At 39.9% G+C, this 288,358-nt stretch overlaps 3 protein-coding genes across 3 annotated transcripts in view; 1 reads left to right on the forward strand and 2 right to left on the reverse strand.

Annotated features, from left to right (window-relative positions):
• Positions 1-80,352: 80,352 nt before the first annotated feature.
• PRDM6 (PR/SET domain 6) lies at positions 80,353-182,145 on the reverse strand. The gene is made up of 7 exons (XM_075193032.1): positions 181,704-182,145; positions 163,853-164,160; positions 105,065-105,192; positions 100,635-100,759; positions 99,395-99,737; positions 88,461-88,637; positions 80,353-81,205 (listed from the first exon to the last, which is right to left on the reverse strand). Exons 1-7 carry the CDS (start codon positions 182,143-182,145, stop codon positions 81,091-81,093), a joined length of 1,638 nt encoding a protein of 545 aa, XP_075049133.1. The 3' UTR covers positions 80,353-81,090.
• A 64,482-nt stretch (positions 182,146-246,627) lies between these two features.
• PPIC (peptidylprolyl isomerase C) lies at positions 246,628-265,380 on the forward strand. The gene is made up of 5 exons (XM_075179139.1): positions 246,628-246,847; positions 255,240-255,353; positions 258,904-258,997; positions 259,306-259,490; positions 265,172-265,380. Exons 1-5 carry the CDS (start codon positions 246,731-246,733, stop codon positions 265,304-265,306), a joined length of 645 nt encoding a protein of 214 aa, XP_075035240.1. The 5' UTR covers positions 246,628-246,730; the 3' UTR covers positions 265,307-265,380.
• Positions 265,381-267,485: 2,105 nt separating this feature from the next.
• SNX24 (sorting nexin 24) overlaps positions 267,486-288,358 on the reverse strand; it is a 117,079-nt gene continuing 96,206 nt past the window's right edge. The window contains exons 4-7 of the mRNA XM_075179153.1: positions 287,822-287,916; positions 275,029-275,061; positions 273,427-273,491; positions 267,486-269,091 (exon numbers count right to left, since the gene is read on the reverse strand). Coding sequence (XP_075035254.1) covers positions 269,021-269,091; positions 273,427-273,491; positions 275,029-275,061; positions 287,822-287,916 — 264 coding nt within the window. The 3' untranslated portion in view covers positions 267,486-269,020. The remainder of the gene's footprint in view (positions 269,092-273,426; positions 273,492-275,028; positions 275,062-287,821; positions 287,917-288,358) is intronic.

Raw genomic sequence — 288,358 nt, forward strand, 5'->3', positions numbered from 1 at the left:
CTCATTGAATCATTCAGCCTCTTAATTCCCCAGAAGGCATCAGCTATTTCAATAATTGTAACTGCATTGCTCTAACCATTCAAAGTTGTTGCAACCATTCAGTTTCATAACAGTATAGCTGCAACAGTAGTGATTTCAGTGCATGCTGTAAGGCTATGGAGGGTTGACTGGTGGATTGGTGGGACCACCAAGGGTGGGCAAAGTTGCTATTGGAATGGATCTCATTTTGGTATACTGGTCATCAGCTAGGGCTCTACATTGTTTTCTGTATTGTGGTCACCTGCAATATATGCCAGTTCTAGATGACATTCTGTTTCTTCTATTACTGAGCATGCTCTCAATTACAACAGGCTTTTGTGTAAATAGGTTTCCTGAATCCGTATGTTAGCCCTCCACGTGTGCTGGTTTCAATGTTTAAATATAATTGTATTCAAAAAAGTAGACATCCCTGGTCAAATGGCATGTTTTTCTGGAAAGAAGTTAACACAACACAAACTTAAACATTACATATTTCTATACATATTAATGCACAATTGCTATTAAGTTACTGAATTTAAATTGTGGGTGTATGAATTGACATGAGTGAGGGTCATGCATTCATTTTGGGGACATGAATTGAAACTGTACATGAATTAACACTGTGGTTGTGCCAGTGCCGTAACTAGCCATTTTAGTGCCCTGGGCGAGACAGGGACCCGGCGCCCCCCATCTAAGTGGGAGTGTCAATTGTTGAGTGGGCGTGGCTAGCGCTTTACAAGTTCTAGACCGCACTGAAACCCCCTCCCTCCCCATTCTTCTCGGTCTGGCTTTGTAAGGATCTTTATGTAATAAGCCTCCATAGAATCAAAGTACTTTAAATGCAGCTATCACATGCTAACTGTATAAAAAATGAATTGGTTATTGAAATAAAACTCACTGAAACAAATTAAAACATAAATGTAACGGTACCATCTGTATCACACTGCCCCTACATCCCACTGTGCCCTCCATCACAGTTTCTCCTTTATCACACCGTGCCATGGAGCCATCTTTATCACATTGTGCCCCCTTATCACCATCACACGAAATTAATAATTATATATATATATACACACACACACACACACACACATACAATATAAAGAGCCTCCTAGTGTCCACCATACCTTACAGAGAGCATTCCTGTGACCACCATACCTTACAGAGAGCATTCCTGTGACCGCCATACCTTACAGAGAGCATTCCTGTGACCGCCATACCTTACAGAGAGCATTCCTGTGACCGCCATACCTTACAGAGAGCATTCCTATGACCACCATACCTTACAGAGAGCATTCCTATGACCGCCATACCTAACAGAGAGCATTCCTATGATCGCCATACAAAACAGAGAGCATTCCTGTGACCGCCATACTATACGGAGAGCATTCCTATGACCACCATACAATACAGAGAGCATTCCTGTGACCGCCATACAATACAGAGAGCATTCCTGTGACCGCCATACAATACAGAGAGCATTCCTGTGACCGCCATACAATACAGAGAGCATTCCTGTGACCGCCATACAATACAGAGAGCATTTCTGTGACAGCCATACTATACAGAGAGCATTCCTATGACCACCATACTATACAGAGAGCATTCCTATGACCGCCATACTATACAGAGAGCATTCCTGTGACCACCATACAATACAGAGAGCATTCCTGTGACATCCATACTATACAGAGAGCATTCCTGTGACCGTCACACAATATAGAGAGCATTCTTGTGACTGCAATACAAATAAATACCTCACCTCAAATTAATAGACCCCACCATTAAATTAAAAAGCCCCATCAATAAATTAAATTGACCCACCAGCACCCCACAAATAAAATAGTACCCATTAAATAATTCGCCCCCACCTAAACGTCACCATTAAATTAATAGCCTACCTCCCACCCATGTACTAAGACACCCAACCTCCCTACCCTCATATCACACATTATATTAATACATCCTCCCTTCCCTCACACATTATGGCAGCATACCCCCCCCTTCCCTCATAAAGCATAGCAGCATCCCCCCTCCATAATAGCAGCTTACATCCCCCCTCCCTCCATAATTGCAGCTTACATCCCCCCCTCCCTCCCACCATAATTGCAGCTTACACCCCCCCCTCTCTCCCTCCATAATTGCAGCTTACATCCCCCCCCTCCCTCCATAATTGCAGCTTACATCCCCCCCTCCCTCCATAATTGCAGCTTACATCCCCCCTCCCTCCCTCCCTCCATAATTGCAGCTCACATCACCCCCCCTCCCTCCATAATTGCAGCTTACATCCCCCCTCCCTCCATAATTGCAGCTTACATCCACCCCCCTCCATAATTGCAGCTTACATCCCCCTCCCTCCTTCCATAATTGCAGCTTACATCCCCCTCACTTCCTCCATAATTGCATCTTACATCCCCCCCTCCCTCCCTAATTGCATCTTACATCCCCCCTCCCTCCCTAATTGCAGCTGACATCCCCCCTCCCTCCATTATTGCAGCTTACATCCCCCCCTCCATAATTGCAGCTAACATCCCCCCTCCCTCCTTCCATAATTGCAGCTTACATCCCCCTTCCCTCCATAATTGCAGCTTACATCCCCCCACTACCTCCATAATTGCAGCTCACATCCCCCCCTCCATAATTGCAGCTTACATTCCCTTCTTCCATAATTGCAGCTTACATCCCCCTCCCTCGCTCCATAATAGTATCTTACATCCTCCATCCCTCCATAATAGCAACACACATCCCCCATCCCCTGCTTTAAAGCTTACCTTCTTTATTCCTGACCAGCCGTCCTGCCTGGCTCCTCTCTGCTTCTCTGCTGCCTAGCAACGTCATGACATCAGACGCTGAGGCAGAGGGCAGAGTTCAGAAGAGGGTGGAGCCGGGTGCCGGCCTCCATTTTGGAGGCGCCGGGCGGCCGGCAGTCTGAATTTGAGGTCTGTTTAATTTTTATTTTTTTTCACTCCTCACACAGAGGCCAGTGCGGGCGGCCACTGCGCCCCCTTGGGACTGCGCCCTGGGCACCGGCCTTGTTACGGCTCTGGGTTGTGCTCTATTGGAGCTTCAACTGTTCTACACATTTACTGTTAAACGAGTCTACCCGTCCATACATATTTTACAATTCTTTATGATTACTTTAAATATAACCATATGTAGCAGGCAATATATGGAGAATGTTTGCAGATAGATCAGCAGACTCTGGAATTAGGAATTCTATGGATAACTAAAAGGGACATTTTCATGTAGGAAATTACTTCCTCCCTGTGTTTACATGGTATTTAACAAGGTGTATTTAGTATGGTGTGTGTCTAGTGTTTGTTTATTGTGTTGTTGTGTATATGGTGCTTCCTAAATGTATATGCAATTTAATACATGCCTACCCTCCAACTGTCCCGGATGTGGTCCAGACAGCTCAGATTTTGAATGACAGTCCTGCACAGTCAGGATTTTTTGTCCCGGCTACTGAGATACTTTGGAGATAAGACCTGAGTCACACTGCTCTCTCTGGTGGCTAGGCATGCCCCCTCGATTGCTTGGCCCTGTACCCTCTGATGGTGGCACACACTTGGCTACTTTGGTGGACCCTCCCCCCCTCAGTCTAAAATGTAGGTTACCCTTAGGATTTGGAAATAGTAAAATGAGCTGCCAATCCAAACCTAACATAGCCCTCTACCCCAAGTAAAAATACTAGTATGATCAGTACTTAAAACTGGAGAAAAACACCAAGGGCTAGATTTTCTAAGCTGCGGGTTTGGAAAAGTGGAGATGTTGCCTATAGCAACCAATCAGATTCTAGCTTTCATTTATTTAGTGCATTCTACAAAATGACAGCTAGAATATGATTGGTTGCTATAGGCAACATCCCCATTTTTTCAAACCTGCAGTTTAGTAAATATAGCCCCAAGCCTAATTTGTGCCCCAGGCTTCTAGTGAAACCCTTTCTCTCGCCACAATTAAAGTGTTTAAAACTGTGTTTTATTTAAACATTGAAGCCAGCACCCATAAAAAGCTAAAATGCCCATGGAGGAAAACTATATTCATAACTGTTCCCTCTTTAAGGGCAAAATCCAGTCATGAGCAGAGTATGCTCTATAGCAGGGGAAACGAGGTTAGCCAGCTTTTGTGCCACACTGGTTCAGTGTATCAGAGCTACATTTTCTGGGGGATTTTTTTTTTTTATTTGGTGACACCAAAATGGAAAAAATGTCGAATGTCTGTTAGTTGCATGTAAATGATTACCCACACCAGTGCATAGAGTATAGGCCCTACTATGACTAGGTGAAAAAGGCAAGCAAACACAGACCAAAAATAACACAACCTTCGTTTATAACAAGCTGAAAAGACTCTAAGAAAATATAATGCAGCAAGAGCTTTTCAAAATGATGTGACGTTTCACAAATTTGTCCATAAATGCCTTGTCAGTTAAAGTATCAAATTTCACTGTTCCCCATGGATTAAATTTGAGCTAGTCTATAATATATTAAGGAATCAAAGCCGCTTATATAGAACAAACAGAGGATTTAGCTTGGATAAACAGAAGAGAGCTCAATGTCTTTTATGTCCATGTCTGAGCAAGGCAAAACGAAATGACCATAAATCATCCTAGTAAAACAACATGGTGTAAAACGCTGTGTGTTTATATAATACTTTATCCAGCCATTTGTCTGGAGTATATAGTTCAGCTTGAATGTGCTACACAGAGTTAAGGTTTGGATAACTTGTCGTAATCAAGACAAAAAAATGTATCTCACTGTTTTATTACTAAAGCTGGCTTTGCTGTAGTTATTTGGACATTTGTGATCTGGAAACATTGTTATTGTTAAGAAAATTTTAATAAAAGCGAGTTGAGGTTATGTTTTATAGATTGCTTTCAGTCGTAAGACATTGCTTATGGTAATCTTTCTATTACACTAATCAATATCCAACCAAAATAAAAATCCAATTGGATTAAACTAATTGGACAATTTTAGAACAGTTTACTGAATCATATATATGTAGGACTGTACTATTTCTCCCAAGGGAAAATAAGTCAACTTTGGTGCACTATCTGCTAGATTCATTGGGGCACACTTAGAGGTGGAAGTACATGTACCTTTGGCACACATAGAAAAGGTGTATGCAACTCAAGAAGAGTAGTACTTACACTAGGGGATAAATGTATGAACGTCCGATTTTTTTCAACTCGCCGGAAATCGGCGACTTTGCAGTGAAAATTTAAAGCGGCGATGGCTTGTAAAGGCAAACTTGCCTTTACAAGCCATCGCCGCTTTAAATTTTACCTGCAAAGCCGCCGATTTCTGGCGAGTTGAAAAAATTGGACGTTCATACATTTACCCCTAGGTGTAAATCAGGCATGTCTGTATATGCATGTATTTCAGAAGTTTTGGATACACAGCGTTAGGCATATGTATTAGTCATTTAAGCTAAAGTGGCATAACCCTATTTATACACAAACTAATAATGTAATAAAAACATGTTTTAATACATTATTACGTTGTGCACATATATGGTAATGTAATCTAATATAGCTACTAATGCGCTAGCTAGACCTCAATACACAAACAGCGAATCGGAAGCCGCTGGGTATTGCTGCTGAAAGTCAACATTATCGCGTATATTTTCACTAGTCCTATAACATCTGGGATAAAAGTATCAAGCTGCAAGGTTTCTGGCGAGTTTGAAAAGTGGAGATGTTGCCTATAGCAACCAATCAGATTCTAGCTGTTATTTTTGTAGAATGTAAATGACGACTAGAATCTGATTGGTTGCTATAGGCAACATCTCTACTTTTCAAACCCGCCGCAAATCTCACAGCTTCATACATTTACCCCCTGGAAAACATAAGACTCCTGAAAGGCATATTTGGGTCAGCATCTAATTGAGTAGCAATTGTGTGACATGCCCTTATTGTCCTCGGTTTACACTTGCCATCCATTTCTGTCCACTATACCACCTCTTCAGGTTTGAGGAGTCATAAGATGAAGACACTCAAAAACCTTGATATAGACATAAGCATATGATTTATTAAATGTGTAGTACGAAAATGCATATCTTGCACAAAGAAACCATCAAGTCAACATAAATGGAGATTGTGGTATGTATTACTTGGTCACACTTAAATGAAGTTTTATCCCCTTACTCTCTTTTAATACCCAAGCACACTATTGTGTAGCTCCTGACTGCATATAGGTGCAGTGATTCTTTCATTCTTATGTTAAGCTATGGCATATAAACAGCAGAGAATCCCCAGAGACATTGAAAGTGACATTCCAGTGAGATATTTATTTTCATCTTTCACAGCATGGTTGGACTCTATGGAGCTTAATGGGCTTGTATGGTGACATGATGTGGCTGAATATCACATATATCAGTATATATGTATATGTATATGAGGTTGTTTTATTGTACATGTTGTTATTGTATATTGATGGCATGTGGATGAACTGTATGTGTCGGACAGTGTGCCCCTCATTATGGACTTGGGACTATATATTATGTCTGACAGGTCTTGTTATGATGCAGTTGGTTACAAACAGCGGTCATACTACTATTCACAAAATATCCTAGCATCAGGCACAAGCCAGTATTGGTATCACTGTTGAGGGAACCATGTCCCAACAGGGGTGCAGAGTCAAAAATGATAGAATTGTGGTCTCACAGGGCATATAAGCACATGTAGTAATAGAAATGTACAAACAAAGGCTAAAAGTCACAATTAGAATAAGGCATACAAGTATTTTTCTGCTAGCCTTACACCTGGTTTCTATCATGTACAAACTGAGGTAAACAGTGAGGAGGAAGGAAAGGATGAAATAGTGTATACAATGTACAGTATAACAGCGGAAGACATTCCTAAAGTGACCCCTTTTTTTTTTTATCTTGCAATAGAAGGGAAGAATGTCAACTTAGATCTAGACACAGTGGCGGATCCAGGGGGGGTGGGGCGATCCCCCCCCCCCCTAGCAGGGGCTTGCTACCGGCGGCTGCACACTGTGCAGGTCCGTTAGGCAGTGATAATGTGCTGCCCGGCTGCTCTGATTGTGTTTTAAACACAATCAGAGCAGCGGGACAGCACATTGTGCAGGTCCGTTAGGCAGAGATAATGTGCTGTCCCGCTGCTCTGATTGTGTTTAAAACACAATCAGAGCAGCCGGGCAGCACATTATCACTGCCTAACGGACCTGCACATACTGTGCAGCCGCCGGCAGCCTTAGAAGTTAGAAAGGGGGCGGGGCTTAAATCGCCCCCCCCCTATATCGCCCGGGGTAAAAAAAAATTCTAGATCCGCCCCTGTCTAGACACAGGGTCTAGTGTTACCCTCCTGAGTCAAGGGACACATGTGCAGGTTATCACTAAAAACCATATTCAGGGGAAGCCGCCAAAATGCAAGGAGCTATAAGAGTCAATGTTGGTCACTAGAAACATATAAAGAAGCTGCAACTGGTAGTGGTAGAAAGCGCAGTCACAAATGTGTCGGGCAGTGGGTGGCTTAAAGAGAAGTGCACCAGCTAGAGACACAAGAGACTGACCTTAAACTTACACCTAAATGCAAACTGTTCAAAGGGCGCTGGGTAATTTAAAAGGGGCTACTGGCAAGATTTATGTAGATTCTAATGACACTCCTCGTTGTTTCAATCCAAGATCTGTGCCTTATGCTATTAAAAAAGCATTGGTATTTTAGAACCTGTAGAATTCTCAGAACGGGCTGCCCCAATCGTACCAGTGTTAGAACCAGACTGTTCTATACCCAATGCCAATGATTAAAGATCTATTTGCTATTTTTAACAGGAAATAAACTATTCACAAAGTGGGCAAAACCATCTAAAATTGTGACTGCCATTTAGATTATTGTAAACTAGTTTGCCCTTAAAAAGAAACAAGTATTCTCTCATGACTGAAGAATTGATCTACTCAGAAAGTAGAGGTTCAAGTATTACATTCAATGAAACAAAGTAAAGGCAATACAGGAGTCCCCGGCACAGAGAAACATAACAAACTGGAAGTTTACTTGGGCCTATTCAATTGTTTTGACCACCGTATTTGTCAACACTGCTGCTGCATTTGTATACTTTGCTGAAGAAAGCAGTATGTTGGTATTGGGGAATAACACAAAAGAGTGCTTTTACTGGATCAGAATAACTGCTGCAATCATCTGACATACTAGTCCATTATCAAGTGGACAACATTCTGATTTTAAGTGATGCATTTCCTTATGGAGTAGTAGCGGGTTTACCACTGTCCCTCAAGTCAAGTGTCTGGGTGTCATCCTCAACTCCTCCATCACATTCAGTCCCTCTCCCAATCCATCCACTTCCTTCTTCGTAATGTCTCCAGGATCAGGCTCTTTGCAACTCTGCAATTTATGCCTACTGACTCCTTTCTGTGTCTGCTGTCGGTTTGCCCTCCCTTTAGGATGTAAGCTCTTACAAGCAGGGCCTTCTTCCCTTCCGTCTCTCTGTCTCTATACCATTTCTTCTGCTCCAGCCGCAATTTAATTGCTATCCCTGGAGTTCCGGGAGTCTTGGTAATACGTGTTTATTGTTCTGTACTGTCTTACCCTGTATGGTCTACTGTTTTGTAATGTGTACGGTGCTGTGAAAATCTTGTGGCGCCTTATAAGTAAATTATAATAATAACTAAAACTCTCCACTCACTTGTTATCTCTCCTGTTATGTGCGTATTGTCGCTAACCAATAACGATTGTCGAACCTCGATTTGTGTTTCCAACGCACAAAGATTTATTCGCAATAAGTAGAATAATATGCTCAAGCGAATTAATAGTAAATACAGCCGTTACTTATCGCAGGCGCTCTGGATCCAGTGCAGTCATTCAATCCTGAAGTCTGGGGACAAGATGTCTGCACACTGGATCACAAGCTGCTGCTTATATACACAATCAAATACAGTAATACAATGAAGATGGTATAGCTTGCATCTATTGGTCCAGGTCTCAGGAATGTCCAAGGGGTTGTCAATCATTGGCTGGTTCATCCTAAGGAATCCAAAGGAGGGGGTCATCTCTGCAGGGGGTATGCTCTGCTCTTCCCGCCAAGATTCCTTAGTCTTAAGTAGTTCATAATTCCCTATCATTCATAACTTGTGTATGCACTCTGCGATTCCCTCGCAGAGTGAACCAAACAGTAGGATATGTAACAAGGTTCATTATGATACCACTCATGATGGTTTTTCTTCAACCCGTTCCGTGTATTTCACTAATATGCATGTAACTCTGATATAACATATAAATACTACTATATTTCGACAAAACTGACTATGTGTTGCAACTAGGGATGAGCGCGCTCGGATTTCTGAAATCCGAGCCCACCCGAACGTTGCGGATCCGAGTCGGATCCGAGACAGATCCGGGTATTGGCGCCAAATTCAAAAGTGAAACTGAGGCTCTGACTCATAATCCCGTTGTCGGATCTCGCGATACTCGGATCCTATAAATTCCCCGCTAGTCGCCGCCATCTTCACTCGGGCATTGATCAGGGTAGAGGGAGGGTGTGTTAGGTGGTCCTCTGTGCTGTTTAGTTCTGTGCTGTTTAGTTCTGTGCTGTTTAGTTCTGTGCTGTTTAGTGCTGTGCTGTGCTGTTTAGTGCTGTGCTGTTTAGTGCTGTGCTGTGCTGTGCTGTGCTGTGCTGTGCTGTGCTGTGTTCTGCAGTATCAGTCCAGTGGTGCTGTGTGCTGTGCTCTGTCCTTCTGAGGTCAGTGGTGCTGCTGGGTCCTGTGCTGTGTCCTGTTCAGTCCAGTGGTGCTGTGTCCTGTGCTCTGTGCTTCTAAGGGCATAGTTATTTCCCCAATATTCCCCTGTGTTTAAAAAAATAAAAAAAAGTTTTTTTAAAAAATACCAAAAACTACTTTAATATTTTTTAATTACCACAAAATTTTCACAACCAATCCTGCAGTATAAGCCCATTGGTACTGCAATATTACCAAGTTCACACATTCAGCAGTAAAAGTCCAGTGGTACTGCAATATTACAAAGTTTACACATTCTGCAGTATCAGTCCAGTGGTGCTGTGTCCTGTGCTCTGTCCTGCTGAGTTCCGTAGTGCTGCTGGGTCCTGTGCCGTGTCCTGTTCAGTCCAGTGGTGCTGTGTCCTGTGCTCTGTGCTTCTAAGGGCATAGTTATTTCCCCATTATTCCCAAGTTTTTAAAAAATAAAAAAAAAGTAAAAAATAAAAAATTAAAAAAAAAAAAAAATATAATAATTATAACCAAATTTGCAAAACCAATCCAGCATTATAAGTCCATTGGTACTGCAATATTACCAAGTTCACACATTCTGCAGTATCAGTCCAGTGGTGCTGTGTCCTGTGCTCTGTCCTGCTGAGTTCCGTAGTGCTGCTGGTTCCTGTGCCGTGTCCTGTTCAGTCCAGTGGTGCTGTGTCCTGTGCTCTGTGCTTCTAAGGGCATAGTTATTTCCCCACTATTCCCAAGTTTTTTAAAAATAAAAAAAAAGTAAAAAAAAAAAAAAAAAAAAAATATATAATAATTATAACCAAATTTGCAAAACCAATCCAGCAGTATAAGTCCATTGGTACTGCAATATTACCAAGTTCACACATTCTGCAGTATCTTGTGCTACATATAATGGAGACCAAAAATTTGGAGGATAAAGTAGGGAAAGATCAAGACCCACTTCCTCCTAATGCTGAAGCTGCTGCCACTAGTCATGACATAGACGATGAAATGCCATCAACGTCGTCTTCCAAGCCCGATGCCCAATCTCGTAGTACCGGGCATGTAAAATCCAAAAAGCCCAAGTTAAGAAAAAGTAGCAAAAAGAGAAACTTAAAATCATCTGAGGAGAAACGTAAAGTTGCCAATATGCCATTTACGACACGGAGTGGCAAGGAACGGCTTAGGCCCTGGCCCGTGTTCATGACTAGTGGTTCAGCTTCACCCACGGATCTTAGCCCTCCTCCTCCTCCCCCCCCCTACAAAAAATTGAAGAGAGTTATGCTGTCAGCAACAAAACAGCAAACAACTCTGCCTTCTAAAGAGAAATTATCACAAATCCCCAAGGCGAGTCCAAGGGTGTTGGTGGTTGTCAAGCCTGACCTTCCCATCACTGTACGGGAAGAGGTGGCTCGGGAGGAGGCTATTGATGATGTAGCTGGCGCTGTGGAGGAACTTGATGATGAGGATGGTGATGTGGTTATTGTAAATGAGGCACCAGGGGGGGAAACAGCTGATGTCCATGGGATGAAAAAGCCCATCGTCATGCCTGGTCAGAAGACCAAAAAATGCACCTCTTCGGTCTGGAGTTATTTTTATCCAAATCCAGACAACCAATGTATGGCAATATGTAGCTTATGTAAAGCTCAAATAAGCAGGGGTAAGGATCTTGCCCACCTAGGAACATCCTCCCTTATACGTCACCTGAATAACCTTCATAGTTCAGTGGTTAGTTCAGGAACTGGGGCTAGGACCCTCATCGGTACAGGGACACCTAAATCCCGTGGTCCAGTTGGATACACACCAGCAACACCCTCCTCGTCAACTTCCTCCACAATCTCCATCAGATTCAGTCCTGCAGCCCAAGTCACCAGCCAGACTGAGTCCTCCTCAATACGGGATTCATCCGAGGAATCCTGCAGCGGTACGCCTACTACTGCCACTGCTGCTGTTGCTGCTGTTAGTCGGTCATCTTCCCAGAGGGGAAGTCGTAAGACCGCTAAGTCTTTCACCAAACAATTGACCGTCCAACAGTCGTTTGCCATGACCACCAAATACGATAGTAGTCACCCTATTGCAAAGCGTATAACTGCGGCTGTAACTGCAATGTTGGTGTTAGACGTGCGCCCGGTGTCCGCCATCAGTGGAGTGGGATTTAGAGGGTTGATGGAGGTATTGTGTCCCCGGTACCAAATCCCCTCGAGATTCCACTTCACTAGGCAGGCGATACCAAAAATGTACAGAGAAGTACGATCAAGTGTCCTCAGTGCTCTTAAAAATGCGGTTGTACCCACTGTCCACTTAACCACGGACATGCGGACAAGTGGTTCTGGGCAAACGAAGGACTATATGACTGTGACAGCCCACTGGGTAGATGCATCCCCTTCCGCAGCAACAGCAACAGCTGCATCAGTAGCAGCATCTACAAAATGGCTGCTCATGCAAAGGCAGGCAACATTGTGCATTACAGGCTTTAATAAGAGGCACAACGCTGACAACATATTAGAGAAAATGAGGGAAATTATCTCCCAGTGGCTTACCCCACTTAGACTCTCATGGGGATTTGTGGTGTCAGACAATGCCAGTAACATTGTGCGGGCATTAAATATGGGCAATTTCCAGCACGTCCCATGTTTTGCCCACACCATTAATTTGGTGGTGCAGCATTACCTCAAGAGTGACAGGGGTGTGCAGGAGATGCTTGCGGTGGCCCGCAAAATTGCTGGACACTTTCGGCATTCAGCCAGTGCCTACCGCAGACTAGAGGCACATCAAAAAAGCTTGAACCTGCCCTGCCATCACCTCAAACAAGAGGTTGTGACGCGCTGGAACTCCACCCTCTATATGCTGCAGAGGATGGAGGAGCAGCAAAAGGCCATTCAGGCCTACACAGCCACCTACGACATAGGCAAAGGAGTGGGGATGCGCCTGAGTCAAGCGCAGTGGAGACTGATTTCCGTGTTGTGCAAGGTTCTGCAGCCATTTGAACTTGCCACACGAGAAGTCAGTTCCGACACTGCCAGCTTGAGTCAGGTCATTCCCCTGATCAGGCTGTTGCAGAAGCAGCTGGAGAAAGTGAGGGAGGAGCTGGTAAGCCATTGCGATTACACCAAGCATGTAGCTCTTGTGGATGTAGCCCTTCGTACGCTTTGCCAGGATCCGAGGGTGGTCACTCTTTTAAAGTCAGAGGAATACATTCTGGCCACCGTGCTCGATCCTCGGTTTAAAGCGTATGTTGTGTCTCTGTTTCCGGCGGACACAAATCTACAGCGGTGCAAAGACCTGCTGGTCAGGAGATTGTCCTCTGAAGAGGACCGTGACATGCCAACAGCTCCACCCTCATTTTCTTCCACATCTATGGCTGCGAGGAAAAAGCTCAGTTTTCCCAAAAGAGGCACTGGCGGGGATGCTGATAACATCTGGTCCGGACTGAAGGACCTGCCAACCATTGCAGACATGTCTACTCTCGCTGCATTGGATGCTGTGACAATAGAAAAAATTGTGGATGATTACTTTGCTGACACCATCCAAGTAGACATGTCAGACAGTCCATATTGTTACTGGCAGGAAAAAAAGGCAGTTTGGAAGCCCCTGTACAAACTGGCTCTATTTTACCTGAGTTGTCCCCCCTCCAGTGTGTACTCGGAAAGAGTTTTTAGTGCAGCGGGGAACCTGGTCAGTGAGCGGCGAAGGAGGTTGCTTCCTCACAACGTTGAAAAAATGATGTTTATAAAAATGAATAATCAATTCCTCAATGAAGTACAGCACTGCCCTCCAGATACTACAGAGGGACCTGTGGTTGTGGAGTCCAGCGGGGACGAATTGATAATGTGTGATGAGGAGGAAGTACACACTGTAGGGGGAGAGGAATCAGAGGTTGAGGATGAGGACGACATCTTGCCTCAGTAGAGCCTGTTTAGTCTGTACAGGGAGAGATGAATAGCTTTTTTGGTGTGGGGGCCCAAACAAACCAATCATTTCAGTCAAAGTTGTTTGGTAGGCCCTGTCGCTGAAATGATTGGTTTGTTAAAGTGTGCATGTCCTATTTCAACAACAGACCTCTCAACTGCAGCTCATCCCTCCTCTGCGGGGATAATGTCTCCTGTGCTCTGACACGTCACTCTGTGTACTCTCAGCCTCAGGATCTGACACTACAGCTACCATGCCTCTTGTAGCAGCCCTCACTCCAGGGCCTCTTCCATGTGCAGTGTCCCCCTCTCTCTTGGGTTCACTATAGTGGCATGGAGTTCTCCCCCTCATCCAGGGCACACATTCCTTGCCCTGGCTCAGTCACCACGCTCAGACTTCCAGGCAATGCTGGGGGAGCCTGGGAGCTTCCACCCCAGGTCCCCAGCTACAACTCTCCTCTCCTGTGTCTTCTCTCTCTTTCTGACACTTTAAAGATCGTGCCTTTAAATGAAAAAGTCAGTCTTCATTGCACGACTATGTGCAAGTGCAACAGGGACATTTTTTTGGGTTTACAAAGTCAAACAATAACACTACGACCCTGTCTGTCTGGGGTCTGTCAATGACGAATTGTCTGGAGCATGTTTTGAGGAGGTATTGTGGCCCCGGTATCAAATTGGGTACCGGGGCCACCCCACTATGCAGTCCAGATACTTGTTTGGTGGAATTCCGACACGTGGAGGGTTTTTTAATTATATTGTGGCCTCGGTACCAAATTGTGTACCGGGGCCACCACACTACGCAGTCAAGATACTTGTTTGGTGGAATTCAGACCAGTTGAGGGTTTTATTATTATATTGTGTGGACCACTCTATCTATACCACACTACAACTCTATACCACTCTATTTCCTACTTTAATTCTATTTAATTCTATTTCCTACTTTAATTCTATTACTAATTAATTAACATGAAGAGGAACAAAAAAAACCAATTTTACCAAAAGTATAATATGACTTAGACTTACAAACACTACACTTGAAAGATCGTGCCTTTAAATGAAAAAGTAAGTCTTCATTGCACGACTATGTGCAACAGGGACAGTTTTTTTCTTTACAAAGTCAACTAATAACACTTGGACCCTGTCTGTCTTTAACATACTTGATGGGATCTCAATGACGAATTGTCTGTAGCATGTTTGGAGGAGGTATTGTGGCCCCGGTATCAAGTTGGGTACCGGGGCCACCCCACTACGCAGTCCAGATACTTGTTTGGTGGAATTCTGACACGTGGAGGGTGTATTTATTTTATTGTGGCCCCGGTATCAAATTGGGTACCGGGGCCACCCCACTACGCAGTCCAGATACTTGTTTGGTGGAATTCTGACACGTGGAGGGTGTATTTATTTTATTGTGGCCCCGGTATCAAATTGGGTACCGGGGCCACCCCACTACGCAGTCCAGATACTTGTTTGGTGGAATTCTGACACGTGGAGGGTGTATTTATTTTATTGTGGCCCCGGTATCAAATTGGGTACCGGGGCCACCACACTACGCAGTCAAGATAGATAGATGCGTATCATAGATAAAGTACATTCAGTGGTGTGGGGCAAATTGAAAAATATTCAAAATGCACTGACATTATCAAAAACAAGAGGTTGTCACACGCTAAAACTCCAACATGTATATGATGGAGAGGATGGAGGAGCAGCCGTATGTGTAGTGTAATGCAGACCTGTTGAAGGTTTTTTATATATTTTATTGTGGTGCCCAGTGCCCACTCCTCTAGGCAGTCCAGGTACATTTATTGGTGCGATTCATAAAAGTTCAGGGTTTTTAATATATCTTGTGGTGACCCACTCCTCTACGCAGTCCAGGTACATTTATTGGTGCGATTCATAAAAGTTCAGGGTTTTTAATATATTGTGGTGACCCACTCCTCTACGCAGTCCAGGTACATTTATTGGTGCGAATCAAACAAGTTGATGGTTTTCTTATTATATATATTGTGGTGACCCACTCCTCTACGCAGTCCAGGTACATTTATTGGTGCGATTCATAAAAGTTCAGGGTTTTTAATATATTGTGGTGACCCACTCCTCTACGCAGTCCAGGTACATTTATTGGTGCGAATCAAACAAGTTGGTGGTTTTCTTATTATATATATTGTGGTGACCCACTCCTCTACGCAGTCCAGGTACATTTATTGGTGCGATTCATAAAAGTTCAGGGTTTTTAATATATTGTGGTGACCCACTCCTCTACGCAGTCCAGGTACAATTATTGGTGCGATTCATAAAAGTTCAGGGTTTTTAATATATTGTGGTGACCCACTCCTCTACGCAGTCCAGGTACATTTATTGGTGCGAATCATAAAAGTTCAGGGTTTTTAATATATATTGTGGTGACCCACTCCTCTACGCAGTCCAGGTACATTTATTGGTGCGAATCATAAAAGTTCAGGGTTTTTAATATATATTGTGGTGACCCACTCCTCTACGCAGTCCAGAAAGATACCTTGTTGCAACGTTTTGGACTAATAACTATATTGTGAGGTGTTCAGAATACACTGTAAATTAGTGGAAATGCTTGTTATTGAATGTTATTGAGGTTAATAATAGCCTAGGAGTGAAAATAAGCCCAAAAACTTGATTTTTAAACTTTTTATGTTTTTTTCAAAAAAAATCCGAATCCAATACCTTAAATCCGAACCGAGACCTTTCGTCAAGTGTTTTGCGAGACAAATCCGAACCTCAAAAATAACGAAAATCCGGATCCAAAACACAAAACACGAGACCTCAAAAGTCGCCGGTGCACATCCCTAGTTGCAACTACCAGTAATGGGTACTATTTTATAAGTATGCGTGTTTGTGCGAATGTATGGTAAAAGACCAATTACTGTCACGTGTAGTAAATGCGTACGCCCTTTCACGCCGCAGCGTGCCCTGGTACGTCGTAGCGTACCGTATGCATCTATTCAGACAAAGACAACCAAGTTCGCTAGACTTTAATTGAAATGACTTTATCCAATTTGCTGACTTCGACAGTTCCACCCTTTGATAGTGTACTAAACTATAACCCAATCACCGTTTCAAGTTCAGGTTTATACAATGCTTCTTCACAGACCATGATCTCTGTATCTGATACCACCCTTTCAGTCTCTTTCTCAGTGTTACTCCTATGAGACCGTTTTCCACACTTCAACACAATAGGAACACATTTGACAACTAAACCAATTTCTAAGATGACACCCAGTATAAGGAGAAGGAGCTTACCTACACTAGCAACCACTTCCTGTACCCACTCCCCCAGACCGGAGAACCATTTCACAGGGTTCAACCACGAGAACCAACCCGCCACCTTTTCCCCGACCTCATATAACGAAGAATTATGGCTCTTTCGAAATTCCCATTTCAGCTGCAAAATCTCATCCATCTTCCGGTCTATAACCTCTTTTGGGTCATCCGTATTATTAGTAATGTACGTGCAACATTTGACACCGAACTGGGTGGCCAGTGTCACACAGTACCCACCAGTAATAGAGGTGAGATAATTTAGTACCAGTCTATGTTGCACCAACTCCATCTTGTACGCTTGTAGCTCCCTTCCAGTATACCTGAAGGTGTCATCATACATCTTGTGAGGATACCACCCTTAGCTGGGATGGAAGTTACCCTCTGTGGGATTCAACTCACTCGGGTAGACCAAGATATATCCAAAATAAGACTTTATTACGACAGCACAACACCACAAGACGTTCACAAGTTACAGGGTAAATGGTAGCACGTATCCTCCAGCAGCCTCCTGCAGTCAGCACTCCAAAGTCATAATCTCTGTCCCTTTCAGGGTCTTATCCTCCCGCAATATTACCACTACCGTTTAGCAAAACAGTTATGGTGTCTCCTAGCCTGGGTTACTAGCTCACACCAACCCTGTCCTGGTAGGGTTCCCTCCAGCGGCACCACAGTTCCTGGCCCAGAGTCCTTTTCACTGATGTCTTCTACACCAGGATCCTCCAAACTAGCATCCCCCCCTGGCATTCTCCTCGCCCTATATTATTTTCTCTGTACCCAGGAAATAATGTCAAATGTCTCCAACCTCCCCTTTACAGAAGGGGCCTCCCAGTCAACAATTTAGCTGCTAGACATACTGTCCCTGTTACCTTGATTAGACAATAGAATGGCTTGACTCAATTAGCTGTTTTGGCTGGATACACTACACATGGGGTTACAATAGTACATCAAGGAATGACACTGCACGCTTACATGGAACAATAAGACTTTTGACACATGATATCAGCAGGGTTACACAATATAAGTCTGTGATACCTTTTGATACAATTACATTTATATTGACACATATTGATACATTTCCCCATGCTATTTCAACCAATATATTACTGTGGAGGCACATTGCATATGAGTAGAAGTTCTAACCTCATTACCTCTCAGGTTATCTGTTGACCTAGCTAATTAACATGGGCTGCTAGTTAACTCAGCTAGTTAACTCAGACATTGTTCTGATAACAAACCTCATCTCAGCTGCACCCCATACAATACACATTTGAGACAAATGGTAATTACATTAGCTACCACAAGCAAAATGACTGCTGTTGTTCTGATATTTTCACACAGTATGGCAATATTGTTTCTATTTATACTACATACAATATCAAAGGTAATAGTATGGGCAAAATGTGTCTAATAACATGAAATAATAATACACATAATACACCAATGCTCTGGTGTATATACTTAGACTGGGCCAAGGATTAAAAAGTACAATAAACCGTGAGAAACGGGTGATGATTACATAGTTCTCAGTCCAGTAGTACCTCGTTTCCTCACACATCTCGGTGATATTATCTATTAATTTGGCTAGGTCTTGGATATATTTAAAGTTTAATGTTCCCCGAGCGGTCCTGGTGAATTCTAGAGCAACCATAACTTGGAAACCAGCAGTTTCACTAATCAATTTTGTAGCTATGGGTTCCTCACCAGGAATCATATTTCTCTTGCCACGGTGTTCATACTGTGTGTGTATGTATGGTGGTGATGTAGTCTTGTGAATACCAACCATTTCTTCATGAGTAATAGTCATGATTTCAGGAACCATTTTAGCTAAGAAACACAAGCCCTTGGAACTCGGAGTCACCCAGGAATAAGCTTTCCTCCCACAAACAAAATACACATCATCAGGGAGAACATAAGGAGCAGTATGCCCATGAATTATATCACACAGAGTTTTGATAAAACTACCCATGCCCAGTGTCTCCATTTGTTCTAGACACGTGTCGGCATTAATGACATTTTTACATTTATCTGTAGAGACTTTTCCAATGGATACCTTCTTATGTTTGGTTATACGCCCTAATCTGTGACTTCCATCAACATTCCTGCCTAGTAGTGACCTTGTGAGTCTCCCTCTAAAATGAGTGTGGCGAGCCATTGTCTGATCTGATAGGTCAGTCTCCCAATTCTCCAGGCGCTTTGCATGAGATATGTTTAGGCACAGCAAAGATCTGCCTATGGAGTATTGTCGAAGCGTCAGACTAGGGGACCTAGTGTTATTGTACCTCCCTTCTATGGGCCTCCCACCCCTTAATTCGAGTACTTCAGATATGTTTAGAGGGAATGGCACTAGTCCTATATTATGCTGCCCTTGAGGCACGTGAGAGCACACCCAACACTCGGTTTGGTTTAGCACCTTACCCACCAGGGAGTGATAATCCTCCAAAGGATGCCCGCCTATATTCAGAGTACTGGGGGACTGGCATCGTTGGATGCATCTCTCTTCAACTAGGGAGTCGCAGAACTTGCAGATACAATACTCATCAGACAATAGCCCCTCACACTGCCTCCGAGTTCCTGAGCTAGCAGACCTTTTCATAACCCCTGGACCAAGTTTGATAATGGGCTGCTCTGAGTATCCTATTAACTTTTCTTCGGCCTCCATTTCATCCGTATCACTCCCAGAACTCTCCTCCGTCCTCCATCCTCCTTCACAAAAATAGAATGTCCTAGAAAGAGTAAAAACAAGGAAAATCCTGGAACAAAAGAAAAACAAAAACCGCCACTCCATCGCTGGAAAGATAGTTCTGAGGCCATGTCTCTGGTTCAGGTGTCTCGACTGCAGGCTTTAGGTCTCCCGGAACAGGCTTACAAGTGACAGCTCTGTGTCGTCAGTCTTAGTTTTATCTTGCACTTTCTCCGGGTTATGGACTCTCCTGCAGTGGGTGGGATGGACCCAAGTGTCTCTCTCTGCAACCTTCAGTGATGTAGTACTGGTCAGCAGCACTTGGCACGGGCCTTCCCAACGGTCTGTTAAACAACCTGAACGTAAGAAATTGCGGATCATAACATAGTCTCCAGATTCAACATCATGACAGGTTATTTCCATACCAGGTGACAGCATTTTTAGTTTTTGTTGTTGTTGTTTTAGCTGTCTACTCATTCTTATAATATATTGTACAGTCACTTCATTATTACACTTCAAGTCGTCTTGTGGACTCACGATCAAATGAGGTTGTCGTCCGAACAGTATCTCAAAGGGGGACAGATTAAGAGGAGGTCTAGGAGTGGTTCGAATGCTATGGAGGACCAACGGCAAAGCCTCAGGCCATGCCAACCCAGTTTCAGCCATTATCTTACCCAGCTTGTTCTTTATAGTACCGTTTACTCTCTCTACCTTACCACTGGCTTGTGGTCGGTAAGGGGTGTAAAGTCTGCTACTGATTCCCATGAGTTTACACATATTTTGGAAGATATCACCAGTAAAATGGGTACCCCTATCACTTTCAATGATTCTAGGGATACCGAACCTACACACAAAGTCTTGTACAATTTTCTTTGCAGTGAACACAGCAGTATTAGTGGCTGCCGTATATGCTTCTACCCAACCGGAAAACACATCAATACACACTAACACATACTTTAGATTCCTGCACGGTGGTAATTGGATATAGTCAATTTGTATTACCTGGAAAGGTCCGTCTGTAGGAGGGATGTGGGATGGCTCAGTTGGAATAGTTTTCCCAACATTTTTCCTCAAACAAGTAAGACATGACATTGCTTTCTAACCAGCCTGAGAGGAAAATCCAGGAGCACACCAGTATGCTCTCACCATTTTGCACATACCTTCTTTACCCAGGTGAGTCAGGCCGTGTGCTGCTTCAGCCAGGCTTGGATAGTATGTTTGGGGAGCTACAGGCTTACCTTGTCCATCCCTCCAGAGTCCTGAGGACTCTTGACCACATCCCTCCGCCTTCCAGACCGCCTTTTCCTGCAGGGAACACAAATCTTGCATTTCAATTAATTTCTGCATGTCTAATGTCTGAAAAACCATCATAGTCTCGGTCGATACAGTCATAGGTTGCCCTGCTGCCCATTTAGCAGCTTCGTCTGCCCTGTTGTTGCCCAATGACACTGGGTCTTCTTCAAAGGTATGGGCTTTGCACTTTATGACGGCTAATGTTCTGGGTAACTGTATCGCTGTCAGAAGTCCTTTTATGTGTTGTGAGTGTGCCACTGGTGTACCTGCTGCTGTCGTAAAGTTTCTAAGACGCCAAAGGGCCCCAAAATCGTGCACTACCCCGAAGGCGTACCTAGAGTCAGTATATATATTGGCTGATTTACCCTCTGCCAATTCACACGCTCTCCTTAGTGCTACTAGTTCCGCCACCTGGGCTGAGTGAGGTGGACCAAGGGGTTCAGCTTCTACCACATCCAGATCGTCTACAACAGCGTAACCAGTACATAGCTCTCCTGTCTCTGTCTGTCTATGGCAACTTCCGTCTGTATAAAACGTAAAATCTACATTTTCTAAGGGGGTGTCACGTATGTCGGGCCTTGCAGTAAAGGTCTGATTCAGGTGTTCCATACAGTCATGCGTGTCAGTATTCTTGCCTAACTCATCATCAACCAGGGTCTCCTCACCTCCCACCCTTTGTGTCTCTAGAGACACATACGGAAGGTATGTAGCTGGATTTAAGGTGCTACATCGTTTGATGGTGATGTTTGAGGGTGCCATCAGGGCTAGTTCCCACTTTGTGAATCTAGCTGAAGAAACATGTCTGGTTTGGGCTGAATTTAACAGAGCTGATACAGCATGGGGTGTATAGATTGTTGAATTATGTCCTAATACTACGTCCTCGCTCTTACTCACCAGAAGAGCCGTTGCTGCTACACTTCTGAGACATGTTGGGAGTGATCTTGCCACATTGTCTAATTGTGCACTGTAGTATGCTACCGGTCTGCTAGCGTCACCATGTTTCTGTGCGAGGACCCCTGCTGCACAACCATCAGCTTCTGTACAAAATAGCTCAAAAGGCTTTTCATAATCAGATATTCCCAATGCAGGTGCTCTAGTCAGACTATCTTTAAGATTAAAGAATGCTTGCTCTGACTCTTCTGTGTGTACAACACATTCTGGTTTTGAGGAAGAGACTAGCTCCTGCAATGGTAATGCCAGAATAGAAAAACCTGGGATCCAGGATCTACAGTATCCACACATCCCCAAGAAAGTACGAATCTGCTTCTGGCTCTGCGGCAGAGTCATGTGTTGTATGGCCTCAATTCTGTCGGTTGTCAGGTGTCTTAGCCCCTTAGTGAGGCAGTGTCCTAAGTATTTGACCTTAGTCTGAAATGGCTGTAATTTATCCTTTGCCACCTTGTGCCCTGTTTGTGAAAGATGAAGCAACAACAATTAAGTATCATGTAAACATGACATAAAAGAATCAGAGCACAACAACAAATCGTCCACATATTGAATTAGAACAGACCCATTGTGGGGTTGAAAGGATTGCAAACAGTCATGTAAGGCTTGGGAGAAAATACTGGGGCTGCAAAGGAACCCCTGGGGTAGTCTAGTCCATGTGTATTGCACTCCCCTGTAGGAGAATGCAAAAAGGTATTGGCAGTCAGGGTGAAGAGGGACTGAGAAGAAAGCAGAACATAGATCAATGACAGTAAAATGACTGGCAGACGGTCGAATCTGCATTAGGATGACAGCTGGATTCGGCACTACGGGGAATTGGCTCTCAACAACTTTATTAATTCCCCTTAAGTCCTGGACTAATCTATAGCCCCTCCCCCCATTCTTCTTCACAGGGAAAATGGGACTATTTGCTGTACTGGCTGTACGAATTAAAATCCCTTGTTGTAACAGCCTCTCAATAACAGGATATACCCCTAGTTCCACCTCCGGTTTTAATGGATACTGTGGGATTTTCGGAGCTATCCTACCACTTTTTAGATTGACCATGACAGGGGCTACGTTTGCCATCAGTCCAGTGTCCTGTCCATCTCTGGTCCATAGGGAACCTGGTATTTCCAGCAACATCCCCTTTACTTGAGATGGACTTTGTTCTATAACAGGAGAGTGTAACATTAACCTTTGAGGGGTGTCCAATATATCCTGTACCTCATGTGCGACCTTCTCCGGTATATCTAAGAACACACCATCAGAAGTACAGTATATGACACATCCCATTTTACATAACAAGTCTCTCCCTAGCAAGTTAGTAGGAGCTGCTGCAGCCAACAAAAATGAATGCTTAGTATGCAGAGGCCCGATAGTAACTTCAGCGGGTTTAGTTAGAGGATAATGTAACACTTTTCCCATTACCCCCATAGCTGGGATGGTTTTACTGGTCACCTGTAGATTGAAAGGAGAGGTTATCACAGATCGGGCCGCCCCTGTATCTACAAGAAAAGTTTGTTTCCTACCAGCTATGTCAACTATGAATTTTGGTTCTTCACTCTGACTCTCAGATAACCTCACTGGCTGTAGACTACAGGTATGACCTGACCCCTAGCGCTGACTATTGATTTCCCGCGCAGCATTTGCTGCTGTAATATGCGCGGGTAGATGTGAGTCTTCTAGTCTATGTGAATCCCTCCTTGGAGGAGATCTATGTGACCCACCCCTCTGTGTATTGAGTCTTTCCTTTTTACAATCTCTAGCGTAATGTCCTTCCTCGTTACAGTTGAAACACCTGATCACTTTAGGTTTCTTGTTATATGGGTTGTATGCTGGTGGTCGTGTATGCACCCCTTCTAGAGCCTGTATACTTACCGTCATTAACCTATCACTTTTCTCTTCCCTTTTTCTAAAGAGGTTTTTGTCATGCTCCACAGCAGACTCCCTAATAGAGTCTACCGTGACGCCTCTCCAATTAGGTAATGTGGTTTGTACTCTTGTCTTTAAATTTTCTCTAAGGCCATCCATCAGTACTCCTACAGCTACCTCTCTGTGATGTGGGTCCTCACTTATGTTGGATATCCCAGTAAACCGTGTTATCGCTGCTATAGCTCTAGTGAAGTAATCTGCTGCTGTTTCACTATCCTTTTGTTTAATGGTGAAAATCTTACTCCAATTTACTACTACTGGAAAATAGATGGCTAAGTGTTTGACAATTTGTTCTATATTCTTTTGGTTAATCTCATCAGTCAAGGTGTCATCTTCCTCCAACAAACAATCTTCAATGAATTTTTGTATGTTAGTATTGGGAGGAAGACACGCCCTCAACACTACACGCCAATCCTTATTGGTTGGTTCGTGGGCATTTCCTAAGTCTTTAACAAATTTCTGACACTTAGCCAACTCTTTTCTTGGATCTGGGAATTCAGTCATAATGGAACATAATTCTGATCTAGTCCAGGGACAATGCATTGTAACATTTCTTAAAGGAACTACACCATCCTTATCCGGTTTCCCATTGGGAACTGATATTGTGCGGACTGGGAATGCACCCTCTGGTACACTGACTTCAGGGGACACTACGGGATTTGCTGGTTCTAGATTTAGAACGCTTTCACTCCTAGTGATCACGCTACTCTCACCTATCTCAGCCATTTTCTCATACTTGCGCTGAGCCTCTAGTACACTAACAGCATGGGCAATGGCCGAAATCACAGTGGGTTCATCTTCATTTTCAGATACGCTTGATTTAAACTGGCTTAAAACAGGATACAACTTAGCAATTTTTCTATTTTCAGTTTTAACAACGGCTGTACTTACCCCTCCCGCCACATAAGGTGGCAGGGGCGCGCTTGCGCTGAGTTCGCCACGCTTCTCAATGGTTACATCCGCCTTGCGTGCGCTTTTCGCCACTCCTAGTTCCGGTTTGCATTCGCTGCTCTGCCACGTGTTACCTTCCATTTGCCATAATTTTAAACAATCATTATGTCTATTTCTCTTTTTGGTTGACTTGATCAACCATACTTTATCTTTTACAGTATTTAGTACCTCTGCATTAAAACTTCCTATTGTTGGGAAAGGCCTATCACAATCTTTGGTCATCTTGACCCACGTGTCACAATACACAGTTGCGTATGCACCATATTTCTTACACATGAGAAACCTAGCTGAACCAATAGGGCCTTCCTTAGGCAGTACACTGACCATCTTTAACGTATGCTTAGCACCCATGTTGAACAATATACCTTCTACCCGGAACACAGACACACCGCAATGCTCTGTTCCTTCCGGCTAACAATTCCAACTCTGTTGCTATAATCACAGCTAGAGATCTCTAATGCTGAACGTATTTCCTTTAGCCGCGTTCACTCGCTTTTCTCGCACCAGGCGAGGATCCCTAATACAGAAATATCACTGTGGGCCCCAAGGGCTATCCGCTCCTCGATACCCTGGCTCAACCACAAAAATCTGTTGAGTTTATTATAACTGGGAGAACAAAGTCGATACAATCAACCAGCCTTTGCAATATAATTCCTCCTAGCTGCTTCACCAATTCGCACTAACGGTGCGGTTAGATCGCACTGCCTACCAATACTAATTATTAGCAAACTTTGTGATCTATTGGTAGCGCTTTGCGAAAACCCGGTTTTCGCATTCGGTATACCTGCCCTGTATTCCGTCCTTCAGTTGGGCAATCCACCTCGTCAGACAGCAACTGAGCACAATGAATAATGAACAGTGTATCTACGTTACAAACAAAATTTTCCTGTGAGCTCACTGACTGATTAATTATGATACCAATATATATTGTATAGTGTGTCAGATATATATTGGTTGGTAACCTCTAATGATTGAATACTACTCAATAGTGTATAAGGTCTCTTTATTGATCCCTATCCATATATTAGCTAAGAACAGGCAAAAAGCATTTAATAAAACAATTATAGATCTTATTGTTACATAAAATTATGCTATGTTAAAATACAATTCAGGATAGAGCAGATAAATATACAGTACTAGGCCTGGTATAACATATAGCGAGTCCACTAATGGACAAGCTCTTTGGATATGTGAACTTCCGATTGCCTGTATATTAAAACTAAAACTAAAATTGAGAAATCTATATAGATTTCTCAATTGTTTTTAATTCCGTTGTATACCTAAGATACCTATATATAATATTATATCATTTATATTTTTTTATATATAATTTTTTCCATTTTAGTGGACTCGCTATATGTTATACCAGGCCTAGTACTGTATACACTATACAATATATATTGGTATCATAATTAATCAGCCAGTGAGCTCACAGGAAAATTTTGTTTGCCATTGTATTACTAGGGAGGGATCCCTGGTCCTGTTTGCAGCTCCTGCATCCATTAGGAGGTGAGCGCAAATCTCCACCCCTTTATCAATTATCTACGTTACAACATCACACACTATACACCTTTTCTGCGCAGAAAATCAAAAAGTTCCCAACAACAGTAATAATATCTCAGAGGCTTTCACAAGTAATTATACTATGCATGTATAATAACTATCAAAATGATTGTTTAACCACGTGGCAAATCTACCGGAAGTTCACATACGCAAAGCAGGAAGTACACATACACTAAGCAATGCAATACAGTTAAAACGCACAATGACAGTAAAAAGAAACAGTTTTCTCTTTTGTCCCTAGGTTCTAGTTAGCGTGCCCTAGATAATGCAAAACGGACATTCGGTTTCACAACACAGAGTAAAATTCAGGTTTTGAACACAATGCGTTCTTGCCCGTTTATGACGCGTCTCCACCCTTTGTTGCGGAACCGAAATCCGTTGGTCTTGTGTATCATCGGCAACGAAACCTCCAAAGCTCACGAGCCCCCAAATTGTTATGTGCGTATTGTCGCTAACCAATAACGATTGTCGAACCTTGATTTGTGTTTCCAACGCACAAAGATTTATTCGCAATAAGTAGAATAATATGCTCAAGCGAATTAATAGTAAATACAGCCGTTACTTATCGCAGGCGCTCTGGATCCAGTGCAGTCATTCAATCCTGAAGTCTGGGGACAAGATGTCTGCACACTGGATCACAAGCTGCTGCTTATATACACAATCAAATACAGTAATACAATGAAGATGGTATAGCTTGCATCTATTGGTCCAGGTCTCAGGAATGTCCAAGGGGTTGTCAATCATTGGCTGGTTCATCCTAAGGAATCCAAAGGAGGGCGTCATCTCTGCAGGGGGTATGCTCTGCTCTTCCCGCCAAGATTCCTTAGTCTTAAGTAGTTCATAATTCCCTATCATTCATAACTTGTGTATGCACTCTGCGATTCCCTCGCAGAGTGAACCAAACAGTAGGATATGTAACAAGGTTCATTATGATACCACTCATGATGTTATTCCTTCAACCCGTTCCGTGTATTTCACTAATATGCATGTAACTCTGATAGAACATATAAATACTACTATATTTCGACATAACTGACTATGTGTTGCAACTACCATTAATGTGTACTATTTTATAAGTATGCGGGTTTGTGCGAATGTATGGTAAAAGACCAATTACTGTTGCTGCCACGTGTAGTGGATGCGTACGCCCTTTTCACGCCGCAGCGTGCCCTGGTACGTCGTAGCGTACCGTACGCATCTATTCAGACAAAGACAACCAAGTTCGCTAGACTTTAATTGAAATGACTTTATCCAATTTGCTGACTTCGACACTCCCCTTGATGACTGCAACCTTCTCTTCTATGGCCTTCATTTCTCCCACCTCTCCCTAGTTCAGTTTCTCTTTAGCGTTGCTTCCCATCTTACTTTCCTCTCTCACCACCCTACCTCAGCCACCCCTCTCTGCCAGTCCCTACACTGGCGCCCTGTCCGGTACAGTATTCAATTTTCCACATTATCACCTACAAAGCCCTAATCCACTCCTCTTACCCCTTCTCCTCATTCTCATCTACAGAGTCCTAATCCACTCCTGTTATCCCTTCTCCTCATTCTCACCTACAAAGCCCTAATCCACTCCTCTTACCCCTTACCCCTTTTCCTCATTCTCACCTACAAAGCCCTAATCCACTCCTCTTACCCCTTCTCCTCATTCTCACCTACAAAGCCCTAATCCACTTCTCTTACCCCTTTACTCCTTTTCCTCATTCTCACCTACAAACCCTAATCCACTCCTTTTACCCCTTACCTTTTCTCCTCATTCTCACCTACAAAGCCCTAATCCACTCCTCTTACCCCTTACCCCTTTTCCTCATTCTCACCTACAAAGCCCTAATCCACTCCTCTTACCCCTTACCCCTTTTCCTCATTCTCACCCACAAAGCCCTAATCCACTCCTCTTACCCCTTACCCCTTTTCCTCATTCTCACCTACAAAGCCCTAATCCACTCCTCTTACCCCTTACCCCTTTTCCTCATTCTCACTAAGGGTGTGCACCGGGCACTTTTAGTGTTTTGTGTTTTGGGTTCTGATTAGCTTGAGGTTTTGGGTTTTGATTTGTTTTTCCAAAACACCTGACGAAAGGTTTTGGTTCTGATTTAGGGTTTTGGGTTCTGATTTATTTTTAAAAAAGCATAAAAAGTGCTAAAATCTAGTTTTTTGTTTGTTTTTCACTCCTACGCTATTATTAACCTCAATAACATTCAATAACAATCATTTCCACTAATTTCCAGTCTATTCTGAACACCTCACACCTCACAATATTGTTTTTAGTCCAAAACGTTGCACCGAGGTAGCTGGACTGCGTAGTGGAGTGGGCCCGGTACCCAATTTGGCCACAATATCTCCGCCTTCAAATGGTCTCAATTCCACTGCACAGCTGCCTGCTCTTACATCCTCTGCAGCATATACAGGGTGTAGTTCGAGCGTGTCAATACCTCTTGTTTTAGACGATGACAGGTCATTTTGATTAATTTTGGATTTGGCAGCAACAGTCAACGTTTTTTAATATCTGATACGCCTCTATCTGGACTGCGTAGTGGAGTGGCCCCAGTACCCAATTTGGTACCGGGGCCACAATACCTCCTCCAACCATGGTACAGACCATTCATCATTGAGATCCCATCAAGTATGTTAAAGACAGACAGGGTCGAAGTGTTATTTGTTTACTTTGGAAACAAAAAAACTGTCCCTGTTGCAAATCTTCGTGCAATGAAGAATTACTTTTTCATTTAAAGGCTCAAGCTTTCAAGTGTAGTGTTTATAAGTTATATTATACTTTTGGTTTAATTTGTTTAATTTGTTTTAATATTGTTTTACTTGGTGCTCATGGCAAATGACTGTTGGACAGGCAATTGTTTGGTGAAAGACGTAGCGGTCTTACGACTTCCCCTCTGGGAAGATGATCGACTACCAGCAGCAACAGCAGCAGCGGCAGTAGTAGGCGTACCGCTGCAGGATTCCTCAGATGAATCCCGTATTGAAGAGGACTCAGTCTGGCTGGTGACATGGCCTGCAGGACTAAATCTGATGGAGATCGTGGAGGAAGTTGACGAGGAGGGTGTTGGTTGTGTGTATCCAACAGGACCAAGGGATTTAGGTGTCCCTGGACTGATGACGGTCCTAGCCCAAGTTCCTGAACTAACCACTGAACTATGAAGGTTATTCAGGTGATGTATAAGGGAGGATGTCCCTAGGTGGCCAAGATCCTTCCCCCTTCTTATTTGAGCTTTACATAAGCTACATATGGCCAGACATTTGTGATCCGGATTGGGGTAAAAATAACTCCAGACAGAAGAGGTGCATTTGTTGGTCTTCTGACCAGGCATGACGATGGGCTTTTTCATCCCATGGACATCCACTTTTTTCCCCCCTGATGCCTCATTTAAAATAACCACATCAGCATCCTCATCAAGTTCCTCCACAACGCCAGCTACATCAATAGCCTCCTTGACACCTTGATTATCCAAATCTGGAGCGACACTGTGGGTCATCCTTCCAGCATATGCAGAGGGTGTGCTGCAAATGGTGGATGGAGTCACCTCTTCCCGTACAGTGATGGGAAGGTCAGGCTTCGCAACCACCAACACCCTTGGACTCGCCTTGGGGATTTGTGATGTCATCTGTTTAAAAGGCAGAGTTGTTTGCTGTGTTGTTGCTGACAGCATAACTCTTTTAAATTTTTTGGAGGGGGGGGAGGAGGAGGGCTTAGATCCTTGGGTGAAGCTGAACCACAAGTGCTGAACACGGGCCAGGGCCTAAGCCGTTCCTTGCCACTCCGTGTCGTAAAGGGCATATTGGCAAGTTTACGTTTCTCCTCAGATGTTTTCAATTTTCTTTTTTTACTAATTGTAGTGAACTTTTGCTTTTTGGATTTTACATGCCCTCTACTAGAAGATTGGGCATCGGCCTTGGCAGACGACGTTGATGGCATTTCATCATCTATGTCATGACTAGTGGCAGCAGCTTCAGCATTAGGAGGAAGTGGGTCTTGGTCTTTCCCTACTTTATCCCCCAAATTTTGGTACTCCATTATATGCAGCACACGTTGTATTACAGTACTATTTTTTAAATACTGCAAGAACAGTGAACAATTTTTAATAGATTGCAGTATTAATGTTAATGGACTGCAATAATTTTTTTTAGACTTTTTAGAATATTTTTTTATATTTTTTTAAAAGGATTTTTGTCGAATTATAATTTTTTTGGAAGATTTTTTAATACTTTTAAAATAAAGATGCACTTAGCAAAACAAAGCACAGGACAAAAGCACCGCTGGACTCAGCAAGGACAGAGCACTGGACTGATGCACCACTGGACTCAGCAAGGACAGAGCACTGGACTGATGCACCACTGGACTCAGCAAGGACACAGCACTGGACTGATGCACCACTGGACTCAGCAAGGACTTTTTTGATTTTTTTTTTTTATATTAATTTAAAAGGATTTTTGTAGAATTTTTCTTTTTTTTTTCTTTTTATGGAAGAATTTTTAATACTTTTGAAAGAAATATGCACTTTGCAGAACAAAGCACAGGACAAAACGCACCGCTGGACTCAGCAAGGACAGAGCACTGGACTGATGCACCACTGGACTCAGCAGGACAGAGCACTGCCAAAAGCACCACTGGACTCAGCAGGACAGAGCACAGCAAAGCACAGCACAGCACAGCACGAGAAAAAGCAGGACAGAGGACCACCTAACACACCCTCCCTCTTCCCTGATCAATGCCCGAGTGAAGATGGCGGCGGCAAGCGGGGAATTTAAAGGTTCCGAGTATCGCGAGATCCGACAGCGGGATTATGACTCAGAGCCTAGTTTTAAGTTTCGGAATCGGCGGGAATACCCGGACAGTGCTCGGATCTGACTCGGATCCGCAATGTTCGGGGGGGCTCAGATTCCAGGAATCCGAGTGCGCTCATCCTTAATTCTCACCTACAAAGCCCTAATCCACTCCTCTTACCCCTTACCCCTTTTCCTCATTCTCACCTACAAAGCCCTAATCCACTCCTTTTACCCCTTACCCCTTTTCCTCATTCTCACCTACAAAGCCCTAATCCACTCCTTTTACCCCTTACCCCTTTTCCTCATTCTCACATACAAAGCCCTAATCCACTCCTCTTACCCCTTTACTCCTTTTCCTCATTCTCACCTACAAAGCCATAATCCACTCCTCTTACATCTTACCCCTTCTCCTCATTCTCACCTGCAAAGCCCTAATCCACTCCTCTTACCCCTTACCCCTTTTCCTCATTCTCACCGACAAAGCCCTAATCCACTCCTCTTACCCCTTTACTCATTTTCCTCATTCTCACCTACAAAACTAATCCACTCCTCTTACCCTTACATATCCAACCTCATTTTCTTACACACTCCTGCCTGACCTCACTGTGATTAACTCTTCCCAATCCCACCTACGGGACTTCTCCCAATTTTTCAAACGTGCTTTAAAACCAAACCTACAGCCCTCCTCCTGACTCTCTTCCCTCTGCATCAACCCATTAAGCTCTCACAAGCAACCTGATCTTTCTCAGTGCTTTCCTTACATAAATATGTAATTTTAGTAAGTTGTAAGTTATGCAAATTTGTTATTTGTATTTATTTAATTGAATGTTCTAACCCCCTATGTATGGCGCTGCGTAAGCCTTGTGGTGCCTTATAAATTAAATATAATAATAATACCTCTAATGCAACAGAGGATAGGAGCAATCAGCCGTGAGTTTTAATAGCTGGTTAAACCCATGATATTAAGAATACATCTATACTTAATTAAATTAATATAATTTATTTATAGTCAGCACTATAGTGATTAAAATGAAATACATTAGTGAAAAATTGAGCAATGTGTCACAAAGCTGATTCACAGATGTAATTTGGGTTCTGTTAAATGAAGATGAGGAACTTCTACCATAGACAATGCTGCTCATAGTCAAAAAACAATTGTCACATCCGTTAAACCTAGAAAATGCTGTAGATATATTTTGTGTTATTTAGTTTGTATACATAGTTTTCTGTGTAACTATAGCTTTTGTACATTTTGCAAATACGGAAATTATTGTAGATAAAAGAACATGACATCTGTCAGAAATATAAATATACTGTTTATAATAACCTATAAAGAACATAAATTAAATGTGGCTTATTGTTTATTACAGTAAAAGTCAATTACAATACAACTTAAATAAATCAGGCATATTGATATTAGGATGGGTCAAAACGTTAATGAGCCATTAGTGTGAATGTAAATATTTTACTACTATTCAATAATTATACTAGCACATTGCTTCCCAAATCTTGAACATGCTTCATACTCAGCAATATATAGAAACCATTCATACATAAGAAATTACAATAATCAATACAAGTAAATGGACACCAAATCACCATGGTGCAGATCTCAAATAAATAACAAATGATTTTTAAATTAAAATTATTGCACTATTTCACGTAAATATAAACATGTCTATTCAGTTAACCTAATTTAAAATATGTGGAATATCAAACTCATTTATGGAGCATCTCTGTCATTTATATCATGTAATAAAATAAAAATACACCATAAATACATATGGGTCACCTGTCTCTAAAGTTGTGTACATTTATTTTAAATCAAGTTCATTTTTAAATGTATTTTAAATGAAGTTTATTTTTTTATTATGCAAGACAGGTGCTGAATCTATTATTTAGAATGCTTTGGATTTAGTGTTTTCCACTGTGTTTGTTTCATGTAATTAGCAATTCCATACCAAAAATATACTAAAATGCATGGCAAAAAAATGGCTTCTCTCCTCACAATGCATTCTCCTCCTTATTAAATTAGCAGTGCTCTTCACAGTGACTGGAAGAAAGGCAATTGATGATGAGCAACAGGCAGCCCAAGGGGCCTCATGCGGCCCTCCAAGCCTTCACTTGATGCCCCAGCTCCATCCTGCATTATTGTCATATTTGTTTGTTATAGTTTGTAAGACTTGTCTATCATAGATAAAAAAAATGCCTGCTGCTTTGTTGTTACAGATAGCTGTTTGTTTCTTTCAATGTATTGTTTTAACTTATTACTGGATAAACAGTAATGTGCAGTCCTTTTGAAGGTTACAGGGCTGCCCATGTAGTCTTTGAAGTGTATCAGGTTGCCCATCAATGATGTACAGTTTACAAAATAAAAAAAAAAAAAACTTTGATTGGTTGCTATCGGTTGCAACACTTTTTGTACATTTACTTGTGGAACAGTTTTCAGAGATGTTCACCGACAAATCTTAGGGAACTGTTTCCATTTTGTGGAAGTTGAATAATTGGATAAATTAACAAATATCAATTGTGATAGTTTTCCGTGCGATTGAGATTAGTACGGTACGTCATAACAGGGTTAATAACGCAGTTGCACGGGAACACAACACACACTTACATTCACCCTTACATTTGTAAATAGTACACATTTAATAAAGTTCCAACTCACATTAGTTTATTAGTAAAACTTCAAGGTCATTTATGCAAAGATAAATTTACATTACAGGTATTTATGGTTCAGGTCCTAAGAAATGTGAAGTGTTTGGTCTTATATCATTCCTCATTTCACCAGTAGAAATCCGGTGTCAACAGAGTAGCGATCGCACACTGTGATCGCTAGTTACGAATAAAATAAGATTGATACTCTATAATGCTGTAGGCAGCACATGTTTATAGGTTGGTTTAAACTGGATTAGGTTGGTTCCCTTAGGCACAACATTTGCTCAGATGTTGGAGTGAGCTGCCCCCAACTTTGGAGAGGAATCCTTTGAACTGACTTATGGACTGCATTGTACTGGACTGACTTGACCCCTGGACCAATGAAGAAAGACCTCAGTTTAACTTTGTGTACGTTGTGACATTATCACTGTTTTTTTGTTAACTCAAACTGTGTATAAGCAAGCCCCTGGGCCAGTATTAAATCTCTGACTGCAGACATCAAGATTGATGCTGGACCTGGGCCCAGGGAGCGCAAGCGTAATGTATTCAGTTATACTTTCCTGTATTCTGATATACCTTATTATGCATTATCATGGTTTGCCGTAATTCTGATATCTTTTGTTATTAAATCTCTTCGTGTGTTGGAAACACAATAATCGCATTTGAAAATATTTATTTGCAGAGACAATACAAACATAACAATTTTTACATGACAAGTTTTTCAGAACACAGAACATTTTATTTTTCAAGTACACTTTATCATCCATTTTTATTATTCAGGTGAGTGAAGTAGAACCTTGAAAATGCATCTTATAACTAGGAATGTTCACTGAACCCCGCCCTCACGTGTTTTGGTTTTGGTTTTGGATCTGTATTTTTTTTGCAAAAAAATGCTAAAATCTCATAATTTGTTTTTTTTTTTTTCCTACATTATTATTAACCTCAAATATCATTAATCTCCAGTCATTTCCAGTCAATTTTGACCACCTCACAGGTCACAATATTATTTTCTTCGAGCTTAGGCCAAAGACTGCAGCGAGCTGGCTGGTTACAGAGCAATGGCACAAACACACGCAGTTTATAGCACATGTATGAAACATTGCCACAGAGCAGTGGCAGAAAAGAGAAGTGGTGCAAGATGGAATTGTCCTTCGACGCTCCCACCCACCCTTATGTTGGATATTAAAAAAGGACTTGTACAGTTTAACAAACCAGGTACTTCTGCGACAAGGACTGACACCTTTGTGGCTGCAGTGCTCGGTTTGTTTGGACTTCCAAAAAACAAGTTAGCTAACATACTTAGTGGAAATTGTTTTGTTTCATCTCCTCCTTCAATCTCTCAAGCTGCTTTTCCAAAAGTCTAATTAGGGGAATCACTTGACTCAAGCTAGCAGTGAACTCACTTCACAAGTGACTACTTTGAATGGTTTCCGTACCTTACACAACATAGAAAGTAGTCTCCACTGCGCTGGACTAAAGTACCTCCCCCTCCTTTCCCAATGTCATAGCTTGTTGAGTAAGCGTCAATGGCTTCTCTCTTTTCGTCCATCCTCTGAAGCATATACAGGGTGGAATTCCACTTTGTTACCACATCTTGCTTCTGTTGGTGGCACGGCAAATTAAATTGCCCTTGTAGCTGCTGCAATCTCCTACATGCTGTTGCCGAATGCCAGAAATGTCCAGATATTTTATGGGCTACAGACAGCATCTCCTGCATGTCCCTGTCGTTTTTTCAAAAGCTCTGCACCACCAAGTTTATTGTGTGAGCAAAACAGGCAATGTGATGGAATTCAATGACATATCCTGAGGAGAGTCCAAGCGGGATAAGCCATGTTGCAATGACATCCCTTAGTTTTTCTAACAGGTTGTCAGCGGCATGCCTCTTAGTGAAGCCGGTGATACACAGAGTAACCTGCCTCTGAAAGATCTGGCGTTGTTTGTTAGATGCCGCTGCTGTTCCTGTTACTGAAGGCGATTCACCAACCCATTGGGCTGTCACAGTCATATAATCTTTAGCTTACCCAGTTGTCCACATATCTGTGGTTAAGTGTACAGTGGGTAGATTGGCATTTTGTAGCCCAATAATTAGTTTTTTTCTAACCTCCTGGTACAGGTGAGGAATTGCTTGTCTAGTAAAATGGTGTCGAGATGGAATTTGGTAATGGGCACACAGGACCTTAATTAACTGTCTAAAACCTGCTGCGTTAATGGTGGATATTGGACGCAGATCTAATACTAGCATAGTCGCCATGGCGCCTGTGATTCGCTGTGCAACTGGGTGACAGCTGTCATACTTTCTTCTTCTTGCAAAGGATTGTTTAACAGTCAATTGTTGTAAACTACTAGTAGTCGTCTTCTTGGTCTGCTTCTGGAATGAAAATCCACTCCCAGCAGCAACAGTGGTTCTAACGCTCAAGGATTCTTCTGAGGAATCCTGCATAGGAGAGGAGTCTTCTAGCCTTAGCAACTTGGATGCAGGACTAACTCCAATCACTACTGAGGAATTTATGATGAAGGTGTTGACGGTGTGGATTGCAGGTGCTGAAATCTAGCTGAGACAAGGGAGCTAGCTGATGGTGGACTGCTTGTTGTTATTTTTTTTAGCATAAACTTCAGATTTTCCCTAAAGCTTTCCATGAACTTGCTTCAAATGGTGTAACATAGAGGAGGTGCCTAGAAGGTTTATAGTCCCTACCTCTACTGACTGTGGCTTTACAAACGCTACAAATAGCTACACAACTGTTGTCAGGATTTGGGTAAAAATAATTCCACACATAAGAAGTGAATTTTTTTGGTCTTATGCCCAGGCATGGCAATGGCCTTCTTCTTATCACTGGCAAGATCTACTTTCACTAGTGCATGACTTACACAAGCAACATCCTCATCATCAACATCCTTATTAGCGCCGCCATCAGCTACACAAATATCTCCCTCATCCTGTTGCAAATCCAAAGTGGCATCCTCAATTTCTATATCTCCAGCTATACTTGTGCTGCTCATCCACACATTTTCAGAAATGGTGAAAGGAGGCGTCATTTTTTGGCACCTCTTCTTCATCGTCATGACAGACAGAAGAAGATGCCTCACTGACAGTTGCAGAACTAATAATCATAAATAAAGATGAAGGCTTTAATCTTTCCTTGCCACTGCGTGTGTAGAATGCAATATTAGTTGTAGGTGTTTTTTTTCTTTTCCAATGTAAAAGCTTGTTTTTTTTATTTAAATGTACCTTGCTTAAACCCACTATGCCCTTGAGCATAGGCTTTAGTTGATGACATTGAAGGACTAGTATCATCCTGACTGGTGCCAGCAGCTTGTTGGTTCTCCTGCTCTTCTGTTGACTGATTATGATCCATACCGATAAACACACAGAATTTATCCAAAAATTAGAAAAATGTTTAAACTTTTTCAGCAAATGAAAACTGAGTAGAGTACACACTGTCAGGCACTGATTTAGGTGTTGTGCTGCATGATATAATGAGATTTGTGGGTGGAGACTGGAGAGTGACAAAAACACTGCTAGCCCTCCTGTGTCTGTGTGAGCAATGGCGTTGGATCTCCTGGGCAGGGAGGGACTTACATAATTTAAAACCTGCGAGATTCGACGACTCCACAATGATGTTTTGCCTCATCTTTCGATCCGATGAAGTGGAAGAGTACCGAGCCAGCTCGGCTCGGTACTCTGATTTACTATGTTTGTGGGCTCTGTTTTCTAAAAACCTAGTAATAGTGGATATTTACCTGTGACTCCTGAGTTTAGGGACTGGCCTAGTTTCATTAGCTACAATTCCTTGAAGACTAAGTAAGGTTTGGAGCATGAGAATGATCATATTAAATGTCCAGTAGTGGAAAGAACAGATAATGCCTGCAGCAGTCTGACTGTTGATTTGAACATATTATACAGCCAGGAGGTGTCACAAACTCTATCAGCAGAATTTGTTGCTTAACACTATCATTAATACACAAATCCCTTTAGATGCCAGTGAGGTGTACCCGATAGACCACCATGTTTAGCTAATATTCCCTAAATGGATTACATGGAAGGGTTCCTGAGGTGCTTTACTTAAAATGAGAGCAACTTAAAGATAAGAAACACCACCTTTAATAATATAACAAGAACAGTTTCAGTCTTGCAGTGGGATCAGATATTTAATAGAATATCTACAGAAACTGAACTGTATGAGTTCATCTAGAAATGTGGGAAATAATACATGGAGAGCTTATTTCAGAGGAATGAGATCCAACTGGCCAAAGAAGGACAATCACTAGGAAAATCTGGCCAGCTTAATCCAGAAATGTTACTATCTAAATGTGTGGCCGTTAAGCATGTGCACCGTCAAGGGATATAGATTATCAATGTTTCTTGGATAGTTACCAGCACAATCTGTTGTTAAGGTTTAATAGATCACAGATTTCCTCGTGTTAATCATTTTGGTCGAGCTTATTGTTGTGTTAGTGAACACCTTTTAGAGCAAGATATAGCTGTACGTTATTATGTGACAGTAGATACAGTTACAGTGGTTTTAATGTTGCAAGCTTTATTGAGATTAGGTATTTTACATGCTGTTTTTATGGTTTGTTTATTTTGGAGCTCTCTGTTTTTTTAGTGCTGGAGAATAATGTTTAACTTGGTTTAATGGACAATAGTGTTTAGAGAGCTCACTGCTGGGCATCCCATCTTAATCCTTTCCAATAACTAGTCACTAGGTTCAGTCCATTTATTATCCCATTTATCCGACAAGGAGTAAACATTACATTTTCTATATATGAAATATGTCCTTTTTTTTAATCTATTAGCATAATTCAATATTGTTAAGTTAGATTTGTCTCTAGCCAGACATAAAAATTGTGCTGGCTGACAGAAAAGTAAAATGATACCAGTCTCTCAACTTTCACAAACCAGCATATGTATACATAGTAGCACAGTACAAGTACGTTATGCTCCATTACAGTCAATGATGATTGTTCTACTGCAGTTAACTACCTTCTAAATCTTTCTCTGGCTTACTATTTTTCATTCACAAGCTGCTCTGGGTTTGTGGTCTCTAGAGATTCATAAGGTCTGTGGACGACAGGTAATGATGGTTACACTTTAGATCAGTCGCCTCCAACATAATCATCTTCTCACCAATATAGAACAGGTAAAAAAAATAAATCAATACAGTGGGAAATTATTTGGTAGTGTCCTCATTACACCAAGGTCAGGGTTGTTTAGAAGATATTCTGAATACCATCTCTGGCCAGCTGCTGGACCTAATGAGTTCAACTGTCATTGTTGACAACTGCAATTGCTGTTGCCATATCTGTTCCTCCCATTGGTGGTCTCCACTGAATCCTTAGTGGCACCTGCTAATGCTGAACCTGGGAAACAAGGGTTCTAGCTCTGTTTCCAGCAGCGAGCATGAACACAAAGGAAAACAGTGGTCTACACACAATTGCACTAAGCTAGCGGATATCCACAAGAGCAGTAGTACAGCATAAATGTAATAGACTTCTCTAAAACTAGCAGAGGAGTAAGGTCCAGTTAAGATAAATGGAGACAATTATGATTGCCAATAGATGACTCTTGTAAGATCATTACAATCAGTAGTTCATGTTTCATGTCTCCGTCTCGCATTGTCTCTCCTCATTCCAACCACACTATACTAGCAGCACAGAACTGTCAGTCGTCCATGTTAATGGGAGCTGATAATGCTTCCACCTTACAATAGCCACACAATTTCTTCCATCAGCAGCTACCTTATGTATCATGTGTTCCCCATATCACTTAGATTGTAAGCTCAATTTGGCAGGGCCAACTTTACCTTCTATTTCATATCATTATATGTAATTTGTTCACTTCAATGTACAGTGCTGCGTAATATATTAGCACTTTGTAAATAAAGGATAATAAAACTAAGGTCTAATGTAGGGACTGATGTGAATGACATATACTTTGAACAGAGTTGCGTAATGTGGTGGTGCTATATAAATAAATAATAATAATAATATAATTAAATAATAAGGTACATAACATCTGACAATGGTATCAAATTAAGGTCACAAATACATACTCTGGTCTCATTATAGACCTGTAAAAAAGGATAGACCTTTTCTTACTATACCACACATCTACATATCTGCTTTTCAGACAAATCTGGAGGTCTAACTGATGATACACATATTCTAAATTGTCAACAATATAAAAAATGCTGCATTTGTATTCTGGTCCTTGCCTACAATGGAGCTCTAGTCTCTGAATGGTTTGCTTGCTTGGCCAATACAATGGTCCTTTCCTTGCGCCATCTTCTCCCTCCCCCTATCCCAGCATATGACCATCTGCTTCCTAGACATTTCTCTGTAGACAATAAAACTGGCAACATGGGAGAGAGTTTGGTTAATTTCCAGTTTGTCACTTATACTCTTAGGTGATCTATTTAAAATATTTAATATGTGTTTACCAGGCACATTTTGTATTTAATCCTTTTATAAACATCTCCAAAACACTTAAATTTTTCCTTCGCAGTGGTTGGTGGTGGATACATTAATGTAATGTATATTTACATAGCTACAATAAACTGTTTAACCAGCAATGTATAAATGCCCTCTCTAGGTAATCTGTGGGATGTACAGTATATTACATGCAGTATGAATAACATCCAAAGCTCCTCTGCAATATAGAGGTCAAAGTTGGTTTGAAAGACAAAAATGAGGTTACACACCCTGCCCTTTATTTTGTGCTGCTTACCAGTTTATTGTATTTTTTCCCATAATATAATGTATGAAGATTGATGTTTCAAGTTTTTAGCTATATTTTTCTTGCAGATAACTTCTATCCCCATTAGATTAATTTTCTGATATCATTCATTCTTTGTCGCACATGTTGCCAGTTTTGTTGAAGATAAACAAGAAAAATAATGTTACTTAGTGTCCAAAAAAAACTTGAACGCTAACTGTATGTGTGGCTTGGTGCATTGTGCAGAAAGACATGCAGTCAAAGCCAGACTTAAACCGTGTTCCTTTATCAGTACAATAATTAGAAAAGGCTTTCAGATTGGAAATCATTGTGTGGCAGGGTGGTAGCCTGCCACATGTAAGCACAGGATAGCTCCACCCCTTCCTCACATTGGGTGAGCTTATGTCAGTATGAGGTACTAGATTACTAGATATTATTGGGGTTTACATGATGTAAGGAACGTCTTTAACACTGAATAATTGACTTAGGGGTTTATTCAGCAAAGGGACAAAAGCCACGTTGTCCTTCAGTTGCTAATGCCATCTCAGCAAATGGAGAAAATGTTTTATTATTAGAATAAAGCATTTTCGTTTTCATTTTTTAAAAGTTTTTTAGTTTTGCTTTTTTTCCATTTTTCCTCTTCAGACTCCATGGCATCCATAACTCTGGTTAGATTCCCTTTCCAGTTTAGGTAGAGACAGGTTACAAATAACACAACCTGGATGGTATATAAGGTATGCCCTCTCTTCCCCCATATATTTTCCCAGTCTCTAGAACAGGTAGGGCAGGTAGTGGTTTGTTTATTATGTAGTGCAGGGTCTTACCTTCTCTGAGGTCTCAGCGTCCAATCTCTGCTGCAAATCAAGGCGACATGAGTCTGCTGCCCCACGAGCGACGGTTTAGTTATTTTTGAATTTGGCACCAATTCCCAGACTTTGACAGTCTTCATATGCACATGCACTGCATCATAAGTCATAGAGGACCAGGCTGATAGTAGGCATGGAGCTGCTCTGAGCGTCCATCTGGTATACTTTTTACATTGACGCTAGGTCAGACTCCAAACACCCAAAAAGGCACCCAACCTAGATAAGCCCCTAAGTTAGGAGTGCTTCATTTTATGAGCATTTTATTGTTAGTTAGCAATGTCACGTTGCCTTTGGTAGAGCCTGTGCAAAAGTTTGGCGACAGGATGCATAAAGTTTGTGGAGCCTCTGATAAGCCTTTAATTAATGAAGCTGAAAGAGTATTTTGCAAAGCAAAATGTCATCTTATCCCATCACAAATAAATAAAGTTCCTGGTCCATGCAGAACAAAATATCCTAAATAGAGAAAATTGCCCATATATGAAACTATGGAGTATAGAAATGTTTTGGTAAATTAAATAAAAGCCAAGTGTTAGAAGCTGTATACATACAAATATAAGTAAAAATAAATATAAGTGAAAATAAAGCCTTTTTCTGCATAGAAAATCTGCAAATAGAGTTACACATTTGTACAGTAGTACATCAAGTTAAAGAGATACAGGTAGAGAACATATGTGTGACAAAATAATAGTAAAATAAATTACATGCTTTGAAATGATCTGTAGCTGTTTCCACAGCTAGCAGCAGGCCGATAGGGTGGGTCTGCACTGCGGCTAATCAAAACAGAACACCTGTAGGTAACTCCTTTTTAAAGAAAAGGTGGGAGTGTCATCGGCCATCAAGCTAGGGCTGTGGGAGGAGTGTAAAGTATTTAAACATGCCTGTTTTTATTATGCAGTGTGACTGATGCCGGACAGTGGCCGGTGTGTTGGGAGCTGGTCTTCTTTACTTTATCATTAGGTTCACAAGAGTGTGTGAAAGTGTATGCAACTTTATGTTATATTACTTTGCCATCCAGACAATAAAAAGCAAATTAAAAAAGCAATTAATAAAAAAACAAAATTCTCACACAGACATATAAATTCTTCATGCATTAGGACCACCCCTTGAAATGTAGCAATCATTTTCAAATATTCAACCTTAGCAAAGATCAGTCCCTTCCATTTAAAATAAAATTAGAGATGCTGTTATTTTAATGGTAAAACAGCCAAATGTGAAATCCTCCTTAAGAATCAATTGATAGCAGGTGGTCAGTTGTTATCTGTCTGTAGAATTGTCACTAAAATCACATGGATAAGAACTACGAGGCAAATATTAGGTGGATTCTGACTTTGTGTACTTTTTGTTGTCAATTTAGTTTGTTGAAAATATAGGGGACTATATGCCGCAAGCAGTACCATAGAGAAATGGTATAATCAGATACTTGTGATGTCAAGTCACCTGTGTAGGTCCCAAATTAGAGCGAAATCTTCCCAATTCTCTTCTTAACCTTGCCAATTTGGTAGAGGGTAAATCTTACACTTGGAATGCAATTGAGCTATTTCATCTGCATGGCTCCCTCACTTCTTATCTTCTGACATCCCCACCATCATCATGGGTGATTTCAACATCCCCATTGCTTATCCATGTTCCTATGCTTCTTCCAAACTACTATCTCTAACCTCCTCCCTTTACCTCTCCAAGTGGCTTGAATTATCTACTTGGGATGACCACTTGATCTTGTTTTCTCTAGACTATGATCAGTTTTTGATTTCCTTAACACTCCTTTCCCCCTTTTGGATGATCACCTTATCAACTACATGCTCACTCCCAGTACTTTAACCTCTCTGATGTCAAACTCTACCAAGCCTCCTCATACTCGCAGAAATGTTAACTTTGTTAATCTTTAACAGTTTTCCACCTCTCTCCAACACCTTCTCTCCATAATTTATACATTCTCCTCACCTGATATGGCAGTACCTCATTTTCAGCAAACCCTAGCACCAGACCTTGATCCAGTGACTCTTTATAGTACTCACAGACTTTGATGTCAGCTGTGACACTTTACAGCAAGGCAAAATTTTAAAAAAAACGTTTTCAGAATGTAGAACGTCATTGGTGTAAATCTTGTAGCGCTAATGATACATATTTACTGCTATCTACTACTCCTATTGAAAATTCTGTGGACACCGCTAAACAAATATACTTCCCATCTCACATCTCTGCTCTAGCGTCTAACCATAAACGCCTTTAATACATTTAAATCTCTTCTCAACCCTCCCACCCCAAACCCTACCAAATCATGAAAAAATTAATAAGATCAGACCACAAATGGTATCCTCTTCCTTGACTGGTGATCTGCTCAATTCATTCCCAGCAACCTCTGGCACCCTTTCATTATTAGATCCTACAAATGAAGATAAAGTATCTACTCTCTTCTTATCTTCCTACTCTACTACATGTCCTCTTGATCCTATTCCCTCACAAATCGGTAGAACCCTGTCTCCTGTACTCATTCCACCACTAACTAAAATCTTTAATATCTCTCTCTCCTTCATTATTCAAGAATGCAGTTATTATTCCTATTCTGAAAAAAAAAATTCTGACCAAACTCTCTCAAACTTCTGTCCCATTTTCCAGTTCCCATGCCCCTCCAAGTTTTCTAGAGAGAATTGCCTACACACGCCTCACATGCTTTATTTCTGCAAACAACCTATTAGATACTCTTCATTCAGGCATTCGGAACACTCCACAGAGACTACATTGATTACAGTTGTCAATGATTTGGTCACTGCTGAAACTAAAGGAGATTACTATCTTCTAATTCTCCTGGATTTCTCTGCTGCTTTTGACACTTTTGACCAGTCTCTTCTTATACAAACGCTACAATCATTAGGTCTTCCTGAAACTGTCCTATCCTAATTCTCATCCTACCTATCTAATTGCTCTCTCAGTGTTAATTTCTCTGGATCCACCTCTGCTCCTCTTACCTTATCAGTTGGAGTACCACAAGGCTCAGTACTAGGTCCTCTGCTGTTCTCAATCTATACCTCTTCACTTGGAAAACTAATAAGCTCCTTTGGATTTCAGTATCATCTCTATGTGGATGATACACAAATGTATCTATCCTCTCCGGATCTCTCACCATCTGTGTTGTCCCACGTTACTGACTGTCTTTCTGCCATTTCATCTGGGATGTCCTCTCGCCAACTCAATCTCAAAACTCAAAAAAACTGAGTTAATAATCATCATCATCATCATCATCATTTATTTATATAGCGCCAACATATTCCGTAGCGCTTTACAATTGGGGACAAACGTAATAAACTAATAAACAAACTGGGTAAAACAGACAAAGAGGTGAGAAGGCCCTGCTCGCAAGCTTACAAGCTAATAATATTCCCACCTGCCAACAGAAGTTACCTACCTGACATTTCTATTTCTTTTGACAACATGATCATAAATCCCACCCTGCAAGCTTCCTGCCTAGGTGTGATTCTCGACTCAGAACTATCCTTTATTCCACACATCAACTCTATATTTAGAGGCCATTAAAAAAACTGTACTAACATACATCTCCTCACTTGTCTCAAAATATCTACCAACTCGACACCTCTGTTCTGCACAAGATCTGCATCTCTCATCCACTCTCATCACATGCTCCCATTCCCAGCTACAGGACTTTTTCGGGCTGCACCACTTTGTGGAATTCCCTCCCTTGCACTATTATACTTTCCTTTTGTCTTCAAACCTTCAAGCATTCTATTACCACCCTTTACACAGTTCACACAAGACTACAACCCTCTGAGTCCCTGACCAACATTGCTTGTTGACTGGATCATATAGCCCACTAAGCACTTTTTACCTTTGCATTCTGACGTGATCAGTATGCAATTTGTTGAACTTGAACTCTTGTATCAGACTTCCTTTGTCCTATAGAGTGTAAGCTTGCAAGCAGGGCCCTTTTACCTCTTTGTCTGTCTGTATTATCCAGTATTGTTTTATTACTGTGTTTGTTCTCAATTGTAAGCACTACGGAATTTGCAGGCGCTATATAAATAAATGTTGATGATGATCTGTGACTTTGAACATTTCAAATGCACACCTGTTCATCTCATACATTGCAGCAGACTACAAAACTGTGACTTTCCTATTCCCTGTCCTCCATCCCCCTCTCATCACAAGTTAGCAGCTCCTACAACCCCTTCATCATGATAGTTGCTAATAAGGGGTTAAAATGAGTTGCTCTTTATTAACTGGGATCAGGATGTTCATTAACCAATTTAGACCACCATTGTTCTCCCCTGCACTTTGACAGACAGTGAGGCAACAACTCAGCAGGGAAGGACTGCACATGGAAAGAATCCTGGTCCCTGCCAACAGCGGAAGGCTGGCAAATTTTAGCCCAGGGGGCAAGACTTGACTTGACAGCCTATTGTGAACATATTAAAGAAAAAAAAATGTAGTTGGCCCAGTGACCCAGCCAAAGAAGTCCACTAGAGTACCAGCCCGGGGGCTGATGCCCCCTGCCTGCCCCAGCCCAGTCTGCCCCTGCCTGCCAATCTCCATTCTACACATCCCAACCAATTCCATGAGATCTCATGTATTTTTAAAATGTTCTGAATGCATATAGAGGCCAAGTCCTTCGTTAAGGGTAGACTGGGTAGAAGTACAACATGGGCCATCTTGCTGAAGCGGCCCAGGACCACCAATATAACGGTAAAACCACTGGCGGATGAAGTCTATCAAAATAGATGGCTTTGGTTTGTTGGGAATAGGAAATTGTATGAGGTTTCCAACGGGAGATCTCCTAAGACTTTTGTTTTGCGCACAAGTTTGACACGCTTGAATGAATTCCCTTGTATTCTTTTGCATGGATGGCCACCAAACCAAATGAGATAAGACCTGAAAACCCGTGGTTAACTGAGGACTGCTTGCCTCAGATGTTTAGGAACAAACAGGACATTGGGAGGAGCCTGGGTTGGGGCCTGACTTTGTGATGCTTTAAATTGCGTAGACAGATCCAGAGTTAGAATAGCTATGCTCTTAGTAGATTGAATGATTAAAGCGGGAGGTTTGACCTCAGAATGTTGTTGAATGGTGAAGTTGAATCTGGAGAAAAACACGGCCCACCAAGCTTGTCTTAGATTCAGCCTTTTTGACAATTCAATGTACTGCATGTATTTATTATCAGTATAAAATATAATGGTGTACCTTGCCCTTCCAGCAATTGCCTCCACTCTTCCAAAGCCCATTTAAAGGCCAGCAGTTCCCAGTTGCCAATATCATCGTTAATTTCAGTGGAGAAAAATTTCCGAGAATTTAATGCACAGGGATTTGGTTTTTTTATCAACAAGATTGACCAGAGACAGAATAGGCCCCCTCCGATTTTAGACGCATCCGTCTCAATAATGAACAGTTGTTCTAAATCAGGGTGCTTAAGTACCGGTGTCATACAAAACGCCTCCTTTAAGGAATGAAAGGTGTTCAATGTTCTATAGAAGTGAGTCTACAGCTTGTTTACAGAAGACATCCATGAATTCCAGAAATGCTGCAGGAATTGAACCAAAGATGAAGCCAATCTTACTGGGAGTGAGATGCAAGACAGTGTGCATGATTTACCCCAGCAAGTAATTTGTCCATGTGACCAGTCAATCTGTCGGTTGTGTTGGAACAGCCACGGAAAACATCAATATTAAGGGATAATTTGGAGACCGAACAATATACAAGGAGAAAACCTCATGATGTAAGCATGCAACCTGTAAAGTAAAAGGGATGGTTTTAAGCCTAATAGGTCCTCCAGAGAACAAAGTTCCATCCAAACCTGAAATACAGACTGGGGTTTCCAAAGGTATAGTGTCTATTTTAAATGTTTGTGAAACTTCTATGCCATCAAAGTTTTCTGCTGCTCCACTGTCCACTAGGGCGATGGTAGGAAAATGAACGGTCTTAAAAGTAATTTCCACAGAAATCTGTAGGGTGTTGATAGCCGGAGAGTGACTTTGGCCTAAGAAAAGCTCCCCATCTTTCCCTAGGCCTTGAAGTTTCCTGACTTCTAAGGGAATTTCTGTAAGTAATGTCCCTTGCTGCTGCAGTAAAAACATAACTTTTTGGACCTTTTCCTGATCCTTTCTTATGATGAAATATGGCAGGAACCAATTTGCATGGGTTTAGGACTGTCTGTATTAGAATGTGTAAAGGAAGAATGAATGTATATATCTTATGAATCCTTCTCTTGGATGCATTCATTATATCTTCTGTCAATACGACTAGACAGGCTACCAAAGTTTCGGGATCAGGAAATTGGATTCTAATAGTATCTGTGAGTCCTATTCTGAATTGGCTAAGGAGAGTTCACAGACCACCTACAAAATTCTGAACCATACTCCTAAGTGCATTTACGCCTTTGCCTAAGGGGATATAGCTGCCCTATCAGGGTCATCATATAAGAGCCCTAGGGCACTGAAGATGGCGTTAACAGATAACAATGAAAGGCTGCTAGGATCAAGCCCAAAAGCCCAGGCCTGTGGGTCTTTCTGTAGTAATGATGTTATAATCCCCACATGCTGCTCCTTAGTACCTGAAGAGATTGGCCTGAGTCAGAAATATAGCTTACGGTATCTTCTTGTACTGCCACCCGCGTGGATAAGTCTTGGACTACCTGTGTCAAGGCCAAGGGTCCAAAATGTATTTTTGGCTGGTAATCATGTTAAGGGCAGAGTAGCTTGAGATCCTCAACTGCTAGATCCACTTTGCAAAATGTTCACCTTTAGCAGCCCCCTTTCTGAGGAACTTGTTATGTTCCACAGTACTCGGTTGTCCCCAGGACTTAAGTTCGGGTAGTAGTAGTTGCTGATTCTGTTCTCTGTATTTGACCCATAAGCAAAGAAAACTGGCACTGAGCAAATGAAAGAGTTAATTATGTGAATGTCACTGCTGTATAAAAGGTCTCCACTTCATGTCCTTATTTAACAAAATTCAACCAGAAAGCAAATACAGCACTGACACAAAATGTGAGTCAGACAGTAAAACAAAAATAAATTTAAATATTCCTAACGATTCATCAATAAAAAGACCATCTAGATGCAGAGTGGTTTCTAAATTCATTAAATAATAAATACCAAAAAGGGACCAATTAAATGATAACACAACTAATCTCCTATTGCTAACGACATGCACGATTATCATTATTATATTTAATTAGCACGGTGGCTAAGTGGTTAGCAGTGGGGTCATGAGTTCAATTCCTGATCATGGCCTTATCTGTGAGGAGTTTGTATGTTCTCCCCGTGTTTGTGTGGGTTTCTTCCAGGTGCTCCGGTTCCACCCACATTCCAAAAACATACTAGTAGGTTACTTGGCTGCTAACAAAATTGACCCTAGTCTGTGTGTCTCTGTCTTCCTCTGTTTCTGTCTGTGTGTGTGTTAGGGAATTTAGACTGTAAGCCCCAATGGGGCATGGACTGATGTGAGTGAGTTCTCTGTACAGCGCTGTAGCGCTATATAAATAAATGGTAATAATAATAGAGAGCAAGTAAAGCCACTATCTAAAAACAGTATATATCAAAGGTTGTACATGATATCTCTCTGTCAATCCTCTGCAGTAGGTTGTCATATTAGGAGGGAGGTTCAAAAACATGCAGCCAGTGACTAACAGTTAGGTAGACCTGCTTTGAATAAATGCACAGTGTGGATTGGTTGATTTATAAGCAGGGGCAGTGATGTTACATAAATAGATATTTCATCTGGATCATATCCCATTAGGACACTGTTCTATAGCTGTGGTAGTGGCTCGGTGTCAGTATTGGAGTGTAATACTTTGCTTTGTAACAGAGCTACAGTGGAATGTCAGAAGAACATTTTCCAATGTATTTCACCTCCAGGCTCTTAAATGAAAATTTACATTATGGGATTTAGAGGTTCTATAGGGTAAAAATGCATATCAAATTAATACAGATTTGAAATAATAAAAAAAAGCATTTTTATTTATAATCCAAACAGCTAAGTCTAATTTGTTCGACGTTTGCTGTGTACATTTCAGATTTGCAGTTTGCAAATGTTTCATTTTAAGCTCTGGGGTATTTGCCTTTTTTGAATGTAGCTCAATTTCCAGCAAATTTTTACATTTTTGCACAGATGTGATGTGGTCAGTTCAAGTACCTCTCCAAATAAAACTATTGAAACATTTGTAAAAAGTCACATTTTTTAAATGGCATTCTGTAGAAAAATATAAAGTCAAATTTGCAAATGTGAAAAAATTAGGGCCTGTTACGGAATGATATTTGTTCTTCCTTTGTGACACCATGCATCCATTTAGCGAAGTAGCACCAGTTTTGTATTGGTACACTCATGGATTAGCTCGTCAAGATAACAGCGTCTGTAGTTGAGTCAATTTTTACTCGTTGCAATTGGATAAGCTGTGAAGATTGAGGCATTCCTTGTTGGCTACAGAATAGACCCTTTAATGTGCCTAACTCTGTCATATTCAGAAATATTTTGTTTTTCCGAACAAGACGAACTAGCAATTTTTCTGGTTTGTAAATGACCCCAGCAGATTACTTGTTTACTATTATCTGCATAGTGGTATATTGTATATGCTTATTAATCTTTATTAAAAAACATTTTCTTTTATTTGGATATTTTATTTTCCATTTTACTCCTGTATTATAAATCTTTTACTACAGTTGACCAAGATAAGTTTCCTAATACCAAATAATGTACCAAAGTAGTTTGCTATTGTATTGTATCCAATTTATTTATTTGGATACATTTAGTGTATTTTATTTTTTTATGTTATAGAAAATATTTTTTTGCACTTGCTACCGTGTTTTCATAAGTAAATAAATATATACGTAACATGAATATTTGTCAAGATTAATTGTTGTGTTAGAAAACTGTTTCCATTTGGCAGGTACTTGTTTATAGATAACTTGTCCAACTTTCAAACAGTTTATATTGTGAAACTGTTTGCCATAGTTTTATACTATTACTACAGGATTATCCAAGAGTAATTTTAATAAACGTATCTACATTTCTTATGACACTAACTGTCATGTTGCTACTATATATACAGTTTCTCGTTGTAAGAAGTAATGGTTCAGCCAGGTATATCTAATGAGTTTCTAATATACAACATTACACAGTGTAAATTATCCAGATAATACAAGCTTTAAAAATAAAAGGGATGATCTATATCAGACAGTACATTCAGGTTCTACTGTAAGGGACTCGGACTCACAAAGGTGCCCACCGATGATCCTGGGGCCAGCAAGCTTCTCTGACTTCTTTTTAAGTCAGAAATCCGGCAGAGGAAAGACGCTCCCCTCCCACCCCAGATACAGTAGCACCGTTTGCACCACATCTGTGTCTCAGTCAAGTGATGCTGTGGTCTGTCACCTGATGTCACACTCATCTTCCTGCCATTGTACAGTGAGGCAAGGAAGGAGGAGGCTGCAATCAATCTCTGTCTAATAGTCTGCGTGTAATTTTAAGTGGGCATGTGAAGAAGTTTGGGGCATAGTGGGAGGTCTGGCTGGCATCAGAGAAGGTCACACGGGCATGTAAAGGGCATGTGGGGAGGTCTGATAAGCATGTAAAAGGCGTTTGGGTTAATCTGATGACATATGGGAAGGTCTGATGGGCATTTAAGCATTATGGTTACATTGCAATAAATAATTGACAGCACAAACTGTCAAAGTGAGCACAAACTTACTCTTAAGTAGATCTTACTGGTTTTTTTCCAGAGTAATCATTTTTTGGTTATAATTAATCTAGTAATGTTTGTTTTATTTATATGATGGGCATATAAGGGCTTGTGGAGAGCTCTTGAGGTTATGTGGGGAGATTTGAAGGATATGTGGGGAGGTCTGAGTGGCAGGTGGGTGAGTTTTGGAGCACATGAGAGATCTGAGAGCTTTTGGCAGTCTGAGGCTTGTGGGTGCATTTCACGGCAAGTTGGAGTCTGAGGTCATGTGGAGTTCTTTTGGACTATATAAGAGCATTTTGGGATGAGTGATGAGGATGTGCCAAGGTCAGTTTTTTGTATGTTTTTTTCAAATTAGGGGTAATGTGCAACCCTTTTGAAAGTTGGTTGTATGTATTATATACTGCGTGATCAGTGTTATATGCTGTGTTCACTTACTGATTGGCTTATCATAATTCATATACCTATACATTTTTCAAACAGGTTCCAACATTCCAGGATCCAGACAAGAAACCAGTAGTTGGCTGTGAAACTGCAATAACAGGTAGGAGAGAACAACAAGGTCTGCTGTGTTAACCTAGATTTGGCACAAAGGGGGAAGGAGTAGGCTGCAATCAATCTCTGTCGATCCCAGTAATTTGTACTGATGGCAGTCCTAAGTAAATTATCCATGATAAGGTATAACTAATGTTGAATGAGCTTAGTTCATGTGCAAGGTCTATTTATAGTATTAGGGATTTCCTACAACAGTGTGGGAAAATCCCCTAATACTATAAATAGACCACACGCATGAACTAAGCTCATTGCGTATTGGAGCTTCTACACTGTAAAAGCTGTTTGCAGCGACTCTCATTTTTTTTTTTTTTTTTTCAAGAAACCATGTTCCGGATGGGATATTACAAATATGGGGCCCTCCTGGCTGAAGAGAAGAATACTTCAAGCAACAAGGGGGCCCTCCTGGCCAAGAAGAAATAAGGGAAGCTTTGTGAGCAGGAAGAAGAGATAACATTTCAAGCAGGTATTTTGGATTTACAATTTTTTTTGGGACATTTCAAGCCGAACTTTATGAATTACAAATATATTTTGGACTTGTTGAAGCCGGACTATTGGATACAAATTTATTTGGGACTTGGTTTACAGCCATTTTAGGATTAAAAGCTGCTGACAACAGATGAAAACATCAGTGGTGAGTATATGGGGATTTATTATTTTTGATAAAAATATGTGGTATAAATGAGGGTGTTTAGTGTCTTTATTGGGGTTTTATTACTTTTATTAAATGTATGTGGTTTTAATGAGGGTGTGGTGATTTATTCAACATTTTCTTTTGTGAAATTACAGGTCCCAGCCAGCCGTGGGTGTCAGGGCATGTTGTGGTTCTCCAAGTGCCAACATGCCCTGGCGCCATGGGTATGCTGGTGCTTGTAGTTATACAAATATCAGCATGTCCACACTGTTTATGGCACCCTGGCTGGCTGGGACTTGTAGTTCCACAAAATAAAATGGCGTCTGTTTATTTTTTTCAACTTATATCGCCGTTTATTACCCTACACCCACCGCCCAGGGGTGTAGGAAGAGCCCTAGTGCTTTCAGCACTGGGCTGTTTGTCCCTAGAGGGGAGACCTGCTCTTTTTTTTCAGCGGACGCCATTCCCTAGGGAATCCAGCCCAGCGCTGAACAGTCTGGGATTGGTTGTCATTATGGCAGGGGGACCACTGTCATGTGTTTTCCTGCTGTAGTGCCACCAACCTCGGCTGGTTTGCCTAGTGCTTGTTATGTGAAAATCGGGGGGACCTCACGCAAAACTTTCCCCGATTTTCACGTAGCCAGCAGTAGGCTGGCAGCACTAGGGTCAATAGTGAATAGAGTGGGGACCCCACACTTTTTTTTTTAACTATTATTTATTTTTATCAGTTTTGACAGCTGCCGTGACCTCCGGCTCTATAGACAGGGCAGTTTAACAGTGAGGGGTTTACTAATCTCGCAGCTAGATAAGGACAACACAAGAGAGTTAACTAAACACGGGAGTGTTTGACATAGCAGCAAATCACCAGAGATGATCAGCGATTTGAACATCAGTGTAAAAATCATAGCTTGATACATTTGATAACTTTTGGACTAAAATCGCGGGTTAACACCCGCGATTTTCCGCGATTTTAAAATGCTGAAAATCGGACCTTGATACATTTACCCCATTCTGTTCTGTAAAGTGTCCAGAGCTCTGATTGGTCTGCGCTCCTGGCTCACTAAAGACTGCAATGTTTTCAGAGAGTCAAATTTCAAAATTCCCTTGCCAGAACAAACAGTAGTTAGACCGCTGCCAGGAGGATGGGTATTCTGAGAATAGCAAGAGTCTTGTTCATTGGTCATACTATAGCTAAAAATATTGGATGACAGTTCATACAGATAATAAGTTGTTTACCAATAAACCTTCCCTTCCACAGATATCAGAACGACAGGAACTCAATGTTTCTCTTCAACTGCTTTCCAGCCTTGGAATATAAGCTTATTATTTCCCAGAAAAGCTTAAGAAAACCAATCATATTAGCTTAAAAATAGTTTAAATAGTTTTATAAAAAATAATACTATTGAGCTATCAATTTTTTATTGATTTGCTTGATGTATAATGAAGTTCAATGGGTACTGCACTAACCTAATTAAGAGAAAGGTGCTGACCAAGGAGCCTCTTTGGTATGTGTCCTATAAGTACTGCAGCCCTGAGTGCATATAATAAGCCTGTTAAGGCATTTGGTGTCTCTGGTCAATGTTCCAGATCACTTTCCATGTCATGGCTTATATCATCTAAACCATTTGATGACTTAACAGTCTTTTTGTAACTACTTTGAACACTTATCATATATTTTATTTAGTACTGACAACACATCTCTACTTGTTTTGCTTATCTGCTGCTCCTCTTGTTTCTTTACTACCATCATTTTCCAGACACAAATCCTTTTACATTTTGTTTTCTAAAGCCTTCATCCATCATCGTGTGAGGTCTGCTCATGGTTGCCAACCTGTGCAAATAATATTTACTAACAATATAATAAAACTTTACTGATGGGCATCAATTCTACTGACACATTTGTATGTAATATAAAAATTTCTACAAAAAAAGAACATAGTAGCAGTATCTAGAGGAGGGGGGTGTTCAGGAAAGGTATTTACAAGTCAACTGTGTTCCAATATCTTTACTTACGTACTTCTGTATGTAATATAGTGATGTTTGGAAGATGGAACATTTTTATTGTGCTCAATTTGTTTCAATACATTATTACTTACTGCCTCTGTAGAGGTTTTAGGTTAATGTTATGCTGTGCCTTTTAAATAATACTGGAAATTAAAAGTTTTTATGCATGATTTATTATTTTACTTTTGAATAATAAAAATGTCTTTTTGAGCAGAAAAGTCATTGTGCCCTACAATATTATACATTGATTTGCTTTTATGTTATAATTCCTCAAAAGAGCTTTACTCTGTGTAAAAGTCATGAGTCGCTTATTAAATGCAAATGTCCTCTCCGTATTATTGGTTTTAGAGTTTAATATGATTGTATAATAGTGTTGTCTTTGCTCCTAACATGTACACCACAGCACTCAGTTTTATAGTATCTTTATAGTCTACACTTTTACTGTCCAAGTCAAAGCTGGCTCACTGACCACTTTGGTGTCAGTCTCCCCTTACAACAGAAAACAGTTTCATTAGATGAAATTGCTGTTGCTGCTATAAATAGGAAAATGATGCATCTTTACTACATGAAATCTTGGTAGTTCTCTTACCTGTTGGAGCTCCCCAAGGTTCCGTTTGTGGTCCCTGCTCTTCTCCCTCTTCACCTCCTCTCTTAGTGATCTCATCCGCTCGTTTGGCCTCCAGTATCACCTCTATGCTGAGGATACACTAATCTATTTTTCGTCCCCTGACTTCTCCCCTTCCCTTATGTCTTGTGTCTCCTGCTGTCTCTTGGTAATCTCATCTTGATGTCCCAGCGCTCTTCCAAGACTCAACTTATCGTCTTCCCCCCTGTCAGGGCTCCCTCACCTTCCCCTATCTCGATTTCTGTTAATAATACTACCCTCCTTTCTGTCCCTCAAGTCTGATGCCTAGGGGTCATCCTCGACTCCTTCCTCTCTTTCAGACCTTACATTCTGTCCCTCTCAAAATGCTGCTACATCAACCTCAGGAATATATCCAAGATTTGTCCCTTTTTCACCATGGAAGCCACCAAAACTATTATTCACTCACTTATAATCCCTCGCCTTGATTACTGTATCCTCCTTCTCTCTGGCCTACCTGACTCTCACCTTGCCCCTCTTAGGTCTACCCTGAATGCTGCTGCCTGCCTTATTTTTCTCTCCAGCAATTCTATCAATGCTGTCCCTCTCTGCCAGTCGCTACATTGCCTCCCCATGGCCTACAGAATTAAATTTAAACTCCTCACCCTCATCTTAAAACCTTCCAATCAATCCTCTCCTCCCTACATCTCCTACGTCAACTCTACCCCAGCTGTGGAATGACCGTCCACACCCTACCAGGTTAATCTCTACACTGAAAGGTTTCATTTCTGCCCTTAAGACTTATTTATTTATTCAAGCTTATCAGCATTCCTCCTAACTCACTTGACTTTCACCCCAACTTCCCTCAATCGATACCACCCTGTTTGTGCCTCCCCCTCTCCTTTAGAATGTAAGTTCTCATGAACAGGGCCATCCTTGTGTTCTTCTTCTACTATTCCATTACCCTCTGTACCACTTGGCCATCGCTCTCACTCACTGTCCCGTAAAGAATATGATATACTGTACATTAACATCTTATCTGTATGTTTGTTTATATAGACTGTCTGGTCTTTGTATTTTGTTCTTCATGTATCATGTAATGTGTTACGGATCACTGCTTTCTGGACATGTCATGTACAGCGCTGCAGATCTTTTTAGGTGTCTTATAAATAAAAATTAATAATAATAATAAAAAATAATAATAATAAATGAATTGTCTGAAACCATCTGTGATTGGTGATTTACTTGGATGGATGAAATTGCAGTGCTCTCACCCCTGCTATGTGGAGAGAATGGTAACACCAAACAATGTCAGTCAGAATGTAAAGGAAATGAGGGGGGATGGTCTAATAATGATTATGGGGCTGTGGTGTGCTTGGGATTGCTAGTATTGTTATGCTGGACATGGCACTGGTGAGCATGAAATTGTGTAAGGTGCTTGGCTCTTATGGGGGACTCATATGTTTGGTACCAGGGTCTGGCTGGGTTGGGGAGCTTCTGCCACCTGTGCCAGTCCCATTTAAAAAGTTTCAATAGGCTGCTGAGCTGACTTTCACCCCCTGGGCTAAAATTCGCCAGCCAACCCCTGTTGGGTATGGCACTGTATGTGGTGAGAATACAATACAATCAGTATATATTTTTGCACCATACTACGCAATTCAGTTTTTACCTCCAAGAGACCATAAATATGATAATGCTATGTGACTATAAAGTGCATGCATTTTCTCATTTTATTGGCCATCTTAAATGGTCTGTGAGCCATAGGCTGGGTACACAGTACAGGTTTTTCACACGATCATCGTGCCAATCGCACGATAAACGACTGTTAGGTCCAATATCGCAGTAGTGTGTATGCTCCCATGATCATGTTTTATCATTCCTAAGCACATCATATATTTTTATTTGATTTCATAAACGGACACATCAATCCATGATGGAATGATGTTGGGCAAATTCTGCAGTGTGTACACACTAACAACCAGCAGTGTAGGCAGATCTCCATAGAGTTTAGAGTCACAATGCTTTCAGGCAATGGTTATGACAGATAAAGAGCACAGATCTGATAGTAATGATCTTGTAAAACGTCTATAGTGTATACACATGAATAAGCATGCTGATCGGGACTTTCAGTCGTTGGTAAAATCATTAACGATATCACGTAGGGAGACATTTTCTTTAAAGTGTACCCAGCCTTACTGTATGCATGTATGATGCACTTTAGGGCCAAATATACAAAATGCACAACCCCCTCATTAAAGTAACTTTAGCATTTCAGGTTTTAACTGCTTATTTAACTCTTGTTTTATTGGTCATTGACCCTTTGTATAACTACTGAAGTGTTTGGGGCTTCATTAGTTTTCCAAGGGGTTCTATAATCCACAGGGGGTAATTTATCTAGACCAATATTTAAAAGAGCCATGACTGAGCTTGATAAGGAGGGGATTATTTTGAAAATAGCAGTACAGAATGTAGTGATACCTTTATGCTCCCATTATAAATGCAAAAGTGCCCCCCCCATGTAAACAATGTCCAGCTGGTAGCAGGACTCTTGGGCTATATCTTAGAGAGATTCTAAAGTGTCAGATAACAATGTAACCTGAGGTTTTATTTTCCAGTTAGGCTATGCAGTGGGAGGTTGGTGATATACTTTGTACAGCCTTATTCCAGTTAGCACCAGAAAATGTAGTGAATAATTCAGTTCCCTTGTGTAACATATGATTTGTTTTGTAGAAAGTAAGTCTGCCTATAAACATATTACAGCAAATGTAAATACTTCATTTGGGTAAAAATGTGATAGGGAGAAATTGCTGAAATTACATTGACTGACCACTTACACACCGAGAAGGGGAGTTTGATAAATGCCTTATTTGAAGTATTTTATAAAATTCTTGACTTCCTAAGTGAATCTTCTCTTCTAGTGATGTAGATAGCTAGGAGTTGGATGTTTGAAAGACAAAATATACTTTGTCAATTCCCCTGTTATACTCTCTTTGTATTGACAAGTTGAAGTTGAGAGAGCCATGCATTTGTAATGGTATAAGTATGGAAGAGAATGATGCCATGCTCTTATTAAGCTTCTCCTCCTTCTTCCATATCTGAACAGCTAGTTTAAAGGTTTAAAATGGTGGCTGAGGAATAGTGGCAATAGCCAATGGTAGCCACAAGAATATATTACAATTACAAAAGGGATAAAACAGATATAATGGAGCAGAGATTCCATAACCATCCACAGTTTTCTAGTCTTTTATACACAATTCTTTCATTTGATCCAAAATTGTTGGTCTACAGTCTTTTTGTTTATATGGGGGACTCCAAGGCCTCTCCCTTTTAATATGTTTCATCATGATGTATATTGAAACTTGTGAAGGTTTCCATTGCCATATAAATCAGTAAACAATTACAGTATCTCAGATAGAATAAGGAATACATATAGGATTTGATCTAAAGAGGAATATGATTTGAGGTAATACCATTGTTAGAGCAGCTATTCATCCTAACCAGGTGAATTCTATTTGCTGCAAGTGTTCTCAATAGGTATATTTAAATGAATGCACAAATAAAGTATTACACTCCATATATAGAGTGATTTAGCAATTTATGTTTTTTCTATAATATCTTCTCCTATTCCTAGCATTTTAAGCTTGGACTGATTGTGTTAACTCTTCTAGATTCAATTCAGTTAAAATTACATTGTCTAATGATGATTTTGTTTTAGATACCTCCTACTGATCTGCCCTGAAATCACTTTGTGATAGTTGGTATTTAGAGACAGTTAAATTATAGAGATCATGATGATATCAGCATACTAATTTGCAATGTCATTTGGAATTCATATTTTTTTAGTAAGATTTAAACCCAGCCAAAAGTTACCTTCTTCCATTGCACATAATATTGGAACATTTTTAATGGCTTGTTTGTATTTCTAAAGGTTTAACTGTGACGTTCATATTGCAATTAATAAATGTATTTGCTTGTGAACCGAGAGGCAGAATTTTATTTAAAAATTCAGGATATTAAACTATGTAAGAATTGGGTTCATTTTTTCTAGGGAAGTGCAGGCTGGGCAGGGGTTGGGCTGGGGGTACTTTATGTATGTATTTTTTCATGTATTTTTGATACACTATTTTTTTTTATTTTATTATTATGAATATATAGCCAGGTATGATTTTAGAAATCGGACCAGATTAGATTTACTACTGATTGAATGAACACCAGAAAATAAATGTTTAATCTTATACCTTAGGTGTTTAAAATGTAAAATGTAATAATGATTCACGGTACATCCTAAATTAAGAGTGACTATTGTCTTCACAGTTACATTCTAACCTATCTTCAATACAGATAATTAACTTTTGCGCCCTGAAACCATATCCCTTCTTAAAGCAGTGGACCACCTAATACTGGAATACTTTCTTTTATCACACATAGGGGCATATTTAATTAGCTTTTTTTGGACCGCGATTACGAGCGGCTGTGCGTGTAAACTGACAATACGGTACCACAACATTGCGTATTTCCCTTCGCAACCGCATTGAAATCCGCAATGTTGCGGTATTGGGACTCGTGCAGCCGCGCGTAATTGCAGACCAAAAAGCTAATTGAATATGCCCACTTGACTGTTTAGTATACAAAATCCTACATAACACAATAATGTGTTTTTGATTGAATATCACACACAATAAACAACACCAAATGAAGGCCATAAGAAATAAAAAAATAAATATATCTCATTTGTGACTATAAAAAGAATAATGCAGAGCATGACAGGGTTAAATTTGTTTCAAATAAAAATATACAGACTGCAAACTCTTTTGTGTCCAATTTTACCAGGACCTATTACAGTTCTTTTGAAGTAGGACAGTATGTTTGTAAAATCTATTGCTGAAAGGAGAAAAAGATATGGTTTGAAAGGTTATGTTTGTTGATCAATAAATCACAATTGCTATTGATGACCTGCTGATTCTAAGTGACATAAGTTGGGTGATGCTATTCTACTCCTAACACCAGTTGTTTTATTGCATGGTTGGAGAGAGCATCAAATAGCAAAAACGTCTCAGATTAAAGTAGATATTTAATGGTTGCTTTAGGTTGTTTATACTGGAAAGGTTTGTATTTCAAATGGGTTAAACAACTTAGACTTATGAAAATAGAGTCACTTTCCAAACCAATGTAAATTAAATAAGTCAAATATGTGGAATGTGTTTTGTTGTGCAGTCACTATTCAGTTGCTGAAATATAAAATGGAATTACAGCAGGTTTGAAATTGAATAAATTCAGATTTGTTTTCAAAATGCTAAATTTAAAGAGGTTTTCCACATAAAATTGTTGGCTTGTAAATCAAAATCTTTACTAAATACATTGAGATTTCTTTCTTTGTCTTCTTATCATCATGTAGGTTAAGGCTAACTTTGTTGTCCTGGAATCCAATATTGTTCTATGTTGATCCCTGGATGTTACTGAGGGATACATGTTGTTTAGCATAATACAATGTCTACACTGATCTAATGAGGGTAAACATTTGCTCTCATCCTGAGCCAGATTAACACCCCATTTGTCTCTAGGCAACACGCTGGATTAAACCCTACTCTACCCTACATTTCTCAGACAAAAACAAAACATAAAAACAGGTTAGGGTACTCAGTTCCCACTAGACCATAGACCGGAACCTAGGTCGCCTAATGGATGATCCGCCTATGGTCTAATCCCATGCTCATGCTCGATGAGGATGAAACTACATGATAAACCAAAAATCTGATATGGGCAAAAAAAAAGTAAATGTTATCAGACAACCCTAAATTGCTATTTTGTGCAATAAAAGAAGAAATGCTAGTGTCAGTGGCAATGAAGCAAAGAAAAGTTTTTTTGATGCATCATCATCCAACCTACTTAGAATCACAACAAGTGTAATCAGTATATAAATCCTTCATAACGTATTCTGTGTTTTGCTGTTTCTGACCTGGAGTTTTGGCTGAAAGTGCCTCTCCACATACACACAGGTATGCTCATCAGAGAAATCAACATAAGCACGCTGAGCTTCACCGCTCAAATATGGCGCCAGCTTCTCCACCCAGGTCCCTGGTGGCCATTTTAGTTTTGTGGCGGCTTTCTCAAAGACTAAGAGATATGCCTCCACATCATCTGAGGTGGTCATTTTCTGCAGGACAGGCACCTCAGGCACATCATGCACCTGTCTCACTTGTGCCAGCTCCTTATGCAAGAGCTTGGTATTCTTTACCTGGACCTCTGCAATCTGTAACATTTGGGCCTGCTGTGCTTGTTGTGTAACAGCTACAGCTAGTAATGCCCCCTGCTGTTACTGCTGCCTAGTGGCCACATTCACCAGAGCCCTCATGAGTTCCTCCATATTACTATTTTGGTGTAAAGGAAAACTAAACTTTGCTTCCCTAAGCATAAATTAAACAGACTTGTTTGTGGGAAAGGCTGTATGTCTATTGTAGTTCACAACAAACAACCATCAATTTCATACACCTGCTTTGTGGTTAAGGTCATACTTGCCAACTCTCCCGGTATGTCTGGGAGACTCCCACATTTTGCGAGAGTCTCCCGGACTCCCGGGTGAGTGAGGCAATCTCCCGAATTCTGCCCACTTCACTAGGAAGTGCCCACTTCCTAGTGAAGTGGGCAGAATTAGGTCCCAAACGCCGTGATTCCCAGTGAATCACGGGGCCAAAATGACGCGATTTCTGGCGCCCCGACCCCCTCACGCCCACCTCCACTGGCAGGCTCCCAGAAGAGAGCTGAAGAAAGTTGGTAAGTATGGTTAAGGTTTCGTTCACCTATAAACTCTACAATTTGTAATAAAGTTTTACACATTTGTAAACAAACATTTGAAATAAGCAGATTTTTGCAGTACTTGCAAGCAACAACAACAAAAAAACGTATGCATTTGCTCTTGTGTTCAAAGATTGCAACACCTTTTGAATGCAGCAAACAATCAATCTAGTCAGGAGGTTTTGCAATGATCTAGCTGTCTTTTGCACATCCCACGTTGACACCATTTGGTCTCCTGCTTTGTGTGTGTGTGTGTGTGTGTGCGCTTGTTTTATTTATATATATATATATATATATATATATATATATATATATATATATCATACTTGCCAACTCTCCCGGAATGTCCGGGAGACTCCCAAAATTCGGGTCGGTCTCATGGACTCGCGGGAGGGCTTGCAAATCTCCCGCATTCTGCTAGTGTTTTCCCAAAATGAAGCGATTAGCGGCGAATCGCATGAGATGTAGCGAAACGCGCGTTGGCGTTTACCCTGCTGCTGCAAATATTCACTCCTTGCTACCTGTATTAACCTAACTATCACTCACCCTTGTATGGGTCATTTATGGGTCATTTATTATCTAAATGTATGTGTGTGTGTATGATTGCCAAACGGCACTACCGCTATTTAGTAGGTGAACTAACAGATATATCAGGTGCTTGATTGGTAGCAGTCCACTGGTGTGTGTATGCAGGACTGCACAAACGGCACTATCAATATTAGCAGGAGAACTACAGACATATCAAGCGCCTGTTTGTTAGCAGTTCAGTAGTATATTACAGGGACAAAGGATTACTAGATTATACAAACTAATCAACATTAGTCAGAGTTCCTTTTAGCCCCAGAAATACTACTTAATAATAACATATATCAATACTCAACTTGGTGTGAGCTTATATAAACATGAGAATATACTTATATAATAAAATGTTCCTTACATCACCAGAGGTTTGAGTCAATATATAAGCTCATTACCTTATAAATTGTGTCAACTATAATCATATGACCATTGGTTCCAATAAAGATAACCTCAGTACACACAGCATACATTTTCAGTTGCAATGGTATCTTAGGTAGTCATATATAATTAGAAGAGGAGTGACTATTATATATAGATTAGCTTTATATATATATTGATAACAAGTAGCAGGGCATAGCAATTTAATTTGCTATTTTAATTCACTTTAGTCACTTTAATATTTCGCTATTCAATTAGGAGGTCTATTTTAAGTATATTAATAAAGTACAAGTTTTTTATTTTTAACAAGTAGATCGCTGAGTGCCTTCCAATACACAATTCTTCCTATCCTCTTCATGCTTCAATAATAGCTATTTGTGTAATAGTGCACCACCCAGTAAACTATTCTAACATTTGTAATTATATTTTGATACTGGAATAGCGATACCTAGTGCAGTGGTACCCTCCTTGTAGTAAATAGATTTTTATATTATGTTGTATGTATGTATGTATGTATGTTTGTATGTATGTTTGTGTAGCTAGGTCAAAGTTATAACAAAGTAAAACAGAATATTCCACAACATAATAATCCACCACACTATGTAAACAGCAGAAAATGCAAGTGAAAACGTATTCTCTTATATTATGCTATATATCAGCTCCCAAGAGTGATGTAAATATTTCAACCACATCACAGCTGGAAAACATAAAAAACACCCTCTGCTGTACCTCTGTTCAGTTTGCTAAGACGTTTTTAACCCTGAATATTTAAAGACATTCTAGCTTATATAAAACAAATCAATTCTGCAAATTGTGCTGGGATCACTACATAGAATCCCACAGTCATGAAGGGTATGAACTTGTATTTGGGTGTGCTGATCTCTGTAGACTGGACACTGTTTTTTATTCTGGATTTTAAAAGCAAGACAGGTTTTTTTTTAATGTCCATTAATAAGATAAGGTGAAGAGAGTGTTCTGCAAACTTTCTTCCAAAAATAATATTTACACCTATATAAAATATTTATAACATTTGTTAATCAGTTATATTTTTTGGAGTGTGGTGAATATTTTTTGGAGTGTGTGCGGTTTGTATATTATCCCATAGTTTGTATGGGTATTCTCTGAGTGCCCTGGTTTCCTCCCACACTTCATCATCATCATCATCGTCATTTTTTTATACCCTCTGCCCAACATTGCTGTGTGATTGATCACACAGCCCACTCTATACTTTTTACCTTTGCATTCTACCTGATCCAATGAGCAATATGATGTAGCACGTGTCCTTGTGTTTCAAACTCCCATTGTCCCATAGATTGCAAGCTGGCGAGCAGGGTTCTCTTACCTCTCTGTCTGTATGTATTACCCAGTATTGTTTTATTAATGTTTGTTCCCAATTGTGAAGCGCTATGGAATTTGCTGGTGCTATATAAATAAATGTTGATGATGATGATTTATATAGTGTCACTAATTATGCAGCTCTGCACAGAGAACTCACTCAGTCCCTGCCCCAATAGAGTTTACAGTCTGAATTCCCTAACATACACACACACACACACACACACACACACACACGCATACAGAGACAGAATAAGGTCAATTTGATAGCAGCCAATTAACCTATGAGTATGTTTTTGAAGTGTGGGAGGAAACCCACACAAACACGGGGAGAACATACAAACTCCACACAGATAAGGCCATGGCCGCGAATCAAACTCATGACCCCAGTGCTGTAAAGCAGACACATACTGGTAGGTTGTTTGGTTTCTGATGAAATTAACCCTAGTGTGTGTATCCGTGTGATAGGGAATTTAAATTGTAAGCTCCACCGGGACAGGGACTGATGTGAATTGTCCCATGTTCTCTGCGTTATGCTGCATGATAAAACATTATATATTTACAAAGAATTAATGTGTCATTATCCCAGCCAATCAGAATTTAGTTGAAAAATTTATATTTGTAGTCCCATATTCGCCCAGTGGTTCGCATAGATGCATTTCTCCTTAGCACCTACCTTTATAGTGTATATTGGTCTGCAGTGCAGGTTCTGGCTTAGTCTCCCTTGTCTCAGGTCCTCATGGGCAACTCCTGCAAATGCAGATCTGATAACAACAAAATTTCTGTAGTGTAGCTGTCCAAGTACCAGTTCATGTAGTAATGGGTCCCAGACTGTCTTTCTCTCTCTTTTTGATGGAAATAAACAAGGTAGCTTTATTTATATCTGCAACAATTAACTCTCCAGCACAATTCTTACTTACATTCCATTACAATAATATAATAATACATAATCAATAAGCTAATAAAAGCAGCCTCACTGCTCACAGGTGTCCCTTGGAGTGTGCACCCACGGTCACACAGCTTGTCTCCCTGAAAGGCCACGTCAGCATCATTCTGCCCCGTAAACTTTCTCAACCTTGCTCCATGAGTCCCCACAGCTTCTCCTCTCACACTGGGTTCTGGAGCGACCCTCTTGGAAATGAAACATACATGGTCTCATGGCAGCCAGGTTACTCAATCATACCCCGTTATGGGCAGCATGGTGGCTAAGTGGTTAGCACTGCTGCCTCACAGCGCTGGGGTCATGAGTTTGATTCCCGACCATGGCCTTATCTGTGTGGAGTTTGTATGTTCTCCCCGTGTTTGCGTGGGTTTCCTCCGTGTGCTCCTGTTTCCTCCCACACTCCAAAAACATACTAGTAGGTTAATTGGCTGCTATCAAAATTGACCCTAGTGTCTCTGTCTGTCTGTGTGTGTGGAAGTTAGGGAATCTAGACTGTAAGCTCCAATGGGGCAGGGACTGATGTGAGTGAGTTCTCTGTACAGCGCTGCGGAATCAGTGGCGCTATATAAATAAATGGTGATGATGATGATGATGAGGGGTAATAACTTAGTCACAACCAGGCACTCTGACTCAAGAGATCAGCCTTAGCTCTTGAAAGGTTGGCTTTAGCCCATGCCTTCTAGGACTAGCGAGTCACTATTTTTAAAAAGCCCTGTCAGCTGTTCCATCCATGCCCCCTGGGAGTCATGTTTGCCAGGGGGTCATTCTCAACACTCAAGTGGGCATTACTTTCTTATACAGTTAGATCCAGTGGAATAATTACTTACAATGAAGCAATTAGCTTCAATAGGGCAATTATTTTCAATTGAGCCCCGATCATTTCAGTCATCATTGATGTTAACATTATGATCCATAAACTATACAATATTCCCATCACAATAGAAAACATCATAATACTTTTTTTTTTATCCCAAATTCCATTAAAACATTTACAGGTGAAAAGATTACTAAACACCTTTGCCTTACAACAGAATCCTGAATTTTTAAATAACTAGGAATTATGTGTAAAGAGATTTCTAGTTCCAAAAAAAGAACTGAGCTTTACCTACAATAATGCTGAGATATTGCTATGAAACAAAAGCAATACTTTAGGTTTATATCATGACTAACACAGCTCTCGACATATGCTGATATCTATCATCAGGCATACTATGTCAGTAGTTATTGATTATGTTATACATTCACATTTCATTTACTCATAAGTATTGTGCTTGGGCAATATAATACAGTATAAATCCATTTACAAAGAAAATATGCAATCACACATAATGGTATTTTTAGAGGTAAACTCATTGCTGTACATCTCATTCTGTTGTTCCATAAGATATAAAATTATTTTATTTGCAATAAATGCATTAGACTTTTGGCAAATTATTCAGCTTTACAATGATTGAATGCTCAATGTAAAGATCTATCAATATTGTAATGTAGTTTTGAACAAGGATAAGGATAGGATGAGCTTCATCAATGTAAAAATAGTTTTTTTTATCATAACTAAATGCAATAGAATGCCTTGTGTCTAGAAAAATAAATTAAAATACAAAACTAATATATGCCCATCTCACTGCAATAAACTATAAAAATACAATACAGTATGAATAGAATGTTAGAAATACAGAAGTGATTGAGTGTCTAATATAGTCATTAAAGAAAAATGGGCAGATAGTCTTCTCACATTCAAAGGCACAAAGACATAAAGGCAATTCTGGGTCAAAATCATTAGCCCACATCAATCAATTAAAAACACTGGAATAGATCTACCAAAATGTGTGTTTTTGCTCTCTTGCTTAACAAAGATACTGTAAGGAGGTAAATGAAAGCATAGTATTCAGGTGATACCTCAGGCCAGTAATGTATACTACTGTTGGGCAGGGTTAACAGGCTATAGGGGGTTGAATTACAGATAGTTCTTAAACAAGATGTTCACACAGTTGGTTCAGTTCTGACTTTATTGAGCACATTACATATTATCAGCTGGGTACTGATATATTTCAGTATTATTATTATTATTATTATTATCATTTATATGTTAGGCGCCACAGGGTATCCGCAGCGCCGCACACAGTACTAACAGCAGGGCCGGACTGGGACTAAAAATCAGCCCTGGCATTTAAAGCACACAGGCCCACGTGTTGTGGGCTCCATGCACTATATTGTTGCACACTGATGCTGGCGCAGTACAACATGATGTAGTATGAGTGTGTGTGTGGGGGGGGGGTATTTATTTCTCCTAATGACCCTCAACATTACATTATTAGCACCCCAATTACATCAATAAACACCATGACAATACATTATTAGTACCCAAATTACAGCAATAAATAACCCCACACACACACTCATACTACATCAATCATCCCCACATTACAGCAACCGGCATCACCCCACACATTACAGCAACCGGCATCACCCCCCACATTACAGCAACCAGCATCACCCCCCACATTACAGCGTCCAGCATTACCCCCACATTACAGCAACTGGCATCACCCCCCACATTACATCAACCGGCATCACTCCCCACATTACAGCAACCGGCATCACCCCCCACATTACAGCAACCGGCATCACCCCCACATTATAGCAATACCCTCTCCTACTTATTAGCAATACTAGCACCAAACACACTACAACACTGCCATCAGCACACCCCCCCATACTACAGCAATACCACCAATTATACAGACGCCACTGTAGGAAACAATGTTTTGCTTTTTTCAAATCTCCCACAAAATAGCAACAACGAACAGAGTACTTACACACATAGGTAACAGGTACCCTTTTCCCTCAATTAAATAGTAATGGCAGAATTTTCATGAATCATTCCACATGAAATAAAACTAACATATATCTAAAAAAAACATAACTATTGAATGATCAGTTGAATCCACACGGCCGCATTAAAAGTATTTCCATCTACAGCAAAATGACAGAGAAAAATATTTTTGTTTTACTACAGTAATTGGATATGCGTCTTTTCTATTCATTTTACATAACACAGTATATAAATTAAGGAGGATAGAGGAGGTGGGTGAGAAATAATTGGATGTGATCCATCAGTTTGATTAGATAGGAAACATTTAGATTATTTACCTGGAGGCGTCTACCCCCTTGACTCACAGGCAGGGCTGACAAGAGGAATTTTGGGCCCCGATACAGCAACTTCTTTGGGCTCCCATCATATTCAACAATGAAAGACTTGCCTTTGGCAGAAGTTCATATAATGCCACACCGTAGTGTGCCCAGTTCATATTATGCCACATCGTAGTGCCCCAAGGTCATATTATGCCACAAGGTATTACCCTCAATTCATATTTGGTCATGCAGAAGTGCCCACAAATCATATTATGGCATAGTAGTGCCCCCAAATCATTAGTAAAGCTCAGATAAAAACTCATTCACAAATAAAAATTGCTACAGCATATCAGATACTGAGTGTGAGTCCCAAGAGCAGCTTAATACATCATTTACAATGCAAACAAAAATAGATATATTGACACAATTACAGATAAAATTTATGACAAGCAATGTTTTTTCCTCTTAATTAAAAATCTCTGTACAGATAAATATGCAAAAAACATTAGAGCGCAATAATGAGCAATACATAGTGTTAAACATTATTGGATACGCTGTAGTGTCCCCAGTTCAAGAAAGGATGGTTAAAAACATATTGCACACGAGAAAATATATGAACTTACCTGATTATGGCATCCTGTGTTCTGTTCTCCTAGTGGGCGCGCTGGGCGAGGAGGGATCAGCAGCTGTCAGCTCACACAGGCAGTCGGGAGCAGGAATAGAGGGCAGTGGTCGAAGCAGAAATTTAGGAGTGGGGGTATAGGAAATATAAGTGAATGGAGTATGAAGGCTTGATTTTTTTTTTTTTTAACACTTGTCCCCTCTGTGCATTTCCATTCTTCATTACTACTTGTGTTTTATGATGGCTGCATCCCTGACATTCCCATTCTTAAGATGTCTCTCTCTTTACACTTTCTTTTACCTATGCCCCTGCACCATCTTCTCCTTTGTCCCTCTCACTTAACCCCCTGCACCATCTTCTCCGCTGGCTCTCACACATCTTCCTGTACCACCTACTCCCCTGGCTCTCTCACACGTCTTCCTGCACCCTCTACCCCCCGGCTCTCTCACTCCTCTTCCTGCACCCCCTACCACCCTGGCTCTCTCACCTCCTTTCCCAGCACCCCTTCGGCTCTCTCACCCCCTCTCCCAGCACCCCCTGGCTCTCAGCCTTTTTCCCAGCACCCCCTTCAGCTCTCTCACCCCCTCTCCCAGCACCCCCTTCAGCTCTCTCACCCCCTTTCCCAGCACCCCCTTCCGCTCTCTCACCCCCTTCGGCTCTCACACCCCCTTCGGCTCTCACACCCCCTCTCCCAGCACCCCCTGGCTCTCTCACCCCCTCTCCCAGCACCCCCTTCCGCTCTCTCACCCCCTTCCGCTCTCACCCCCTCTCCCAGCACCCCCTGGCTCTCTCACCCCCTCTCCCAGCACCCCCTTCGGCTCTCTCACCCCCTCTCCCAGCACCCCCTTCGGCTCTCTCACCCCCTCTCCCAGCACCCCCTTCAGCTCTCTCACCCCCTTTCCCAGCACCCCCTTCCGCTCTCTCACCCCCTTCGGCTCTCACACCCCCTCTCCCAGCACCCCCTGGCTCTCTCACCCCCTCTCCCAGCACCCCCTTTCCCAGCACCCCCTTCCGCTCTCTCACCCCCTCTCCCAGCACCCCCTTCGGCTCTCTCACCCCCTCTCCCAGCACCCCCTTCGGCTCTCTCACCCCCTCTCCCAGCACCCCCTTCGGCTCTCTCACCCCCTCTCCCAGCACCCCCTGGCTCTCAACCCCTTTCCCAGCACCCCCTTCCGCTCTCTCACCCCCTTTCCCAGCACCCCCTTCCGCTCTCTCACCCCCTTTCCCAGCACCCCCTTCGGCTCTCTCACCCCCTCTCCCAGCACCCCCTTCGGCTCTCTCACCCCCTCTCCCAGCACCCCCTGGCTCTCAACCCCTTTCCCAGCACCCCCTTCCGCTCTCTCACCCCCTTTCCCAGCACCCCCTTCGGCTCTCTCACCCCCTCTCCCAGCACCCCCTGGCTCTCACCCCCTTTCCCAGCACCCCCTTCGGCTCTCTCACCCCCTTTCCCAGCACCCCCTTCGGCTCTCTCACCTCCTTTCCCAGCACCCCCTTCGGCTCTCTCACCCCCTCTCCCAGCACCCCCTGGCTCTCATCCCCTTTCCCAGCACCCCCTCCGGCTCTCTCACCCCCTCTCCAAGCACCCCCTAGCTCTCACCCCCTTTCCCAGCACCCCCTGGCTCTCACCCCCTTTCCCAGCACTCCCTGGCTCTCACCCCCTTTCCCAGCACTCCCTGGCTCTCACCACCTGAAAATCGCGGGCACCCCCGCCCGAAAATCGCGGCACCCCCGCGACCCCCCCCCTGAAAATCGCGGGCACCCCCGCGACCCCCCCCCCCCAGAAAATCGCGGGCACCCCCCCCGAAAATCGCGGCACCCCCGCGACCCCCCCCCCCCCCCGAGAATCGCGGCACCCCCCCCGTCTTCAGTAAAAAAAAAAAAAAAAATTAAAAAAGACAGGAAACTCACCAGTGTAACTGGCTGCACAGCATAACGGGGGAGGGAGCTGGGGAGCGCGCAGCAGAGGTGGCTGGTTCCTCCAGCCACCAAGAAGACAGGGGGAGTCGGGCCGGCCCATATAGCCATCGGCCCTTCTGGCATTTGCCAGAAGTGCCAGATGGCCAGTCCGGCCCTGACTAACAGTAGACTATACAGGGTGAAACCATACAGAACAATGAACTAAAAGTACCAATACTTCAGAAACTCCGGGCAGTCATATGCAGTAAAGAGGGCGCAGAAGAACAGGTATGGAGACAGGAGGGGAGGGGGCCCTGCTCATACGAGCTTACATCCTAAGGGAGGGTAAACAGACCAGGCACAAGAGGAGCCAGTTGAGGCAAGGGGAGAGAAGGGAGGATGAGCTGAAGGGAGAAGCTGGGGGTTAAGTGGATGGTTGGTAGGCTTTGAGGAAGAGGTGAGTTTTGAGTGCACGTTTGAAGGAGCACAGAGTAGGAGAGAGACGGATGGAACGAGGGAGGTCGTTCCAGAGGAGGGGGGCTGTACACTTTATCTCTTTATTGGCACAATCAATTAATATGGTAACCAGGTTGGGGATCCTTCCAGGCATAACCCAAGTCCACAGTGTTGGCTATTTGGATTTCCCCACCTGGTTGACCATAGTTAGGGCCATTGGAGGGCAAAGTGTTTCACTTTCATTATGCAGAAGGCTCCAGAGTCTTCTACCCTTTAGGATGCACAGTGGATTTCCTTAACTTTTAATATAAACAAGACCAGGCCATTAATCCTCTTCAATAGGTCCAGCAACTGCTCCTTTCATATTAATAGGTAAATCAGTAGCTATCCTTCATTTTGGCTTTTGCTTTGGACATCTATTTGCATAGTTTACACCCAGGATTAGAAGGAATTTTATTTGAAATATTAACTCACATCTAACGAGGGAGCTGGTCAGCATCTTCCAAATGCACTGTACATATGTGTAAACAAATATACACATTGGCACGTTAACCTACTGGAAGAAGCCATTAGAAGATTGGTAGATTGTGGCCATAAAGGGACACACATGGTCCACAACAATACTCAGGCCGTGGCATTTAAACAATGCTCAATTGCTATTAAGGGACATAACACATTCCCCACACCATTAGACCAACCCCAGTCAGCACTGATGACACAAGGTTGCATGAATTCATGGATTCATGTTGTTTACACCAAATTCTGATTCTACTATCTGCATGTTGCAGCTGGAATCAAGATTCATCATACCAGACTATTTTTTCCAAACTTCAACTATCCAGTTTTGGTGAGCCTGTGCCCACTGAGGCCTCTGTTAACTGTTCTTAGCTGACAGGAATGGAACCCAGTGTGGTCTTCTGCTATTGTAGCTCATCCACTTCAAGGTTCAACATGCTGTGTCCTCAGAGATGCTCTTCTGCACTGTTGTAACACATGGTTATTTGAGTTACTGTCACCTTACTGTCAACTTGAACCAGCCTTTAAGTAACAAGGTGTTTTCATTCACAGAACTGCTGCTCATTGGGGGCATGATTCATTAAGGCACATAAATGCCTATACATGCCGTTTTCTGCGTAAAATCACTCTGCGTATACACATCCAATTCATCTTCAAGCACAATGGACCCTTTCTAGACACCACAACTTTATGTGCGGAACAGGGAGGGGACAGATTGTATGCACATAGGCAATATACAGTATGGGTGTGCCAAGCTCAAGCAGACGCAGTAGCATCCGATTCAAGCTTCGGGCATCACAATTTACATGTTTTTCTGACATATCACTACCATTGATGCAACTGTTGTGGTGCAACAGGGCCCATGGAGATAATGGAGCCCACTGCACGGGGAACTAGTGAGTTGTGGGCCCCGGTTCCCTCCTCACCACCAGCTACAGGTCTGGTGTAAGTGCCGAGTGATAGTGATGATGGATGTGTATACATGCTAGAACATGTGTTTACAATCAGGAGCAATTGTAACAATGCATTTTATGTACAGTAAACATTCAAAACATCTAAATAAAGGTATTTTATGGAGAGAGAAAAACTAAAAAACAGATCAATTTTTTTTAGGTTTTGTCATTTATGACTATTATTAACAGTGGACATTAACGGAATTTGTATTTTTTTTCTGTGCTTCTGGAACTTTATATTCCACATATGAATTGGACGTATCCTACAGTGTATTGTTTGTTAGAGCAGAGCGCCCCAAGATCCATAACAGAAGTATATTTTATCGCTCCTTGTTGAATATGGACATCCGTATGCCCAATTTTAAAAAAAACGCACAATAGGTTGTTTTGCATGCTTTAATGAATCGGCCCCTGTATGTTTTTTATTTTGTGCACAATTCCTTGTAAACTCTAGAGATCATCAGATTCTGAGATACTCAAACCACCCAATCTGGCAGCAACAATCATTCCATGGTCAAAGTCACCTAGATCACATTATTATTGTGTGCTCTTATTACTATTTATTTTTATTTTTTTTCCATGCATATTCCTTGCCATATTGTATCTTGTTGAGAATTTTAAATACCATTTTTCATCTTTTTGAAAATATATATATATAGAATTTCATTTTTGCTCACAGTGTGTATACGCTTCGTCACCATATCCTGAAGCATACTAAGCTTGGCACTGTAAGTACACATTCTGTCATACCATGCAAGTTAAGTATTACCCTTTTCCCATTTCTGTGCTCAGCACTATGAAGCATGTACTAGATATATCCTTTTTCAATCTATCATGTAAATATTATGTTATTTTTTCCAAAGTATTGTCGAAGTCAGCAAATTGGATAAAGTCATTTCAATTAAAGTCTAGCGAACTTGGTTGTCTTTGTCTGAATAGATGCGTACGGTACGCTACGACGTACCAGGGCACGCTGCGGCGTGAAAGGGCGTACGCATCCACTACACGTGGCAGCAACAGTAATTGGTCTTTTACCATATATTCTCACAAACACGCATACTTATAAAATAGTACACATTAATGGTAGTTGCAACACATAGTCAGTTATGTCGAAATATAGTAGTATTTATATGTTATATAAGAGTTACATGCATATTAGTGAAATACACGGAACGGGTTGAAGGAATAACATAATGAGTGGTATCATAATGAACCTTGTTACATATCCTACTGTTTGGTTTACTCTGCGAGGGAATCGCAGAGTGCATACACAAGTTATGAATGATAGGGAATTATGAACTACTTAAAACTAAGGAATCTTGGCGGGAAGAGCAGAGCATACCCCCTGCAGAGATGACCCCCTCCTTTGGATTCCTTAGGATGAACCAGCCAATGATTGACAACCCCTGGACATTCCTGAGACCTGGACCAATAGATGCAAGCTATACCATCTTCATTGTATTACTGTATTTGATTGTGTATATAAGCAGCAGCTTGTGATCCAGTGTGCAGACATCTTGTACCCAGACTTCAGGATTGAATGACTGCAATGGATCCAGAGCGCCTGCGATAAGTAACGGCTGTATTTACTATTACTTCGCTTGAGCATATTATTCTACTTATTGCGAATAAATCTTTGTGCGTTGGAAACACAAATCGAGGTTCGACAATCGTTATTGGTTAGCGACAATACGCACATAACAGTATGCTATACATAGCTAAGTTAGTATGCTCTGCTGTGCTTGTATGAATTATTTTTATTGGATACTTTTGCAAGATAATACCAAAAAATTCCCTCCAAATATACTCCCTCCAGAACAAAATTCCCCTATAAACTTCCATACCTCCTGGATGTCTTCCCCAAATCCCATGTTGTTCATTTGTAACAAATTTCCGAACTGAAAAATGTTGAGGTACAGCAAAGTAATGTCTTCCTATCTTGGGATGTCATTGTGCCTAGTTTCTCCCGTAGCACCGATTTTGCATAGGTGATTGCTAGGACATCTGACATTGTTGGGGATTACAAGGAAGAACCACAAAGAGGCAAATAGGAAGCCGTTCTCCACATTTCCACCATGATTAGTTTAGTATAAGTAAAAGCACCTTCCTTTTGTTAAATTGGAGGGGGCACTGTAACACGAAGTTGTTTATTTATTAAGATATGATGAGCCAAAAATCTGGAGAAAACAGTTATAGGTCTTATTTCAATTTAACAAGGGGTAAAAGCGAGAGAAATTTTAGATTTTTATTGCCTTAACCTGTTTAACACTGGTCACTGCATAGACTTCTATGAGACTCCAATGTTACCCAATTTAACAAGCAAAACAGCCTTAAAAAAGGAATGCCATCTCAAGATGGCATTATTATTATTATCACCATTTATTTATATAGCGCCACTAATTCCGCAGCGCTGAACAGAGAACTCACTCACATCTGTCCCATTCCCATTGGGGCTTACAGTCTAAATTCCCTAACACACACACACAGATAGACAGACTAGGGTCAATTTGTTAGCAGCCAATTAACCTACCAATATGTTTTTTGGAGTGTGGGAGGAAACTGGAGCACCTGGAGGAAACCCATGCAAATACAGGGAGAACATACAAAATCCTCACAGATAAGGCCATGTTTCAGAACTGAACTCATGACCCCAGTGCTGTAAGGCAGAAGCGCTAACCACTAGTCCACTGTGCTGCCCCATATCAGTGTCCATAGCCCTCCATCAACTCAGGAGTAGTCTCTGTGGATCCGTCGCCGATCCCATCGCTATGTGCATGCGCAGTAGCCAAAGAGGTGTCAGATCTTCCTTTCACTTGCAGCATTAAGTTTCCGGTGAAAAAGTTTTTAATTATTTTAGGCTGGGGGTGCCACTAGTTCTCGCCAATAAGCCCAGGCATGGTAAATGTCTGCAGAAGTACATTTTGTATATCTGCGGTTTGCAGCAATACAAAATCATACTCACTAATGCCCACAATCCACCAATGATAAATAGACACCTAAGTGTGGTTGCCCAAATGACTATAGGAAAACCCACTATCACTGTCGATGATAGAATTAAAGCAGTGTAAGTAGAGGGAATGGAGATAAGCTGTGGTGTAGTTATTTGTGTATGTCCAAGTCTACATCTGAACATGGAGTATGTGTTATGATTGGGTTTGAGTTATATTAAGGGAGTGCTGCAGCCATAAAACAACTCTCTTTGGTCTCTGCAAGAGTAGATTTCTTTTCTCTTGGCGAGCTAATCCTGTGTGGCGCTTCTATTTAGTGTTATCTGACAAGTGTTCTTATAGAAGTCAGTTCCATGAAAGATGAAAAGTGAAAACCAAAACATAGGTAAAAAGTAAAACATTATATATTTTGGCAAAAATTAACTTGCATCTGAAATAAAGGTATTGGTATGTAACCCCCACTGTGGTGTGGGGTGCGAAGCCCTGGCTAGCTGAGGGGCATGGGTGTAGATGACCAGTGGGTCCCTGCACATGCAGGTGTTTCTTTGGAAGTAGTGGGACACGGGTAATGTCACTGTGGTGCAGTGTAATAAAAGTCAAAATAATTTGGGCTCCAGACCATCTCTATCACAAACTGAACTCTTTATTTACACTCCTCTTCCTCCAGCACGATAATCATAATGGCTGCAGCAATAAAGAAATATATACACAGCTCCTTACTCTCTCCAGCACAGATCTTAATGAGCAATACGAATATGGTTGCAAGTATCTCTCCTTACTCCTCCTGCACAGTTCTTAATGTTATCTAGATGTAATTATAACATAGTTCACACGTCTCCTATAGTACATTGCTCCATACTTCACTGCAGTTCACCCCTTCTCTGCAGGATTATTCACATGAATGCTAACAGGCAGGCAACTTCTCAATGCAGTTCTGACACACGCTGTGTAACTCTCAACTGCAGCTCACCCCTCCTCTGCGGGGATGATTTCTCCTTTGGGCTCTGACACTTTACTATGTGAACACACAGCCCCTGGCTCTGACACTTTAGCTACCATGCCTCTTATAGTAACCCTCACTCCGGGGTCTCTACCATGCAAAATGTTCCCCTCTCTCTCTTGGGGTTCTGTTTAGTGATATGGGGTATTCCCGCCTCACTGGGTTAGGGACTCCTCCCCTCTGTATATGCAGCCACAGTGCTGGTTTTATCACAGTACATACTAGGTTCTCCTGGTCACAATAGTTCTACAGCTACTCATAGTTCAGCCAGAATCAAGTGTAGCTCAAGTGAAACACATATGCAGCTCCTACATCCCATAGTGTATGCATGCTGCCACTTGCAGCAATCCCCCCTTCTCTCCAGGGGTTTCTGCTCTGGGGACTCTCCCCCTATTCAAGCACACAGTACTTGACCTTGCACAGTCACTGCGCTCACACTCCCAGGCAATCCCAGGGCAGCCTGGGAGCTTCCTCCTCACTCTCCCAAGTCCCCAGCCACTAAATCACATCTCTTCTCTGCAGGTCCTGTTCTCTATCTCTACCTCTCCCTGGGTCTCTCTCCCCCTTGCTGATAGCCCCTCCTTCTTCTCACTCAGCGTCTCACAGACTGCGCTGGGTTATCACCATAGCAACCAGCTTGTGTTACGTTTCACAAACACCTAACTTACTCTCTAGGTGACCCCTCCTGCATTCACTGGGGTGCAAGGTTTACTAAAATGCCACTATTTACATGTAATAATGTGCGCTTGGATCATCATTATCAGCATCCTATATTTATATGTAACCACAGAATCTGTAGCGCCAAACAAGCAACAGAACAAAATACCAGCCATGGTCCATAGACATTTTGGTATGTTCAGTGACTTCCCGATTAAAATTGTCCCAGGGATTTGTGACTTGTGTCAGGGAAACAAGACAGTAAGAATTGGGCAGGGACTGAAGTGTCTGAAGAAATGAATCCAACAGCTGAATATATTGGCCATATATAAATATGGATTATATATTTTATATATTTTTACTTCCTTACACCATGTTTGATATAAATAAGTATACATGGGTTACCACTCATTTGACCTACACAATGTCAGTTATCCTAAGGGCATACTTACCAACTTTCTCATCTTGAAATCCGGGAGCCTGCGGAGGAGGTGGGCGTAACGGGGGCGGGGCTCCAAAATGCACGTCACCGGGAATCGCGGCTTTGGAACTTAATTCTGCCCACTTCACTAGGAAGTGGGCAGAATAATCCAGATGCGGGAGATTGCCACACTCGCCCGGGAGTCCGTGAGACTCTCGCAAAATGCGGGAGTCTCCCGGACATTCCGGGAGAGTTGGCAAGTATGCCTAAGGGCTGCTTATATATTGCAAAGAATCCTGGGATGGACAATCCTGTACAAAAGTGTCTTTGAACACATTTTGCAGATGCAAGTCATAGCTGAAGCATTCATACACCTCATATATAGCATATAGAGCACTCAGTCAGAGCTCAGAAAAGGGTTTATAATCAGTAATGTGATATAGCCTTAGTTCTAGTGCTTCCAGCAGAAGGAGATTTTCTAGCTAAATGGCAGAGCTCTTTCAGATCATCTTTAGCAAGTCCTCTATTGTTAGTGTTTATGCTTTCTTACCATAATTATATGTAGGTGCTCCTTGGGTATAATGAGCTCAGCACACAATTGGAGAAAGCAGACAGTATTGTAGGATAGTCATTATATGTAGGTGCAACCTGGGTATAATGAGTTCAACACAAAGTTGGAGAAAGCAGGCAGTTTTGTAGGATAGTCATTATATGTTGGTGCATACTGGGTATAATGAGCGCACCATATAGTTGGAGAAAGCAGGCAGTTTTGTAGGACAGTCATTATATGTAGATACACCCTGTGTATAATGAGCTCAGCATATAGTTGGAGAAAGCAGGCAGTTTTGTAGGACAGTCATTATATGTAGATACACCCTGTGTATAATGAGCTCAGCATATAGTTGGAGAAAGCAGGCAGTTTTGTAGGATAGTCATTATATGTAGGTGCATCCTGTGTATAATGAGCTCAGCATATAGTTGGAGAAAGCAGGCAGTTTTGTAGGAAAGTCATTATTTGTAGGTGCTCCCTGTGTATAATGATCTCAGCATATAGTTGGAGAAAGCTGGCAGTTTTGTAGGAAAGTCATTATATGTTGGTGCACCCTGGGTATAATGATCTCAGCATATAGTTGGAGAAAGCTGGCAGTTTTGTAGGAAAGTCATTATATGTAGGTGCACCCTGGGTATAATGATCTCAGCATATAGTTGGAGAAAGCAGGCAGTTTTGTAGGACAGTCATTATATGTAGGTGCACCCTGGGTATAATGAGCTCAGCATATAGTTGGAGAAAGCAGCCAGTTTTGTAGGATAGTCATTATATGTAGATGCACCCTGGGTATAATGATCTCAGCATATAGTTGGAGAAAGCAGGCAGTTTTGTAGGACAGTTATTATATGTAGGTGCTCCCTGGGTATAATAAGCTCAGCATATAGTTGGAGAAACAGGAAGTTTTATAGGACAGTCATTATATGTAGATGCACCCTGGGTATAATGATCTCAGCATATAGTTGGAGAAAGCAGGCAGTTTTGTAGGAAAGTCATTATATGTTGGTGCGTCCTGGGTATCATGAGTTCAACATATAGTTGGAGAAAGCAGCCAGTTTTGTAGGACAGTCATTATATGAAGATGCGCCCAATGTATAATGAGCTCAGCATATAGTTGGAGAAAGCAGCCAGATTTGTAGGACAGTCATTATATGTAGGTGCTCCCTGGGTATAATGAGCTCAGCATATAGTTGGAGAAACAGGAAGTTTTGTAGGACAGTCATTATATGTAGGTCCTTTCTGGGTATAATGAGCTCAGCATATAGTTGGAGAAAGCAGGCAGTTTTGTAGGACAGTCATTATATGTAGGTGCTCCCTGGGTATAATGATCTCAGCATATAGTTGGAGAAAGCAGGCAGTTTTGTAGGACAGTCATTATATGTAGGTGCTCCCTGGGTATAATGATCTCAGCATATAGTTGGAGAAAGCAGGCAGTTTTGTAGGACAGTCATTATATGTAGGTGCATCCTGTGTATAATGAGCTCAGCATATAGTTGGAGAAAGCAGGCAGTTTTGTAGGACAGTTCCTAATTCTTCTGACCTAAGTGAAAAGAGCACAGGGAGTGGGCATATGTTTACTTGTTTAATGTGAAGATGACGGAAGTACATGGTATTGAAGGCTACTGTGAATTAGGAAAAAATTTATATTGTAGCTGCATGACAAACTTTGAAATATACTCATGATGACAGAACAGAAGATAAGAATACAGTTAAGTTGTATATGTAACTCTTCAGACCATACTGCCAACTTGGTATAGTGACCTTAATTTTAACCATTGCCAAAACACCTGCAATTGAAAATGAATGTGTGCTGATTTTCATGCATTCTGGCTTGTTCCAAACTGTTCCAGCTTTTACCCCAAACCTTTCTTTATTAACAATCTAAAGCAGGAACACGATATATATAGATACATTGTGACAGAGTCACTGGATTGGTGTTGAATGTGAGAGGTATATTTCCAAGGCTTTTGGCCTTGTCTACATTGAAACCCCAGGTAAATGTGTGTTTGTTGTAGCTATAGACTGCTATAGACTGCTATAGGAAATAAGCTTGTGGAAAAGCCAGAGAAGGGTCCTGGGGTTTATGGGTGGAGAGAGTAGGGCGGGCTCCATTCATTAGGCCATTCTGAGTCTTCTAGGCCGCCAGCTGTAGACTCATTCAAACTGCACTTGTGCATTAAAAAGCAGTCAGGCTGGATATGCAGTCTCTCAGACCTGGGGAGGAAGCTGGATGCCTTGAGCGAGGGCGTTGGTGAATGTTTAGCTATTGATGGACAGGGAAGGCCTTTTATTTATGTTTTGTTTGTTTGAAAATGCTTAATACAACTGGCTGAAGACAGTTTTACCGAGAATACTGGATTTCATTGCTGCTGTTCACTACTATCTACCCCAGGAGATGTCATCTGTTCCCCTCACGCAGTCACAACATATATATATATATATTTATTTGGAATATTGCAACATGTTACTTCCCCCAAACTATCCCACATATCATAAACAATGTCTATGAAACCTTTAACATGAAAAGTGCACAAAGTATGGTCTGTAAGTAGAGTCAGTAGATAATGGGTGTGTGAAATGTCCTCTTTGGTCGGAAAATGATTTTGAATGACACAGACATGGCTCCCGTCACAATATCTGGACACATAGATCATCAACAATCACTTTGATAACTGGAGAAAAAAATGGAGTTTCCTTTGGTCCTCCAAATCCCTTGTTTCTGTGATATCCTTGTCATATTCTCAAGTAATACTGTCTTGGCCACTCTGTTTCGAGGAATGGCATCATGCTACAAAAAAGGTGTGTTTCTAAACATGTCCATGTGCATTCACAGTCATGTATGCGGCCATCGGTAGGAAAACTTAACTGAGCCGTCACTTTGGTATTAAATAACATTTTTCTTTACAAAAGGTATTCAGAAATAAAGCTATATATAGACGGTAGGACTGAAAAGATGAAGTCCCCTTGTCCTTTGAAATATAATTCATTCCCCACTCATAAATAAATAATGTCTTTCTTGGTCTCTCGTCCATGCTAAGATCAATATCTCTTAACATCTTACTTATTTTATTACTGCTTTTGGTTTTCTGGGCCTGATTGAAAGTTGTTCAGAGGAAATCTTTGGTTTTGCTTAAGTGTCCGTGACATTTAATCATGACTTTCCTTGCAGTTTAATTCCAACCAGTCAATCAGTTAATCCACTTCAATTGATTCCGTGCTCTCTGTTATCGGCTTGCACTCGTTGGGCATCCTCTGATGTCGACTCAGCTGTGTGGCTTGTGTGAAGCTCCTATCGCACCTCTCACACCTAGTGAAGGCAAGAAAAAAAATTAAGACCATGGATCCTCTGTTTTGGGTGTCAGAAGTTTTCTCACTGTGCTTAATAGGAACAGACACTCAAAAGTGGCTTCAGGTTTCGCCATCCCAAAAGGTTTAATTGGTGGCCACTAGCAGTGCCTTGGTGACTATGATAGGGCATGGCCCATCTGATTCAGATCACAGAAATCTGTCAATAGGAAGGGGGAAGGTGATTTCTCCAGAGAGGCCTGTCTTGTCCCTGCACTGATCACTGTCACATCAAATAGATAAAGAACAAAAAGAGATTTTTAGGAGAGAGCCATCAAAGAAGCAGCTTGTCTGCGGTTTTCTGCTCTGTAACCTCTAGAATGAAATTGATGACAAATAGAATTTCACCTACTGCTAATTTAAAATCTGGAATTCAATATCTGAGGTCCTGGAGAGCGGTAAGGTGAGACGTGAGCAGAAAATATATATGTGTATATATATATATATATATATATATATATATATATATATATATATATAATGATACATATATAAAAGAAGACAACTTTTATTTCAAGGATTTAAAGGACACATATATGTATCATACTTGAAAGATTGAGAAATTCAGCATCATCATTATTTAATTGAATGAGCATTTTATAAGTGAGACTTGTGCTTGTTTTACATTTGTGACCTATGTGACCTTCAGTATACAATCAGCATAGTGCATGCATTTTAAATCAGCAGTGCCCAGCAGGTTCATACCTAGACATAGCTGGCGAAGCGGCACTCCAACAGAACAGTCTCATGCGTTGTTCTACGAAAGAGACTGATCTGCTGGGCTGTCAGAAAAAAAAAAATATATATAAGCAATGTCCTGCAGAGCCCTACCCTAAATACAAGCAATGTATAATAAAATGTCTTGTTCTGTAGGCTGACTGGCATAAGGCAGTCTAGCAGCTCTCTTGTGCGGAGCTGCTGACATCATCCGCAGTGCCTCCAATTAAAACATGCAATTACCCTGTCCTATCCTGCAGAACTGAGTGGCCTGTACAGGGGTGGACTCCACACGCAGATTCAGAGCGAATGCCCCACAGAAGAGCCAGCCAAGTAATAGTAATAATATTATTTTATATTTGAAATCTTTTTTTTGGAATGGGACGAATGTTAAGCATGTATGGCTATCAACAAATTTAAATTTGGACAACACTGTTTTAAATGAACCAATGCCATGCTGGGTTCTGGATTGTAACCAAATGTGTTTGTATTCGGTATTGCCTGCACCTACCGTGGCTCTGGTGCTCAAATTTGTAGTAGTTAATTCCAATAAAATCAGGAAATTATCCTTAGTGATAAATAATTATTGTGGCTAAAAGTTTATTAAAATTAGTTTGTTTACAATCATTCACTTTACTTAACATTCATCATATAATCAATAGGAACACAGATACTCCCAGATGTGAGAGTACCGTGGGTTCTACTGTTTTTGTCAAATGGGCATTTCCACTGAATACTATTAGATTCTAAAAACTGAACTGCACATTCCCACTTTTCTTTAAACACTAAGGGCCTGATTCATTAAGAAAAGGAAAGCAAAAAAATTAGTAACTTTCCACCTGGGCAAAACCATGTTGCATTGCAGGGGAGCTAAATTTAAAATGTGGGGACAGATTTATACTTGGGTAGGGTATGTCCTAGATCAACTTTAAATTTCAGTGTAAAAATAAAGCTTTCAAGTATTTGTGTGCCACATGAAAAAACAGCCAGTATTTAACTTATGTGCAAAATAATAAACTAATTCGCACCCCTTGCATTATAACATGGTTTTATGTCCAGGAGAAAACTTACTATTTTTTTTTGCCTTACTCTCCTTAATGAATATTCACTTTTCTATGTGGTGTTAAATGCTACACTTAGCTAGGAATACCCTGATTCTCACAGCTCCACCAGTTTGAACATGCAAAATTTTAACCTTGAGGTAGATGTCGCTATCTTAACCCACAAATCCACGTACTTCTTCATTGTTGCAAAAATAAATGTGTCATTTCACAAAATAGCAGGGCCACGCTTTTGCACTTTTCATTCACTTTAAAATAAAATTTCAAACATAAGTGCAGACGTTACTTTAAAAGAGAGTTTCCCTTCTAGTGTGTGGGTGAGCTTGAAGAAGCTGTCAGTGATTACCATAGAACTAAAAAGTCGGCTGACTCCAGACTACAAGTATAATATCGTTCTGAGGAAATGTAAGTACTTTATGTGTTCTTAAAATATCTCCTCATATTTCCAATGAAGAAGGCTAAGGCTTACAATGTGCTGTAGGTCAGTACAACCTGGCCCTAGCTTGTCAGTGGCAGTAAATTGGCAGAACAACTATTATTTCTAGGATTAGACGAGATTGTGATTTCTTAAGTATATGGGAGTGAAGAGAAACTTTTTACCTCATTGTAGATAAAAAAAAAAAAAAAAAAAAAAAAAAGGATGAAAATCTCCATCACTTTACAGCCAAACTCCAAAGTTACTGGCTCCATGTTCAGTTTATAACCCCTTCATTTTTTCAAAATGAGCTTAAAGCGGACATACAGTGAATTCAGCCATTTGGGGCATTGAACCTAATATTCAGCCTATCAATACAGTTGGAAACTAGGAACTAGTGACATAACTGAGGAATAATTCACTTTGTGCCTCACGCCTCAGCCACGCCACTAGTTCCTATTGAAATGATAGGTCGAATGTAGGTTTAACCCATAAAATGGCTGCCTCCACTGTGTGTCTGTGACAAATCCACTTTAAATCTAACTTCATCAATTTGTCTAAGTGTGCAAACTGGCACAAAATATATCGTACTTAAAATGCATGAAAACATTCCCTAGAAAAATATAAATTTGGCTTTCTGGCTATATATTTACCCTGGCTCGTGAAGCAGTTAAGCATATCATTATAAATAAGTTGTATTTCCTTGATTGTCTTTCTGGGAATATTCTTAACAGCCTGTTCTCCTGTTAAAAAACTGCACTGTGATCTTGACGAATGTAAAATGTCAGCTTTAATGTATCAGACCTATCAGCTCAATGAAAATAACTCAGAAGTATTGATTGCCTAATGATTTTTGGTGTATTCATTAACGTCTATGGGCAGATGATCCTCTCCCAGCGCCTGGAGTGCTGATGACACATTAGTGTATTGCTGATTGTTTATTAGAAAACTGATTAGTTAGTGGATTGGTGTGCCAAAATATACTACCTTTTACTGCGTGACAAACTTGGAATGGAGGCATTTACTACTTTCTTAGTATTTAAGCACCAGTACACAGGTCTGCCCCCTCCCCATCCAAAAACGGCAATATAATGCTGATATAAATGTTTAATATCGCATAATAAAGTTATAAAAAGAATATAAGAGGCTTATGACATTGAAGCCTGAACATTTACTAGTTTCTTGTTGTGTATTCATCAGTCATAGGAATGGATAAGGGACTGTCCTTATTAAACCTTCATCCCTCATGCAATGTAACATGGCCCCTCTATTATTATTATTACTATTATTAATAATAATAATAATAATAATAATAATAATATTATCATTATCTATACAGCACCAGGACACTCTGTAGTATTTTACTATTTCTTTTGTCATCATTTATCTCTTATAGTCTTATTTCAGTTTGATTGTCATTAAAAATGTTGACTTGCCCAATCTCCTTGTCAGAACCAATTCTACTTCTATAATATCCCAGCCAATGAACATACATTTTCCTCTTGTAGCACCATGTTCTACCCCATCTGCTTTTTGAGACAGCAACTAACATATCCTTATCATCCCCCATACAAACTGAGAGACATATGTGTATTAGTGTGGCATACAATATTGAACACTAATATTCTTCCTTTGCTATTATATCTACCAGTGGTCGAAGTGGAAATATAGAAGTGACGGAATGAAAAATGTAACGGGAATGTAAGTGAATGGAATTTAATAGTTTTACAATGAAGGCAGTAGTAAGCGTACCACTGTATATACCCCCACTTCGACCATTGGTATGTACCTACAAAACAAAATATATTAATTCAGACTATTGGTGCAAACACACTGTAATTTCATTGGGTAATTTAGTTGCTTTAAAGAGAGACCCTGGAATAAAAATTAACTTGCGTGGTATCGAAACGATCACCTGGATCCACCGAAATACAGTTGGATTGTACTTATTTTGATTAGGGTGGGTAATAAATCTTGTCATTGGATAACCAGATTTTCCTATATGTAGGGTTACAGCAAAAATCATAACTTTTGCTACCACCCAAATCAGTGTGCCTTAGTCTGATGGCACACGGGCACTTTGTGTGTCTGCGCATTTCAAGCCCACAGAACCTGGTGTTTATAAGCTGTATTTGGACACGGCAATCAGTACATATTTTCTGTGACAAGAGCACATTCTTGCACCCAAGCACACACTTTAGTACCACTACTGCTGTTTACCTCTCCTGGTGGTCAGCTAGGAAGAAGTGATTGTTACAGGGACCAGCAAGGGTGAGCAACTGCTGGAGATCTCTTAATGTTTTGTTTGTGTTCAGCACCAATAATTTCCATTTCAATGTGTGCTAAACCTTTATTACGCTTCATCTCAGCCATCATATAGTACGAGTCACACTAAGAAACTCCAACCTTAAACTTTTATTTCAATAATTGATTTTAACATGAATTGCAGGTCTGCAAGCAATAAATCAGCATGTTAGCCCACAAATAATTTTATTTTCCATGCAATCACATTTGCTCAAACTGTTATTGTGGATGGGTATTAATAATATTGAATTAATTAATATATATTTCAAATTTAGTACAAAGTGCATGAAAATGATGAAACAGGAAAGAATAATTGAGTCAACAGGGTAACAGATATGTAACACCTAAACATTACAATAAATCTATTCTGACCTCAGAACCTCTTCAATTAATTACTAAAATCTATTTACACAGCAGTCAGAGGAAATCAATTACATATCTGCCAGGATTTTAGCATTGCTTTTTCCATTTCTCCTAACAACAAACCCCTAATGGGGACTATTTATCACAGCCTCTGATCTGTAAACACAGAGCTAGGAATCTTCTGATGTTAAGATGTTAAGCCCATTGGTCAAGATAGACTTTTACTTTTTGACTGCTGGAGACCCAGAAACACCTGTTATATCCTATTAACCTCTCAAAATGTGCAATCCTTGGATGTCCTGTTTAGGCGTTTGAACAGTATCACTTATAATTGATGTGACAGTCATGGATTTGAGTTGTTATCCTTCCCTGTCTATAGTCTTGAGAGATGTGGCAGTGGAATTGTCCCTACGTAGTTGGTGTCAAATAAGCAACATGTTCATCCAATAATCCAAGTAGCACAAAAAATAAAAGTAAAAATAAAGTAATAGTAAAAAGTAATTAAAAGCCATCACGATACTGCTCCTGAACAGTTGTGCCCCAGGAATGTGTGATTGCCTACCCGGTAAATTCCTCCCTGCCTATGAACCTTTTAAGTATGTGTCATTTGTATCAAACTTATTCATATTGCTATGTTTGTTTCTTTATTATAAAAATACTCACATTACCTCCCTGTATTTCAGACACCAGTGTTACAACTGAGCAGGGATCACTACTGGTTATTTTCGTTAGCGCAGTTGTTATTGGTGACATCATGCTTCTGTTTTTTGCTAATATACGTCAATTTTTACAAGAACTGCTACTGACCTACATGCCAAGATTGCAGGACTTAATGGGGATGCAGAATGTTGCATCATCTGGTGGGAGGAGCTGAGTGGATCAGGGTGTTCATAGCTAGATGTCAGCTGAGCGCATGATTATATCTCAATCTGCACCAGCATAATAATAATAATAATAATAATACATTTTCTTTAGCAGAATTAGATACTTTAAATGAGATTGAAGGTCTGCAGGAAGCACATTTATGGCAGTGGTCCCTGATTTACAGGCGGAGGCATAGCCTCGATTTCCCCACAAAAAGAATTGGATTTTATAAGGGGCTCAGAAGATTTCAATAGTTGGGAGTCAACCAATTTAATGGAATTCTTTTTTTTTTACCATCAAGGCGCGTTTGATAGGAGTACATGTATTTATAAGCGCACAAATACCCATGTAATAAAAGAATAAAAGTAATTAGTGAGAACAGCCATGGGCTGACATCACAGACTGAGGCCCATGTGATCCAGTCCTTTGCTTGAGTGTATATGGGATCAAATTGGAAATGATCATCTTCCTGTATGTGACCAGCTTAAGTCTAAAGCTGGGTACACACTACAGGGTTTTTGTCCAATAATCGGCTCAACCAGCCGACATACGACCGCTCTTTCGAAAGTCGGGTCAGTCTGTGTAGTGACACGATGGTCGAAAGTCTGCCCAAATGGACGATTGTTGCCTCATTTGGTTGGTCGTACCGTACAATATTTTTGTTCCAATCTCCTTTCTGTTGTGTAGTGTGTATAAGTTTCCGACCGATCCACGATAGTGAGTACGAAATTACAATTATTGCTCTCGACAACATGGCTGTAAAAAGTCGCTAATGGGACAGCTGCTCTTCCCGTTATCGTCTAAAACAAGGCTAGTGTGTATGCAGTCCATGGACCGAGCGATCGGTCCATCGATCGGATGAAAAATCGTTCGGCATAAAAAGTTGGCAGAAAATTCTGTAGTGTGTACCCAGCTTAACTGAGCTAACAATGTGTGCTTATGGAGCATGTCTTGTGCAAAAGTCCTTCAAGGACCAAACTTGAGAACATTTGCAGTAGATTATAAAGGTGTTCTAGGAGCAATAAAACAAAGTGATGAGTAAACAGCTGTTTAATCGCTATCAAATGTAGCATGCAGCATTGTTATCGTTGGTCACAAACAGTGTAGAAATGATATATTTTATATAGTGCTAACATTAGACATTTACACACAATGTAGATATTTCCAATGAAAAACTTAAAGCTTTCAAGGGAAAAAAGTGACTTTCCCAAGGTTTACGTTATGCTATATTTGCTAGAAGGATCCATTGATTCTTTAGGCCCATAGGTCGATCGCCTAGTCACTTGCATGGCCAGAGCGTGCTCACAAATGATTTCCATGTAAACATATGGGACGGACAGAGTAAATCATCCAATGGCCAATATTGTAGCTGTGGAATCATCAAAGCTAAGTGACAAGCAGCTCATATGTTGTGGCCATTACAGGCAAATGAACAGGGTAAAATCTGCTGTTCAGCTATGATTTCTATCATTCCTGTTATACAGTTTACTTACTTAAAAGGTTTTTCCCCTGTGTGCGTCCGGATATGGTTGTTTAATGTGGTTGCACCAGCAAAAGCTCTACCACAATAGCCGCATTTGAAGGGTCGATCGCTGGAGTGGGTGACAACGTGGTTTCTTAGTTCTGACGGTTGGGAGAAGGACTGGGAACAATGTCCACACTGGTAAGGCCTATAAGAGATAGATTACACAATTGAGCTGTTTCTACATGAACTGACATATAATTCATAATAAAAAAAGGTTCATTTAATGCAACTTATAAATGTAATTTTTCTTTTCATTTGTATCTGTTTAATAGACACATTTTACATTCTAATTATTATAGTTATCCTGTTATTAAGCCAACTTCTGACCAATATACTGAAGCCTTTGGTACCTGCCGCCCATTTTAGTCTCTCACATACAGGTATTGGAACATACAGTTTGAGTAACTTACACTGGGAATCCTCCTTAGTAACATGTTTATGTATTGTATTATTTGTTAATACAAGAACTCAGACTACCCTCACTAGTAGTATCACAACGTATAGCTTTTTCCAAGAAACACACACTTCACCATAAAATAGACATTGCCTGAATTAGGGGCAAACGCAGGATTTGCAGAGGGGGGGTTTCCACACCATGCTGCCAGTGGGCGTGGCAAGCATGCATGGGGGCGTGGCTATAATTTTAGACAGTGCTTGGCTGCTCTCCAACTCTTCCTATCCCCGTAATATACATGGGAAATGCTGTGTGTACTACTGCTAGGTACACGCAGCTCTCCCTTTTCAAGCAGAGCCGTGTGAAGTGGGGGCAGGGTCCAGCCACCTCAATTATACAGTGCCCCAGGCTTGGAGGGGGATTTCCAGGCACTGGGAAATCCCCCCTCAGTTTGCCTATGTGAATAAGAAGTCAGAGTACATGTAAATGATTCTAAGCCCTGATGGAACCTTGGATATTATTAATTTCATTAGTTGTTTAAAAATAAGATATATTTCTACGAAATTTACAGTCTAGGCACTAATGTGTGACTCAAGTCACTTGACTTCTAACAAGTTCCAGAAACAATAGTATATATCTGTTAAAGTTACTAGTAGCTTTTTCATATAATATATAATGGGGCTGATCTAGAGTTGAACACAAAATGAGAGTAAATCACTCTTTAAAAAAGAGCACCAAAAACAAGTGTATTTCCACCCATATGCAGAGCCATAAACATCTCTAGATGTGTCCGCCTTAACATCGGCTGCATATGCGCCTGGTTTATGATAAGTCATCATCATCAATGGGTATTTGCACCTGCCCTATAGAAGATACGCCTCCTAACAAGCTATATGTGTGTTTCGGCAAGTCTGGAAGAGCCGTATTTGCGTAAACCTGCCTTTACTTTACTCTGCCAATGTTAGGACGCCCCTTCTCAACCCCATCCCACCTCTCCGGGTGCAGGTCGGACATAAGTGCCTAGAATATTGCAAGTCTGCATAGGCGCATAATGCCTGCACTTTCTGGGCATGCTCAGAGTAATTCCGCGCAAGATACACTACACAAATTGGCGTACCTCCCACTCTGCATCAGCCACGTTGTATTGCAGATTAATTGGTTTTATAAAATGTAAGCCTTTGGGCAACCAAAACATACACATCACTACCAGTATCTAATATTGCAACTGATTTTTCTCTTATTTTGTTAAATTAGGCGTCCTACTAAAAGCCCAGACAACAATTGTTTAATAAACCCATGTTATTTATTTGTTTACAATCAATTGTGTAGCAATGTAAGGGACTATTAACATTTATGACCTCTAGTTATCTAGTTTAAGGCAGCCCAAGAGAGAACACTGTGGCTGCAAATAAAATTCTAGATTATTGTTGTTTCTTAAATCGTAGCTGTTATTCTACTTGATTAATGAGTTAAAGTATAACAATTATTCTCAGGAGATGTATGAAACTAAGCTTTGTCCCATATTGACATTTCGTCATGAATAAAGTGAAAGAAGAGCCAACCCCAGAAGTTACAGATTCAGTAATAGATAACATTTAAAGGGGAGAATATTCTACTTGTAAATGAGATTTAGTTTAATCTTTTTCCCCATAAAACAGCAAAACATATGAGCTATACTTGTTCTACAAGTGACATTACAGATCTTATATTCTGTTCTATATACCTGTGGTTTTCTACTGTTATATACTTGTGGGAAAGGTGTAAGTGGAGAGGAAGAGAGGGAGAGACAGAAAGAGGGAGAGAGAGAGGGAGAGAGAGAGAGAGAGAGAGAGAGAGAGGGAGAGAGAGAGAGTGAATGAGAGAGAGATAGTGGGAGACAGCGAGAGAGAGGGAGAAAGAGGGTGGGAGAGAGAGAGAGAGAGAGAGAGTGAATGAGAGAGAGGGGGAGAGAGAGAGAGAGTGAATGAGAGAGAGATAGTAGGAGAGAGAGAGTGAATGAGAGAGAGATAGTGGAAGTGAGAGAGAGTGAATGAGAGAGAGATAGTGGGAGTGAGAGAGTGGGAGAGAGAGGGAGAGAGAGTGAGAGAGAGAGAGAGAGAGAGAGAGAGGGGGGGAGAGAGGGGGAGAGAGGGGGATAGAGAGAGAGAGAGAGAGAGATAGGGAGAAAGAGGTAGAGAGAGAGGGAGAAAGAGGGAGAGAGAGAGAAGGAGAGAGCGAGAGAGAGACTGAGACTCTAAACCGCTGACTATGTGTGACGGTTTAAAACCGCCACCAGACACGATTCTTAGTAAATTTTCCCCCTAATCAGTAATTGCCACCCACAGACCCAGTTTCAATCCGATTCTTTTTTCCAAAAGTTTACTAAAGTCTTTTTTTCAGCTTCAATTAAGTTCCACTATATTTCAATCATTTAGTTATTTACTCTTTAGTCACTTTATTTGTTCAGCAGTTAAATTTGTATTTCGTATTTAAGTCTAGCATTAATTGTATGGCCTTGGAGATTCCCCTGGGCTCGTGGAAATTCAGACTACTATGGGTCACCTAGTTGATTAAAAGTCTTTTGATACTGGCCAAAATTTTAGTCATTTTTTCATTTAAGAGTCTGTAATGTGTATCTTCTGGTCTTAAACCTATTAAGGTAATGTTCTCATTGTAATAAATAGAACATGTTACTAATATTGAGCAGATTCCCAGCTTATGGACCTTGTTAATAATTGCATTTAGGTGCCCACAATGGAAAATAACTTAGCTGCACGGAGAGATAAAAAGGTGGTGCTGGCACCGGACCAGGGTTTGGCGCCAAGAATGAACTTTCCATCTGGATATACAGCGGTGTTCACTACAAACATTCTTAAAATCCTTTTTATTTTCAGTTGTAAAAATATGTAATTTTAATTATTTGTAAACTTACGTGGTAATTAAATACGGTTAAATTATTTGTTTTAAAAATATGTCATAGAGGTATTCTTCCTGAGGAAGCGAGGTACCCCTATGTATGAGCTATGATGGGTTCAAAGGTTATGGTAATATTATATCGTATTCCATGACCATGTGACTACCATTATAAATAATATATACTTTCCCCGTTAGATATTTTCACTTATATAATCCTAATACGCTGCTGACAATTGTATGTTTTTTTACACACAGGGATTTTCAGGCAGTATTCCTTTCTATTTAACTTAGCATAAGCCTTGGTCAGTGCAGAGTGTCAGTATTAAAGTTGATATTCTCAACTGATGGGTCTTTTTTCTTTTACTTTACTGATAATTGTAATATGATTAGATGTTATATCTCAGCTGCCAGAGTTTTGTGGACATATTCAATATCTGACCTCATTCATCTGACACCTTATGACACTAATAATACACTCCAAAAACTCACTGGGCCTGAGTCATTAAGGAGAGTAAAGCATACAAAGGGAGTAACTTTGCACCTGGGCACAACCATGTTGCTTTGCAGGGGGAGGTAAATTTAAAATGTGGGGATAAATCTACAGTTGGGGTACAGCATGAACTAGATCAACTTTAAATTTCAGTGTAAAAATAAAGCTATCAAGTGCTACCTGAACAAACAGCCAGTATTTTTCTTATGTGCACAATAATAAACTAATCTGCACCCTTTGCATTGTAACATGGTTTGTCCAGGAGAAAACGTACTCATTTTTTTTGCCTTGCTCTCCTTAATGACTCAGACCCACTATGTCGTTTTTAGTCTCTATTGCCTTATTAAATAACCAAAGAAGCAAAAATATTCAAGCCAAAGTTCTTCATCACAGAATTTACTGAAAAATAGCAAGGACTGTTGGAACGTAACTACGATATTGTTTGAAGGTTAAAAAAGCATACTAATTAACTAAGTGTTAATCTATACATATACTAGAAAACTTTGTTAGCGGTTGAGAATAATGACTGGTCAAGTAAGGGAAATGGCTGTTGGCTTAATTTGTACTGCACATTGCCATCTAATGTATCTCAACTCCCATTACACAGGTCCTGTGGATACTTTACAAAGGAAACCAAGCGTATAATAAGAGGCATTATAAATTAACCTGTTTGACCTTGCTGTCAAGTATGAACACAGCTTTAATCATTGTAAGTTTACAGGCTGCTCAACTGATTCTCCTACCTGAAACTTGACTTTAATGTCCCATCACATCCTCTGAAACATATAAACTCCAATACTGAAAGTGAAGCAAGTGTACATATTGTGAGCTCTATAGACTCCTATGAGGGAGGTTAAACTTACATATATGAGTTTGTATGTTCCATAGAATTGTTTGAAAAGTGCATATTGCTTTGGATGCATTGAGTCAATTCTCATTCTACACTAAATCACTCAGTACGTGAGTTTATGTTGACATATTTCCCATATGGTTTATGGTTTAATGGAAGACTATTAAACCATTATCTTCTATTGTCTACACAGAACAATTAATTAGAGTAAAATTGATGACTTTTTGTTCCTCATAAATGTTAAATATTTTATATTTGGAGGTCAAGAGTGTAACTATAGTCAAAGCAGACCAGTAAATGCCATGGGCTACCATCAGCAAAGGGGAAAACAAATGTTTCTAAGAGAGTTATTCTGGGCTAAATAAAGATTGACACAGACTTGATTTTCATCTATGTAGTGTAATTAATTTTTATTATTTAAGGAAATAAGTGACTTCCAACCCCAAAAAGAAGAGGGAGAAAGAGGGGGAGCATTTTTTTGATGTATGTGGGCAGCACGGTGGCTAAGGGGTTAGCACTTCTGCCTCACAGCGCTGGGGTCATAAGTTCAATTCCCGACCATGGCCTTATCTGTGTGAAGTTTGTATGTTCTCCCCGTGTTTGCGTGGGTTTTCTCCGGGTGCCCCGGTTTCCTCCCATACTCTAAAAACATGCTAGTAGGTTAATTGGCTGCTATCAAAATTAACGCTAGTCTCTCTCTCTGTCTGTGTGTATGTTAGGGAATTTAGACTGTAAGCTCCAATAGGGCAGGGACTGATGTGAGTGAGTTCTCTGTACAGCGCTGCGGAATCAGTGGCGCTATATAAGTAAATGGTGATGATGATCATGATGATGTATGATATTTTCTTTTGTGATTGCCTTTGCAGAGGTCTTGCTTTGCCAATCTTCCTTGTTAACATTTAATGAAACCAATTGTAGCACACAATTGCTACTTATACATTTATTAAACATGGATTGCCATAACTTGTCCCTAATTAACAAGGATAGTTCAAGTTTTAAAGATTTGTCCCTGAAAAATGTAAATCTTAGGAAATGTCCCTTTTTTCAATTCTGATGAGCTACACAATTACGGTCCTATTTCTGTGGAAGTTGGATCTAATTGTTACCACACACTTCTTATTCTCTGGGCTTTGTAACTTAATATTTAAACTTTAATAACGTGTTTTATACTGTAACTCAGTAAACATGATATAATCAGGATTGTAGTACTCCATGGTTTGCTAAGTATTGTGTGCTTTGATGAACCACATCAGCAGCTAAGTGTCCCCTATTTAAAAATGTTAGGAAAGTAGATCACACTTCCCATCTGTATTGATTGTATTTCTCCATGAAAATGCTGCCTCTGTAAACATAGAGAATAAGCATCCATAAGTCAATTTTATTTATAGGATTTTACATCCCAGCCTCGGTAGATATGTTTTGCACATTCTGCACTTTAACTCCGAGGTTCCACTGGTTTTTTTTCTTTAATCTTTATTGAAGCAAAAATGCTTCTCAAATATTTTCTTCCATATTATGTTACTCTATGGGGAATCGTGTTCCCTCACATCTGAGTAATGCATTCAGCACACACAATTAGCTTCTAACAGTAGTTGTTTTAATGTGCGCATAAATCTCTTATTGAAATACTGTCAAATAAGCCTTTTTTGGGGGGTTATAGAACTGTTTTGCTCGGTAGAGAAACATTAGTCATTGGAAGAAACATGAGGTGTTATGTGCATTCAGCATGATTATACAAACATTATACTGTTTACCTGTGGCCAACCATGAATGCAGTGTCACCAACCAATGACTTGCCGTTTATTATGATAATGAAGACATGTTTCTATTCTGTATAAAGTCCCTACAATGTTATACTGTATAATCAACAGTTACATGCAGTATTTGAAATCCAAGTTTGGCGCTATCTTTAGATGAACCTAGATTCATACTTGCCAACTTTTCCTCGTTGGCTTAAAGGGAGATCCCGGGGAAGGTGGTTGTGCGGGTGTGGGGCTTGACTAATCGCATCATTTTGGCCCTGCCCCCTAAATTATTGTCAAAATTTTGGACAATTACAGCAGGGACGGCGCTAAGATGGCACAATATTTGCGTCATTAAGCCCCCCACACACTTATCTATCGCGGTGCGAGAGCTGGGAGGTTGCCCTGCTCCCCGGGAGCTCGGGAGGTCTCCCAGAAATTCGGGAGTCTCCCGGACATTCTGGGAGTGTAGGCAGCTATGCGTAGGAATGGTGCTTTAATTTATATGTTGTTTCAAATGACTTTAAACATATTGCAGACTGGCAGCATCGGACAAAATTCACTAGAATGACGCAAAATGCAGAAATATTTTATGCCAAACACAATGTCTGTTTATCGAAGTGCTATATGTATACACATCAGTAGTCAAAGGAAAACGTTAGAAGTGGCAGTATGGAAAATGTAAGTGAACAGAATGAACACAATGAAGACAGTAAGAGAAGTGCAGTCTGGAATACCACAATATACCAGCTCACTTCCACCACTGATACATATTGTACTCATTTTTCAATTTTTTCAGCAAGTCACCAAGTAGTATACTCGGTTCTTAAAGTGAAATAGTTAAATAACTCATAATACAGGATACAGCTATGTACATTATATACACGGTATGTCATATTTATTCAGACTGTAAATACCTTTGGTGAAAGACAAAGTTGGAATGCCTTCTGTCAGAATCCTGCACTTGCCCATGTGACTATACTATAAATCTCAATCATCTAGAACTCTGCTTTTTCCACAGCATCCTGCCTGGTGTCTGTACTTTGTATGGAGGTGTGTCACCAAAGCACCAAAGATTAGGATGAGGATTAAAAACCAGCAATAGTTGAGTCACCCAGCATCAATTTAAAAATTTGGCAAACTATTCAATTAACTTGAGAGTGTGATTTGTGCATTAATCAGGATTAAATAACACAGAATTGGTACTATGACATCACTCCAAACACTGAAATTTGTTGAATGTCGAAACTTGACAAATAGTTTTACCCATACGAATAAGACATAGGTCTGGGAGCATTATGGGGTCTCACGTACCGCTTTATTGTCATATGTTCACCATGCTCTGCCAAGGACCACTCATTTCAATTATCAAGCAGTATAAATTAGAAAAAATTTGAATGAAATCCTTTGTTCTTTTCTTCCCCTAATTGTTTAATATATAATGACGGGTGAAATGAGCAGTAAAATTACAGCACTACAGCAATGGTGATTTAATGCAGGAATGGGTAGAAAGGACACAAGGAGCCAGTGATTAGATATGGCTTTGCATATACACCACCAATGGTTGGCTCAAAAGTGACAATCCGTAGCCTCTCAGACCAGCATAAAGCACATAGTAGCCATTGGTATAAGCATGCACACATGCAAAAATAGATGTCTCTCTTTAATAAAATTACTCACTGTTAATATAATTATGTTTACATACCAGGTTTACTTTGTCAGCACATGAAATCCACATTTTTTTTGTATGCATTTTACTTGTTGTTTTTAAGTAAACATTTACTTTTTGTTGAAAAAAGCAAACAAGACAGATTTTTTTGATTAAATTAATTAGATTTTTTCCCCCACTCCTGCCAGCTATCAAGATTGTCAGATAAACGAGCTTTGATGCATAAATAATGACTGTATTATATCCACTGTGCCACTGGCCAAAGTACCAGAAATTCTAATTCACTTGTTCAGCTAAATTTCATCCTCAGTTCACAGCCATAAAATTCTGTATTGACAAACGCTCAAACCAACTTTGACTCTAAGGTATCTGGTCAACATTTTTCTTCTGTATGGATATTAGTTTATTGAATAAATGGCATCTGTTTTCCTCCACATCACCGCTAGAGCAGGTATATCTTTTTGACAGCTTCACAGGATTTATAGCTTTGCATGCTCTGAAGAAAAATTGTGCTAAGCAAAAAATTCCAATTCATTGCCTCTTAGTACTTAATTAAGTTCCTACACGCTGTACACCGCAGGTGAACCCGGCAATGACTGTCACATAAGCACAGAGATGCAAGACATTCTCTCTCTGGGAGACATAAAGGCATTTATACAATCTTGGCCTGATGTTTTCTACCTATGACGGTCATTAATCTATCCCTGCGTGATGGCCATGAGAAAACAAAACATAAATCTTTAATGGAGACATTGCACCTTTAAAATCTTATCTACAGCCCACTAGGATAGTGTATAAAAACACAACTGTTGCTTATATAAGATGGCAATTATGTGTGTTTAATCATACTAGGGTTTTCCATTAAATATAATACTAAACATTTTTGTAATTGACTGCAACATAAAATTAATGTCACATTAGGGATAGAGAGGCAGCCAGTAAAGGAAGCAACATAAGCATTTTGTTGCAGGGGCAGAGTGGATCTCATATATGATGCGCTCAATGGACGAGGCACAGTGCAAAATCTCATCTGGTGACATCATGCTCCCCGATTTGCACCAGTGCACCTAGCTCACCGTCAAAGTGCTTGTAGAGCAATATGGCAGCATTTACAGAGGATCACAGGTTTGTACCGGCTGATGGGAGAAGTTGGGCAAAGTGAGAATGTTCCTTTCTATGTACGGAGTAGACCTACAAGAACGCCTGGTTTTGCAGAGCAGTGCAATGCAAAAACAAAATTTATTTTGTGCAGAAAGATTATTGAAATGACATTAAGTAGTGTAGAGGGGATGTTTAAATTTAATGAAAGGATTGGTTCTTAAGGTATAGGAGATATGACTTTGGTGAGTCGTTTTTTTGCCTCAAGCAAATCTGGATGCACTTCTTGGTTTTGGAATTGTATGCATGCACCTTGAAGTGCGCCGTAGGGACCATATAGGCAGGCCCGGCGCTCCCATTAGGCAAGGTTAGGCAGTTGCGCCACAGAATAAAAATTACTTTAAAACTGTGCAGCGACCGCTGACCATACCTTCCACGGCCGCCGCACAGCTTCCAATAAATCCACGGGGAGGGGGAAGGGGCTATGGATCACCCCCGCCGCCTCTCTGCTCTGTCTCCTCCCCTCCACTCACTGCCTGTCGGGCATGACATCATCATCACGGCCCGACAGTGTCAGTGAGTGGAGGGGAGGAGACGGAGCAGAGAGGAGCAGCTTTATGGCGGCAAGTAAAGGTAAGGAAAGACGTGGGAAGGGGCGAGGGGACGTGGATGTGAAAGTGTGCCTGGGGGGGGAAGCGCGGATGTGAAAGTGTGCCTAGGGCGCCAAGGACCCTAGCACCGGCCCTGCATATAGGTGCACCAGTACAAAACTAAAGCAAATTTGTGATACAAATAGACTGTGCTTTCTGAGATAGGTCCACTGTCCCCTTTTTTTATAATCTAAAGTGTATGTGCGTGTAGTATTGCCCTATCCTGTCTGACCATTGGTGGATAGGATTATTACATGCCATGAGGTTTTATATTTTTGATGCCACTGTCTATATTGCACTAGTGTTATTGTGAGTACTGTTTAGGTCTACTTAATAAAAAGAGAACAACAACCAAAAATGTTATTACTGCTATAGTCTCACTTTTTGAGGGTACAAAGGGCACAAGTCATACTGGTCCTTAGGATGTAAACATATCTAGAATACTAAAGGGCTTTTAATTGACCACTTGATTGAAAATTGTATTAAAGTGGACCCATCACATGTACACAGTAGAGGCAGCCATTTTGTGTGGTGAACCAAACTTCAACCTATCCAATCATTAGGAACTAAGGACATCACTGAGACATGAGAATACTTTCTTCTAAAATATTGCCCATAATAATATCCCCCACAATGGTGGCCTCAACTATGTGTTGGTGACTTGTCCACTTAAAAGGTGATGTCTCTTTGACAACCATTTCCATGGTGCAGTTGCCACCACAACCCATCCTTCACTGTAGTGTGACAGCTAGCCTATCTAACCACCATCTAAGACTACCAACTACAATATAGTTAGGAAATGAGACATGCTGGCAACTGCACCAACAAGATGGCTGACAATGGACATCTGAACAGGAAGATGAGACAGCTCTGGAAAAGATGGAGATCTTCTGAACTGTAATTATGTTACATAAAATGATTTCTGGGAGCAATAGATAAGACTGTAAACACAATTTTGAAGGAAACTTTCTAAAAAATATATTTGTTTTCACTAAACTCATATAGGATGAATCCTTGCTTTAGATATAAGTTTTGCATATATATGTTAAAAAAAGTGTGAATAAGCAACTTAGATAAAGTAACCTTCAGGGCTGCTCATGTCATCTTGTTTTACCTGTCTGGATTCTGGGTGCACACATGCATCTGTAGTAGAATCCGTTGGGTAAAAGTCTTAAAGCATTGTCCACATTTCCATAGATGCCAGTCACTGAATTCTGAGTTGAGTTGGCTTGTTGAGGTTGGACTGGCAAGAACTCGCTGGTTTTTAGCATTAATCTGGTTAAATCCTGTGTCCAGAGGCCCAGATTTATCCATGAGAGAATAATTTCTGTTGCATGGAGTCTGTGGGAAAACTATAGACCTTTGCAATGTGGAAGAAGGCAACTTGCCATTTTTGTTGAAGGGTTGCAGAGTGTCTTGTCTTGACATGGCTTCGATAACCGGCGTTGGAACATTCACTACAAGACATAAAAGCATTGAACTGTTACAGATACAGAGCTAAAATGGCAGATAATAAACTAGAGTTCACAAAATTCTTAATACAGTATTCTGAAAATGCAAAAAAAAAGGAAATATACAGGAATGAAAATGGTCCCTTCAGTCCCTACAGCTATATGTATATATAAGCATGTAAGATATTACTGGTCCTTGGTACCAGGAATCCAGAATGCAGAGCAACTGCACAGTATCCCGGCTCAGTGTGTGTGTGTGTGTGTGTGTGTGTGTGTGTATATATATATATATATATATATATATATTGATTTACTGTATGTATAGAGTTAACACCTATTTGGGAACAGCAAAATTGAGGAAATTAAGACATGGGGCTGTCATTGTTTCATGTATCACTCAATCATATCTGAACTGTTTAAATCTTTTAATTACATTATTTTTGAAGGTGCATAATTGCATTTTTTCATGTGCGTCCATACAAATAGAAAAAGGTGTGTTTATACAAAAATAGGCAATGGTGTCACAAAATAAGAAAGAGCGTATGTATTTGTTCAGGTGTAACTCAAAAGAGGTGAATGCCGCACACTTTGGCAAATTTCGGTACAACTATTTAAATAGGTGTTTGCATGTAGCCCATTGGCACATAGGACCAACTGATTTTCCTTTGATAATGTCATATTGCTTTTTTTTACTATTGTAAAACTATTGACATTTAGTGCTGCAGAAAAGTTGTTGGCTTAAATAAAATATTATAATACACAAGTGATATAGTGATGTTAGCATATGTATAAACTCCAGTAAATCATATTTGTATCAGCAGTGAAGTATAAGAAAACCTTCCCCATTCCTGGTTAAGGTAAAGGAACAGATGATTATATAATGAATGATGCCAAGTTCCTTACAGTTTTCATCCTGAGCAATGCATTGTAATGGAATCCCAAAGAACGACGTGTAGCTGTCATTGTACCACACCAGTAGTTCTGTGCCCCGAGGAATGTCAATACAAGCTCTGTAGAAAATGCTTGATCTGGTCAAATAAGAAAATATCATAAAATCAATCAACATATTATTTCTTCCAATCACATCTAAAACAACAACAACAACAACAATAATAATAATAATAATAATAATAATAATAACAAACACCTTTCTATTATAAAACTAATAGTTGAGATAAAACTTTATGAAAAATAGAAATTTTTATAGCCCCAACACAAGAAAAACATTAATTTACAAGAGTCACATGATATGGCCATGTCGGGGTCCTCTAGACACGCTATGGACTTAGGTGTGTAGCTCTCTTCTCCTTACTACAATTACATAACTAGCCAGAAGTAGCCACATACATTTCTGCAAAAGTACAGCTGTTCTGCTAGTTAGGTGGAGGGCAGAGTTATGCCAAAAATAAAGCAACTGATATATTATCCATAATATATGATGTGGAATAAAATAAACATTTTCAGCTGCAACAATAGTTGGTTTAGAGCAAAAAGGGGTTAAGCCAATAATTCGGTCATGCATGGAGATTTTCACTTACTTTCAACAATTCCCATATTCTTTAAATTAATAATAATTGAATATGGTCTAAGATTATCCTTAATGGAAACACTTGGTGCCTGGACAGGTAGACAGAGGAAACCAGAGCAAAGCGTATATCTTGAGCCATTGGGATAGGACATATGACAGGTCTTGCCCAACACACCACATAATAATATGCATTATTTAATTGTCGGTCCTAACACTTCTGCAAGTTATAGTGCTGGGAGTCCAATCAATGACATAAATCGGGTATTATGGCACTATCTAATGGAAGGGATGAGTGTTCACATATCCGCATTGCCTGCTGGGCTTATTATAACGTCAGCTAAATTCATTCCTAGTAATACAATTGCAGTTTTATTTTTGAAAGTACCAAATCACACAAGTAAAATATTTTTACTATTCCCCAAACACAATTTTATTATATGCCTCTTTGAAGTATAAATTAATCTATTACATATATCTAATCTGCATATAACATATGATTAAAAGAAAAGCCAGTGGCCATGTGAATAAGTTCTCTGTACAGCGCTGCGGAATTAGTGGCGCTATATAAATTGATGATAATGATGATGTTTCCAATTCCTATGATCTATGTTTTGACTTTACTATTTACATTTACCTCACATAAATACAGGGCTTTAGGGGTCTATTTATGAAAGGGCAAAGAACCCTATTACCAATGAAAAGAAGTCCTTTCACCAGCAATACCACCTTACACATTAAAGGGTTATCAACATGCACAAACCATTACTTACCCAGGAAAGGGACATATGAACTATTTTCCCCAATTACTACTGAAAAGATTAGCTTGAAGTTTTAGGTAACAAAATCTAAGTACTTTATATAACTTGATGTTCAGCTTCCCATAAAGAATTATCTGTAACAGGGCAATTTGAAGTATAACACTGCAGACGTATGGGAATCCTTCCCTACATTTTTCACGGAAGTGAGATATGCACTTGTCAACATATTTTGTCACCACCAAACGGCCTCTTGGCAACAGGATCATAAAGATCAATAAAAAAGTGCAGATTCTCAATATTTTACTCGCAGCTGCAAAACTTCCATTTATCTTGTTATTTTTCTCTGTTTACAGCCATTTTGTCTCACGAGGGCACTGCTGGCTAAGCAGAACAAATTTCTACAACTTCCTATGAATATCTGACAGAAACTCTTAACTCGGCCTGTTTAGTTTTCCCTCCTTCACTATGATTCAATGTTTGCCTCAACTGCAGCGATGAAAATTCTCTCGCCTCAGATGAAAAAAAAAAAATCAATTGTAACTTCTAAAACTCTAGAAAAATCAAGTCTACGTTCTTCTCCGCCATTCCAAATATTTCATCTTTCACTTTAGCTCTCCCTAAAATAAACAAGGCAAAGTAGCAACGAATGTACTAAAAAACCAAATGACACAGTTTGCTGCTGAAAGGGCAGAACTGTTTTCAGGCAATGGGTGGTCTATGAAGGTTGGAGTAGAACGAGAACTAGTGTAAGCATACACCATTTCTTCCAAGCGGATAATGCTTCCAAAACTCGCACAACTCTCTGCATGCTGAAGTACATCAAAGGGATTTTTTTCGTTTCGGATAATATTTCCTTTGCTGACATGTATTTAGTATTGTGGTTGGATGACTCATAAAGATAGCTTCATGGCGTCCTAACGCTGTTGAAGTAGAACACATGCCAACGGACATTATTGTCAGCCTCAAAATAAAAACAAAACGTTCAACCCAGGGTCAATCAATCACACAGCTCTTTGAAGAAAATTCCATTTAGATATTAGACATCATAACACAGTGAATTCAAACCAGCTGACTTTTTGTGAAAAGGACAACTTTGGACAATGCAGAAATAGGCTGATGCCTTAAGTGTTCACTACCCTAGGCTCTCCACTCTTTGGTGACTGAACAGAGTTTATTTAATTTTCATGGTTCATTGCACTGAAAGTTGAAACATCTGAAGCCATACTGTACTGGGTTGTTAACATCTCATCAGGATGTAAAAATTGCTATTAAAATGTCTGATCCATGTAACTGTTTTACTTTCAGTTCATGTAACGACACGTTTTTTGAAGAATGATTACTTCTTTTAAAAAAAATAGCTTCCAAAACCATAATTTTACCTCTGTCTAAGTGAATAATAAAATGTTTGTCCCATGAGAAAAAGACTTGTAGATTACTTCAGTTTGTTTTTCACTGCAGGCCAGGTCCCCCATTAGTTTTCTGTATTTTTCCACAGATAGCCTGAAACCTCAAACTTTTTGTTTGCTTAAACTGTCTATGACGGACTAAAGCTGTGCTGACAGGTCTTTATAGGTACACTAGAGGACTGAACCAGGCACCACTATGCAAGGCCGTGCTAATAGAGCACTGGCTGCATTGTAGAAATTACTGTTATATTATTTATCATCATCAGCAGCGTTTATTTATATAGAGCCAGAAAATTCCGTAGCGCTTTACAATTGGGAACAAACAGTAATAGAACAATACAGTGTAATACATACAGGCAGAGAGGTAAGAGAACCCTGCTCGCAAGCTTACAGTCTATGGGACAATGGGAGTTTGATACACAAGGGTAAGTGCTACATCATATTGCTTATTTTTCCTGCTAGAATGCAAAGGTAAAAAGTATTGAGGCTATGATCAGTCACACATTAATGTTGGTCAGAAGGTTGTTGTCTTGTGTGGAGAGTGGTGATAGGGTAATCTAGGGAGATTACGATGGTGGTTGAGGAATATTATAAGCTTGTCTGAAGAGGTGGGTTTTCAGAGAACGCTTGAAGGTTTGACGACTAGAAGAAAGTCTTATTGTGTGAGGGAGGGAATTTCACAAAGTGGGTGCAGCCCGAAAAAAGTCCTGTAACCAGGAATGGGAGGATGTAATGAGAGTGGATGACAGACACAGATCTTGTGCAGGACGGTTGTGTCGAGTTGGGAGATATTTTGAGACAAGTGAGGAGATGTATGTCGGTGCAATTTTGTTGATGGCCTTGTACGTTAGTAGAAGAATTTTATATTGGATTTGTTGAATATACACTAGATATATTAGTACAGAAATTAAGGAAGATGTAAAGAAGCCACCAGTGACAAAGAAATAAACAAAGTCTATGTAGGCAAGCTAATCTCTGCAGATGTATTTACTAACATCTTTACTGTAGCTAGCACAATAGCTGCAGAATGCATATTATTACATTATATTCATCTCTTAATCTTTGTATTACAAAGAGTGAAAATAAAAAGATATGGTTAGTGCAAGTGTTCAAAGTGGAAATTTAGAAGCAGTGGTATAGAAAAGGTTAGTGAATGGAATGTTATAGTTTTACAATCAAAGCAGTTCCAATTAGTAGAGAAGTAGTGGTATGGCATACGGCTGTATGTACACCAGTCCACCTCCACCACTGGTAAGTGCATATTGTAACCTTATTTCATGAAAACAAAGCAGATTTATAAAAAAATTACTGATGATCAGCATTATTATGTAACAACAGCATTAAACAAAAAGTGAAAGTAACTTCAGAGGCTCAGGCATGAAAAGTAAGCAACACTGCACTGTTCATAATCCATACCGTGCTGCCTGTTGTGCATAGTTACTAGTGTCAGTATTTAAACATATCACAATTTTTATTTACTAACAATATGTTTACTAACATTTTATAATATATACATTGTTTGCATTGATAGGTACCATCTAAAACAGACACTTTTAAGTATTTATAACCATATTCCTAATGCACTGTGATCTGAGCATTAATTCTTGAAACGTATTTAATTCTGGAATTTAAACACATTACCTGTACTGTACTACTGTCAAATTCTGCTCTCCGCAGTGCCTGGCACATCGGACGTACCTCATCCAGCTTGACTTACTGGGTTCTCCTCCATCAATAAAGTGCTGTAGTGTGCCGTCTTGGTCATATATCTGGAATAGAAGAGGTTGCAAGTTCAATAAGATATATATATATATATATATATATATATATATATATATATATATATATATATATATATATGTACACACACACATCAGCAATCATTTTTCACTGTGTAACTGGGACCTCAATATATATTTTGTAGGAGTGTAGTACTCTGCCTTTAGTCACCAGCTTATGGTTGGCTCTTAAGAGTTGTTTGACTTGATGGATGAAGACTTTGTGATGTACTATGAATTTATCTTGTCTTACCAATCCAATCTTTCCTTTAATGAAGATATTTACAAAATGTTGAAAGTGTCACCATGCTTCATACACAATCATTTTGGATTAACAACTATGTAATGAACCATCAGACAAGAGTTCTGGGTTAATGTGCAGTGTGTAAATGGAAGGCCACAATATATTATTTTACTGAAAAAATGAATTAAACAAATGGCTGTGACTTCATCCAAATGTCCTTACTTTACTGAGCCATTACTATGTCAGTCTGGTATATCTGTCCAAGGGTAAAATACACAGGGGCTGATTTATCAAAGGATATATAGATACATAGATATACAATATATATTAGTGTTTATATAGCGCCAATCATATTCCACTGCGCTGTAGTGAGATAAGGGGCGCTCAGGGACAATAACATTAGGAAGGCCCCTACTACCTAGATGTATTTGCACAGTAGGGGGGATGTGTGTGACAAGATAAAGTAAGATAAGGGGAACTCAGGGGGCAATACTGTTATCACTGTTAAAGCCTACACAAAACACTGTCTTGCTAAATGGAATAAGTGCAAGCTCTTGTGCGCAGTAGAAATGCCAGTGCCAAAGCTTCCCTTTATATTTCAATTAATAAGCCTTGTCTAGGGGGCATAATCTGGCCACTTGTAATCTTCCCCTGCGCTTGTCTATGCAAAATAATTCCTCTTATGATCTAGCTATCTTTCCAGACTACTGCACGTTTATACTAAGAACGTGCAAGAAACGGATTTAAATGAATGTCTTTCAGTGAAACTGCAGACTAGTTCCTTCCTTCAAGCAAACATTGTCATTATTTATTTATTTTTTACATTGGTGTGTTTTCAAGACACTATGGGCCTGATTCATCAAGGAAAGCAAGGCAAAAAAAAGGAGTAAGTTTTCTCCGGGACAAACCATGTTACAATGCAAGGGGTGCAAATTAGTTTATTATTTTGCACATAAGGAAAATACTGGCTGTTTTTTCATCTAGCACATAAATACTTAATAGCTTTATTTTTACACTGGAATTTAAAGTTGATCTAGGACAAGCCCTATCTCAACTATAAATCTGTCCCCACATTTTAAATTTACCTCCCCATCCAATGCAACGTGGTTTTGCCAAGGTGCAGAGTTACTCATTTTTTTGCTTTACTTTCCCTAATGATTAAGGCCCTATAAGTATATAACAGATACATATTAGTGTTACTATAATTTTACAGTTAAAATCTTTGAATTTTAATCTGTAACAATATATGGGAGGTATTGACCCTCATATTGTGTAGCCAAAGGTTCACATATGCTTCAAATATTAATATCCAAATCTCTTTATATGAGCAAAACCAGGCATGCATAGAATTCTAATTCTAATAACAATGACTTAAATTCTATATTTATGATGGAGTTGTTCATATGATTTATCTGAGTGGCAGGATAACACTTAACATTTTACCGACTAGACTGTGATAAGATAGCTGTAGTATAAATATCCAAAATCAATCTACATTCAAAATGTTAAAACACAACCACATTCTATTCATATTATTGATTTTTTTTCAAGAGTCCAACAGCCTTGTTTTATGTGTGTTTGGCACAGTAATAATCATTTTTTTGGAGTCATAAAAACTGGTGCACAGGAGAAAATGTGCTTTAATCACTGCTTTTATTTGCTAAAATCTACTGGAAGAATGACAGGATAGAATTGGTATTCTGGAATATGGCACCTTTTTCTTGTGCACAAGTTTTAATGCACAAGTTGCATAAAGTACCCCTTTTAGTTTATTTGATACATCTTCCATTCACTTGTGTCACATCTTTTAAAAGTGTCCTATAATGGAAGCACCTTGCTTTTATTTGTGTTTATCATACGTTCTTAACTAGTTCTTACAGTCTTTGTCTAGCATCTGAGCACCTTATTGTATTTAACTCTAGATTGTCCGATCCTTTTTGACGTGGGTCCTGTGGCCAATCAGAATGTTCGCAGTAGCAGGAGATGAGTGTGCTGATCATGTGGGAGGTAGTGACCTGTCCACTCATGTGATTATGTGAGAACAGGGCTATATGTGACAGGGAAGTGTCATGGCGTGGGGAGGAGAATGAAGCTTTATTCTTATGTGTAAGGAATAAACACAGTTGATAGAAGGTATTCTCTCTATTGTAACTGTAACAATCTCAGCTCTCTAAAACTGTCCTCCTGTGTCCTTATATGTGGGTACAGACCTGCACCCAAAAATAAATTTGTTTTAAAATATGTGAGCTTAATTTCTCAAATAAAAAGCAATAAATCAGTGAATCAATGGAGTTGTGCTGATTACTGCCTATCCTCAACCACTTTGTTATTATCCCTAAATTCTGAATCTGCCATGGTTTGTCGAAAGTCTTTTTTTGCCTCCCCTTTATACCCACTGGCGTTTGGTTGGTGTTTAAAAACACAAGTAAAAATGCATGTCAAACACAAACAGGTCAGGGAGAACATTCCAGTGTCCTCAATACGTTTAACTTGTGTTTAATGCATTTAATGGAGGAAGAAGCATTCGGAAATGGAATGCTCCCAAACCCAAGTTATATCACGAGTCGTTGACATTGGGAATAATAAGACCCATCAGATCCATTTACATGTGTTTTAGTAGCATTTAAAATGCTATTAAACTATGAAACTTCATAGGGTTGTCTTCAAGCATATATACTAGATATAGCCTTGTGCATATTTATTAATTTATGAAAATCTATGTATAAATTGTAAATTATATAAATCATTGTGTAACCCTGCAGTTATTGAACAAACAATGACATGCCTGTGTTGTAGCAGTTATGCGTAAGTACTTTAGTTTCCCAGACAATGAGCTAGGTACAAATGACTGCAGAATTCTATGACATATATTCGTAATCATATATATTAATGCCCGCTAAGTTCTTAGGGGCCAATTCAATTGCGCCGAGAATAACGTGGCGTTAACAGTATTACGGTAATTTTAGCCTGGATTTTATCTCGCAGCTCAGGGAGCCGCGAGTAAAAAGACACTGTTGAGATTACCGTATGAAGGGTAATTATGCACAGTTTTACCGTATTAACGGTAACACTGTTAACGCTACGTTATTCTCGGCACAATTGAATTGGCCCCTATACATATAAAAACAAATCTAATTCCTAATTTGGGCATAAAAGTAAAAGGAGGTAAAGACCTTAATATATGGTGGACCTCAAACATAAAGGGATCTGTAATTATAATGTATACCTTTGAGTGATAATGCTTACACCCCATCCATTATAAATAGTAATATCACAATACAGTTACTGTTATTTATTGGAACAGGCTTGTCATACTGACAACCAGTAGGCATCTTGCAGCCCACTGAAATTTTTTCTGTGACATCTCCACTACCTTCGTTGAACCTCCATGGACTCCATCAACTATAATTAATTTTTTAATAAGTTTGGCCCACGAATCATTACAACACATATGCCCTCCTCGTGATGCTTGCTTTAGAAAATTCCAGTTTTTCAAAATCAGAGTTGGTTTTAGATTAGGTTTTTCTAATCATGCATAATGCAGAAATCTAGAATGTAATCCTGAATTCAGTACAACATAACATTACATTGCCGAATATGATTAAATTAACATTAACTGCTGTGTGAAAATGATTTTTTAAGTGTAGTATTTCAGGAAAAAAACCACGATGACAGTTTGTAAAAGTACGATTCCTATCATTACAGTATAACATCAGTTTATTTGTATGTAGATAGCAGATACCATTGACTGCACTTATGTTATCATGACAGGTTGTGACAAGCAGCCGAGAGTCTTACCAGAGCTGGTGTTTGGTGCAGGAGTTACTGATGACTTGGTAAACAAACATCTAGTACTTTTGATGTTGTAGTTTACAGATACATGATTATCATAACTTACAGGCAGACTAAAATTAGATTTGGCGTCTGAATAAGATTGTGATTGCTACTATCTTAGTATAGCAGTTAGACAAGCTATTGAAAAGATCTGGTGAATATATGGAACTGGCCCACTTTCCAGAGTAACATCCTTACCCTCAATCAATTCAACACATTTTTTTAAATTTATCTACGTTGAATTCAAAAGGGAACCCACATGGAAGAGAAATTAATGGGAAATACTGGAGGCAAGAAGATCATTGATTCCTATGTTGAAAGGCAGACAGGGCACAATAGAACACCGAACATGAGCAACTACAGATAAATGCACATGGTAATCACATGTTAGATGGTAAATTATTGTCTACAAGGTCTTACGTTTTTTCATTGCCTGGTAATTAGTATAATATAATTGTGTTCATTTCTGTATTTATTGCTTAGAGTGAGGCAACAAAATTTGCCTTCAACTTAGCATTTATTTATAGAGAATTATTGATGGTTCTGTCTAAATTATTTACTATTATTTCTCAAGAAATTAAGAAGTATACCTCATTTCATAAATCTTCCTAAATGGGTTCAAAAAACACAATTCCTGATTAGTGTGCAGACAGTGATGTGCAAGACTTACATCTTATAATTAAAAATATTTTCAACTCTAGAAATCAGTAGAAAACACTTGTATTTGTCAAACAAATGGAAGTTTCTAGCTACCAACAGGCCCGGCGCTCCCATTAGGCAAGGTTAGGCACTTGCCTAGGCGCAAGGCTCTGGAGGGCGCCTGGAGGGCGCCACAGTATTCTAAAATACTTTAAAATTGTGCGGCGACCGCTGACCATACCTGTCACGGCCGCCGCACAGCATTCAGATGCACGGGGAGGGGGGGAAGAGGCTATTTTGTCGTGGAGGGGAGGAGACGGAGCAGAGAGGCGGCGGTGGTGAGACAAGGTAAGGAGAGGAGGGAGGAGGGCGGCGATTTTTGCGGGGGGGGCGGCGATTTTTTAAAAATGCCTAGGGCGCTGTGGACCCTAGCACCGGCCCTGGCTACCAAGCTAACTGTGCAGTTTGACCTGCATTAGTTCCAATCACACATAGATAGATATAAAGTGGTGCACACAGATCACAATATAAGATAAAACACAGCATACTGTATAAAGCCACAAGTACCACAAACCACTAGTACTCACAATGATATGCACAGTAGAGATGATTATGATAAATGTAACAACATAGACATATTGTTATCGCAGTCAGTGAAGAAGTATATACATAACGACATGTTTTAATATAAATAACAATTACAAATAGAAAGAGAATTTAGTTTGCAAAATGACTCTCTCTCTCTTCATGACAGTTGGAAATGATTAAAGATGGTGTCTTTTTTTATTTTATTTGTGAAAGTAAAATAAAATATGTAGCCATGGAAACCAGTTAAACATAATTCCCTAATGCTACATATTTAAATCCCCTGTCTGAGCCTGGCATCTTGGTGGATTACCATCCTGAGTTCTGCTTCTTGTAAAGGAAATCCTTCCATTGAAGACGTTCTATTAAGACCAGATCTGACATGTGTCACACTCTTTATGTAACCCATGTGTAACCTTTTTTCAGATTTTTTTTTCTTGTTGTCAGTGCAAGAGGGTGGTTTAGAGGAGCACTTTGTCGATTTCAATCAGCTGATATGTATGTATGTATGTATGTATGTATGTCTGTATGTCTGTATGTATGTATGTATGTAGGTATCTTTACCTGCATTGCAGGTGCTATAGTTTAGGGGAGACCCAATCTGAGCACGGAAGTTCATTTTACAGATGGATTTTGACAATGGCTGGAAAGGTAAGATCAGGGGTTTCATTTATAAATTAGGATGGTCAATAGTTGCATAACAGTTAATAGGTATGTTCGTTTTCATTCTAATACAAACATGTCTACTGTAAGCTGATAGAATACCCTAGCTTAAGCTGGGTACACACTACAGAAATTTCAACCAACTTTTTATGCCAAGAGATTTTACATGCGATCGATGGTCCGATCGCTCGGTCCATGGACTGCATACACACTAGCCTTGTTTAGGATGATAAAGGGAAGAGCGGATGTCCCATTAGAGACTTTTTACAGCCATGTTGTCGTGAGCAATGACTGTAATTTTGTACTCACTGTTGTGGATCGGTCGGAAGTTTATACACACTACACAGCGGAAACGAGATTGGAACAAAAATTTTAAATGGTACGACCAACCAAATGAAGCGACAATCGTCCATTTGTGCAGACTTTCGACCATTGTGTCACTGCACACACTGACCCGACTTTTAAACGAGCGGTCGTATGTCGGCTGATTGAGCCGATTATTGGACGAAAACCGTGTAGTGTGTACCCAGCTTTAGACTATAGCACTAAGAAAATGTGGATGTTTATATTAATTACCTACATCTTACTGTTCCTAAAAACTGCTTTGTGATTGTGACAGCTGCTCACTAATTATATGTTAATGGCTTTGTCAGCTACAATATACTTGGCTTACAAAGAAATAAAAATGAAAATTGTTGTATTGAAAACAACTACAAATTCCAGAGTACAATATAATGTAAACTCCCAGATCTTATCATTTGAATTCCTCTGTGAGTATTTCCTACATATAGAATGTATATGCCACTAATTGCTGAAAGAGACCTCCCACTTTTCTGTCACATACTGAATCTTACTTATCTTTTAGCTGGTCAGACACCATCAGAACAAAGTGGGTCAATCAGTCAGACTTGTGGTCTTCATTTGACAGAAGTAAACGACAGAGGATTAACTTCCTATTATCTGGCCTTAGTCTGTGATCAGAACATGTCTCCAAACCTCTCACTTTTTACTTGCAAAAATGCGGATGGAAAAAAAAAAAAGGTTGCGATGGTTCAGTCATTTAGCATCGCTGGAGCCAGATGAAGTTTGATGGGTGAGACCAGCCCTCTTTGATGTTGCAGTAATTCAAGAATATCCTGCTGGGAAGAACATTTCATTCTTCTAAATTAAAATGAAATATCTCTACACCCAGCTGTTAAGTGTGACATGTCTGCCATTTTTCAAGGCATTGGATAGGTGCCAACATTCACTGTATAATGTGCACCTATATGTACTGTATCTCCCTCTCAACAGCAACATGCACACAGTGCTGGGGCCATAGTAATGACTACATAACAACAGAGTTGTATAGAAAAATACCAGCATTAATTAATCATAGGACTATTGGTGCTACATCTGCAGTGTTTACTTAAAAATAAAAGCTGGAATGAAATCATGGAACATGTTATTGGAATTACATAAGTATAACTCATAAAACACACCAGGACCTTACTTTTCACTATGAAGTTCTTGGCAAACATAAGTAAATATCACTGCTGGATGTCTGTAAAAAGAAGTGTATGGTATGAGGGACATTGCTCTATAGTCATAAAAAAGTATAGTAACTGGATAATTAAAACATACTAGGAATATTTCTGGAAAATCGAGACAAAATACACCACACTCTCACTAGCCTATCATAATGCTTTATTCATACATGCCCAAATCAGCCTAAACCACACCCATATGTTCCCAATCAATGCCCATTTTCTGTCAGGCTGTGCCTACTTTGTGCACCAAAATTTGAGACAGTTCTGGGAAAATCAGGATAGTGGCAGGTAGGTTAATAGAGCGATATCCTCAGACGATAATCACTGATTAAAACATATAGCTGGGTCATCACAAGGATACAAGGGCTTATATATGCTTAGACACATATAGTTGCATATTATTCCCAGTAGCAATAATGCTTTATTTGGGTAACAAAGAAGTTTTCATTGAATATCTTCTGCCATTGCCATCCTGAGATGGTGATTGCAGAAGAATGATTGCAGCGCGATCCTTGTTAAATAGACATGGGGAAGGCTATCGCCAGAGAAAGACAGCAAATTGTATCACGGTTGTTAACCCCTTGGTAGGTAGGGAGAAACCCTATCTCTGGTGAAGACGCCCTTATTGCGCCACAGATAAGGCTTTTCTCTGCTTAATAAATAGAGCTCATTATAAGAAAGAATGCATAGGAAACTAGACATGATAGTCCTGCAGAAGTCTTCAGGATGAAGACTTCTAGTAACATTGGTTGTTGGCCAACGGACATCCAATAAATGCCACACATGTTCTATATACAGTTACCATGAACAGCTAAATTTACTTGCATGCAGCACAGAAGAAGCCCTGTCAACCTCTTGGTGCCAGCCATCATCTGTAAGTCTAAGGGGGGGATATGTCCCCTGTAACTATGCCTGTGGTCCCATAGCGATGGACCTAGTAACAGTATGCAGGCTGTACCCATCCCATAGCAAAAATAATAATATAACACATGAGTGGTGTGAATCCTTGTAAAAACAGCTGTGAAATATATCCTTATCTTTGCCAACCTCTGTCATCGCTAATCATCAACGCTAATATATTTCACTACGGTGGCCAAAGTAGAACATTCCTAATCCATGCCAGCAAATGAGGATGATAATATATGTTATACGTCATATGTGATTTAATAAAAGGGGTGAACCGAAGTCATCTCCTGTCCTTTCTCTTTACTTTAAACATGAGAGCATTCTAAAATTGCAACATCAAATGGGCACCGTTCTACGTCAGTTTGGAGTCAGTTTGTGTAAAATTACAAACTGAATAAGATCAGGGGTTTGTAGTCCAAGTCCTGTAAGTTTTAAATATGACAAACAGTAAGAGAAAAAAGTTAAAAATGAATACTAGCTGAGTAAACCATTCTACATCATCTCCAAAGCTAATAGAGGTTAGAGAAGTCCCCAGGGCTCTATTCCTATTCCTGAGGAACTGGATGTCTCCAATTTGGCACAATATGTTTCTAACCAGACTTGCTACAGATTTGTCTATTTTGTGATTGGGTTGAATATGAAATAATTTATAGCCAGTCTTGGGTTTTCTATGCTTTTCTGAACTGAACACTAACTGTACAAAGGAAACTTGACGGAGTATATTGACAATCAGAGTATTTGTTGAACATTGGCTAAGTCTGTTTAAAGTTTAGCTTCTCATGAGGGCTTGAGTAAACAGTTAGTTTAAGCTAATCAAGGAAATCTCTATCAGCTTCTATTTATGAAGTGCAAGTTTCAAAGCAGCGAAATCTCCTGTCAAAAGATTGGTAAACAACAATTATTTGATCATGTTTTCTCATCCCCCATGGAGCTTCAGTTACGTTTTCTTTCTGTCATCTAGTATGAGGCACTAGCCAGTCAGCATCTTCCCTGTAATGGGATCACGCTGTACATGAACTTGTGAGCGCTTGATCATGTTTAAGGAGGCTCTCTCTCTATAATGCTCCAGTCAAGTAGCACAATGTTACGGTCACCCCCCCACACACACACATCAGGACCCTGGATGGTACAGATGTCAATTACATGAGAAGCAGCTCTGAGGAGCCTAGGAGGGTACTCTAAACCTGCGCAGAGGTATGCAAAGAATGCAACATTCATTTCATGGGCCCTGTCCATAAAACAGAATGCTATGTAAGGTTATTCCATGAAAGGCCTTCAGAACTAGAAGTGCTCTGTTTACAAATGTGGGCAACCCTTGAAAGGCTACATACACATGGGTGTTCTAGTGCAGTAAAGCAGAACTCACAATAACTGAACACGGCTAAGAATTGCCTATTGAAATGCGTGGGAAGGCCACATGAAAATAGTGCAGGATAAGTTCACAAAAGCACAGCTGAAACACAATCAGTTTGGATGCATTCTACTCACTCCTCAAACTCTGCCACTCACAGCATTAGTGGCGCCAGCTAAAAAGCATTCCTGTACTCATTCACAGTTTATACCCTGCAGAGTACTCAAAGGATACAAATTTTGTCAGCCTCAGAGAACAGAGTTATCTCCATTTAGAGAACTAGAAAACAACATAGTACAATCCATGTGAATATTTTCAGAACATAGCAGCTACATAAACATAGGATCATTTAACAGACAGAGTACATTGGGAGATTTTGACAAGTGATGGCAGAATAACTATTTCCTGTTTCCATTCTGATGAAGCTATAGTCAGACGACAAAGAATGGCTGAAAACAACCCCTCTTACATGGATGAACAAAAGTTGCGGAAAATGTTTATTTTATTAAAGTAATGGTCTCCTGTGGTTTTACGTCTTTCCAGAATTGCTTATAGTTTTATATCTCCAGTGGAACGCCACTCTCTAAGTTATTATGTTTTTTTAAGTATGCTGCATTCTTTCTCTCACCCGGGTAAGAAAGCACCATTCTCAGACACTCCGTACTTTGGCAAAGTGACCTCTTGAACACAGAGTCTCAGCTGACATACAATTTCAATATTTAAAGCTATTAGACAAAATAGTCCTTATGATCAGAGGCTCAAATCAGCTTTGGTAGTTAAAAATGAACTGGTATGTTGGATGTGTTTGCTTCTGAAGTACTACATTAATACAAATGATCAAATGGATGGTACTAGAGTAAATATATATCAAAGAGTGGGAATACATCCTTACTGTCGCGCCGACGGTAACTGAATACAACTATCAGTGACTGCAGTCCTGAGACACAACTATTAATAAAAGCAGCAATTGAAGTCTACTTTATTGTACTTACTTCCATAAATAAAAATAAAATTAAAATAAAATAATTATAACAATATAATTATATGTAAAATAAAAGTAAACAAATACAGATAGGGCAAGTATAATAAAAAGAATTGATTGGGCACTAGAAAGCCAGTAAGAGGCAGCTGTGCGTCTCCTGTACCTGCAAAAGGCCACAGAGCCGTGGCCATAGTAATTTGGATAGTCTCTGGTTGCTAACACCATATCCAGATGCAGCTCTTCCCTATATAAAGCCCAGCCACAGAGGGATCTTCTGAGCCCTCCCCAGCAGAATAGAGGCTCCTCTCCTCTTTCCCTCCTCTACTTGCTTTGTGCACAGACTAAAATAGAGCTCAGAAGTATAGTCTTTCCCCACTGCGAAAGGTATTACACTATTTGCTGGGACAGCTGCCCCAACAAGCATGACTTAATTAATACATAGCACCGTGAAGGGCGGTGATAAGAGCTGTTGGATAACGGGTTAATTTGACCCCTACGTTTTTAAGTACACAGGGTTTGTCGTTAGTCTCTGCAGAGTATAACCTCCACATTTAGCCAGCAGGAACTGATTATGTATTAGGCTTCTTCAATACTAAGAAGTAACCAGGTTAGTTAGCTGCTCAGTATATAGCTCGGGGGCTGGGATCTGTAGTGAGTATAGGGAAGCATCCATTCCTAAGAGCGTTTTATAATTTTCCAGTCAGAGACTGTATACAATGCCTAAACTTCTATCCAGAGTATTACTGTACCAGGAGCCATGTCCAGGATCTGATTATCTGATTATTTCTGTGCACTTGTATTATTTATGCCCCTGGTGTTGTTCTCAACCATTTCAAAAGCGAAATCGAGACACAAAAAAACAAAAAAATCCCTCCTCTGACCCACTGTATTTTTAATAAATTTTTTAATCGAATAAATTCTTTTAAAACCAGCCTCCTTCATCAAGAGGCTCTTACATCAACAGCTTGATATGAGATGCTTAATAGCCTATCATTATGCTTTATTCATACACACACATGTATGCCTATAGGCGCAGATACAATTTTTTATTACGACTTTTTAGAATGTAGACAAGGCCCATTTTGTGCCCAACTCTGCATCAGGCCCTATGTTTGGCACAAGCCTAACACTGTGCACCATCCCTAATGTAAGGCATGGTGACGGGAGCATAATGCTATGGAGATGCTTATCGGCTTCAGGGGCAAATGGTAAAGCAGATGGACACGTTAAAGACAAATCTTGGTGTAAAAGTTGCTGCGGTCTGTAAGAGAAGGAGTTTGGAAAAGATGTCTATTCCAGCAGGACAATGACCCAAAGGGACATATTCAATTGTTGCGGATTTCCGCGGCGTTAAAACTAGTACTGTTATTACGGTAGTAGTTAGTTGGATTTCAGCTCGCGACTCTGGGAGCTGCGAGCTGAAATCCAGCGAGAAAACTACCGTAATAACAATAATAGTGAGCGGAGCGCGAGATTTTCGCCGTTTCCGCCAACAATTGAATATGCCCCACAGTGTACATCAAAAACAACTTTTGAGTGAGTTAAGTACAGATAAATTGGAATAAGCACAGACCTCCATCCCATTGACAATCTGCAGAATGATTATCAACCTAATGAAAAATAACAATGAGCAAAAGGTATAGGGCCTGATTCATTAAGGATCTTAAATGAAGAGGATTCTTATTTCAGTCTCCTGGACAAAACCATGTTACATTGCAAGGGGTGCAAATGAGTGTTCTGTTTTGCACTTAAGTTAAATACTGACTGTTTTTTCATGTAGCACACAAATATCATCATCATCATCATCAACATTTATTTATATAGCGCCAGCAAATTCCGTAGCGCATATCAACTTTAAATTTCAGTGTACAAATAAGCTATCAAGTATTTGTGTGCTACATGAAAAAACAGTCAGTATTTAACTTATGTGCACAACAGAACACTTATTTGCACCCCTTGCATTGTAACATGGTATTGTCCAGGAAACTGAAATAAGATACATCTTCATTTAAGATCCTTAATGAATCAGGCCCATAGTGCCCAAATGTGCAAACCTTACAGACTTACCCAAACAGAATGACAGCTGTAATTACACTTAAAGGTGCTTTAACCATGTATTAAAACAAAGGGGTACATTCTTATGTAATCAATTATTGTCTCTTATTTATTTGTAATTTAAATAGGAATTTCCTTCATGTTGTTTTTGTATTTGTAAATTTGAGTATTTTGTAATGATCATGGGTGAATATATCCTTCATTCCATGTTGTAAGAAAATAAAATGTAAAACATGACAATGGGGGTAAACATTTTTAAAGTCCCTCTATGTTTGACATTGCTCATTAAAACAAGGGTAGCCCAATTTTAAGGCATGGCTCCTTCAGAACCTATTGCTTGGTAAGTGCAGATAGGAGTTCAACCCTGAGTAATCTCCCTCTACCTTTAATAATACTAATTAATATTTAATAATGATGCAGAAAATACAGGCTCTCACAGAAAACTTCATTCCAATGTTTTAAACAGTCACAAGACAATGTAAACATAAACAATTTTATTAAATATTTTATACATATTTTCAATTCATCTAAAAAAAAATATTTTGTATCAGTCTTATCATTGTGTGGCTGCAGGAACTTCTACATGCCCAGAGTTGTAACTGGCCTGTTTGATACAATGGACAGCATCTATTTTGTTTGTGAGATCTTTGAATTTATTGTATTGCTCACAGTCACACAATAATAAATGTATGCATTCTATACACTGAATTCAGTTTTGCAAATCTGAGCTGTATGGAAACTAGCTGCTCTAAACACATTTCATGTTACTACTCTGTCATTATACATCATCATCATCATCATCATTTATTTATATAGCGCCACTAATTCCGCAGCGCTGTACAGAGAACTCATTCACATCAGTCCCTGCCCCATTGGAGCTTACAGTCTAAATTCCCTAATATAGACACACACACACACACATAGACATATACATATACATACAGACAGAGAGGTAGAGACTAGGGTCAATTTTTGATAGCAGCCAATTAACCTACCAGTATGTTTTTGGAGTGTGGGAGGAAACTGGAGCACCCGGAGGAAACCCACGCAAACACAGGGAGAACATACAAACTCCACACAGATAAGGCCATGGTCGGGAATCGAACTCATGACCCCAGTGCTGCGAAGCACAAGTGCTAACCACTAGGCCACTGTGCTGCTACACCTAACTCTGTAAATCTACCCCTTGGAATTGGTATGAAAGTATAATGTATTTATTGCAAAGCATAGGGGGACAGACCTTTTACCAAAATTTAGTGTATTAGCATCTAATCAGCAAACAGCTTATACCACCAAACCGTCTCAATTTAGGCAGGACAGTCACAATTTGAAGGCTCTGGTCCACCGACCAGATCGGGATAGCTTTGCCCCATTGGTGGGATATTAGGCATGAGCAGCGCTGAACGGGTGCCGCCAATGATTGTTTTGGAGAGGAGGGGAGGATAGAATGGGCAGCCCAGCACTTTTAAAGCGCAAGGCACATCCCCAGGGTGTGGCCACAACCAATCATGGTGTGGCCACACCACCCTGTCCAGAGGACATCTACCCAAATGTTGGGAGGTATGAAGAACTGGATCTTTGAACAAACACGGAGGATCAACTTGACCGAATAACCAGATCCATGTCCAAGTCTTAACCCTGCAACAGTGGGGGTGATTGTTCTCTATCCATTTTGACAAATCAGTCTGATCTCATTGTAAGTACTTAGGCTGGGTACACACTACAGAATTTTGTGACCAATGTGTTATCTACAACAATTTGGACTGGAAAAAAATGTCCTGATAATCATGCCGATTCCCACGTACACACACTATACATGTTTTACCAAATTAACTTTCAGATCTGTGCTCTTCATCTCTCATAACCATCGGCTGAAAAGATCATGACTCTTTAAACTCTATGGAGATCCTGAACGTGAGTGCATACACACTGCAGGATGGGATCGAGATTTATAGTTCTGCTGAACAATCAAATGAAATGACAATGGGAACTTTGGAATGACTATCGTTCACCGTTTATGTATACACACTAATGCGATATTGGCCTGAACGGTCGCTTATCGTCTGATTGACCCAATAGGCAGCTGAAAAATCTGTAGGGTGTACCCAGCCTAAGAAGATGGAGATGAGATAAGATTTCTTTAGGCACAATGATCCTATTTACATTTTCTTTGCTCTGAAAGAAGTGAGATAAAGTAATTTCATAACCTCTGAGCCAACTCTCCATATTCATGGTATGTGAAAACTCATTTGATTTATAATCTTTATTTCAAGGCTTGGAAAAATTTGGAAAGAGTTCACCAATGTTGACACATGGGGATTACGTGATGAAGAGGTCTAACTATAATAACATTTATCTACTTTTGCACAATTGGTAATTCAATTAGTTGTTACTCTAAAGAAAAATGTAGGAAGGTTTGTACCAATGTCAAATACCTATTTAAAATCATTAAGCAAATTGTTACATTTTGATAAGAAATAGTACAATGTAAGTGGCAATATCACTGATTAATACATTGCCTTTATGCCTGTTTCTAATTATGTTTGTAATCAGACACATTTTCCTTAAAAATTAAGTACCAGGGACTGTTTTATGCTAAAATGCAAAGATGTTGAGGATCATGGGCCTGATTCATTAAGACACACAAAACTAATGTATTGTGCGTTTTGTTTTTTAAACACATGTAAATCGGACATACACACTTCCATAGCCAACAAGAGTCTGATGTACAGATATGTCTCTTGTTGAAACGGGTCTAAGTGCGCTCTGCAGGATACATGAAATACATATGTGGAATATAAAGTCCCAAAAGAATGCACAGAAAAAAAAACTATTATTGCCTCCTGTTAATAATATAGTCATTAATGACAAAACATTTCTTTTTTCCCCATAAAATACATCTTTTAGAATGTTATGAATGTCTACTTTACATGAAATGCATTTTTACAGTTGCTCCTGATTGCAAACACATGTTCTAGCATACATACACATGTTCTAGCATACATACACAGCCATCATCACTAGTAATAGGAACTTACACCTGGTGCAAGTGATATGACAGAAAGACATGTACCTTTGAGATGCCCAAAGCTTGAATCGTGGGTACGTCCTAACTGTACATTGACTACATACATATACACATTCCGCCCCTGAAATCATAGGCTGTAGTAAAGGTCCTTTGCACCCGAAAATGAATTAGATACACTTGTGTTTTCGGGTGTATAAATGGTTTCTGAGCATGCATAGAGCAATTTAACGCAAAATGCGCCACGCATCAGAATTTGCGTTCCTTGATGAATCAGGCCCAAAATGTTTCAGTTGTCAAAAACTGTTCTGTGGACAGTTCTCTTCCTCCTCTCTCCTTTTCACAATCCATACTCTTTCTCTTTTTCTTTTTTTTTCAGTACCAAGCAAAATCACAAGTTTAATGACTGCAGAGTTCAGCACTTCAAAAAGTTTGTTTCATAAGGTAAACAAGTCATGATACTATATACGCAGACTCCTATTAGCAATATCTGTTAAGACAGTGACTTAAGATGTCAGCAGGTGCATTTCATCCGCTACCACTTCACTCTAATTATTGGCTGTTAATTGCATTATGAGTGCAATGACGGACACGAAATATGGAGTATGGGGCAAAAACCAGAGGATATTATGTAATTCTCTCATGTTACTTGTGCTCCTTCCAGCATTCAAGTATTGCACAGTGCAGTCAAGTTAGGAGTTGAGAAACTTATCTTTGCCACCCCCTATAATTGTGCCGCATAAAACGAGGTTCTCACCTGCTGTAAGTAACAGCCATGGATGTCAACACTTATAAATGAGTGAGCTTTGTGGTCAACACTTCTGTGTTCATAAATAAAACTGGTATATTAGTTACACACCAATATGTTATGCAATTGGAACCTGTTTTTGAGTACAAACAGACTCACAGGGCTAGATTTAGTAAACTGCGGGTTTGAAAAAGTGGAGATGTTGGGTATAGCAACCAATCAGATTCTAGCTGTCATTTATTTAGTGCACTCTTCAAAATGACAGCTAGAATCTGATTGGTTGCTATAGGCAACATCTCCACTTTTTCAAACCCGCAGTTTAGTAAATATACCCCACAGAGATAAAATAAATCAGTCTTACCTTTGGCATATACACCTGTTAGAAAACCCTTCTTAATTAATCCTTACCCCTATCTATACCAAATAGGGAGTTCCACCGGGATCACTTCAAGTAACTGATGTCAAGAGTTTTATAGAAGTCCTTCTGCAGTGCTCTACTGTAGAGCTTTGGTTTTCCTGCAATGAATGTACTTGTTGACCTTACAGTGACATTGCTGGGAGCTTTGTGGCTCTCGGCTTCTGGTACGAGACCCAGACCTCCCCCCAATTTATTATACATAGGAGGATGAATAGATTATAGCAGCACAACCATCTAGGTAAAATATTTTGTCAAGTTGCCCCTCCCCCCCTCCCCAGGCCAGCAAATATAAGCTAACCATCTTTAAATGGCAAGCCAGAAGCCGCAAATCCCCCCTGACCCCCTGTTTTTCAGCCAAGCTATAAGAGAAATGGAGGAGCCCCTGGAAGTATCCTGGGGCTCCACCCAGGGGGAGAGGCACCTTAGTAAAACATTTTAGTTGGTGGTAGCGCAGCTTTAAGATGAGGTTGTCAAAAAGTGAAAATAAATGAGCATTATGATGCAAACCCAGCACCTTTCTTTGGGCCAACACAGCTGCTATAAATCTCTGTTTTCTTTGGGTAACATCTATTTTTATGTAAAATTTTCTGAATATGAAATTTTTAAAGATCAAAGTCTGTCTTCAAGCAAAGTTTTTATGCGGCTACATGTGTTTCAAATCTGGTACCAGCATCGAGTGTAGTGTAGAAGCAAAACCACAATGTTCGTATCATATTTCTAAACAAATAATTGTATTTCACCATGTCATGCTGAACTTTATGTGATCTTTATATGGATAAAGGCTTCACATGAGAAAATAATGTTTTAAATTAAGAATACCAGTAAAGTTTATTATAGGAAACATAATTAATAAAGTAACAGTTACCATTCATGACAGGTATTATGTATTTTTCTGTCAAGAAATGTAATGTTCATTAGTGGTAGCAATGCCTATTAATATTTTATTACTCTTAATGTTCTGTGCAGCAGTTCATAGTTCATTTCGGTATAAAACATACAATAAATTGTATTTAAAAAGTGGTATATTTCTTATAGGGTCTAGTAATTAGGACCAGGCACAGACATTTATATTCGGTAATACAGTATATTGTAAGTTACATACGTTATGAGTACATTTTTTTCTTCTTTGTTTATGTTATTCGCCTACAGATGTTCAAGTAGGAAGAAATGGACAACTGTTGAGTTTCTGTAAGAAATCAACTTCAGGAACACTGTCTCTAAAAATGGAGACACCACTCTCGGGAATACTGGCTCCATAAAAGGTGGCACCACCCTATAGAATACTGCCTTCACAAAATGTGGCACCACTCTCTGGAATACTGGCTCCATACAAGGTGGCACCACTCTCTGGAATACTGGCTCCATACAAGGTGGCACCACTCTCTGGAATACTGGCTCCATACAAGGTGGCACCACTCTCTGGAATACTGGCTCCATACAAGGTGGCACCACTCTCTGGAATACTGGCTCCATACAAGGTGGCACCACTCTCTGGAATACTGGCTCCATACAAGGTGGCACCACTCTCTGGAATACTGGCTCCATACAAGGTGGCACCACTCTCTGGAATACTGGCTCCATAAAAGGTGGCACCACCCTATAGAATACTGCCTTCACAAAATGTGGCACCACTCTCTGGAATACTGGCTCCATACAAGGTGGCACCACTCTCTGGAATACTGGCTCCATACAAGGTGGCACCACCCTATAGAATACTGCCTTCACAAAATGTGGCACCACTCTCTGGAATACTGGCTCCATAAAAGGTCGCACCATTTTTGGGAATACTGCCTCAATAAAATTTGCCACCGATCTCCTAAACACTGTCTCCTTAAAAGGTGGCGCTGCTTTCCAGAAAACACTGTCTCCATAAAAAGTGGCAGTTCTCTCAGAAACACTGTCTCTAAAAAAGGTGGCACCTCTGGTGGGAATAGTGTCATCTTAAAATGAACCTTTTAATAGCTTAAGGTAGTGATAAGAATTTGTACAGATATTATTTGTACACTGCAGCTAATGGCTGTGGAGATAGCAAAGAGGGAGACAGAGGACTACAGTAACAGTTTGGGATTTCAGCAAATGCTCTTTTGTTTTATTGATTTATTTTACACTTTGAAGTCACTGACATAACTCTAACCTAGATGAAAATTTGGTTCTGGATGCGCCTCCCTCTTTATGTATGGTAGAAAACAAAAGAGAAAATAGGTATACGCTATCCCAACAATTGGAATGATGCAAAGAGCCATATTAGATGACATAAGCATCATTGTAAAGCTTATGATGTCATAAAGCAATACAGAGAGGAGCAGGGTCTGGTGAACATGGGAACTCCTCAGTGGTCTCCACTGCTTTCTCAAGGGAGTTGGGCCAAGACCATGTACTCAGGGCTGCTGGAACTCTGTAAGTGCGGCAGGTGTGCACCGTGCTTCAGAGGCGCTCTGACTGCTAGTCTACTCATCCACCGGCCTGTCACACATTCCCCACCATGCTTCAGAGGCGCTCTGACTGCTAGTCTACTCATCCACCGGCCTGTCACACATTCCCCACCATGCTTCAGAGGCGCTCTGACTGCTAGTCTACTTATCCACCGGCCTGTCACACATTCCCCACCATGCTTCAGAGGCGCTCTGACTGCTAGTCTACTCATCCACCGGCCTGTCACACATTCCCCACCATGCTTCAGAGGCGCTCTGACTGGTAGTCTACTTATCCACCGGCCTGTCACACATTCCCCACCATGCTTCAGAGGGGCTCTGACTGCTAGTCTACTCATCCACCGGCCTGTCACACATTCCCCACCATGCTTCAGAGGCGCTCTGACTGCTAGTCTACTCATCCACCGGCCTGTCACACATTCCCCACCATGCTTCAGAGGCGCTCTGACTGCTAGTCTACTCATCCACCGGCCTGTCACACATTCCCCACCATGCTTCAGAGGCGCTCTGACTGCTAGCCTACTCATCCACCGGCTTGTCACACATTCCCCACCATGCTTCAGAGGCGCTCTGACTGCTAGTCTACTCATCCACCGGCCTGTCACACATTCACCACCATGGTTCAGAGGCGCTCTGACTGCTAGTCTACTTATCCACCGGCCTGTCACACATTCACCACCATGGTTCAGAGGCGCTCTGACTGCTAGTCTACTCATCCATCGGCCTGTCACACATTCACCACCATGGTTCAGAGGCGCTCTGACTGCTAGTCTACTCATCCACCGGCCTGTCACACATTCCCCACCATGCTTCAGAGGCGCTCTGACTGCTAGTCTACTCATCCACCGGCCTGTCACACATTCACCACCATGGTTCAGAGGCGCTCTGACTGCTAGTCTACTCATCCACCGGCCTGTCACACATTCACCACCATGCTTCAGAGGCGCTCTGACTGCTAGCCTACTCATCCACCGGCTTGTCACACATTCCCCATCTTGCCCTTTTGGCATCCCTTCCAGGATCTATTAGTCAAGTAAGAAATAGTCAAGTAAGTTTCATGGGCCATTCATGCTCCCGTCCAACACTGACAATGTGTGAGGTAAATTTGAAAGCTTTGGGAGTCATAGGTGTGCTAGTTAAATCCCTTCCCCTGCTGATAGTTACACAACTGTTTGTAGCTTTGTTTTATGCATATAAGTGTGCAAAACTATAGGATTACCTATAGCAATATCATTATAGTGCATGTGAAACATTAAAATATTATAAACATTATATGCCATACTGTCTGTTTACTAGGAGTGTCGCAATACAAAGGAATGGAGGTGACAGCTTTAGTTGAAAAGTCCATCAGAACAAATGCTGATCTCATTTGCATACTGCAGGGAAGGGCAAATGGAACAGCGGGAAGTGTAAAATTAAGCTAGATACACACTGGAGAATTCTCCGACCGAAGTGTACAACGATTGTACCTACGACTGAAGGTCCAATCGGACGGCAATTCATACATACACACTACACAAGATTTACCCCCAGATTTGTGCTCTTCATCTGGTCCTCTAGTCATTTAGAGAATGACAGCACAACATTTACACATTCATTAACTTCTGTCACATTAATTAAAACCACCTTGCTATAGCTATCCACATATCATAACGCATTTCATTAGCTTCTGTGACTCTGAAATGAAATATTCAGAACTAATTATTTAATCTACAGAACTCTCTACAATTATTCACTGGACCATGGGACATTTATTCACTGGGACATAGCCAGCATCAGCTGAACAGATCATAACTCTGTAAACTCTATGGAGATCATGATCGTGAGTGCATACACACTGCATGGAATGAGATTATTAAACAGTACGACCAACCAAATGAAAGACAATCGGCACTTTAGTATGACTGTCCTTCATCGTGTAAGTATATACACTATCGCCATATCTGACCAAACAGTCGTATATTGGCTGATTGGCCCTATGATTGGCTGAAAAACCTCCAGTGTGTACCTAGACTTAGAAATTACACAGTAAAAAATAAATATTTTCACAGTGCTGATTAATTTTGTTTGATTACACTTTGTGGTTTCAACATACACACATTTTTATTTGTGTATGACATGTATACTTTAGCATGCAATCCATTATGCATTGTCAGAAAAGTGCTGTTAATAACCCTTTTTTGTCAGATTTATGGTTAGATGTTTGTTTACAGTCTGCTTAGGAGGTAATCTTCTCAGGAATGACTGAGGTCAAATCACCCAGTATGCACTTCCCCCAGTGCTATGTCATAAAGGGAAAATATTTCCTAAATGTGTCCTGTCTGCTCAGACAACTTAAAACATTTTAAGTCTGAGAGTTTCACTTTTACTTTGTCTATTATTGCATTTAAAACATGAATACAAATGGCCTTCAGGCTAAGTTGACAAGAACGCAATAACAGTTCAACTCCCCCTTGACCCATGTGATTTTCATCATTCTGTCAACATAGTAACAAACATATGATGGGTTGCGGTTTAACTGATTTACTACTAGATATCATATTAAAATCTATCACAGAGTTCACTGTAGTGACAGCTAAGGTGGGCTCTGGACAATATTGGCAAACTGTAACTTTAATGTGCAGATAACAAGGATGTAACTCTGGATGGAGTCCATCTTCATACAATAGTAGTGGAGATGATCTAGACATCTGGAAAAGCTAGAAAGGCAAACAGTGGTATCTGACTGCACAAATGAAACATTTTTGCATGCACTATATCCCTGGTAATAAATATATTTTATTTATTTTTAATAATGTATTCAGGTATATTTACATATATTGACATGTGAAAGAGCTATCCTACTAAATTCTATGATTCATGAAAATAGCAATCACAACTTCCACGTACCACAGTTCTCTCACATTACCGACTTATTGAGAAAAATGGTTCACTTACTTTCCCAGCAATAACTTTTGAACATCTCACAGGCATAGAAGTACTTTTGTTTTCTTAAACTTGGAAAATTGTATAACACAGTCATTCATTTCAAAATAGTAAGGGAACTGCAAAGCTGTAAAATTGTCGAGCAAATGATCTTCGTGAAAATGCACTTAGTGCATGGACGTGTGAGCCAAGATGGCAGCATCTGCAGTGGCGCAATGCTTTCACCGGCCACTGGGAGGAGTTTGGCTGATCGAGGGCACGCCTTACTAAGTGTGGATGCATGTGCCTACGTTTATATTGAAGGGAAGAAACAAGATTTAATTTTGTGGGATGGGAAGGGCGTACAACCCTATTCATCCAGCAAAAAGCCTTGAATGTTCCAGAAATTGGAAAGCTATCATGGGATGTATTTTGCGCCTTCTGTTTGTGCTGTGGGAAAGCGCATTTCTAGCAATAATTTGACCAGTGTAATCGTCAAGCATGCATGTAAACAAAGACAAAATAAAGACAGATCCAATGTCCCTCACTCACCATTATTCACTTAAGCCATAAATGAAGTTACAACAGTATTTGGGTGATCCTACAGTGTCAGTAGGTTGAACTTTGATGTGAGGCTTTGTTTCTACACAGCGCATTTTACAGAGTATCTTCCAACATGTGAAACTAGGTGTAGGCTGCTTTTATAAACACAGAGACATGGACCTGCAGTCAGCGAACAAGTAGGTGCCTTTGCGAGCATGAAGGTCCAATGCTGGTCCACAGGCTTTGAGGTTTGTAAATTATTTTTACTGTCTCATTAGTGTGTAGACAAATGTACAGAAGGTAAGGAGAGAGCCTGTCTACCACTTAATATACTGTTAAATAGCAAGATAACAAGGAGCTCCGAGATCACTGGCATATGTTATTCTCCATTTGACTATTATATAAGAATAAAATTACACTGTGTGCCGTGGCCATATTTTCTGGAAAATAAACACAAAATATTTGTATCCTATTAATTACTCTGGCTAAGTCCCATTTGTACCTGCCAGGTGGAAGCTCTAACACTGGAAAAGACTCTTATGACGATCAAAGATAGTATGGTACATAAACTGACTGAGGAAAATATCTACTATGAAAACTAACATTCCACAAAATGTAATGCGATATGAAATGAATTGTCCGCCCGTCTCATTAATTAACAACATTTCCCTATATCCCACACTTCTCTTCAGTTACTTTGCAGATGGCATTCTTAGAATATTTAAGGGAAGCTTGGCGTGTAACTAGCAATCTCTCAGATAGTAAAGAGCAGACACATGCATGTCAGAGGGAATTAACCTCTGAAACTTCATGTGATATATGGGCTGACCACACTGAAAAACAAAAACATTTTCAGTACACACTTTGCTTTCTCTCTCCAATCATTAAACATTGTTTGTAATTGAAAACTAATGATGTTTCAAAGAGGAATCAGCTATTGAAATATAATTGCATAGTGACTGTTGATCTTGTATGGAATTAATACAGATAGGGGCAGGACACTGTATTACTGGACCCTGTGGGAACATTTCGGGGAGGCCTGTTGATGCCAATCCATTGTCCCGCGGACCCTGCTCTGCTCTTCATGCGTGAGGACTGGCCTATGAGCAGTGAAGCCTCGTTTGGGCTTCTTTGTGCATATTGTGCTGATTGGAGGTGAGAGTGGTTGCAGGCAGTGGTGGAACTACCGCCATTACAGGGGGCAGCCATGGCTTCAATATACCCCCCACCTCCAGGCCCCGAAGTTGCTTCTCCCCCTGCAACAGCACCAGTATTGCCACCACTGACTACAGACATGTTCACCCCAGCAAATCGGGGTTGGGTACTAAATTACGGCTTAGTAAAACCCGACACTACTTACCACGACTGCAGGATCCCGAACCATGGATGGCTGACACACCGACATTCACGGCTGCTGGAAAAATTGAAGTGCAATCATTTCGACAATTGAACATGCCGCCTCCCAGGAAGACGTCAGTGTCCACGGCGACAGTGTCACTGCAGCTGTTAAAGGGGCAATGCAAGGACTCACGTGCTGTACAATGTACATCAGTTAGTTAAAAGCATTGTACAGCACGTGAGTCCTTGCGTCGCCCCTTTAACAGCTGCAGTGACACTGTCACCGTGGACACTGACGTCTTCCAGGGAGGCGGCATGTTCAATTGTCGAAATGATTGCACTTCAATTTTTCCAACAGCCGTGAATGTCAGTGTGTCAGCCATCCGTGGTCCAGGATCCTGCAGTCGTGGTAAGTAGTGACGGGTTTTACTAAGCCGTAATTATGAGTACGACTGGGCAAATCAAGGATTGAAATTTACTTTTAAAAATACCATGAAATTCTACATTAATGACATTTTGTGAGGTAAAATAATTGCCATTTTCCAGTATACTTGTAGCAAAGTATTACAATTCTAAAAGTTTGTGCTGGAAACCACTAATCAGTGATCCTCTGCACAATATGAGACACGTCATTTCAATGTTTGATCTATATGTCTTATCTGTGTATCTTTTTATCCATGTATATGTTTGTAGAATTTTAGTTACAGAGTTTTCTTTACAGATGACTCCGGTATGTAATATGATGGTGTTAGTGAAAGACTTGCAGATCGGAAGACACATGGAGGTCAAAGGAAGAGAACTTACTCTAGAGTTCTTGTTACGGCTCTGTAAAATAAACTGCTCCCAGCAGCTTGGCATGCTCTCACTTGTCATGTTTAGAAAATGATTTCCAAAATAAATCTTTACTAAGATCAATAGATTTTAATACTTAAGGAGATGTTTTGCTTTTTTTTTAAGTTTTGATTTATTTTAGTGTAATTTGAATAATACATAAGACGAATGATCAACAGAAGTAAATCAACATCAGCCAGAGCAATTAAGCCATTAAATATAAAAAAAATGTTATGCCTATATTTTGGTAAATCAATAAATTATTGGGTAGTTGGTAATGGATCACAAAGTGCACAGTATTTTCAGTCAGTCAATAAGTACTGGATGTCAGTTCTGCCCATTTAAATTTCCATTGATCTGATTGACTTTTGTTCACATAGAATTAAAATGTTGGTCACAAAAATGCTGCAATTTTGGGACAAGCAAAAATAGTCATGAAAGTGGCTAGGTTTAATATATTTTGACTTCAATCTTCAATGCATATACAAAACAATAATTAAGGTTTAGCAATTAGCTAAAATAAGTCAAAAGGTATTCACATTCTCCCTGCTCTAAAAATAGCACATGGACCCATGTTCACAGCTGACTTGTATTCAAAAGAATGCTGCCAAGTGTCCTACATCCGGGTGACATCACCTGCAGCATCCCCACCACTTCAACAGTGGAAGCCTGTGGGTCTGACTAGATTAGCCGGCAATCTGGTATTGGATTGAAGTGGTACTGATAAGTCAGCTCCAGCTTCATCACACATTTGTACATATAACGAAAGGAGATGACATAAAATAAATAAGACATAAACAGAACCCTCACATTTGGTGCTGAAATAAACAGAATAATTTCGGGCCTAATTCATTAAGGATCTTAACTTGAGAAACTTCTTAATTAAGTCTCCTGGACAAAACCATGTTACAATGCAAGGGGTGCAAAATAGTATTCTGTTTTGCACATAAGTTAAATACGGACTGTTTTTTCATGTAGCACACAAATACTTGATAGCTTATTTGTACACTGAAATTTAAAGTTGATATTTGTGTGCTACATGAAAAAACAGTCAGTATTTAACTTGTGTGCAAAACAGAATACTAATTTGCACCCCTTGCATTGTAACATGGATTTGTCCAGGAGACTTAAATAAGAAGTTTCTTAACTTAAGATCCTTAATGAATCAGGCCCCTTGTCATTGAGGGGTTAAATTGAAAACAGCTTATAGACTTCCAAACCAAACTGCCCTGCAACAAAAATATACAAAATGAAAAACCCTTTCAGAGAACTGAAGAAACAATTACCTACAGAGTGGAGATCTGTTTAATAGAGTTTAGGAATCTCTTTGTCGATATTAATGGACGGAGATACGTTAGATATGAATAACATTTGGAGAACTATTAACCTTTACTCTAACGAATTGCAACACCCTCCCCCGTTGCAAACTAAGTAACTTACACACACACAAAAAAAAATACAGCCCTTGAAATAGATGCCTTTTAACTATGGAAAATGCTTCTAAAAGGCAAATACATCAATGTGTTATTACAAGGAAATGTGTTGTCATAAATATTAAAATCTATCACATTATATAACATACACATAACTCAGGTCATATTTTTTCCAAGGCATTTGCTTATGAAAGTTTGACCTCCCTGCCAGCAATTCTGTCTGATCCCGCATGTCGCAGCTGCATGTGGCAGCAGCGATGATATATGTGCTTTCTTTGGATTAATATAAAGAGATATGTGATATTCAAACATGTATATTAATAAGCCAAGCATGGTGGCGTTGGGAGTGCCTCTGGAAGATTGGCCACAAAAAGGGAAAATGCAGTAAAAAAAATAAGAGAGATCAGTGTTATGTTGTATTCTGTGTTTCTAATTCAATATACCAATTAAAGGGCAAGTCACACAATAAAAGTTAAAATTGAAACTATTCAGACTATTTCTAAAAGAACATGTACATATGTATATGGCTTCATTCATGTTCGGACGTAAGTCCGTTTGGGTACCGTATCTTGCGTGAACTAGCTCTGCGCCTGCTCAGAAACGGATCTTACGCCAATAAACTCAATTGCATTAAATTCATGTTCGAACATAAATGTCCCTTACGACAGACTACGTCTTAAAGGAAGTAAATGGGGTGGGAAGCACAGCCTGAGGTAGGCAGCGTACTGTAAAGGATTGCCGAGCGTATGCCAACTCAGGTGCCTTCTGATTCAAGTCCAAGTTTTCTCTTAAGTACGCTGGGTTTCAGATGTATCATTTGCACCAGCTACAGGGCAGGTGTAAGTGCCAACTGATAGTGATGACTGGCACAGCATAGTCATTGTTTGGAAAAGTACACGTATGCGTGTCTCTAGCTAGAACAGAACGTGTATGCAAGTAAGATAGGCCATAAAACCGCATTGTATGTACAGTGCGCATTAAGAACATCTTGATTTATAACAGAAATAAAAATTACAGAAAATATTTTTTTAAACCAACCATATTTTTATTAATGATTATAGTGTTTAGAGTTGTTCACTTATTTTATAAAATAAAATTTTTTAATGCGTTTTTGATGTGACCTTATATTGCACATACGCCTGTGCGTGTCCTGCAGTCTGTTCTGTCTGTCTACGTACAACAAGTACTGTGTAGGCGGAGCAGACTTACACCCAGGTTCAAATCTTCAGATATGCTTGAATTTGAATAGGTCAGAAGTTCTGTGCTCTATTTAAAAAGGTTCCCTGCGTGCAAGTTGCATTCTGATTTGATTTAGGTTCATAACCTTCTGACTGAAAAACATTCTTATTACAAAATTCATGGGTTGCTATAGTAAATAAAGCTATAAACATGATAGAGCACAAAAAGAACACAAACAAACAGTATTTGATATTATTTTGAAGAATTTAAGAGATAGTCTCTTGATTTCAATGAACTCTTTATTATTAACTGCATTTTAATTACGATTAATTTCAATCCTTATCGCAAAGATAAGGAATTAAATATCCTGACTATTTATTAAGAATTTCCAGCAGTCACGAAAAACTGCTGTTCCTGCAAAGACCTGTGTCCTATGTCCTTTATGGTCATTATCGCAAAGTGGTCACCTTTGTGATAGTGACCGGAGGAGAGAGCAGGTAGATGTGGTGAGGGATCCGAAGATGCAATGCTCTCCCCATAGGCTCCAATGGGCAAAAGTTCTGAAAATCTGTAATCATGAAAAATAGCAGTCCTCATAGAAACCTATGGGGGCTGCTATTGCTTATGATTGCAGATGAGAAGCTGCTAAGCTCTGTTAACCTTCCAGTGAGTGCAGTGTGGGGTAAAGCTAGGTACACACTACACAGTTTTCATCCAATAATCGGCTAAATCAGCCGACATACGACCGATCGTTCAAAAGTCGGGTCAGTGTGTGTAGTGACACGATGGTCGAAAGTCTGCCCAAATGGACGATTGTCGCCTCATTTGGTTGGTCGTACCGTTTAATATTTTCGTTCCAATCTCGTTTCCGCTGTGTAGTGTGTATAAACTTCCGACCGATCCACAAAAGTGAGTACGAAATGACTGTCATTGCTCACGACAACATGGCTGTAAAAAGTCGCTAAAGGGACGTCCGCTCTTCCCTTTATCGTCCTAAACAAGGCTAGTGTGTATGCAGTCCATGGACCGAGCGATCGGAACATCGATCGCATGTAAAATCGATCGGCATAAAAAGTTGGTTGAAATTTCTGTAGTGTGTACCCAGCTTTACGCATAGTACCTACTAAGAGCACTAAAAGTCATGGTAACCCACAAGCAATTGTGATTATTTACTGTTTAATTTTAAGTAGCTTCTAAATGTCATTGAAATACACATTATTCTTATTTGAATTTAAAAACAGTTAATCATTATACGTACAACGGTTATTTTTGCAAAGTACTAATGTAGCTTCCGATATGCAACTTGAATTGAAAGCTCCCATACCAGTGGCACTGGTTCATTCAACTTGTGTGACAGTTGTAAGTGGTACATAAGCACAAGTTAGCAGCTCTTGAGTCTTGGACAAGGCTCTTAACCCGAGGTCAACAATATGCTGGAGACAGCAGAGCTCATTTGTAAGATGACTAAGCATTTACATGTTGCCTTTTTAAAAAGAGCATTTTTTATTTTTACTTTGTCTACATACAAACATTATCATAAAATCACAAACAAACATTATCATAAAATATTTGCTTAAAATATGTTTACTTACATGTAAAGGTCTAATCATGTAAGGGAAATGTGAAATCATTTATATTGTTTAATGTGACTATTAAATGTATACCAGTGGTGTATAGCACAGTCATCATCACCATCCTCATCAGCTATTAATATAGCACCACTAATTCCGCAGCACAGTGTTCCTCATTGCTTTGCCTACTCACCTGGAATGTCCAGGTGACTCCAGAATTTCAAGAAGTTCTTCCAGATTCCCAGTAGATCAAGTCCTGGGTCCCGCATCACTTTCTATGGAGTTCAGCTGGACCCATGTGAATGACCTCCTTGCCCAGCATGGTCATGATGACGCTAATCTTATTGTCATGCCCTCTCCCGCACCTGTTCCTTGGACCTCCCCACAAGGACCTCACAGAGGGGAGATCCAAAAAGTAGGCAAGTATGCTCTGCATTTACATTGTGCTATGATTGCAGCAAATGGAATGCATTACCACCATTCTGAGGGGGAATTACATGGTTTGTGAACCCAAAGAATAGACACTTCTACTAGATGTCTTCCCAGCTGAATCCCGAACATTAATCTCTTCTTATTTCCCTTTTAATATTTTCCATATTGTATAATTGTTTGGCAACTGTTGCTCTACTTAAATAAAACCTTCCATGCAAAAATATATAGAAATTATTATTTATGGATTAACCCCATAGATTTTAATCTTGCGAGCAAGGCCTTCTTACCACTCTGTCTGTCTGTATTATCCAGTATTGCTTCATTAGTGTTTTTGCTCTCAATTGTGAAGCTCTACATACATATATATATATATATATATATATATATATATATATATATATATGTAGAGCTTATGTAGAGCTTTACAATTTATATATATATATATATATATATATATATATATATATATATATATATATAGTGAAAGTCAAATACTTGGATGAGGTAAACCAAACTATTTAATAATGTTTTACCATGTGATTGCAATTAGTACGCCACGTGTTATGATGCAATCGCATGGGTTAATAACACACATATTACATTCGCACTTACACTTGTAAATAATACACATTTATTAAGGTTCCAATCCACATTTATTTATTAGTAAAATGTATTAGAGATTGTTTATACATAAATGATAATATATTAAAAGTATCTAAGGCTCAGGATATAAGAAATGTATCATGTTTAGTGTCATTTTGTTCTGCACATTACCATCTGGAATCTGCTACTTTCGGCTTTGCGATCGCTTCCTGCGATCACTAGTTATGGAAGATAAAAGATTCATACAATGTTAAAATGACATTGTATGAAAACTGGTTTGGGTCTGCTTCCTTAAGCAGCACATGTTTTCAGCTGTTGGAGGGAAGGTGGTCACACCTTCCCAGAGGAATCCTTTGAATTAACCTATGACCAGCAGACAATTGGAACATCATTAACACTGAGCCAATAAAGAGCCGTAGATGTGCTGCTTGTGTACATAGTGACATCATCAGTGGGTTTTTATATTGAAACTGGATTTAATCAAGCTGCTTCCGCCAGCTAGATCTTTTAGCCTGACTACAGCAGACATGATTACCTTAACCTGGACCCAAATGAAGCGTTAGACGAGATGTAATGTATTCCGTGTTTTTATACTTACCTGCTTTATTGTAATATATTTTATGTGTAATAATGATAATAATTTGTGCTTTGAAACCACAATAATCGCATTGGACAATGTTTATTTGGTAAGTGAAAAAATGAACAATAAACAATTTGGTTCATATTTTGCTAAAATTAACAAAAAAGGCATCTGTAGCGCAAATAGTGAGAACACCGTCACCCATTATTTTGATTCACCTGTTATTTGAGTCCCATAGATAAAGGGATTATGCAGCCCCTTACTTTAAAATCCAATCAGTGTTTTTAGCAGCAAACGGTGGGAGGGTATGTTCCGTGTCATAGAGGGCAGCATAAGATTGGCTGGGAGTGACTGACAACCAATCATATGCTGCCATCTATGGCATTACCTGCTCCCTTACCCATTCAAACTTCTCCTGCCAAAACATAAAGAGGTATTTAAATACAGGGGCTGAGGGAAAGTATAACCCCTTTCATAAAAACTATTTTTTACTTTGGAGACAAAACTGTGAATATTATATAATTTGGATTTCTTTTTATCAGCTGAATGAGCAATGAAAATAAAATCTGCAAGTCTGTGATATCACATTGAGTGTAGATATGCTTATGTCAATGCAAATCTGGAGATTGCAAATATATGGGTTAAAAATCCCACATTAGCGGTGGAGGAGTTAGGGCTGATATATATATATTTGTCCATCTCTTTATATTTTGAACTTTCTCCATTATGCATAAGCACATATATTATATATGGTATAAATACTCTAAATGATATGACAATTAGGAAAAGACTTGTCATATCTGAAATAATATACAGTAAGGTGGCATTAGTCCTTATAATACAAAAGGTTTCTTAACGAACACTGAAGTGGTGACATCATATCTCACTGTTTATACATAAATAATTTACAAGAGTGCCAATACTTGTGTATTATAGTGTATTTCATACTACTATAAGATGAACACAAAACATTTAAATCTTATTCTTTGGCAACAGAGGGCAGCAGATTCCTTTTCACAACTGTCGACAAAAAATGTGGTTTAATCTCCCAAATTTTACTCCTAAGACTCCTAATAATACAAATTCCATTTACCTTCGCTGCTTTCATTCATTTTACAAAAGACACTCTGCCGGGACTTTGCTTTTGAAGCCCAAAGCTGATAGGAGATCAGATGAGTCACCTGCCTTATCCTAGTGATTGCTCTGAAACTGACTCAAATTAAGAATACACACTAAGCACTTTGGCTTGGAAAAGTACTTGAAGAAAAATGAAGCCCTTATGTTCAGTGCTGTCATTACATTTGTTAAGAATTTCATCACAATGTGGAAGGAGTTAGCTGCAGATTGAGAATTTAGATAGATTATATAGTCTTTTGAATCATGTCACTCCTGACAGGATATTTACAAAAGCTGATTTATTAACTGTTTTTAAACAAGAGGACACTTTCATGTGTGCAAGGCTTTGTTGTTCACGTTTGTACTGTCTTTTTCTTATGTTCCTTTAGTTCTAGCATAAATATGCTTGCAGTTTCCATGTGTAGTGGTCATGTCTACTATAAACATAGGCAAACCGAGGGGGCGTTTCCTAGTGCCTGGAAACCCCCCTCCAAGCCTGGAGCACTGTATAATTGAGGTGGCTGGACCCTGCTCCCGCTTCACACGGCTCTACTTGAAAGGGAGAGCTGTGTGCACCTAACAGTAGTACATGCAGCATTGCCCATGTATATTATGGGGATAGGAAGAGTTGGAGAGCAGCCAAGCACTATCTAAAATTATAGCTACGCCCCCATGCATGCTGGTCATGCCCACTGGTGGCGTGGTATGGAAACCCCCCTCTACAAATCCTGCATTTGCCTCTGATAAAGGAGCATGACACAGAGCAAAGTTCTTGTAGACAAGCAGTGAGATCAATAACCTGTCACCGAGCACAAGAATAATAAAGTTTCCTGCCACTAGCTACGCCCACGCACACAGAAGATCATTCAAATGTGGCGCACACCGGAGCATTTGCGTCAATTAGGCAACTGCTGGAACAATGTTGGAAGTATAAGAGGACCATCCATTTTTACAGCTAAAATAAAATTAGGATGCTGTATTTGTCATGTTATTAGATTTGTATTATTTATAAGCTTTTTTAATTTATATTCACTGTTCTTTAGTGTTGTTAGTATAGGAACATATGGGAGCATATAGTGAAAAAGCATGGAAAATGACTGTATATACTCGTGTATAAGCCGAGTTTTTCAGCATACTTTTGTATGCTGAAAAAGGGCACTCGGCTTATACACGGGTGAACTTACCTGGTGTCTGGTCCCTCGGCTTCAACTTCTGCATATGCGTTCCAACACAGGAAGTTCGGCATTTGGAACGCAAACTTGCGTTCCAAATGCCGAACTTCCTGTTGTTGGAACGCATATGCGTTCCACTGCCGGGTAAGTGAAAAAAATCTCTCTCTCTCTCTCTCTCTCTCTCTCTCTCTCTCTCTCTCTCTCTCTCTCTCTCCCTCCCTCTCTCTCTCTCTCTCTCTCTCTCTCTCTCTCTCTCTCTCCCTCTCTCTCTCTCTCTCTCTCTCTCCTTTTTTTAAAATTTACAGTGCAATTACATAATGAACAAACAATACAGCCACCATGTTCATACATTTATATCCCTACCCCTTTATTTAGGTTAGGTTGTACCCAATGCCAATGATTTTATAATCATTTATGAATGTTCCTTGTCATCTACTGTTATTTATGGTTTAGCTAAAAATGATTTCATAGATTGAACCTATCATTTTTATTTAGGTTTTTAAATTAGCGCTCTTTTCCACCCTAGGCTTATACTCGAGTCAATAAGTTTTCCCAGTTTTATGTAGTAAAATTAGGTGCCTCGGCTTATATTCGGGTCGACTTATACTCGAGTATATACGGTATTTTTGTAACTTTCCTTTGCTCCGAGCTGTATCTTGTATTTCAGAACTTATTATAAGTCTAGAAGAAGCTGCACTGCAGACAGGAAGTTAAAGCTACATTACCACATAGATGCCCGAACATTTAAATGTGCTACATTAAAATGGCTGCAAAGGTGGGTGTAAGCATCAGGACCTCGTCACATCAACCTCCTCGGCATCGCACATTTCTAGTTTTCAGCTGGATCAGTGAGACGGACTATGGAGTGACGAACTATCAATGGCAAATGTCAGCGGCAAATATTGTAACGCAAACATGTTTGTGGCCATCGAACTGGTGAAATTCTATTTCATTTCCAGCCAATCTGAAAATTTCAATCATGTCAGGGGACTAGTAAAACCACCTATACACATCTTTCTTTTATATCAAGGATCGTGCGCATATTATGTCTTAATAAATAAAATGTATTGTTATTATAAAACATCAGAGAAAATGAAGTCTCTTTTTAATTTTCAAGCAGAGGGCGACCTCTCGCTTCATATAATGACTTCCTTGCTGTTCACCCCACCAACTAACCACACCTCCTATCAATTCAACATGTGCCCACCTATACCCCATCAGTAGATTTTCTTATACACATAGTTTGCTTTGTTTTGCTGATGAAAGAACATTTTTCATGGGCTTTGCAGGGAAAGACTGACCTCTCAGCCTGCCCATAGACACAGTCATACTATACATTATGCTAAAGCAGAGTCTCCTCTCTTTCCTGGAATCATAGAGCAGTTTGCTGGCTGTAGGCTCAGGGGCATTTACCTAATTGTATATATTTCTCAATCAACCATGAGACCTAGCAATTAAAAACATGCCTATGTGCTAATCCTTTGTGTTTTTCTTAAAAACTGTAGATAGAAATAGATGTCAATCAAGGGGTCTCTGTGCTTTTATCCCATCCTCAGGCACTTCTCCAATACAAGTCCCCTCTCAACACGCTGAGATAGCAGACAGCCTAGTGAAGTGCATTCATGGACAGAAGCCAAACTTTAGTTTGCCTTAAATGATAACATGATGAGCATGTTCTGGTCTTTCATTGGCAATTATCCCCTCACTCATGTCACAGAATGTGAGGTGAACATGAGTTACAGAGTAACTAGAAAGTAGCTTAATTTATTGTGATCTGCCTACAAAATCACAACAGTAATATGTGACTTCAAAGCTAGGAAAATGTAATAAAACAAAGCAAATTCAATTAATTTAAAAAACATTAAAGTTAAAAAAAAATAGTATTTTCCCAATATGCTCTGATTCCTAAAATAGTTAATAATCATATATTATTATTGTTATTATTATTATTATTATTATTATTATTATTATTATTATTGTTGCTGTTGTTGTTGTGATGATGATGATGATGATGATGATGATGATTAGTAGTAGTATTATTGTTGTCATTATTATTATTATACAAAACCCTACTCTTAATGCTTGTTTGCAAACCTAACCTTAGTCCCAGCCAAAAAGGTTGGAAACCCTTATGAACATGGGATTTTAGAATTGTACCAGAATTTCATGGAGATGTAAAATAATTTGACAATATCTGCAAATTCATTAAACATGTAACTGCAAATGAAAAATAAAATGCACCTCTTGACAGTTGTTTACCATGGTTTGACCAGCAGCATTATAATCAATGTGACATTAAACATTACAGTCATGTGACCTAATGTGATGATGCTCAGAGAGCAATAGAAACCATACAAAGTTGTTGATTTGGGCTAATTTCCTTCATTTTATCTAAAACAATCTGCCTGTCTGAAATAGACGTTAACCTATTAAATATAAATGTATCCCTGTAAAACAAAAGCGTGTTTCTTGCTAGATGTCGTAATCTAATGATGTCCAGTTTTCTAAAAGAAAAAAGTGGGACAGATGAAATAGGTTTTGGTTGTGAGAACAGGAATAGCTTCTATGTCTTTAAAGCATTGATTTGAGTGACTGCTGAACTGTCAGTTTGCTTTCCTTAACGCTCAATCTCTGTAACCTGACATTTATGGTGCGCTGATTGGCCTTTGTCAGTAGTACGGGTTGTAAATTCCCTTTGAAAAGCTCTGTTAAACAGCCTTCAGCAGGAGGACTGCACAGACTGGCTGACAATGATTTCACCCTCTGCCCTTATTATAGTAAGTAAATCAGGCTTAAAACCATTAGGATTGAAGACTGAAGCTTACACAGACATAACTCTAGATCATACCCTGTCACACAAGTGGCAAAATAAGTTGTTACTTGCATGGAAAGTGAGCATCGAGACATTTACTTATTTTTGTCAAACCTGATGTTATATCAATCTTTATAACAAAATACTTATTTAATGTCTCCAATTGCCAGGGACTGACAATAATTTAAAGATTCAGCCCACGTGACTAAGTGGTTAGCACTTCTGTCTCACAGAACTGGGATCATAAGTTCAATTCCCAACCGTGACCTTATCTGTGTGGAGTTTGTATGTTCTCCCCGTGTTTGCGTGTGTCTCCTCCGGGTGCTCCGGTTTCTCCCACAATCCAAAAACATACTGGTAGCTAATTGGCTGTTATTAAAATTGACCTTTTCTCTCTCAGTCTGTGTGTGTATATTAGAGAATTTAGACTGTAAGCTCCAATGGAGCAGGGACTGATGTGAGTGAGTTCTCTGTACAGCGCTGCAGAACTAGTGGCGCTATATAAATAGCTGATGATGATAGTTAAATATTTATAATATGTAAAAGGTACAATATGTTAAAATAAATTGAAAAAAGGATCTGCTAAGTGAACAGACTACCTCCTCTGTAATCTTCCCACCCTAGACCTGAGCCCCTGTGGCCATTCAACAAATCCAGATCTATCTATTAGAGGGAACACATTTATTTAATTGTCATGTCATGTGTTTATTTGCAATAACATAAGCTTCGATACCAGTGACATTGAAGCTCATACTAGAGCATGTTATAGCATAGCAATGTAAATTCTATAGGTATAGGATGCATGAAGTCAGTTAGGGAGAGGCGCGGGCTGACGGACGTCAGCCCGGGGCGCACACGCCGCACAGGCAGCCGCATCACATGACATGTGCGGCCGCATCACATTGATATTACTTCCGGGGAGCGGGCGGCCCTAACAGCCGTGATTCTGAGTGGCCCGGGGGGGCGATGCCCCCCTGCCCCCCGGCCCAGCCCGCCCCTGGTTAGGGAGGTCATTAAGTTTTACTACCGCTGTGCAAGCAACCAAAACCAATATATATCGGATGTGCCCATCTCTTATTCAAATTACAAGTGTACTGAAATTTGGATGTTTTCCTTTGTTGTGCTCATAATGCAAACGTATGTTATTTTTTTCTGTGTGGTCCAGATGTTTTCTCCTGTAATACATAATATTTCACTTTTTTGGAAGATTTATCTGTCTCAGTTTAAAAAAAAAATTGACTTGTGCAGTTAGACCATTCAATGATTGTTGTTGGTTAATGAGAAAGGTGGTGTTCAATTTAATTGACTGATAATCATACTTGCTGAGCTAAAGTATAACAACATTGATTAATGGGGAAAAATACATTTTATCTTACTCAACACTAAAAAGTGAATTATCTAAAGCTTCCTCTTCTTTTTGTTAAGCAGATTTCTAATCAACATTTTCTATATAAAAAGCAATTTAAACATTTATCTTAAGCTGCAAACCTTTAGAGATAAGGGGATGTTTTACTAAAACTCCTAAATTGGAAAAGTGGAGGTGTTGCCCACAACAACCAATCAGATACTAGCTCTTATTTTTGTAGTGCTTTCTATAAACCTGATTGGTTGCTATGGGCAACACCTCCTTTATTCCTTTTTAGACGTTTTAATGAATCTACCCCAAGGGTTTAATCCTAATTTTCTTTCATTGTTTCACTTATTACCCCATTTTGTATTATTTATTTCTTGTGATTTTATTAGGGGCAACATACACTGTGATGCTATATAAATAACTTATATACATATATTCCAGGGAGAGTCCTTCAATACCTGGTAATTATAGCTCCTGGTCCTACTCCAATCTCTGCATTTTTCAAATATCGACTCCACTTCAATTTATCCCATTTACACCATCCTTTTGTTTACACCATCCTAAATGTACATTTAATTTCCCTTTACCAGGGAAGGGCTGGCAAATTTTAGCCCAGGGGCAAGACTCTACTCAGTAGCCTATTAGCAACATTTTAAAGGGAAAAAATGCAGGTGTCCTAGTGACCCAGCCTAAGGTAGCCAACTATGGAACCAGCCAGGGGGGGAAGGCCCCCTGACCCTGCCCTTAACCTGCCTCTGTAAGAACCAGCCCTTTAGCTTAAAAACAACTAACACTTACTATTGTACATTTAAAGTGGAGGTGTTTCACGGCTAAAAAATACATCCAAAATAACAACAAAAGTGACATTAAGCCCAAAAAACTTAATTTGTATATTGCACAGATTGGGGAAACCAAGCATGCTTCAGTGTTTCAGTGTTTTTGGGGTTTGTTTTGCTAAATTGTAAAACACAACTACTTTATTAGACTTACTTGGTCAATTCCTATATCAATATTTTTATTAATAAAGCAACTATTCACCCTGACATCTGCACGTTAAAAGGAAACAACAGGGGCAATTCAATAAAATTGGAGGAAATAGAAAGTTGAGTTAAACTGTCCTGCAAATTGAGATAAATTAACTACATATTCCAATAAAAAAAGTATAGTGATTTTCCTTGATAGAATATGAAGCAAATTTGCCACCATGGTAAAGACAATTTACCTTCACCTACTGCTTTACCTCCATCTATATAGAATTCCCACTAATGTGTTTAAAACATGACAAAGACTCAAGGTGTTAAAACATCATTAGTATTATATGAATAGAGCAAAACCTATTATGGTAAAAAAAAAAGTACATAATTTTTATTGAAATTAACGCACTGTTACATCATACTCGGCTTCTTTCCCGGATCGTCCAGGAGACTTCTGAATTTTGGTGAGTACTCCTGGACATGGGGAGATTACGCCCCCCCTCCCGGATCTCTCTTCTCCTACTTGTTAGAAGGGGGGACATGGCCTTGATGACTTGCACTGCATCATTAGGCCTCACTAGGCAGTTCCTGATGACATGTTTCCATCGAGGCAGGGCTGACATAGGCAGCTCATTTCACATTGCAGCAGGTGTAAGGTATGTTAATTATGCTGTGCACTATATGTATTGAGTATGCTTGTCAGACTCTCACATGATGTCCCTGAGGAAAGTTCTATACTGAAACGTTGGAATGGATTAAATACACCCTTCTGACACAAACTACAATGTGTCTTAAATCCTTGAGTGCCGCCTCACCTGGAATATATATATATATATATATATATATATATATATATATATACCGTATATACTCGTGTATAAGCCGAGTTTTTCAGCATACTTTTGTATGCTGAAAAAGGGCACTCGGCTTATACACGGGTGAACTTACCTGGTGTCCGGTCCCTCGGCTTCAACTTCTGCATATGCGTTCCAACACAGGAAGTTCGGCATTTGGAACGCAAACTTGCGTTTCAAATGCCAAACTTCCTGTTGTTGGAACGCATATGCGTTCCACTGCGGGGTGGATTTACAAGCCGTCGGATCACATCTTCTGGGTCTCCAGGTTTTGCCTTGATTTAAACAGCACCAGTACCTCTTCTACTTCTTAATGATGGTTCTGACAGGGTAAGTTCCTAACTGGAAGCATTTTGCTATATTTGTATAGCTTTTCTCTGCCTTGTAACTCTGAGTTACCGTTGTTTTGAAGTCCTCAGTCAGTTGCTTAGAAGAACTTGCATGCTTGTTGAGAGGAGGCATAATATCCTTATATATTTTCTGACTCTCTCTCTCTCTCTCTCTCTCTCTCTCTCTCTCTCTGATTTTATAATCATTTATGAATGTTCCTTGTCATCTAGCTAAAAATGATTTCATAGATTGAACTTATCATTTTTATTTAGGTTTTTAAATTAGCGCTCTTTTCCACCCTAGGCTTATACTCGAGTCAATAAGTTTTCCCAGTTTTATGTAGTAAAATTAGGTGCCTCGGCTTATATTCGGGTCGACTTATACTCGAGTATATACGGTATATAGATAGATAGATAGATAGATAGATAGGTATAGATATATAGATACTATATATATTGATATATATATGTAACACCCCCCTAGTGGTGTTTAAGTTAAACCTTTACCTCAGTGAATAGAGGAGGGGTCACCTAGAGGGTAAGATAGAAGTTTCTGAAAAGTTACATAAACTGGTTACCATGGTGATAACCCAGCCCAGCCTGTGAGACTAAGTGAGAGGAAGGAGGGGCTGTCATTAAGGGGGGATAGGAACTGAGAAGGGAGACAAGAGGAGAGTTGTAGCTGGGGACCTGGGGTGGAAGCTCCCAGGCTCCCCCAGCATTGCCCTGGCTGTCTGAGCATGGTGACTGAGCCAGGGCAAGGAATGTGTGCCCTGGATGAGGGGGAGAACTCCATGCCACTATAGAGAACCCAAGAGAGAGGGGGACACTTCGCATGGAAGAGGCCCTGGAGTGAGGGCTGCTACAAGAGGCCTGGTAGCTGTAGTGTCAGATCCTGAGGCTGAGAGTACACAGAGTGACGTGTCAGAGCACAGGAGACATCATCCCCGCAGAGGAGGGGTGAGCTGCAGTTGAGAGGTACACAGAGTGTGTCAGAGCTGCATGGTGGAGAAGCTGCCTGCCTATTAGCATCCATGCATGTGCCCTTGCAGAGGAGGGTGATCTGCAGTGAGTATGGAGTGCAAGAGACATGTAAATTATGTTATTTAACATCTGGATAACATTAAGAACTGTGCAGGAGGAGTAATGAGATATATTTGCAACCATATTCGTATTGCTCATTAAGAACTGTGCTGGAGAGAGTAAGGAGCTGTACATATATTTCTTTATTGCTGCAACCATTATGATTATCGTGCTGGAGGAAGAGTGTAAATAAAGAGTTGAGTTTGTTATAGAGATGGTCTGGCGCCCAAATTATTGTGACTTCTATTACACTGCACCAAAGTGACATTACCTGTGTCCCACTAACTACAAAGAAACACCTGCATGTGCAGGGACCCCCTGATCATTTACACCCATGCCCATCAGCTAGCCAGGGCTTGAGAAGGAGGTGCACTGTGTACCCTTTGCACCCCACACTACACACAGTGACAGGGGGTTACATAATGGCGCCCAACGTGGGGCTCGAGCACAACAGATGGAGAAAGTGCTTGCAGGACACAGGAACTGAGAGCAGTGTGCCCAGCCGGAGAAACACCCTTGGGACACCATGTCTGACCGTCTCTAGGTGCCCAACAGAGACCAAGGGTAATGAGGAGGTAAAGCAAGTTGTTTGCTGAGTAGTTCTGTCCAGGACAGTATATGGAGCAGCAGTGTGCTTGTTGCTGAGACTTGTAGTGCCACTTATCCCAGCTGAGTGGGAAGCAAAAGAAGAAAAGGTTCAACATGTGAGGTGCAATTACAATGCAGTCTGTATATTGCCTTTCCTGAGGATTTGGGGAAGCAAAGAGAGGCAGGCTGTGCAAGTGACGTCTGTATATTGCCCTTCCGGAGGATTAGGGGGAGCAAAGAAAGGCAGATCGTCCACGTTGGAGAGAAAGGGGGGGAAGACAACCCCGCTGGTCAAATGCCACCCCTGCATATATTGCTGAGATGTATTTGTTGGGAGGGGCCCACGAGAGCCACCTGTCTCTTTTTGACCCAGGAGGGGGGAGACATGGGCAGGCATGGGCAGGTGCTACATTGCTTTGGCATAAAGCCATATTTAAATGTACATTGAAAGAAAACAGGACACCTGTGACTCACATGTTTACATCCATTGGGGGTGTTGTGGGGTATGCAATGTGAAATGTGTTTTATATTGATACTGCCATTGTATTGCTATGTATGTATTCACTTTACACTGTGATTTTTCATGCAATAGTGATGTAGAAAAGTTTACATGTGTGTGGTCATATGTGAGTTAGGTGTGAGTGAGATTAGCTAGGCAGCCCCATTAGGTGTAGTTTAGGGTGCCCAGCTAATCGGGGGAGAATGTAACACCCCCCTAGTGGTGTTTAAGTTAAACCTTTACCTCAGTGAATAGAGGAGGGGTCACCTAGAGGGTAAGATAGAAGTTTCTGAAAAGTTACATAAACTGGTTACCATGGTGATAACCCAGCCCAGCCTGTGAGACTAAGTGAGAGGAAGGAGGGGCTGTCATTAAGGGGGGATAGGAACTGAGAAGGGAGACACAAGAGGAGAGTTGTAGCTGGGGACCTGGGGTGGAAGCTCCCAGGCTCCCCCAGCATTGCCCTGGCTGTCTGAGCATGGTGACTGAGCCAGGGCAAGGAATGTGTGCCCTGGATGAGGGGGAGAACTCCATGCCACTATAGAGAACCCAAGAGAGAGGGGGACACTTCGCATGGAAGAGGCCCTGGAGTGAGGGCTGCTACAAGAGGCCTGGTAGCTGTAGTGTCAGATCCTGAGGCTGAGAGTACACAGAGTGACGTGTCAGAGCACAGGAGACATCATCCCCGCAGAGGAGGGGTGAGCTGCAGTTGAGAGGTACACAGAGTGTGTCAGAGCTGCATGGTGGAGAAGCTGCCTGCCTATTAGCATCCATGCATGTGCCCTTGCAGAGGAGGGTGATCTGCAGTGAGTATGGAGTGCAAGAGACATGTAAATTATGTTATTTAACATCTGGATAACATTAAGAACTGTGCAGGAGGAGTAATGAGATATATTTGCAACCATATTCGTATTGCTCATTAAGAACTGTGCTGGAGAGAGTAAGGAGCTGTACATATATTTCTTTATTGCTGCAACCATTATGATTATCGTGCTGGAGGAAGAGTGTAAATAAAGAGTTGAGTTTGTTATAGAGATGGTCTGGCGCCCAAATTATTGTGACTTCTATTACACTGCACCAAAGTGACATTACCTGTGTCCCACTAACTACAAAGAAACACCTGCATGTGCAGGGACCCCCTGATCATTTACACCCATGCCCATCAGCTAGCCAGGGCTTGAGAAGGAGGTGCACTGTGTACCCTTTGCACCCCACACTACACACAGTGACAGGGGGTTACATATATATATATATGTATCCATATAGAACTAAGTGGATTGTGGCCATGTTTTTTCATGTCTATTAATAGTTTGAGTCCTTTTTGCACATTATGGATTCCATTAGATAGAAGCTGTATGTATTAGATAGGGTCGTTATATTTGTACCTCTCTGTTAATCCATATCCTAAGTATGCATGATTATTTTTCTTGGCCATTACTAATAATGGTTAGTGGTTCCTCCTCCTGTCTAGCTCTGTCTCGCTATTCTGTTTATAACATAGGTCATCGTATGCGCTGTCATGCATTTGTTTTACATACTTGTTTTTTCTCAATTCCTGCAACTTTAATCACATTGTCCGCCGACCGGAAGTGAGATACCGGAAGTGAGGTATCGCTCTTGCTGGATCCCGCCCACCTCCCGGCGATATCCTAATTATGAGGATTCTCTGTCTACTTAAGATCAGCGTGGATGTATTGTTTCTATCCCTTGAGAAAGTCTTTATGGAAAGGACGAAACGCGTTGGGAAGTCGTTTTTGCACGCTGTTCTGGACTGATCTTACTGGCTAATTTTGCCCTGCATGCTGTTACATCTGAGCACGAGAGATTGGACAGATAAGCTGTTTTATATTGTGTTTTATGTACGAGCATTATTATACTTAAGCTGCAGTTGAGGCTGCACTGCCTCACTTTTGTATTAAATTTTTTATCACATTTCATCTGTTGTGATGGTATTATACTATATTGGCTTCTTTTTGAGTTCTAGCCAATTTGAAGTGGTGCTATCACTCTGGGAGAAGACCCTGCTGGAGTCAGGACGCTCTGGTGCAGCGATCTGCTACAGACTACACTCCATGCTAAAGGTCTATGAGCATTAATCTAAGGCGATTTGAATCTGAATTTCTGGTACGGGAATTGCACATTTGTGGATTATCCCAAAGATGTTATATATTTAATGCACTATGTTGGCGCCCCTCTCTCTCTTTTTTGTATTTTATTAGGCTGATACCTGCAGATAGGTGTCGATTGTATTGGGAGCTGCCATCTCATGTACTGAGTATACACACTTTTTTTGTCACTATCACCTTGTGGTTGCACATTTATAAGCGCCTGTATAGCTTAGAAATATTGGTGGGAATTTGGTGTATTTATCTGCACTTCTGAGCTGGGCTGCTAATTCTGTAAATATTGTTCATTTTATAATTATCTGTAGTACATTTATTTTAATATTTTAATATGTTTCGATCAGAGAATTTTGATAGTAGGAGGCACGAATATTGTCAGAGGATTTTCAATGATACCAATGTATTGGGATGTGAAGATGATTCATTAGATTCATTTTTTTGGAATCTTGAGAAGGTTTTGGCTAAAGAAATCAGATTGTGGTGGGACATAGCTGGGCTAGAGGAGTATATTAAAAATAAAAGGATTCCAAGAGGATTAAGACTTAAAAAGATCCCGTCTTTTGGTTTGGAGGACCCAATATTTATGAAGGAGTGGGATAGGACACTTGATGAGTGTTCTATCAATCTTATGAGATTGATTGTCTCTGAGAAACAAAAGAATCTTAAAAAAGTTCAATTGGAGCTAAAAGATAAAGAGACTAAGGCTGAATTATATAAAACTAAGGAGGATTATAAAATTAACGAAAAAGTATTACACAAAAAACTTGATAGGTTGGAGTCAGAGGTTGTAGGGAGGAAAGAGAGGAAATACCAACGAGATAAAAGAGATTATGATAACAATCAAGTACACTGTTGGGCAAAACCGCAGGCTGAGGAGGGCCCTAGTAATAATATCCAAGGAATTAAACAGATGGATTTGAATAACCCTAGATTTAATTCTAGAAAAAGAAATGATTGGGTTCCCACACCTCCAAAATTCCGTGGTCCTCGTATGAGTAGGAGAACACCTCAACATCTAGAACTTAGAAATAGGTTCTCACCATTGCAGAGGGATAGGTTCTGGAGTACAGAGGAGGATTTTTTATCCCCCGCACAAACATCAAAGGAGGACACGGTATACAGAAAATTTCATCTAAGAGAAAATATCAATATAGCGTCTCCTATGAAAAGGAGGTACTTAGACGAAGAGGTAGACGAGGAGGAAACAAGAGAAAGAAAGAGAAGACATTTCTGAAACAATCTTTAGATCCTAGACCACTTGGTATTTTTAATCTGTCAGACTATAGTCTTACCCAAGATGTACTTAAACTATTAAGTAGAGGATTATCATTTGCTCCTACTAATAGTTCCAATGACTTTCATCTTTTTCTGGATCTTAATAGATTCATTAGAAGACTCACCCTTAAGAGGCATTTTATAAAAAATATTGATAAAAATATAGAGCATGTGAACACTAACAAATCAGTCACTGGACTGAAGTTGCCCTCTAAATTCTATCCACTTGAGTCTAAGGGGAGTCATGTTGAAATGTTTTATCAGCTTGTCAAGAAGGAGCTATGTCAAACTACTAGACCCAAAAAATATAAGAAAAATATTTCATACCAGGAAAAACAAGCGCTTGATAAACTAATGAGTAATGAAGATATTGTAATCAAGCAAGCTGACAAAGGGGGGGGGATTGTTATCCTAAATAAAAGTGATTATGTTTCAGAAGCGTTGAGACTACTTAGTGATGAAGTGTCCTATAAAAAACTTGCTAAAGATCCTACATTAGCTTTTGTTGAGGAGCTGAAGGTTATACTATATGAGGCGTTAAAACTGAATATACTTACCCGTGATGAATTTCAATTCCTCTTGCAGGAATCACCAATAATCCCAATTTTTTATCATTTGCCTAAGGTGCATAAATCCCTAGAGAAACCTCCTGGGAGGCCCATTATAGCAGGGATAGGTTCTCTTACATCTCATGCTTCACAGTATGTTGATTTCTTTATTAAGAAATACGTGAATCACTTACCAGCATTCTTGAAGGATTCCACTTCTTTGTTACAACTTTTGGATGGGATCCAATGGGAACCCGGTTTTAAATGGGTAACGGTAGATGTACAGGCTTTGTACACTTCCATCGACCACTCCAAAGGGATAGAAGCCATCAATCATTTTCTGCAACTGGATAGTGATCTAGATGATCGTCATAAAGAGTTTATATGCAAACTAATTGGTTTTATATTATCTCGGAATTATTTTAAGTTCTTGGATGAGTTCTTTCTGCAAATCTGTGGGACGGCGATGGGGACAATATTTGCCCCTAGCTTCGCCAATCTTTTTATGGGTAAGTGGGAAATGGACTACATCTTTGGTGAAAGTAACCCCTTTGTTGCTAACATTAGATTTTACCGCAGATATATAGATGATATCATTCTGATATGGGATGGCACTTTACAAGCTCTGAAGGATTTCTTGTGCTATATTAATATGAATGAACTGAACTTGAGATTCACGTCAAAGGTTAGTGATACAAATATAGAATTCTTAGACTTAGATCTTCGATGTGAGGGTGATAAGATCCATACTAAAACATTTATTAAAGAAGTGGACTCAAATAGCTACTTACATTATGATAGCTGCCATTTTGTTAAGTGGAAAAATAATATCCCTAGATCCCAGTTCAATCGTATTAAACGGAATTGTTCTGATGAAACTACCTACAGAGAACAATCACATGTCTATGCCGAAAGATTCAGAGATAGGTGTTATCCTGAGCAGATCATTTTGGATGCGATATCTAAAACTGATGGTATAGAGAGAAATGATATGTTGGAGTATAAAAATAAGAATGAGAAAGGGAAAAATGAAATTGTTCCATTTATTACAGAATTCAGTAGGGACGAGAAGAGGATTAAATCGGTTCTAAATAAACATTGGAAACTGATTTGTATGGATCCAGTTTTGGGTCCTATGGTTTCACAAAAACCGGATATTGTATTCAAGAAAACAAAAAATCTGAAGTCACTGTTAGCACCTAGCCTTTTGAGAGATGTAAAGGGTACTAAGGAAACCTTCCTAGTTAAACTAGGGAAAGGTGCCTACAGGTGTAATAACTGCAATATGTGTAGATTGTTATCTCCTCTTAATAAAACCTTTATGGATTCCTCAAACCAAAGAGAATTTAAAATTCAAGATCGAATTGATTGTAAAACTACCTCAGTCATCTATTTATTAGAATGCCCTTGTGGTAAGGTATATGTAGGGAAAACTAAAAGGGCCTTAAAATTGCGCCTCCAGGAACATGTGAGGGCTATTAAAAATAAGTCCGAATTGCATACTGTCTCTAGGCATTTCCTTACATGTCATAATGCAGACCCAAGTGGTCTGAGGTTTAAGGGCATTGAACACGTGGTGTTGGGTGCACGTGGTGGAGATTTAGCTAAAAAATTGAGCAGTAGAGAAATGTATTGGGTCTATAGACTTGACACCTTAGCGCCAAAAGGCCTAAATGAAGCTTTTGAAATGACATCCTTTCTCATTTAATGTTTCCTGAGAGTTTCTGATGATGCGCTACTAATTCTTCTCCTTTTTTTAGGTTACTCTGTTCATATATGGGCTATTATACAATCGGCATTATGCCCTCTGCTTGTGCATTACCATTCCACCTTTATTATGTACTGTTGTATAGCTAGGAGCTATTTGTATTAGATAGGATTGTGTTGCTTGAGTCTTACCATTTTGTGATTACTGTGATACTGACCATTTAAGAACTAAGTGGATTGTGGCCATGTTTTTTCATGTCTATTAATAGTTTGAGTCCTTTTTGCACATTATGGATTCCATTAGATAGAAGCTGTATGTATTAGATAGGGTCGTTATATTTGTACCTCTCTGTTAATCCATATCCTAACTATGCATGATTATTTTTCTTGGCCATTACTAATAATGGTTAGTGGTTCCTCCTCCTGTCTAGCTCTGTCTCGCTATTCTGTTTATAACATAGGTCATCGTATGCGCTGTCATGCATTTGTTTTACATACTTGTTTTTTCTCAATTCCTGCAACTTTAATCACATTGTCCGCCGACCGGAAGTGAGATACCGGAAGTGAGGTATCGCTCTTGCTGGATCCCGCCCACCTCCCGGCGATATCCTAATTATGAGGATTCTCTGTCTACTTAAGATCAGCGTGGATGTATTGTTTCTATCCCTTGAGAAAGTCTTTATGGAAAGGACGAAACGCGTTGGGAAGTCGTTTTTGCACGCTGTTCTGGACTGATCTTACTGGCTAATTTTGCCCTGCATGCTGTTACATCTGAGCACGAGAGATTGGACAGATAAGCTGTTTTATATTGTGTTTTATGTACGAGCATTATTATACTTAAGCTGCAGTTGAGGCTGCACTGCCTCACTTTTGTATTAAATTTTTTATCACATTTCATCTGTTGTGATGGTATTATACTATATTGGCTTCTTTTTGAGTTCTAGCCAATTTGAAGTGGTGCTATCACTCTGGGAGAAGACCCTGCTGGAGTCAGGACGCTCTGGTGCAGCGATCTGCTACAGACTACACTCCATGCTAAAGGTCTATGAGCATTAATCTAAGGCGATTTGAATCTGAATTTCTGGTACGGGAATTGCACATTTGTGGATTATCCCAAAGATGTTATATATTTAATGCACTATGTTGGCGCCCCTCTCTCTCTTTTTTGTATTTTATTAGGCTGATACCTGCAGATAGGTGTCGATTGTATTGGGAGCTGCCATCTCATGTACTGAGTATACACACTTTTTTTGTCACTATCACCTTGTGGTTGCACATTTATAAGCGCCTGTATAGCTTAGAAATATTGGTGGATATATATATATATATATATAATACGATACACAATAATTCTAAGCTAAAAGAGCGCTCAGTGCAAGTGAAAACAGTGTGAATAAGTTTTATACTTATATCAAATAGGCAGCTCCCCAGTCATTCGACACCTGTCTGCAAATGTCAGACCTGATAGAAGAAAAACAAAAGACAGGGGGCGCCAAACATAGTGCAATTAAACGTGATATACAATAATATTCTCCACAATCTATGTAGTTCTCGTACCAGATGTTCAAAGTAAAAACGCCAAAGTGATAATGAGAAATCCCTCTGATGGCACCACAGTTGGGTAGTAGGATTCAAGGCGATCTTAGATGGCAAATATCCCCTCTTAGTAACAGATTTATTGATATCCAGATATCTGTGTGAAAAGCCGGTAATGTCCCATTGTAGTATTCCCACGAGCACTTGGATATGTGCACATCCAATCAGTTTGCTGTGGGGAAAAAGAACTCTCAAAGCATATTTAGCTACATATAGCTACATTTCAGCAAATGGAGTTGGGGATTTGGTCAAGATTAATGGAGTCCTCAATGCAGGTACTTATCCATCATGCAATACCATCAGGGAGGCGTCTGATTGACTCCAAATTTATTCTTCAGCAGGACAAGGACCCCAAACATACAGTCAATGTCATTAAGAACTATCTTCATCGTAAGAAAGAACAAGGAGTCCTGGAAGTGATGATATGGCCCCCACAGAGCCCTGATCTCAACATCATCGAGTCTACCTGGGATTACATGAAGTGACAGAAGGATATGAGCAAGCCTACATCCACAGAAGATCTGTAGTTAGTTCTCCAAAATGTTTGGAACAACCTTCCTGTCAAGTTCCTTCAAAAACTGTGTGCAAGTGTACCTAGAAGAATTGATGCTGTTTTGAAGGCAAAAGGTGGTCACACCAAATATTGATTTGATTTAGATATTACTTCTGCTCATTCAATTTGCATTTTGTTAATTGATAAAAATAAACTATTAACACTTCTATTTTTGAAAACATTCTTATTTTGCAGAATTTTTCACACCTGCCTAAAACTTTTGCACAGTACTGTATACATATAAATATTTATCAAGAGTGAATTCCAACTATTTTTTAATTATTATTACATAACTTTTTATATGGTGATTTGTAATTTCTTTAATGATGCCCTTTGGGTTTTTTAAGTTGACAATTTGTTAAATATTTGCAAAACCATGAATGTGAAAATTTTGTGTGTGATTTACTAAAGTCTTCAGTCTGGGGATAGATGTAGTTGGGCAGGGGACAGTGCTCTTTTCAGAACTTGATTAAAGTTTTATTAGGCACTGCAGGGTCATTTTGACCTTTTCACTTTAAAGGGATTATCCACCTTTAGGCAACTTTCCTCCTAGAGGTGTATATGCCCTAATGAAACATTTACTAAATAAATTTAGGTGTGAAAAAGTAATAATATACACAGTGCAAATGCACTTTCATCCAACCCACATAGGAGCTGACACTGAGGTGAATGCAATATGGGCCTCATTTAGAGTCGGACGCAATGTGCGTCTAAGACTTACATGAAAGAGTAGGAGTGGGAATGTGCTGTAGCTTGGTAGGGTATTACGAGTGGCATGCAACCCCAGTTGCGTCCCACTCGTAATACCTTAACAAACTGCGAACAGTTACTGCAGCTAGCTAACAACTTGCGCCACCTAATTCTTGCCGCACTTCTTCAGTCTTGTTTGATGTGTGTTCCACCTGCGTCCGACTAGGGTAGTTTTACGCCCATATTATCTGAATTATTCACGGTCACCCCAACATAACTCTGTGTACCACCCTTTCCCTCGTACTGAGACGCAAGCTGTCGCAGTGTACACTTGCATCTGAAAAGCAGACGGAACTGCAGCGAACTGTTGCTTACAGCACATGCCCCATCAGTGGTAATGTGCAGGATGCGCCTGAAATGGACTTTGCGTCCGACTCTAAATGAGGACCAATATGTGTTCTTGGCGCCTAATGCGCTTTTTTACTTCTGGGCAAGTGCACAAAGCACTAATTACGAAACTAGTGGCTTGTGCACACACTCAAATGTACAAAAGCATATTAAACGCCAAGAAAGCAAATTGCATTCAACTCATCATGAGCCCCATAATATGCATTTTATATGCAAAACTTACTATAAACCACTTCATTACAATTTCCATGTATGAATTGTATTATAACTACTAATTTTAAGTAAAACTAAATTCAGTTAAACTATTTTTTACAGTTTGAAAAACTTTTCAATTAAGAAATGTTGTTTTTCTTTTTAAACTTCCGGGTTTTTCCCCCCATAGAAATGTCCGCTTACAGTGCATGCATTCCTGAAGTCTAGTCCTATAAAACTGTGATGTTAAACAGAAAAGGAAAACCATGTGCGTATAGATTAATTTATCTCCTGGGAATAAAGACACATTAATAACTGAGATAATGTTTTCCTACATGCTGGAATCAAATGTGCCTTTTCAATTCTTTATTAGCAAACGCATGAGGGGAAAATTATCTCACACTCATCCATAATACCTAATTGCTGAGAAAATTTTCTGACTTCCATTGCACAAACATTATAGAGCAATCGTTCCCATTACTTAGAAGTGAACAGGAATTTTCATAAAGCATAAAAAGTATTGTTGGCATACATGTAATGTACCCAGAGTGAGTGTTTGCTTAATGCGCCTCACACTGTTTTTCCTTGAAACAAATCAAAGTTGCATTGTGCTAGCCTGTAACACATGAATCTTTGACTCCACTATAAATGGAACATTAACAAACGTGAGTAATATTTTGGCCTAGTGTATAGCTGATATCACATGCTTCCATTCTCTCTCACTAGATTTTTTCTTTTCCTTTTCAAAAGCTTCTCATTATAATTTTTTTATTATATTAAGTATACTTTCTTAGCTTGTTTTTACCAAGTTACAGCAAGTAGTTCAGATTACATATAAGTACTATAAGCAAGTACTGAAGGACAATCCAAACTCATAATGAGTCTTGCTCATTATGATGTCAGCTATTTATTTATTAGGTTTTGAACAACACTATCTTTATTAAACACAAATCCTAATTTCCTTACAAACTGTCTATCTTTTGGGTCGAAAGAACAGATCTGCATTGATTAATTCCTCCACTGACTTCCTAAACTATATGTTTGGTTCCTAAATATATATGCGTATTCTATAGTGATATATGTTTTAATATTTTTAAACGTTTGTAGCTTAAATGTAGCTTTTGCACATTGATTCTGAAATACTAAAATTCATAAAAACTTGAAATCTGCCAAAAAGCACCACTCAAAATACATGGAATGAAGGTGCAACTCTCAATGTAAAGGTGACGTTCACGGTACCAATACCAGACTGCCCAACGCAGAATGTGCAAAATCACCAGCACCAGAAGCTGCAACATAATAAAAAGCCTTTATTCCAATAAGGCTCTCATTAAAGACATTGCATGTGAAATATGACGTTTTGGGACAGTATATATCTCTTTATCTAGCAGATAGCTGAACAAGATCTGCAAACCTAAAAATTGTACAGTAGAAAAATGTGTAATTAGCATCTCACAGATAAATGCAGTTTTCAGATATTTTGTGCCATATTTTACTCTTTTTATGGTGCCAGCCAAACACGTTGCAAGTGTTTTTGTAAGCTGTGATGTAAACTATAGCTTTTATTCATAACCCACGTTTGTTGCAATAAAGTGTTAGAAGATGAAAATTACTCTCTTGGGTACTTAAACAAGTCGCATAAATCATAAACTTATGTATCCTAATAGGCACTCCCACTAATGCTGCTGGGACTATGTGGCAGCCATATAATTTCAACAATTGCTACATTCATTTGCAAAACAAACAATAATAAATAGCCTGCATATATGCCATGTAAGCTACATACACAGTCTTTTACACATCTATTACAAACACATTATAATTATACACATTTCAAACACTATACAGGTAGAGAGTCTTTCTTCTACACATAAGTCACAACATTGTGTCTCCTGAACCTAGAAGACTGACTTGGGCTGCGCTGCATATAACGCTCAATCCATTATATTACTGTGCAGCGCAATTAGAGGTGAATGTTTTCTTCAAGAAGCTGAGTGGAAAGTGATTGATTGTGCTGTTCATCTCAAAGAAATATGGCCCAGCTGTAACTATGTATAACTAAATGTTTATCATCGTGTATTTACTGCCATCATAATTTTAAATATGTTACATTTATCATGAAAAAAGTAAAGTTGCTTCAAAAACAAGAAAACTTACGTTGAAATCAACAATTTCCATATTTAGTAAAGTTGCGTTAAATGAAATACGTACTAAAATATTATCTACTCATAATTAACTCTTAAAAGGATATATAATATATTGGCATCTACTTACTAAGAAGTGGTAATTGCTGCTACCATCTTACTAAGCATCAGACAGCCCAGTATGAACCGGTGAAGAGCAGATGTGTCTGGTGAATTTAAGTGTTAGTTGATGAACATGAGATACTGAGAGAAAGAAAAGGTCGCTATTGAGACCCCGGTTGGCCGAGCTTCTTAGTAAGTTGAAATGATACAGTCCACTATAAATGGAACATTGACAAACGTGAGTAATATTTTGGCCTAGTGTATAGCTGATATTACAAGCTTCCATTCTCTTTCACTATATTTTTTTCTTTTTCTTTTCAAAAGCTTCTCATTTTGAAATTTTTATTATATCAACTATACTTTCTTAGCTCGTTTTTACAAAATTACAGCTAGCAGTTCAGATTATATATAAGTACTATAAGCAAGTACTGATGGACAATCCAAATTCAGTAACCTTGCTCATTATGATGTCAGTCATTTGTTTGCAAGGTTTTGAACAACGCTACCTTTATTAAACACAAATCCTAATTTCCTTACAAACTGTCTATCTTTTGGGTTGGAAGAATGGATCTGCATTGATTCATTCCTCCATTGACTTCCTAAACTATATGTTTGGTTCCTAAATGTATATGCATATGCTATAGTGATACTATTGCGCCTTGTTTTTGGCTGCTGAAAGCAAAGCTCAATAGTATCTTAAAAAAAATGATATTAATGAAAATATTAGTCGCTAACCTAGTTCTGGGAGACCTACTCTGTAGTGTGGGGCCAAGGATTGATAGCCTAAGCCCCCTTGATGCTGTTCTTTCCATCATCATCCGGAGGTGGTGGGGAACATTAACTATACCCCATGTTTTACCATCCGCTGTGGAGGTGGTAGGGGAATGGCAACATAATGTCCCCAAGCCTAGTGATGCACTGTAATTCACCTCAGGAAAAAACACAAAGAAAAGAAAAGACCCAACCTGATTTCTTTGGTGCCCGGACATTGTGCAGATTGTCAGAGGTGAGCTTGTTAAATAGATTGTCCTCTGAACTCGCAGACCACACTCTGAACAATCAGAGTGTGGTGGGAAATATCAAAGCTCTCCACTAAATATAGGCAAACTGGTGGGAATGAATTTCCTCAATTAGGACTAAAAAAATTCTAGGCGGATTTAGTAAAATGAAACATTTTTCGTTTTTCTCAACTAATCCAGGACTAGGCATATAATAAGGGTTGGTAAGTATGGAGTAATCGAGATTTGATTTTAATTAGGTTGGTGTATGTGTATTTTTTAACTTAATTTTTTTATTTGGTAATTTTTATTTGTTTTTGAAAAGACAATTTATCCCCTAATGGAATAGGGGAAGTGAGAGAACACCTCTGGGGTTTGTAATCCCAAACCCTTACCTGGCACCAACAAATAGTCGTCCCCCCTCCTCCGCCCCTGTGACAACTGATGGGCACTAGGCTGGTATTCATTAATTTTGCCCATCTCCTACTCCGCACCTGTTCCAGATCTGCCTGCCCACCTGCCTTGATATTCGCTTTGCTTTAATTCTCCCCTATGACTCCCTATTCCCCAGTGCTGGTTTTACCCTCTGTTTCTGTCTTCTGCTCTATGCTCTGTTGCAGTGTTTCCCAACCCTAGTCCTTAGGGACCTCTAACAGTGCATGTTTTCCATATCTCCTTGCTGGAGCACAGGTGTATTCATTACTGACTGACACATTTTGAAAGATCCACAGGTGGTACTAATTATATCACTGCACTGTTAGGGGTACTTGGGGACTAGGGTTAGGAAACACTGCTCTATTGCCATCCACACCCTACATGTATGTATACCCAGGCGTTGCATCAGGAGATCTTTTTGAGGCCTTTAGAAGATATGCAAACAGCTGAAATAAAGCTAAAAACCCCAAACAAACTATAAATTCCACACCAAAACATTATCACATCTTTAGTAAATATGCATACTACAAGCCAGAAATCATAAACAGCCCCAAAGTTTAATTTATTTTGACCCCTTACTTGTAAAATATCAGCACACCATAACACGCCGGCTAATTCTCTCTCAGCCATATAGAATTCACTAGCAATCTAAGCTTTAAAATTAGCTACATAGCAAATTCATTAGACAATTTAACCAGTTTAGACCATGAATATTCTTTTAAATTTAAGAATCTATTGACAAAACTAGGAAAAACAAAGTAATGATAAGTAATAATAATTGTGTTAAAACTCCTAATGACTGTCATCAAAACAAGTAAAATATATACATTTTAATATATATTTATTTGAAAGTACTCAGATATGAATCTATGTAACAAATGAATTCCAATAAATAACAGTAGTGGCAGTGGTAATGGTTATACAAGTACAGATATCAGCTACAATGACTATATGCTTCTAAACAAAACCCGGTGTTTTATCTGATCCTAGTCATGTACAGGTATGAAGCATGTTGTATAGGGTACTACTTATACATTTACAGAAAGGAAACAGCACAATTTATATAACGTATTTATTCTCAAACAAAGATAGGGCACATTAAAAAAGGAAGCAGAAAGCAATAATCAGCTTGTTAGCATGCCTGATGAGAAGATAGCTTCCACTGAGTGGCCTCACAGTTCAATGCCAGACTCCGGGGAACATAGAAGAAACTGTCTCGTCAACTCTGCAAACTAGCTTAATTCAATGTCCTGGGATTTCAGCTCAGCCTGGATATCACTACTGTTCAATGCACAAAACCGTACACTACAATTGATTAAATAACAGGGAAAACAACTCATTTTAAACCCTATACAAAAATAAGGATGACTTCAATACATCAGAGATGAGGATATACAGTACACATTGCTGGTCTATTGTCTAAGAGTTTGTCCTGTTTAATACAGATCCCATATTGAAAGTTATGAGGTTTAACAAGATCACTGTTCTTCAGGTGTAATCTATAAATGGATTAGAATTACAATATATCACAAAGGCAGGAACTCACATAGGGAGGGTTTCCAATTGCCCAGCAATCCCCTCCCTCCTCTACTCCCAGCCAACAGTTTGAATCACTACTAAATAGCAGCAGTAGTTAACACTGTTTTCATGAGCTGCGGCAGCTGCATACAATGCAGAAGATAAACCAGAGTGCAGGACAGGAAATAAACCAGAGAGCAGGAAATAAACCAGAGGGTAGGAAATAAACCAGAGTGCAGGAAATAAACCAGAGAGCAGGAAATAAACCAGAGAGTAGGAAATAAACCAGAGTGCAGGACAGGAAATAAACCAGAGAGCAGGAAATAAACCAGAGAGTAGGAAATAAACCAGAGTGCAGGAAATAAACCAGAGAGCAGGAAATAAACCAGAGAGTAGGAAATAAACCAGAGAGCAGGAAATAAACCAAAGTGCAGGAAATAAACCAGAGTGCAGGACAGGAAATAAACCAGAGAGCAGGAAATAAACCAAAGAGCAGGAAATAAACCAGAGAGCAGGAAATAAACCAGAGTGCAGGAAATAAATCAGAGCTGCTGCACATGCCCAGTGGCAGCAGCTCCACCTACCATGTTTCATGCCTATGAGGATCGGACTGATCAGCATTGGATTGGAGAACAATCAAGCTTGGAAACATGAAGGAAAGCTCAGCTCTGCCTCACTTATAATAACTTTTATTTTATGCTTATGGGATGTAATGCTATTTATATGAAATAGAGCATACTTGCCAAATTTTAATAATTAAAGTTGAGGAAATTTCGGTCAGGGGGCGTGGCGGGAGGGCGGTACGCGATCAATCGCATCATTTTGCCTCCCCTCCTCGCTGCAACCAAAATGTCATTTTGTAACAATTACACGAATCGGGTCATTAAGGCTCCCATCCTGTCCACTTCACTAGGAAGTCAGCAGGATGCAGGAGAATTTCCTGCTCTCCTGGGAGTCTCAGAGACCTCCCCAGATTTTGGGAGTCTCCCGGACATTCCGGGAGAGTTGGCAAGTATGAAATAGAGATGTATGATGCATAAAGTGTTTCGTCTGTCTGACATCACAGCCATTATTGGTAGTAAAACATTGTAGAAATGGCAGCCAGACATACAGGGAATCCTGGTCACAATGCAATCAGGGCATTTTACTTTTTCAGACATGTACAGTAACTGAATATCTGTCGGCTGAGCCCAGCGCTAGGTGCCTGAGTCATTAAAGAGAGCAAAGCAAAAAAAAAAAGGAGTAAGTTTGCTCCTGGACAAACCATGTTACAATGCAAGGGGTGCAAATTAGTTTATTATTTTGCACATAAGTTAAATACTGGCTGTTTTTTCATCTAGCACACAAATACTTGATAGTATTATTTTTACACTCAAATTTAAAGATAATCCTACATGCCCAACCCCAACTATAAATCTGTGCCCACATTTTAAGTTGACCTCCCCTCCAATGCAATATGGTTTTGCCAAGGTGCTAAGTTACTCTATTTTTATGCTTTGCTCCCTTTAATGACTCAGGCCCTAGATGTGCACTTTAAACTTCAGATATCAAAAATGACACTTACATTAAGTTTAAGGCTGTTATTATTGTTCCAGATGATTTTAGTCTTTTTATATCTTGTAAATATCTCTCTTTTTTTGCTACATGAGTAGCACCTGCTTGAATCATTATTGTATTATTGACAGGACTTTTTGCGGTTTGAGGACAGTTAAATAACTGTTGTCTATCTTGATCTGGATCACGTGACAACAAATAGCATCATTGGAAGTCAGTATGCATAGTGTAATATATTTACATAGAAATAAGGAAATATTTATTAAATAATATCATTAATTCATACATTTTTCAAGCTAATTATTTCTTCAACATATGCAGTTGTGTGTAATCATTCTGAGCCAATCAGGAAACATTGTTCAATACAGGTAGACTTCCTAAAGTCAATCTATGATGTTATTAATACTGTATTATATACACTCTGACGGATGCAAGTCCTTCTGTTGAGCGCAAAAAGCACTTTTGGCCAAAGATCGGTCTCAGTTTGCACTCCTCGTTACACCTCTCTGCGCATAGAGAGGCGGAATGGAGGAGGTAATGCTGAAAGCAACCACAGATGGGTTTCTATGAGACGTATCTTTTGCGGGTGCTTTCAGCTGGTACAAGAGACCTTGATGTATTAAAAAAACAAAGTAAAACATAATTAAGTTTAAAAAAGGTGTGCACCCCCTCCCAAACAGCATAACCAACCCCCTGTGCTGTTTGTGGGGGGAAAAGAACAATTATTTTATTTTTTACATCTTTTGCTATTATTTAATTATCTGCTGTGCATGGTTCACTTGTACACCGGCCCATAATGTAGATAAAGTGTTTGTGCAATTAGTCACACTCTAAATACTGTGTAAATTAGGGGATGCACTTTACACATGCCCTGTATGAGGATATATATATATAGAGAGAGAGAATTACAATATATATATAAATATATATATATATATATATATATATATATATATATATATACTGTGCTCTGTATGGGGCGGACCATTCATGCCTGCTCCATGACCTGGGTGTACTCATGTCAAAATCAGCATTTACTTAATTTATATACCTGTATTATGCTTTAGAAATAGCTGTTCCACTTACATTATCAATTAAATGTAAAGTGTAAATGGACAAATCAGTAGCATAGTATCACGTCTCACACCATTATAACTGGCATTTATTCACTGAAATGCAGTCTAGATATAACAGACACTTACTTCCCAGAGGTGTTGTGTATTTCGCAGAGCTCCTGCCTGCACTTTGTCTGGAGACACGAGAACCCCCTGGAAGGGCCCAATCCATGTGCCTTGCTGGATTCTTTGAGCTGCACAGATGCCATATGCCAGCCCTGGCACAGTGCTGGTACACAGACACACCTCCCGTGGAAGGTCACGTAACCATTCAGGTATCTCAGGTGGTGGGGCCACAGACGCTGTGCTACTAGTACCCACTAGGCGACGGAGGGAATGCAAAGGTCCATGCATGGGGCATTCTCCATTCCGATTATCTGCACACATGTCACATCCTGAATTAAACAGATGAAGAAAACATATCTAAGTATTGGCAAAATGTAAGAAATACGTAAACACATTTCAGTGCAATGTTGCTGAAATAATAAACTTCTTTTTTTTAAGTAACTGGTAAAGAAGAAACAGAAAACATACAATATAGGGGAAGGCTGCCAATTAGTGTCATGTGATCAGTGTCATAATATAATATCATTCCCCTTCCCTTTATCTGCCTCCACTCCTCCTTCTCTCCCTCTCACCCCTGTGTCTCTCTGTCTGTCTACCCCACCCCTTAGATTGTACGCTCCTTTGAGCAGGGCCATCTCTCCTCCTGTTTCCACCACTTCTAACTCTGCTCTCCAGCTACCTAGCCCTCCTCCTCGAGGATCCCCTACCCCCCATCCCCTCTCGCTCCCTCCTGTCCCGTCTGAGGGTCTCCCTGTCATCTGCGCCCTCCCTCTTGGGCTCCGTCGCATGCAGATCTTCCCTCTCCCCTCCCCCGCCCCTAGCTGTGCTTTGAGCTTACTGAGTTACTGTGCTTACTGTTTACTGTACTGTGCTGTCTCTCCTCGTATTGTAATTGTTTGTCCCTGTACGGCGCTACGGACACCTAGTGGCGCCCTATAAATAAAATTAATAATAATAATAATATTATTTCTTTCCAAAATTTGAAGCTGCTGCCTAAATAATATATAATGTATACATTGTGCAATCTAATAATCTACTTAGTACCTGGTAATCCCTAGCAGTTCCCCAAAGGAGATAATGGGAGAGTGGAGGTGTTTAATATATAATGTACAACTGTGTCATTCTCCATAGTCTTCTTGAAGATTCAAGCGACGTTTCCACCCTTGTCAACCAAGTACATTGAACTGCGTATAAATGAAGACCAATATATTGCAAAATATATAATTTTTGCTCCTTCTGAAGAACAAATTGCCTTTTATGAAGGCATTTTATCAGTATGTGACCGGCTGTCCTCTGTCTACAACAGGCCTTAAGTAGTAACAGTGACAGATTTTCTTGTGTTAAGCTAGAGTCAGGGTCATATATATATACCCACTGTAGGCTCTGACTTCCTCCACCCACTGCTCAGAATTGCAAGGCTCTATACTTACTGTAACTACTGACCTCTACTGGAAGATTTCTGTAATGATATATGGTCATCAAAAGATGAAGGTCATTTACTTATATAGCGCCACTAGTTCCGCAGCGCTGTACAGAGAACTCACTCACATCAGTCCCTGCCCCATTGGAGCTTACAGTCTAAATTCCCTAACATACACACACAGACTAGGGTTAATTTGTTAGCAGCCAATTAACATACCAGTATGTTTTTGGAGTGTGGGAGGAAACCGGAGCACCCGGAGGAAACCCACGCAGACACGGGGAGAACATACAAAATCATCACAGATAAGGCCATGGTCGGGAATTGAACTCATGACCCCAGTGCTGTAAATCAGGACTGCTAACCACTATGCTACCGTGCTGCCCCTTCATTTTAATTAATGGTCCTATCCCTGGATACACTTTTCCGCTACAAATTTGTTTAACCCTTTCTTAAACATAAACATTCTTAATTCTGGTTCAGTTTTTAGGTGCGTTTGGTCAAAACCAAAGTCTGTATGTACATCAGAAAAAGATATCGCCCTTATATATATCTTAATTCAGATAAAATATTTCCCATAGTGGAGGTTAAGGATCACACATCTAGGTATAAGCTAACTCTCATAAGAGACTTGTTTTTTCTAACTTTAAGTGTTTACATATAACCAAGTCATGTACTGAGGTCAGTGTAACTCAGTTTAAACACAGGATATTCATCGATGGACTTTAAGTAGTATAGAATGTGTATATATTATGGTATATGTCTGTGTATGACACCAAAAATGATTGTCAAATATTTTTAAATTTGCCTCTACCCAATTACATTTGAGCTATTTAAGTAATGCCAGACTAAATATTTAATGTAGTATTATATTTGAGACATTCAGAAAAATACAGAACACGTAGTATTGGGGCACGATATTATGTAACATAATAAATCTGATGCTGAAAAGTAATGTTCAGTTTGTAACTGCATTTTATAGACATAAAGGAGTAGATTTCTGTAAAGAATGAGGTTCTACTGAATTTAATTAGGTTCCTACTGTATAAATTCCATGTTATTGATGGTTTTCCTGGAGACATGTTGTCTACACATGTAATATAAAAGTCATCCATCCCGCAAATCTTTGCAGACAGCGTTTTTGTATTTGAGAAGTCTAGTTTCTGTCACTACTGGCCCCTCTGCGCTCATATTCGTTTTTAGAAGAATGTAGTAGGAGGTTAATATAGTGATGGATGAAGGAATAAGTAAAGTTGGTATTGACTAGTAAACTGTTGTAGCAGAAGGTCTTGGAGAACACAGACACACTGACTGAAATCAATGCCATTGTAAGATTTCCTGAAAACAATGAGACCAGTTGAGAAACAGAAAGTGATTTAAAGCAAAGTGGAATCATATCTAAAATAGAGACAGGTTTATGTCTCATGTAACAATTGCAAATTATTCATAAATTGCAGCAATTGCAATAATATGACTACGTATCTGACCTGGATTATTTACAATGCAGTCTAGACAACTGCTAAGGGAAATAGACTATGATACGGAACTGGGACTTGCTTTATAGTTGCCGATGAGCTTCTGCTATTCTTAAAGGGCCGATATATCTCAAAACCATGAAGTTGAAACACATTGTTAAGTGGTGATATTCCGCTCCAGAACTGTTAAAAAGTAAAGTACTACCTTGCCACTCCATTACAGACAGTTGAAACTGCTCCATACGTGCCAACTTTATGTAGCTGGCATTTGGGAGATCCTGGGGAGGTGGTTTGACTTAGAGGGGCAGAGTGGGCAATTCTCATCATTTTGGCCCTGCTTCCACAATCATAATTATGTCATGGGGGATGGTGGGCAAAATGAAACGATTCCCTGTGAATCGCATAATTCTGACACCTGGGAGACTTGTTCTCTCGGGAGTCTGGGAGACCTACCCAGAATTCGGGAGTCTCACAGAAATTCAGAGAAAGTGGGCAAGTATGAACTACTCTCACATCCTTGGGATAGTGGCCTGATGGGTAAAACAGCTGAGACTGAAATATGTGAGATTTGCTGGCATTTCATTTACATACTTGGGGCTTTATTTATTAAACAGAGAACAGCCTTATCCACCAACAAAAACAGATTTGTTTTCCGACAGAGACAGGACTTCTCCTTCTTTATCAAGAGGTCAAGAGGTCTCTGTCGGCAATAGCACTGATAGATTCTTGGTGTCTTCATGTCATACTTTCTGCTCATTTATTTTCAGTTTTGCTGCATGATTTTAACATACTGCTAATTGCTCTTAAAGATCACATTAAAATATTAATATTAATTAACATAACACATTGTTAGAGTATTTTTTTTCCTCTCTGGCATTAGTGCATGATCCTGACAGTATAACTTCTTACTAGGTAAATATAATAACAATAAATATAAAGTGTGTGTGTGTGTATGTGTGTGCGCAAGAGTGTATGTGTGTGTTATTCTATTTGATTGCAATATTACTTATGGGATCTACTGTTATTTTGTAATGATCTTAAAACCTCATATGCAGAACTTCTGTTGCAATGACTTAAAGTAATGGCTTCTCCTGACAACTTGTATAGCAAATGAAAGCACTTTTGCTCAATCCGGCTCAGGTCAATAGTGATCAAATGTCAGTGTCCCTCCCATGAGGCCTGTTCAGCGGTCCTGGTGAAATCCATTGCTCTTCTCAATGTGCTTGTTAGTGACAGGTGTCCACATACAAAAACTGCTATAATTGGGGACTCACTGACAGTCTGTGTAAAAGGCCAAAAATGAGGTATGGAAATGGATTGTTTTACAAGTCACCACATTTTCCATTACTATGGATTTCTTATAAGAATCCTTCTGAAATTATATATAAACACAGCATACAAGGAATGGTTCCTGTATCCATAGGTGGCAGCTATATGATCTCCTGTTTACTGGCGCTCAGTAAATACTTTATATTAAATGGATCTTGTCTAGTATCACGTTCAGCGACAAATAATTACTGCACTTACCAGAGAAATATCCACACGTCTCAGTGCAATACACCCTGTTTATGGGTAAGTATATGAATGGAATACAATAAACACTATAATGAGAGTTCCTAACATATTGGCCGGGGATTTAAACGTGGGTGTCTGTGCTGGTTAAGGTACAACACCATCATGATCTTCTGTTTGGAAACTATTGTAATATTATGTATCATCTAAGTACTAATCATATATAGAAATATATTATATTATAAAAGTTCCTAATTTCCATTCAACTATAGTTTAATAAAAATAGTATAATTCATTTATAGACACAAATGTAATTCTAAGGTAGAACATTATTAATGTCCTGTTGTTGCTGCTCAGACACTGCAATATGCATTATGCAATGCTCAGGCCCTCTGCTGGAAGTTACAGTAATTACAGGTTTTATGACACATTCTATAACATACAGTATATTATAATGTTATAAATAACAAGCATATTTAATATGTCCCCCGTTTGGCAAATTGTACCTCATTTACTGACAATTATAATCATTGTGTGTAATCTTACACATGAATATTAATATTATATATTTTTTTTATATATATATATATATATATATATATATATTAATATCTTTCTATTAAGGTTGTCTACAATGCCCAGTCTACGAGCATCTGGGTGCGAATTCCATATCTGACATCACTGCACCAACCAGTGCACATACAAGCAGGACAGTGTCTATTATGAAATGTATGGCCACTCGTGTAGACATGGGTTGTATGATGGATACTATGGGGTATGACTAACTTCCTCTTCAAGAGGCTTTGTGTAAATAAGTAGGGCAGCTGTTTTCATCTTATAAAGATACTGAAAGGGAGGAGTTAGTTGGATTTGATAGATACATGTATGTGACACTGGCATGACAGCAGCATTCTACATTTAATGCTACTGGTTGTTTCATATTAAAATTTCATATTTAGTGATTTTCAGTTAATAAAGAGGACTAGAAAACGAGCCGTAGGCAAGACTTAGCTCTAAGGCTGCAACCTTTCAAAGCCCCCAGGATAGGAATGGACTGGCAGCTGCCACCGGGCAGACGTGTGCACGCTGTAGGTGGGAATAAGGAGTGCACACAGACTCACACCCAGAACTGCCTATCATACATTACCTTCTGTACTTCCTCATCAGTCACTAGTGTCATTTTACTATCTATAATGTACCACCTTCTCACAATGCATCTGTCATAAAAATCAGCTGTACACATTGTGTACATGAGAGAGGTACTTTATTTTTGTTTGATGTAATCAAATACTAAACCATACTTGCCAACTCTCCCTGAATGTCAGGGAGACTCCCTGAAATAGGGGTGATCTCCCTCACTCCCTGAAGGGTCTGGCATTCTCCCTGATGCTGAGTCAGTACAAGACGTGGTTGGCTTCGCCATCTGTGGCATGATGACACAGTTCAGAAATTGTGTCCTATGTCCATGTATTGATGCCTATGGAGGTGGCCATTTTCATGGAGACCAAGATTTAATGAAAGACTGACAGGTAAGACAACATGACTTCAATAATGGAGAGAGAAATGTAAAAGACACTTCAGTCTCTAGAGATTCATTAGCTGATTTTCTTTAACGCATAGTTGCCTACGCTTCCAGAATGTCCGGAAGACTCCCGCATTTCTGGGAGACCTCCCGCAATAGATAAGTTGAAGGGGCTTAATGACACAAATATCGTGTCATCTTAGCCCCGCCCTTGCTGTAATTCGCCAAAATTGTGACAATCGATTAGGGGGCGGGGCCAAATGATGCAATTCATCAAGCTCCACCCCCACATGACCAACTCCCCCGGGATCTCCCTGAAGCCAACGAGGAAAAGTTGGCAAGTATGTACTAAACAAGCAATCTCACATCTCAGCTGGTGTTTCCTCCTTGTGTTGGTATAGCAGGTTTATAGAGGAATATATAGAACCTTAGTACTGTTGTATCACACTGAGAACTGCAATTCTCTGATCACTGATTACAGTATTTCTTCATTTGTATTAGAGGGGCATACGCTATAAAATATACAATGGTGTCATGCTTATATTTATTAACCCTATCAACGTAGTAGAAACTACTAACTCAGACTCTTGCAATAATAATATTAGCATATTATCCAACTACCCATTTTTGTGCTCCCCAAAACTTGCTGCCTCATTTCACACACCCCTCACTCCTTGTTATGTCCATAACTACTAATCTCTTTTTATTAATCATGCAGCCTTCTACTTCTCAGAGTTTGCATTACAGTTAAGCTGCCGTTTTCAGGAGTCTTCCCTGGAAATCTCTTCCTATCTGTGAGATTTGGCTGACTTATCTTACTACTTGCACTCATCTTCCAGATAGTCCCTCAGTCTGAGTCCTTTCATTTTTGTTTATTGTAACATGACCTTTTTTTGCCTCTCTTGGAGCTGCAGTCATTCCTATCTCTCTCTACGCTGTGCCATTGTTGTCTTTGTGTTTGCTAGCACTGAGCAGCAATGTTATTTTAAAAGTTAAGAAATAAAACACAGAAAAATTACTTTTACAACCCAGGGTTCTTATTGGTTCCACATGACAACAAGGCAATTCTCAGACTGACTTCCTGTCATTTGGGGAGAAATGAGGACAATTCTGTTAATTAAGTGATATAAGCAGTCAGCATAGACGGGCTCAAGATTTAGCAAATCATCTTTAGGAGGGAGCAGCAACGTGGCAATTATTAACTAAATCATATATGAAAATAAACACAACGTATAAAAAATATTAGCATTAATTATGCTGACAATATTCACATATTATACCTGTAAACACACAGTTGAGGCAGCCATATTGTCGGTGTAAGCAATATTAATCACACTTGTCTGCTTTTGGGACCCCCCCTCCAGGAGATATAAGGGGCAAGTGCAGGGGGGGGTGATGGCGCGCTTTGCTCAATCGCATCATCATTCAGCTGGGTGTGAAAGACATCATAATGCGATACACATCATAAGGCTCCACCCACTGCTGCGCAATGAAGTGAATTATCAAGAGACAACCCCCCGTCTGCTTCACAAGAAAGAGGAGCAGTATCTGGGAGTCTCACGGACATTTTGGGTGAGAAAGGAAGTACATACTTGCCAACTTTTCCTCGTTGGCTTCAGGGAGATCCCGGGGGAGGTGGGCGTGCGGGGATGGGGCTTGATGAATCACATCATTTTAGCCATGCCCCCTAAATGTTTGTCACAATTTTGGCCAATTACAGCAGGGGGGGACTAAGATGACGCAATATTTGTGTCATTAAGCCCTGCCCCTTATCTATTGCAGGGACGAGAACCGGGAGGTTGCCCTGCTCTCCCGGGAGCTCGGGAAGTCTCCCAGAAATGCAGGAGTCTCTCAGACATTCCGGGGGCGTAGGCAACTATGTGTTAAAGAAAAGCAGCTAATGAATCTCTAGAGACTGAAGTGTCTTTTACATTTCTGTCTCCATTACTGAAGTCATGTTGTCTTGCTTGTCAGTCTTTCATTAAATCTTGGTCTCCATGAAAATGGCCTCCTCCATGGGCTTCAATACATGGACATAGGACACAATTTCTGAACTGTGTCATCATGCCACAGATGGCGAAGCCAACCACGTCTTGTACTGGCTCAGCATCAGGGAGAATGCCAGACTCTTCAGGGAGTGACAGAGATCACCCATATTTTAGGGAGTCTCCCTGACATTCAGGGAGAGTTGGCAAGTATGATATTAACGAGAATGCAGCCTGTCACTGAGGCATGGGGCACTTTCTACACATCGCGCCTCATTATTGAAGTAACTATTTCCTAGTGGATTTATAGGTGGAGTACTGGTTCAGCCCACAAATGGCTGACCACGCTGTGGGGATTTGACAATGCCTGGTCAGCATTTTGAAAAGTTTTGTAGTTAAGATATGGAAACAGGAATGAATATTGTGGGTAAGATACACATAAGTAAATTCCATTCTACCATTCAGGCTGGACATCTATTCTCCTATTAGATAACTCATCCTCACAGGTAAATACAGAGTGCCGATTCTAGCTCACTGTGTATTCCACACATCTGTACCCTGAGGTGAGGTGCTTGCTGGTATAACCCCTTAAAAAGTCTGTAGCTGTAAGCTGTATTCTTTGCCATGGTCAAGGGTATTGAAGTTAGCGCTCATTACTTTTAATGTGTTTGTTGATTTATTATAAGAAAAGCACTTAGGCCTCTAAATTTCACATTTTACAGACCTACTTTTTAACTCTAATCCCGTGAATTATTATCTGTGAGCATTGCAATTACCACAGTACTATTACTACTTGAGATATGAAACTATAAGAGAGATTTCCCTTAAAATATATACAACATAGATAGAGCTTATTTGAGAAAAGGTACATATGTCACACATATATTTTGCAGTTTACCATCCCCTCACAAAAAAATAATTAAATAAAGCAAATTATATTTATAACCCTACAGTAAAAACATTTTTATTGCAGTAATCCTGACAGTATATTAAATGTATTTAATAAATGTATCAGTCATTGCAGTTTGAAATACTTAAGTCGGATAATATCTTCAAGGCAGCAGTATAAGGTTATGCATGTAATACATAATGCAAGTAGTAAAAATAAATGACATATTTTGGCTCAGTGATCTATATCCAGAACCATAGGGAGAAGATAACATGTGTAGGGAATATGTCAAGACTATAGATATTTGAATATGTGACCTAACATTGAGATCATAAGTGAAACATTTCTTTCCTAGGCACATCAGACTTCCTGCCTGTCAAGACTCATTACATCAGGGACTAAAACTTGGTTAACAGTTTATAATCTATAAAACATTCATATATATATTTGTTAAAACTACAAGACATCTTTTTATAGTGGATCAACTTATATTTTAGGTTTAATGATTATTCTTGGGCAAAAATGTTCACTTCAGAGGCTTTTCGAGGCCACATGGAGTTTAAGGGGTAACTCTTTGTCTGTTTTACCCAGTTTGTTTATTAGTTTACTATGTTTGTCCCCAATTGTAAAGTGCTACGGAATATGTTGGCGCTATATAAATAAATGATGATGATGAAGATGAAGGGGTATATTTACTATACTGTGGGTTTGAAAAAAATGGAGATGTTGCCAATAGCAACCAATCAGATTCTAACTATCATTTTGTAGAATGTACTAAATAAATGATAACTAGAATATGATTGGTTGCTATAGGCAACATCTCCACTTTTTCAAACCCACAGTTTAGTAAATCTAGCCCTAAGTCTCATGCACAATGATCCTGTTAATTTCATTTTTTTTTTCAAATAATATTATTAGGGATTTGTACTTATTTGATTTTCTTAAACTGATGAAACTGATGGACATGAGTAAATCAATAATCAACAGATTTTTTTTATTTCATTAGTGTTATTTGTAACTTTATACCGTTTACATGTACACAAAATAAATTACTATGAATGTAATAAGCTAAGTTATGAAGCCTTTGTAAGTAAAGGTACTGGTTCAAATAGACGTCCTATATTAGTACATGGTTGTTGAAAATTGGCATAGTGTTTCCCTACTAACAGTAAAGCTACAGCAGATATTCTGTCACCTGAGGGCTGTCTACTCACTGTTATTATTATTATTATTATTATTATTATTATTATAAGTATTATTATTATTATTATTATTATTATTATAATTATAAGTATTATTATTATTATTATTATTATTATTACCATAGCTCATGTGGTAAATGATGATAGTAAAAATTGGGGAAACGCTCATTGGGTTAATGTAACGACAGGTTCACTCTTACTAAGTAGGTTAGTAAGTGACTGTCTTCTGACGGTATATGGAATAACACAAAATAACTTTGTATTGTCTTGAAGTAGTTTCCTGTGGTAGTGATTGGGTTAATTAAATAGTTCTCTTTGGCAATGAGTGATTTATTAAGAAGCAGTTTGCTCCAGCAACGACTGAGTTAATGTTCTGTGATGCACAAAGAAATTGATTCCTGTTGTCTTTCATTTAACCTATTATCTCCTTTATCACATCATAAGTACTTTCCAGTATTTCTTAGAAATCAGAGCCCAATAATCTGCAAAACACCATATGAACATAGTCGGATTTACACAAAGTTAAAGCAGTATAATGCTTTATACAAAAGTATAATTAACACAGATGAATTTATCTGTGAGATGTACAATATGTTATAATAGTATATGCATTTAACAGCCTTATACTAAAAATACCATTGTTTCATTAATAATGAGGAGAAAGTTATGTTTTAGTTTTCCGCTAAATTAGCTTCAAACGTTTTCATTCCCCAGAACTTAGTACTTTGAGCTATAAAATGACCGCGCAGCCCAAATACCATGAACCAAACAAATGAAATATAGGATAATTTACCCACTAGCAAAATATATTAATGATATAAAAGGCGCAAGGCCGCATGGTAAGGATTATTATATAAGGCACATAGTTTAGAGCTGGCAGTTTAGATCCTGGTAACCTACAGCAGTACGTTATAATACTACAAGAAATACATCACTAGACTTGATTATAAAAGATGACATAACTAAGCACTGTCTGTACGAATATCATTTACAGGAGTTTTTACAAATATTAACATCACTTGCTTGCAGAAACATAATTATATGGTAGCAAGCACACTACATAGCTGGAAAATAATCCATGTCATTTGATTTTTTAATTTACTTATTCTACACTAGATATTACAACCTAACCAGAAACTATTCATCTGTGGTGCTCCCTGCTTATGTATTTATCGCTGAATTATGTCAGAAACTGAACAGTGTTTTCAATGTATCGCCAACATGTGTCTGTCTCTCTGTGTCTGTCTGTCTGTCTGTCTGTCTGTATGTGTGTGTCTGTGTCTGTCTGTGTGTGTCTGTCTGTGTGTGTGTGTGTGTGTGTGTGTGTGTGTGTGTGTGTGTGTGTGTGTCTGTGTGTCTGTGTGTGTGTGTGTGTGTGTGTGTGTGTGTGTGTGTGTGTCTGTGTCTGTGTGTGTGTTAGGGAATTTAGACTGTAAGCTCTGATGGGGCAGGGACTGATGTGAGTGAGTTCTCTGTACAGCTCTGCGGAATTAGTGGCGCTATATAAATAACTGATGATGATGATGATGATAAGCTGGGCACTATTGAAGAATATAATTGTAATGACAGGTTTACGACAGATGGGTTATAACAGAGACAAATTCAGGGCTGGGGGCTCAGTGGGGCTCAATTATATTTAATTTGGCTGCGGGTGTCTATAAATCTACTATTCACTAATTAGGGATTCAAATTACCCCACTTTACCACCCAATCACCACAATTACCCGCAGGAGCATCTCCTGGCCTGGGTATAAGGGTCCTTATCCTGTTTTATATTTTACATTATCCATTTAAACCTGACTACGTTAAGATTTTCTTTATTCTGGCACTATCCAAAATATAGATGAACTAAACACACAAGTAAACATGTGTATGTTATCTGAATATGTTTCATGCATTGTCGCCAAAACTACTGCGCATTAGATTGGCAACAAATAAAGACTTTAAGGTTACTCGCAAATGGATGTAGGTTTTCTGTTATAAAATACTGCGTCCAGGAACATGAGTCTTCATGTTCTACACCTGGACCTGGTATGTTCAAGAAAAGCATCATAGATTTCTTTTAAAAATACAATGCAAGTGAATGGAGGGCTCTTTAGGAGCATATCTGCAGCGTCAAAGCCCTTCAGATAAGTTCCATACATTGTCTGTCTAGGATTCACCTTAAAACAATGGTCCTCATAGCTGTTCTATGGGAAAGGACCATTTCAGTGTAGCTCTGTGCATGGTCCCTGAAACGTAAAGGCTGAAGAACTAGTTAGGTGACATATACAATATATTTTGGCCAGGCCCGGGAAAATGCACATTTACCTAAACAGAAGAACTGCATTGTTCACACCAAGTGAAGGGACAGTGTATGCAGTATATGTACACTAACACACAGGTGCTTATGTGAAGGAATCCAGTCTCATCCAGACTGGTTTATCTGTGTGCGCATCCAACCTGTCAATTAGTTTAGGAAGAACATCTTCAAAAATAGTCTGGTGGTTGGATGTGAGCACAGATCTGCCAAGCAGGGGGAAAGCGTGATCCTTTAGTACATCACCCCTCGTGACCGCCAAAGGAGGGTCTGATTCATCTGGTTAATTCGGGGCAGAGTATCATCATCATCGACATCATCAACATTTATTTATATAGCGGCAGCAAATTCCGTTGCGCTTTCTATCTATAGGAAATATAATTTCAGAATTGTCTCGAAGGAAACACTGGGATTTAAAGTATGGTTTTCACATATTATAATATTAATATACATTTTACATAAACCTGTTTTAATTAAAGTGGTTTAAATCATATTAATAAATAATTAATTTATATAGGAAGTTAATTTAAAACAGAAAAATACTCAATTTCTGTTTATCTCGTGGTGCTGCACAGCACATGATGTGTAATAATTCCTTATTGGTAACAGTATCAGATTTTAAATATTATTGCCTTAAAGGCTGCATCAATCAGTGTTATAGTGAGTAAATTGTATGTAAAAGAGGTATAATATATCAGATTATAATGCACCATTTGCACTTACTGAGGCAACGTGTCAGTGGCTCTCTGGTTCATTTAAATATCTAATTTATTGTTTATAATAAATATTGGATCTTACAACTAACTGACTGATGCCCACTGACTATTGTGTCTAGAGGTGAGATTATTTAAATTGCTTATTTATATAGCGACACCAATTCCGCAGCGCGGTACAGAGAATATTTGCCATTCTCATCAGTCCCTGCCCCACTGGAGCTTACAGTCTACATTCCCTAACACACACACAGAAGTACTAATTTTGTCAGCAGCCAATTAACCTACAAGTATGGGTTTGGAAAGTAGGAGAAAACCCATGCACACATTCAGAGAACATACAACTTCACACATAAGGACCTGGTCAGGAATCTAATTCATGACCCCAGTGCTGTCAGGAAGAAATGCTAACCACTGTGCCACCGTGATAGAAGCGCAGGAGTGTTATTCACAGCTAGCGGCCACAATAGCAGAGTAGTCCATGCAGTGATGGGTAACAGCGGAGAGGAGGTCATGTTGATGTGAATGAGTTCTCTGTACAGCGCTGCGGAATCAGTGGCGCTATATAAATAAATGATGATGATGATGTTGTGCAGATAGGCGTTGGTGAGGGTTAATATCTCCAAACTCACTCTTCACTATACTGTGCGGCCGCGTGTATCAACACTGTGCCGCCTGTTTTAAATGCTTAATAACCCGCGCAGTGCCAGGCAGCTGTGTTGTTCCATAAGTGGGTAACACGTCTTGAATGGTCTTGTCACTATTGCAGTATATATATATATATATATATATATATATATATATATATCATATATTAAATCCCCATACATTTTAGCAAATGCAACTATTGCTTGTTTCATTCCACCAAAGAGAAGCAACACAACCAAAACTGAAGAGCTCCAGGTGATTGATTACAACATTCATACTAGTTTGCCAGTTTTTAAACCTTCCACTGAATTACAGCGGATGCCATTCTATAAGGGGAAGCACTGCACTTTAGATAGCAGATGGTTTCCAGTTAGTTGACAGAGATAATTCAGAATATTATCACAATACAGTGATGATGTAACTGTATGGACTGGTGTAATATTTCTACATTAACACATTATTTAAATGCTTTGCTACACTAAGAATAATGTACGTCTATTCTATCCTTCCCCATGTTTCCATGATATGGTTATAAATAATTACTAAAATAATCATGCTACTTGCTGTATGTAAATGAGCTACTATACAGGGGCTCATGTTGAATTGAACGCAATTTGCAGGGTTTTTTTTGGTATAATACGCTTTTTTATTAATTGTGAGCGAACTCACTAAGCACTAGTCGTAAAATGAGTGGTTGTGCCCATGCTCAGATATAAGAAAGCACTTTATATGCCAAAAACACAAATTGCACTCAACTCAGCATGAGCACTGCAATTCACAAATATAAAATATAAAGTTATCTGTACTTAAGGTATTTCAAGGAATGCAATTTTGGAGGGGAAACATTTTCCTATGCACATTAGACTTCCTGTCAGCAAATCTACTGAGCCTAGTATGGCTAATAGCCAAGAATAATATCCTGCAGTGGTACAGATAGTAATGTTACATACAATGTTACATTACATGCAATGGCCAACATCTTATCACAGTATTTGTGTATGTTACAAGTATTAACATCTTGGAGCTACTGATACTAAAGATGTAGAGGGGCATTAACAACCTTATTTTAGCTTTTCATTGGATAATATTTCTTTCACTTCTATTTCCACTATTCAGGCAAATAAAATACTTTTAAAGCAGAATTGTTGATGCATTTCTGTGGGATTGATTGGATTAGTGAATTAAATGTTTGTTGTCAGTGAGAGAAGGTTGAAAAGAGAATATTGTGTGTATAAAGCCTACACCCCTGCCCCAGAGAGACCCCTATATACAATGTACAGATGATGAATAGGAGCTGGGAGCTGGGATCGATGCTGTCTCTGTGCTGGCTCCACTCTCTCCTACAAAACTATAGGGCAATTAATTGTGGCTTGTCCCCTCATCCTTCATCTCCTTGTGGCATATATCGATGGAGATTACTGCTGATGGACCATTTTATCACCCTAAATAAACAGCCACCACCTTTTCTAACCTCAATCTAATATATGACTGCATATCCTGGGTACAAGTGAGGGGGTGGGAGAAGCTGGTGCCAATGGGCTGGTAAATACCCATATACACACTGCTACTACTGTGGCAGCACCAAGTATACGCGAGAGGCAATATTGGAAATATACCATGACTGAATATTACCTCTTCTGAAAAGCCATTCGATAAATGCACTAATTGTATAGCCGGGGGAGGAACAAGCTACACATTTAAATATTTAGCTAGTGTCATCTCTATTATCAACAGTGTCTGCACCTCAGATGAGGTTGTTTATGGGGGGAAGCTAAAGCAAATGAACTGAGGGTTTCTACAGGGAGACAGTCACATCCACGTATATACTGTATATGATCGAGGCAACGGAATACAGTGACCTTTCCTATTTGGAACGTAACCAGTGAATGCTTTGCTGAGGAGTTTGTCACATTACAATAACCATATGTCCGTCGGACAGCAGGTGTCTAAACATCAACTATAGGAAATAAGACCTATTTAGTAACGATTAAAAAAAGTCATTGTCTTTACTAATAAAGTGATGGTATTGTCATGTGTTTTAATAATAATTTGCAGGATTTTTACTCTTTAATCAATAACGTTTTTTTAATCACGATTGACTTGGTAGATGCATATACTACATATACTACATTGCATATACTACATTGGCTATTTTATAAAGTATTGTGTTTTTATTCTAATGAAAGACATTTAATTTCGACACATTTGTAGCAAAAACAATGCATATGATAGATGCACCATTGTATAATATGTTCCATGGTTTGTGTAGGAGAAAATACACAAAAAGTTACTTGTGACTCATTTACTTTGCAGCTACCTACTGACACTGTAACTCCAGAGACAAACCTGAGGACTCTCATCATATACAGAACTGTAGCTCCGGACTAGTTCTCAGCACGTTATGCCCAGAGTTCTGTACTCTCTAGAAGTGTTACATGGTGGTCGCTAATAACTACCCCCTTGGAATCCAGTGTATATTGGAGAATAACATTATTTAAATGACGCGCTATATTTCTGAATATTTCTTGCTTCTAATATCTAAGGGAAAGTTAAGGATTGTTAGCTAAAGTTGAAGATAGTTCTACATATGTGATATCTGTCTATTGAGCCACGAGATCTTATAGTTTTATCAATCGTAAAGTGTTTTATATCCAGCCGAGGTCCATGAATGGGAACACAAGCTTGAAAATATATGTATTAAAAGACATTTCATGTCAATTTAATGTAAGCTCACATTTCATTCTGGACTTTATAAATGTTATTCTGGAATTCTGAAATGACTGTATAATTTACCCACTGCTTTTATCACGAAATGAAAGAAATAATAAATGTATGGGTTGAATGTGTTATAGATAAAATTAAATTGATATTTTGACAGCGTAATTATGTGGAAAAAAGATCCACATTCTATTTATGAATTTTTTTATTTTCTTATTTTTGTTTTACGCAGACTTATATAGCTATTATAACATTACAAAATAATCGCACTAATAATTCAGGCTATTATGCATTTATAAAGTAATACATCCTGGTATTAAAATAACTACCAATCTTCTCTTTATGAACAATTATATCATTTAACGTTCCTACAGGTTGTGGTGATTGCAATTCTTGGCATATATATCCACTTTACACCAACTGTCACACAGTGGTTCATGTTAGTTGTGTGTCAGCGTCTACAGTTAACTATTCACACTTTTCGAACTTAAAAAAGATACTATTAATTTACTGTATTTCCCTGAAATTATTAGAATCCTCACTGCGTATACAATTTACCATTACTCCTTTTTATTAAGGGCCTGCGAATTTGATGTCCGTTGTTTTCTTTATTTCAGTTTCATTGCATTGTGTTTAATAGCAATAGATCATGTCAATATTTTACAGTACACGAATGGGTGTTCTACCTATTGTCAGCAGGCTGAATGATGTTAATATATACTGTATGTGATCATGTGCATTTTAATATTAAATTACATTCCGATTAATGCAAATTGAACTTAACTGACTGATTGTTAAAAGCAAATAATCACATGTAAAAATATGATATTAATAATTAATAAAATATTGTTGTAATATACACAGTGTATTTCTATGAAATGTTGCGCCTGTTAGCAAACAGATCGGCCTCACACTTCCCTATAGAGCTCTATATTAAAATTAAATAAACGCTTTGATATATTAACTCTCAATGTTTTACTTTATTTCTATGTCTAGAAGTTGATATATTGTATTTTTTTAGTGTTTTCTTATGGCCGTGGCTGTGTTACAGATTATATTCTATTTATTAACCGACGTCACCTACATTTTGTAGACCTTTCCTATTTTATTTGGTCTCCACAATTTGAACCTAGAAACACCTGTAGGAAAGTGGACTAAAAGTGGATGCGAGTGAGGAAATGACTTAGTATACAAGTCCCTGTTTCGCTATTGTGCAATAAATCAAGAGCATTCAATACTGGAAACAGGATGTTGTTTAAATTAGGTTCAAAGCGACTAAAACTCTATGGATCAATACTGAAAATAAGATCCTAAATGATGCTCTTTGCACTTTGTTGTTAGTTTCTCGGTAAGAGGATAGTAGTGAATGTCTATCACCACACTGGTGGCGTGGGACAGGCAGTGACCCTTAGTTTGTGAACATATTATACCGTATATTATGTGCTGGTATGTGTGGTGGGTGCTTCAAGATGTTTGCAGTGGTACATACGGTTGTTGGGGTCACTGGTGGGATTGCTGAGGGGAATGATTTCCATCCTTTGCTGTCCATACAGATAATAGTCCAACTCCTCTGGACTGCACTTGAAGCGGCTGGAAGACCCCCCTTGGCAATTAGAGACAAGCAGTTCTTTTCTCTGTGGGCCTGAGACCTCTATGCTGGGCAGTGCTCCGATGACAGTGGGCATTGGGGTCATCCCTGCCAGGGAGGAAGGGGCAGAGGGTGCAGAGCTCGGAGTAGAAGAGGTGGACGAGTTGGAGGACAGAGAGGCTGGGCGCAGGCGAAGGCTGTCTGTTGGTTGCTCAGGAAGAGTAACATGGCTCAGGACTCCAGCCTTGACATGAGTCTGGGGGAAGAGCTGTTGCCAGTGCTGCAGATACACCGGGTCCACCTTCAGAAAGGCAGATCCTGCAGCCTCCCCGGGCTTCAACATGGTCAGGACCTGCACACAAAACATCAGTCAGACAAGTCACATCTGGCTGTTATATCTATCCTCATCCTAGTATCTTAGTATCCTAGTATCCTAGTCATCAGCTCATTGCTATCTAATACGTCCCTGCACCACTCTGTGATCTGTGATCCACAATGACCACTGTGCATCAGTCTATGTACTCATCACAACGGTGATATGAATGAACATTCAGCCCCAGTCTGTTGCAAGCTGTACTGAGCGCAGCGTGGCCAACACAACATCACTCTCTATGTACACAAACTGTTTGTTATTGTTCACTATGATTGGCTTCTGCAATACCTTATAAGTCAGTTCATGTTACACATGCCCCATATAAACTACAAGTAGAAAGATTATGGAGAAGCTTGTATACAAGATGGATAAATTATTTACTTTCAGCGCTGTCATAACATACACAAATGTCCTTCCTGGTTCAGCACTTACCTGGGTATGATCCCTCCAAGAAACCTCTCCTAGGAGGGTGAACAAGTCCAGATCTGTGCCGGAGATATCCAGAGCGAGGTGAGGATTTATGAGTGGCGATCTGTGGGCTGTGTGAGCTGGGTCTGATCACACTGGGAGCTGAGCTGATCTCTGGCACGCTCCTGCTGCACACGTGGGCTGCACAGCACCAAACACAAGTGTCTGTGTCTACGGCGCTGCAGAGAGGGGGGACACAGAGGGAGAGGGGATATTAACCCTTCAGTGTGACAGGACCACTCTGTGCTGCAGATAGTGCACGCAGACCGCAAGCTCCACAGCCCAGGTCATTGTTTGTCACTGCTCTATTTTATGTACACAGATTTTCCAGAGCATCATCTGTCCAATAAAACTGCTATTAGCATAGAGTATATTAAAGAAAAACTTTATTTTGCTTTATGTAACACGTGTTAGATGGTGAATGCAAATATATTTATGTATTTATACCTGTAGAAAGGACTATATTCACTATGCAGTACTGTGTTACTGCATCATTTTTATATATTTTAATAATTATTTAATTAGCAACCAGTGTTATTATACATATACTCAACATAATTCACTGCTATAGAGAGCATCGGCTCTTCTCTAATTCTATAAATGCTAGAACTGCATTTTATTTGCATTTTATATTGATTCACACCAATAAATTGTTTTAGAGACAAATATTTCTGTTTCAAAATTGTTTTTATTCACATTTAGTAATAAACGGAAGACTGTAAAGATAATTTATATTTATTCATTTCCATTAGACTATATATGGTAATCGATAATCTTTATTTTTAGTAAGCGAATGAGTGACATGATGTGTGTTAATGGGCGCTAGGTAATTTGTGGGATATTTCGATAAATCTAGTGATTTATCATTAGGTTACAGTGTTACATACACCTAGATTGCAGATGCTACATCTTATATGACCATTTCACTGCTCCCTATCATCAATGTGTACTCTGTGAAATATGACATAGATATGAGCTGAACAAGTCATTAGATTACACTTTCAATGATATACTTCTTGAAAAAATGCAATAAAATCAATTTCACATTTGACTTTGCCATTACTAGTGTTTAATGAATCTTGTTTAAAATTTATTTTACAATAGTTAAATATGGTTCCGTTTTTCTAGTTACCTCTTGCTTGACAAAAAATGCGCTATAAATATGGTCCAAGCATGCGATGAAATTGATTCTTTTTTAATGGTTTAAAACAAGGATAGATAATCTGGATGGTAAGATGCTGTGGAACCAAAAGTCCCAGCATAGTCTGCAATGCATCGAGTGAATTGTTTTAAATAGGTGGGTATTGTAACTGGCATTACTGTAGCTCTAAGAACTTAGCGGGCATTAATATATATGATTCTGAATATATGTCTAAATATTTATGGGAGCGTTTATTTCATATTTGTGTGCCTGAGCCTCCTGAGTGGTGTGTCCAGTAGCCAGAGTATAAATTAAGTAGCCCACAATATATCTACAGTATGATTCCATTCACTCCTATTTGAGGTTCCCCCAGCGCTTTGGTTATTTAGCCACACTGTGACCCCTGGTCCTACAGCCTGGGAAGATCTTTACTAGCCCAGGACGTGTTGTGCAGCTGTGATTTACACACAAATAAGAACATAACAGTGCTGGAGTTGGAGCCGGGATCTTTTTGACAGGGGAATCAGTCATCCTCAGTGCAGATTGATAACACCTATGGCCAAAGAAAACACGGGCAGCCAGGAAAAGACAGATTTGAAGGAGTAAAAACAGCCTAATAACTTTTGATCAACTTGATAGTGTCAAGTACCAGAGCATTTAAATCTCCATTCCATCAATCTCAGGTAGGATCTCCGGAAAATCTGCTGAATCAACTCTGCAATAAACTGTCCCACAAGATTTTCAGTGTTAGAGTCACCACATTTACAGAGCTCCTGGTCAGTTTGTCCATCAAAATAAAATAATACTTTGGCCATCAATACATATCTTTATTCTACATTAATATAGATAAACGTTTGAATTCAAAGTTACAGACATTAACCTTTCCGATGCTGGATATTACTTTATTTTTTTCATTGATCTTGTTATTTAATATTGGATTAAACCTTTATATCGGACCAGTTGTCAGGATTTATTGCAAGATATGTATACAAAGGAGACTTGAAAAAATTCATGTCATTTTAATGTTCCATTGCAGATACTACATTCAAATCACTTTTATTGTTTATGCTTAAACGGCTTCAGTCGTTTAATGTATAATACTTACTTACAGTCCCTTTCTTTCAAACAATGTCCTTCTATCTCTCTGTGTGCAATGCTATTTTACTGCGATCGTCTCTACTTTCCCTTTTATGTACACCACGATCATTTTTTAGTAACTCCAACAATATCTGCAGTCCGTCTCAAGTCTCCCATTTCTACCAATCCTTAATAAGCCACCCCCCTGTTTTATGTTATCTTGTCCAGTGGAAACAGCTGTAACGTGTCTGCAGCAGAATTATTGTGTATACAGTATAATCTATATAGTAATAGTATATAGTACATGTTTGTGTGACACAGAGACATAGACCCGCAATGCACCCTTCCTTGGCTAGTTATAGACACATGCCACATACTTTCATTGTGTGCTCGTTATACTTAACGCACAGTACAGTAGAGATTGATATTTATCATTGCAATCATCTTCTTGGGAAGGATAACATTTATACTGATTGTATATGTATTTCAGTTTCCAGTATTTTGTATTCACATTGCGCAGTACTCCGATTTATTCCTATTAACGTCCTAAAGGCTGGCTTGTCTTTTTAATTTGTTTTTTCTTCATATGCTCCTGAGACTGGAATGTCTATTTCTTGTTATGACTTTTTAAATAAGATAAAGACACTTATGCCCAGCTAATGCCGCCCCTGTAATATCACAGCGTGCACACTACACCCTTCCTCGAACCACTCAATAGACGATCAAACCGTTAAACAAACAGACGTCCCAGACTAATCGATTAGGGAAACAAGTCGGAAATTTTGTTTTGCAGAAACAAGGAGTGGAAGTGTATTAAAGGTAGAGGGATAAACGGGGAGACCTGGGGATGTTTTTCTCCTTTGATTAATGACCTATAAAATAAATCCAGCAAGCAGAGGAGCTGGGATCAATAAATTAAGTATCCAAATTTATCATTTTCCAGGAAGAAATGAAATGCTAGAGGAGAGTAGCTGGTTTCTCTTCAGAGGGTCTCATCTCATCTGATTCCGTTTGACACTCAATTAAAAAGTTTGCATGTCATATTAATTAATTCTCTTGATCCCACCAGAGACAAATGGTTTGCTGTCCTGTGACAGGAGACCGATAAAGAATTCAACAGCTTTTCCCTGTACCCAAGGCGTTTCTTGATTATAGTTTTAAGGTCATGGACGGCAGAGTTAATAATTCATTAATATAGACATTTATCCTTATGGGAGAGAAGGGGACCTCAGCTTCTTGTCCTCTCCTCTTACCCCATTACCACGGCTGGTGCCTGTGTGCGGGACAAACAGTCTTCCCTGGGCTGCCCCGTTGTGTCAAAAACTTGTTGGGAAGGGGGCTGGCAATCAATCATAGATACATATCCTGAATAATTGTCATATGTGTCCAGTCAACTGTGCTTGTGCTTATTGTTAATGTCTTTTTAAATTCATGATTTCTTTAGCTAATGTTTGCTTGTTTCATATGTCTGTATATAGACAGATATAGATATAGATAGACTGACACATATAGATAGACAGCAATTTGTATTCTATTTTCTGCAACACTTTTTTGAAGTAAGAAAAATGCAGCATAATACACCTAAAAGGGAGCCTCAATCAGTATTAGTAATATGAGTAGTACTACAGGTCAAACACCAACAAGGTGGGAAAGAAAAGTGGGAGAAGAGGGTTATAGCGCAGCCTAGGAGTAAGAGACAGAGGGGATGATGTACAACTGGGTGTACAGTGCTGTAAGCTGATTATAATACATGTTTTACTACTGATGATGTGCACAAAACACTAGTTAGGGTTATGGCCATATGAAGACTGAGGGCCTGATGCTGAGTTAAAGCAAACAAAAGAGCAAATCTGCACCTTGGCAAAACTATGTTGCATTGGAGGGGGAAGGTGAAATGTAAAACATGGGGACAGCTTTATACCTTGGGTAGAGCATGTCCTAGATCAACTTAGATTTCATTGTAAAAAATAGAGCTATCAATTATTTGTGTACTACATGAAAAAGCAGCCAGTGTTTTCCTTGTGCGCAAAATAATAAATTACTTTGCACCCCCTGCATTGTAACATGGTTTGTCCAGGTGCAAATTTGCTCCTTTTTTATTTTGCTTTGCTCCAAACTCAGCATCAGGCCCTGAGTCACACTTACATCTGCTTGCAGACTATTACTATTGAAGAGGCGGAACAGGAGGAGGGTGAATATAAGATTAGCCAAAATACATTATGGCCACGTTGTATCCATGAACTGCAATCCCCAAACTGAAAGGTAAAGCAAGTGGGGCAGCCCCTAGAGGGATGTAGGATGTGAAGAGACTCTAAGGGGAATGGATTGTAGTTATATAGTCACTGTGTGGTAAGTGTCTGTAAGTAAAGTATTCAGCTTCTCATTGACCATTATGTACTGTAGTTCAACTTGGTTCTAACGAAGGAGAATGGTATCAGCAGTTAAAGCCAAGGCATGGGCAGGACTAAGCTGGCAGCCAAAATGATGTTTGAGACAACTGTCCGCGAGGACTGTAGATAAGAGTCAGGGAGGAGATGGGGGTCTATGCAGCACAGACATGAAATAATTCTTATTACTGATGCCCATAGTACTCTATAGGGGGAGCGTGTTTAAAAGAATGGTGAGACTGATAATACTTACACAGAAATACGCACATGCCAATTTCCTGAGGGAAATCCCTCTGGAAAATTAGGAATTTCCTCAAAGGGAAGTTTTTATACATGGGCAGTATTTACATTTAGATGCCTCCCAGACTTGCAGGGATGACAAAATAAAAAGTTTGGGGGGCCCAGAAATCCTTACTTCAAGGAGCAGAACCAAATAACACATACTATGGGCCTGTTGTAGCGTCAGACGCAATTTACACTTAACTTGTAAGTGTAAATAGCATTCCGTAATTTACACAGTATTCTAAGTGAAACAGATCTTTAGATTCGTGCAACACAGAATACTAGGTAAAAAGCACAGACGCACCTCTTTATCTGCCTTATGGGCCGGAGTCCAGGATACACTTAAATGTATCAGTCACAGAAGCCCTGTAAAGCAGATTACTGAATAAATAATTTAATGTAAAAAATGTGCATCTTCCCCTTAAACAGCAGTAGGGTTGGTTATAATGTTTGGGAGGGGTGCACAACTTTTTTTTTAAATTTAATAATTTCATTAATTCTTACTATCAGGAGAAAGCACCCACAAAAAGATACGTCTCCTAGAGACCTAGCTGCAGCTGCTTACAACACAAAATAGCATATAAAGAGCATGAATACACCTTTACATTGCTAGGCTCGCCCACTACCTCCCCGTTCCACCTCTCTAAGTGCAAAGAGGTGCAAGGGGGGAATCTGTCTCAGTTGGACTTGCAAAGTGAGACGGAAATTTGTCCAAAAGTGCTTTTTACACTGATCAGTTGGACTTGAATCTGACTTACATCAGGCCCTAGTTTGGTAAGCGGTCCAGTATAAATCCTCAATATCCAACCAGCAATTTACATAGGTAGGAAGGCGATGATATTGCCTGATAGTTGGCAATTATATCTGGTAAATCTGGCTCTGCAGAGTAGTGGGTGCAAAACTTAATCACTTGACCTAATCATTGGGGATTGTGCTTCCAAATAACTTGGGAAATCTTTCTTTTAAGGATCTTATGGTAAAGGAGACAATAACAGGAAGACATCTAAATAAGTAGAGTATTTTCAGTAATGAGATCAATAGGATAAATTCTACCCAACAAGCAAGTTTAGAAAACAACTGGGGCTTGTGTACTGATACACCCCACTCATCAGGGATGGACTTCTGTAATCTACTGAGTTAAACCCCTATTTAAAAGAAAAGGATATTCTTAAAGCAGAAAGAGAGGAAGAGGATAATTTTGATGTTAGATGCTTCAGTTTGATGGCATAAATTAGAAGGTATAATCAGTCCCCATAAAGAGGAATACATTAGGTCATCTTCACGTATAGGAGACAGAACCAAACTTGATACCAAAAATATTAGGGCTTAGCTAAACAGCACACATAACAGGGGCGCACGCAGGATTGCCCCCTGACCGAAAAACCCCCAAAAAACAACCACGAGAGAGAGCTGCTAGCTCCGTTTCGGCAGCGCTGTCCTATAGAGCAGCTGCGGCGCTGGCAAAGAAGCGTCCGCGGTGGTGCTGTATACAATACAGCACCGCCGCGGACGCTTCTTTGACAGCGCCGCAGCTGCTGTATAGGACAGTGCCGCTATGGTGGGCACTGAGTTAGCGCAGGGGGGGGGGGGTTTCTGGAGACTCAGAAACCCCCCCCTGCGTGCACCACTGCATAAGGGCTTAGATGCTAAAGCAAAGAGAAGAGGAGAAATGGGCAATCCTGTAATGTGCCATTAGTGATAAGAACTGGTGTGAAGTGTATGGTTACCTCTAGTGTATGGGCAATAAAGTGGACGCCTAAGTGATTGAGGATGTTTAATAAAAAGATCCAAATTGAGACCTTTGAATATCAATTCCCTCAGCACTAACTGGCTGGAAACAACCATTGTGTCGGTGATACCTGGCAATTGTCTAACAGAGGAAAAAGAGCAGCATTGCAGTTCCTACCAATAATAAAAGAGCCAGGATCCACCCTACCAAAAATATACAAATATTTGGAGAAAAATGTACTGCATTGAAATTAAACAAATATAGATTAAATTGGTAAATAATTTGCATGTAAGGATAATGGATCTGCAAAAAACATCATGATGCCCTGAGATTACTATATTGTTGAAAGACCATTCTTCTTTTATTCAATCACTTTACATTACATGTAGCCATAGTCAGTGAAATAGCAAAATGTCACAGAAACTCCTTAATAAACAAAAAAACACTGGTGTAATGTAAAAAGTTAGTTCTCCATTCCAGCATAAGGGAGGGTTATTAGGGATTAGGAGGGGAGAGGAAAAAGGGACAGCAATACAAATTAAACTAACACGTTTACATGTCACATCTAGAGTATTATTACCAGTTTAAGACTGGATCAGAAGACAAAACAAACCTCTGGGAATTAGTGTATAGAGAACTGGCAAGTCATTATAATAAAACTACCAAAGACTGAGTCCACTTTACTGGCATGCAGCCAAAATAATTAACTTTTCCATGCTATATCAATAAAAATATATATTTTTGCTTATTACCTATTATCTATCGTATGTCTATTTACCTTTATATCTAGTATGTGGTCATATCTTTATTGCTTGTCCAGAGATATATAATCACATTGGCAGTCTCTTGCAAACTGCAGTTGTCCGTTTGCTTTGACTAAGAATTTACACAACTGTACCGCTAGAGGGCACTCCTATCGCTAGTCAACAATATTAGGGACGGGTTAATAATTACAGTATCAGTATCTTTTGAATTACATTTGTGACTTGTAACAATTTTTTCTCTTTGCAATATCACAAACAAACCACTAAGACTAAAGATTTACAAAAACAGCCAGGAAAAGTTGCTTTTATTACTAGCAGCAGCTTGACCCTCGAGTCACACATGGACTGATCCATGTGCAATTGCACGAACTGACCACCAATAATATAATTAGAATTACGCTTGTTTCAGTTATGACAGAACACAAACAATCGATTTCTTCAAAAAAAAGCCCGTTAGAACACTTACAACCAAGTTTAATAAGTATTTTAGTATATACAACTTATTTAACTATATATGTATCTTCTGTCAGTATCCATTTTTTTAACTGGAAAACGAGTCATACAAACATACAAATCTATACACAGTGTAGGAGCAGTAGATGAATGTTGCATTGACATTATCCAGTTCCTCAATGACCCTGATAGTATATATTAAAAGCCAACAACCTTCTTCGGCATTATGTGCTTTATAAAAGGCATTTCAGAGGAAGGATCTAGCTACACTGACTGTGGACGTTAGGAAATACAGTGCAACTTTGTATTCAAACTTCTGATTGTAGCATAACAGTGACTAATGTATTATTACACCAGTTAAGTTAATGATCTACTATGAAAATGCATTCTGATATATAGGCTGCTGATCTTGTATACTGCTGCCAGTGCCGTAACTAGACATTGTGGTGCCCTGGGCGAGACTGGGCACCGGCGCCCCCCATCTAAGTGGGAGTGGCATTTGACAAGTGGGTGTGGCCAACTTAATATGGGTGTGGCTAGCACTTTACTGAAAGAATTTGTATATATTATAATTTAATGCAATTTGCTGTAAGCACAAATTTCCTGTCTATGTTGTATCAAATAATGATGACATGCTCACATCAAGCAGCATTTAATTTATATCTCACTGTAACAACCGGATGTTTTAGCAAATAATCAAAAACACAATAATCACAAAACACAAATAGGCACTTTTCATGATGAACCCAAGCAGATGTCAATATAACGGAAGGAGACATACTATCAGGGGCGAGAGCAGGACTTTGATGTAGAGGTTTTCCAAGTTTGTTCTTCACCAAAATATTCATGTTTATGTTTGTACATACCCTACAAATACTACATACAGTACACATTATAAAGTGCTCCATATAATTCCCACTAAATATATAGACAAAACTGCTGGTATAGAAAGTTGGTGTATACTGGACATAATATATTTGAATGTACTTTTGTGTGGAGAATAAACCTGATGGTAAACAAGAGCGATGTTATAAAGAAGGTGGTATAAAGAGTACTGTATGTATGAGCTGCACTGGCAAAGCTTAGATATAAAAAGTAATAGAAGTGGCTGCTACAAAAGGCAGGACATTAGGGTCTCTTCATATTATAATCAACAGGTATCACACCTGCATATAAAACATGTCCAAACTGACACTCTGCCAGGATACTTGGCCCAAGTGGGCGCAGCCGCCCGATACCTACCTTCGTGCCCAGAGGAATCGCCGCTCTAATTCAGATCCCCTACAAGCAACAATCCATTCCCGGCAGTGATGCGTTCCAACAACAGGAAGTTCGGCATTTGGAACGCATTTGCGTTCCAAATGCCGAACTTCCTGTTGTTGGAACGCACATGCGTTCCACTGCATTGCCGGGAATGGATTGTTGCTTGTAGGGGATCTGAATTAGAGCGGCGATTCCTCTGGGCACGGAGTCAGGTATCGGGCGGCTGCGCCCACTTGGGCTTGCGCCCGGGGCGGTCGCACCGCCCGCACCGCCGTCGTTACGGCTCTGACTGCTGCCTTCATTTATAGTAAGATACATTGTTATACATTTACTAGAGGGATAATAACAGTTAGGATAATAGTATTAATAATAAGGGATAATAGTTGAGATAAAACGAAAGTGTTTAAAATTGTAAGGTTCACCTTGTTAGCAGTTCTAATAATGATTTATGTTTTATAATATACACAACAGGCTTGATTCATCAAGGAACACAATGTGAACCCAAATTGCGTTTTTAAAGAAATAAAAAAGGGATGTAAATTGCGCGTACGTCTGCCCGTATTCAAGTACAAGCGAATCTCAGGAAACTTTTCCACTTGAATACATGTATAAGTACACTCTGACTATAAGGTACTTGCTGTATGCACACAGACAGAACACACAGCAGGATACACACAATGCTTATGTGCAATGTAACGTCCCCTCAGAATGACTAGAAAACATCTTTAAAATACATAAACACCTCCTAATACTATAATCATTAATAAAAATCTGTTTAATTTTTTTTTTTTAATTATAATTATTTTTTACATGAAATACAGATATCAGGATGTTCTTATGTCTACTGTACGTAAAATGCATTTTTACAGTTGCTCTTAATTGCAGACACATGTTCTGGCATCATTCATATGTGTCTGTCATCACTATCCCTCTGCACTTACACCTGTCCTGTAGGTGGTGAAAGTAATTCACTGACCTCAGAGATACCCTGAGCTTGAATCTGACAAAAGTGAGTGAGCTTGACATTGGTATGCCCTTACTGTGTGTTGCCTACATGCATACGCCCCTTACATCTTCATTTTCCACATTTCAAATTGTAAGGTTGACTGATGTGTCATTTGCATCTGAACTTGACTTGCATGCACTAGTGTTCATTGGAGCACAGTCCGTTTCTGAGCATGCGCAAAGCAATTTCACGCAAAATATGACATGAAACTGGACTTAAGTCAGAAGATAATTCAGGCCCAGCCTGTGTAGAGATGCTTTGGTACTTCATAGGTAAGAGAAAGGCTCCCAGTTGCTGTGTCTAGTAGCACAATCATTATGATAATCCTTCATGTTAGTTCATTTATAAGAAAGGTTTCAAAGTAGTGAGCAGTGCTTATGCCAAGGTTTGAAGTTTTAGATATTGAAGTTAAGAAAATATTAATATGAAACTAAGCAAAATATATGTCTAAAATGTGTGTCTTCTAGAATCAGTTCAATAACCGTGTTTTACCTTCAGTTTCATGTCATAGTATTTTATTTGTTTGTATCAATTTCCTCAGTGTACAACTACGAGTAATATATTGGTTCTTAATAAATAAAATAAAATAACAATAGCAATGATAATAATAATAATAATAATAATAATAATAATAATTATAATAATAATATAGCAGATAGTGAAGAGAAATGTTATGTCATCGTTTCTTACTTCATTGTATTTTCTCTAAGTATGTAGTGGGTAATGTGTAGGACCAGAATGGTTTTGTGATCTTGTAATGGTGTGAGGAGCATATTTTTGACATGACTGTGATGCGCTCTATTCTATCAGGACAATGACCAGTAATACCTGGTGACATTGTATAATATAGAAAGGACATTTTACCACATCATCACATATCACAATCAGAATCAAAGTCACATTATTCTGACACCTTCTTAGTCATTGTTCACACTTGTCAGCATCAACCCAGGTTTTCATTTCAGATTAGACCGGACGTTGCACGTTAATATGTCAGTCATTGCTGTCACTTCTCAGTTACAAGACAATTTTTCATTCCAAATGAAACCTTATGCTGACACCTGACTCCATCATTGCCACTTGTCATTCTTATATCATTTATGTCTTTTACTGTTTTTAAATGACATGTAACACATACTAATAACCATATTAAATTATGTGTGTGTATATATGTGTGTATATATGTATGTATATGTGTGTATATTTGTGTATATATGTGTATATATGTGTGTGTATATGTGTATATATGTGTATATATGTGTATATGTGTGTGTGTATATATGTGTGTGTATATGTGTGTATATATGTGTGTATACGTGTGTGTACATATGTGTGTGTGTATATATATGTGTGTATATGTGTGTATATATGTGTGTATATGTGTATATATGTGTGTATATGTGTGTATATATGTGTGTATATATGTGTGTATATATATGTGTGTATATGTGTGTATATGTGTGTGTATATATGTGTGTATATGTGTGTGTATATATATGTGTGTGTATATATGTGTGTATCTGTGTGTATATATATGTGTGTAGATTGACTCTGCAGTAAAACATTAGTAGAAACGCATTTTATCTATATACTACATTGCATCAGTTTAGCATATTGTGGTTGGTGGTCAGACCCCACGTGAGGGCTCACACTACTAAGCAATCCAGAGCGACATTCCCACGCTCTGACCAATCAGAGGGAAGTCACTCTGTATTGTTAGTGTGATAGGCTCAGATCCTGCCATTCACTTTGCGGCTCCACAAGCAGTTCTTGTTCTTCAGGGTCTATGTGGGCTTTTTTTTATCATCATTGTGAATTTAAAGCAATAAAAGGAGAGGACTCCCCAATGGAGTGAGCAAACAATGGGTAAAACAAGCTTTGTGTTGGTGTATTGTTTTGTTTAATAACAGACCTGTGCATGATTGTGTATTTGTTTCAGTGTAGTTTTTAGTAGTCTTACATGTGCTAGCATCCTCTGGCAGCAGTGGGTATGCTGGCGCTCGTAGTTCTAAAAGCGCCAGAACCCCAAACAGTTTTTACGGCTGCCAGGGCCAGCAGGGACCTGTAGTGTCCCAGTCAAAAATGATATTTGACATTGCCAGGTGTGTAGGAAGAGCCCAGGTGCTTCAGCATGGGGCTGCTTCTAGGGAGATACATTATATCTTTGTCTGATTCTCTGAGTACAGTCTCATGCTGTATGGACTAGCGCTGGCCCCATACTGTTTGTCCTCCTGATGTTGCCATTACCAGCCTAGGCTATGAGGGCTACTGCTGGTGGCACTTTTTTTGGGGGGCGATAACACTTTTTTTTAAACTTTTTCTTGAATTGAATCAAACACTTTAAGATGCCAGTGATCATCATCATCATCCTGATGACTTCCATCTATATACTGTAAGTGATTCACTTACAATATATTGTACATTTTAAGCGTATCATATGTATTAAGAGTACGTTCCTCAATGATCCGTATTTTACATAGTATGGTGAGTTGCACGTGACCCACGTAATTGCTGGGTTTCTGTGGATAAGAACCTGCTGCTGCTGATCAGGAACACTTGACACAATTGTAACAAAGGTATCTGTGTTTCATTCATACAATCACAGATCTGCTGATATATATGGTGCAGATGTAGGGGTCATGTAGAGTTAGGCGCACAGTGCGGTATGCTGCGTATAATACACATTATACTTCTGCCTATGCCTAGAAAGCACTAGTTAAAGTTGCGGCCATATGAAGACTGAGTCCCATCTTGTGCTTACAACCACTTGGGGCCCCTTGTGATTTAGAGGCAGAATGGGGGAAGGTGGGGCGTGTAAGGGTGTGTTGGAGCAAGTGCAACTTATATAGACTGCGACTCAGGCGCACATAGTCCTGTCAGGAGGCAGGAAACTTGCGGGTGCTCGATCACTGGTGTTAGTTGCAAACTGATAATGATGAGTATCCCCTGTCTCCCTGAGGTAGGCTGAAGCTTCCCCTGGGGAAATGGTTCTTCATCTCTCCCCAGGAGAAAGGAGGCCTCCGTCCAACTTGGGATAAATGGATTTATACATTTAAATATTTAATATTAACCCACACCCACCATCCCAGGGGTACGGGAAGATCCCCAGTGCTTCTCAGCATAGAGGGGAGTGGGCCCAATTTTTTCTGACTGAATTATGGCAGAGGAACCCCACGCTGTGGGGTTTCTTGCTATAGTGCCACCAGCCCAGGCTGGCAAAGCCTAGTGGTGGTAAAAGTAAATTTGGGGGGACCCCACGCTAGTACCTAAGCTGGCAGCAACAGGGTCGGTTAAACTGTTCTGGAGGGGTGCACACCATATTCTTAAAAAATGTAATTATTTCTTCTCTTTTTTTATACAGTAAGGTCTGTGCAGATGGTCATCATCATCATCAGCACAGATCTTACACCAGGAGAAAGCACCCGCAGCAGATACATCTCCTAGAGACCTATCTGCGACTGCATCTAGCTCAGGATAACATGTAAAGAGCATGAACACGTCTTTACATTGCAAGGCTAGTAGACTACCTTCCTCGTTCTGCCTCTCTGACTGTAGAGCGGTGCACGGGGGGGATCCAGCTCAGTCTGAGAGCAAACTGACACGGATCCTTGGCGTGTTTTGCACTTGCGTCTGACTCTGCATGAGACCCAAACTCTGCACCACATACGTTATTGTCAGCAGATCTGTGCTTGCATGAATAACACACAGAGAGAGCTCTCGTGTTACTGCGTTACTGCTGATACTCCCGATATGTGATGAGTGGGGAGAAGAGTATACCGGTACCGGCCAGCTTCCACCACTGAGTACATATACATACATACATACATATATTTTTGCTTTTAAAACTTGCAGCAGGACGTTGCACCATCGCAGAGGCCAGCTGGCAGCCATCTGCAAACTTTCAAAAGTGCATGTTTAAGAATCACCCGATTTTTACCTACAATTTTCCTTTAAATCATAAATGAGGGGGATGAGGGAGCATTACTTACCAGTCTAACATGTGCACAGCTTAACACTAGGATCCTGCTGAATCCTGCCACACATGGGAACCTATTAGTTTATAAAAGCCTATTCTGTGCATGGAAACAGCATTCTGGAATAAACTGTATCATGATGTAATAGTATAACATTTAAGGTATTAGCAGCGTGTGAACTTATTAACCATTGAAAACTTCTTTGGAGTCACTAGACTTGAAAAGTAAATTAATACACATTTTACACAGCTCTGTACATATGTACAACTCTTAGATAATGTACTGTACACATTACTACTAAGTCCATGGGGTATATATACTAAACTGCGGGTTTGAAAAAGTGGAGATGTTGCCTATAGCAACCAATCAGATTCTAGTTAACATTTATTTAGTACATTCTACAAAATGACAGCTTAGTTTAGTAATTATACCCCCATTTCTCAAAACACAAAGGTGGCAGAGAGGCTACAAAATAACTGTATTGATGAAAAACAAACTGATACAATAAGAAGGAAGAGGAAAATCTCAACATTTCAGGTACAGACTCTTTTCCCAAAGTGAATCCTAACTTCCTAACATCCTATAATTTAAATATACACTATGGTTGGCAAAAGGGCTGATCATCCGGCAGCCACATGCAGCTGATGTCACCGTTGCCATAGCAATAAAGCAGATTGTGGAAATAATCTGTGTCGTGAACATAGAGAGCTTGCAGTTATTTATAAGGGATAATTCATAACTGCAGTGTAAATAGGTTGTATCAAATGAGTCCATTGATAAGGTAGTGTGAAAGTTAAATACGCAGAGTCTGATGTAATTGTGTTTGAAGGTTTTTTACATCCCAGTGCGAGGAGATAAGGCTGCCACTTTTAGCAGCTTCCAGGACGTCCCACTGTTTGCTTTAGACACTTGAATAGACTTTGTGGTGCCAATCACAGCTGGAGATCCTGGTAGGCAGCATGTGAAAGCCTATACAGGTATATAGAAATATGACCTTCAAAGGAAAATGTTGTTATAGTTCATATTTTGGGAAATCTGGATGCCACTCCGTACTGAGGGGCAAAAACCACACAAGGGTCTTGAAGCATAGATACCAGCTACACAGGGAACAGCCATAGGCACATGTATTTCAGGATGAGATTGGATATTGTTGTAATCTCATCATGTTTGGTATTTAAATGTGCGGGAGATTGTGACCGGTTTATTGAGGGGGGTGTTATTTCTCTAAGATATATCTGTGAAGAATTACAAACAGGTCAAAATTTAGGAATAGTTTAAACAAACCTGAGGTGACACCCAGGAGACATTTCCGCCCCCCACGTTAGCATTCACACTGCCCGGGGGAATGCCGTCCCATTTGAGTTTGCTTAAAAACCTGTGTCTGTAAGGACAAAGTGTCAGACTTCTGGGGAAATCAAGTTACATTCATAAGCTGTCCATCTTCTTAGCCAAATCCCCTTGGCCAGAATGCAATTCATGTAAGTGCAAATCTGAATGTAATCCTTTTTATTTTAAACTGTTTTTGCTTGTTGTGTCAAATTTAATAATTGTTTATTCATTATTTTTTCATTATATCTGAATGCCCTGTAATTTTTGTATATTAAATTTAAAATTTAATAAGTTGCGTCCTTGATACTCTAAAGAATCCATAGCCTTTTTAGAAGAGATTGCTCGTCCTGGTAAACCCTTGGAATGCCAGTGTGTGATTTGTTGATACATTTTATTAACAAGCAATGTGTGCTTGTATTTTCATTTGTGTAACAGTCTGGAGGTGTGAAGAGTTAACCCTGCGTGTGCTGGTGTGGGTCTTGTTAGTTTGTGGATAACTAGAAGCCTGTGTGCCAGCGTGGGACAGTATATTGGGGTCCTATTGCCCGTACCCAATAGGTGGTGGCTGAACCTTGAAGTGTCTGGGGGTGTGAGAGCGCTGTGTTTGGGGGGCGATTCCGTAGGTCTAGAACCTGTGTGATAGGTGAGAGAGACTGCAGGCTGAAGTCGTGTGTGTCCTCATACAGCAAACACCCCAAAGTCACGGCAGCTGGGAGCGTGTTCGTGAAAATCTGTCTGTACAATGGAGGCAAGTTAACAGAATATTCTATAAAGAAATTGATTTACCTTTATATTCAAAAAGTGTTGATCATTTTTTTTGTAGCATATTCAGTGAATTTACCTCCGTTTAATGGAGAGGTTACATCCACTTTCTGACTCTCCATGTTTGTAGAATGTCCCCATAAGTTGTTAAAGCACATCCTTTCAATAGACATATGCACTAAGCAGAGAGGTGGTGATTTAACAGGCCATGCAACTAGTGTAAATGTTGCTTGAATGTAGACTGGGAAATAAAGAGAAGAGACAGAACCGACCTAAACTACCATTGGACAGAAGCACACACCAACTGCTCTCTGATTAATAAAGCTTCTCTCATTAGTATTGACAAATGTAAGTGGAATTATGTCAAAAAAATGTAAGCCAGCATAGTGGTGATGCAAAGTATGAGGACAGTAGAGTAGCTAAGACAGGTATTGAAACATTGTATAACAAGCACCAAAGCTAGCCAACAGCACATGAAAACTTCAGCCATTCCATATCTATCAAGCAGGACAGCAACTCTTCCTGACATGATCTAGGAGGTCATTACTGTAGTCCCAGGCATCCTCTCCAGGGGCGCAGGGGGGGGGGGTTCTGGGGGGTTCTGGTTCCAGTACAGTACAGCATCGCCAAAATGGAGCTGCTGCGCAAGCGCGGCCGCATGCACAGCAGCTCGCTCTCTCTCTATATTTTTTGGGGGGGAGGCAACCCCCCCCTTAAAAATCCTGCATTTGTTCCCGCTCTCTAACAACATCCAGCATCACTCTGTAAAGTCTTACTAACACTGATGATTGATCATTGTGATGAAAATGACAATAATTACATTATTAATTACACACATCTCAATATATTGTCGCTTGTGTATGTAAGTATCTGTATAAGTTGCTCAGCTTCTATGTATATTCTGTGGTAATAATTTCCTACTCAGTGAACAGAAATAGAATTTGCCATTTGTAACTAACAGAAGAACATTTGACATTTGCATTACCATCTCCTTTTAGGGATAGCCCCATTGTACAGTTTCATTCGCATGTCACATGTTTAAAATGGCATAACCTAAAATAAATATATAGCCATACAAAAAGGGGAAAGAATTTGGAACGTATTGCCATAGCAAAGATTATGAGATTTATTTCCACTGATGTGTCCAAGGCAGCACACAAAAAAAAGGTTTGACAATCTCGCAAAGCACAGCCAAGTCTGCACCAGAACAGTTTACGGTTCCTACATACAGGTCCGGCGCTCCCACTAGGCAATGTTAGGCAGCTGCCTAGGGCGCCAAGCTCTGGTGGGCGCTACAGAAGTTTGGTGCATTTAGTAATGCTGTGCAGCGACCACTGCGCATACCTTCCACGGCCGCTGAGCATAACTTCCACGGCCGCTGAGCATAACTTCCACGGCCCCGCACAGCTTCAGATAAATCCGCAGGGAGGGGTGAGCGGCTATTGATCACCACCGCCGCCCTCCCCTCCAACAGCCGAAGGGGCGCACTGTCCCTCCATCTCCTCCCCTCCACTCCTCCTCCTCTCGCTGACTGTCAGGCGTGACATCATCATCACGCAGAGCCGTAACTAGGGTGGTGCGGGCGGTGCCGTCGCCCCGGGCGCAAGCCCAAAGAGGGCGCTGCAGCCGCCCGCTACCTAGCTCTGTTGGCAGTGATAAAAAAAAAGCCTTTGACTTCCGCAGTGGAACGCATGTGCATTCCACAGACAGGAAGTTCGGAATTTGCATTCCAAATACCAAACTTCCTGTCTGTGGAACGCACTGCGGAAGTCATAGGCACATCTTGAGGGATGCACCGCTTTATCGTGTCTGCACTCTCCTCCAGGTCTGCTGTTTGTCCCCTCCCGTCTATGCAGGTCCTCATTTGTAGCGTAAATAATCTCATTTTCATTTTCATTCTCTCTCTCTCAGGAAATAATATACAATGTGCTGAGATATGGGTGTCGCTAGAATTCAATTTTAGCACCTCGAATGCTGCTGTGTTCTGTAATCTAATAGCGCAGTGTGCAATGTAAAGGATGTTCTGAGTCAGATACTGCACATAGCAGCTTTGCATTGGTTCAATAAAGCTATGGAAGAGGGTATGTAAATGTTGGTCTGATCAAACAAAAGTGTCTACTCACAGAATTAAAAGTATGCTAAAATTTGGTGTTCAAAGTAAAATCGATGTAAATAAGGAACATAGTCCAAGCAGAGTGATGAGGAGTCTGGCCTGGAATATACTGAAAATGTATTCCTGGAAATATTCACTTCCAATAAATTAGCAAAATAGAAGAACTGTATCACTGCGAATGGTAAATACACTCTGGAGGACATCTGTGAAACATAAAACACCCAATGACCCCTGCAGAACCAGCTTTGGTTCTATCGGGTGCCTTGATTTGCGAAAGTGCCTAAATTTGCACTGCAAATGGTGGCTTTTGCAGAGGATCAGAAAGCGACACCGGCTCAGGGGAGAAGTTGGGTGGAGTGAGGGCATGCTTTGCCAAGGGTAAATCTAGTTTTGCAGAAGAAGATTTCCTTTTGTGGAGCAGAGGTTTTAGATAAACGGTTGGAGGATCTCTCTCTCTCTCTCGTTTCACAGACAAGGATAAGGCATCACAATTTTTTTTTCACAATATATTAAAGTCACTTAAACCTACATCGACCCATTATGCAAATAAAACACACAATTTAGTATCACAATTCTTATTTGAGTATTAAGTGCATAAAATATTACAATTCCTATCACTATATATTTTTTGCATACTTTTAAATAGTCATTAGGCCAGAGAGCCGGTTGTTAATTTATTGGAATCCCACCACTGTGTGTTTGTATGTGTGTGTATGTGTATATATATATATATATATATATATATATATATATATATATATATATATATATACATATATATATATATATATATATATATATATATATACATACACATACATATACAAATTCTTTCAGTAAAAAGCTAGACACACCCACATTAGGTTGACCACACCCACTTGTCAAATGCCACTCCCACTTAGATGGGGGGGTGGCGCCGGTGCCCTGTCTCGCCCAGGGCACCAAAATGTCTAGTTATGGCACTGTCATCACGCCCCAAAAGTATCAGTGAGGAGCCCGGCAGAGAGGTGCATCTTCATCATGGAGACAAGATTCAGGTAAGGAAAGAGAGGGGAGGGGGGCGTTGGTATGCTACAGGGGGGGCAATGGTGTAATGCAGAGGGGGGCAGTGGTGTGATGCAGAGGGAGGTGCAGTGGTGTGATGTAGATGGGGGCAGTGGTGTGATGCAGAGGGGGCAGTGGTGTGATGCAGAGGAAGGGGCAGTGGTGTGATGCAGAGGGGGGGCAGTGGTGTGATGCAGAGGGGGGGCAGTGGTGTGATGCAGAGGGGGAGGGCAGTGGTGAGATGCAGAGGAAGGGGAAGTGGTGTGATGTAGATGGGGAAGTGATGTAGATGGGGCAGTGGTGTGATGCAGAGGGGGGGGCAGTGGTGTGATGCAGAGGGGGGGCAGTGGTGTGATGCAGAGGGAGGGGTAGTGGCATGATGCAGAGGGAGGGGCAGTGGTGTGATGTAGATGGGGGCAGTGGTGTGATGCAGAGGGAGGGGCAGTGGTGTGATGTAGATGGGGGCAGTGGTGTGATGCAGAGGGAGAGGGCAGTGGTGTGATGCAGAGGGGGAGGGCAGTGGTGAGATGCAGAGGAAGGGGAAGTGGTGTGATGTAGATGGGGGAAGTGGTGTGATGTAGATGGGGGAAGTGGTGTGATGTAGATGGGGGAAGTGATGTGATGTAGATGGGGGAAGTGATGTGATGTAGATGGGAGCAGTGGTGAGATGCAGGGGGGGCAGTGGTGTGATGCTTATTTTGTCAAGTTGTTTGTTCTGAAATCTAACACCTGGATACCTCCCCTCTAGAAATCCTGTGTCTACAGTGGAGTCTGGACAGTGTTCTGCATCAAACATCACTTTGAAATTTTGCCTAGGGTGCTGAGAATCCTAGCACCCGCCCTGCCTACATATAATGTACAAGTTAACCCGTGCATGATACTCATGCATTCTAGTCAAATCAAGCTACTTAAGGTGTTAAAAAGGTTCTTGTCATGCATTTGGGCCATAGCCCAGGCCTCAACCACCAACCACTCCCCACTGTCACCCCCGGCAACCACCAACCACTCCCAACTGTCACTTCTCCTTCAAGAAATATATATATATATATTTTAAATCTTTATAAACACTTTTAACAATTAACAAATTAAATTAACAAATTAAGAACATCTTAGTATACCAAATTGCAGCCCTTTCTGAATTTTTTTTTCCACACACAGTAAGAATTTAGTAGGTCAGTGTATAACTCCGCCCAGCAGGTGGCGCTGCAGTTTGGTTTTATTTTTTCCACACACAGACAGACTAACACACACCACTAGACATTTATATTATAGATTAGTGAATGCGTTCCATGAGGAGATATTAATCATCAGATTCTGGTAATATTACTGTCTTTACTAAAACTGTTTTAAAATCCTCTACTTTCTCACACTTTTTTCCGTTGTTTTTTTTTTACCAATAATATTACTTATTGGGGATCCCCCCTGGGTCCCCCACTTCTGTTTAGCCTGACACTTGCGCAAAGCCTGGTCCTCTCTCGCTCACCTTGGCGCTGTTCAGCTAAGGTGAGCGTGATCTGACACAGCAGCTTCAATGCTTCCAGCTAGACTACCAAAGGGGATTGGACCCTGCTTAATACAGAGGATGTTGGGGGTACTAAGAAAGGGAACGCCACCAAACTGCTATTATTGATGAGGGAAGTTCCTTAGTATATTTGTTTGTAAAGTGGGAATCTCTTTAAATTAATTCACACAAAATCCTACTTGTTTGCCAAATAACAACTTTTTAGTTGGATGAGTCAACCTCATAACAAGATCTTTCTTAGCACATTGTAGTGGATATTTATTTGAAAATAGATATGTACATTTTAACCATTAAAGCAACTGATCGGGGATTACACATAGCCCATCCTAATTCTGGTGTCTGTGTGGTAATCCTTTGCCTGCTAGCCAGATGACTATATCCATTTATCCTTCAGTGGTGGAGAAGACTTGGTAGGGTGGCCTCTACATCCGTTTTACAGTATTCCTGATGAACTATGGAAGGTGCATACAGCCCAATGCACCATAGGCAGATGGTAAATTGCCTTTGACAATGTACCCTTAAAAATCCAACAGTGGACAACGTCTTCCCAAACAAAAACATGCAGTACCTGAAGCCATTTGTCACACTGCACATAATACATTATCCCTGCAGTGACGTGACAGCCAGTCACACTCTCTATAGCTCTATAAGAGAGCTCTTTAGAATCTCTTCCATAGAGATTTATTGTGAGCTATGGAGAGCAGTAATCAGCACTCAGCTTCAGGTAACTGGCACAAGCCTGGATTAAATCTTTTTGCAATCTAAGTTTGCTGGAAGAGACCCAACATCAGCCATGTGTGATACAGTGAGTTACATTATAATGAATATACTGCCAGGTATACATAAGAGAAATAAATTGAGATAACATGATGAACCATGATGCAGTTTGCTGCCCCTTCATTTCTGTTGCCCTAGGCCCGAGCAGAAGATCTAGAGGCACCATCCTTAAAGGCTTTATGAGTGGGTTCATGCTTTTTTGAAAGTAGTAGTCCAAAAATTGATAACCCCTTTAAGACATTAGTTACGTGGTTTGTTTTAGTTGTTTTCTGAAGAACAGTTTCTAGTCAATGTTGGCTTAAACATATGTTTGTTTAAGAAAGGGTTACATGTTTGCACACCAAGATCTGAGGGCATAGTGAACATTTTGGATACTACTCATCAGTTATGTCTTGTAACTGTTAGTTGTAAAGTTGTGTAAAGTTCATGTGCGGGTCAAGAAATCAGCTGTATGTGATGTGTTCTACAGCTTGGGTGAAATTTCTTTTTTTTTTTTTTACTGTATTGGAATAGCTGTAAAGTACTGTAGCTTGTTAGGTCCGTACCAGTAACAGACATGAATACCACTCACCATGTTCCTAGGATATTTCAAGACGGCTGCCTCCAAAGATTGCAGGGCACTTGAAATGATTTTTAATGCTTGCAAATGAAGCCTAATGAAACAGATAAGGTAAATGGGTCCTTCACTCAGCCGTTTCTCTTTGTAGTCAAGGATAGAAGGCAAAAGTTGAGCTCCATGATTTCCAAATGATGAGTAATAGAAGCGATGCCTTTTGTATGAGTTTTGAATGTTTGGACTCAATTATTTGAAAGCATTTAGCCTCAAATGTCCAAATAATGCTTCTATTTGCCAGAAATGATGATTATATATTATATTTTTATTTTGTTGTCTAATGAGTGAAACTTAACTATTCACAGACTGCGTCTTTGAAAATTAAAGCTGGTTAGACATGAAGAACAGTTTGTTTCCATTACAATAAGTGTAAAGGTTGTGAAACCATTAGAACAAGACATACCAAACACAAGAAAATGTAGAACTAGCACAGCTGAGCATTTAAGAGATAGTAGGAATGATATCACCACCCATAGTGTTTCATATAACACTCAATCAAGAACCAGCTACACAACAGAGTACTAAAGCTGGAAGAAAAATCATTGGAGGGTGGATTACATATCAAAAATATCTAAAGAAGAAACAAAATGAATCTAAAAGATACAAATACTATCACCTACTGATTGCAACACAGACATTGACTTGGGATCATTTCTAAGTAATTAGAAAACTAAACATGAACTATTTTATTTATATATTTATTATATTTAGTTATATATTTATGTATGTGTTTATGTATTTATTCCTGCCTTAATGTTCCATGCCAAAATAAACCACACCCTGTTCAACTAATTATCAATTTAAATGTCTATTTATTGGAATTTCCATAAAATATAACTGAATGCAAACAGAATGTATTATACTGCACTTACTTACATTATACTATTGACATGTGACTAAGTGACTGACCTGCATGAGAAGTATAAAAGGATTAATGAACAATCAGTCCATTATATACCTAAGAACATCTGAGAATTGGGTGAAACACATTGGAATGATACAGGACTGACACAGAGCAAGACACAGGAATTTTGCATTGAATCAGGCTCCCATATTATGCTCACAGCTGGACAATAAGAGGAAATGTAATAATATATCTATTTATATTATATTTATATTGCTATTGACTAGGCAATGTCACCACTACAGCGTATATACTCAGAATATTTGCTCAAACACAAATTGGAATTACAAACACCAATTTGTACTCTGTGTTTTCTGATCAGATATTCGTAGCGTAGGATGGAAACCACTATTACTTCAATAGGCAGAATTAAGGAATACATATACAACTACAAAGAGAGACTGAGATTAAGATCTTGAAGAGTGTTGGAATGGTCAAGGCTAAGTCCAGCTCTCAAATCCATTGAGATGCCTTAAGAGACCTGTACATAAACTAATACCTTCAAGCATCAATTAATTGAAGCAGTCTAGTTAGGAGTATTTATGGACTTACTTTAGGATTAATGAAATATTTATGGACTTCCTTTGGGATTAATGGATTAATATGTACTAATGTGGCATTAATATGGCAGCACAGTGGCCTAGTGGTTAGCACTTCTTCCTCACAGCACTGGGGTCATGAGTTCGATTCCCGACCATTGCCTTATCTGTGTGGAGTTTGTATGTTCTCCCTGTGTTTGCGTGTGTTTCCTCCGGGTGCTCTAGTTTCCTCCCACACTTAGACTGTAAGCTCCAATGGGGCAGGGACCAATGAGAGTGAGTTCTCTGTACAGCACTGCAGAATTAGTGGCGCTATATAAATAAATGGTGATGATAATGATGATGTACTATTTCAAAATATAGGATATTAGAAGCCATCACAGAGTCCGTTGACCATATGAAAGGACAAGGCTACATGCTGAGGTTATTTATAATAGAAGTCTATTATTTTATAATACCCAAGTTTCACTTTGAAACAGAGGAAGTTGGCTGTATGAGCTGATGCCTAGATTCAACCTATATAATACATCACTGAACACTGTCACAATGAGTCATAATACCATTCTCCAAATAGTAAATGCATATTATGATATCACTTATAGATAGATATTTACCGGATATTTTACATATATTTCTGTTATGTGTGGTGTGCATATTTAAAATAGCTATAGTGTTACAGGTAATTACATTACTTAAAGAAAGCACTGATATATATGTTTGCTCAATTTGGTTAAACTACAGCAAGTGGATATGTTTGCTTTTCGTGCTATAAAAGTTACAAGTACCACACTCACTGAGGAAGAACAACAAGACAACAAGACATGTCATTTATCAAAAGCCAAGGATAACTGTTTCTAATAATTTGGCAATGTCTTCCACATAATCTCAACAGTACTAATTAACCTGGATACTTTGTCCACCATCACATCTATGTGTGACATATGGCAAAATACAAGCCTCCATACTTCATTGATTTTAATTCACTGACACCAGGCCCGGAGCTCCCATTAGGCAAGGTTAGGCACTTGCCTAGGGCGCCGGGCTCTGGAGGGCGCCACAAGTATGTAAATTACTTTAAAACTGTGCGGCGACCGCTGACCATACCTGTCACGGCCGCCGCACAGCATTCAGATGCACGGGGGAGGGGGGAAGAGGCTATTGCTCACCACCGCCGCCTCTCTGCTCCGTCTCCTCCCTTCCACTCACTAGTGTCAGTGAGTGGAGGGGAGGAGACGGAGCAGAGAGGCGGCGGTGGTGAGGTAAGGAAAGACGGGGTGAGGAGGGAGGAGGGCGCCGATTTTTTCAAAATGCCTAGGGCGCCATGGACCCTAGCACCGGCCCTGACTGACACATATTGTTATTTGCCATGTACAAGCTGAGGAAAGGCAATTATGGCAAATGGGTTTGTGATACTCTGCAGTTACAGTAAAATAAAGGTTATACACTCGGTAGAAGAAAAAAATTGGGTAAAATACCATAAATACAAACTTTTTACACAATGACTTCAGCATTTGTTTACCAAAGGGACATACTGTATTGTTGACTTACAATCTATTATAACATACCAAAGATCAGTGTTCATGAAATAGAGAGAGCGAATAAATACTCTGCAACATTTCAGTGCATACTTATTTTTATTAATATTCAACTCTCCTGTGTTCCATCACACAACTGCTTCTCTCTGTGACCTATGCAGTGGTAGAACTACCATTGGTGCTGTGCACTGGGGCCCCTGGAGATAATGGGGCACGCTGCATGGCAGATGCAGAGGGTCAGGGACCCCATTTACCTCCACCAGGGCCCCACAGCACGCTAGTTCTGCCTCTGGACTTATGCATATACCTCAAGGGTTGTTTTGTGTCCTATATGCCCGCCTCATTTTTCTCTCCCGTCGCTCTATCTCTGCGGTCTCCCTTCAACAGTCACTACATTGGCTCCCCATACCATACAGAATTAAATTTAAACTCCTCACCCTCACCTTTAAAGCTCTTAGTCAATCTTCCCCTCTCTACATCTCCAATTTCATCTCTACCTACACTCCTGCCCGCCCCTTCCGCTCTGCCTGTGACCGCCGCCTCACTACTTCACTGATCACCTCCTCTCACTCTCGTCTTCAGGACTTTGCCCGGGCTGCTCCCCTGCTGTGGAACGATCTTCCACGTTCCATCAGGTTAGCATCTACTCTCAAAGGCTTCAAGCGTGCCCTTAAGACTCATTATTTTATTCAAGTCTATCAGTCCTCCTAACTTTCTTTTCCTGGCTCTCTCCCCTAGTTAGTACCCCCATTTATGTGTCTCCCCCTCCCTCTAGGTTGTTAGCTCTCATGAGCAGGGCCCTCTTTCCTTGTGTGCTCCTTCAACAGTTCCTTCACTCTCTGTACCTCTTGGCCTGCTTCGCTAGCCCTGTTTTCCCTGTTTTATTAATCTTCGGCCTTCTTCTTGCTGGTTTCTACCATCTCTTTCACGATCTGTCAGATATAATCTGATTTGCTTTACCTGTCACCTGTGTTTGTATATATTTGTGTATCATGTTGTGTCTTGGTTCTGTTTTCTGTATATGTAATGTACGGCACTGCGGACCCTTTGTGGCGCCTTATAAGTCAAAGATAATAATAATAATATATACTATTCAGAGATTTCCCTGTAAGAGTATCTGGATAGGGATAGCATTAAATGTAAATATTAAAATTAGCTTGAACGAGTCAAAATGGTTTATTGTCCTTTGCTTATGGGAACTTGGGAAGTTTAGTTATCTTCATAATGAAGAGATTATTTCACAGCTACATTAACATCTTACTTACATACCTCTCAGCAGTCTGGATTTTCTGAGGTAACAGGAGTAAAGCCCTTCACAGAAGTGTAATGGTCTCACAGAATATGGAAGCGGTATCAATGGATTGGTTTGGGCGGATTAGTTTTTCCTAATTTTGTAGTCAGGAATGTTATGAGGTATGAAGGCAGAGTAGATGGAGGAGCCTATGCTATTCAGTACCTCGTGGGAAGCACATGCCCTCCAACATTAAGAAAAAATAACAGTTGTCTAAAATTCTTCATAATTATTATTTACCTGCTTATAGTCTGCAAGCAATATTCCCCTAAGATCCAGTAAACTGCTTAATAGCAGTGGTTTATATCCTTTTTTCTTACTGTGACAGGTATGTGTCACAAGTCATATTTTTCTGACATGTCTGTGTTTAAATATAGTGATAAATGAGATGGGAATTATGAAACACCAATGAAGATCATAGATATTCCAGTGATTTATTATTTTTAAATTCAAATATATTTCATCTTAATTGTATATCTTTAATATATTTGTTTTAAGCCTATCCTATTTACATGTTTGTGACACATCCAGCACATTTGTTTGACACATAAATTATCTAATGCTGTGGATGGGAAAGATGGTTTAGAAGGTACAATGCAGTATGGGATACATTCTGCTTCTAGTTGCACTATCACAGGGTAGTTCCTTGGAACCATAATTAGCATGTCATATATGACTTGTTTCCAGAGGCCCGATTGTCTCCTTGTCTCTGTAACTGGCATATCAAGGCACACACCTGTTCAAAATTGGCTGTATAACCACCAGATTACATACAGCCTATAACTGGAGGTCATCCCAGCTGTCAGTTCTTCAGGTCACAAAGAGAATTAATCATCTCTACAGGAATGATAACCTTGCTACAGCTTCCTTGGGATTCATGAGAAGTATGAGTCCCATAGTTTGGCAGTCCTTGTCAGACAAGTTTGTCACTTTCAAACAATAGGAATAATAGCAGTGCCCCAGTGTGTATGATTAACTTTATCTTTTTTTAATGGTTTCGCTCACCACCACATACCAGCCTTACCTTTGAAGTGAAGCTACCTTGCATAACTGTAACAGCTCCAGTGCATCGTTTGATTGGGGAAACCACCTTCTCTGCAAACAACAAACTATTTTCCAGGGACTTTGAATTGGAAGGTATTGGGTGCATGATGCCGCTGAAGGGACAAGAATTAACCATGCAATCATTAGCTTCTTATCTTCTTAAAGTGTTTGTAAGTTATACATTTCTCACTTGTCTATAATGTTGTAAAGCTCATGATATACTACTGGTAATGTCATACAAAATAAATGATACATATATGCATTATATTAATGAATAAATTAGTTTTATAGCACTGCAACATTACAGTTCAAAAACCATCCAGTCTTTTCTCATTGATGAAACTATGGTGCTTCTGCTCAATCTACTTCACAAGTGGTCGGATTCAACGGTTAGTCTCTCCAGTGATGTCACAGAGTAATAATAAATATTAGTGAAATGTGTAATTGTTAATGGTAGAATGTATTACAAATGAACTGTTACATTGGAAAATGTGTAAATTGAATATAGCTTAGGAGAAGCAATTTGAATATTCTCACTGAGTGGCTCATTTAAAGTTGGTCGCACATCAATTTTTTGAGTAACATACACATTTCCATACCGCACATATGCACCAAACATGCGCACACATATGTCCGGAAATGAGATTTTTGAGTATTGTTATCTTGTCTCTCTTGCGACGATACATAATGAGATGATGACCATTGGTAGCACTATCTAGCAGCTTCTGATTGGCTGAGTGTGTTTCACCATGTCCAGCTCATGCTACTAAAATAATTAAAAACTCTAAACTTTATTATACAATGTTGTAGTCATTTATTCACATGACTTAATTCTTTTGAAGGAACATTTTTATTGATTTTCATATTTTTTACTTAATTTACATTCATACAATTTACATTCTATTTGGACTGTTGCAGGAATGAAAACTACCATTTGATTTTTAATGGAACACAACAGACGTGGAGGTGTTTTTATATATTTACATGTTCTTAGTAACTGTCAATACACTATTCTCTATTGTGCACATGACACTTCATTACAATATTATATTGTGTGTAAATAGGGTAATGCAAATTTAGTATTTAATACTAACAATGTTAAATCACAACGCTATGCTATTGTTGGGCTATAATAATCTTTCATGTCTCTTGTGACAAAGTATAAAGGTTTTATTTTACAACATGTGAACTGCCCACTTAATTTACACATTATTTAGATGAAAATGTTACAATAATATTCATCTAGTGAACAGATGGGAGCCTTTAATAAAGCCTGAGCTGTCATTTATACAGAGCATGGGAAGATGGTGCTCTTCTGATGCCCCTCACCAAACAGCACAAGAACCAGGTTGTCAGTGATTGATTCGGGTCCTATGTATAAAGTTCAGTAGGAACACAATGGGGCTGATTCAGATTGGGAAGTACGCCAGTTTGTATAACGTATCTTGTATGAAAGGTCTCTGGGCATACCCAGAAAGTAAGCATATGTTCCTCTGCAGACTTTCATGTTTCTGGCAATTATGCCCAGGGCTCCCAAGAGGAATTCAGGGCCCCGGTTCAACAACTTTATGGGGCTCCCCTTATAATTGAGCATGTAAAAAATGTTTGCGCCACCGCTGTGTGAAAAACTCTGTGTTCCTACAATTGGGGGGTGTGGCTAACAGGTGAAAAGCGCTAGGCCACCCTCCTACAGAAAAAAACTGCATTGCTGTGTGCCCCAAGGTTACAGTGCCCGCTCGTCGGAGTGTGACATATGTCCCAGCACTCCTGACTTTAAGGACATCTAGCACCATAGTGTAGTATATAAAGAATGCAGTGTGTACATAAAGGGTTCACAGTCTTGGCCTGTCCCTTACATTGGGCAGAACACTCACCAAAAATTGGGATTGTCCCACTAGAATCACAACATTTCACAGACTCTCTCTTACCTGTTCTTGTCACTTTCACCACCTGCAGAGTTCTTTCGTTGTGGCTTGTCTGGATCCTGGAATGTTTGGGGCCCTATTTGGAAAAAAAACAATGGGTACATTTAGAAAATTCCAACCAACCCTGGTGGTAAATCAAAAGTTCCCATGAGTAATAATTAGGCCTTCCTCCAGCCCCAACATTAAAATAGTATTCCCATTTAATAAATAAATCTTTTTCCCTCCCTGCAAACAGCCACCAGCAATAAATGAATAGTATTTACATTTCATAAATATACCTAATTCCCGCAACCACCACTGCCATTAAATAATAGTCACATTTAGTAGAGATTCATTCTCCCCAAACTCACCCCCACATTCAATAGCCCCCAAACCACCCCATATTAAATTAATAGTCCCCACTATTAAATTGCCCCACCACCAACCCACAAACAAAATTGCACCCATTAATTAGCCACCAACTACCTTACACTACATTGCCACATTCCCCCTGTGCCATCACACACACACACACATTACCACAAGCCTCCTGTGCCATCACACACACATTACCACAAGCCCCCTGTGCCATCACACACAGATTACTGTGCCCCTTCATCATCACCATGCTGTACCCCCTTATGATCACACTGCGCCCTCCTTCCCCCCTTCACCTGACCCCACTTCATCACACTGTGCCATGCTGCTTTCCCCCTTCATCACACTGTGCCATGCTGCTTCCCCCCTTCATCACACTGTGCCATGCTGCTTCCCCCCTTCATCACACTGTGCCATGTTGCCGCCCCTCCCCTTCACCACACCGTGTCATGCTGCTTTCCCCCCTTCATCACACTGTGTCATCCTGCCCTCCCTCTCCTTCATCACTGTGTCATCCTGCCCCCCCCCCATTTCCTTCAAGTGGACATCTAAGTGGCTTTATTTTCTTCCCCTTGCCTCCCTTCCTTTACTTACCTTTGTATTGGCTTCTTTCATCTCTTATCGCTCTCTTCCGTCTACTGTCTTCTCTCTTCTGGGTCCTCACTGCGCCGCTCCTCACTGAATGTCAGGCGTGATGTGATGATGTCATGGCCGGCATTCAGCGCAAACAGAGCAGAGAGGAAGGAGGAGGGAGGCCGGCACCGCGATTATGTGATGTGAGTATTCTTATTTTTTTATTTATTTTTTTTCGTTTCCAGCTCCTGCCATGCAGCAAAAAAAAATAAACAAAATGAAGACGAAAGAACAAAAAATAAGTTTAAAAGCAAAAAAAACATAGTCGGCAGTAAGGGCCCGGGCCGGGTCCACTAGCATGCCCGGGCTCGGGTAATTAGTAATGAGTATTACAGCAAATATAAATCCACATCGCAATGCACATCATAAAAACAAAGAACATTCAAAAGATGCCGTGGGAGGAACCACTAATCCTCCTGGGGGAATCAGGTAAAGCCAGGAGCGAGTGGGTGGGAGAGGAGGAAGATGACCCTCTATTTGCACCTGCTCCCTCTGTAACGTACATATGCCACTTGAACCACTTCATGATAGGGGCCGAAGCAGAAGTGGAGTATGGCATGTCTATCATCTCCATTTCAAAGCTGTACTGTATTTTAGAAATAATAACATTGAACAAAGTACAGGGCACTGAAAACTTAAGAAAATGAATAATAAAATTAAACTTGAGTCTTATAAATATAAGCACTGCTTTTTTTGCAAGAAAAAAGGTGCCGGAAGTCACACCACGTAGTAAATCACTATATACTCACCCACACACGTTAGTTGTGTAACGAAACATAACGGTCGCTCCTCCCAGTAAGCACTCAGCGCGTGACCACACGACCAATCACAAGCTGAGCAGCGCCAGAACACGAGCAGTCCCAGCAGTGCAAAGTACGCGCGCATCGGACTCGACACACAAGCAGCCTGCATGCACCGTTTTGATGATTTTGTCGCTGACCTGCTACGCTGGACAGGGCGATTCAAGACCAAGTGGACCAAACATCAAATGTTCAAAAGTTATCTTTAAAACTTGGAAAATCCGTCGAAAAAAGGTGCCGAAACTCAGTTCCGGTGAGTTCTATGACAAAAAAAGCACTGAATATAAGTATAAATATATATAAAAACACTGCCTATTGTATGTATCTATATTGATCACATGCTGCAAACAACCTATTGGATTCTCTTCAGTCAGGCTTTCGCTCTCAACATTCCACAGAGACTGCCCTGACCAAGGTTGTCAATGATTTGATCACAGCTAAAACTAAAGGCCATTACTCTCTGCTAATTCTCCTGGATCTCTCTGCTGCATTTGACACTGTTGACCACTCTCTCCTCATACAAACGCTACAATCCCTAGATCTTCAAGACACTGTCCTATCCTGGTTCTCATCCTAAATAGCTAATTGCTCTTACAGTGTTAATTTCTCTGGATCTACCACCATTCCGCTTCCCTTATCAGTTGGAGTACCACAAGGCTCAGTCCTAGGTCCTCTGCTGTTCTCTATCTACACCGCTTCTCTAGGAAAACGAATATGCTCCTTTGGATTTCAGTATCATCTCTATGCAGATGATACACAAATTTCTCTATCCTCTCCTGATCTCTCACAATCTGTGTCTCGCGTTACTGACGGTCTCATCCAGGGGACTGTGACCTGCGGCCAGGGCCTGATCAACCACTAGGCTGACCAGGCTGCAGCCTGGGGCGCTGGGTCCCGGGGGGCGCTGCACTGTGGGTATTTTTTTTTTTTTTTTTAATTTTTTTTTTTTTCTTCATTCATTTTTTTTTTCGGGGTGGGGGAGGGGGGGGTCGCCGCTGGGGATCGCCGCGGGGGGGTGGAGGGCTCGACGATCAAAAACATTGGTGGTCAGTGGTTAGCAACACACAGCCAATCGCCAGGCTGCCTGTTGCTGTGCAGCAGACAGGAAGCAGGACGTCTTCACTTCCTATCTGCTGATCTGAGGAGAGGAGCGATGCTGGCACAACTACAGGTAAGTGAAGGGGGGATTGCCCTGCATATCTATAGGGAGGGGGGGAACTGCCCTGCATATCTATAGGGAGGGGGGGAACTGCCCTGCATATCTATAGGGAGGGGGGGGAACTGCCCTGCATATCTATAGGGAGGGGGGGGGAACTGCCCTGCATATCTATAGGGAGGGGGGGGGAACTGCCCTGCATATCTATAGGGAGGGGGGGAACTGCCCTGCATATCTATAGGGAGGGGGGGGACCGGCCTCCATATCTATAGGGAGGGGGGGGGAACTGCCCTGCATATCTATAGGGAGGGGGGGGAACTGCCCTGCATATCTATAGGGAGGGGGGGGAACTGCCCTGCATATCTATAAGGAGGGGGGGAACTGCCCTGCATATCTATAGGGAGGGGGAGAACTGCCCTGCATATCTATAGGGAGGGGGAACTGCCCTGCATATCTATAGGAAGGGGGGGGGGGAACTACCCTGCATATCTATAGGAAGGGGGGGGGGGAACTACCCTGCATATCTATAGGGAGGGGGGGAACTACCCTGCATATCTATAGGGAGGGGGGGGGGACTACCCTGCATATCTATAGGGAGGGAGAGGGGGGACTGTCATGCATATGTATAGGGAGGGAGAGGGGGACTGTCATACAAATCTATAAGGTGGGAGGGGGGGGCGGCCATGAAAATCTATAGGGAGGTAGAGAGGTTGATATGTATGAAGGAGGGCAGAGGAGGGGGCTGATATATGTGACTGGGGGAGTTTTGATGTGATGGGGGGGATAGCTAGCTAGCAGAGTGGAGGTAAGGAAAATAGCTGCAAGGGGGATGGATGCAGGGTGGGAGGTAAAGAAAATGGCTGCAGCAGGGGTTAAGGAAAATGGCTGTGGGGGGGGGTTGTGGTTAAGGAAAATGGCTGCAGGGGGTATTTAAAAAATAGAGCAGCTTTGGGGGGCAGAATCTCATGATTGTGTGGTGGTCACATGGGTGGTCTCAGCAATCACTAGAATACTAAATATTAGTGAGATGGGGCTGGTAGAGGCTTGTATTTGATTGACAACAAATATTCAGATATTGCTTATATATGCCTGTCCAATGGGGTACTTTTAGCTGGCCATAATGGAGTGTTTTGTTTTAACTAAAGGGCCTAATCATTCAGGGTTTGCATTATAATACATTTTTGCATTTTCAAAAAAGGACGCCAACTTTCCAGAAGCCAGCGAGAGGATAACAAAGTTGCAAGAGAGAAGAGCAAGGACAGGTAAGAGACAATGGCACAATCTGTCTAAATTTGAATGCTGCCGTATTAGCCTAGGGCGGCCAGAACCCTTAATCAGGCCCTGCCTGCGGCATAGGGGCAGCTAAGTCCATATCCCCTTGAGGAGGTCCCTGGCGAACACCACCTACTCGTTAGACTCTGCGCCCCTGAATGAGCAATATCACCTGGCAGTTACAAGGGATCCACTAAATATCCACGTGTTTTCGTGACAGCACCCTTGTGACCGCCATAAAACACATAGCACCCTTGTCACGGCCACACAATACAGAGGGCAACCTTGCGACCGCCAAACAATACATAGAGCAGCCATGAGACCGCCACCCAATACAGAGAGCAAAATATGATTTGTATTGATACAAACAAACTGTGCAGTTAATGTGTGAGAACGTGATTATCAGTTGTTGGTCATTTTCATACCTCCTAACACCTCAAATGGCCAAAGGGGAAAGTATAAGATTTGTTATATATAACTATTCTTTCTTCCAGTGTTAATACATCTGAGCAGACTTCAAAATACAAATAGTCAAACACAGTTACCTAACCAAACAGAAAAATGAGAGAGTGTTCAGAGCAGGGGGAAAGGCAGGAATATTCCATTCCAAAACAATTTTTTTCAGAGTTATTTTCTGAATCATTAATTGTGCCTGAATGAACAAAATTGATTTGGGATTTTGATATATGCATCCACATGGATTTAAGATAATTGTGTACAGTAAATGTATTCATGTATCCACCACCTAAATTTGTATCCTCCACCTATATTGAAGTCCTTCACATATTATGCTGTAAATGACTCATCTTGGCTCATTTTCTTTTTCTTCATTCAAATTGTGTCCATGAACTTGTGTTCAAATGACTGCCCAGTAGTTGATGTACAGTGTGACACTACATCGTCTCCATTTAACTCACAAGCAGCTGAAAAATGAATACCTGTCCGGAAATCCATGTCAGACAAAAGGCCTCTGATGTCTGACAAATTAACATTTACCAAGTTGTTACGCCAATTACTGAACAGTTTTTCACCTGTATTACACATGAGAAATAAATGAACTGTTCTCAATGGTTTAAATCCTCCAAGAATTTGTGAGAAGTGAGTTGGCACTTTGAGTGCGCACCCGCATGAATCTGTGAAAACTGTGCAGTGTACAGAACATTCCTGCTGATGTGTCAGCAGTAGTGCATGGTGGGACACATTCCCTCACTTAGAGGTTCAGCAGAGCTGGAGGACCATACATACCAGAGGACAGCTGATTCTCTAAGGCAAGTTTTAACTTTGCAAGCTGTTGCCCAGCAATGTTCATGTCAGTAGGACCCTTGCTTGTAATGTTTATTTCCTTTTGGGCACAACTTCTATAACTATTTTCTTTTCCTCATCACTGGGTTTTTTTTTTCTCTTTTTAGTAGTTATGGTTTGTTTTTAATTTTTGTGCTTTTTTAAACTTTTACTGAAATAAAAATTAAAATATTTTTTTAATTTTGAATTATAGTAAAGCTCACCAAAAAGTGCACTTCAGTGTGTCCAGTTATTTCTTTACTTATTAACATATCTTGTCCATGCAGAATATTTTATCCATTATGCTCTCAAATACAAGTAATATTTGCACCTCATAAGTGGACTTTGTAGTCGGTTTAATTGTCAGTTTAATTGAAAAATGTTTTTTTTTCTTTTTAAATGAACATTTTATAAATTATTGTAAATAGCACATTTTAGATTTTAGGATCTAAACTTAAACAAACGCTGGCTGCCTAATAGCTGTTCACACAAAAGGTGGCCGGGGTAGGTAACTGAAATGATATCTGAAACGCCTATTCAATAACATCTATTTTAAAACCTTCTTATTAATGTAGTGTTGGCTAGCAGCTCAAGAAACAACTAATACAATATAGGTGGATAAACGATGATGATAATAATAATAATAATAATAATAATAATAATAATAATAATATTCTCTCTCCTTCCATGCAGTTTCCATTGCACTGTAGTAAGATGATCAGAAAAGAAACTTCCATTTAAGCTTGAAAACAGAAGCACGCCCTGCTACAGTACAATATAGGGTAGACCATTAAGTATCCCCCTCTCCTGGTGCGGTCGCTGTGGCACTATATTGAAATAAGTAAAATAAAAAATAAAAAAAATAAATACATTTTTTATTTCATTTATTTTAAATCCAAAGCTGTAAAATGGATCACACAGATCACTCTGCCATGGATATTTGTAAGCAGGCAGTACAGTGTTTCTCAGTGACAGTTACTGGAAGTGTTAACCAGTATTACAACACGGAAAAATAACAAAAACATCATCAATCCCCCATTTAGTAACATAAGAATAATAATAATATTGGTAATGAGAAATATTCCACACTTGTGCATACTTTGATCCCAATAGCCCCTGTGGCTTGGGACCACAGACAACTGCCCTCCAAACGCATATCACACTGTGTGTAATTCTCTATTATCTCCATTATCGGCAGCACGGTTGCTAAGTGGTTGGCACTTCTGCCTCACAGCACTGGGGTCTTGAGTTCAATTCCCGACTATGGCCTTATCTGTGTGGAGTTTGTATGTTCTCCCCGTGTTGCATGGGTTTTCTCCGGTTTCCTCCCACACTCCAAAAACATACTGGTAGGTTAATTGACTGCTATCAAAATTGACCCTAGTCTCTCTCTCGCTCTGTCTGTCTGTGTGTATGTATATTAGGGAATTTAGACTGTAAGCTCCAATGGGGCAGGGACTGCTGTGAATGAGTTCTCTGTACAGCGCTGCGGAATCAGTGGCGCTACATAAATAAATGGTGATGATGATGATGATTATTGTGTTGGCGTTTCTATATCCCCTGCTAATGGCCCTAGTTGTTGTACTTAGTGAGTGTTAGTGTATGACACTGTGCAAAGGAGAGCTCACCACTTTGAGGTAGTATACATGATAAAATAGCTGTCACCTCTACTAGTTGTTGAAGATTTGTCCTGCACATTTATGTGCCAATAATGGCTACATTCATCAGTACCAACAGAACAACACCATCATTTATGTGTATGCCAGATGCAATTTTCACCATTTATCTATAAACGTTGTATGTAAACATTTATTGAAGAGGAATATTTAAAATGCACCATGGATGTTAGAAACAAACTCAGTAACCTTGACATGAAGGGGATTATAAAGCCGTCTAGCCGCACATGATGCATTTATATCAAAGACTCGGTAGCAAAGTGTGCCTGTAAACTAATTAAAAAGTACTAAGAGCCTGATACAGAGTTAAATGTATGCCCATTTCTGTAACGTAAATTGTGTGAATTGTTAATTTCATTCATATACAAATCTGCTATATTATATGAAGCCCAATAGCAATTGTGTTGTTCCCTATGAAAACAAATGTTTACAAAGTCTTATTGGACTCACGACCTGGTTCTGTGTATAAGTACGTGTGCTGTAAATATGCTACAGGTGCAGGACTGGACACATCTGTAGATGCCTCCGAGCATATGGGCTGAAATGCGCTATTTTTGGCCAGTAAGTTACGCCCAAGTTGCGTTCAACTGTGCGTCAAGCCCCCTTTGCCAGCTCTATTTGCAAGTCTCTCTTTAGCACATTATGAAGCTTCTCAAAACTAATAACAGCAGTTCATATACTCTGCCACTGTGTAATAAGTCGCATATTAGACCCTTCTCTTGCAAAATAATGGTGATATTCCAGTTATTTTCTTGATTTTCCTCTTTATTGTGTACAAATCTTGTGCATGATGAACAGGTCACCCTGCCATGAAATTTCTGAACTTACACAATAGGCTTGTATCTGATTTTTTCATAATTATTTCCCAGAGGCCCACTTAAACTGGAATAAAAGTATTGATTTATTTGTATCACGCAGTTCAAAGAGACTTATTCTAGCGGGGCATGCCCTTCGTTCAACTCTGAAATGTTCTTTTCTTCTGTTCTCAGCTCTGCAGGTAATTTTAGAGATGTGGCATCTGCTACAGCTGCCTAGAAAAAAGGAAGGTATTCATTAATTTGCCAATACCTCTAACTAACTAGCCATTCACTATGTGATGTTTTGACAGACAAAACAAGTACACACACACAGTTTATACAATGTCTATACTGCATTAATGAGACAAAGGTTAACAACTGAGCAGCAAGACAAGAAGACTGCATGATATGGGTCACTGATTTTGTTTTGTTTTTTGTCTTTGGCCAACCAGCTACATATTTTGGATGTTTTGTACTCCTGTATATTTATATCAAAGACAATTCTGCAGCTGGATATGCAATTCTTCTATATTGTTAAAAACAGACCCACTCCCAGCAGAATTTAAGATTGCTCTTCTTCCACTCATTTCTCTCCAGCCTCCACTCAGACTACCTAGAATGGGTGGATAAGGTCACAGTTTTAGACTTGGGATTTGGGGATATTCTTAGGCTTAAGAAAGGAGGCTTCTGACTAAATTTTGGTGTTTACAATACCATCATATGCAAGCTAATTACTAGGCATATACAAATGCAGATATGTGTGGCTTAATTGAACTCGTATCCAGCCATGGGTTAAAACTTGAAAGGGGGAGGCAAAAATAATGTATCTTTTGATTGTGCATCTGTTCTCCCCATAAGGTATTTATGGATAAGAGAGCTCCAGACATGTGGTTTCAGATGGGTGCCCAGTATACATTTATGACATGGGTTGTAAGAACCTCAATGGAGGGGGGGGGGGCAGAGCAGCTGGGATAAGTGTAAATAAAGGGAAATAAGGGCACAGGTAAATTATATATTTTATCAAATGTCAAACTTAGAGAAGTCATGTTTGGTATGTAAACAGTGTCGGACTGGGGCATGAAGGGCCCATCGGGGGACTGCACCGCTCAGGGCCCACCAGAGGGGGTGTGGCCAGCCATCATAGAGGCGAGACTAGATGCTAGAGGGGGAGTGGTCAGCCCACGAAGGACAGCTAGCACCATAGTGTAGTATATAAAGAATGCAGTGTGTGTATAAAGAGTACATAGTCTGACCTGCCCCTTAGATTGGGCAGAACAGTCACCATAAATCGGGAATGTCCCACTAGACCAGGCTTGGCTAACCTGTGGTGTTGTGAAACTCCAGGTGTTGTGAAACTACAAGCCCCAGCATGCTTTGCCAATATATAGCAGCTTATTACTGGAAGGGTGTGCTGAGACTTATAGTTTCACAACACTTGGAGTGCCACAGGTTAGCCAAGCCTGCACTAGACTCAGAATATTTGACAGACTATCCTACCTGTTCTTGTCACTTTTACCACCTGTAGCTGCAGGTTTCTTTAGTTGCGGCTTGTCTGGATCTTGGAATGTTGTGGGCCCTATTTGGAAAAAATAATGGGTACATTTAGAAGATTCCAACCAGCATTAAATCAATAGGACCAACAATTAATACTTAGGCCTTCCTCCAGCCCCAACATTAAAGTTATAGTATTCCCATTTAATACACCTATTTCCCTCCCAACAGACAGCCCCTGCAATAAATTAATCACATTTATGTATAATAAATATACCTATTTCCCGCAACCGTCACTGCCATTAAATAATTCATATTCACATTTAATAAATAGACCTCATGCTCCTCAAACTCAGCCCCATATTCAATTAATAGCCCCCAAACCACCCCATCTTAAATTAAATTGTCCCATCTTCACCCTACAAAGAAAATAGCACCCATTATTTAGCCACCACCTACCACACACACATTACATTGGAACAAGCCCGTTGTGCCATCACACACACATTACTGTGCCCCTTAATCACCATGCTGGGCCTCCTTATGATCACACTGCGCCCTCCATGCTGCTCTTGCTCCCCCTTCATCACCCTGTGCCATGCTGCTTTTGTTCCCCCCTTCTCCTGGCCCCCCTTCACTCTGCCATCATGCTTAGCCCTTCACTCTGCCATCATGCTCCCCCTTCACTCTGCCATCATGCTCCCCCTTCATTCTGCCATCATGCTTAGCCCTTCACTCTGCCATCATGCTCCCCCTTCACTCTGCCTTCATGCTCCCCTTTCACTCTGCCTTCATGCTCCCCCTTCACTCTGCCTTCATGCTCCCTTCTTTCTTCCATTCCCTCACTTACCTTTCTTTCTTCTCTCCTGTCTTCTGTCTGCGGCGCTCCTCACTGAATGTCGGGCGTGATGATGTCACGCCCGGCATTCAGTGCGAACGGAGCCGGCGCCGCAGTCACGCGAGGTTTTTTTGTTGTTGTTTTTTTTGCCTTCAGCTCCTCGCTCCTCCCACCAACGAAGAGGGGAGCGATCAGGCTCGGGGCCTACCGGGGGATTGACCAGTCCCCCGGCGGGCCAGTCCGACCCTGTATGTAAATTAATGGAAATTTATTACCTACTAAGTGGACGTAAAATAATCTTTGTAGGAGATTCTGGTAAGAAGTTGGGTCAGCGTAAATAAAACCTGACTTAAAAGGTGATTGAACAGAGTCATAAACAAATAATTGACATTTCCACAGACTATCTGGTACCTGTAGCATGTTTAAAATGTCCTATAACTCGAACTAATTTATTCACTTTTTGGGAGTCAATTTCACTTCGAGAAGTGTCCCATGCTCTCCCAGCAAAACATAAATTAAACATCCAGTTTACCATTTTCTATTGTTTAATCCTTTATATTTTACAAGAAACTATTGTATTATATCTTCGTATATCATTTTGTTAATTGTTTTTGTTTTATGCATTGCGGATTTATTTTCCATATTAAATTACACTTAATAAGTTCTAGTCTCTGTGTTTTACGAATTTACATGTCAGAGCTTGGTATTAGAATGCTACAGAGTTGAAACAGAGGAGATTATTTGATTTATGATAACTCTGATGAAAGCAAGGTACAATAGATTAGTTTAAAGGGAGAATCCAAGGCTTCCTGAGTAAGAGTGTCAGCGCTACACAAACAACCTTGGTGGTGGCATAATTGGTAAGGCAAAATTAGTGTGTGGCATAGACAGGGAAAGCTTTAATAATTTTTAAACACACTATGTGGTTGGTTTTAATCAACCCTTTGTCACACACACACGTCATGCAGGCTCAGGTGAGTGTTGCATCATGACAAATACATTCAGATTTTTATTATGGATGGACATATAGGATTTGAGTTGGGGCTAGTTTACACTTGTGAATGGCATAGGAGATCTCAAAAACAGATTGTTGAATTTTCTGGAACTATCCATCAAACCAGGGGCAGAACAGTGCCTCGCCAGGCCCCGTAGCAAAATTTTGGTAGGGGTCCAAAAGAGCTCTCAGGTCCACTGCTCTGGTGTCAAAAGAGCCGGTCATAGGACTCTGCTGAGCATGCACAGTGCGACACATGAGCCCAATGTACATGCGCTGCTCAGAAGAGGCCTCTGCTCTGCTCTTTGACAGCAGAGCAGGGGCCTCGGAGGAGAGAGGGGGGGCAACCTAGCAGGTGGGGTCCCCTAACCACTGGGCCCCATAGCCTATGTAACACCTGACCCCCCTTTGCTATGTCCTTGCCTCAATCAGAGTGTAGGAAGCTATCATACCTCTCCAGCACACTTGGAGACAGTGAGGGACTACAGGAAAGGTAACTAATTAATTTGGGTCACCACTAGGTATGTGCATTTTATCTCCATCAGAAAATAGGGAGGGAGGTATTGAACTGCTACTCCCCCTCCCCCTCATGCTTGTTCACCATTCCCCCCTGCAATGTCATCATCACATTGAGGGCATGTTCCACAAAGCAGCTATGGCTGTGCTAGGCAGGGCATGTATAATACACTGTGGGCCCAGCACCTGCTGTATATTGCAGGTGCTAGTGCCTGCACCATACTGGCATCGCAAGTCTATTGTATTGTATTATATCTTTAATATTATTATGATGTGCATACACTGAAGCTTTTACAGTAGTCTTGGGGTCTAGGGACTGAATTTTAATTATGGATGGGGGCTGCAATATTAAGCAACCAGATATCTGGGGTGTGTATAGAAAAGCTACCACAGGGTGATAAATGCACAGATTTGCGAGACTGGTTGGAAGCAGGCAGGTTTGAAAGCCAAATTGGTAGAAAAAAATGTGAGGCTTCAGGGATATACACTTTTAAACTATTGTGTCTCAGGTCAGAGGCCGGATGAATTAATAGACTGCAATTGGTGGGCAGAAGCTATGAGAGGACTGGTAATATTGTCTGAGGGGTAAAATGGGGTGAAGAAAGGAGAGATGTGGTGAGGGGTTGGGGTGAAAGTGTGAGAGACATAAATTAAGGGGAAAAGCAGGGGATGGAGGCCTAGTGGTTAGCACTTCTGCCTCACAGGGCTGGGGTCATGAGTTCAATTCCCGACCATGGCCTTATCTGTGTGGAGTTTGTATGTTCTCCCCGTGTTTGCGTGGGTTTCCTCCGGGTGCTCCGGTTTCCTCCCACACTCCAAAAACATACTACTAGGTTAATTGGCTGCTATCAAAATTGACCCTAGTCTCTCTCTCTGTCTGTCTGTCTGTCTGTGTGTGCATGTTAGGGAATTTAGACTGTATTTATTAATGTATTTCAAGTTGCCTCTTAACTTACACAGACCAAAGGCTAGAGTTACTAAAGCTTCTAAAAAGGAAGAGTGGGAGCATTGCCCACAGCAACCACTCAGATGCTAGCTATCATTTATCTAATACATTCTAGGAAATTGTTTCCATTATACTCAGGCGATAAATGTATTATCATTACTGCATTGTCTCCTTTCAGTGAATTATAGGCATACACATTATTGAGGTTTTTGTCAACAAATAATTATATCATTTCTGTAGTCTATGCAAATTAGGGCCACTACAGCAGATTCCACATTTTTCTGTATATAGCCCGTAGCGCTATTACAGCGAGGGCTACTATAGAACATTATATATTCTTTATATGCAGCCCTTAGCGCTATTTGTAGCTGATATAAATGAAACAAGTGGAACATTGCAAATTCAGTTTGCATTTTAATCACATATCACTTTTTTGCACGTATCATTGCACTTATTATGTTTTCTTTTAATATTTCGCTCTAATCTTTCCATTTTTATTCAATCCAAATAAAAGTTATATTTTAACTAGCAAATTGGGAGTGCCTCATATACACTGACTTTTTTCTCCTTCCCCCCTTCCTTTCCTTTGTTCTCATGTCAAATATCACAGTGTAGGGTGCACCCCCCGATGTATCATTCTACTATATGTCTTCAATCGGGTTCTTAATAGGACAATGCTCGCAAAATAATTAATAATATTGTTGCCTTGTGCGGTTTTCCAATTTTGCTTTCTTTATTACATTCTAGGAAATGACAGCTAGAATCTGATTGATTGCCATGGGCAACGCCCCCACTTTTTCCTTTGTAGAAGCTTTAGTAAATCTACCCATAAGCCTTAGTCAGGTAACCTGGCAACAAGACAAGCGGGTGCTAACTGTTATATCCCCTGTGTGGATACCAGGACAGTGGTACCTTGACATGGGGTAAATAAATCATACAGGAAATTAGTGGGTGAAATACGCACCAATTTTATTACATATATCACACGCTTGCAAAAACAGCACAAAATCAGTTACACTATGTGTCAATAACAGGGAGGGTCACAGCACTGCCCAAAACATTTCTATTTCTCTCCAACGTCTTTGACTCAAGTTCTGGGGTGCAAGCTCATTGCAATTATGTCTAGTACTTGTCCCGGTTTCTGAGCCAATCTCCTTACTCTTCTACCCCCATGGTAGAGTCAGGGTTCGATGACACCCTGCTTTGGGCAGGTTTACAAAGCAAACTAATTCACGGAGGCTTCAGAACATGCATGTGGCCAAACTTGCGCATTCCTAGGGTCAGGAGTGAGACAGACCTCACCATGCATCAGTGTCTCTCCTGTTCTTAAAAGCAAATCTTCTTTGTTCTCACTTCACTGTATCTGGTCTTCCTCCCCCAGTTGGTCCACTCACAGCAGCCCCCCACACTAGGAAACTTCTAATAAATATAAAATGTTTCCTGAGGCTTAAGACATAGGCTAATTAACATTAGATTTCTCTTTGTGTAGATTTTCAAAACTGGGAGTAAGATTTACAAAACTGGCAATAATTCAATACAATTACTGCATTACAATAAAATAATTCTAATAGGATAGTATTATATTTATAACCCCACCTGGCATCATTGAAGAATTTGCACAATAGACATAAAATACATGTATGCATGGCTAAAACAGGCAATATTATACACAGTGCTGGATGAGAAGGTGTGCCCAGCTGGTAGACTCCTAGTTTCAATGTTCAGACATCCCCCATCTCATCACATCCCCTACCCTCCAGCTTCTTCCTCACATTCCCCTCTTCTCACTAGCTTGTCCCACATAAAACCCAACCTCTTCACTAGCTTCATTCTCACATGTATGTGACTGCAGAGGTCACATGACCTGGTCATGTCATGCTTCATGTCAGGATGTACTGTAGCTGAATCGGAACTAGCCATTGGTCAGCAGCTGCATATCTGCGTGAAAGTCATACAGATATGGAGGATGGCGAGCAGGAGGGGGAAGAGAGCAACTTGTGGCTCTCCGAGAGCAAGGGACCTCGGACACATGACCCTTGAGCCCTTAATCTGTAATGGCAAAATCCCCAGGACACCAAGGTATCCACCAGAAGGATCTGAATCTAAAAATAAATTAATACTTTTGCGTCAATAGCATGAATATTAAATTAACTTTAGAATACTGCTTTAATCAATTCTTAATGAGGTGCAGTGATAGTAAAATATTATACCGAATTGCTTCATTTCACTTTAGTTTATTTAACTCAATGTATTTCTTAGTTGTGGAAAATGCTATGGAGACATCGAGGGAGCTAAAAGCCATTTTTGTGCCAGCCCAATAAAATGATAGGAATGCCAGTGTTTAACAAACTCTTGGACATAAAAAGTACATGGACTGTATCATGCTGATGGTTTAATGAGGGGTAAAATGCTACCAGCTTTCTTTTTTTCACCAAACAAAAATCTGTCTCAAAATGAAAAGTACAAAACTACTTTTACACGGCACATTACAAGAGACCTGTGCACATAAAATAACTGAGAACAAATGCAGAAAACTCTGTATTCATTATATATACACAGGCTAAAGTGCCAGCATTTTTGTGAAACTTTTTTTTGAGTCTAACCATCTGCTACTGTGATTTTTAACTTCCTTTGAGCTAAGTTTTCTAACTTCATGTATTGAATTAGTTATTGCTGAGAATATATTTTTTCATAATTACATCAAAACAAAGATATCATAATTTGGAAGAAAAAGGGATGAAAAGACAGAAAAACTGCATTGGAGAAACAAGCCCTGCAAACAGCTACATAGTGGTCCTGTGGAAACAGCAGAGGTAACATGGTGCAGAGCAATGCATCATCATCATCATCATTTATTTATATAGCGCCACTAATTCCGCAGCGCTGTACAGAGAACTCATTCACATCAGTCCCTGCCCCATTGGAGATTAGTCTAAATTCCCTAATATAGACACACACTGACACAGACAGACAGAGAGGGAGACAGACAGACAGACAGAGACAGACTAGGGTCAATTTTGATAGTAGATTAGAGTGAGGCATAAATGAAGTCAAATCGAGCCATATTTTAGAACAAAAATAGAAGTGTTTTATTTACAGATTTTCCTTTTCATGATGTCTAACGCACTTACCTGCCAGTCACATGTACGCCGGCATACCTATGCATCAGACGCAACCTTACAAAAGTTCAGGCCTAGCATCATTAATTGCCCGTTTTATATTCCAGCTGCTCTATGATACTACTTGCTATCCTTTCACTATGAAACCAATGCCATCTGACTTCAACCTCTGCCAATCCCTGGTCCTGCCTTAGATTGACAATGCTGCACTGCATTCACCGATGGATTAAACAGCAGCTATAGTTTCATGCTCAAGACCTTGGGGTAACCAGATACCAGTGAACACATCAAGTTATCTGGAAAAAGGGGTTCATAAGCAAAAAAACAATGCCTAGCCTGACTATTGTTATTAAGCTGAGAACACTTATCAGACAGAATCTACGACAGAATCTCCCTTATAACTAAACAATGATGATGGTGAAATGCTGCAGCATTCAGTCATAGTCCGGAGAGGTAATTTATGTCTGAAATCTAATATCCAGACTTAACTCTTCTTTAAATTAGGCAAATATTTCGCAAGGCTATTATTTCTGCTAAAAGTATGTATGATCCCATTGTCAAGAAATAGGCTAAAAAATGGATTAATAATTTACGACTGTTTAGTCCTTCCTGTAACTGCACAAGTGATTTATGCCAGATTCCCCTTTGTTTTACAGATGAACACATCCTTCAGAGTCCATCGGCACAATAAAACGTGAAAAAGTATATCTGTAAAAGTGTAGTCATCTGCCAGCGGTTGTTTGACGAACTCTTATTTATTTTCAGGTCAGGCGTCCTGCATATTTTAACTATAATAAGCGCAATCTTAAACATAGATTACTTGGTTACTACACAAAACCCAAACAACTTTCCACTGGCTCAAGTTGAAGATTTATGTGCTTTTGAACGCAAAGTACTTTTTGGAGCAGCATAAAGCTGGAACCTGTATAAAAAAATTTCCACCTGTAAGAAAAAAATAACTATGAGTTATGAATGTATACTTAAACAGTGTTTAATATGAGAAGATCTCTGCAATTTACTCCAAGAAGTAATGTACTTTCTACTAGATGAAAGTTGAAACATAAGCCAGTTTTATGATGGATTAATTTAACAATAAATATATCAGACTCTGCAAACATTAAAGAAACATTATTGTATTTTGACTATATAATAAGAGCATAAGCTGTTTATATTTTCACCAGGTGGAAAATACATAGTGGAGAACAAACTGACTGCAATACCAGTATAGTAGATAAAAACAAGATTAACATTATCTATAACCACGGTGAAATCTGAAAAAGGGCGAAATGCAAGTCACAAATTAAACATAGGTCAACTTTATAGAGCAGTCTGTCCACAAGTCCAGAATACATTTAAACATCTACTTTGACACAACTGTTCTACATGTCTCTTGTAGAATGCCATCATTTGGAAATGTAAAAAAAATAAAAAAAATTGACTTGACTCTGTAAACAAATATAACTTTTGTCTTCAATTATGATTCAAAGTTCAAGTATTAAGAAAATTAAGTTCAATTAAGTCTATACATTGTCTGAAGTTACACATACACACTAATTTTGCTTTGTCAACATTGGGCCATCTAAATCCTACAGTGTCACGACTACAAGGAAAATGCTTTTCAGCTAAAATAACAAATTACATTTATTTACCTTCCTCAGCGTTCTCCCTTGCACAGCTGCTTGCCCATTGTCTCCTCCTCTGACCCCTTCTCCACCAAACCTGCCTCCTCTTGGGCCTGTTCCTCTGGTCCCTCCACCTCCTGGGCCTGTTCCTCTGGTCCCTCCACCTCCTGGGCCTGTTCCTCTGGTCCCTCCACCTCCTGGGCCTGTTCCTCTGGTCCCTCCACCTCCTGGGCCTGTTCCTCTGGTCCCTCCACCTCCTGGGCCTGTTCCTCTGGTCCCTCCACCTCCTGGGCCTGTTCCTCTGGTCCCTCCACCTCCTGGGCCTGTTCCTTTGGTCCCTCCACCTCCTGGGCCTGTTCCTCTGGTCCCTCCACCACCTGGGCCTGTTCCTCTGGTCCCTCCACCACCTGGGCCTGTTCCTCTGGTCCCTCCACCACCTGGGCCTGTTCCTCTGGTCCCTCCACCTCCTGGGCCTGTTCCTCTGGTCCCTCCACCTCCTGGGCCTGTTCCTCTGGTCCCTCCACCACCTGGGCCTGTTCCTCTGGTCCCTCCACCACCTGGGCCTGTTCCTCTGGTCCCTCCACCTCCTGGGCCTGTTCCTCTGGTCCCTCCACCTTCTGGGCCTGGACCTGCTGTTCGCATCATTGCTCTGTAAAATGGAAACTCTTGGTTGTCTTTACTTTGTTTAAATTCATTATTTAACCAAAGGTCAACATATATGTTGTGCAAAATTACAAAGCACACTTTGATTGTTCCAGAAATATTTACAAAAAGTATGTGTTAACCTTTACAATGGATATTTGCACTCCCATTTTGCCAATATTGGCCACTATAACCTGCCTTTTTAAAATTCTTTATGTGTAAAGGAAACAGATGTACAGAACAGCCGTAAAACAAAATAAAATATTGTTTTTTTAAATATAAATCTAATATCATTATTTTTCAGATACAAAATTATATTATGTCACTATGTCTAACATTGTGGTATAAACATTGCTCCTGTGTTATTAGACTATATTTTTAAAAACAATTCACAGCTATAATGCACATCTAGGGCCTGATCCATCAAGGCACACATACTGAGAGCAACTAGCGCTTGGTATTAAACGCACATATTTTGGCTTTGCGCACTCTTGAATTCATCAAGACACGGAAATACGCGTGTAAGTCTACTGTGCTCTACTACAAATAAAATTGCCACAGAACACACAGAAAATAAATCTATATACAGTATATAAAAGGCTAATGCTGGTTCTCACCTTTATAAATACACACAAACTGAAAATTAAGTCTATACATTGTCTGAAGTTACACATACACACTAATTTTTCTTTGTCAACATTGAGCCATCTAAATCCTACAGTGTCACGACTACAAACAAATTTGGTAAAATCGTTGGTGTACTTGACTATTAATATTGATATTCTATCCATTCATTTATTTGTATTTAGTGTTAAATATACTAATGAACTGTAACTGCGTTGCCACCTAAAAAGCAAATGTCTGCTGTGGGAATAACTGCACAGCAAGAAACAGCAAAAAGATGAAGGGTGGAGCGGGATAAAGCCTGACGACAAACTATGACTGATGCCCAAAGAGAACATGGACGTGATCGTCATCACCATGCAAATATGTCTCCTCAGTAAATTGCCCGTCACAGAGAAAACAAACAAAGAGAGAACAGGAAAGAGGTAATATTACATCAACGCCTACAAAATCAGCGAACAAGATGCCGCGCCATTCTTGATGTTTGTAACTTTGATTAAAACAATACTAATGCTCATAACTGTGATCCCATGAACAGTATTTGTGAATTTTGCCACGCTAAGCATTTTGTGGCTGGCCAGTCATCTGAAAAACTATTCAATCAATGCTTCCGCAAGGGTAAAGTCAAATTATGTGCAATAAGGTCTGCCCCTGTCAGTGCCGTAACTAGAAGTTTTAGTGCCCTGGGGGAGACAGCCCTGCAGCTGGAGCAAGAGATATGGCAGAAAAACAAGTAAATTTGAGACACTAAGAGCTTGATTCAGACATGGCTGCGTGTGCTTGATTTTGGCACACCCCTAGTATATTAACTACGGAAAACCCCCCCTTACCCACTCCGTTCACTCCCCAAAATCGTAGACTAAAGTAAGTGTTCTTTGTGTTTGAAGACGGGTGGAGAGGGCTGCGTTCACAGACGTATCTTACAGTTCTTGGCACATGCAGAGTGATTTTGTGTACTATATGCCCATTATGTCCATGTTAACAGTTCAATTCAGTAAATAATTTACAACATCCAGTATTCAGATTTGCATAATTATTTTTTGTTAACAGCTTTCAAAGAACTTTATTCAAACTTTATATGGGTGATGCTTAGAATAAACATCTAAAAAACTATCAGTTGTTAATGACATTAAACGTGTGTTTTTACTTTAGCCATAAAAAAATATATATCAAATACATATCACAATTGTATATGTATTTTTGGGGGGGCTATAATAATCAGACATTAACTGTACTTTAAAATGCTCTGATAACTTACGTCTCATCTACCGACTCAGTGAAGGGAATAGCTTGAACTGCCGCTTTCTCAAATCACTCTGCTGCCTCTGAAGTTGGCGGAAAAGTTTCAAAATCTCTACTAGACTTTTTCAATTAATCCTTACATATTTTATAAATTAAAGCAGAGTATACTGTAGAGTGTTCATTGTAAAGATGTTCATTACCAATTATGTTGTTGGGAAAATTATTATATGGCCATATACACATGTACACATAAGGGATCAAAGTAAAAAAACAGATAGGCTTACAATATGCATTTCAGAATATGTATTTTTAGATTGCACTAATAACCAGAGGCGGGCTGGGCCGGGGGGCAAGCGTCCGCATTACAAGACATGTCACGCAATGCGGCCGTGTCATTGGACGCGGCCGCATCGCGTGTCACATGATGCGGCCGCCTGTGTGCCCCCCGGGCTTCCACTTACCAGCCCGCGCCTGCTAATAACTGTAGTATTATTGTATAACATTCTCTCAAAATCTCTGATTTTCTTACATGGGAAAAGACTTGAGAATTTGTTATTTTGGTTCCTCTAACACAATGTCTACCTCCTCCTTAATCCACACCCCATTCTTGGGTAAGACGTTATGTAAAACTGCACACAAGGGAATGATAACGCACACAGCTTCTGGCACATATATGAGTACTGCTCCAGACAGATGAAGGCAATGAAAAATGTGCTTTGTACAGAACAAATGTTCGTTCAGTGGTTGCTCTGGTGGTGGCGGTGGTGGTCACTATTGCGACTACTAAAATGCCAACAAGATCGAGAGCGACATTAAGATGCTAAATATAGTAATCGTGACATGTCAAAAATGCAGACTTACTGAAATACTTACACACATTTGCGGCACGGTTCATACAATGTCAAATAGCCGAACAAGCGGGCACTGGGATGGTCGCCACTTAAAAGGGCAACAGTTACATTGCTGGTATTAAGGGGGCGATGCAAGAACCTGGTTCTTGTACCTTGTGCAAGCCTTAGTGAAAGCATTACACAGGCGCCGCGTGGTAATGCTGTGCTTGTGCCAATCACAGGCTAAAGGTCGCTCTGCACAATCCTCATAGTTTTCCTTGAATAGGAGCCTCACCTCTGGGTCAGGCATCCCATAGAGCCTTCTTTGTTGTTGCTGTTGCTGCTGATGAGGATTACATTTTTTAAAAACATTATTGCTAACTTTATTCTTGAATAAAAAACTCTGAAATTTCCATTGTTGAAAAATTTTTACATTTACATGGGTATGTAAACACATGACGTATTTGAAATAGAAATAATCAACAAAGTTTACATTGCAATTATACAAAGATTTTAAATAAACTTATTACTTGTACTAATCCTAGAATGTTTATTTTTCAACCACAAAGGATCTGAGGGTAAAACCCACACAATTAGAGTGTTGATAACATTTCAACACTCTAATTGAGAGTAGTCTGTTTACAGTGTTATTTATAAAAGCGTGAAGTGCAGTACACTAAACATACACAATCACTTAAGCCTAGGCAAACATTATCATTCTAATGTAAATGTCATATGCACAAGGAAAGTTTGTTTACATCTGTTTTAAATGTGAAACACACATTCATTATTAGGTGTCATCAAAAAACATACCTCTATAGAACTGTAGCGCTGATCTTTTGTATTGTGTTAGTATGACTGCAAATATCAAATGAGTCAGGCTTAACATAGGCATAAAAAATGAAGGAAGTATATCAGCTGGAGAGGTCAATTCGCAATCATCCTATCAGAAGTGTCTACCTAGTGGTACTGACCTTCATCTTCATATACATTTGCAGCTACCCGCTAGCACATGCAAGAGATATACCTGACTGGTGTGTATGCATCTCTGTGCAGGTCTGTCTCTACAGTCGTAAGGAGGCGCAAGTGTAACACCCCGGAGGAATGGAGGCTCTACACTGCAAAGACTTACTGCTTTTTCTTCAACACTGCTTTTCCCTCTGCCACACAATTCAGATTTGATTGGTAGGACGATGAATATGGGTGACAGAGGGGCAATGGTACTGGTAACTCTTACTCACTCCCAACTTAATAACCAACAGCAGGAACCTTTAACCGTTTATTTCTGGAGCAAAGAGGTTAAAGCGGAAAAAGGCAATTTGTGAATATTACATTCACTACACATTGGTTAGACAATGAAATTAGCATAGACAATTCCCTAAGCAGTTTGTTGGACAATTAAATAGACACTTCCACAAGCAATTAATTGGACACTTCAAATAACAGGTAAATAAACACTTTAATAAATAAATAGTCTAGCGATCAGACTAGTGGGAGCAGAGAGTGAAATTTCCTACAGATGAATCACAATGGTGCCTCAGTAAAGTTTTGGATCTACGTCCTGGCACAGATCTGGCTCAGCTATATCCCTGAGCACAATAGCAATGTTATTATTATTATTATCGTTTATTTGTAAGGCGCCACAAGGTTTCCGCAGCGCCGTACACAGTACGAACAGTAGACTATACAGGGTAAAACAGTACAGAACAATAAACACAAAGTACCAGTACTCCAGAAACTCCAGGCAGGCAAATACAGTAGAGACGGAATGGAAGAACAGGTATGGAGACAGAAAGGAAGGGGGGCCCTGCTCATACGAGCTTACATCCTAAGGGAGGGTAAACAAATCAGGTACAGAAGGGAGCCAGTGAAGCAAAGGGGAGAGAAAAAAGGCGCCAGGGGAGAAACAGAAGAGATGAGAGGTTAAGTGGATGGTTGGTAGGCCTTGAGGAACAGGTGAGTTTTAAGTGCCCGCTTGAAGGAGCACAGACTGGTGAGAGACGGAGGGAGCGAGGGAGGTCGTTCCAGTAAAGTGGGGCAGCGCGGGAGAAGTCTTGGATTCTGGAGTGGGAAGAGGTGATCAGAGTGGAGAAGAGGCGGCGATCATTGGCCGAGTGCAGGGAGCGGGCGGGAGTGTGAATGGAGAGGAGGTTAGAGATGTAAGGGGCAGTAGACTGAGAGAGAGCCTTGTAAGTGGTGGTGAGGAGTTTGAAAAGGATTCTGAAGGGGAAGGGGAGCCAGTGTAAGGCAAGACAGAGAGGGGAGGCAGAGGAGGAGCGGCGTGAGAGGAAGATGAGTCTCGCAGCCGCAGTGAGTATAGAGCGGAGGTGGGAGAGGTGGGAGCAGGGGAGGCCAGTAAGGAGGAGGTTGCAGTAGTCGAGGCGGGAGATGATGAGAGCATGGATGATAGTTTTGGTGGCATCTTGAGAGAGGAAGGGACGGATGCGGGCAATGTTACGGAGTTGGAAGCGACAGGCTTGGGCAAAGGATTGAATGTGGGGGGCAAAAAAAAGAGAGGAGTCGAGAGTGACTCCCAGGCAGCGGAGTTGGGTGACAGAGGAGATAGTGGAGTTGTTAACAACGATAGAGAGGTTATGGTGGGAAGAGAGTCTGGGTGGGGGAAAGACAATGAGTTCAGTTTTGGAGATGTTAATTTTAAGAAAGCGTGAGGACATCCAGGAGGAGATGGCTGAGAGGCAGTCAGTTACATGAGAGAGGAGGGAGGAGGAAAGATCAGGAGAAGAGATGTAGAGTTGAATATCATCAGCATAAAGGTGATACTGAAGACAGAACGAGGAGATGAGAGCTCCAAGGGAGGAAGTATAGAGCGAAAAGAGTAGAGGGCCAAGAACAGAGCCCTGAGGGACTCCAACAGGGAGAGGGGAGGGGGTGGAGGAAGAACCAGACGTGGATACAGAGAATGAGCGATTGGCAAGGTATGAGGTGAACCAGGCATGGACAGAGCCAGAGAGTTTTTAATCCTGGTGCATTAAATAGTCCCGCTCGCAAGTGCACAATACTCTTTTAGCAAAGAGAAAATCACTGAGGTGTATCCTCTCAATAATAGTTTTTCACAATATCTCAGTATTTTACTTGATATTAAAGTTATGTGGAAACAGGCTCAGAGGATAGAGAATCTGGCATTGTGAAAATTGATGCAAGTTTGGTTGGGAGGATGAATCTCTCACTTTTCCTGTGCTTCTTCTTTGGGAACTCTTTCTGTCTCTCCCAGTCAAAGTGATTATACACGTCTGTGTCATGAAGGTATTTGCAGGCAGTCTTAATGTGTTTTCATAGTAGCCAGTTGACAGTCCCATTTAACCATCGTTTATTATTTTATAACTAAAATGAGTCGATATGACTCCAAATGCTGAATTCGCTGAGTAAATTTCTACAACCTGGCAAGTCATGGACTTCACCTTTAAAGAGCCTCCTTTCCCTTCAAACTGGACTTGCTCTCCAGTACTCAGTTGTCCCAGGTTTTGTGCATGAGGTGGTAGAGGCTTATTCTGAGATACACGCTGGCACTAGAGATATTGGAAACGAAAACAAATGAAATTCATACTACACAACAGAAACAGGTGTACTCAAACAGATGGGACCATGTCCAAGCAGAGGTCCGGTGTAGGCTGCAATCTAAGGAATTGTCAGCATCCAGGCAAGCGTCAGGGCAGATAGCAATACAAGGTATGGTGACCATTCAGGAAGGGGTCAGGTAGCAATGTAGAAAATGGTCAGGCTCCAGGACGCGTTTACACCCACCGCTCATGACATTCGATACAATCTGAGGATATTAATGAGAGTTAATGTAAGTCGAGAGTTGAATAAATGGCAACAGTTACCTGTCACTAGTAAAGCTGGGTTGGCTGCCTGATAGTTGACCTGGTGCCCAGTTTGTTAATTCTATTTAGATGCAGTGCTAAATGTAAAAGAGAGGGCCTGCATGCTTTATTATCCATGGGTCACAAAGTAAGATAGCTGGGGCCTCCCTCTTGTAGGTTTAAATAGTTGCAGTTAGATGCCTGAACTGTGGACTGATGTGAATGAGTTCTCTGTACAGCGCTGCGGAATCAGTGGCGCTATATAAATAAATGATGATGATGATGATGATGATGGTCTACTTTTGTTAAGATGACTTGCCGTAATGTAGTGTACAAACATAATGTCCACAATAGCTTTTTTTTTTATTAAAATGTATGTATATATTGCAAGCATACTCCACAACACGTTACAACTGGGAACAAACACAGTAATAAAACAAGACTAAGTATGAACAATCAACAAAGTTCGTGGTGCTTGTAAGTTTACAATCTATAGCAAAATAGGAGCTTTATACATGAGGTTAAGGGCCACACAGTGCTGTAGTAGGATTGCAATGGGAATTAGTGCCTAGTCACGATCTATCCTAGTGCGGCTATCATGATCCAGAAATGTTGGTTTAGGGGCTCAGAGGGTTATTTGGTTAAAAAGAAGGAGAATAAATATAAGTTTTGAGTGAACTGAGAAGACGGGTGCTAATTGAGTAAAATAGGCAAGTAGGTTAACAATATGATTTGGGAATTTGACATGCTTGCCTGAAAAGTGGAGATTTATAGAACGTTTGGACGCTAAGGGAGGGAATTTCACAGGGTGGGTGAAGCCTGAAAAATGTCCTGTAATTGGGAATGGTAATGAGTTCTGAAGAGAGATGCATGATCTTGGGCAAAGCAAAGAAGTTGAGCACAAGGCGGCCAGGAAGGTGCATCATAAAGAGTGATGAGTCACAGAGATAAGCTCAATAAACTGGCCATGTGCTGTTGAGAGGGGTAACCACTCAGAGTGCAAAGCTCTGGAGGGGTGCAGGTTAATGAATAATTTAGGTTAATTTGGCTATATTATTATTATTATAATTTATTTGTTAGGAGCCACAAGGTTTCCGCAGCGCCGCACACAGTACAAACAGTAGACTATACAGGGTGAAACCATACAGAACAATGAACAAAAAGTACCAATACTTCAGAAACTCCAGGCAGGCAGGCTACGACGGAGCAGAAGAATAGGTGAGGAGACAGGAGGGAAGAGGGCCCTGCTCATGCGAGCTTACATCCTAAGGGAGGGTAAACAGACCAGGTACAAGAGGAGCCAGTTGAGGCAAGGGGAGAGAAGGGAGAACGAGCTGAAGGGAGGAGATGGGGGTTAAGTGGATGGTTGGTAGGCTTTGAGTAAGAGGTGAGTTTTGAGTGCACGTTTGAAGGAGCACAGAGTAGGGGAGAGATGGATGGAACGAGGGAGGTCATTCCAGTGAAGGGGGACCGCATGGGAAAAGTCTTGGATTCTGGAGTGGGAAGAGGTGATAAGAGTTGAGGAGAGGCGGCGGTCATTGGCCGAGCGCAGGGAGCGGGCAGGAGTGTGAATGGAGAGGAGGTTAGAGATATAAGGGGCAGTAGAGTGGGAGAGAGTCTTGTAAGTGGTGGTGAGGAGTTTGAAAAGAGTTCTGTAGTGGAAGGGGAGCCAGTGTAAGGCAAGGCAGAGAGGGGAGGCAGAGGAGAAGTGGCGTGAGAGGAAGATGAGTCTTGCGGCCGCATTGAGTATAGAGCGGAGGGGGGAGAGACGGGAGTGGGGGAGGCCAGTGAGGAGGAGGTTACAATAATCGAGGCGGGAGATGATGAGTGCGTGGATGATAGTTTTGGTGGCATCCTGAGAAAGGGATGGATGTGGGCGATGTTGCGTAATTGGAAGTGGCAAGCTTGGGCAAGGGAATGAATGTGGGGGGCAAAAGAGAGAGAGGAGTCGAGGGTGACACCCAGGCAGCGAAGTTGGGTGACAGAGGAGATGGTGGTGTTGTTGACGACAATAGAGAGGTCATGGTGGGATGGGAGCCTGGGCAGAGGAAAGACAATGAGTTCAGTTTTAGAGATATTGATTTTGAGAAAGCGCTCGGACATTCAGGAGGAGATGGCGGAGAGATAGTTAGATACCCGAGCGAGGAGGTTGGACGAAAGATCAGGAGAAGAGATATACAGTTGAATGTCATCAGCATAAAGGTGATACTGAAGCCCAAAGGAGGAGATGAGAACACCAAGGGAGGAATTATAGAGCAAAAAGAGTAGAGAACCAAGAACAGAGCCCTGTGGGACTCCTACAGGGAGAGGGTAGGGGGAGGAGGAAGAACCAGATGTGGATACAGAGAAGGAGCGATTAGCGAGGTATGAGGTGAACCAGGTGTGGACAGAACCAGAGAGACCGAGAGAGAGAAGAGTTTGCAGCGGGAAGGGGTGGACCACGGTGTCGAAGGCTGCAGAGAGGTCAAAGAGGATGAGTACCGAGAAGTGACCCTTGGATTTGGCTGATAGGAGATCATTAGTAACCTTGGCCAGGGCAGTTTCAGTAGAATGGAGGGGGCGGTAGTCGGATTGGAGAGGGTCAAGGAGGGAATTGTCCGAGAGGTGCCTGGTTAGGCGGCTGCAGAAAATTCGCTCAAGTAATTTGGAGGCAAAACTTAGGGCTAGGGGGGGCATCAGTTTTCCATCTTGCCCCAGGCACAAAAATTTGTAGTTATGGCTCTGGTCACAGGAGCCTGCTTATATAGGCCTGAAAATCAGACCATTCACTGATGCAGATCTGCACAAATGAATTGATAATGAAATGGGTGCATTAAACTGTGCACTGTGCTGCACTGCTGTAATAGATTGAGTACAGCAGCGTCAAATTCCTCCTGAGCATTGGTAGTGTGAGGTGGCTTGAAAAGCCCTGTGAAGAAGCCATATCATGCTAGAAAAGGGGTGTGATTTTAAATGATCCCTGCATGCAACAGTGATGCTTTCAGTGTATATGAGACTTACATAGTAGGGTAAGTCAGGGACTATTCTAGCATAGGAAGTGACCCAGGCAATCAATCAATATGGAGACTAGAAATTAATTGAGCAGGTTGGAAGTGAACAGAAAGTAAACTATCGGGTCACCAGTCACTACTATTGTGTCGGGTGGATCTTTGGGATGTAAAAGCAGCAAACAGCCCACTGGAGCAATGAAGGTTAGAAGACTACTAAGGCTAATGTCCCATGAGATAAGGCATAGCAGTTTATAGAATCAGAAAGTTAAAATATTGGAACTTATCGTACAGCCCTACTGATGTCTGTTGTAGGAAGTTCATGACAGAGCTATTTTGGAAGGCTTCTCATACAGGGAAAACTGGACCTTGGTGGGTGGAGTAATCCCCAGGCAGTCAGTTATAGGTGTGATGCCATGTAAAAAGGCCTCACGGTTGGCCATCAGAGAGAGCAGAAATATGGAGGAGGTAACAAGGTGGACAATTTATGTAACAAGGTGGACAATTTATGTCTGTAGTTTATTGACTAGGCCTCAGGTGTAGGCTTCTAGTTTAATGGGGACAGGGGATCAGGTGCTTTATGGCAGGAAGGCAATCTCCAATTCGCTGGTCGGTGAAGGTAGGCCTAGAGGTTTTAGCTGTAGCTGTGAGAAGGGTCGGTGTAATTAATCAATGGAAGGCTGTTAATATTAGGGAGTGCTCTCCAGAGCAAAGGTGATGGTGACATGGACCAGTTGTCGGGGAATAAAATTGTTGTCGGTCGTCTTCCAGAGGTAGTCTTAGGGTAAGGTCTCAATGCCAGGCGTCTCATCTCTTTGCATAGGCCCCTTTCAGGAATAGAGGTCAGCTGCAAGGTTCAAGCAAACACTGGTGGTATAGGCGATTAGTGCAGAGTCAGTTCTGGAAATGGCCAGGATGTATAGAGCATCTTCCAGGCACTGGAGTGTGCAAATAATAGGTTGTGAGCCTCAAATATTGGAGGCCAAAGTGCTCTCAGATAAATGGAAGCTGCTCATTGACTCTCTGGTAGACATTGAGGCCTGCCATTGAAGAGAGTTGTTGCCACTAGCTTCCTGCTCAAGGTTTTGTCGGCGACTGTTAGGTGGTGCCCAGCATATGGGTAGATAGTTCGCACTGACAGAGGTAGAAGGTAGCACAAAATAGATGTGCCTCAGGAAGCTCAGGGTATGTGCATTTTTTTCTTCACTAAAGCAGTTATGAATTGCTACGCTATATATGTTTGATCTCTGTTCTTTGTGACAAAAAGGGAACAGAATTTTCTAAATGACTTGCAATTATAATGATGTGTATGTAGAGCACCACTGACAAGCCTTTGTTTCATTATATAATCGGTGTGCAGCAACCTTTTGCCACTAGTTGTAGTGCACTATATTTGTTCTAATATACTATGCCTCTTTTAGTATACAGTAATGGCCAAAAGTTTTAAGAATGACACAAATATTATTTTTCACAAAGTCTGCTGCCTCAGTTTTTATGATAGCAATTTCCATGTACTCCAGAATGTCATGAAGAGTGATCAGATGAATTGTATTTCATTTCAAAGTCCCTCTTTGCCATGACAATGAACTTTATCCCAAAAACAACATTTCCACTGCATTTCAGCCCTGCCCCAAAAGCACCAGCTGACATCAGGTCAGTGATTCTCTCATTAACACAGGTGAGAGTGTTGACGAGGACAAGGCTGGAGATCACTCTGTCATGCTGATTAAGTTAGAATAACAGACAGGAAGCTTTAAAAGGAGGGTGATGCTTGAAATCATTGTTCTTCCTCTGCTAACCATTGTTATCTGCAAGGAACCGTGCAGATATCATTGCTTTGCACAAAAAGGGCTTCACAGGCAAGAATGTTGCTGCTAGTAAGATTGCACCTAAATAAACTATTTATCGGATCATCAAGAACTTCAAGGAGAGAGTTTCAAAAGTTGTGAAGAAAGCTTCAGGACGCACAAGAACGTCCAGCAAGCGCCAGGACCGTCTTCTAAAGTTGATTCAGCTGCGGAATCGGGGCATCACCAGTGTAAAGCTTGCTCAGAAATGGCAGCAGGCAGATGTGAGTGCATCTGCACACACAGTGAGGCGAAGACTTTTAGAGGATAGCCTGGTGTCAAAAAGGCCAGCAAAGAAGCCACTTCTCTTCAGTAAAAACACCAGGGACAAATTGATGCAAAGCGTACACAGATTGGACTGCTGAGGATTGGGGTAAAGTCTTTTTCTCTCATGAATCCCCTTCCAGGTTGTTCGGGACATCTGGAAAAACGCTTGTCCGGAGAAGGAAAGGTAAGCACTACCATCAGTCCTGCATCATGCCAACAGTAAAACATCCTGAGACCATTCATGTGTGGGGTTGCTTAACCTATTTATTTATTAACCTTTATTTGAATTGTGCCAACAGTGTATTTGCAAGAAAAGATTTTTAACCATCCCAATTAGAAATGCTTTTTAATTTTAAAATACTTGCTAAAACATGTTTCTCACAGGATTGATTTTTAATTAATCATAAAGTAATATTTACTAAACCAAATGTTCCTGAATGTTTCAAGAAGGCAGATTTTGTATAACAGACAAGTTAGCCTCTTGAGATCATTTTATAGACATTAAATTTCTGATGTGATTTCTTTTATCGATGCAGTGTATGATATTTAGAGCCATAGAAAATGAAATTTTTTAAGTGTGTTTCTGATCTGTTTACAAAGGGCCTGATTCAGAAGTACAACTAGCGATTGAAACAGTCGCATTCAAATGTACGTTTATATATGCGCCATATAAAAAGTTGTTAATGCACCAGGTCTGAAAAAATAGTAGATGCGTCAGATTGACATCAGACACACTCCTCGTCCAACCTGCGAACATCTACAAAAACCTTTTATTGTATGTCAAGAACGCAATTGTTATGAAGCATTATTTAAACTTGAATAACTAGCTATACAGCAGGAAAAACTTCCTGGCACGTGTACAAAAAATATATTTTTCTTTTATCTTTGCTACAACAGACTCGGCAAATCCAAATTTATGGCCAAGTGATTACTAAAGTCTGTATAAGCGTCAAAGAATCATTTGCAAACCTTTAATTACAAGCGTTTTGCTAGTATGGGTGGTTGTCATAATCATGTGCAACTGCCCCCAGCCAGCAAGTAAAACCGCTGTGACTATATCCCAATCTGAATTTGTATGTAGTTGTTTTGAACACGCCCTTACTGTACATTGCCTATGTTACAAAACCCCTTCCCTCTCTCATCACACCTCTTCAGACATAAGAAGTCATAAGTGCAGGTCTGAATAATCTCAGTCTTTGACGCTCCATTTCAGAGCATGCGCAGAGCGCACAATACAAAACACAAAGATAAACTATGCAAATGGACGTATGTTATACATGCCAACCTTTTGAAGCTGGCTTCCGGGAGCTAGGGGGGAAGAGGTGGGCGTGTGGGGACGGGACTTTGTGTCATTTTGGCACTGTCCCCACTATAAAATGCCGAACTTCACGGCATTGAAAAGCAGGGGCGTGGCTTAATCACATCACTAAGCCCCACCCCCGCTATTCAATGCCGTGTATTTCTGCATTTTTTTAGGATCCGAGAGTCGTGCCTACTCTTCCGGTAGTCCGGAAGGACTCCTTGAAATTCAGGGGCCTCCTGGAAATTACGGGAGAGTAGGCAAGTATGACGTATGAATCAGGCACATAGTTCACAATGGTAACACACTTTTCAGTTCTTAGCAACCTTATACATTTTGGGCTTGTCAAAGTGTTGTGTCGTGTGAACACTGTTCACACTGGGACTGAGTTATTAAGAAGAGCCATACAATAAAAGGAGTAAATATGATCCTGGACAAACCATGTTACAAAGTAAGGGGTGGAAATTAATTTATTATTTTGCACATAAAGAAAATACTGGCTTTTTTGTCATGTAACACACAAATAATTGATAACTTTATTTTTACACAGAAATTTAAAGTTGATCTAGGATATGTCCTACCCCAACTATAAATCTGTCTCCACATTTTAAATTTACCTTCCCCTCCAATGCAAAATGGTTTTGCCAAGGTGCAAAGTTACTCATTTTTGTTTTGCTTTGCTCTCCTTCATGACTCAGGCCCATTACGTCTAAAGCACAGTGTCTATTAAAAAAATTTATTTCCATGATTAAATTAAAATGGAATGGAGAGAAAAGCTCTTTAATTGCTCAAAAAACTGACAGCAGATATTTGAGCAGAATCTGTCACAAAGATCTTTTAAATGGTCATTATTAGATGTGACATTAAAACTTGCTGAAAAAATGCTATTAAAATGAAGCACGAAAGCTTCTGAAGCTGGAAAAGTGCTCGTATGAAAAGCGCCTGTATGACATTGGCAGGTGTGACGTATGAGTGAAATAATAAATCACTGTCTGTCTGTTTTAGTAGCAGGTTTGTGCAGTCTAGTGCCATAGAAGTGTGTTGGTTCTTTAGCATAGTGTTAACATGTGTCTACATTGCAGAGTGGCATGTTGTGAGAGCAGGTGTCTGCGTGTCTATGTGAGACTATATAAGGGTGATGCAGAACTTGCCTCCGAGTTAATGTTCCTCTACTGGAGGACCATCTTGCTGGGTAGCCTGCATATGTGAGAGAAAAGGGAAGGGGATATCATCCTACCTGTCATTGGCTCCCTGTGGTGCATGTTAAACATTTTATTCCCTATCTAATCTTACCTCCTGTCTCACAATAAAAATGTGCACATTCCCTATTTTACTTTTGCCAAAAAGACAACAAAAAAACCCTTTTGGATATTTAGTCATTTTGCAGACGCCAGTTGTTAGGATTTTTTAGTTTGAATAATTTAGTAAGTATAGAACAGTGCTATTATCACTATCTGTAACATAAATATATTCTCATAACTTTAATCACCATATTATCCCTAACATTTCTACAGGAAGCTACTCAGCAAAAGCACCATGCATGTGTCCTGTTTCTCCTATTGAGTCCCAGCTACTGTTTTGCAATTATAAAGCAGGTGGATGTGTAATAAATTTACATGGAATAATTGTCAATGTTGAAACTTTCAAATCTAGCGTTGTGTTAGCACTGCCTGTCTAAGGGTAATGAGCAAACTCGCCTGATACTGACATAAGTGAAATTACTTTGTAGGGCATTATTAAATGAAATTAAATGTTTTTTAAATGGTGGATATCTACTATGACTCAGTTTTCTTATCATCATGTGCAAGCTGTGGTTAGTTTCCTCATCTCTGGATCAAATTATCCAAGACACCGGTATATTGAGTGAGACAATGTTAAAATTCACTTTTGTGGTTCCATTTTTAAAATCCAAAAAGTATGCTTCGAAAGTCAGTTGGAAACACAGTCTAATATAACTTACAAAACATAATGAAATATAGCTGCTTGGTTATTTGAAAATTTACTGAGTGGTCCAATAATGAGGCTGACTGAGGCTGCAAATCATATGGAACGATTACAAATAAGATTTCCTCATCACTTTGAATTAGTATTTATTATTCTCAGTTGATAATAGAGATAATTATTGCATATACCCTTTATTTATATATAACCAACATATTATGCAGTATTATACAGAGTATGTTTAGTAATTCACATAGAGTGCCTGTCCCAGTGCAGTGGTGCTTACAGGTTAAAACACTCACTCTCACACACACACACACATTCAAACTTCACACAGAGTGTCCTACCTCTATGCTAATCATAGGGCCAATGTTCTGCCCAAACTGTACATTGTAGAATTTCACAATATTGTATAATGTATAATTAGGCTTTGCCCCTAATTTGCTCAAATCACTTGACACACTTATTTCCTGTGAGATTGCACACCTTTTGACATGCAAAAATTGGGCCTCTCTCACAAAAAATTAGAACTTAAAGGATAAAATTCTAATAAACCAAATACTTCCCTCAGGCGCTCCTGGTAGAATGCAGCCGTAATATTCCTAGAATTCCATGCAAATTCTTCAGTCACATAACAAATACCAAGTTAGCATAATTACTGTACTGTACTGTACACTTTACTGTATAAGAAATTGTTTTTAACAATCACAAATTTATTCTTCAAGCCAGTGAAATCCAACAGTTCCTAATAAAGTTGACTCCTTTCAATTTTCCAAGTGAATCTTAATGTTTCTTAAATGTGAATGAACTTGTTGTCTCTTTTGTATGTATTTATCTCCACACAATAACTCAGTGTTCATAAAAATAAAACAATAAATATAAAAAAGATAACAATAAAACCAAAAATAAAAAAATATAAAGAATAAACAGAAAAGAAGTAAAACATAAAAAATGTTGGACTGTATGATGTTACTGAATTGATTCACAAACCCTCTGCTACAGGTTTTAACAAAAAGAAGCCTCTTAAAGTGTTTAAAATCTTTAAGGTACAACAAACGGATATCTGCCCATACAACACATAAACAAAGTTTACATTTATTGTGTGTTACAGGAGTATAGTTTTTTTTTCTTCTAAATATACCTTTTTTACCTCTGCAAGAATTTAGCCATCTTCTGTGACTTCATCAAACTGCAGGAAGTAGTAACTTTCTTAGGCAGTTCCCCATGAATTAATGTCTTCTGTCCACATTACACATCTGGAATAATAATATTGCAAGAAGTACAAATGAGGGACATGTACTGTATTAGTGATGTCAGATTTCCCAGATACACATGACAGGTCCACCATTAGATTAATACCAGTTCCAAAGTGCTGCTCAGAAAAAGTGTATTTATTGGAGTAACTATTTTACTGTGTGAGAAAAGCTACTGTCGCTATATAACCCGGTGAATGGAGTAAGTGACATCTCTCCCCCCTACATGCTATACTACAGGGGGCGGGAGCAGGCAGGAGGCCGGGCTGGATGGAGAACTTAATGTGGGAGGAAGGAGATCCCCCCCAGCTCTTGCTGACGTTGCTGACCCGCTGTACACAGTGCAGCTCCATCTGGCCAGATGCTGCCGGTGGCTGTGCTGAAGATGGTCCGGGCTCTGCTGCTTGTGTGCCTCACCTTGTACACGCTGCCGGGGGCAGAGGGCTATAAGAAGAGAGGACCCACCGTCACTCATAAGGTAACGGGCAGATGACAGGTCCTATAAGGGGGCATGGCGTTATATGCGGGTACTGTAGCTTCTGGCATAGGGTCCGATTACAGACAGTTCAGTAACATCAGAACTTGGCATAAGGGCATCAGTGAATCCGCTTTTACAGGACAGAGCCTCTGACTGGCTCTGACAATGGAGTAGATATATAAAGTTGTGGGAGGGTTCCAGATGAGGATAGTTGTGTCACAGCTGCTCATAGAACTTTCATATAGAACTTTCTTCACGCAGAGAACGGTTTGTGTCCTATAAAAGTCATGTTACTGGGGATCAGAAGAGGTGGGGTTAACACTTTCTAGGCCCACAGCCTAACTGTAACTTGTCACATACTGGAAACTAAATACAAATATTTGCTAAATTCTTTTTTTACTTTTACCAACTTAGCAGTGTTTTCCTAATAAATGATTCACTGGTGCATAAGAACGTCACTCGTTGATTTTGTTAAAGAGTAATTCCCCCCAAAAAATAGCTTTTGGTGGAATTTAAGGTAATGAGTGCAGTTTGGAATAATCTATCATTAATATTATAGCCCCAGTGGAAGCCTAATTGTAGTATACAATTGTTAGCACACACACATCATTAATATATGATATATAAAACTGTGCCCATCCCTCTTTGTCTGGTACATCAGCTAGGTAGTGTCTATGTTGGCTGCCAAGCTTGTGACAATAATTCCATGTGCAGGTTCAGAGCCAATAAGAAGTCTGTCAAAGCTGGAATACTTCTTACGGTCATGCTCCTGCTAGTACAAGGGATTACCTTCATGTTCATGTATATTTATAGAAACAGTTGTAACATACAGTAAAAGTAACTTAAGTTTATTTATATGTTTATTGTTTTCAGATATCTGTTTAATATGTTTTTGGAAGTGTCATGTTGGCTTTAAGGATAATAAAACAAAATAGCAAATGCTATATCATTCCAGCAGTTCAGCAGGTCCCCCACATCATCATCACCATTTATTTATATAGCACCACTGATACCGCAGCGCTGTACAGAGAACTCACTCACATCAGTCCCTGTCCCATTGGAGCTTACAGTCTAAATTCCCTAACAAAACACACAGACAGAGAGACTAGGGTCAATTTAGATAGGAGCCAATTAACCTACCAGTATGTTTTTGGAGTGTGGGAGGAAACCGGAGCACCTGGAGGAAACCCACGCAAACACAGGGAGAACATACAAACTCCACACAGATAAGGCCATGGTCGGGAATTGAACTCACGACCCCAGCGCTGTGAGGCAGAAGTGCTAACCACTTAGCCACCCTGCTGCCCCCCACTTATTATCTTTTATTTATATGGTAACTCAAGGGTTCCACAGCGCCAGCACAGGGGGTGTTACTGCCTAAACAGGAGATTCAGACGAATGGAAAATGCAAGCAAATACGCCCAACAAGGAGAGGATCTCAAGACATGTTTCTAGTTGACTATGGGTGCAAGTACACTCTGGCTATACGGCACATTACATATGTATATATAAAGTCTCATCAGAAAGCACAGATTAAAAATTATTAATTAAATGATGATGATGATAAAATTAACACCTATTTACAATATAGAAATTAATGAAAACCAGACGGACAGATGTACATGCACTCGACCTTGGTACGCCCTTACTGGACATTGACTTTGTGCATACGCCCCTTCCCTCCCGGGTTCCGCCCATGAAATCGTAGGCTGTCCAAAGTGTCCTTTGTATTGATGATGCGCAGAGCAATGTTATGCAAAGTACGACACATATCAGCATTTACATTCCTTAATAAATCAGGGCCTGTATATTTTTTATTACACCTTCCCATCTTTTTAAACTTACAGACCCTCTGCCTCCTCTACCAACGTTCTGCAGGGCTTCAATGAGAAGTGTGAGTGGGCCAATACTGTTATCCCATAGTAACAGGGAACCCTTCTTAAGCTGGTCTGCCTGGTATACAAGTGCCCAATTTTCTGACCAGGCTGAATTGCCGATCCTTTAGCTTTTTCTACCAGAAGTAGGCTGTATTGAGTGATACTGGGGTGTTGCAAGTTTGGGTGGGGAGGGGGGGGGGGGAATAAAAAAACATTAATAGAGTTTAGTGTCCCTTTAATTGCACAGGTTACAAGCTGCATTAATTTACCATAAAGTCGGTTTGTGTTCTAGTCTAATTCCTGCGCAAGGTTTTTATAGAAAGACAGCTATATAAAAGGTGTTATATAAAAGATGTATGCTTGCGGGCTCACTTTATATATATATATATATATATATATATATATATATATATATATATATATATATATATACACATATATATATATATATATACACATATATATATATATATATACACATATATATATATATATATACACATATATATATATATATATATATATATATATATATATATATATACACACACACATATATATATATATATATTAGAGATGGTCACTGACCCCCGTGTTTTGGTTTTGGATTCGGTTTTGGATCTGGATTACCGTCGTGTTTTGGTTTTGGTTTTGGTTTTGCAAAACCTCCATTGCGTGTTTTGGTTTTGGTTTTGGTTTTGTTTGGTTTTGTTTTGCTATTTTTTGGGAAAATCCATGTTTTTGGGCCTAAATTAACCCAATTTAGTGCTCCAACTGTTTTAGAGACAAGTAATCTAATTGTTGAGGTAATAAATCATCCCAAAAAACAGTTTAATTCTTCGTTGGTAGGCCTATTCTACACACAAAACAGATTGTCTTCCTCTCCATCTATGCATATTGGCAATGCAGCCATCGTCTTTGAATGTATATTACACCCTACACTTATAGTTAAATATGTAAAGAAATGGAAAAAGCCAGTTTGGTTTCTGTCTCTCAAGGCCCCCCTCCACTTGTATAAAATACCAAAAAATTCAGCCATTATAGACTGTACAATATTAATTGACATGGAGAAAGCCAGTTTGGTTTCTGTCTCTCTAGGCCCCCCTCCACTTGTATAAAATACTAAAAAATTCAGCCATTATAGACTGTACAATATTAATTGACATGGAGAAAGCCAGTTTGGTTTCTGTCTCTCTAGGCCCCCCTCCACTTGTATAAAATACTAAAAAATTCAGCCATTATAGACTGTACAATATTAATTGACATGGAGAAAGCCAGTTTGGTTTCTGTCTCTCTAGGCCCCCCTCCACTTGTATAAAATACTAAAAAATTCAGCCATTATAGACTGTACAATATTAATTGACATGGAGAAAGCCAGTTTGGTTTCTGTCTCTCTAGGCCCCCCTCCACTTGTATAAAATACTAAAAAATTCAGCCATTATAGACTGTACAATATTATGAAAAATGGACAAAGCCAGTTTAGGGTCACTCTGTCTATGACACCCTACCCTTAAGGATAAATTGCCCTAACAGCAGCCTTTCAAGATGGTATGTGATATGGAAATGCCACAAGTCCCTTTCCTCTTTGGGGGTAGATTGCACCCTACACTTACATAGAAAGTTTTAAAAAGATGTTATCGGCATCATCTTCAGCTTCATCCTCACCCTCATCAGTGTTATCGTCATCATCACAGACTATCAATTCATCGCCGCTTGAATCCGCCATTAGAGAACAGTCAGTGCTTGCATGTCTTGGATGGTGAAGGCCTTCCTCGTGGAAGATGTAGTTCATTTTTATAAACATCATTTTCTCCACATTTTTGGGAAGTAACCTTCTACGGCGATCACTGACTAAGTTCCCTGCTGTGCTGAACACTGCTGACAGATATGACTTTTGACAGCCAGAAATATTAATGCACAATTAGAGAGGACACCCCAAAAACACTGAGGAGTGCTTAAAATTATTGAGTAGATACTGCTGACAGATATGACTTTTGACAGCCAGAAATATTAATGCACAATTAGAGAGGACACCCCAAAAACACTGAGGAGTGCTTAAAATTATTGAGTAGATACTGCTGACAGATATGACTTTTGACAGCCAGAAATATTAATGCACAATTAGAGAGGACACCCCAAAAACACTGAGGAGTGCTAACATTTATTGAGTAGATACTGCTGACAGATATGACTTTTGACAGCCAGAAATATTAATGCACAATTAGGGAGGACACCCCAAAAACACAGAGGAGTGCTAAAATTTATTGAGTAGATACTGCTGACAGATATGACTTTTGACAGCCAGAAATATTAATGCACAATTAGAGAGGACACCCCAAAAACACTGAGGAGTGCTTAAAATTATTGAGTAGATACTGCTGACAGATATGACTTTTGACAGCCAGAAATATTAATGCACAATTAGAGAGGACACCCCAAAAACACTGAGGAGTGCTAACATTTATTGAGTAGATACTGCTGACAGATATGACTTTTGACAGCCAGAAATATTAATGCACAATTAGGGAGGACACCCCAAAAACACAGAGGAGTGCTAAAATTTATTGAGTAGATACTGCTGACAGATATGACTTTTGACAGCCAGAAATATTAATGCACAATTAGAGAGGACACCCCAAAAACACTGAGGAGTGCTTAAAATTATTGAGTAGATACTGCTGACAGATATGACTTTTGACAGCCAGAAATATTAATGCACAATTAGGGAGGACACCCCAAAAACACAGAGGAGTGCTAAAATTTATTGAGTAGATACTGCTGACAGATATGACTTTTGACAGCCAGAAATATTAATGCACAATTAGAGAGGACACCCCAAAAACACTGAGGAGTGCTTAAAATTATTGAGTAGATACTGCTGACAGATATGACTTTTGACAGCCAGAAATATTAATGCACAATTAGGGAGGACACCCCAAAAACACAGAGGAGTGCTAAAATTTATTGAGTAGATACTGCTGACAGATATGACTTTTGACAGCCAGAAATATTAATGCACAATTAGAGAGGACACCCCAAAAACACTGAGGAGTGCTTAAAATTATTGAGTAGATACTGCTGACAGATATGACTTTTGACAGCCAGAAATATTAATGCACAATTAGAGAGGACACCCCAAAAACACTGAGGAGTGCTTAAAATTATTGAGTAGATACTGCTGACAGATATGACTTTTGACAGCCAGAAATATTAATGCACAATTAGAGAGGACACCCCAAAAACACTGAGGAGTGCTAACATTTATTGAGTAGATACTGCTGACAGATATGACTTTTGACAGCCAGAAATATTAATGCACAATTATGGGGGACAACCCAAAAGCGCTGGGGAGTGCCAAATATGAAGAAAAAATAATAAACCTCTATCCTCCTCTCTGCACTAGCGATTTTGGTTAGAGCAATTGCAAGAACAATATTGTATTCTTTCTCTGTCCCTGCTCTAATTAGCCTATGACTACACCCTGCTCTCTCCCTCTGTCAAATGGCGATGGATTGCTGTGGAGGCGTGTATTTATAAAGTTGAAGTATCGCGAGAACCGAGTCCCGAGATCCGACGACGTCACAATGACGTTCGGCCTCGATTTGGATTCGGAATTGGCGGGAGAGTACCGAGCTGCTCAGCTCGGTACTCGGATACCCAAAGTTCGGGTGGGTTCGGTTCTCGGAGAACCGGACCCGCCCATCTCTAATATATATATATATATATATATATATATACACACACATATATATATATATATATATATACACACACACACGCGCATACACTTATTATTTAGATGACCTTAACCTAGAGGAGTTCACTACAGCCCCCTCTTCTTGGTCGGCCATCTTGTCAGTCCTTTATCTGTGATAATGTATATCTTAAAAAACACATCTGATTTCTGGTCATAGCTTTTTCTTATAAATGTTATACTGAAATATTTCTTTAAATTATACAATTTTTTTTGCTTTGTTTACATAGCAACTTAATCAGAGTCTGTAGGATACATACTTTAAACAGGTTTCTTCCTCGTTTCTTTCCACATAAGCATAAACATCTTACTTATTTTCCTGACAACTGGTAATGAGAGATATGTGGTTTCTACACATGGACCAGCTTAATAGAATTGCAGCCAACATATCTTGAAATTCACCTTGACCATATACTTGTTTATTTATTATGATTAAAATTGTTTTGGATAAAGCTAGACATTCTTCTAGTAAATTCTGCCTTAATCAGTAATGGTGAGGCGTTCTCATTCCTGGAGTATCCAGGCTGATCTTATAGACTGCAGGCAAACTGCAAGGATTGCAAACAATGTGACCTTGAAAGTTTTTGCTAGACCTTTGCTTGTTATGTACATGGTGTCACATTCTCGTATATTACAAGAACATGATCACTCAACTTCATTATATTTCCTTGAAGATGTGAGGGGGGCTTTGTATACATCACCACACATCTACTACCTGTTTGTGTGAAACAGTCAAGGAGTTGTCATATAGTAGGTATCTGAATACTATATTCAGGGCTGCCAAGAAGAATTCAGGGCCCGGGTACAACAAATTCATGGGGCCCCCCTCATAGTGAAGTAAGCCCCAAAATTTTTTTGCGCCGCCTTACGGCGGCGCAAAAAAAATTAGTTATATGGTCATATATTCAGGGGCGTGGCTAGCCAAACGGCAGTGCAAAAATTTTGGGAGGTGCGGTCATGCATTTGGGGGCGTGGCAAACGTGCCATTGGGGCGTGGCTAACATAAAAACCACTAGGCTCTCAATTCGCCGGAGCGTCACATATGTTTAAGCACTCCTGACTTTCAGGACATCTACCACCACAGGGTAGTATACAAACAATGCAGTGTGTACACAAACAGTTCAGTCTTGGCCTACACCTTACATTGGACACAACATTCACCAAAAATTGGTATTGTCCCTACTAGAATCACAACATTTCACACACTGTGCTGCTCTCTCCTACCTGTTCTTCTCACTTTCTCCACCTGTGGCTGCTGCTTTCTTTAGTTGTGGCTTGTCCGGATCCAGAAATGTTGAAGGACCTATTTTGAAAAAAAAATGGCTACATTTAGAAAATTACAGCCAGCCCCAGCGTTAAATCAATAGCACCCACGATTAATAATTAGGCCTTCCTCCAGCTCCAATATTACAATAATGTGCCCCTTCATCATCGCCATGCCTTATGATCACACTGTGCCCTCCATGCTGTTTTTGCCCCCTTCATCTGGCTCCCCTTCATCAGACTATACTATGCTGCTCCCCCCCTTTTTCAATCCCACTGTGCCATGCCTCCCCCCCCCCCCTTTGTAACCCCACTGTGTCATGCTGCCCACCATTTTTTAACCCCACTGTGCCATGCTGACCCCTGTTTATTAACCCCACTGTGCCATACTGCCCCGTTTTTTAACCCATCTGTGCCCCTCTCATTTTTTCACCCCCTCTGTCATGCTGCTTTCCCATTTTTTAACCCCTCTGTGCTCCCCCCTCAATTTTTAACCCCTCTGACATGCTGCTTTCCCATTTTTTAACCCATCTGTGCCCCTCTCATTTTTTAACCCCTCTGACATGCTGCTTTCCCGTTTTTTAACCCCTCTGTGCTCCCCCCTCAATTTTTAACCCCTCTGACATGCTGCTTTCCCATTTTTTAACCCCTCTGTGCCCCCACTCATTTTTTAACCCCTCTGACATGCTGCTTTCCCATTTTTTAACCCCTCTGTGCTCCCCCTCATTTTTTAACCCCTCTGACATGCTGCTTCCCCGTTTTTAACCCCTCTGACATGCTGCTTCCCCGTTTTTAACTCCTCTGACATGCTGCTTCCCCGTTTTTTAACCCCTCTGTGCCCCCCCTTATTTTTTAACCCCTCTGTCATGCTGCCCCCCCGTTTTTTAACCCCTTTGTGCCCCCTCATTTTTTAACCCCTCTGTCATGCTGCCCCCCCGTTTTTTAACCCCTTTGTGCTCCCCCTCATTTTTTAACCCCTCTGTCATGCTGCCCCCCCCCCCGTTTTTTAACCCCTCTGTGCCCCCCTCGTTTTCCTCCCTTCACTTACCTTTTCTCCTCTCTTGGTCTTCTCTGCTGCTCTGTGCTCCAGACTGACTGAATGCTGGGCATGACATGATGACATCACACCCAGCATTCAGACAGTCTGAATAGAGCACAGAGCAGCAGAGAGGAGGGATGCCGGCTCCGCGATCAGGTGAGTATGTTTTTTTTTTTTTTAAAACTAGCCTGCTCCCCCCACCAACGACCGAGCCCCCCCCCCCCCCCGCCGCCAAAAAAAAAAAAAAAAAAGGAAAGGAAAAAAAACGTTTTCAAAAAAAAAATTAAAAAATTAAAAAAAATCAGCAGCGCAAGGGCCCGGGCCGGGCCCCCTGACATGCCGGGCCCGGGTAATTAGTACCCGCTCCCCCCCCCTCTCGGCGGCCCTGACTATATTACATTATGTGGTGTGTCATATATAACTAGGTGCCTCTTATGTCATTATCCTTCTATTTTGCAGGTATTTTTCGATATAAAGATCGGAGAAGGAAACGTTAGACGTATAGTCATTGGTTTATTTGGAAAAATTGTCCCGAAAACTGTGAAAAATTTTGTTGCACTGGCGACTGGAGAAGTAAGTATTTTAATTACAGAGCGGACTATATTTTTAGAGACGGAGATGAAGATTGCAGATAAAGATTACAATATAAATAAATGCTGATGATGATTGCCTAGGCCTGTGGAATAATTCCTTTATTTCAGTGTTAACAGGAATAAAATGAGTTACCTAGCACATTTTTATATGTACCCTTTATCTTTTAAGAAAGATGTATATGTTACCTAAACCAAAAAAATAAAAGATTCAGGGCATTGTCTTCTCCCAGGTTACAAAAACTACAAGCAGCATAAAATATTAAATACTGCTGATTGATGCAGTAAGTTAATTGCAGGCTGCATGGAAGGGGGGCTGGGGGGGGGAGGAGGGCAATGATATTTAACATGGTCCTTATCCTCTGTACTGACACGTAGACATACTATTGCCCTGAGGAGCTCTCTCTACCCTCTTGTGTTTTTTTCATGCTACCTTAAACTTTATTAGAGAAAACTATTAATCAGGCATCACATAATCAGTCTGTCTATTCAGGGAATAATATAGTACAAGAGATCAGCACATCGATTCTTATTGGGCCTAGATCTAGTCCTGCTACAAAACCACCATGGGGTTCTGTGTATACAACATAAGAGCCACAGCTCAAATAAACTGCACAGAGTGGAAGTGTCTCCCATCCTTTATCCCAATGTATTCAACCCTGTACTTTATCTACTAGTGTTTACCGTTCACATTCCATTCTAATTACCATATTTGTATCTTTGAAACTGACTAAACAGGCTGTGATATCAGCAGCAACATTGGACAATAGGACAGGTGTATGGCACCCAAAAGTAGCCCAATAATTACCTGATGGAAATGGGTCAGATTATTTTGAGGCATGTTGGTAAATGTGGTAGGAAGATGATCGCCATTGTTCTGGGTGTGGATATAATCCTAGAGAGGACAGAATGGCTAGGCCTTAACCAATTTGGACTCCTACATGTCCGTGAGAACAGGTTCTGGGGCTCATCCAAATTTTTGTTCAAAACAGTTATTGTGGATTTTATGTCATGCTGGTTTTTATAGTTATATTAGGTTTATTATGGGGACATAAATAAAAGTATAAAATAAATAAGTAATAAAACAAATATGGTGCACTAAGGTCCAATGAGGAAAGTCCAGTTCTATTATTTATTAGGGATGTGCACCGGCCACTTTTGGTGTCGGATTTGTTTCGCAAAACACCTGACGAAAGGTTTTGGTTCGGATTTATTTTGGAAAAAACATAAAAAGTGCTAAAAACCAGTTTTGTGTTTTTTTTTTTTCACTCCTACGCTATTATTAACCTCAATATCATTCAATAACAATCATTTCCACTAATTTCCAGTCTATTCTGAACACCTCACAATATTTGTTTTTAAGCCAAAAGGTTGCACCGAGGTAGCTTAAACACATATTGCCAAAAAAAAAGGTACAAGATGGAATTGTTCTGGGCCCTCCCTCCCACCCCTCGCGAGATTCGACGCGAGACTTGGACGACAGAGCCTCGTTTTCATTTTTTTGCCCGCCGGAAATATCCGAACAGTGCTCGGATCCCGCGCCCGCTCATCTCTATTATTTATACATTTCTCATTTTGCACAGCAATTGTTAAATGACTCAGAACGATTAAAACAAAACATCATTAATCGAATAACTCAAAATAATTATATATAGACATTTATTTATAGCACCTTTGCCTGTTAAAGAACAAGTAAAGCCAGCATTTGACATTAATATATATAGAAGGTTGTATATGAGCTGAGCTGAATAATATACATGAAATAACTTAAATGTTTGTACTTAACAAATAAATATTATTCATTATGCTCCTTTTATCTCTCTGCAGCAGCTTTATATGTTAGGAGGGAGGTGTTTTTCTAACTAAGCAGTGTTTGCTAGGGCTGCAGAAAGGCACTGTGCAGATTGGTGGATTCAAACAGCTGATGCCTTAGCTGTGTGAGACCCCATTTGGACATTGTCTTGTAGATGTGGGTGGGGATGCAGCTGTCTGTAGTGGAGGGAAGACATAATACGTAACTTTTTAACAGCTGCAGTGGAATCAGGTTAGGTTAATTGCTTTATGCATGAAAAAATAAGTTTTAGAATTTAGTGGGCCTTTAAGTCCTCTTTCAATCAATTGATGTAGCTCTGTATGAAATCATTTACAATAATATTCTATCTCCATGGGGAAAAATGTATTTGGTTTTGTTTGGAGACATTTTATAACGAATGGTATGCAAGTCAAAAACTGTCTTGATGAGAACTATTAAGATGATTTTTTTTCTATTAAATTAATTGAACTTCATCTCGTACAGTCTATCTTATTTTTCAGCTGAAATATGCTTACAAGTTCTGATGCTGACATATGGGTCATACAAGTGCTCATATTTCTCCCCAAATCCTCCAGACTGGTTGATTGTTTTCAGTACAGTCTCACGCATTTGGGCCTCATTTACTCTTAGTGGCCCTTTAGAAGGAAGAGCAGTGATGTCCATCCATGAATCTCTTCCTGCCTTCTATGATGTGCAAGGGAGCAGCCTAACCAAAGTGAAGGACAGTGGCAGGAGCAGCTGGCAGACAGGGCTGGATTAACTCTAGGGCTAACTGGGCTACAGCATAGGGGCCTAGGGCATCCAGGGGGCCCTTGAACCTTGAAAATGCTCAGCAGCAGTATTGATCGGTCGGGGGCGGGGGCGCGCACATGATCACTGCGGTCCTTCCCCGGCGCGCACGAGATCTCCTCAGTAAAGAGCGTACCGCGCGCCGGGGAAGGACTGCAATGTCAGGAGAAGGAGGTAAGTGCCTTGGGGGCGGCTCGGATCACCGGGGGAGGGGCGGCTCGGATCACGGGAGGGGGTTTTCCTCACGGGGGAATGGAGGCCCCCTTAGCCCAGGGGCCTCCATTCCCTTAATCCCGCCCTGCTGGCAGATGGCTATTACCTGCATGCAGTTACTTCTGCTCCCTCATTTTACCAGAAGCTGCATCACAATAAGCATCTTAGTTGGAGTTATGAGTAAATCCAACTAGAAGGTGCAATTTTGTACTTCGGCAAAACCTGCAGGGAGGGACAACATTTAGTAGGGGGATGCATCCTAGGTCATTTTCAAATTAAAGTATTAAGTTAAAGCTGTCCTTTATATGCATGCTACATGCAAAAGCAGGCAGTGTTTTCCCTGTATGCAAAAAAGAAATTGCATTTGCACCCCTTGCATCACAATATGGTTTGTCCTGATGCTTGGGTTGGATTTGCTCCTACATATAAATGAGGCCCTAAATATGTAAGACTGTACCGATAAAATTCTGTCTAGTGGATTATTGGCAAAATCAATGCAATTGTATAACGAATGTTTCAGTGTCAGAGCTTGTAACAGCACTTTAGACATCACCTGGAAAATGACTGTATGACACAAAGTTGAAGGAATAGGGAACCCTTGTGACTCATCATAGATAATATCATCTGTGGCAGCTCATGACTGTGGTAACCCAGCATTACATTGTGATTCTAGTGCCCTTAGTATACAATGTTTACACTTTGTTTCCTTTCAATGCAGTACGGTTATGGCTATAAAGGCAGCAAGTTTCACAGAGTTATCAAAGATTTTATGATCCAAGGAGGAGATTTCACAGCCGGAGATGGGACAGGAGGTAAATTTTAGCCTTCTCAGCGCACACTAAGATGTCTCTACCCTACATTGGTGTTGGTGTAGACGTAAAAGGCTATTTTCTCTTTCAGCAATATATAATCTGCTGCCTTAAATTACTTTTATTTAATTAAAATACCTGTTTTGAGCTATATCTACCATTGGGCAGTAGTCAATATTTTTCAATTGTGAGAAACAAATACTTACAGGTTTATTTTCATACATCTTTTTTTCTTTTTGGAATTTATTTTACTCTCTGGAATGTTATTTTAGAATAAGAACATTTCTTAAGTGATTATACTTTTGTTGCAGGTAGAAGTATCTATGGAGAGCAGTTTCCAGATGAGAACTTTAAGCTCCAGCACTATGGCATTGGCTGGGTGAGCATGGCAAATTCAGGGCCAGATTCTAATGGGTCACAGTTCTTCATCGCCACAACCCGACCTTTATGGCTAAATGGAAAACATGTTGTGTTTGGAAAAGTCCTGGATGGCATGGTAAGGACCGAGACCTCAGCATTCTGATAGTTTGTCAGGTACCCACGAAAACCTTATAAATTAATATATATATATCATATTGCTGAAGAAAAACTGCATTTTTCTTCACCATCATGAGACTAAGCAGCAAGACTAGCTGAACCTCCCAAAAATATGAGTCATTTACTTTCCTATATTTGTCTTGTGTTTACCCTATGAAGAAACGTTTTATAGATGACATTTCGCCACAGATGTCCTCTTTCTTCCAGTCATGAAATTCAGACACAGATTCCCCAACATATAACATAAATTATTTAATTCAAAAGGGTACACACCCAAGTCCTGGAAGGCAGTGGAGCCTTAGATACTACAATACATTCTGTAATATTCAGTATGATGGTAACAATGTAGCACTTACTCTAAAATAAAAGAATATCAGAAGCCACCAATAAATTCTGTGACCGAGCCTACAGACTGAGCCTTTATTCGGGACAATGAACTTGGAGGTGAGTTCCAGTAGAGGAACTACCTCCACTGCAGGGTGTGTGGATGGTACGGGGGCCCAGCAATAACAGTCAGGCTCCCTCTTATGCCTGTTCTGAAATGTGCAGGTCTGGAGCATGCAATCATTTTATTTTACAGGAAGTGGTACTTTATTTTATATCATACATACTTTTTATATTAAAACAAAATGCTCAAATGCAGTGTGCCTCAAATCCAGGTGGTGTGTCAAAAGTAACATTACCCCTCACCAAATATAAGAAATTTTCTATGTAACATACAGATCATTGCATAAGCATGTACACAAACATCTGACATACATAAGTACTTCAGATTTTTAAATACATATGTAATGACATTAGTATATATATTGTTCTCAAGGTTCTAGCCAGCTAGAGACTCTGGCCGGTGACCCCAACGTGAATCTTGGCAGTAGAGGCTATTAATTGGAGGTCAATAACCTTCTATCAGGGTAGGATATTCAGTACAACATTAGCAACCAGTTATTTGCAGTTGCTGCACAGAACCATGTCTTTACTTCTTCCTCGTAAGAGCCTTCTCCTATACCTCTCCCCTCAAATAATATAAAACATAACAGGACACTTCTTATGCTTGTATAATAAATTTACAAGTCTACTGTTCTTGGATGCCTCCTTCATACATTCCTGGGCAAGTGTATGTCCATCCACTAGTAGCTTCTGCATAGCTGTGATACTATGTTTATATATTGTGGCATCTTATCAGCAAACAATCCACCTCAATCTCCTTCTCTCCTGGGTCCCCCCCAGCTGCCTCTTTAGCACAGCATCCCCGCTATTGTCAGAAAGCTGAGGCGCTGCTGGTTCACCCTGTGGGGAAGATGAGCAGCTGTTGTGAGCAGTTGCTTGGCCCTGGGATGTTGTTACAGGTTCCTCTATTGTTGCTCCTGGGCTATCAGTTAGGGTCACCATCAGCTTCTTCGACGTCTGAGCTGTTCATGCCAGCTCATCTAATCTCGCCTTTCATAGTAGGACAGAGAATATCCATGTTCCTTGCTTGGCACAGAATTTTGCGACCCGCCTGCGCTATCCCGTGCATTCTCCTGCGCTTCAGTTACTGCTCTCCTGCGTAATCCAGCTCTACTCAACTGGTCTTGGAAAAACCACCTCAATTTAACTCACCACCAGAAGGTGTGACAAGGTGGGCTTACTCAGACACCCTGTGTCTTTAATAAACTGACCAGATGAGCTCACTCTGCCACCATGTCTTTTTGGCCTTATTACAGATCAGCTGGGTTTCTTTCCACCAGTAACCCACCATTACTGGCCACATACTTGTCAGTTGTCACCTGCCACCAGATACTTATTGCGAACTGTGCACTATTTGTAGGAGAGAAGTTGTTGCGGCCACCAGGCTCTTCACCAGCACCAGAATCCACTGCTGGGTGATTTTTATATAATAACTGCAGTGCCTCGTGCTGGTTCCTCATGACTATGGATCAGAACTGATGGGTAGCAGTCAGTGTGAGGACACAGTACACCCGGTTCCACACAGGTCAGCTGTGGAACGGATTAGAGTATTCGCTCTTAACTGTTGGTCACATGAATACGGCAAGCAATAGACAAGAGGCACAATCCTGAGAGGGTTCTTAAAAGGACCGTTTCACACCAGCTTAGGATACAAGATGAAATCCACCTTAAATGCACAGTACAGCTTTTTATAGTTTTAGGTTATATGCATAGTGGGTAAAATAGCCTGGCAGTACTAAATCTGAGATATTACATTTAATGTTTAGCATCCAGACGCAATGCATTCTACAAAATTGGATTTAAACACAATTTACATCAACCTGTAATTTTCCCAATGACTTGCTGTTTCATTATTAAATTTCTCTATATCGCTAACACACAAGATACAAAAGAAGTTGACCCCCTGCTGTGCACTCAGCTAAGACAATGTGTTAGTCACTCTCTGATCAAATGCTTAATTGACATGGGATTTCCTTTCTTCAAAAATGTTACAGAAACAGGTTGCCTTCAGAATAGCATACTACATCAGAAATCAGTACATTTACAATTATATACAGTGTACTACTGTGCCAGTAATAGAAATACATTTATACAAGGAGTTATTCCTAAATGATCCGACCACACTTTCTTCATTTTTATACACAAAATATTCCTATACAGACAATATATAAGTCCTGTCCTAGGGAGGCTGTTTTATAGTTTAGTGGTGTATTCAGGTTATTATAGAAGGAGCCTAAGCTGGAGATTTGTATATAATAATATTCTCTAGGCAAATTGAATTCAGTTTGAAGTTCTTGAAATGTCTTCAAGACACCGTCTTTAAACACATGCTGCATTCTATAAATGCACAATCATTTCCGTTCACCAAATCCTTTCAGGTAATGAATAGTTACCCATAGTGGGGACAATTTGGGCTATTGATGTTATAAAAGAGCATAAATTAGTGGTCTGGACCTTATCCAGTATTGTCAGAGCTTTTAATTGATATAGACCTGTATGATTCACAAAACGATGGTTCTTTACAGGGCTTAGGACATGCTAAAATCTTTCTTATAGGATAAACTGTGTGTCTAAAAGTGGTTGCAGGTAGTCCCCCTTATATACTTTATAGTCATTGTTATGCCCCCTGCTCGGTGGTAATCATTAAAACAATTGCCACAATTCTGACAGCGAGGACGCCTACAAATAAAAAATAAATTTAGGAAAAACTGATTTCAATATAACCAGACACCTGAAAACAGACTGTGAAGATCACCGATGGGAGCAGCATGCTGACCGCAACTTATTCCGATTCGACAGCTCTTCCTCGGTACACTCTGATGTCATCGCGACTTCTATGAACGTTAATTTAAAGCGGCAATGTCGGGTTAAGTCTTTAAACACTTAACCTGCGGGGTCCCGACATTGCAGCTTTAAATTACCATTTGTAAAAATTACATGTGTAAAAAACAGATTTATATTCACCAGTTCTGTGACCACATAAAACAAAGAGGCTGATGAGGGGTGCTTTTATATAGGTCATGGAATGCCAAGCTGACTTCTAATACACTTGCAGATATAGCAAGTGTGGGAAAATCTGTTGCGATCACACAGCATTCCCAGTAGAGTTTTCTCCATGCATAATACTAATGTTAAACATCGCCCATTGATCACTTTTACTTGCAGGAGTATGGCTAAATGCTTGGATGCAAAATTAGAGTATATTGCCCTTAAAAAACAAAACAGAGCACAGAATAATAGTACATTTCCAGCCATATGCAGAGCCGTACACTGGAGATGCATCCACCTCCGCACTGGGTAGATACGCCTCCTAAGAGGGGTATATGTGTGTTTCTACAGGTCTACATAAGCCGCATTTTTGTAAACAAGTCTTTACTGTACTTGGCCAACGTTAAAACACAGCGTTCCACCTCCAGACACAAGCGGGCGTAAGTGCTAGAATCTCGCAAGCCTGCATAGGCGTGCACCCGCTTTCTGGACGAGTGAGTTCGCTGAAGATATGATACACAAACTGAAGTACGTCCCACTCTGCATCAGCCTCAAAGTTTATTTGAAACTTGTGTTTTTTGTTTTTGTTCTCTGTTAAGCGTTTGTGCTGGTTGTCAATTTGTGCAGAAATATGGAATATGACAGCGGACAAGTAACATACGGCTCATCTACAATTTTTCTAGTCCTGATAACCTCAGACCCTATTTTATCCTTAGCATTTTTCCAGACTTAGGGTACCCTTATGTCTATCCCACGCATGCTTAAATTCCCTTCTACCACCTCTGTTGGATGGCTACTCCACTTAAAAGTGGCATTTGATACAGTAAACCACATTAATATGCCTGCAATTTACAGGTTGCCTTTTTAGGCCCAAAAAAAATTCTTGGTTTCTATACTTTCTTGGAAGTGGCGGTGATCGATTGGGGACCATTACTTTCACTAGGACTTCTTTTACACTGTCCAGTCGCTCTGGGTATGGGGCATTTGACACAGTATTTATATGCTTGCAAAAACCAGTGTACTTCAAAGATTAAATGTAAAAATATAACAATAAAATAGACTTTATGTATCCTCACTATCATGACCGGTCTAGGATATTAGGCAAGGTTCTGTTATGCACGTTTTGTCGCTATCAAATAACGATTGTTGAATCTCGATTTGTGTTTCCAAAGCACAAAGTAATTTATTATCAAAAAGTAGCAGAATAATTCAAGCGAAATAATAACAAGTACAGCCGTTACTTATCGCAGGCGCTCTTGATCCAGTGAACAGTCATTCAGGTCTGAAGGCTGTGGTCAAAGAAGACTGGTCACTAAGCCCAAAGCTCCTGCTTATATGCAGTCAGAAATACAGTAAAACAATGCAGATGGTGTGGCTTTCTTCTATTGGTCCAGGCTTCAGGAAGGTCCAGTGTACTGCAGGTCATAGGCCAGTTCAAACCAAAATATCCAAAAGGTGGGGGTCATCTCTCCAGGGGAAGTGCTCCAACTTTCCCGCCAAGACTACAGTTTCAACTAGTCTATTAGCATTTTATAGTCAGTATCACTTTAAACATTTATTCCCTAACATCACTAACTAGAGTATGCAATGTGCGATCTCTTCGGCGAATGAACCGGACAACTGCTGATGAATAGATTAAAATAATACTAAACATGACAAAGTTCCTGTAACCTGAACCTTGTGTTTCACTAAAATGCATATATCTTATTAAACAAATACTACTATATCTCGACATAAATAACTATGTGTTGCAACTACAATTAATGTGTACTATTTACAAGTGTGTGTGTTCATGCAAATGTGAGTATAAAGGTAAAACTTTATTATTGCCACATGTTGCGGCTGAATACGCCCTTCCACGCCGTAGTGTGCTCTACGCATAATTTCAGACAAAGACAACCAAGTTTGCTCAATATTAATTGAAATTACTTTATCCAATTTGCTGACTTCGACAGTTCCTATGTACAGTATTTTAGGAGAAAAAAATGGACAGCTGTAATTAATAAAGAGGAAGTGCTTTAACACCCACTGTAAAGCAGTGGACAAAATATACCATTTGCACCAAAAAATACGCACATCTGCATGTTTTCTGATTCATAAAGGACATTTACTGTTTTTTAATTTGAAAGCCACTGCTTTAATATATCTTTCTAATGCATCACTGCTGCTAACCTGACAATGTAACTTATTTATTTCCTTCCATAGTCTTTCGTGCACGCCATAGAGCTCCAACAGACAGACGACAAAGATCGCCCTCTGGAAGACTGTGTCATAGTGAACAGTGGGCAAACCACTGTAAAAGAACCATTTGTGGTTGAAGTGGACGACTGGCAAAATTAGGAAAAAAACAAACAAACAAACTTTACATTCACTTTTTTAATGGATCAACAATAAATGTATATATAGGTTTATCAGACCTTGTCAGGTTCACATCAATATAACCAAAGACAGAAGCACTGACTAAATTTGAGCTGATGGGGAAGTCAGATTGAGAGTGCAGAGTTCAGAAAACAGGAATGACTAAACTACAAATCAGTTTAAAGTGACAGAAAATGAGATAATAGAAATCATTACATTAATCCAAATCAATGACAATATGATGTTATCCACCAGTTCTTAAGAGTCAGGATATTTACTCCTGGTTAGTAAGTGACTAGAGAATCTGTAAACCTCTGCAGTAAACCCATAAGTGTTTTAAAGTTTGTACATGCAATGGTAAGGTATAGTATTTCCAGGATATTACTTTCCTGAGTAAATAAAGCAAGAATTGGGTCTATATAAACAGAGCCTAGCACCATGGGAAATCCTGACTTTGGATCTGTTATGATAGAGAATCTTTCACAGACTTGTAACTATATTCTCTTTCACAATTTTGTTTTTGATCAATTATAATGTCAAACAGTCCTACATTTACATGGCCAAGATATTGAGGGTTTTGTACAATCAGGACCTCATTTAGAGTAGGACGCAAAGTCTGTTTAAGAAGTGTAGGAGTGGGAGTGTGCCGCAGCTTGGTAGGGTATTACCAGTGGCAAGAAACCCCAGTTGCGTCCCACTCTTAATACCCTATCAAGCTGCGAGCAATTCCTGCAGCTAGCTAACGCTTGCGCCACCTAATTCCTTCCGCACAGCTTTAGCCCTGTTTTGACGTGTGTTGCGTCTGCGCCTCACTGCGACTAGGATGTATTTACATGGTCACGCCTTCACAATTCCGCGTTCCTCCCATTCTCTCGTAGTGAGTCGCAAGCTGTCGAAAGTGTTAATTGCATCCAAGATGCAGGCGGATTTGGTGCTTTCTGCACATGCGTGGTAGTGTTTTTTTGCTGGATGTGCCTAAAACGGACTTTGCGTCCAACTCTACATGAGGTCCTCAATGTTCAAAGTTACAAGTCTGCAATAAGACCATGGCAACCAAAATTTTGCCTTTATTGAAAAAAAATTCTGACACAACCCACAATCTCTTATTGCATGAGGCCTGGAGAGAATACCTATTCACAGTCTGGCTCCCAACATTATTTAATTGGGGAGGGGGGGGGGGGGGGGGTATAGAGAAACCTATATTGCAGGAATGAGTAGGTAGTTAGAATGAGAGCGTTTTTTTGTTACTGTGTATCACAGTTTTCAAACAAACACTGAAGACAATGCCAATAGTTAATATGTTTATTACAGTATATACACAGTTGCATTTTCAATTACAGCTACAAGTTTGCACACATTAATCTGGTAGTGCTAAATATTAAACAGTGACATGCTGTATTTATTACATTATGTACAATAAATATGTAAATGTAACAATATGGTAAAAAATATTACATCTATCTCATGCAATGTCAGTAGTGTTACTATACTACTTACACTTTTATACTGAAGGCTGGAGTCATTTTGAGACTGAGGATCTCAGAGGCAGTTTAATAAACTCATAGGGATATTTAAAACTTAGGCAGCTTAATTGATGCAGTGCTATAAATTGTAAATACATTGTAAACAAGGTGCATGATCATTTTTGTCTTGCGTATAACATTTTAAAAGTAATTAGCATACGTCTCTAGTGAAGCAAATTGCTTCAATACAGGGAAGTTGTAGATTTTCTTTCATTAAACAATGGCTTCCAATGCATTTCTTAAGCTAGGAGCTTTCTTCAACACACGACAGTGAGTGAGCTGCCCCTGTTTGGGTCTGCAAGCTAATATGCCAAATCCCTGGGCTTTGTCCATTGGTTAAATTATTTTTGGCTTGTACCATCCCTTCTGCAACTTTTTCTAAATGCCTTCGGTCCTTTTCCACCATGTTTATTTGGGTTACCCTGGCAAAAGCTGCTCTCTGCATAAAATACATTAGGAAGCCAGAGAGCAAAAGTAATGCATTTAGTAAAAGCTGTAGGAGTGCACGTATAAGCCAATACATTAAAGTAATCTGAAGGGGGTAAATGCATCATACTCCGGTTTCTTCAACTCGCGGGAGTTCGGCGAGATGACAGCTAAAATTTAAAGCGGCGCTGCCTTGTAAAGGGAAACTTGCCTTTACAAGGCAGCGCCGTTTTAAATTTTAGCTGTCATCTCGCCGAACTCCCACGAGTTGAAGAAACCGGAGTATGATACATTTACCGCCAGGTGGAGAACCAAATAATAGTCATAAGGAGAATCCATGTCACCACAGACTACACATTACTTAAAGCAATCTTTGTTTTGGTGCAGCTCTCTTGTTCTGTTACTATACAGTGCATCACAATTATTTATAATTAATGAAAGGCCTTGTAATACTCCAAGACTGGGTATGCTCTCAGGCATACTACTGCTTAATTATTTCCCTTTATTACAGTTCAAAATACAAGACATGTATAAGTGTCTAATAAAAACATCAACATATGTATAAATAGCAGCACGTTGCATAAAAATACCTTTATGTAGACAGATGTGCAAAGAGATGGTTATGTAGTACATTAAAGCTACAAAGCCACGGATTAAATATATATATATATTTATTTTTTAAACTGCAACTTTTGTACCTTTTCCAAATGAATCGGATCAGTCATATCTCTAGGCTGTCTTTCTATAACTCAGTCTTCCCTTTACAAAATCTACCTGTGGGAGACACTTCTAAGGCTGCCAGTCCAAGGCAATGTCTCAGGTGGTACGGATTTGCATTTCAGCCCCCCAGCTCGTTCCGGAGGAGTGCGCCACCTGATCACAGCCCTCCCTCAATGTACATGATGGCAAAAGAAAGAGGCTGGAGTGGGGGATTGTGCTGTGAATGAGCATGCTGAGAAGAGGGGCGTTCCAAAGCCTCTTTGCTCACTAAATAATGCTGTGTGTCTGGTTGCCACGGCAGTGACATGTCACGAAGTGTACATCATACATAGCAGCTTGAAGAATAAAGGCTAAAAAGTAAAAAGCAGGACAATGTGTCTTCTTACAGTAAACCCGCATTATTTATGGTAAAAAAAAAAAAATTGTCATGATATTGCAGCTTTAAAATCACTTGTACTACTAACATCAGCACCTGTGTAATAAGTAGCGTCAGTATACAAAACACAAATTCCCTTTCATACCTAACTAAGCAAAGAATCAATAAGTGAAACATGAGATCTACAAAAATGATTGCACTAAATGTTATTTCAAAGCAACAATATTCCACTCACTGTTTTACTTGACTAAATGCTTTATAGTTATAGTGTTATGCATAAGGACAAACATTTCAAGGTCAGACCATGATTTTTTGGAAAGAGTCTTTAGTTTTAGTAATTATTAGCAAATCATTAGATCTGGTGAATATTTTATGCTTTATAAATCACCATAATTTAATTCGAACACAGTGGTGCCCTGTGGAAATGTGCAGTCCAATACAAGCCGGTGTGACTACACTACTGCTAACAAGATTTGATCATTTAATAAAGACATCCCTTGAAATGGGCTGTTGATGCTCCCTTTGTATCCATTGGCAGTTTTTTAGTAAAAATAAATAGTTTTGTACGTTCCTTCGCAGGTTTCTCTGCATATAGCTAAACATTACAGAACACAACTTCTTCCCAGGTTGGAGGATGGTGGTATCGCTGCTCTAGCTGGTCTGTAGATGTGGGTAGAATATGCCATTAAGAACTCCCTCAATCACCACATTTGCTGCATGATCTGAGTGGGGGAAAAGAAGAATGGTCAAGAAACCTCATTGGATAATTCTGTTGTCAAACAATCACTGATTTAGACACACTCAAAAAAGTTTATTTACTAATGAGGGGACGAGTATCTTAAAAGATTGTAATGCACTACTGCATTTACTTTATTTACAGTACAGCAGCTGAAGTATTAACATTCTCTTAATAAAAAATCACCACATCGAGGGCCTGATTCAAAACGGAAAGTAACTTGCCATATGTTAACGGACAGAACAGACTGCAGTATAAGTGTATGTTCAATGGAGGGTCACATCAGAAAGCATAAAAAATATATATATACATACACACACACACATTATATATATATATATATATATATATATATATATATATATATACACATATATATATATACACACACACACATATACACATATATTGAAATAAATGAACAACTCAACACTATAATCATTAATAAAAATTTGGTTGGCTTAAAAAAAAATATTTAAGAAAACAAAAACAAAAAAAAGTCATCACTATCAGTCAGTAAACCTGCCCGTTAGCTGGAGCAAATGATACGGCTGAAACAAACATACATAAGAGAAACCCAGGACTTGAATCGGCCGCATGCCCTCAGTGCACTCTTACTACATTAGTCCGATCCTTCCCAACCCCGTTCTGCCCTTTAAGTCATAGGCAGTGTCATTTGCGTTTGGACATGAATTGCGGTCATTGGCGCAAGGACAGTTTCTGAGCAAACGCAGTGCTATTTCAGGCAATATATGGCACGCGTACGGCCTTACGACTCACATGAATCAAGCCCCAAAGCTTTATAGTTGCATAGGCAAACCGAGGGGGGGGGTGTTTCTTAGTGCCTGGAAACCCCCCTCCAAGCCTGGGGCACTGTATAATTGAGGTGGCTGGACCCTGCCCCCGCTTCACATAGCTCTGCTTGAAAAGGGAGAGCTGCGTGCACCTAACGGTAGTGCACGCAGCATTGCCCATGTACAGTATATTATGGGGATAGGAAAAGTTGGAGAGCAGCCAAGCACTGTCTAAAATTATAGCTACGCCCCCATGCATGCTGGTCACACCCACTGGCGGCGTGGCGTGGAAACCCCCTTCTACAAATCCTGCGTTTGTCATTAATTTTTATGATCAATTCAGGGGCAATCAACCTGCAAGAGAACTGGTCTTGCTGAAATAAAAACATTTGAAACATAAGCCAACTGGGAAGTGTCGTTTTAGCAAAACATCTGTTTTTTTCCATAGTTTTGAAATAATATAATCATTTTTAGAATCTCTTTTTGAACGCTGGCTTTTGCATTTCAGAGTACTACTGCAAGAGACTATGAACATGTTAATTGAATTAAATAACAAAAATAAAACAATTCAGTTGACAGTGATACAACACAAAATGATATATACAAAAGAGTAAATGCAAAGATGATCCATCATTCTACCAGGGGTGACAACACGGATCTTAGCAGTGAGCAGTTAAGAATGATAGACCAGATTTTTTAAATCAGCACTACATAAGACAGTCATTTCTAATACAAACCATCATCATCATCATCATCATTTATTTATATAGCGCCACTAATTCCGCAGCGCTGTACAGAGAACTCATTCACATCAGTCCCTGCCCCATTGGAGCTTACAGTCTAAATTCCCTAATATATACACACACTCACACAAAGACAGACAGAGAGGGAGACAGACAGAGACTAGGGTCAATTTTTGATTGCAGCCAATTAACCTACCAGTATGTTTTTGGAGTGTGGGAGGAAACCGGAGCACCCGGAGGAAACCCACGCAAACACAGGGAGAACATACAAACTCCACACAGATAAGGCCATGGTCGGGAATCGAACTCATGACCCCAGTGCTGTGAGGCAGACGTGCTAACCACTAGGCCACTGTGCTGTTATACTTCCTTCTTTGGAAATGCCTTTAGAGCATGTTTATCTAAATTTAAATGTACCTAGAATTTAGCATAGATTGTGGCACCATAAACATAGAATAATGTCTGCTATACCGTAGAAAATATACAGTTCACAGTGGTAGAAAGGAGTGTTCCAACATTACATTCAGTTTCCACAGTGACATGCTTAAAATGGTGTATATTGTGAGAAGAGTCACAAAGTATCATATATTAACAGTCAATCACTTTGAAACGCAAATCTGTACATTTCTCAAAAAATAAGTGGGATCCAGCAACACATACCCCTCCATTCACAGAGGTAATTGCTTCACTTGCAATTGATTCCTAATATATTTTGAACTATTTTGTGGCATTCATACAAATTCAATTTTCCAAATTCTAATTAGTTCCTTCTACATATAGTAGCCATTTGATGTCCTTCCACTGGGATTCACATCATACGTTTACGCTCTCATTAGAGCGCCATGCAGTCACCAAAGATAAACATCTAGAGCAGGGGTGTCCAACCTTTTAGCTTCCCTGGGCCACATTGGAAGACGATGAGTTGGTTTGGGCCGCATATAAAATGCACTAACCCTAACGATAGCTGATCATCGAAAAAACCATATAAAACATAGTTAACATATTAAACTTACTTGGAAATGAAGTTAGTAAGAGTTAGGAAACCTGTTGCAGAATCATGATTAAAGCAGTAGTCCCATTACCAGCTACAATTGAACTTAACTTTTTTTTCCTCTCTTTCTGCACCCATGAATCATTTTTTTTATTGACCAGTTTGAAATGGTCACGATATAGGTAGCATCAGGAGGACTAATAGAAATCTACAGAGATTTAAAGATAGGGTGGCAGGAAAAATGGCTCATGGAGCAGCCTCCGATGAGGGTAACAGTGGGTGATATTTTCACCCTACTCAGCACTGCACATTTAAAATGGTTTAAAATATTAAAAATACAATCATCTCTTAATATTTATATTAGATACATACAGAGAACACAGCTAGTTCATAATTGCATGGTGCAGAAAGTCCAAATTCAGAGTAACAACAATAAGATACTGGATAATCTTTCACTGCTGCTGATAGTTTGCGCGGGTGACTCCTCTGTGCTGCGCTACGCAATGGATGTCGGGTGTGAGGACGTCACTCCCGACATTCACTGCGAGCACCACACGGAGGAGGAGACCAGGGAGGAAGCCGGAGCTCCAGCTGACGTGACCGCAGGGTAAGTATTTTCTTTTTTTTTTTTATTGCAGGATTTTTTTTTTCAGTGTTGTCCCCTTGCCACAACCAAAACTCCTGCTGGGCCACATTTACAGGCATGCGGCCCGGGGGTTGGACAACCATGATCTAGAGCCTGATTCATGTCGGAATGCAACTAGCACCCAAGTTGCTATTCAAAATAAAAGCATGGAATATGAGCGAAATTCCGTCTAATTAAATCAAAGCGTATCTTATATGTTTCGATTTGAATGTGGGTATAAGTACACACTGCGTAAACAGTACTTTCCTTATGTGGACACACAGAACAGACTGCAGTATACGCACATGTGTATGTAAGGTTACATGAGAATGCATAAAACATTTTTTTTTTTTATCGGAAATTAAAAAAAAAAAAAAAAAAAAGGTATAATCATTTAATAAATATTTTTTTAAAAATCGTTTTAACCATTTTTATATACATTACATAAATAAAGATGATTTCAAAGTGTACTGTACATAATATGCCTTTTTATATTGTACACCTGCCCTGTAGTGGGTGCAAAAGAAGCGGCTGAAAACAGGCGTACTAACGACAAACAGAGGAGTAATTGTCTGCAACGCCCTTACTGTACATGACCTACGTCAGTCCGCCCCTTCCCTTCCCCATTCTGCCTCTGAACCAAATGACATGACTGTCTTTGACTTAAGATATGAAGTGCATACACTTCTGTTTATTGGCGTAATGTCTGTCTCTGAGCTATTTCACGCAAGATACGTAATGCAAATGTATTTACATCCTAACATGAATCAGGCCCTTAGTGTCAGCAGTCAAATACAGTGTATGTGCATAAATATATATACACACACAAATTATATATATATATATATATATATATATATATATATATATATAAATATAATGGAGAGAGAGAGAGAGAGAGAGAGAGAGAGAGAGAGAGACACTTTTCCCTTTAACTATTGTGTCCCAATTAATTGCTGCATATTAATGTACATATTTCAACAAAACAATATATATTATATACACACACAACTAAAATATCAAAATGCAATGTAGAGCATGAACATACTTTGTGTTCTACGATAAATGAGAACATGTGACATAAGACGTTTAGATATAACAACACTGTGGTATTGAGGTGTTCAGTCAGATCAGTAAACAGCAGTTAACAGATGACAGGTTTGATTACCGTTGGCTTTAGGCAAGACATATGGATCCCTAAGGAACAGCAGTACAGGCTGGTGGGACAGTTTGCTGGAAAGGTCAAAAACACAAGCATCAGCATCAAAAATGGTAAACAGAAAATACAACAAACTACTTTCAATAAGGTGATAAGTGTAGACGGTAGGTCGGTGACATTCACATCTCACTTGGATGGTTCGCAAATAAGAAAATAAATTGCAGCGATCTGGATGTGCACAATGTATGCACACAAGAAATGGTTATTGATGGTTTGATATTTGTATATATATACTTGTATATATTAGATTGATCCATTTTATAAACAAGCTAGTAACAGGTCTAGTTTAAAGTCAATTATATTTTCACCCAACTATATCATGTCCTTAATACTACTCCACTTTCCCATCTATCTGTATTCAACCCATCCCTTCTCCACTACAGCTATTTTCCTTCAACCTGCTACATCCTTACTCTAACTCATTATCCTTCCAATTCCTGCCATGTATCAGTAAGTACTCGAGCCATTCTTCTCTTACATGTACCCTTACAATGGTACTCACAAGTACTGGCACACAAACATGTACTGCTCCAGAAACTGAAGAACAGAGGGAGTGTCATGCCCTTGACCTTAGGGTTACAAAATCCTGGCTTCGGCCAGCACTGCACCTGATGCTTCTCCTAGGCCCTGTCAATGAAGCTGATCGAGTGGTTACTGCCACTTGTCCACTCAACTGTGTCGATAACCTTACAATGGGTTGTTTTCACTTTCATATGTTAGCCGGGGAGAAGTATCAGAAGCAGGGCTGGCAGATGTATCTACTGGGTTTTATTAGTTGTTGAGGAGTGGTTCATTTGAGATTCTTTTATTTATTTATTTTTTAACAGGAATTCCTGTTTAAGATACAGTGTCAAATAATGTACCCGCACTGATCTCGGCCTCATGCCACACCCAGTCTTCTCAATCAGTCACACGTAATCTGTATTAATATAACCATTAATGATGTAACAAATCTGCTGTATCCACACTGGTGCTTTGTCTGCCCACAATGCACCTAAACTCACCTTTTAGACACAGCAGGCAGTGCGGTGACGAGACTGCATGACACTTGTACATGCTGGATCCTTGTGCCCTTTGAATGAATGACCCTTTCTGTTGGCTACGTACACAAACTGTAGCCAGAACTGCTTCAAGCTAGCTATACACAAGCCGATTATTTGATGGACAATCTAGTAATTTTTTTTCAATGATTTGGCAGACAATTGGCATGGGTACGGCCTGCACACAACCACGCTCAAAAAATTACGCGATTCGTGTCATTTTGGTCTCGCCCCCCACCACGACAAAATGGCATTTTCGTTGCGGGGGGGAGAGGAGACCAAAATTACGTGTTTGGCCTCGCCCCCTCCCACCCTCCAGTCACGCCCCTCTCCCGGACAGAACTTGCCGAAAGTAGGCAAGTATGCAATTATCTATGCAGTGATAACACCTATTTTGCAGTACAGTGAAAAGTATCAAACAAATTTAGACTGTGGGAGGACATTTGCACAGATTACTAAAGTGTCAAACCGTAAATACGAATAAGATTATTAAAATGACCATGATTCTTACCTAGTTTCTTCTGATTCAAAATCCTCAATAGAGCTGAAAGACAGTCAATTTATTAGTGGGTTATCCATCAGGAACAAGTAAAAATAATTAGAATTTTAGTTTCAGAACGTTCAAAGCATTTTGCTTGGTTATACTATAATCAGCTCAATTGGACAAGAGCACAACAACTATGTTGTTATTTCACCATTAATGTGCTTCAACAAACTGCTATCACTATAAAAACCCAAAAAATGGTTTCACAATTTCAAAATGCATACATACAAAATGTGTAGAAAGCAAAATTGGATGAATCCACTTAGATATGCATAGCGCCCCGCTAGGTATCACAAGACATGCATGAGACAAAGTAGTAGGGTGTGCGAGAAAGTGTGGGCTGAGGGCTCTCCCAAATAACCTCACAGCCAACCAAGAGCAGATGGCACATATCTAAACAGACAAGCATTGCTATAAAGGTGCTTTAATAGACTAATATAATGACACTGTTGTTGAGAGCTTCATGTGTAATTCTTTAAAACACTGACACCAAGCAGTGAAAGAGACCTAGAATTAACTGAAGCCACCATCTAACAGTAACTGCACTTGTTACTGGATTACTATATATTCTTTAGAGCAGTGATTAGCAGCTGGAAACATTTTGTGGGCCGATATCTATTTATCACCTTTGCTCTCAGTAATAAGTTAAAACAATGCATTTAAAGAAAGAGACCCCTTTCTGTAATAACACATCAGCAGGCACATAAACAAGTATTACAAGCTATAACAACACATCTTACAATAAAACAGGAAGGAACTAGGGGCCGCAGGTGAAGGTTTGGAGGACCGCCTTTTACCCATCAATGCTTTAGAGACTTCAGTTTTTGTTATATCAAATATCACAAATAACATTCTCAAAACAAATTCACCAAGTTGATAACTTACATTAACAAGCAGCAGAATGCTGTGATTTACAGTTCACAATTGATTATACTGTAGCATAATTGATCATTTAAAGACCAGTCTAAAACAGTGCTCTACTGAGTTCTAAAGTTAAAACCATCTAAGAAAGACGCAAGTGCAGTGCGGGAAATTGTATAGATTACAGCATTAACATTTTTGTTGCTCTTAATCTTAGTAAATTTATAAACGTTACTTTTCTTTTATTATTTATTTGCCCCCTTTTATGAGTTGCCATTTTTTTTTTTATAACTGAAAAATGGTTGGATGAAGTTTGTGTCTGTGCAGTGAATATAGAAGCCTATATTATGTACAGGACAGACAGATAGGATGGGTTGCACAGGCTAGGGGTTTGTCAGTATATGTAAAAAAATAGTTTAAAACAAATGTTTGCAATATAAAAGGAAGTAACAGGCAGAGTCCCTATGGATAGATGTACACAGATAAAGTCATGATTTGTAAATGGAAACGAAGTGAAAGTCCAGTCCTAATAATAGGCTGCTACACTGGTAGAAATAGAAATTTAGAAGCGGCAGTATGGAAAATATAAGTGTAATACTATCAAATTCCATTCAATAAAAACAGTAGAAGAGGTGGCTGTAAGGCATACCACTGTATTCCAGTCCACAATGGCCACTGATTATAAATAAAGAATAATTACAGGGATTCCTGACCCCATGATTGCTGCATACAGAGTCAATAGCAGGAAGCTGTATGTTTCTATGTGCACTGCAAGTTTACATCCTTAAACTAAGGAAAAGCATAAGAAATTTAAATCCAGACCTCCTCTGTCAGCCTCCACTAATTAACATAGTAACGTAGTTAATGAGGTTGAAAAAAAAAGACACCAGTCCATCAAGTATCAAGTTCAACCTATTTTGGATGTCCTGCGATCCTGCACTTATATTTTAAATTGATCCAGATGAAGCAAACACCAATCTTTTTTAACAGGGAAAAATCCCTCTGACCCTATGTTGCAGTCCTATTTCACCTTGGATCTACTACTGTCCTTCATTTGAATTAATGATCGTAACCTTGGATACCCTTTTTGAATAAAAATTTGTCTAACCCTTTTTTGAACATATCAATTGTATCTGCCATCACAACCTTCTCTGGAGTGAATTCTGTGTCTTGGCTGCCCTTACTGTAAAAAAACCTTTTCTTTGCTGGTTGTGACACGTCCTCCCCTCTAACCTTAGGGGGTGACCTCCTGTCCTGTGTACAGTCCTTGGGGTAAACCAATCCCATGAATGGTTCTCTGTAATGATCCTAAATGTATTTGTATATAGTAATCATATCCCCTTAGACGCCTCTTTTCTAAAGTAAACATTCCTAAACTGGCAAACCTTTTCTCATAACTTAATGACTTCATACCCTTTATCAATTTTGTCACCCTTCTCTGAAACCTTCCTAGTTCCAAAAAGTATTTTTTTTATAGAGTGGTGTCCAGAACTGTACTGGGTATTCAAGATGAGGTCTTACCAACGATGTATATAATGCCAAAATGACATCTTCTCTTGCAGCTATGCCTCTTTTAATACATGCCAATACTTTATTGGCTCTTTCAGCTGCTGCTTGACATTGAACACTATTGCTAAGTCTACTGTCTACGAGCACTCCAGAATCCTTTTCCATTAGATTCCCTTAAATTTATCCCATGTAATTTATAGATTGCGTGCTTGTTTTTGATCCCTAACTGCATAACCTTACATTTATTTATGTTAACGTTCATCTTCCATTTAACCGCCCCAATCCTCAAGTTTAATAAAATCAGAGCAAGATGTAGTTTCTCTACAGAAGGACTTGAATAGCTTACAAAGTATACACTGCACCCGGAAAGTATTTACAGCGCTTCACTGTTTCCACATTTTGTTATTCTGCAGCCTTATTCCAAAATGAAATAAATTCCTTTTTTCCCTGAAAATTCTACACACCATACCCCATAACGACAACGTGAAAAGAGTTTTTTTGAGATTGTTGAAAATTTAATAAAAATAAAAAAACTACTTTGAGCAACTTTCCAAACTGTTCTTAAAATATAACACAACATATTGAACAACAACATGGGTCGGTAATACTGGGATGCCATGGAGTATCTTGAGGAAATGGAATTCTTGATAAGTATAATTCACCGCTTTCCTCTTCCATCCTCCATTGCAATTATTACAACAGGATGTACCCAAGTAATAAAAGCAGTAAGGACAACAAATACTAGATCAACCATCTATGCTGCATAATCGCAGACAATTGTATTAAGTTACTGTGAGGATACCAGATTTTTAGAACCGAAGTTCACTAGGTTACCCTGTCCTCTTCTTATGTTCAAGAATCACACAGGTGAGGAGGAGAACAAAAAAAACAATGCTATCTTTACTTTTTCTACAGTAACACAACAGAGCATGAGCCTGCACACTTTAAACAATGGGTCAGCTGACCACCAGTGTCAAAAGGAGTCCCAGCAAAGTTCCCCTCCCACCTTAGTCATTCAACAGTTCTACAGGTGAAAGTCTATCAACAGGAGGTTCAGGGAGTCCTGGTATCTTGCCGTTATTGGACGGTTGGCAAACTCTCCACCAGCGTGGTAGGGCTTCGGGTATCAGTCTCCTGACTCCTGTGGGCACACCAATTTACTGGTAGAGCAGAGAAACTCACCACCAATCAACTCCACACCTTTCAGGAAATCAATCCTCAGAAAATCCACCACCCATCGCCTCCTGGAGTGGCTCTTTATATCCATGGTCAAATTCCAACAGTGTTTTCCCTCCCCCAAGCAAACCCCTGGGTCTCTCCTTCTTAGACACTGGTGGGTGCTGGACCAGGGGGTTGGAGTGGGAGTGGAAATTAGCTGGCCTTCCACAGTGGCTCCCCTACTGTGCCTCTGCCAGAATGTTGCTTTCTCCACCTCCAGATCTTAGATAGAACCCAGTCCCTCCGGAAATTAACTTCTTCCATGCTTTTGGTACGTATCAGGGCTTCTAGCTGTCGCTCATTTCCTGTCCCTTCCTTCTTACATCCAAATGTGTCCGCAATAAGTCCCCCACCCTATCCGCTGGACAAAATTTAAGAACTGGTTCTGGAATGAAAGTCCATGTAACCCCTGTAAATTGACTGGTCAGTGGGAGATGTTATCTTGGCAGTGTGGCCCAGTTGAGTCACAGTAGCTGTTTGAATATATCTCCCAAGCTGTGCATAAGCAATGACATTATGTCCAGTAGATAGCTGGATGTTTATCTATTCATACCTTCACCACACACTGTTTCAGAGATCCACTGTTAAGGCCTGAGCCATACGTGTCCAAGAAGTTGCCACTGCGAGTTAGGTTTCAGGAATACTACATTTAGCTTAAGCCACCTCAGGGAAGTCTCTTGTATGTGCTCAAAGAAATTAGACATCATAGTGTTGAGAACTAAATTGAGATACCATTGTGTCACAGAGGACAAATTCTCATAACTGCTTGAAAATAATGGATTATAAGGTCTTCTGAAGCTAACTTGGTATTTAGCAAGACAGATTGCAGATACTTGTACCTTTAGCGTTCAGAGGGCAAGACGTTTGCTAAGGCCATCCTGAAGAAACTCAAGAATATGCACAATAGCAGCTGAAGCTGGATACACTTCAGGCTCACACATTATTAAATTCCTGCCTTGAGACACTTCCCTGAGACTGCCCACAATATTTATGTGCAATTTCTTTTCGTTTTGCGATCATGCACGCTGTACTACTTTTGACAGAAAATGAGACCCCAAGCCTGTAGTACTGGAGCCTATTGTGAGTATTATCCAGTCTGGTTCTGAAAAGGGCACTCCCAGTTCTCTTCATTTTGGATTCTACCACTTGTTGAGAGATCACCTGGTAGTTCTTGTTAATCTTATGGCATGATCCAGAGATATTTGTCTGCAATTCGAATGAGTAATTAAGTCTAACAGGAGATTTGCATGTGTCACCTTGTCCAGGGGAGAATTCTTGTGGAGGAGGAAAGCATTTCTAGAAGGCGAAGACCTCATCGTATTGTAACCGGATATTAAACTTGCAGTTGACAAGCCAAGGACCCGGTTTTAATGCATCTATCCTTTGGTAGAGATACTTTGTTTTGTACATTGTCTATTTAGACTCCAAAAATGTTATCACGTGATGAAGTTTTGCTATTTAGCAGTATTTCTGCAGAAAGGCCATGACTCCAAATATCTTCGACCGGACAATGTTCTCTGACTCACCCTTCACTAGTATGTTGTCCAGATAGGACCAGAGACTTGTTGAGAGTTCTCAGGGATGTTGCCAGACCAAAAGGAAGATACATAAACTGGAAATACTGCCCCAAGACACAGAACCTGAGGAACTTCTGGTGATGAACCGAAACAGGGATATAGAAGTAAGCATCATGAAGATGTATTGTTGTAATAATATCCCCTTTACTTACAGCAGTGAATTGAATTTACAGACTCCACATAGAAATGCTTTGCATTGACAAAGTGATTGAATCTCCTTAAATCCAGATCAGCATGGAAAGCTCCTGAGGATTGTCTGACTAAAAAGAATGGAATAAAAGCTTATGGCTATCTATCTGGGCTGAAGGAACAAGAAAGATCATGTTCCTGCAATGTCTGCAAATGGATGTGCAAAGCTTCCAACTCTGCTGTAGCTGAAAGATTTCTGGATCTTGTAACCTCTTCTCATAAGATACAGAACTCATTGAACTTGAATAGAATATGTCCACCTTTCTGCATAAGCTGTGATCCTGTCGTCCACAGGAGCTAGTGGGGACAAAGCCAAGCAATAGTCTATGCAAGGTCTTTTCACCTAATCTCCCATCTTTGAGCCTGAAAGCCCAAAATGGTTGCTTGGATGCAGTGGTACCAACTTGTCTTGTGCAATGTATCCCAAGCTTATAGCTTCTTACATCTTTGGCAAGAAATGAAGAAAGGGAAAAACTTCACCTTTCAATCTTGTGTTAGATTTACCCCCAGATAACTTGTGAATCATGGTGTTTAGTTTATTACCAAGGGGAGTATTGCCAGACTATTTGTAGACTGAGCGTTTGCTGCCCATGGATGCCGCCAGAGAGATCTGCTAGCTACCACCATTGAAGCCATAGTTCTTGACTGAAAAGGTAAAGGTATCTAATGATGCCTCACAAAGAAATTCTATTCCTCTATATAACTTCAATGCATTTCAGCAAATAGTATCTAGTAATATTTTCCTGTACATCTTTATTAAGTATTTCTCCCCATTATCTGAGTGCACTAACCACTGGAGTGATTACTACCTCTGATTACAAGCTAGTTCCAGAAGAAATAGGACACTTCTTTTTTTTTTTTTTTATCTTCAATAGTATTTTTATTATTAATTTTTCAAAAATTATGGGGTACAGAAAGAAGAAAAGGGATGGGGGTAAGGAAAGGACACAAAATTAAAAGGGGAAGGGTTGAGGGGGTACATAGTGGGGGGGAACACATTAAACAATTCTGCTGTTAAACCATATTGAACACATGAGTGAGGGAACCTAATAGGTTCCCTTCCACTTGGTGAAAGTTACACTGGTCGAATGGTCACCATGGAACTACTAATAGGGATATTGGGGAACTTCGCTAAGTGTAGGAGATGCAGGTAGTAAGTCAGAGTCTATTCGGTCTGGACGCGCTCCCTCTCCGTCTGTAACATACACATGCCAGCTGAACCACTTCATTATCGGGGACGAGGTGGCAGTGGAGTAGGGCATCCCCTCTGTCTCCATTTCAAAGCTGAATTGCACCTTGGCCACTACTTTCGATATCAAGGGTATCTGTGTGGACTTCCAACCTTGAGCTAAGGAGGCTCTTGCGGAAATCAGAATATGACTAAAGACATATTTAGCATGTGATGGAAACTGAGGGGGGTAATGCTGCAGCAACGCAACCTCCGGGGTAGGAGAGAGATTTTGTCTAGTAACCTTATTGGCTAGCTGGAAGATTTGTACCCAGAACGACTGTATATGGGGACAATTCCAGAAGATATGCATCAAATCCCCCGGTATATTGCATTGCCGCCAGCAAAGTTTCGACTGGGAAGGCCACATTTTATGAAGTCTAGTTGGGGTAAGATACAAACTATTAATTAATTTTATCATCATTTCTGTGTGATTTATACATTTGGACATTCGGAACGAGTTTGTGAAAATGGCTTCCCATTCTTCACTTTCCGAAATAGGACACTTTTTAATCCAACTTTCTATCCTTTCCATAAGATCTCAGAGGACCACATCTAAAAATAGTGGCCCTGACTGATAAACTGGATATTGCTGCATCCACTTTTGGAACAGATCTCCATTTCTGATCATCTTCATCACTGATGCGATACATGAATTCTAATCTTTTCTGGTTAGACTAATATTTTTTCAGTTGATTCAGTTGGATACTTTCCATCTGGTTCATGGGATTTTATTTTCTCAAAGAGGGACTGGAATGCAGTGAAAGTTGATGCTTATTCATCCGCATGGATTTATATATGTACCTGAGCAAATTCTCCACATTATCCTAATTAAACTGTGTGTGTTCTAATTTAATTTCCCTCTAGAGTGTTCATCCACATCTTCATACTTGTTGGGGACCTTGTTCTCTTCACCCCCCTGCATAGTAAAATACATCCTCTTTAGCCTGAACTGATTTAATCATCCAGGCAATCAGCTTCTTAAATTGCTCAGGGGGCCTTGGATTACTTCCTTGGGGCAGTAGATCATGGTTTGTCACAGGCCCCCCAGACCCAATGCTGCTGGGCTTTACTCACTTTCTTCCCAAAACTCACTAACTTTCTTTTCATTGCACTGTGAAGTTAGCAACTAGCGCTCCCCGGGTAGCCAGCTCTCATCCTCAGCTTGCATCACCAGCGTTGCGTTGTCAGGACCATTAAAACAGGTAAGCCCCTACAAAATAATAACCTACTTCCTGTACTCTCTATGCTCAGCAAGATGCACGGAAAGACACAAGGGAAGAGAATAAGCTAGACTATATACTACCTGGGGGTGTTTCTATTTTTCCTTCCTAAGGCTAGAAAGGGACCAATCATTGTAATGCCCGTCATGTATATTACTAGTTATAGAAGTAGACATTTGGTATCCATCTGCTTGGTAAAACTAGCTAATTGGGGTAAATTAATGGTGATTATTTTCCTGAATGCAGTCTTTGTTAGAATCTCAAACAAGTGTTCCCCATTTCCTATTTTTTTTTGAAAAGATATTTATTTAAACTTTCAAATACAGTGTAAAATGTGAATTAAAACTTCACGATATTTACTCCAAACACAAAAAAAAGGTTGATAGACACAAAAATGTAAAGGCTATTTTTGGTGAACTCAACACCTAGCAAGCGTGTGAAAATGTGTCTGTTCTTTGAGGTACAATATAACTCTGGTCATTAAGGGGTTAACATTGGTTAAGCACCTCGTCCAGATAGCTCTTGGCTGGTTCATTAAGTTCATTATGATAAGTTGCGTTATAGATGAAGCATTTTATAAAAAATATATATTAATGTACTTCTTCATAACCAAATCCGTACCAAAAGACTAAGAAAGGATGGGTGGTTCCAATTTTTTAAAATGGAACAAAATACATTGAAGGGATTCTAATAATAATATTCAGAAATACATTACAAGCAAATCGATTATAGTGAGTCAGTTTTATGAAGGAATGGACTTGCTAAACTAATATGATCAGTTGCTATGAGAACTCAAGTTATAAACTGGATCTTGGCAATGCAGTTGATGTGATTAATTTGGATTTTGCTAAACTATTTCATACTGTTCCATATAACAGATTGTTACATAAGATGAATGCAGTAAGGCTATGAGAAATATAAGAACATGGAGAGATAACTGGCTCAGAGATAGAAAGCGGAGTGTTATAAATGTAACAATCAGATTGGGCTAATCTTGTTAGTCTGGTACTTCGGGGAAAGAAAATATTGGTCCCTGTCCTTTTCAGTCTTTTTAGCAATGATCTTGTGGATGGCACAGGAAGTAAGCTATTCATATTTACAGATGACACTAAAGTATATATGTAAGTTTATTTACACGTACAGAGGTTTTCGTTATACACATGCATATCTGTATAGCTGCAAACTTGCTATACTTCTAATGAATAAACTAAAGCAAACCTCTATATAAATTAGTAATTTCATAATCACTCAAACCACATAATCAAAATTGTTTTCTTGTTGGCTTGCTATTCAGTACTCTATGAGTTGAAGCCAACGGACAAGCAGCACAGATAGCACTTTATAACTCTAATTGCTTTCATTTACTCATTAGAGGCCAAGTTTGCAGCAATGCTATATTTGGATGTAAGCTAATATTTGTGCATATATTGCTTTTGGCAGTTTTAATCATAAGTTATTAAGGATGTGCTGGTTTCTAATTTTTGTTCCAGGGAATGTGTGTAGTTGCTATATATGGGATCAGGCAGGCCCCCTGAGGTTAAATTGGCAGCAACGTAAATTTAGAAAAGGTTGCATTTGATGGACCGGTGTCATTTTTGAACCTCACCAACTGTAACGCTTCCTACTGGCTAGATAAGTCTGCACAGAGTCTAGAGAATGTCTATGATTCTCTCTTTCTCTGACCTGCATTGATTGAATGAGTTTGATAGTAAATACATGGGCCTTCCATGCCTGTTAACACATCACTACTTTATTTGAAAACATGTTAATAGATTAACTTTTTTCTTTATCTTTTTATTTCAATGTTTCCTTCCTATTGAAAATTTTAAGAAAATAAAAATTACTTAAAAATCCAAGTAACCAAAGTAGGGGGCATGGCCTGAGCAGCATGTGAACAGACACACTGGTGCTTAGCCCATCCTTCAATGTCAACTAAGCAGGAGAACTGCTCCACACATCTACACTTCTCCGGTACTAACTGATCACAACTATGGGTAAGTCAGGAAACTTGGCTGCTGCAACAGGCAAGGGAAGACCAGATGGCACCAGCGGGCCTGCACACCCTCCTCCACACACAGAAAACAGTACCCATGGAGGCAGTCACAGGAAAAAAGGAATCTTCTGTGCCTGCAGTATTACAGACGACCTCCTCCACTGACCATATAGGAGAAGTACAGGCAGACCTGTTCCTGCCGAAACAAGATCTGCAGAAAACAAGGGGAGTGGTTGGGAGAAGTGGAGCAGGGAGAATTCAGCCAGACAGCTTGGCAGGGAGATGGCCGGTATATTCATCCAGCTGCTGGGATGAAAGCAGAGGTGAATAGATATGGAAATGTTCCTGTAACAGTGGGTTATTAGAAAATTGCGAAATGGTCTATTACTCCTGGAATCCTACCAACCATATCGTTGTTGACCACTGACACCATACTGGTTAAAATCCTGGCCATGACCTTCAATAAAGTAATTACGTATAATGTGCTCACAAACCAGAGAGGGTCCATATAGAGAAAATCCACTAGTGCCAACCTGAGGAGGTCTTCACACATCTTCATCATGAATAGGATTAGGGAGCCAGAATTGTTTCACTGGAGGATTCCAAAGCATTTGTGTCTGTTGAATGGAGGTTGCTTTGGGAAATTATGCACAAATGTGGCTTCGGTGAAGGCATTATAAGATGGTCACACCTATTGTATATCGCTCTAGTTGTGATTGTGGGCATGGATCCCTTCCTATTGGAGAGATGCATGGGTCAAGGGTATGCCTTATCCCCAGCACTATTTGTGCTTGCAGTAGAGCTACTGGCCTGTAGAATGAGGAAGAATCGGCACAGTAGAGGATTGTAGGTGGGTGGAAGGGTGGATAAATTAGCCCTATACTTCTCTGTGGGCTGGGCAGCATTGAGGCCTAAATTAGACTAAGTTACCTGCAAACACTAACACTCACTAATTTCAGACAATATTGTTATGCTGAACAATTATGCTGCTTATGATCTTGAGTCGGTGCGATACCTGGGACAGTCTAGTAATTACACAAGCAGATCACGGTCATTCACTACTTCAGTCCCTTCTGTTCGGATCGTGCCATAGAAGCTCTACTCCACTCCTTAGACTGGCTAAAAAAAAAGTTTTGGGGTTCTATATAGGTATAAGGAATTAACAGTGGTCAGTTATACCTTAAGACTGCATATGAGGTGCCTAATCCCATGTTTCATCAATTAGAATTTAGACATGTCATTAATGTCGAAACTGTGTACTCAGGAGCAGTACCGGTGCCAAATGGTACTTCCAGGGAGCTGGAGCCCCTAAACTAATATCTTTCTCATACACCTTTCAAAAGGTTGAAGTAAGTGACAAATGAGAAAAATACACAGAGGACTGCGAACCATAATAGGGCACTCTCAGTGTGAGGGACTGGCAGGGAGTTTTAGGCTCACCTCGTAAAGCCATGACCTGTGTTACATTCCGTTATTCATACTTCATAGGGTCTAACTAACTCCTGTCAGGCTGTTGTTGACCTAGTGAACTTTAAGTAAAGATGCTCGAAACAGCATGCAAATTGGCCAATTGTTGTACTATTTTGGGAAACAATGTGTTCAACTTTAGATTCAATCAGAAAAAAAAGAAAATTTGATAAAGTCGAACAGTTTTGACTATGTTCAAGCCAGTTTAAGCATCTGAAAACCAGCTTCAGCATATTCAATGTGTGAACATCCTTGACATGTTTGAGATTACATGGATATTTATTTTTTTAACAGTTTTTAGTGGTAGGGTACACTGTTTAAAAGCAAAAAAACAACATGTTCAAATAATTATATAAAATTATTTAGTGTTTACAAATATTTAAAATACTAATTTTAACACAAACCATGAATTGCAAACACAGGCTGCAAATTTCGACCATCTCCTACAATCTATAACTGCCCTAAATGCAGGGTAGGTATGGGTTATATTTGCATCTAATAATGAGAAGCTCTGCAAGTTTAGAGTTTCTTTAACAAACTACATTAGAGCTAATGTACATATTAGAGCTAATGTACATATACGTTAGATATCAAATAGATCATACTTGACAACTTTTTGCATGGAAAATGCACTACATTCAAGGAACATAAAGAGGACACATATGTCACCAATGTCTTAGCAAAGGCAATCATTGTCTTATCATTGTTAACCCCTGCGGAGATCCAGGACCTACATAAAAGCACGTGGCTTTACAGTAGTGGGTATATAATCATAAGAGATATATATATATATATATATATATATATATATATATATATATATCTCTATACACACACACATATACATACATATACACAACATATTACAACATTGCTCCTGTAGAGTACAACAAACATTGGTTATGACATAATTTTACTGCCTACTACCAGGTCCTAAGTGTACAAAAATGGATAGATTTAGGCAATGAATCAATGGAGCATGAATGTGTCATGTATACTGGTTACAATTGCATGATTAAATATGAACAAATGTTGTCATTATGGATGACTTTCAATGGGCTGTAAATACCTGAATGTTTAGGTGTGTAATTCAACCTACTATTGACGTACTGCTTTGTAGTATGTATATAACATTTTACACTCTAGTCCATGCTTCTCTACCCACTTAGCCTGTTTGAAACATTCATATGAATTGGAGGTTACGAAGGAGGGGACTCGATACCCACATTTTTTTCAAACAGGTCAAACAGAAAAAGGGGACCTATCATGGACCCAGACTAATCTGGTGAATGGAGCGTGGAAGTCAAATAAGTGTTTTTTTTATTTTATCTCATGGGACTCGTGCTTTCATTTACAGTATATATTTTGTCAGTTGGGCATGTCTTTAACAAATTATAAAGTGAATATGAATTGACAAAATATAATAAACCAGATCCACGCTTACATTTGACTATATCAAAAAGTAATATTGTTTAAGGAAAATGGAATATCTTACCCACAACTCTCTGCCTTGGGCAGTGATGGCAAATGGCGAACATTAAGAAAATCGAGAAATATTTTGGGGAGTTCTTCATTTTCATATATTACAGTCTGAAACAAACAAAAAAATATATTTTACAATATAATTGGCCCATCACTTTGCCTATTTGATGTTTCAGTAATCTCAGTGGAATTAAATATAAACATAAAATTAAAGGAACATTTGATCATAATTATCATGTCTTTCTTCACAGTAAAATATTAAACATTATGCTATAAAGATGAATGTAAAAAAGCAAAAAAGTATAGTAAGAGAAAAGACAAAAATAAAATAAACTGTTCCATTTCAGTAGTTGAGGCTATTTCATTGCTCAGCCTTGAAGGAATCCAATCCATCATTGCTGTGAGAAAGAGGAAATCTCCTGTGGTTTCAGAGACTTACTCTGGTTTTATTAATGCAAGATTTAGGAAATGTTAACAATGTGAGTTGTTTGTTTAGTTTGACAGATCAGTCTACGATGCACTGACCACATCTATAGTATATTTGAGAATG

Source organism: Mixophyes fleayi, chromosome 1 (assembly GCF_038048845.1).
Source record: "Mixophyes fleayi isolate aMixFle1 chromosome 1, aMixFle1.hap1, whole genome shotgun sequence".
Classification (NCBI taxonomy): Eukaryota; Metazoa; Chordata; class Amphibia; order Anura; family Limnodynastidae; genus Mixophyes; species Mixophyes fleayi.

What these genes read in the sequence shown, in the direction of transcription:
- PPIC (XM_075179139.1), top strand. Translation starts at nt 246,731, where the DNA reads ATGCTGCCGGTGGCTGTGCTGAAGATGGTCCGGGCTCTGCTGCTTGTG. An exon ending in AGCCGGAGATGGGACAGGAG is followed by an intron (nt 258,998 to 259,305) that starts GTAAATTTTAGC and finishes CTTTTGTTGCAG; the next exon opens with GTAGAAGTATCTATGGAGAG. An exon ending in GAAAAGTCCTGGATGGCATG is followed by an intron (nt 259,491 to 265,171) that starts GTAAGGACCGAG and finishes TTCCTTCCATAG; the next exon opens with TCTTTCGTGCACGCCATAGA.
- PRDM6 (XM_075193032.1), bottom strand. Translation starts at nt 182,145, where the DNA reads ATGTTGAAGCCCGGGGAGGCTGCAGGATCTGCCTTTCTGAAGGTGGAC. An exon ending in ATACACAACACCTCTGGGAA is followed by an intron (nt 105,193 to 163,852) that starts GTAAGTGTCTGT and finishes CTTCTATTCCAG; the next exon opens with ATATATGACCAAGACGGCAC. An exon ending in TGCACCCAGAATCCAGACAG is followed by an intron (nt 88,638 to 99,394) that starts GTAAAACAAGAT and finishes TATCTCTTATAG; the next exon opens with GCCTTACCAGTGTGGACATT.